Source organism: Lacerta agilis, chromosome 16, assembly GCF_009819535.1.
Source record: "Lacerta agilis isolate rLacAgi1 chromosome 16, rLacAgi1.pri, whole genome shotgun sequence".
Taxonomy (NCBI): Eukaryota; Metazoa; Chordata; class Lepidosauria; order Squamata; family Lacertidae; genus Lacerta; species Lacerta agilis.
Genome location: NC_046327.1, coordinates 22,445,880 through 22,708,918, shown reverse-complemented (window position 1 = coordinate 22,708,918; position 263,039 = coordinate 22,445,880). Strand labels below are relative to the sequence as shown.

Here is a 263,039-nt window from a genome sequence, read left to right as displayed (position 1 = left end):
CAGCTCTTGCATCAATAAAAAGGGGGCCTCAGGCTATCTTCAAGAGGTAAGGCAGGGAGGAGGAACCAACAGAACTTCAGGTGTCTTTGGAATCCCATCAGCCCCCAACAAGCATGGGCAATGGTCAGGGATCATGGGAGTTGTAGTCCAGCAACAGTTCCACAGTATGCATTCTTCTTTCAGATGAGTTTTCGCTTGTACATGCAAAGTTAATGCAGAACCAGTCAATCTACTGCCTGAAACTCTGTAAGAGTCACTCAAGTAAGAGTTCTTCGAGTGACCTTCCTGCTGCACACCAAAGTGCTGCTGCTAAAGGCACAAGAGTGAAGGCCATTAAAATGGAAAAGAAGTTGGCAACTTCACAGAGAAACCCAAGGGGTTAGAATTCAACTATATACATATAGAGAAAGAAAATTCTCGGTGCATATGCTATAGGCAAGCCAGAGGGCGCCACCGCTGGGTAAGGGATAATATAAGCAAAAAAATTCAATTCCTACTTTTTTGCCATTTCTGAATGCACACACAAAAAATTCTTCATCTAATATGCTTAATGTGGCTTTTCGGTTCTTGTACAGTTTCCTTCATCAAGTCTGGAGCATCTGAATTGTGCCCTAATGTTGGGCACCCCCCCCCCCCCCCCGTTTTGGTGCTTTTAACACTTGCACTAAAACAACAATCCTGCTTGCAGATCCGGACATGCAAAAAGTAATAGGGATGGTTTCACCTGTTGCATTTCTGCCTGCTGTGTACCTGTTGAAAGACTGAGGAGTCTTACAAGATAAAAGGGGGGTAATCCTAGTCCCTCTTTGACCAGAGGAACGGCTACTGTGCCCCAGAAGTGTCATAAAAAGAGGACAGAAAAATATTTCTCCCCATTTATTCACCACTATCTAGCTTCTGCTTTGTGTGTGTCTAATAAGAAGCAACTCAACTCATTATTTAGGCCAAGGAGTTCCATGAATACCTTTCCCCCATAATTGTACAGGGTCCATTTTCTCTTGCGGATAATTTTCAAAGGTACAATGTGCGGCTTTGCCATACTCTGTTTGGCCCTCTTGCATAAAATCATTTCACGTTCTGAGCTGCCCTGGTATGAAAATGGTTGCCAGCTGCCTGGGAGTAAATTTTGTCGGTCGTTTTCGTACATTATTTTAAAAGCCAACACCCTTATTTTGACATTGCTAGTCAAGAGTAAGTTACAGGTTTTTCTTCTTGCAATGTACAAGAGATGCTGTGTTCATCTGCTGAAACTTCACGCAGCAAAACTGCCAAGAAACAGTGATCTGTTTGCCTTCTTGAAGAGTCAACATATTCCAATTCTGTCTGCTTTAAAGGCCTATTTTGCCATGGTCCAAGCACTTCCCAGCACACAAGAAAACAAAACTAACATTCAATGGAGGAAAGGGAGATTCATTCTGAGCAAGGCTTCAAAAAGACCAGCTCTGTGGCTGAATAGTCAACAGTACTGTGGCAACTTGACCACCTGGCTTTTTGGCAATCACTAAAAGGGTGTGTGTAAGATAGGAAGGAAGGAAGGAAGGAGAGAAAGAAAATGTTAAATAATTATCTGGTGGTATTTATCAGAAGAGACAACATCTTCCATGATGATGTCACTCCCATCTCTATTTATTATCTATTCACCACCACTTTGCTTTTACGGGCAGGAGAAGTACCGACTGAAAACTATGGGGAAGTAACAGACTATTTGGGAAACTCTCAATCTTCCACCTAGAAGGGAGCTCTTCACAGCACCCTGTAACTTCTCCCCACCCCTTAAAAACTGTTATGTAGGGGAAAGTGCTGGTTTCTCCAGCTTTGTGACATCAGCAGCCTTTGTGACGTCATCCACTAGACGAATCCCAGAGCAGATTTTGAGCAGCCAGTGTCACTAAGGGAAAAGGCAATGAGGACTCAAACAGGAGTGAGAGTTGGCATGGCGGCTGCTGATGTCACAAAGGCTCTGCTTTCCACTTCACAAACAAGACTACAGCTGAAGAAGACGGCAAGGAGGAGGCAGCGGCGGCGGCAGCTGAGGCCTGAGGTAAGGGTACAGGTGAGGGAGCAACCATGCCAGGGAGCAAAATCATTTCCGTTCCCACTGTACTGTAGCCGCTGCACTGAAAAGCAACTGAACATGAGCTCAACGTGAACATGAACTCCTGCAACGAGCACGCACCGGGGGGGGGGGACTTTCCAGGGCGGCCCCTGAGGAAGGCCAGGATCACACAATTGTACAAAAGATGCTCCCGTTGTTATGGCAGCCCCCATCCACTCTAGCCGCTATCCTGGCTGTCATGTTCGAGACTTTTTGACTATTCCCAGCTGTTGATACACCTCGGGAGGCTCCTTCGATGTGAGGCCGCGCTGGGGGGTTCTCCAGGGTCCAGGCAACGTCCGACCTAGAAGGACAGGAAGACATTACAATGCATTCGTCAGAGCCGCTGGAAACCTAGTCTGAACTAACACCGCCTTACACATGGAAAAATACGGTATGCTTAAAATGTAGAGGGCATCATCAGCTGTATGGAATAAGGGTCCTCATATTCTCAAGTCCCCAAAGGGCTGCCTGGCTTACCTTTTCTTGAATGCCAGGAGCTTGTTGCTTTGAACGACACAGGCTTCCGTGTTGGATGCCTGATGCAAAATGCTCTTTTTGGACTTCCCTTGGAAAATCACATTGTCTTGCACCAAAGCCTTGGTCTGGTCAAGCATCTCAATCGCGTAACCTCGAAAGGAGTGGATTCTGTTCTTGGTTACCTTGAAGGAAAAGAGGAGGACACAATGATCGTAACATAGCACTCCAATAGCAAAATTAGGTGATTTATCATTCTGGAAGAGAAAGAGTGAGTCGGTTTTCCAGAAGCAGGTGATTTAAACAAGAAGTGCCCAAGACAGCTTGGCAGGGACCTGTGAGCTTCTGAACACCATGGAAACTTGGTGCCAGTTGAACCTCAAGAGAGAAAAGGTCTAAAGCAGGCACAGGCAAACTCGGCCCTCCAGATGTTTTGAGACTACAATTCCCATCATCCCTGACCACTGTTCCTGTTAACTAGGGATGATGGGAGTTGTAGTCCCAAAACATCTGGAGGGCCGAGTTTGCCTATGTCTGGTCTAAAGGAACTAGAAGTCAGGAAGGCTGTTCCCTGCAAAGAGGAACTGACAGTTATGCCGCTCTGAGGAACAGGGATTATCAACTACTGGCACACTTAACAAAAGTTCCCAGGATTCTGCGGCAGAAGCCATGTCTGCTTCAAGTGGTATTATGGTGCTTGGGAGAAGTCATGGAATTGGGGTTTAAAATTCATGGCATGTTATACGTTGAAAGAAAATTATATGAAAATGATGTGCCGATGGTATTTAACTCCTAGTAAATTAGCAAAAATGCATAAAACAGGCTCAAATGTATGCTGGAAATGTAATGAAAAAGAAGGCACCTTTTATCATATGTGGTGGAATTGTAAGGTAGTAAAAGGATTTTGGGAAATGATAAATAATGAGTTGAAAAAAATGTTTAAAACAACCTTTGTTAAAAAACCTGAAGCCTTTCTTTTAGGAATTCTAGGTGCCAAAATCCCAAAGGAGCAGAAAAGACTATTTATGTATGCGACCACGGCTGCACGGATGTTATTGGCCCAGAGATGGAAAGAAGATAAAGTCCCTACCAGAGGAGAATGGCAGATGAAGTTGATGGACTATGCTGAAAAGGCTAAAATGACCGGAAGAATTAGAAATCAGGAAGACCAAAATTTAAATAAGGAATGGAGAAATTTTATAACTTATCTTAAAGACCATTGCAAACAGTTGAAATTGTTAGGATTGGAATATCACTTGTAGTTTAAGGTTGAATTCTGGACATAATGGAAGAGGCAAAGGGTTTGGATTAACATAAAAGATGCGGGAGGAAAGGATTAATAACAGGACCCATAAAGGGGAGGATGGAAGTCCAGGAGATTCCTAGGAATCTTGTTACTATGATTTGATTTATGTTTGATATATCTCTGTAAAAATTTAATTGAAGAAACCAAATAAATAAATTTGTAGGAGAAGGAGAAGAAGCGGTATTATGGTACTTTGCATGTATTGTGCAAATGTAGCTCTAGAACACTGTAGCACAACGTTACACCTGAAATGATATGACTCCATCACAAAACCAAGGCCTTGTAAGTAGTCCACTGGGGGAGGCGGTTGATAAGGTTGTCTAAGAGTAAATAAATACATCAAGTAAATAAATAAATAAAAATACTTAACTAATAGTAGAAATAATCAGAATATTTACAGGTGAAACTCGAAAAATTAGAATATTGTGGAAAAGTCCATTTATGTAAGCAATTGTTTTCATTAGCTACTGGAGTTTAATATATGAGATAGACTCATGACATGCAAAGCGAGGTATGTCAAGCCTTTGCTTGTTATAATTGTGATGATTATGGCGTGCAGCTGATGAAAACCCCAAAGTTGAAATTGTTAATTTGGGGTTCTCATCAGCTGTACGCCATAATCACCACAATTACAACAAATAAAGGCTTGACATATCTCGCTTTGCATGTCATGAGTCTATCTCATATATTAGTTTCACCTTTTAAGTTGAATTACTGAAAGAAATTAACCTTTCCACGATATTCTTAATTTTTCGAGTTTCGCCTGTATGTGTTTTGGGGTTACTTGGATTATGTTGTGACGCAACCAGCAACCCAAAATTGCAAGACTTCAAAGCGGAACTACGGGTAGACCATGTTGGAAGGAGAAGAAGCTCGGCAAAGAGCAGTTGAAAGAGCTAAACATCGCAGACCTAGCAAAAGAGGCAGAAATCTTTTACCCTACCACAAAAAAGGCTTGGCTCATCTCTCTTGCTCAGCCATGTACCTCTTGTACCGTACAGCAGTCATTCAGAGGGTAAAGACTGTGACAGGGGAGGGTCTCAATGGGCTCTGCTTACTGAGTGTGCACAGAAAAACTGCCTTGGAAAAAAGGCAGAATTTGAGAAGGAAGTGCTGAAAGGTTTTCAGCAAATCCAAGAAAAACTTTTAATTTAGTTTTTTTTTTTTAATAAGATGGAAAAAGTGTGTTCTTTGTAATTTGGCAAAATATACTCATTAACTGCAGGGAAGATACTCCCTGATGGTGTTTTTTGACGGATTTTTCGGAGCACTTGGGGTCAAAAGAAAGTAATTTAAAACAACTGTTGTTGAGACATTTCATTCCAAAATCTGAGCCAGACAGAGGAGGAGGTAAGGTGGGTGTCCTGCCCCCCCCCGCTGCCGCCCCAACAAAAAATCTGGTTATGCCCATGTCCAAGAGGGAATTGGAAAGGCCAACAGCAGTTCTGTGGGAAACTGTGTAAAATTACCAGCCACTGGTGGTGCAACATACACTCAAATTCCACTACACAGCGATACTGAAATCGACAAGAAATGGGAGCATTTCCTGGAGGTTGGTACACAAATTAAGACACAATTTACTTTTAAAAATATTTACTGCAGAACTTGCACGTTTCTGTGTGTGTTTTGCTGGGGTTTGAAGGGCTCTCAGTGTCAGTGAATGGATCCGTAGATCCTCATCTCCCATTTCTTTATTTCTTTCACCTCCTTCATGCCGGTCATTTTCTGGGACCACATTCAACATGATCTTTCTCTCCACAGCAGCGCTTTCCCCCTTGCTTCTCTGAGGACTGTTCCAACCTGTTTACTTGCTCTGCTACTTCTCTTGGGGTAGGCAATGGATTCTTGCCAGAATGCAAATGAGAAAAAAGGAGCGGAGGCAAGAAACCACCCTTAAAATGTGCTCACTTTTCAATATAGAGGTGTGTGGGCCCTTTGCACAAGAGGCTCAGTGGTTTAGAACACAGTGCCACTTGCGTCCCTTTATATATAAAGTGGCTACTTTACTTGGAATACTAAAACATATTTGTTTGTGTGTGTGTGTGTGTGTGTGTGTGTGTGTGCGCACACACACACACACACATTTTAGTATTCCAAGTAAAATAGCGTGTTATGTTTGAACTCTAAATCTTGCACAGTCTTTTCTAGGAGAAAAAAAGAGAACTATATTTTTTAAATGGTCCAACAACCTGGGGCAGCTTTCACACATATACATATCACTGCTGGGAGGAAAAAATGAGTTAACTTGTGCATGCAACCCTTCTTGGAGGACTGGTGAAATATAAATAATCATAATGAGTCATCTAAATAGTCACAAATCATCATAATGATTATTTATGACTATTTAGATGACTCTTGGGTGCCTTCCAACTCTGTAATTCTATGGAAGGCCACCTGTCAGGGATTTTTTAGCTGTAATTCCTGCATTGCAGGGGGTTGGACTGGATGACCCCTTGGGTTCCCTTCCAACTCAAACAATTCTCTGGTAACAAGCAAGCTGGTTCTCTATTTCTCTACCCACCTTCATATCGGCTGCCTGCAACAGCTTGAGGCCACAGCCCTGGTTGCCCAAAATGTCATTCTCGGTGACGATCCCGTCGCCCTTGGAGGCCACCCCGTAGCTGCTGTTGTCGTAAATGCCATTCCCACGGAGCTCCACCCGGCACTCTGCTTCCACCACGACTCCCCCGAGGCTATTGCAAGAGATGCTGTTGTTTGCGATTCTCGTGAGCTGCGAGCTTTGGAAAATGGAGACCCCGCAGTCGTGGTTGGCATGAATGGCATTTCCGATGATGTTCAGGGCTTCGCTGCTCTTGATGTACAAACCAGCAGCTACGAGAGGAGGAAAAGCACCCCTGAATCAATAACCTATCTTAACCAAAACAGCAACCACCACAACAAAAACCTGGGGCAAGAAGGGACGGAAACCCGGAAATGCACCTACATGGAAGTCAAACGATTAAGATGCTGCAATGTTAATATTTGCATTAAAAACAAAAAAATTGCCCCCAGTTAAACAGACCCCAGCTATACAGCTAGGACAATGATTTAAGGAAGGTGTGATATTATATTATACCAAATGTTCTGGCACCTCTTTGCTAAGTTTCAGCACCACTTTATGGCGGCTCGGCGTCATGTTGCTCGGGGTTGTGGGCGGCACGGCGATCAGTGCTGCGTGGCGGATCGCAATGTGGCGGAATAACGCCTGCTGATGATTCAGGTTCATCATGGGTTAACCTATCACTCCCATGTTAGGTAGGTGTTCCCTGGGAGGCGGAGCTAGTTGGCATTCTACAAGGAGGGGGAACAACCATTGAAAGGCAGTTGGGGGTTTGGCAGTTGTGGGTGGAGGGTTAGAGAGAGAAAATGCGAGGTTAGGCTTTGGGGAATGGGAGGAAAGGTCATTACCATTGCTAAAGGGATGCAGGGAATATTATAACTAAGCTGAATTACATGAGAAGAAGATTTGTACCAGTAATAACCTGAGACATCCATGTTTTCAAGTTATCTAATAAAGTTAAATGTGCTTAAACGTTCGCTGACTGTGGCAGTGTATCAGTACCTTAAGAGGTGTGACTAAGAGGAGAGAACAAAGTTTTCCTGTGGAAGAGGAAACGGTTTGCTTATTCTCCTGTCATACAGAGGGCTGGACAGTGAAGCCAAGTGTGCCACTTATTTGCCTAAAGGGAAGGCAAACTGCAGTAGTTGGGAACCCTGGGAGGGAGATCCCATAGGTGGCAAGAGGTTTTCAAACGTAGAGCCCTGAGGTACCCCAGAGACAACTCCCATATGAACACTGAAGGAGAGTCACTGTTGGGGAAGTATTGAAGGGGAGGGAATAGGATCCCTCACACGCAGCACCATTAAGTCACCGAAACCGGTGGTGGGGCAAGCAAGCGAAGGTCAGTATGTTCCTGCACCTTTTTTTCTAGCAAAAAAAGCCCTGCAAACAGGTAAAAGATGCAAAAGGCAGTGGGGTGGAGGGTCCCATGCAGGGAAAGGAATGCAGAGCACCCTGATTGTCCAGTGTCACTGAGCATTGGCAAAGTGGACTTGGCTGTTTTCCAGGAGCCACAAGCGGCACTCAGCACCTGCCTTCTCTGCCCTCTGCAACAGCCTTTGGGCAGCCACACAGGTTGTTGCTGGCTGGTGCCCTCCGCTGCCTCAGCATTACCTGCTATTGCTTGGCTGCTGTCTATAACAAGGCAGACTGCACCTCAGATGCTTACACAGTGAGGACAATGAAAACAAGTTCATTGCTACAGGAAAGTGGCATTCTCAAACACTCAGTATCCAGCTTACCACTTGAAACTGGATCACAAAGACCCAGACTCACAGCAAGGCTCTGTGCGCATGTTTCCGTCCACTCAGCAAAGGGATTTGGCGCTTTCCTGCACTGTAGCGTTTCTGCAGGAGCTTCCCAGTATATCTGAGGAACGTCTCCACTACCATTGTTCAGCCCAGACACTGAGGTCCAGCTCCAAGGGCCTTCTGGTGGTTCCCTCACTGCAAGAAGTGAAGCTACAGGGAACCAGGCAGAGGGCCTTCTCGGTCGTGGCACCCACCCTGTGGAACACCCTCCTGTCAGATGTCAAGGAAATAAGCAACTATCTGACTTTTAGAAGACATCTGAAGTTTTTAATGTTTGATGTTTTATTGTGTTTTTAATATTCTGTTGTAAGCCACTCAGAGTGGCTAGGGAGACCTAGCTAGATGGGTGGGGTATAAGTAATAAATTTATTATTATTATTATTATTCCCAGAAGGAATTCTCAGAAGCTTCTTTGGAGCCCCTTTGGCCTTTCCCATGGACAATGCTGGCTACACAATGTACCTGGCCAGCACTCACCTCCATTGTGGTTGATGTTGTTCGACTCCACGAGAGCCACACTGATCGGCCTGCGGGTAGCCAAGCGTTCATCCTCACTCTCCAGGTCATTCTCCCAGTTGGCAGCTTCTCCTTCGTCATTGAAGTTCTCATTGCCCCCTTGGTTGGCGAGGTAGTCATTAGCATCATCTTTGCGGCAAAACACCGCAATCCCATAGATGCTGTTGTGACCGATTTGGTTGTTTGTGATGTGCGGGAGGCTAGAGGACATTATCCAGACACCACAGCCCTTGTTCCCTATGCCAAGAGAAGAGGGGGGAAGCACATTGGCCTGTCTTTCTGATGTAACATTGTGCAAGAGACTGAAGAAGCCTGGGCCGGGAGCTAACTGGGTCCTAGGTGTCCTGAATTGCTTAGAGGCTGAGGAATGTTGAGAGGCAGAATCTCCACAGACTGGACAGCTCATTTCTGGTGGTCTTCCTCCATGAAAATCAGTTGCTGAGACAGAAAGTCCCTGCCTCCCCACAGACATCCAAGTCCCCTCCTCTCCTAGGCTTTCCCCAAGCAATCGGAGACTGAGTCTGTATGCAGCCAACCTCTCCTCCGCCCTTTTCATGCCTCTTCTAGTTCTGGGAGACAAGGAGGGAGGACATCTAGTTGCAGCAGGAGGGGGAGACACCTGTGACTCTTCACCAGCCAGACTCATCTCTGCTTCTTGGCCTCCCCCCTCTCCAGCTTCTGCCTCCGATTCTGGACTTCCCTCTACCATAGCCTCTCCCAAGCTCACTAAGCCTTGTTTCCTCTTTAGCTTCCAATACCTCCTCTTCCCCATCTTCTCCCTCTGACTCATTGTTGTCCAGCACCCAAACCCCTTTCCCTTGGATGTTCCCTAGCTGGTGCCTCTCACCATTCCTCTGCGTCCAGCCAGTCCCTGACAGGCCATCATCCATTTTGAAACTGGATTCTAGAATGGTCTGTGGAGAGCTGCTCTGCTACATAAAGCACACAAGACCCAGGGAAACAAGGATACGGAGGGAGTAAGAACCCCACTGTCAGCAGAGGTTTAGTAATATATGTAATAAATCTTTAATACGGTCAAAGACCAGCAAAGGCAGAGGTTTACCATAAATGGTGTTTCCTTCTATGAGTCCTTTCCCACGCTCCCCGACCACCACGCCATCTGAATAGCCACAGCAGATCAGGTTACTTCTGAGAACAGGGTCACCTCCACGACGGATGTCTGTACCTCCCCACTGGTTCTCCCGGATGACATTTTCTAAAGCAGTTTAAGGAAGGAAGGGCAAACAAATGACTGCCAATTATCCAAAGGAGCACTGAAGGACTGAAGTGAAAATACTATTTCACGTCAAGCCAGTTTCTACCTCTACTTCTGTATCAACCTGAGGCAGCCCAAGGCTGTGTCATCATTCAGCATGTAGCTAGCAAAATGCTTGTTATGAAAAGTTATTATTGTTGTTGTTATGAGGGATGCAGGTGGCACTGTGGTCTAAACCACTGAGACTCTTGGGATTGCCCATCAGAAGGTTTGCGGTTTGAATCCCCATTATGGAGTGAGCTCCCGTTGCTCTGTCCCGGCTCCTGCCAACCTAGCACTTCGAAAGCATGCCAGTGCAAGTAGATAAATAGGTACCACTGCAGCGGAAAGGTAAATGGTGTTTCCGTGCACTCTGGTTTCCATCACAGTGTTATGTTGCGCCAGAAGCGGTTTAGTCATGCTGGCCACACGATCCAGAAAGCTGTCTGTGAACAAACATCAGCTCACTCGGCCTGAAAGCGAGATGAGCGCTGCAACCCCATAGTCGCCTTTGACTGGACTTAACCGTCCAGGAGTCCTTTGCCTTTCTTTTTGTTATGAGAAGAAGGGGGAACAGGAGAAGGGAGGAGAGCTTTCTCTCTCCAGCGAAGATCCTTGGCTACTACAACAGACTGGGAGCTGCAGTGACAGAACACTAAGGGAAAGCTTTCCAAATTGTGTGCCGCAATACGTTAAGTGTATCGGCTGCAGTGCGTAGGTGTGTCGCACAAATGCTCCCCGCACTCCTTCAGGGGCTGGAAAGGGTTCGTTTAACCTCCGGCTTGCTAGTAAAACTGAAGTGCTGTGTCGTGAAATGATGCAAAACTGAATTGCTATGTCATGGAATGATGCACGTCCGAAAAGTGTGTCACCAACGCGAAAAGTTTGGATCAGAAAGCACTTCAGCCATGAAGTCAAAAGGTAGCTTTAGGCAAGGAAGCAAAGTCTCTCTTCGGTAAGATGGGTATGTGCACACTGGCCTACCTTACAGAGTTATGGAAAAGGACCACTAAGACCTTGTCACATGAAACTTGAAGCACTTGAAGCACAAAAGTGGAGGAAGCTGCCCAAAACAGAATCAGCCTTATCACACCCAGTATTGTCTACACTGACTGCCAGCAGCTCCTCTGAGGGGGAGGGAGTGGCTCAGGCAATTGACATTCATTCCCAGTCTTACTTGCTCAGCCACTGAGCTAGGGACCTTCCTGCCCAGGAGTGTAATTGGGGGGTGCCGTGGCCCCGGGCACATGATTTTTGAGGGGGAATGAACCAGGCGTCCCTAGCACAGCCCACACCAGTGCTCTTCTTGGCCCATCAAGGTCAGCATTAGCTGGCTGGGCTCCCCCCTGCGCAGGCAGGCAGGCAGCTCAGTGCGGCTGGTGGGGTTGCTCTGGCAATGAGGGCCGGGCTGTAGCCCCCCGGCCTGGAATGCACGTGCCCCGAGCACCAGCAACCGATGCTATGCCACCATTCCTTCCAACGTGAAGTCTTGCTAGCTCAGAGAGCACGGGATCAGACATGATAAAACCCTGCCAAAATTGAAATGAGGATTCATGGCTAGGAGGTTAATTTTCGCCTGAACTCAAACCCATGCCCCATAAACGCTTTCCTTACAACACCTGTTATTTGGCCTCTTCCGTTCTCATTCACAGCGATGCCAGCAGCAAGGCCTTGGAAGATGTGGTTCCCACTGGAACGAAAAGGGGTGGAGAGCACTGTCAGTGTTTTATACAGTTTGCTTGTATGTATAACAGCACAAGGTGAGAACATAGTAATAGCGGGAATATATGCACCGAATAAGAAAAAGTCAAAATTTAAAAAAATGCTAGAAGACAGATTGTTGGAGTATACAGGCCAGAAGATAATATTAATGGGAGACTTAAATGGGGTAGTCTCTCTAGAGATAGATAGGACAATAAGAAAAACAGACTCAAAAGAAGGAAGACTACCTGTAACTTTTGGAAAACCCGTACAAAACTTGTGACTGTGGAGTTTAGCATTAACTCATAAATTACCGGTACGTGTGGCCAAAGGACCCTGAAAAATTCTATGCTGTTTGGTGGGATTTTATCTTCTACACAACAAGTGCAAACACAAAGAAAACTCCCTCTGTGAAATTTGGCTTTCCTAATGGTCCTAAGTACTCAGCTTACCGGTACATCTTTTTTTTGATAATAAATTAATTAAATTTATATATTGCCCATCATAGCATCTCAGGGCAGTTCCCAGAATATAACTTTTCATTTTTTTTGCCTTTTGTACTGCTGTTATTTTTATAGTATTGACTATATTTTTAAAGGAGATTTTACTATACTGTAGAGAAGTTTGCCCATCTCAACAAATGCCTGCCAACACTTCCATAGGAGAAAATATTGCAGCAGTTTTATTTTAGTGGTACCCAAAAATGATCTTGATTTGTCACCAGATGCCGATAAGTGACTATATCTGAATTCAAAAAGTCATTATCTTAAACTCTGCTGTTGTCAGACTGAAGACAGAAGTTTCAAAAGGTATCAGCAAAGAGTATGGTAGCAGAGTGTCCTAAACATGAAGCAGTTGTTTTTCATTATGACAGCTTGAGCCCTTGAATATTCTGGGTTTTTGATTTGCTTACTTCAATTAAAAAAATTTTTTTTAATTAAAAAAAAGTATTGAAAGCTGCTGACAGATCAAGGAGAATGAGCAGTGTTTATCTCCACCCTGTCTTCATCCCTTCCCTGAAAATGACCTTTGCGGGGGAACAATAGTATGGTGAGATCTCAGTCAACCTAAAGAGAATCTCCTGGAGCCATTCTCTGGATGCCTCTGGGATTGAGGCTCTTAAGAAAAAATGCCGGAGAAACAAGCTTTCCGATTGGTCCAAAGACCCAAGTGAGACTTCTGTTTGAAATACATTCAGGGCTGCTTGGGAATAATTAGCGTAGCAATAATTTCTTCTTAAGAATAACAAGCCTCATCTCCCACAACAAAAACACTAGGCAAGATCATCAAGTCAAATGCCTCTTGTTTTAGCAGGGACAAACTGATCTCAATTATAATACACTTGCAGGGTTTTGTTTTGTTTTTGGTTTTGATGAGCATGCTGCTGACAGCGTTGTCTAGGAAGAGAAATTATGTCTTAGCTCTGAGCTCCCTTCTTCTTTTATGTTCATTTCCTCTAGACTTCATTCGCTGCATCATAATCACCAGACAAGACAGCTGCCTATTTAGAAATTGCTACTTATTTGACAGGTCTGTTTCAGCCCAGTTGTGACCCTTATGGTTTGCAGATTAATAAAATCTGTTTCACACTTGTCAGTCGAGCTATTATGCCGGAACAAGCCATTCCCAAATGGATGCTTAAGCCTGTCTAGGTTGCTTTGTGTTTCGGAAGAGCGTCGTGGGGCTGTCGTTTTCCTGAAAGAAGTGTCTGCTGTTGCATTCGCAGCACAGCTCCGACATTCATCTCAAAACAATAACAGCCAATAAATCAGTAGCAGGTTTGCATGCCCTTTATAGACTCCCAAATTTGAAAACACCACAACCCAGAGGGCGATGAACTGAACTTCATGGCCAAGTTGGGATTCAAACTCTGGTTTATGCGAACTCTAGCCATTTCGCCACACTGGCTCTATGGACTGCCTACCCAAAGTAGCCCTGTGCCAGGGATGGAGAACACTGGGGCCATCCAGCTATTGTCAGAGTATGGCTCCCATCCCCCTTTGTGCGTTGGCAAGGTGGTCTGAAACCGCCACGACTTGGAAGCTAGCAATGTCTGAAGAGCTGCAGATTCCCCATCCCTTCACTACATACCCTCAGGCCATGTCCCATTGGGATGGACCACTGCCCTTGCATGGACCACGATCCGCTGGTGCAGGACTGGGTGAGGGAAAGCTACCATTCTGGGAAGAACAACCATTTTTTATATGCTGCCCATCTGACTGGGTTACCCCGGCCACTCTGGGTGGCTTCCAACAAATTAAAATATAGCAAGACATCAGACATTAAAAACTTCCCTAAACAGGGCTGCCTTCAGATGTCTCCTAAAAGCCAGATAGTTGCTTATTTCCTTGACATCTGATGGCAGAGTGTTCCACAGGGAGGGCGCCACTACCGAGAAGGCCCTCTGCCTGGTTCCCTGTAACTTTGCTTCTCGCAGTGAGGGAACTGCCAGAAGGTCCTTGGAGCTGGACCTCAGTGTCTGGGCAGAACAATGGGGGTGGAGACGCTCCTTCAGGTATACTGGGCTGAGGCCGTTTAGGGGTTTAAAGGTCAGCATCAACACTTTGAATTGTGCTTGGAAACGTACTGGGAGCCAATGTAGGCCTTTCAGGACTGGTGTTATATGGTCTTGGTGGCCACTCCCAGTTACCAGTCTAGCCACCGCATTCTGGATTAGTTGTAGTTTCCGAGTCACCTTTAAAGGCAGCCCCACATGGAATGGGAAACATTGCTCACCATTCTAGATCAGTTACAGGTGGGTAGCCGTGTTGGTCTGCCATAGTCGAAACAAAATAGGAAACAAAATAGGAAATTCTTTCCAGTAGCACCTTAGAGACCAACTGAGTTTGTTCTTGGTATGAGCTTTCGTGTGCATGCACACTTCTTCAGATACCTGAAGAAGTGTGCATGCACACAAAAGCTCATACCAAGAACAAACTCATTCTAGATCAGCAACCTTAGAGTTGTCCAAAACACACAGTATGAAAGCTACTTCCCCACAAAGCGACTGCAAAGACGCAGGTACATTGGCCTAAAGACTTCATCTCCCTGTCAGTGCTAATAATAATAATAATAATAATAATAATAATAATAATAATAATAAACTTTCCTGCCCTTTAGCTTCATGGAGGACGTGTGGGTGTATTGTTTCAAACCGACATCCAAAAAACGGCAAGAAATGCTGCCGTTGAATAACATACCTCACCAGAGGGTTGCCGTTATACAGGATGTAAATGCCAGCCTCTTTATTTCCATATATTTGATTGCTACGGATGATGCCTTTCCCGTTGCCAAGGACAACGATGCCGGAGCGAAGGCCGCCGTGGATCCTATTACACTGCCGTTTGATTTATGCACAAGCACAGAAAGCAAGAGAGGGAGATCAGCCACAGAAAAGTCAAGGACTCGGTACAATAGCAGAAAGGTCAGCAAGCCTCTGGACAAAAGCACCCAGCTCTTTCAAAGCTGGAAGTGGTTTGTTTTCGAGATGAAGAGCCCAATTTTGTGTCTCCTTGGAGAAGGCCTGGCATTTCGGCTGCAAATAAGCCTTCTGCCTCTATAGCGGCCACTCGATATGGAAATCAAAAGGGCTCCCATCATGCCTTGGCCCCGTTACTCAGATAAATACATAATCTCGTCCAGCAATTCCCAAATCTGGGGCAGGAATAAAGGAGAAGGTAAAGGCTTATTGGATCAACCAGCTCTTAACAGCTTCTCAGTTGTGTCTCAGCTGTGGCTTTTAATATGCGGTCATTAGAAAGTGATGGTGTTTTAGTTTCTTGCTGTGTAAAAAAGCCTCACCTACTGATTTCTGCAGATTAAACTGCTGTTAAAAAGGCACAGGAGTTGGCCAGGCAGGATTTCTTCTTTTCCTGGTCAGTTAGCAACCCTAGCTCCTGCGGGCAGAGAGATTAATGGTGTCCAAGGGGCAATGTTACATTTGTAGATCTGATTTTGGGGGCGAGTGATCCAGCTAAAATTCCAAACGCAAGTCAAACACTTCGGAGACAATCTTGCCGGGTCTCCTCAATTTCCTGCACGTGCCCCATTTATTCAGAGGTGTTTCCTCTGGGGGCACCCCAACTTCAGAACACCCTCCCCTCTGAGGCCTGCCTAGCACCGATATCAGCTCAATTTGGACACCAGGTTAAAACATGGCAATTTTCTCAGGCATTTTTGAATTACCACTCCACTATGTAATAACAGAAATCAGCTACTCAAGTGTTCTAAGATTATTTGTTCTTTTGCCAGCTTTTTTGTTTTCCTGGTGGAATTACAGTATTGCTTTAAATAGGTTCTTTGACACTGCCCTGAGAACAGTTTGACTGAGGATGGGATAAATGCTTTTTATAAATGCAGGCACATATCTGAATGAGCCATTGAACGTCACCAACCTATCATCCCATGCCACTGTATTGTGAGGAATCAAGACCACAATGGACAGGAAAAGGTTTGGTCCGCTCTTGTTTTCTACCCAAAGAAGGCTGGGGAAAGAATGCATGGGAATGAACCACATCAGACAAGGAAACCTCCTTGCACCGCCAGGTAATGGGACGTGTCTCCAGTCCCTCCAGCCCTTGTCTTGGGCAGGTGATTCAATTTTGAATTGTTTGCTTCTCCTTAAAGGAAGGCTGCTGTCCATCAGCAAGCCTAGGTCCACACCTGCTTGTATTGTGCAAGGATGGAGCCTCTCACTAATGGTGCCTCCTTCTTGCACAGCACTAGGAAAAGCCTACAGTAGCGGGGACATAACACAACCCTAATAATAATAATAATAATAATAATAATAATAATAATAATAATAATAATAATTTATTCTTTATACCCCGCCCATCTGGCTGGGTTTCCCTAGCCACTCTGGGTGGCTCTCAACAGAATATTAAAAACACGATGAAACCTCAAACATTAAAAACTTCCATAATAATAACTAATTAATAACTTGTTTGGGCTCTTGGACGGCAATGAAAGCTGCTTGATCATGACGGAGTTCCAACATCTTTAGCCTGAGGATAACCTAAAACTTACGGGAAGGGAGTAGCTGAGAGCTATAGGTTTTTCATGCAAACATAGGAAGAAGAATTTTGAGGATAAAATGAGTAGCCTCCTTAGATCAAAAGCAGCTGTCATGTTATGCAGCAAACATGGGATCCCCAAGACTCTGGCTGCAGCATAATGTGAATTCAGGGGAGGCCATACACTGGGGAGAAGGGTTTACGGGTCGGACTGCTTGGCGTTACACCCCTCCATGCAACCTCTGTCCCCAAGCTCCTTTCCTTCCCAGCCTGGCTCTTTCTCCAACTTAAGACTCCAGCTAGGAGGAAGAGTGCCCCGGGGAGGGAGACTTGCAGGGGGCGTGGTAAGCGCCTGCCTCCCGCCTGTTGCTTCTCTCTTACTAATACCCACATTCACCAGACATTTGCGTTAGGCGAATCCCAAGTTTGTTGCGTCAAACTCTTTGGGTAAAAACCCGAGCATGCAAGGGTCAATACCAGGATCAGAGGGTTGGCTCCCTTCCGAATGTCCACGCCAGCTTCACAGTTGGAATGGATGTTGTTTTCTGCAATTAAGCCTCCCGCCCCGAGGCGCAGGAATATCCCCGAGGTCTTGCAGTGGTGAATGTCATTCTTCAGCATGACGATCTAAAGGAAAGAAAAGGGAAATGCATTTCTAGGGGGGGAAACGGCAAACGAGGAGCTTCAACAAGCACACGTTCCGTTAACAGACGTCAGCGTTTGTCAGGCCAAGATGGTCAAACAAAACGGGGTTGAGCTGTGATTCAAGAAGTCCCTAATTTGAATCTTGTCTCTGCCTCAAATTGCTTTGGTGGCCTTAGGGAAGTCCCTATTCACCTTTGGTGCTATCCAGGCATCCTTACCCCTTGTGCATCGAGGGAAAATGAGGGACAGCACCTCAGCTCATCTGCTCCCTATTTTACTGTGCCTGCATAATTATTTCCCAGACTTCTCGCAGCTGAGGTGCATAATTTTCTGAATTAAAATGGAAGCGCGCTTGACTCTCGCATCCGGAAACAAGTTGACTTTTAAAGTACGAAGGAGAGTTACCTTCTCCCAGGAGGCCCACCTCGTTGTGTCTCTGCATGAGTCATCACTGCTCTGGCACGCTTCTGGCACGCTTCTTGACTAGGAGGCAATTCCAAAGCAGTAACCCATACAGAGACAAATGGGGTGGGCTCCTCTAGTGGGAAGTAATTGTTCATTGGAAGTGACAGGATTGCTCCATGCTTGCCCTCAAGAAAACATACCCCAATTTCTCTGCCCCACGAGTCAGTGCCCAGTCAAGAGGCATGATCAGAAAGGAGCAAACTCAGAGCAATGACTCATGCAGAGACACAGAGGGGGCAGGTTGCTGTATGTTGAAAAATCCAGTTACTCTCAATACAAAGACTACAGAACTGCCTGCCTTTGGAGGAACCCATTCCATGCTCTTAATAATTATTAATAATAATAATTTATTATTTATACTCCACCCATCTGGCTGGGTTTCCCCAGCCACTCTGGGCAGCTCCCAGCAGATGATGATGATGATGATGATGATGATGATAAAACACCAAACATTAAAAAGTTCCCTAAACCGGGCTGCCTTCAGATGTCTTCTAAAAGTGAGATAGTTGTTTATTTCCTTGACATCTGATGGGAGGGCGTTCCACAGGGCGGGCGCCACTACCAAGAAGGCCCTCTGTCAGGTTCCCTGTAGTTTCACTTCTCGCAGTGAGGGAACCGCCAGAAGGCCCTTGGAGCTGGACCTCAGTGTCTGGGCTGAACGATGGTAGTGGTAGTGGGCTTTCCAGAAAACGTTGAGTTGGAAAAATTTCCCAGATAGTTATGGAGAGTAGTTCTCGGGGAAAGGACTCTGGGAGAAATCATGCGTTATGGACAAAACTTGATGGTCTTACTCCAAAGACTCTGAAAAGGGTGGGGGAGCATAAGCTGGGTGGTTTTTTGTTGTTCAACCTTGCTGATAATGCACTGTTTAAAAAGTCTTATGCAGGTTAGAGTTATTTGCATGGAGTAATTTGACTCATAAATTGTTCTGATGCCCTAGAGCAGGGATAGCCAACGTGGTGCCATTCAGATGTTGTTGAACCACAGATCCCATCATCACTGATCAATTACCATTCTTGGTTAGGGATGATCGGAGATGGAGTCCAATGACAGCCACAGGGCACACAATGTTGGCTACCACTGCCCTAGAGAGGGATCTAAGTTAAGCGCATTTGTTTTACTTGCATTTAGTAAAGAAAGCTTAGAAAAACGCTGAAACAGCCAAGCTCGCCCAATATTTATTAAAAGCTGACACCCATTCATTCTTGCGTATGAACTTAGGAAGCGGAACGTTCTCTGTGGAAGGACAAAGCACTGGAAAATATTCCAGAAAATTTTCTGCTCCGCATCACTGTTTTCAGAACAGTGACCGAGCAGAAAACATGCAGGTGGTGCGCTCCTCCCAGGTGAATACCTTATGTGCATTAAGAACGAAAGAACGAAAGCTGTGCAGAAGGAAGCAAGACGAGAGCAGTAAATCATGCAGAGAAGCAGCAGGCCGCCTCTTCGGTGCGGGGACACTTTGAACTCAAAGTATGCTAGCAGTCCCACCGCACACAGCTTTGAAGTTCCTGGTTTACAGAGCAAAGGAGACCGAGAGCAAGCAAACACAAACACACACACACACACACACACGAAGCATAATCTACGCAGGCTGGCGAAAGTGAAAAGTGAGGAGACGCTTTCAATCCCGGCATTGTTTTATTTGCGCATGTAAGTGGTTTAGATATTCATGCGTACCACGCTGCCTAATTCCATTCCAGTCGAATAAACCTTTAAACCCATGTCTGACAAGCGTAAAGGAATAAATCTACAAATTGCAATATCCTCGCCTTGGTAAGCGCCGCGTATCAAAGATTATAATTAAATTACGCCGCCTTTATTTGCTCATTTGAAAAGGTGGCTCGCCCCCCAATCCATTAATTAAAATGCTGGAGCGGAGGGGGTGGGTGGGGAGATGCCTGTGCTCCTCTCCTCATTAGTCACTCACCATTGACCTGGCATGGAGGTCAAGCTCCGATTAGAATACTAAGCTTGGCTCTCCAGCGCATTAACAGAAAATACTGTGGTTATCCCCATAACAGTTAATAGGATGACAGTTGTTTACAGCTCTCTTAATTTCTGACCGGGACGGATCCACCTCAGGGACTTACGGAATCATTCAGCCAGGCCAGGGGTGGAGGAGACGGACGCCAAGGTCAGTCTTGTAAGCAACGCCACAAAAGTTACTGGCCTGAAACATGCAACAACTGTTTGGTGAGAGCCAGGCAGCCGGTAATCTAGCTACCAATTCGTGAGCCATTCTCCATGTAATTGTACATCCTAAATATGTAAACCCAGCCAGATGGGCAGGGTACAATTATCATTATTATTATTATTATTATTATTATTATTATTATTATTATTATTATTAAATACAAACATTTTATTAGATATATCATGACATATTTCCTGTATGGTTGAACGCAGACTTTGGGTGGAATTCCACGTCACACTGATGCGATTGGTCCATCAACGCAAGCATTCCTGCTTGCCCGACAGAACGATCTCCCCCTCTCCTCCATCTGTGCAATTCTGGGGGTTCGTGGCAGATTTGGGAGGTGCACAGGGAAAGAGAGGGGGGGAAGGAAATCCCTAATGAGAGTCCTTACACCACCTTCTACTAGAGCAGGGCGATCCAGCATGCATCTCTCCTCAACATTTGACACACCCCCTTCAACTCTCAAGCTGCCATCCCAAAGCTGACTAAGGGAGGCACTGGGCTTTGGGAAGGAGGCATGGGGCTCTGGCAGGGTCCTAGAGCTCTCCTTCTTCCTTCCCAAAGCCTATTTAGCACTTTCCCAGATTTGGGAAGGAGGACACTGCCAGAGCCTCACACCTCCTTCCCCAAACCCGGTGTCTCCAGCTTTGAGAAGGCAGCAAGAGGGGTAGGGGCAGGGGGCTCATATTTTCTCCTTGCTCCCCCGCCCAACAAGGCAGTGTGTGGCCCACAGGTTCCATGCCTAAGTACTCTTGCAACCCATTTGGTATGAAAAGTTGGGCTGCCCTGCACTAGCGGAACGGGTTAGTTGAATCTGGCCCTTTATGCAGATAAAGAAAGCAATATGTACTATACGTTGACATTAATATTATATGTTCAAAGAATCATAGAGTTGGAAGAGACCTTGAGGATCATCTAGTGCAACCCCATGCAATGCAGGAATCTCAACTAAAACATCCACAACAGATGACCCTCCTCGGGTGTTTTAGCCAGGCTGGAATGTGTCCTTGGACTTAATGCTATTTTGCTTGCCTAGGTGGAGGGCAGACTGGAACTCAGCTCTGGCACCTCTCAGGTGGGCACCATTGCCATTGTAAGAGAACAAGGGAGGTCTCCATGGTGAGTTCCGGCACCTCTTTTTCTAGAAAATTAGCACTGAGGGCAGAAATGGGTGTGCGAGTGTGGGCACAGGAGCTAGCCTACTGTACAAAGGTAAAATCTGCATTCCTTGCTCTGCCCACTTTTGCCTCTGACACCACCCAACGTGGGCATGTGCCCCCACCGAAGGTTGTCCAGAAGGCAATGGGCAGCCCTCAGTCCGAAAAAGTTTTCCCATTCCTGTGTTAGAGGTACAGCAGTCCTGTCCTCCTTCCATTGTCCTTTCAGCCTCAGTTCCCCTTCTGTAACAATAATAATCATTTTATTATTTATACCCCACCCATCTGGTGAGGTTGCCCCAGCCCAGTGTTCAAAATTCACCAGGCACCAGGCGCATTTTGCACCTGGCTATCGGCCACTTGCGACCAAGTGAAGATGCCCAGGTGCCAGGATAGTGCCTGCTGTCTCCACCATCCAGAGGTGCATGCCTGGGGATCCTTGGATCTTGCCTGTTTTCACACACTAACAGCACACCCTGCAGAATTCCATCAGTTATATTTTATCTGTAACAATCAGAATGCATTTCAGGAACCAAAAGTCACATTGAAAAATGTGACTTTTGAGTCAAATTGGCAACTAGACATTCCGTTTGGGCAACTGCTACCCTAGCTTATATATCCGAGTTTCTAACACTGCCCAAGCCACTCTGGGTAGCTTCCGACGCATATAAACACATAATAAAACGTCAAACAAAACTTCCCGAAACAGGGCTGTAAATTGCTGGCTTGGAACAGCAGGCTGAACGCTGCTCAGAAAAATGCAGGTGTAATTGCAGAGCATTTCACCAGGGAACAATAGCTGGGTAACGAATGGCACACAAACCCCCACTTAATGTTTCACTCATCAGCTAAGCTGAACGCTCAGAGCGCCGGAGTCCTTCACTGAAATTATGACATCTCCCGGTTTGGCTTCTGCACTTCCCAATGCTGTTATTGCTGGCCCTCAGATGCTTGGCAAAGGTCAAATGCGGCCCTCAGTCCCAAAACAAAGGTCAGCCAGCCCTGCAGCAAAGCATTCATGGATGAAGGGTGCAACATAAACAATTAACATGGCCCAGTTTCTTTTTTCTGTACCCAGGAGCTGCCAATATCCTGGCCACTGACTCTGAATAATTAGGATCCTAAAATCTCAACAGCTCCCTACACAAAAGGCTTCCTTTTTAAAGGTTGCTAAGCAAGGAGCAGCAGCATGCTCGCCAGATTGTTGAAGAGATACGCGCAGAATTTAAGACTTAGCCATAAATGGTTGCAGGCACCATAAATTATAATTCACATCTCCCAAGCCCTTTCAAAACTACCTTGGCTACACCTCTGAATTCTTCAGCGTGGAAACGGCAACCAAGGAGGACTCCCGCAGCTCTGCCTTTCTCCCCAGAGCCCCCTTCTCTGAGGAATGACCCATCTTCAGCAAACTGGCGCCCTCCAGATGTTTTGGACTACAAACATCTGGGGGTGGGTCCAGGTTGGCGAAAGCTCGTTCAGACACACGCTGCTGAGTTCCAACATGGTGAAGGCCGTACTGACAGACCAACCAATTTCAAATCAGGGCAGTGGGGACATGCATTTATACATTTACCTCACCACAAGAACACTGAAAACAGATAATCTCTCCGTATTTTGACCTCTGACTTCAAGGAGCGTGGCTGGGTGAAATCAGCTCCTTGGACAGGCCTCCACAACTAAATGCAAATGAGCTTTCTAGTTTGGGAGCTGGCAAAAAGGGCGGGCAAGCTTTAGGTATGCTCTGAAAACTAAGTGTGGGGAAATCACAAATTAATTTTCCTACAAACTCCCATTTTCTGTTTTCCCATTGCTACGAAGCAAGAAACCTTATAGTTACGACGATATGCCTGCAGGTATACAGGCAACGGACACCTGGTGACTTGAAACCACGGGAAAGGCTGGAGAAGTTTTTCAATGGTCGTAGGGTTGGGGTTTCAATACCCTTCATAGATCCTGGTCCTTCCCATTCTCCATAATTAGTAGAAGTATGTAAAAAAAATGAGCAAAAAGCAGTGTTGAAGAATTCAGCTGAGAAAAGTGATAAATACTCATGTGAATTATCTTAATCTGTATAATTTATACAGATGGCAGAATTACTGGCCTCTAGAATTATCTGCCTACTTGTTTTAAAGTAGGCTGATGAGGGATAGCTCAGTCCGTAGAGAATGAGACTCTTCATCTCAGGATTGTGGGTTCGAGTCCCACCTTATAATAATAATAATTTTATTATCTGTACCCTGCCCAACTGACTGGGTTGGTCCAGTTGGACGAAAGATTCCTGCATTGCAGGGGGTTGGACTAGATGATTCTTGTGGTCCCTTCCAACTCTACAATTCAACCTCCATGTGGCTTCTTTGCTGCCTCTGTTTGGGAGGACAGTGAACTTTCCTATTTAATCGGTCCTTTATTTAATCTTAGCTTATTTAAGGGGCTGTTGCTTTACTGCTTTCTACCATTTCTTTATATTCTGCGGTGTTCTACTGTTTCCAGCACACAACGCTCTGGTCTCCTTAGGGAGGAATGGCAGGCATAAATTATTCCAAATCGCGACATAAATTAGGAGGCCGACATCCCCAACTATTAATAGGCGTGAAGCTCAAGGTTGTTAAAATGTTTGCCTTTAAAAGGAAATCCCAAACCGACCGAACCCAGGCATGCAAGATTTTGCTCCTCGTCTTGTACGGCACCTTACTGTTTTGTATGCATCGCACGGCATAGGTCAAGTCCCGGAAGATGCTGCCTTCCACTCTTGCTTGCCCCTGGGAGCAAACAAAGACGCCGCCTTTCCCATCCCTGAAGAGGCACTTCCGAACGAGGCATCCTTGCATGGCGTTGGCAAGAGACTGCGCCTCCTTGTCTTTCTGAAGCTCCTGCTGCAGAGTTTTCAGCTCATAGTCACTCGGAAGCGCCGCCAAGCCATCGGCCTGCGGCCTGCCGTCAATCACTTTGGCCAGCATGTGGCTCAGGCTGTGGGCCTGGTAAGGCAGCCGGCACATCGACTCCTCGTCGTCCTCGTTCTCGCTGCTCATGCTCAGTTCGCTGTCGCTAGAATCCGTCTCCATTGTCGCGGCCTCCTCCTTGTTGGCCCCGTGGAGGTGCCCAGTGACGTCGCACCCTTTCTCGCACCCTTTCTTTGGCATTGCTGGAGGGTGCGAAGCAGGCAGCGCGTTGCCAGGGTCCCCACCCACCACAATTTCACAGGTCCGTATGCTTGTCAGCAGAGGCCCCCGGCTCTCCAGCTTCGATGCGCTGCACTGCGTCTGTGGCTCCGGCACCTGTAGCGAAGCAGAGCAGGATTTGGCCAGTGTGCTCAAATGCTTACAGGCCCAGTTCCTGTCCACAGATGGGCAGCCATCCACTGTCACCGAGGCGTTTTCGCTGCCCACAAACTCACAGTTTTCCAGGAGGCAGATGGCTACGCTGTGGAAATTGATGGTGGACTGGTTGAAAGTGCAGAATTTAACTTGGCAAGTGCCCGGGGCATGGATCTGAAGCTGTCCGTTCTCAAAGTTGCAGTTGTCGAACTGGACGTGGCCCGAGGTTGTCTAAAGAAAAAGAATGATACCAGATCAATCTATGTTCAGAGAAGTTTTTTTATGGTTGATGTTTTATTGTGTTTATCATATTTTGTTGGAAGCCGCCCAAGTGGCTAGGGCAGTGTTTTTCAACCACTGTTCCGCGGCACACTAGTGTGCCGCGAGATGTTGCCTGGTGTGCCGTGGGAAAAATTGAAAAATTCAAGAGAATTACTTTGTATATAGTCAATATAGGCACAGAGTTAATTTTTTTAACATTTTCTAATGGTGGTGTGCCTCGTGATTTTTTTCATGAAACAAGTGTGCCTTTGCCCAAAAAAGGTTGAAAAACACTGGGCTAGGGCAACCCAGTCAGATGGGTGGCAAAGAATTACTACTGCTACTATTTCACAGTCACAAAACAATTTCACAACAAATACCAAGAAGATTACCAAAGGAACCCAAAGGAGACGGCATGGGAAACTGCCCTACTAGAAAAGCTAGCTAACCAATGGAAACGAGCATGGGGACAAACGAAGGACGATGCCTTCACCCCGGTGTGACTCCCCTTTATTACATATGTAGGCCAACAAGACAATGACCGATCCCCCAACAGCATACAAATCAATATGGCTAATTTGATACAGTTACATTCCCGTCACACACACATAAACAAAACACACTGCAACTAACCAGCTACAACTGGCCATGCCCTGGGCTTCCTGATCTCTTGCACTGCCAGCAAAATATAAAGATACCTACTCAAGTGATGCCAACACAAAACTTCTGCTCATACACTATGTGAAAGAATGAAACGTGGGGAAATTTATAATTTACCTTAAAAACCATTGTAAACAAAATTGTTAGTAGGATTGGAAAAACACTTGTAGTTTAATGGTGAATTTTGGATATAATGGGAGGTGTAAAAGATTTGTATTATTATAAAAGATGCAGGAGGAAATGATTAATAATAGGACCCGCCAAGGGGAGGAGGGAAGTCCGGGAAATTCCTTGGAATCTTGTTTTTATGTTGTATGTTGGATATGTGATTGTAAAACTCCAATTTGAAAAACCAAATAAATAAATTTATTAATAAAAATGGATCTTTACTGTCTCCCCAACACACTTCTTTCTCCTCTCCTCCCTCCCCACTTCTCTCACCCCCAACCCCATACTGCCTACAACAGTAATTTCTCTGTAGAAAGGACTCTACGATCTGGAAACTGAGAACCTGGGTGTACATTTGTTACCCAATAAAACCTTTTTATAAAAACACATTTTTAAAAGCAATAGTCACAAAGCACAGGATCTCCCAGTTTACTCTTGGTCTTCTACCTGTCCTGGGGGAGCAGAAACCTATGACTGAGGCATGATCCCAACCTACCCATGCTGCAGGAGCGCTCTGACATTTTCATGCCCGAAATAGAAACCATCATGCTCTCGTGAAGCTCTCGTTCAATATGCTACAACTTGAGCAGGAGAACCTTCAATGGACTGCGTCACTTGGTTCAGATCCATCCATTGCCCATTCTGTTATTCTTACTGGTGCCCAGAGTTCACTGCTTGATCCACACAGTTAAGTGGTAGACAAGGTGGTGGTAGCTCCAGATGTTGGACTCCAAGTCCCATCAGCCCCAGTCATCAGGATGATGGGAGTTGTAGTCCAACGATATCTGGAGAGCCCTACAGTCCTCCAACCCATTCGCACTCACCTTATATATGATGGGCGTGAACCAGGCTGGCATGAAGACCAAATTGCATAACCTCATGGTTGGACAGTGCTGGTCGAAGCTCACCAGGAGAGCTACGTCTCCTAGTTTCCCCCTTCCCATAATTTCCACAGGGGCCTTAAGGAAGATTTCGCTCTGCTCTTCATACACTCCAGGCAACAGGACGATCCGGTCATAAACACCCGCTGAAAGCAAGGCGCTCCGGAGATTGTCAAACTCGCAGCCGGGACCCACGCAAAGGACGCGCCGGTCCTTCTTCCTTCTGAACAGGTAGAAGCAGTTGGAGGATTCGAGGTCCTGGCTGTTCTTGGTCCAGGTTTTCGAAGCGAGGTAATGCTGCTTGAAGGCTTCTCTCCATGACCAGGGCTCCACGTCGGGCTGGTTGGGCCAATTTGGGTGCCGGCACTCGATGCAGCAGAGGCAAAGCTGCCTCCACCGGGTGTTGTCCAGGCTGAGGATGAGCTCATACCACGCTCTGCACACCAAGCTGCAGCGGCCAAGGTCAGGAAGGCGCAAGTAGGACAATATCAGGCGCCACAATTCCAGTGGCAAGCCACTGATTTCCATCGTCACCTATGAACGGCAAGGCACAAAGACTTATGACTCTCTAGACTTAGCAGTGGGGAACAGCAGGGAGGGTTGACAGCTATGTTAATAGGAGATGCTACCTCTTTCCTCCCCTTCCTTCCAAGGGTTGTATGAGGGATGGGGATCAGAGAATCAAAGAACTGTAAATGGCTTTTGAAAATGATGGAGTAGGTGGAACTGGCAAGATTAACAGTAATGATTAGGGGCCAAAATAACAAAACAAAAAAATCATTGAGGACTGGAAACTTTTTATCGAGTATTTAAAGAACCATTACAGCGAGATGAAAACATGAGCACGATTTGAAATACGAGCATCAGCATTAATTACAGTGGAACCTTGGTTTTCGAAAGTAATCTGTTCCGGAAGACCTTTCAACTTCTGAAACATTTGAAAACCGAGGATCAAGTTGGCAGAATCCATTGAAAAAATGGAAAAACATGCAGCGGAAGCCATTCGACTTCTGAGGCGCGTTCAAAAACAGAAGCAATTACTTCCAGGTTTTCAGCGTTCAGCTTCTGAGACGTTCGGAAACAGAGTTTCCACTATATTAAGATAAATAGGTTTAAATGGCTTTATTGGATATTATACGTGAAATATGCAGCTTTAAAGGGTAAATATGGAAACCGTGGGGAAAGGGGGTGGCGGTGAGAAGTCTATGGCTAAAGTAATTTATGGTCTGTGTCAAAACCTGTAAAGTTTTTCTGTGAAAAATCAATAAAGATTTTTAAAAAGAGAAGCAGAGAATTTTAGAGCTGAAACGGACCGTGAGGATCAGCTAGTCCAACCCCCTGCAATGCAAGGGGCTCGAACCGACTGACCTATCACACCTGAGACCAACAAGCCCACTTTTCTCTTCTCCCTTGCAGGAGGAAAAGCGATTTCTAAAGGCAACCTTCAGCAACCTGCTATCCTCTAGATGATTTGGACTGCAACTTCCAAAACATCTAATGTGTGTCCAACCTCAGCACTTTAGGGTTTTATCACCTGTAATAAGCCACCCCCTCAAATTCTGCCTCCAAGAGAAATGCAGCTGTTCATATCATTTCACATCCCCACAAAAACAACACTTTTCAGAAATCAAGTGATCTATACGCATCTGCAAACCGGGCAGTGTTATACCCTCAACCTGTTGCCTTCCAGGTGTTTTGGATCACAACTCCTATCAGCACCAGCCAGTGCTCTCTGTTTTCCTGTGGAAACGTTGGCATTTTTCTTTTTCTTTTACAAGGATGGCCACATATCCGGAACAAAAGAAGGGATATGGGGAAAGAATCCCTTTTACAAACCAGGCACCTTTCAGAACTTGTATCTGTTACGCTGTTGCCACAGCGGCAGCTCGGCAGCCTCAAAATAGCCCTTCTGTAGTTCACATTATTTACCTTGTAAGACAAGCTGCAAATCTCAACAAGAAAGCAGAAGAAAAGTGAGCATCTGCAGGCCATGGGGCTGTGTTTGGCACAAAATGTCTCCTTAAATCAAGGTTACAGTCACCAAAACAGAATGTCTAGTAGTTGCCATTTTTGGGCAAGACGGCTCTAAAGTCTTATTTTTCAAACGATGGACTGGCTGTGACTGATTCTCAGTCAAACATCCGGCTAGTTCAGATTACAAACTTGAGCTAGTCTCAAGAGCTTTGAGAAGTTAAAAGAAGAAAAGTCACTTGATCCAGTGACAATCCACATATATATATTGGCATTTTCGAACTGCTTTTTCTTAATTGTGACTGCCTGCTGCTCAGGCTGCACAGGAAAAAGCATTTTGGTTCCAGAAATTCATTCTGATTGTGCAGATAAAAATATAACTGTTTGTTACTATATAGCACCTTGATTGGGGTTTTGTCTGTTTGCTTGTTCTGATAATATATTAATTGGTTCCTGTGGTTTTGTCTTTGTTGTTTATGCTGGTTTTGTGGACTGTCCCTGGATAAAGAGACTTTTATTCTTTTGGTTCTCAAAGTTCTTAACCCAGCTCAAGGTTGTCATTTGAACTAGCCAGATGTTGAACTGATAATCACAGTCAGCCCGTGATTTGAGCCGTCCATTTTGGTGACTGCAACCTCGGTTTAAGGAGCCATTCAGAGCCTAGCCTATCTATCCAAGTTTCTAACATAGTTGACAGTTTGTTGTGTACGTTCTCTTCCATTACTGCCAAACAAATTTTACCAAGTACTTTTTTTAGAATCACCTTCTGCTCTCATTGACCATTAGTCTTCATTTGCTTTTTTTCAGGGAGGAACTCTCACCCCCACCCTCTAAAGTGGAATCCTTCCCCCCCCCTTCTTGTTTTTGCCACTCTATGGGGGCTCAAGATGTCCCTTAACAAAAGAACATGAATCACTAGCTTCACTGGAGGGAAATTGTGTTTTGTTTTGTTTTTTAACCTGGAGGTAAATTGCTATACTTTAGTTCCATGACTCTGCTAAAAGCAGTTCCTCAAGGCCACCACTGACATGCACATTCAGAGCCAAACCGCACATGACGCAGGAGATCTATTGTTGAACATCTCAATGTCTTTAAATGAAAAATTAAAAGCTCAAAGCAGCTAAATTGGCTCGGAGCAGGTGGTGCTGGAAAACGAGGCGTTAACTCCCCCCACGTTGCTTTTTAGACTGAAGTCGCCCCCATCTCCTGAAAGCAGCTATTAGTCCCACTTTAATCAAAGTGGTGTCTTGCAGGGGTATCAGCATTTCAAACATACCCCATGGCTTAATAGCTCCCAGGATCCACATACAACACCATTAAGGCAAGGCAGATGTCCCACTTCACCCTCCAGATATTAGTGTTAGAAACTCAGATATATAAACTCGGCGCCAAATGGCTCCTTAAATCAGAATTGCAGTCACCAAAACAGAATGTCCCGTTGCCATTTTGGGGCCAGACTGGCTCAAAAGCTGCATTTTTCAATACGACCTTTTTGGTTCCTTGAAACTCATTCTGATTGTGCAGATAAAAATACTAATGGTTGGAATTCTGCAGGGTGCGTTGCTAGCGTGTGTAAACAGTCAAGATCGAAGGATCCATGTAAAATGACATTTGGCACCTGGTTTGTATAATATAGACAGGTAGTTGAAAAGCTATTTTGTTTCCTCCGGTTTTTAATCAACACATTGTGGCTGGGTTTTGGAGCTACTTTGGAAATGCTTTGCGACACTATGTATTGCTTTGTGCTGTATTCTCTGTTTTATTGAATTTGTATGTAGCCGCTTAAAAAAGAAAAAGAAAAAATCCAAGGATCTTGAAGGCATGCACCTCCAGGTGGTGGAAACGTCAGACACCATCCTGACGCCCGGCCATCTTTACTTGGTCACATGTGGCCGACAGGCAGGTGCAAAACGCGCCTGGCAAATTTCGAATGCTGGATACACACTGTGTGTAAAAATGAAACTCACCCTTTCGTTATCCTAAACTGCAAGTATAACAAGATGGTTAATTGCAAGCCTAATTAAGCCTAAGAGGAAAGCAAAAGCCACACAGTCGCATGAGCCCCTAAGGGTTGAAAGCAAGTGTTTCACCAATGCAGACTAAAACTTGTATCAACTTCCTGAACATCAGGGTCTCTCTCTAGCTCACTCCTTTACTGTGTAGGGGAACTGTTAAGTCTGAGGTGCCTACTGCCTACCTGCAGCCCCCAAACAAATGAAAGAAGCACCCAGACTTCTTCCAAGGCAGGTAAACCCCCGTAACGTTTTAAGAAAGGGGGGCAGCTCAGTGCTAGAGCAGAAGGTCCCAAGTTCAGTCCTTGGCATCTCCAGGCAGGGCTGGGGGACAGCAGCCATGGCTGTAGTTAGATAGACCACTGGTCTGGTTTAATATAAAGCATTTTTCTAGATTCCTAGGATCTGCTTGCAAATTGCATTTCCACTATCTCCTGCGCTACCAATAATATTAATATTAATAATAATAAATACTAATCAAACGCATCTTACGTGCGTCTTGCAAAGCACATCCTATGCAAAGAGCTACCACTTTAAAAGGTTGTGAATATACATTGCTAATGCCCCCCCCAAGATCATGGCCACTGGTCCCATCACCTCCTGGCAAATAGAAGGGGAAGAAATGGAGGCAGTAAGAGATTTCACTTTCTTGGGTTCCATGATCACTGCAGATGGTGACAGCAGTCACGAAATTAGAAGACGCCTGCTTCTTGGGAGAAAAGCAATGACAAACCTAGACAGCATCTTAAAAAGCAAAGACATCACCTTGCCAACAAAGGTCCGTATAGTTAAAGCTATGGTTTTCCCAGTAGTAATGTACGGAAGTGAGAGCTGGACCATCAAGAAGGCTGATCGCCGAAGAATTGATGCTTTTGAATTATGGTGCTGGAGGAGACTCTTGAGAGTCCCATGGACTGCAAGAAGATCAAACCTATCCATTCTCAAGGAAATCGGCCCTGAGTGCTCACTAGAAGGACAGATCCTGAAGTTGAGGCTCCAGTACTTTGGCCACCTCATGAGAAGAGAAGACTCCCTGGAAAAGACCCTGATGTTGGGAAAGATGGAGGGCACAAGGAGAAGGGGACGACAAAGGATGAGATGGTTGGACAGTATTCTCGAAGCTACTAACATGAGTTTGGCCAAACTGCGGGAGGCAGTGAAGGATAGGCGTGCCTGGCGTGCTCTGGTCCATGGGGTCACGAAGAGTCGGACACGACTGAACGACTGAACAACAACAACAAATGCCCCCCCCACAAAAAAGTGGGGAGCCCACCGGGTTTTCAAACATAGGGATTGATGCTCTGAGCACAAAGAGCGAAGCCAACAAGTCTAAAGCCATTGTGTGGAGGGGGGGGGAATCCCGCCTTTCCCCCCTCCAAAAAAAACCCCACCAAAACCACCCAGAAATCAGAAGCACATCCGGACAACATCCACAGATCGCATTTTGTGAGCGCGTTGTGCAACCCGCTCCATGTTTGCTCTCCCGAGGGGACTTGCTCCAAGAAAAAAAGTGTGTGCACAGGCAGGAAAAACACATCCCGAGGAAAAAAACAACTATGCATGCAGAAAAACACACCCCGAGAAGAACTATGCATGCAGAAAAACACATCCCGAGAAAAACTATGCATGCAGAAAAACACATCCCGAGAAAAACTATGCATGCAGCCGACCCTGAACATCTGCAAAAGCGAAGCTGGTTGCACTGTGCAAGGCGCGCGCCCCCCCGGCCCCGCTTGCTAGCAGAGCTAAGAAAGTGCAAAAAAACAAACAAAAAACAAACAAACATGAGTGTCCCGATCTGGTTTTGCTCTTTTGTTTCGTTACCTTACGACGGCATCCCGGTCTCTTGCAAGAAAGCGCCTCTCCGCCTGCAAGCCGAGCCCGGAGGCTGCTGGAAACACCCCGGGATCGGAGCCACTCCCCCGGCTCCGGCGCGCACGGCCGCGCCGATCATAGAGATCTTCCCAGGGAAGGGAGGCGCACGAAGAGAGCATTTCCTCGGGATCTCTATCATGGCGATCACATGGTTGCCGGGGTCCTGGAGGAGAAAAATCGGCTGCAGCAAAGGCGGGAGGGGGGGGGAGCCTGGTTTGGAGGAAGCGGGGTTGCCAATGTCTTTGCAGCCCAGCCACGCTCACTTAGTTGCAAAACGCCCACGCATGAATCTTTGGCGATGTTGTTTCTAAGTAGCTCGTCACGTGTGCACAGGGAAGCCCCCGGAAAACTCACTTCCATTACTGGGCAGGCACACGGGCGTAGCCGGGGAGGGGGCAGCCGCCCCCACAATCAAGTAAATAAATAAATAAAATTACCTAACTCAGTGCAGAAATTGTAGAAAGGTTTTGAGAGATATTTTTTTTTGCCCTGAGCACTTGGGGGTCAAAAGAAAGTAATTTCAAACAACTGATGTTGAGACATTTCATTCCGAATCCGCAGTGTTTCCCAAACTTGGGTCGTCAGCTGTTTTCGGACTACAACCCCCATCACCCCTAGTTAGCAGGACCAGGGGTCAGGGATGATGGGAATTGTAGTCCGAAAACAGCTGGAGAGACCCAAGTTTGGGAAACACTCTGCTAGACAGAGCCAGACAGAGGATGATGATGATACACTCAGTGATGCACTGGGCAATACTGTAGATATGTCATAATATAGGTATGGAAGCATGGGAACGATTGTGGGATATAAAATTTACAGCATGTTATGGTCTAACACGGAAGTGAGAGCTGGACCATAAAGAAGGCTGATCGCCGAAGAATTGATGTTTTTGAATTATGGTGCTGTAGGAGACTCTTGAGAGAGAGTCCCATGGACTGCAAGAAGATCAAACCTATCCATTCTCAAAGAAATCAGCCCTGAGTGCTCACTAGAAGGACAGATCCTGAAGTTGAGGCTCCAGTACTTTGGCCACCTCATGAGAAGAGAAGGCTCCCTAGAAAACACCCTGATGTTGGGAAAGATGGAGGGCACAAGGAGAAGGGGACGACAAAGGATGAGATGGTTGGACAGTGTTCTCGAAGCTACTAACATGAGTTTGGCCAAACTGCGAGAGGCAGTGAAGGATAGGCGTGCCTGGCGTGCTCTGGTCCATGGGGTCACGAAGAGTCGGACACGACTGAACAACTGAACAACAACATGGTCTAAGAGAAAATTATATGAAAATGATACATCGTTGGTATCTAACACTGATTAAACTGGCAAAAATGTATTCAGTGGTATCTCCAGTTGCTCCGTTCTGAAGTTCCGGTCAGATCCTGAGGTGCATGTATCCAGAGGTGCTGCTTCTGCGCATGCGCACAGCACATTTTAGCGGTTCTGTGCATGTGTACGGTGCATAAAGCACTTCTGCGTATGCGCACAGGGCGAAACCCGGGAAAATACTTCCGGATTTGCTGCACACGTATCCCGAAGGATACGTAACCGGAGGTGAATGTAAGTAGAGGTACCACTGTAGATTTAAATCAAACAAGTGTTGGAAATGTAAAGAGAAATAAGGTTCTTTTTATCATATGTGGCGGCCTTGTAGTAAGGTTACTGGGAAATGATATACAATAAATTGAAAAGGATGTTCAAAATAACGTTTATTAAAAAAAAAAAAAAAGATCCAGAAGCTTTTCTTTTGGGAATTATAGGGACAGAACTACCTAAACTGTATAGAAATTTATTTATGTATGCTGCTGCAGCAACAAGAATGCTACTTGCCCAAAAGTGGAAAGAAGCAGAAGTCCCAGCAAAGGAAGAATGGATACAAAAACTTATGGAATATGCAGAAATTGCGAAACTTACCAGAATAATAAGATATCAAGATAACTAACTTTTTATAAAAGATTGGAAATGGTTTATTTAATATTTACAGATAAATTACAAACAGATAAAAACATTAGCAGGATTATTGTACCGGTAGTAACCTGCAGTTTCCCCTTCTACTTGCATGTAAGTTGGAATGGGATGGGGCAGGCTGCAGGCCGGGTCTTCCTGTTATATACCTGTCGGGATTGACAAGGCATCTGACCCTCACCTGAATCTCATAGCTCTCCTGATGAGTGCTATGGTCTGTCCACTAGATACCAGTCACTCTACTATTCAAATTAGGCCCCAGTGTTTTTGTTACAATCCCCTTCTCAATTAAGTAATCAATTTTAATATATAATTTAGATTCTCAAAACTTTTTTATTTGTTAATTTGAGCAAGTAAACTACTGCTCTCACTTCATTACAAACAGTATTTCCACCTGCAACACAATTGAGCAAACCTGCTCCTCTTCCTTTCACATATATTTTGTTGCCATTTGCAACTGTAGCTGCCTCTGATTAGTTATAATTTAACTCTTGGGGGAAATAATTAGCATCACACGTCATGTGCATGGAGGTTGCCGAACCAATTAATCACCTACAAAGATTACTGCTAATAGCACTAATTTTCTTATAACTTGATATTGCTGGATAGTTTTGATGAACTGCAAAAAGCATTTGTAGTTTGCTTTCTGTTGCCACCCTGGAACCTTTCTTTATTAGTGCCACTTTGTTTTGTTCGATTCCTTGCAAATTAAGGAAAACAACTTTTCTGCTTGTATATGTTGATAATATAATTTTGGTTACTGAGGACAAACAAGAATTGTACAAAAACAAGATTGGGTGCAGGCCTGGCCAGGACATAGGTGTCCTGACTGTGACAAAGGTGACCTGTGTGCTTGCTTGCTTTATTAACAGTTGTTGGGAACTTCAAGGTCCCTGCTCTCCCTTCTTGTGGTCTTTGTACTGGACCTGGAGACTCCAATAGAGAGCATTCCATGTCAAGAAGGAGGGCAAGTAGTGGGCACCCTATCAAATGACAGGGAAGGAGTTACACGGAGCAGGGCCTTTTCACTGGTGGTGCCCATTGTATGCCTTGCTTTTCCCAGACCTGTACTCTTTTGGCCTGTATTTGGGAGCTTTATAATTTAGGAAGACTTTGGAAGAACTGGTTGACAAGTCTTATCAGTCACTGACGTGTGAGCAGATTTTATTTGCTGCTATTCTGGGCTTCTGGTGCACTAGGGTTTACAGGATGCCAGAAGGGATACAATTTACAAGCTTTCTCCATTATCTGCACAGCAGGAGGTGTTCAGTCAACAGTGCAAAGGCTGAGCTGAAGCATTCCCTGCTGGTTACCTGCTTTCAGCAATAGGGGTCGCTGTTTGGTAGTACCCAGTTGGTTAGCTGTCAGATTCTAGAGCTCCCTATTGGTGGCTCTTAGGTAATTCACAAAATACAGAGTTCATTCATAAAAGACAGTGTTCATTCATAAAGCAGTAACATGAATCTCCATTGCTACATATTGGGTGTATATTTAAGTAGTTGAGCATACAGGTTTATGGCCACGCTGTAGTGTAGTGCTTATGCGACTGTGAATAAAAGGTGGCTGGGCTCATTGTCTCAGGGTTTGGGGGGGGGGGAAGAGGTGACAAAACTGATTTTCAATAAGTGCCCCCCCTTATTTCCATAACAAGTCCTTGAGTCTGTACTCTGAATAGTGACACCAGGGACCTAGAAGGTGCAGGGCTTGTCAGTGCAACCCCTGCACAGTCTCATCAGGGCTGACCTTAAGGCAATTGGAACAATTGGGCCAAATTGGGCCCCACGTGCCGCTCCGAAGGGGGCCCCCCACACCAGGGCAATCTAGATGGATTTTATTTATATCTATAAGATTTTGCAGACATTGGCTGTGCACTGGGGCCCTAATCAAGTTGCGCCCCACTGCTTCAAATTGGGCCCCACTGGCTAGTCCTTATAGTTGCTGGGCTGAGTTGCCCTGCCCTTGCATGAAGTCTTGGGTTTACAATTTTGGGAGAGGGAAGGGACTGCGGCACTGGGGAGCGGGCAGGCTGGCAAGGCCCCCTAGATTTAGAGGCCTGAGTTGTAATTTCTACTCCGCCTGGTTGAGAATCAAGCAGATAGTTTTCCTTAATTCATTTAAGGAAGCCCTTTATTTAAAACATTTCTGTCTTGCCTTTTAGCTCCTCACAGGCCCATAAACGTGGTTCACAATCATAAATAAAAATACAGCATGCCCAAGAACAAAAACAAAAGAGGATAAATCTGAGACAATTAAAAATATACAGTGGCAAGGGTAAAAAAAAAACCCCAAACCAAATTAAAGCAAAAAAAGTGTCATGTTGAATTGAAAAACCATAAAAGCAGCATCCCCCAGATGTTTTCCCCATCCTCCAGATGTTTTTGGACTACAATTCCCATCAGCCTCAGCTATCATAGGCAATGTTCCCTGCACCCCAGTATCTGTTGCCTGGGGCAGCTGCCTCATTATCCCTAATCATAGAGCCAGAATTCCTAGTGGTGTCGAGCGACTGACCTTGGACCTTCCTTGCAGAGGACAATTGCTCTGTCTCTCTTATACAGCTGAAGTTTGATTGACTGCATGGTGGGCAACTTTTAAAGACTAATATTTATTGCTTTAATGGCTCGTGCCACATTTAATCAGTTATATCTATTCCCTATCCCTACTGCATCCTGAGAACACTAAACACTGTGGCTCCAAACATGGGGAGGCGTCATAGCTTGGTGGGAATGTATCTGTTTTGCATGAAAATGGTCCCAGATTCAGTCACCAGCATCTCTAGGTAGGGTTGGGAAAGACTCTGTTTTAAACTCTGGAGAGCCACTGGCAGCAGTGAGCAAGATGAACCAACAATCTGGGTCAGTTCAGGGCAGCTTCTGATGTTCCTGTGAAATGTGGGCACCTGCTCAAATTGTGAAATGTAGAGGCTTAGCCACCAGATGGCAGCAGAACCTCATTGCCTTGATTTATCAGCATTGATTAAGTGAGATGTAAAGGTAAAGGTTGTTGTTGTTCAGTCGTTCAGTCGTGCCCGACTCTTCGTGACCCCATGGACCAGAGCATGCCAGGCACGCCTATCCTTCACTGCCTCTCGCAGTTTGGCCAAACTCATGTTAGTAGCTTCGAGAACACCATTAGGTCCAGTTGCGGACGACTCTGGGGTTGCGCGCTCATCTCACTCTATAGGCCGAGGGAGCCAGCGTTTGTCCACAGACAGCTTCCAGGTCATGTGGCCAGCATGACTAAGCTGCTTCTGGCGAACAAGAGCAGCGCACGGAAACGCCGTTTACTTTCCCGCCGGAGCGGTACCTATTTATCTACTTGCACTTTGATGTGCTTTCAAACTGCTAGGTGGGCAGGAGCTGGAACCGAACAACGGGAGCTCACCCCATCATGGGGATTTGAACCATTGACCTTCTGATCAGCAAGCCCTAGTCTCTGTGGTTTAGACCACAGCGCCACCCACGTCCCTACAAGTGAGATGTAGGAAGGGATTAATACCTGCAAAACTGGAAATCAAGGTAGCTCTGTCCAATATGTTATAATCCCTATGTAAGTGCTGATAGAATTGTGGTAGTAAAGTTTGCCAAGAGAAGAATAGCAAAATAAGCTGTTAGACTATGCCGACACAATGGAGGGGAATGTGGGAAGTCTGGAGATTAAGAGAAATATCCAAATATGGATATGTATTTTGTACTGTTGTAGCTCTGTACTTGTAATATCAGATAAAAAATATTAAAATAAAGACAAAAAATAAAGTTTGCCATGATGATGCAATTCTAAAGCAGTAGTTTTCAAACGGTGTTCTGCATGATTATAGGAGTCCACAGAGGTTTACCAGGGGTTACTTAAGTATAGTGGCAGTGGAGTATAACTGAACTGAAATAAAGCTTTTCAAAACATCCAATCTTCTCATGCAATGCAGAGCTGCAAGAAAATGTGGGCATCCATTCATTGCAAGGATATTCCTCTGCCAATGTAAATGGCAACAAGTACAAAGAGCACAGCCTTTTCCATTTTGGCACCAATATGTTGGAGTGCCCTCCCTCTCATGGTACGTATGTCCACCTGGCTTCATTTCTTACTTTCCTTTAGGTGATCAGAAGAAGAAGGAGGAGGAGGAGGAGTTTGGATTTGATATCCCGCTTTTCACTACCCGAAGGAGTCTCAAAGCGGCTAACATTCTCCTTTCCCTTCCTCCCCCACAACAAACACTCTGTGAGGTGAGTGAGGCTGAGAGACTTCAAAGAAGTGTGACTAGCCCAAGGTCACCCAGCAGCTGCATGTGGAGGAGTGGAGACGCAAACCCGGTTCCCCAGATTACGAGTCTGCCGCTCTTAACCACTACACCACACTGGCTCTCGGAAATATGGTTTTGTTTCAAGAGGCATTTGGCCCTACTGCTTCGCTGGAATATCTGGTCGTTTGTTTGTTGCTTTTATAGTCAGTCTACATTTATTGTTCATTTAAAATTGTCTCAATGAACAATAAATGGGTTTTTTGAGCAGACGGTTGGGGTGGAAATGCTGAGAGATACACAGTGCTTTTTTCCTATTAAAAAAAATGTTTAGCTGCACTCATTAGAAGAAAATCCCTAAGGGGGGAAACAGCCCAATGAGGACTGAGTTTGCTCAGCTGACTGCTGCTGTACAGAGGAAGAATGGAAGATGGAATTGAGTGGCTTCAACCTCCAACATTAGCATTCTACAGTGTCATTTTTTTTGTAGATCCCACTTTTGCCTGCTAAAACTAAATTAACTGTCTTTGGGGCAGGACTTTGTACCGTACTTGCAGTTTGTACTTACTGCCTTTTGCGCGTTGAAGTACATCATTCTAGTTCTTCCAGTTTAACAAGTTAAAGCATGGGGGGTGGGGAATAACACTTGCGGTCACTGCACCATCAACAAATAGCAGCAGAGATTTAAAAAAAACCAACAACCCCAAACTAGTTAACATTCCTTTTTATGTTCGTTACAATCATTTCCAGTGTGTCCGTTGCCGTTGCTTTGAACAACTTTCAATTTGTTAGCTGATCTGCATATAATTATGGCGAGGCAGGGTGTAAACAACATAAATAAAATCAGTGCTTTAAAAAATGTTTAGGGGTACTCTCGTTTTGATTCAAGAAAATCACCATTTTATAGTTCAAATTGGGGAAAATAAATACAGTATATGGTCAAAAGTACAGAGATTCACAAAATGTTTAGTACCCCTGCGTACCCCCAGGAAAAAAAGCACTGAATATAATAAATAAATACATATGAAGACCTTGGGAAAGAATATTTTAGAAGTCACAGACAAAAAAACAAAGAAACAGGCAGAACAAGGTCATTTGAGTAGCCTGTGAGGCTTTTGGAATTATTCTTTGCATTACAATTTTTCATCTAAAGTTTGACTGCTCCAGAAATGCTTTATAAGGAAGGAAAGACTGTTTCTGGGAGAATATCTGGTGCTTAAACTTATTTGCTGGTAGTTTCAGACAGCGGACTAATTTAGATTTGGAACTGTGCCTTGTTTAAACAGTCCCTGGTTGTAAAGACAAGCAGGAAAGAAAACAACAATGGAGACTCTGCTCTTGGAAATACTGTCCATAAAAAGTATCTATCCTCCTTCTTCTTAGTATTAGTCAGAACTTGCAGGATTGGATCCTGTGCCCCTTGATCTATTGAAGAGAATTAAAGAAAAACATAATAATGCTTGCATTAGCAATGCTGAAGATTAATTTTAGATAACACACAAGGTTCAGTGGAAGCTAAAGTTCATGCTTTATCCTCTAGAACATCAAGTAATAAAATATTTCACTTCTTAACTCTTCACTCTCCTCAGTAGGGAGTAAACTGAGTTGCCAACACAGACTTTATAGAAGTGAAATACTTTACCAATGCAGTAATTCAACTGGTTGTTTTTTTTAATTGGGCCTTTTTTGTCAGAAAATGTGACCGATGGATAAATATTTGTGCCTCACCATAATTTTGCTTCATGCATTTCACATTATCATCACTATCTGTGTAAACAGGGGCTGTCCACTGCCAAGAGGGGAATCCCTGTAGACAATAAGGTCTTGTGTGTGTGTGTGTGTGTGTGTGTGTGTGTTTGCGAAAGAGAGACAGACAGACAGAGAGAAACCTCACAAAATTGCTGCATAATGCTGCAGCATGATTGCTGACAGCAGTGAGACCTTGTTAGCATATAACAGCTGCACTCAGAGATCTGCACCGGTTGTTAGTTTGCTACTGGGGCAAGTTCAAGGTGTTACCATTAGCATATGAAGCCCTTAACAACTTGGGACCAGTTTACCTACGAGGTCTCCTTACCTCACATGTACCAGCTCAGAATTGGCACCACTACAGGTGACATACAGTAAATGCCCATTCCACATTTGTAAGAACTAGATGTTGAGATCAAGCAGGCACACTTGCTGCACTCTTTTTGGCACCTGCCCAAAACATTCCTGTTTAAGACAAGCCTATGCAGCCAGATGCTTAGTAAAGTCAAAGTAACTTTTAATCTGTTACAGTATTTTAACTTCTGTATGTTTTAAAAGGGGTGTACGGGGTGTTACGGAAGGGGTAGTGGGGGACACCTCATGCTCCTCCTGGGGTAGTTGGTCCACCTGGACCCCACGCTACATTCACTTCTCACCTGCGGCTCCTAGAAGCTGCCAGCATGCAACAGCAGCCACACCTCGGGAGAAGGCATGGACTGGCCGGCTAAACCAGGTGAGGGTAGCCGATGGGTCTCAAACCCCTGGGAGTTAGGAACTTCCACTACATGCAAAGACATGCTCCAGCAGATTGAGCAGACGAGACCAATAGTGAGTCCAATGGTCAATAAGCTTTCTGCACCTGCTGTAGAGGGAGGGGAGTGAGGGGCAGATGGGGCTTGTCAACCTAGGAAGGTAGCTCACCTAGAAGATGGAAAATCCTGGTCCTAAACCTCTGTTGCCTTGTGGGGTATTTTAAGGAGAAGAAAAGGCTCAGGAGTAAACCCTACACAAATCTGGAGTGGAGTCCCTAAGACAGTTGGATGGCACCTTGTACAACAAGCTGGTGCCAAACATATTGCTCTGCTTTCCTTTGGACCACATCAACAAGCCCAAGAGGGCGGTCTTGTTGTCTGAGCAGCCCAAGACCCCCCCATACACACTACCCAGGGACACAGGTGGCACTGTGGTCTACTCTAAACCACTGAGTCTCTTGGGCTTGCTGATCAGAAGATCAGCGGTTGGAATCGCCGCAACAGAATGAGCTCCCGTTGCTCCGTCCCAGCTCCTGCCAACCTAGCAGTTCAAAAGCATGCCAATGCAAGTAGATAAATAGGTAGGCCTATCGCTGTGGTGTAAAGGTAAATGGTGTTTCCATATGCTCTGGTTTCCATCACAGTGTCCCGTTGTGCCAGAAGAGGTCTAGTTATGCTGGCCACATGACCTGGAAAGCTGTCTGTGGATAAATGCCGGCTCCCTCAGCCTGAAAGCAAGATGAGCACCGCAACCCCATAGTCGCCTTTGACTGGACTTAACCGTCCAGAGGTCCTTTACCTTTACTCACTGCCCAGGCTTGCACCTCGGTGCTGCTATCACGGCAGTTTGAATTCACCCCTGGAGACCCACCCCATTGTCTCTTGAGGACAGATGCCAACATGTTTTAAAAGAAGAGTTATGGGGAAAGAAGTGGGAAGAGAGAAAAGGGGTTTAGGACAGGAAGTAGAATTTCATTCTTTTGCATAGTATATGAACAAAACTTTTGCGTCAGCGTCACATTAACAGGTTCTTTATTTTCCATATTGTCTGCAGCAGTGACGTCTTGTTCTGAATATGACCGATTTGTTTGAGTGATTCTGTGAGTTGAAAGCTTCGAAGAGGAATTTTTTACAGAAACGTATATTTAAAAAACTGGGTTGTGGATTTTTCTTTTCCTTTTTTGTGTAAAACGTTTTGGGGCTTCTTCTTGTAGATCTTACGAAGTAAATGAACAGTAAAGTTGCCCTGTTTGAATAGCCGGAAGGGGGCGCTCGTTTGAATCCCTCTCCGCGCAGAGAGAGCCGCCCATCGAAAAAGCGCATGCGCTCTCCGAGGGGGCGAGACAGAGGAGGCGCCTGTCACGTGAACGCCGTATTCTTCCTCCTACTCCTCCCGACGTCACGCGTCTTTTGCGTCAGGGCGTGGCGAAGGTCCTGTTCCCCGGCCGGTTCCCGCGGGGCTGCCGCTGTCAGAGCAGTTGCCGAGAGCGAGAGCGTTCCGCGCGGCGCTCCTTTGCACGCGGGGCCGGGCTGGGCGACAGGACGCGCACGCGCGTGCACGGGAGCGCGCGCGATTGGGGGCATCCTTTCGCCGCCATGAAGCCCCGGCGGGTGAGTGTAGAGTCAGCTGGGATCGGGGGTAGGAGTCGCTAGTGGTTGGAGGAGGAGGAGGAGGAGGAGGGCGAGATGGAGAGGCGAGCGGGACCCGGGCCGGGCCTTCCTCCTCCTGCAGGTGGCTGCCTGCTGACCTCGGGCAAGGGTAAGGCCAAGGCCCTTCCGGACCGCTGCCAGGCGGGGCTCCTGTTTTGCTTTCCTGCCCGCCTTCCTTTCGCGGTCTTTCTTTCCTCCCTGGCCTCGTCTCCTTGTTGCTGGAGGTGCTTTTCTTTGCCATTGTTGGGGAGGACGGGTCGGGCTCCTGTTTTGCTTGGAAAGGCGCAGGGGCAGGGCTGGTATAATAATAATAATAATAATAATTAATAATAATGTTTCGTTTTGAAAGGCACAGGGGCAGAGCTGAATAGTAATAATGATGATGATGATGATGTTTTGCTTTGAAAGGCGCAGAGGCAGGGCTGGTGAAATACTACTACTACTACTACTAATAATAATAATAGGAGGCAGCGCTGCCTTAAAAGTGTGGGAACACCCCCCCAACCCCAACACCCACATATTTTCGTGCACAAAGGATGCTAGTTCCATAAGGGACATTTCCTGTGTTTGTTATGGTAGGTGTGTGTTAGCAATACATATAATGCATGGGGGACGGACGGACCTCAAAGAGAAATATTTTGATTCCCAAATGAATTTGAAGAGGATTTCCTTCCGGCCAACTTGCAGGGCTAAGGCTGCTTGGTAGGCATAAAGAAGCTGGCAAAAGAACTTCGGTTGAGGGTGTGGGGTGCAGGGTGGGGAGGAGAAACAGAATACTGTATATATGCACGTCAATGGAGGATTTTCAATACAATGACTAACCAGTACTCACAATCGCTTTTCAGCAGCTGAGTCATAAGGACCAGACATGCAAAACCTTATATACGCCTGCAAAAAAACAAACAAAAAAACCAAAACCCACACCAGCACAGAAGGCATTGGCTTTGCACACCAGGGCGAAAAATGATCACAAGTAGTTGGTCAGATTTTTCTGCCTTCCTCACAGCAGCTCAGTTTTTCACAAACCAGCCAGACTGTGTGCACAGTTTAAAGCACATTCCCCCTCCCAAATTAATTCTGGGCACTGTAGTTTGCAGAGGGTTGCTGAGAATTGTAACTCTGTGAAGAGTAAACTACAGGTCCCAGAATTCTTTGAGGGAAAGGATGTGCTTTAAAGGTCTAGTGCAGGCATGTCCAACAGGTAGATCACGATCTACTGGTAGATCACTGGGCATCTGTGGTAGATCACTGGTTCCTCCAAAGAAGCTCAGCAACTTTGGCTCCCCTAAAAAAAGCTCTACATCTTTGCCCTGAAGCCCCCCAAACAGGGCTTTCCTTCCTAAAAAAAAAAAAAAGCTCAACTTTGACCCGAACCCCCCAAAACATGGATAGCTTTCCTTCCTAAAAAAAACTCAATGACCTCGATCTGAACCCCCCAAAAGGGGGTAGATCACTGCCAGTTTTTAACTCTGTGAGTAGATCGCAGTCTCTTGGAAGTTGGCCACCCCTGGTCTAGTGTATATGCAGCCTCATAACCAAAGGATGAAAAAAGGGGTTTTGAGCAAAACCGCTGGGTTGCCTCTCCACTTCAGAAGTGGAAAGAGAAAGAGAACAGCTGTAGGACCACTTGTCAGGAGGATGGCAGAGGCTGCGGCAGGGGTTGGCAAGGTTTACCTCACCTGGGCCGGTTCACTCTAGCGGAGATCCCTCCTTGGGCCGGATTGCGCACGCACCCGCGATTTCCAGCGTCTGCATCTGTGCAGACTTGATTTCCGCTGCCACGGAAGCAAGTCCCCGCGCCACGCTGCACCAGTTTAGCACAGTGTGCGGGGACTTGTGGAGCAGGCGGCTTGGTTCGGGGGCAGCTCGTGGGCCGGTTAAACGACCCCTGTGGGCCGCTTGTGGCCTATGGGCCTTAGGTTGCCGACTCCTGGGCTGGGGAATGGAGAAGGAATCTGTGGCAGATGAAGGCTGCTACAAGGAAAAAGGAACTTAACAGACTGAGGAAAATAAGGTGGAAGTTTTAAAACGTTGACTGCTGTTTCTGTTCAGTCAACCAGGAACGTGCTTGGATGGCAAGATTTAAGATGCACCAGCAGCAGTTTCCTGCAACTTGTGTCCTGATGCACAGAAAATTAAATATATTTATCACATGATTGGTGGCAATTGTGATCTACTTAGTCTGAGAATATATGAGGAATGACTCATTTGGTAGAGCATGAGTCTCTTCATCTCAGGGCCATGGATTTGAGCCCCGCATTGGGTGAAAGATTTCTGCATTGCAAGGGGGTTGGACTACATGACCGTCATGGTCCCTACAAGCCTGTGATTCTGCAATGCAGATTTGTTACTGACTGTTACAGTTTAAACACCGAAAAAGAATGAGTAATGGATTTGGAGGAGCTGCTTAAAAGGAAAATGCTGTCGGTTTAAATAAAAACGGCGAAACATTGGACCTTTTCCTGGCTACGCCCCAACTCTTTTAACCAGATGCAAATGCTTGGTTGCCATGACAGCTATGTGGGTAGATTCTTGCAGATGAGAAAAATTACTCAGATAGTAAACGAACTTTGTGCCTGTTGCTGGAAATATATTAATGTAGCTGCCAGCTGAACCACCTTGGGGGTACAGTTCTGTAAGTGGGGTGAAGGTGGGGGGGAAGGCCCTCTCTCTGGTATCTAACCACTTCATCTCAGTTGACAGAAGGGCCTCTTCAGATGATTATAATGTAAGGACAGATTGATGTGGAAGCAGAGATTCTTCCACCTACCTCAAGCCTCAAGTTATGCCTGTGCAATAGAGCAGCTTGGACCAGCCATCTCTCCCATTCCCAACTGCCACTCCAGTTATTGCCCAAAAAGTACACGAACATTCCCAGTGCTTCTTTTTTAAACATGGCCTTTAAGTCCCTGCCTTCTTTGTGAAAGTGATTATTTGGAGAAAGTTGTTTACCCAGAACTCTGCAAGAAGAAAGTAAGAAAATGAAGCTGTTTGGGAACTATGGTGAAACTTGGAACCAATTTATCTGTTTGCTGAGCTGAGTGAAGTGCGAGTAGATAAAAGAAGATAGCAAGCAGTAAGAAAGGGAACTAGGCTTGCAGGGTTCTGTTTTTCTTTTTGAAGAGAATGGTTTGCATTATACATGTTTTCTGTCCATGGAAGACTTAACTTTTCTTCCCAGTTACCTTCTGTAATTAAATGCACTATGAATTTTATGGTAGTGGTCCCTGCCAGAGAAACCTGAAATTAACTTTGCATGGACGTAAGATAGTGGTGTGTGAAATGCAGGCATTGAATTCCATCCTAAAAAATCCAGACATCGGGTGTTAAGTTGAGATGGGATGAGGTGAAGATTGCATAAGCTGATCAGACTACTAAAAATTACTTTAAACTTTTCTTTGGTGACTTCAGTATAAATATTTCAGGGTGGTTCATATTATTACAGGAAAAATAGTTGGCCCAGACATGTCCATATGTGTGTGTGTGTGTGTGTGTGTGTGTTTTCAAATTTTAACAAATCCATCCAAATTATTTAAATTTAATACATTTCCCCAAAAAGTAATTAGGTTTCCCACTCCTGTCGCAAGCATATGTCCATTAAATTCCTGATGTTACCGCTTCATTCTTCTTCTTTGATCACCTTCTCAACCTTCTACTAGTTTTAATCCATTTTCATAGCCAGCCGATTTTGGCTCAGACATGTCCTCAATGCTTTTAAAGCCAGATGTTCCCCTTGTACTCAGTGTTTAGGGTAGAAAAGAATTTTTCAGGGGGGAGGGGAAGCGTAGCAAAGTACATAAAACTAAGCCGAGTTATGTACAGCTTTGTTCACTCTTCCTTTTTGTAGGAGAAGAGAAGTCAACTGTGAAGACAGAACAAGCAGCATGATGGATTCAAAAGACCTTGTCCTTAACAAATCAAAGGCAGACCAAGTCGGTCACCGCATTGTAAAAGTTAGCTCAGGCAAACATTACTTCTGTGGTTATTGTGCCGCCATCACAAATGTCGCAGTCACCTTCCCTGTCCAGAAAGTCCTCTTTCGGCAGCAGTTATATGGCGTACGAACCAGAGATGCAGTACGTCAGCTGCAGAAAGATGGGCTCAGGAATCTGTACCGTGGTATCCTTCCACCGCTAATGCAGAAGAGCACAACCCTGGCAATAATGTTCGGCCTGTATGAGGACCTGTCTTCCGTACTCCTGAGGCACATGAGTGCGCCTGAAATTTTGACCCGGAGCTTGGCAGCTGTGCTCGCCGGGACCACGGAAGCGGTCCTGACCCCCTTTGAGCGCGTTCAGACACTTCTGCAGGACTACAAACATCACGACAAATTTACAAACACTTACCAGGCATTCAGAGTTCTCCGAGACCATGGGCCCAGGGAATATTACCGGGGGTTAGTGCCAATCCTGCTCCGGAATGGCCCTAGCAATGCTCTCTTCTTCGGTCTCAGGGGACCTATCAAGCAGTGTTTGCCTGAAGCCACAACTTACAGTACTCACTTGATCAATGATTTTATTTGTGGAGGTCTGTTGGGTGCTATGCTGGGGTTCCTCTTTTTCCCACTGAATGTTGTAAAAGCTCGCATGCAGTCACAAATTGGCGGGGAATTCCAGTCTTTTTCCAAGGTTTTCATGAAGATTTGGCTGGAGCGTGACAGGAAACTGACGCACCTCTTCCGAGGTGCCCATCTGAATTATCACCGGTCTCTGCTTTCTTGGGGAATAATCAATGCAACGTATGAATTCTTGCTCAGATTATTGTGAAAAGTGCTTGTGAAGTTCATTTTCTCAGTTGGGCGCCAGACAAAAACACAACTGTCAATTTCCAGGGAGAAATCAAACACACTGATAACACTGAGCTCCAACATAATAGTTAATTGGTAGGTAAAGATGCCAGTTTTATGCAGTGCCTACTTAGCTCAAAATATAATTGTATTCAGTCATATTAATGGCCTTTCAATCTGTGGGTGTGAGTGAACTGTATGGCTAGAACAATTGTTTGAAAAGTTTCCTCAGATATGTCTGAAGATGGATTCACCCATGGTATTTGCTCCAGATCACCGTCAACTATTTTCAACACTCCTGGTGATCCCAAAAATGCACTTTGAAGAAATGTGTAAATGGGCGGAAGACTGATATTTAATTTGTTGCTTGGCCCTTTCGGAACAAACAGTGGCATGCTGTAATAAACTCCCAAGATGCTTCAAGTCTCCCCTTCCCCATTTTTTTTTAACTCTTTGAGACTGCCAAATTTTGAAGAGAAATCCTTTCCCCCAAACCTTAAGGTTCTGTAAAAGTTGTCAAATAGCTTTTGCTAGACTGTTGATACAAATGACACCTTGTCGAGATTTCGTTTTAAATTTCAGAAACTGAATTTACTGTAAGCTCAGTGGTGGGAGTATCTGTTTAAAAAAAAATAGGTGTGAGTTGTTGGAAATGTGAGGAAAGCTTCTAAGTGGCCTTCATGTTACACTGCCACCTGACTTCTCAATGTGGTCTTTTGTGGCTGTTTATACTACTAAGTTTTATTGTAAGTGAATATACTTCAACGAAGGGTTGCTTTAGGAAGGATGGTGCGAATGACAATTGGTGCAATCCAACCAAAATTATGCATTTTCCACATTGAATCCCCCCCCCGTGATATTTAAACTGCTTTAGCTTTTTCGGTGGTCTATTTGTTAATATTTTCTACAATTCTGGCATAGCTAATTGGTATTCAAACCTGAAATGTTACCTGCTGTCACCTAAACTTTGAATGCTCTAGTTAAGCAAGGCTTTATGTGCTGGAATGAAAATGACTTACCCACGTATTGCAATTTTTCAGGCAATTTCACTGTGGTTGAAAAAGGAACTTAAATAGCTCCTTTCACATGCTGCTCAGGCTTGTTTTATGTTGGGAATGTGCCTCATGCATGGCCCCCTCACCTGTATCACCTGTATCTCATTCAGTATAGAATCAATACAGGTAGGCCCAGTTCATGAGATCTGTCCACTCATTTTACAACAGAGAAGTTGTTGACTCAGGCCTTGCTTCATATATATATATATATATATATATATATATATATATATATATATATATATATATCGCATCAAGCGTGCGAACTGGCCCATAGTTCAGTACGAAGGACCATGCATGTATGTAAAAAGGATATACTGGTAAGCTTCTGCAAGCTGATTTTCTGTGTTTATTCAATCATGCTAATAAACATTTCTCCGCACATTGGAATTCAGGTAAAAAGCAAAAGATGAGCAGAAGCAACATAATAGGTTTCGAGTCAGAGAGGAAAGCATGTCTGAATACCAAAATAATGCTCTTAACAGGGTGGGGGAGGGCGAAATTATTTTGTATAGGTTCTTTTTTTTTTAAAATGCAAATAGGAGTTAATATTTTCCTTATTTGTGGTATACAGGAAAGCTTTCCCTAGCTGAATTGATAATCCTCCAAGCATTTATCCTCAGAGTGAGTTTTTTTTTAAAGTGGAACTAATATCTCACTATTGAGAGGTGTTTTTTGTTTTGTTTTTTACTTTGTTGCCTGTTGTCAACCTGAAAATTGCCCTTTAGCAGCAATTTGTGAACCCATTTATCCTATTTCTTGATTCTTGTACTGTACCAATGTATGCTGTTTAGCCTCACAGATTGCCAAGCACAAAATGAAAGAATGTTTGATATTTTGAACGTTGTGATTATATGCATTTAAATAAAATGTCTGTTTGAATGTTTAGCTGGTGAAATCTGGTTTTACCAGTGTGTTTTTTATTTTTTGATATCTTTCCCTTGATGGAATAAACAAACATAAATTTGTTTGCTGCAATGAAGTAGACTAGCATTTTTCAAACAAATCTTACAAGTTTAGTCCATGTGAATTAGAATTATCTTGAACACCTGAAAAAGGAAGGCAGTGAAGAATATAAGTGAAAAAGGAAGGCAGTGAAGAATATACACTTGTTCTCAGACTTCCCCTTTTTCCCTTCTCAATTTATATTGCATTGTTAGAAAATAACTTACTCTTTTGCATATAGATAGTTCTCTGTACACCATTTAAAACATATTTCCAGAGCTCTATACAGTACAGAAGGCTATCCCTGATTGCTCATACTTTGACTTTAGAATGCCAGAAACAAGCATGCTTTTGTCCTGTGCTTTTGCTAGATGGCAAATTGGGGGAGGTGTAGAAATAGGGTGATAATTGCATGAATAGCATAATGTCCATGAGTGAGTTTTGGGGTGCGGAATTCTGTATAACAACATGGTGGAGTAGAGACTATACAACCATATTTAGGATTACAGACACAGGAAACATTCTCAGTAATAATAGCTATAGCCATCAGCTGGGCAATAACACAAGAGTTACGTACCACCATGGTAATTCTGCCTCTTGCCCAGTTCACAGGGTTCAAAGGAGGGCACTGCACAAGCATCTCACTACAGCCTCTCTGAAGTTAGAACAAAGCCCTCGCTCAACAAGGCCTTGGCTACATTCAGCAGGAAGGTTGGTAGTACAATAGCTTTGTAAACATGCATTTTGGTTTCCCTGCGAATGTCCTGGTCCTCAAACACTCTGCACTTCAATTGGGAGAAAGCTGCACTCGCAGAGCTCAAGTGATGCTGGATTTCGTCTTCCAAAGCAACTACTCTATTCCAAACTTTAAAATGGTAAGCGTAATGCCGGTGGTCAACAAAATTGGTTCAAAGACTCTCTCAAGGCAAATCTTAAAAAATGTAGTATGAACACCAACAACAGAGAACCACTGGCCTGCGAGTGCTCCAATTAGAGAACAGCCTTTACCGTAGGTGTCATGGGCTTTGAAGATGCCCAAACAAGACGAAAGGGAGAAACGTGCTAAGAGGAAGGCACGCTTGGCAAACCCTTGTCGTGATCAGCTCCTGCCCAGAAACCTATGTCCCCACTGTGGAAGGATGTGTGGATCCAGAATTGGCCTCCAAAGTCACTTATGGACTCACTTTTAAAACCGTATTTATGTAAGACAATCTTACTTGGCTATAAGTGATCACCAAAGAAGAAAGATTAAGACATTCAGCAAAACAGATGCATCCATTTTCTTCTGGTTTCCTAAAGCTAGCTATGATTATGGACATTGATAACAGTCCCATGCTGTGGCTGCTGCAGGTTCCAAAACTATATGATGAGACTCTGGATCTTCTGCTGTTGAGTCTGATGGCATCAAGGCCTGGCTAGGCATTTGTGATTTTATCCAAAAAGAAGGCCACAAACCCATCACAGCAGGTCATTGACATTCTAAGCCTTCTAATTATGGAAACTGGTTGTTTCAGTACTTGGAAAAGGTCCACTCTGGAGAATGCAGAGATCTATTTGCTGCCATCAGAAGCATGGAATGGGCATTTAGGTGAAGCTTTGAGCTTACTTGGCCAAATCCACCATCATTGCATTTGCTTTCTTGTTGCTCAGAATTCCCCACTAAAACTTGAGAGACACCTGGAATTCGCCCCCAGGTAGAGGATGTCCAAGAGCTATTGTTTTGTCAACTCGCACAAATCAAATCTCAGTACAGTCTTCAGCTTGGGGTTCCACTGAATAATGCAAGCCATTGCAACTTAATGCAGAGCACAGTTGTAACACGTTTATTATGCAAGCAAGATAAACTGATGAAACATTAACATCACTCTTATAGGAATAAATGCAAGTTTTTCTAGCCAGCTCTTGGAAGTCTGCTGTATTTAAAGCTCCCAACTATTACTATGAAATTTTAAGAATTTTAAAAATACATGCACAAATGTGTACTTCTGCATTATGTATTTTTTATGCCAAATGAGAAAATATTGTATACTTATAAGTTGTTGCCACAGATCCGTTACAAGATGCAAATCAAACAAGGTACAGTGGGTGGATTCCGTTGCTTATCCTACTTTCCAGGACCACCTTCAGCCTCATGGGATTTTGTTATAGTCACTTGAAAATTTCACCCAACACTTTGCTGAAATGATTGCTTACGTAGGGAGGAAAGCCCTTTCTCTAGTAGCATTAATCTTTCAACCCAATCCAATGCATGGAAACCCCACTACATTCAGCAGTGCTTATACCACAGTAAGTGTGCACACAACTTAAGTATTTGCTTTTCCTTCTACAAATGCATTCACAAAATCCTCAAAATGTGCAAAAGTATTTCAGTATTGATTCTTCAAGTGTTCAGAGAGACTGTCTGCCTATAACATCCAGTAATAGTGGTATTTGATAGTTGACATGCAAGAAATAATAGCTGAGGTTATTGGCCCCTAGTCTGCTGTGTTAATACTACAGTGGCTTTCGTGCTTTAATTAATTAATTAATATTATTAATACCCCACCCATCTGGCTGGGTTTCCACTGGGCGGCCTCTAGGAAACAGAAATGGATTGCCACAGGGGATAAACTATTTACCGGTAAATGTATGGCGCGTAGAAAGGGTTTTCCTCAGTGTGAACTCTTTCCTTCACATCAGCAAACTCAGTTATGGGGAAATCAATGTTAAATTCATGAAGTATATATGTGATGTTCTGGTGTTTGTATGTAAATTTTATGCACAAGTATTTAATGAAGGTAACATCTCGCAAACTAAGGTGTCATGTAGGGCTGGGGAGAGTATGACTCTTGAGTGATGGTGGTGAGTGATGTTGGGCAGAGACTCAAATGAATTCTGGTCTTCATCAAATATTTCCGAGTAACATTTTCTACATTGCTTCCTTTGCAAAGTAACTTTGGTGGGTTTGCCACCGGGGGTCTGTGCAATAGTATGCAGGATTATGTGGTATGGTCTATGGCGCACACCCATTTCACAGAGAGTTTTATTGGGTGTCACAATTTTGAATGGAGATTGTCCTCTGGGAAATCCAACATTCGCACACTGCTGATCTTTTTTCTGTAATGTACAATTGTGGTCATCAAGTTGTCATTCAGGAAAGCTTGTCCATGCATACTGATAGTTTTACCAAGGTTAAAGCGGCGGGGGGGGGGAACCCCTTGCTTTTAAAATGTGAATGGTGAAGTTGGTGCAATCGACAAACTTTGAATATTTGCGTTTTTCATTTCTGGTCATTTTGAGCCCATTCAATATCAGTGCAACAAGTTAGTTAGGGGCCATCTCATTGAGCATGACTAACTTGCTTGCAAATTGGAGTTGCAATGTGCTTTCTTAGTAAGGTTGGACTAGATTTCCTTTGGAATCCCTTCTGTCTGCTCCACAATTCTAAGCGGGTTGAGAATTAAGTATGACCTCTAGTGGTTTATTTTGAAAAGTGCACCATCTGCTCAATACTGTGCTCCCTGGACCAGCACAACAGCTACCAGCTTCAGATACATTAGCAGCTGTTTTTGGTAAACGTTCTGTAAGTTTTGCTGTTCTTCCAAAATATAGCTAGTTAATTTGCTTCTGGCTGGGCAGGCGTGCTTCTTTAGGCTTATGGTATTCTACAGGAATTAAAAGGTGACGAAACAATGCTTTCAAAGCATATATGTGTGTACATTTCACACTTCAAAATCACAAACAGAATTGCTGAAGCTTTAGTTGTGTGATCTAATATATAAATGTATAGGAATAATGCAAGGTCAATCCAAGAATAAAACACTTGGCGTTAACCCATAGCTTAGTTTACATCCAGATTTTACCCATGTTTTCTTAGAAAGAGCCACTGATTTCTAAGGAACCTTGAATAAATAAGCATAAGATAGGCATTGCTCTCAATGCTGTGTTTTATAACCTGAGAACAAATTAGCTATTTCGGTATGAATTTTCTCCTAACTGAGGGATGGATTTTTTCCCCCTTTCCTGAGGATAATGTTAGTTTCTACTAAGCCAGAGTAAAATTAACCTTAAAATGTTCTCACCATGAAATTTTGCATCTCAATTAAAAAAAGAAAAAACCCAAGATGGGGTGATATTGCATGTTCCATTTTGAGAGCACTAGTTTCCTAACAGAGTATAACTAGAAAGCATATAAATCACTTACATGCCACTGATTTTTTTTTTGCAGTGAAGATTACAAACTACTTAATACATTTCCTGGAAAATTTTCAAAACAAGATTAAAATCAGTATCTAAGGTTTTCTAATAGCACCAGAAAAGTTAAGGAATAATCATATAGCATAGAAAAAGTGTTTCTATTAGAAAATGTGATTATATTTATCTACTGTATATTTTTATATCTATATATCACCACATGTGAAGACCACTAAATTTAGTACGTGTGCCGACCTTTGCTTCAAGGGGCCTGCTCTTTTGCCCAAGGTAATAGTAACAACAACTGTTCCATCATTGCTGGCACTGTGCACTTTCAGAAGGAGCTATGTACATTGCAATTAGATAATAGATGAGATGAGATTAGATAATTAGTTAAGAGAACTTGGTCATCAACAGCACCAAAGCAATATATTTTTAAAGAAAATACCATGTTATATATGAGGTAGATTGGTTTTTCTTCCTGATTTTTGTCAAACGCCAATGCATCTAAATAGGCAGTATTCCATTTAAGATGAGTACTGAAATGCAATAAATTCCAAGGGTGTCTTGCTAGGAAAGACAAGCCGCTTGCTTATCTTCTCCATTTCTACTGAAGGCATTTAAAGCTTCTCAGGTGGGCATCTACATAATCCAAACCTGCAAGCTACAAGGGCTAGGGAAAGTGCAGAATGAGCAAATAATTCAGTTTCCTGACCATCTAAGCTTTATTTTTACTTTTCTAGGTCTGATGGTTGCACAGATATGCTTGAAAAGTGAGCAAGCATTAGAAGTGCTTGAGAATAAGGGTTTCGGCCAGCACAGGGGTCAGCAACCTTTTTCAGCCGTGGGCCGGTCCACCTTCCCTCAGACCATGTGGTGGGCTGGACTATATTTTTTTTGGGGGGGGCGGGGGGAATGAACGAATTCCTATGCCCCACAAACAACCCAGAGATGCATTTTAAATAAAAGCACACATTCTACTCATGTAAAAACACGCCGATTCCCGGACCGTCCGTGGGCTGGATTGAGAAGATTGGGCCGCACCTGGCCCACGGGCCTTAGGTTGCCTACCCCTGGGCTAGCAGATGGAGAGATATTTCCATAGGAGAAGCTTTTCTCATATCAAGATTAAGTTCACCAAAACAGTTTTTAGGAACATAGGACCAATTTGGACCCAGTGCCCCATTCTAGCTCAGCACTGTCTGAAATGCAAACCATGTGCTCTTCCACGAATCTATGCACCTTGAAAAACCAGCATCTTGGTTTATTCTTTGTGGTTGAAGGAGTTCCATATAACCAGAACTAGAAGTTTGGCATCTCATTTCTTAAACCATAATTAGCATTAGGACTTTGCATTTAAGCTCCACTTTCATCAGAGTGTCACACTTCTAAGTTGCATTTAGATTCCTCGGCACAGCCTCTTCCTTAATGTCAGATACAAACAGCTTGTTCCTTGTTCTATAACAGATCTTTTTGAAATCTTGAAATCTCTTAAACTAAAACCTTTCTTTTTATCTATTTTAAAGATATCATTTAATTGGTGGAACTGTAACCAGTCCATTAATAAATTCCTTATCTCTTCAAAATCTTTCAGTTTCACCTGATGATCTACTTCGGTTAACAGCTCTATTATGTTGGCCAATTAATTCTCATATTTAACTTTTTCAGAGATTTCGCTTCTAATGGGGAAAGCCACCAGATTGTTTTTTGTTCTAATAGGTTTTTATATTTTTCCCATACCGTAAAAAATGATTTTCTTACCAAATGATTCTGAAATCCTTTATGTACCTTTGCTTTTTTATACCATAAATATGCATGCCATCCATATCTGCTACCATATCCTTCTAGATCTGCATTTTTCAATATTATCCATTCCCTTAGCCAACAGATGCAGGACACTTCATAATACTGTATAGGCTTTCCAACTCCTGGGTGTGTGTGGGCAGAAACCATTTCTTATTCCTTTAAGATTAGCTATCGGAGAAAGTTGGTAATGGGTAAATAGAGGTATTATTGTGGAAACTTTTCCTCCCAGTGCCCCTGGTTCATTTCAGGTGCCCTTTCCTCAACCTTTTCCAGCTTGGCAATATCTTTTTTTTTAATGGGTGTGGCAACCAGCACTGAGCACAGCATTCCTAGTGGTCATAACATAGATTGGCACAAAGGCATTGCAATACCGGCAACACAAAAATATTAAAGTTTTGCTACTAAAATCTAAAATTAGGTCAAGTTTATCTTGCAGTGGCCTCTGTGGAAGAGCCAACAGCTCAGAATTCGAGAGATAAAAGAACAAGATGTGGAGTGTTTTGCAAAACATTTCCTCCCTCCACCCCTTTTCCTCCTCTTTTCACCTGGGAGCACATCAGGTCCAGGGTTTTTTATTTATTTGGGAGGGGGGTGGAGAGCTGCTCCCTATCTCCATGCTCAGCAGCCTTTGAGACTGTGAGCATAGCAGATAACCTCAAATATGTCGGTAGATGGGTGTTTATGGATTATGACCCCCCCCCCCATTTTCTTTTAAATGCCTTTGGGGCAAATGTATCATCCTAGACCAGGCACGTCCAACTCCCAAGAGACTGCAATCTATTCCCACTATAAAAAGACTGGCAGTGATCTACCCATTGTTGAGCTGCTTTTTTAGGGAGCATGAGCCAAAGTTGTTGAGCTTTTTTGTGGAGTGTGGGTGTCTATTTTTATTTAAATCCCATCAATACTCAGTCTTGGATGTCTAAAACAAAGTTCCTAGACAACAGAATAACTAGCTTTTGCAACACAGATGTAGGTATATTGGATTCAAACGACATTTCAGGAAATAAGAAACCAAGGATTGCTGGTATTTCGGGCAGCTTCCCTGCAAGCATCTCCAGAGGAATCAAGCTCCACAATCTCATGAGAAACAGATTCAGAGAACCAGAAATTCCCCATGTAGGCAACACACTAGCCACTGCTCTGAGGGCTCAGTCAAAATGTTTGGTCAAAACTGTATTTGCAAACGTATTTTTATTAGCCAAATTTTATACAAGTTTAACACTTCAATATAGCCTCCTTACGAAGTTACATATTTCCCCCCCCCCCATGATGTATTTATTTTACAAATTTATATCCTGTCATTCTTGTCAAAACAACTGACAATGACTAATCACAGCCGAAACCATTGTCTCAATTTCAAAAAACCTTTTCTTCATAAAAACTACTTTTTGGTCTTCCAACCATGGTATCACTTTTCAGGGTTTCATCATTAGATAAGAAAGAGCACATGCCACATAGACTCTTGATTTTTCAAACAGAAAGTAATCAGATGATTTTAATTATTGTGATGGTCGTTTGAGCTGCCAGAGCACTTCTGTGCACCATACCCGTTTCTTTATAATCTCATGTAATTTAAAATCTATTGCAATGGTCTCGTTGCAGCTCTCCTGCCAACCCCCAAATCATTAAGAAATACACCCTATCATCCCTCAAGATCACCTTTCTAGCTGATTTCAGGATGCCGAACCTCTTCTGTGGGAGTGAGGCAACACACACACTGCATGCCAGCTGCCTGTTGCTTACATCCTAGTGATGGACCTAGCATTCATTCGGAGCATTGATTTTGATGACAACATTTCTCTAGATCTTTTTGCAATCTGCTCCAGCAGTTCAGGACAAATTACTTAAGAGACACTGCTGTATTCTCATGAACATTGATGGTCGTGTATAACTGGAGTGAGTGATCCAAACATTCAGTCTGTGCACAACATGTTCAATGGAGACTCGGGGATCCTCCATGATCACAGATTCTACTTTGGCCACCTCTTTGTTGTTATGGGGAGTTGCAAGCCTTCTGTTTCCTGGATCATCTTCAAAGCTTTTGCTGCCATGTTTAAATTCTGCTGTCCAGTGTCTGATCCTGTGGAATGATGAGGCAGAGTCGCCATAATCATATGCAGCAGGTGCTATTGACTGCCTGCAGTATTTACCCTTCCTTTTGTCAAAATGAAGCTACACAAATATGATGGTTCGATTTATTTCACACAAGCGTCTGTAACGGTGAAACAATTTAAAGCCATTTTAATGAAGATCTGCAGAATGCTTCTAAAGGATCTAACAATTATGTGCTAAGAATTATGTGTTGTTATTGCCATGGGAGAGAAAGTATCATCCTGACAAAACTTTTTGACCAATCCTCATATATGGTGGGCCTTTTCCCAGATGGAGTAGCATACTTTTGTGGCTCGCAAGGCACATAAATAACAGGCCAGCGGGCCTTTATAATGTTGCAAAATGGAAACAGTATGGGGCAACAATTTAGTTTGATATTGGAAAAAATGGTTTTATTAATTCCAAAAGCCTTCCACAGTGATGGAAGCCATCATAGTGTTTGGACACAGTTCAACAGAAAATTCTGCTGTTCAAGTCTCATCTCAATTAGATTTGTGCAGGACTTCCTGCTGGATTGTATATCTAAGTTTTTGGGCACATACTCAGGTGAACAACGAACACTCCTTCCCATGCCCATACATTATTATAGAAGGTGCTCCTGTACAAGACTCGTGAGGGCAAGATGTTAAGCTATCCAGTTCTCAACAAATTTTATATCTAGTAAAACAAGGAAGAATAACTGTGCTTCCAGTCATTTTTTGGATGGGGTGGGGGGGAAGAACTGTCAATAAACAGCATACAATTTTAGGAACTCCAGCCAACAGATTGAACTATAGCAGAACAATACCAAAATGTAGCAACAGCATTTCCCGTAGTTCACAAAAAACAAACGAACAAAAAACAATGCATTTGCTGGCTGTATCTAATCTAGTGTGCGAGAGAACTGCTTCATTCCTAGAAGAAGAAGAAGAAAAATACAGCAAACTCCAGGCAAAGGAAGCATGTGGGCTGTGTCTGGGTGTCCCCCCCCCTTCTCACGCCCAGCTAGCATCTTGCACTAAGAGTCACACGGAAAGACAAGACTTAGAAGTGCTGCCATGCTACATCCAAACGACACAAGTGGAATCATCAGGAGGAAAGAGAAAGAATGAGCAGGAAGTCTGGTGTGTGAATTCAGAATCACAGCACGCACACACATACGCACGCACACATAAAGGGCTGGACTGAACCTGTCTTTTTTTTTTCTTCAGTCCAAGGGTCAGAGTAACTCTGTACTTGTCCAAATTTACAAGTTTTTCTTTTTTTTAAAGAAAGAAGACTCCAACTAAACTGAATTAAAAAAAAAAAGTCAAATGTTCTTTTCAAGGCAAGAGGTGCCTAGAACTTTGGCTGATATAAAGAAACACGACCGCTAAGGCACCCGGAGGCAATCTGACAGTGCGTCGGGGAGAACTTGGTGGTTAGGACCACGTCGTTGTGCGAGTAGAGCGAGCGAATCTCTTGCAAGGGGGCGGCTTCTTTGGGCAAACAGTCCACCAGTTCACTGCACTGGGTGTCAAATCCCAACAAGCGAATCCCATAGCCGTGCGGGGAGGAGATCATCCGGCCGTCAGGGCTGAAACAGAGTTCTTTGATATAGCCCCGGCCAACATTGGCTTCCTCAATGCAATGAGTCAATCGGAGGGAACAGCGAGGAGAAACGGGCCGGACCGGAGTTCCTTCTTGGAATTCGTAGACACAAGTCCACTACAGCAAGGGGTGAGGGGGAGAAAAGTACAATTAATCCACTTTGCTAACTGCCAGTTCATCCTACTGATGTGGGCCCAAGAATATAACTTGGACTACTGCAATGCGCTCTACGTGGGGTTACCTTTGAAGGTGACCCAGAAACTACAACTAATCCAAAATGCGGCAGCTAGACTAGTGACTGGGAGTGGCTGCCGAGACCGTATTGGCTCCCGGTACATTTCTGAGCACAATTCAAAGTGTTGGTGCTGACCTTTAAAGCCCTAAACGACCTCGGCCCAGTAATACCTGAAAGAGCGTATCCACGCCCATCATTCAGCCCGGACACTGAGGTCCAGCTCTGAGGGCCTTCTAGCGATTCCCTCCCTGCGAGAAGTGAGGTTACAGGGAATCAGGCAAAGGTCATTCTCAGTAGTGGTGCCTGCCCTGTGGAATGCCCTCCCACCAGATGTCAAAGAAATAACTGACTTTTAGAAGACATCTGAAGGCAGCCCTGTTTAGGGAAGTTTTAATTTTTGACGTTTTATCATGATTTTAATATTCTATTGGGAGCTGCCCAGAGTGGCTGGGGAAACCCAGCCAGATGGGCAGGGTATAAATAATAAATTATTAGATTATTATTATTATAATCATCTATGAGGAGACAAGAAATGCCTTGCTGCGTTACAGTAAGAAGTCACCTAGACCAGCACTCCAGAAGTGGCTATTCAGCTGCCTATGGAAAATTTACAAACAGGATATGAGGGCAATTGTCCCTTTGCTATTTATCACCTGTTTCTGGTATTCAGAATTGGATGACCCTATGAATATAGAACATGGAGACCTCCAGATATTGCTGGACTACAACTCCCATTATCTCTGAACACTGGCCACACTGGCAGGGGCTGATGAGAGCTGAGTCAAGCTATGTCTCTCCTGGATATAAAGGTTTCATTCAGCAGTTATGCCCCAAAACCTATACTCCATGAATTGGATCTAATGCACTGCTTTGCAAATTGCAAGTCCAACCAACAGGTGAGTCCCTGTGTGTTCCTGGATGGGTCTGAGTCCCACACTGCAAGACCTGTTTTCATTTCCAGGGGCTCTCTTTTGGCCTGAGCTGAAAGCACTCTAATACTGTCGTACATCGCCTTTGCGAGACAGGCCTCTGTGTCACACTTACACTTTTATTAATCTTTCCGTTTGAAGATGTATATCCAAATTTTCAATCAAAGGATCTTCAAAGCAGCTTACAATGGTTTGTAATAATATAGCACACAATTATACTTAACTCCCAAACCCACACACTGCAGCACACCTTAGTCCATTTTCTTCCGCTCTGCAAACTTGTTCAGTGTTAGCGACCAATATGATACTGTATTCTTACATTTTCTGGGGAAAATAGGGCTCAAAATATGGAGTTGAGGTGCACCTCAAAAGGCTAAACAGCATTTTAAAAGCCAGCCACCTAAGTTAGTGGCTGCTGCTCTACCTTGTGGTAGTGAATTTTGTTCATTACTCACTTCTGTTTGCCTGAGGCACCTTAAAATTAAATCAGTGCCAGAAGCAAGGGAATACCGGTACCTCCATTTCTCAGTTGCTTCACAGAGCAGGACATAAAGACAGCTTCAAAGAGGGTGTAGCAAACCAAATGCTCATCTGTCATAAACATCTAAACTGAGCGTATGCAACATGTGCCCATGTATGGCTTCTACTGACATGGCAAATGTTCCAGTTTGAAAAGAGAGCAGGATACACAGAACTGCCAAGCTGCATTAGAGAAAGGGGGGGGGGAGGAACCAATTCCCAAATTTATCAGTGGGATGACACTTCATTCCTATTCTGGGTGTAGATTTTTAATGTGAAAGAATTCTAGTTTCTCTTCAAGAAAAGAAAATTATTTGCATATAAGGTAAAGTAAAAGGTAAAGGACCCCTGGACGGTTAAGTCCAGTCAAAGGCGACTATGGGGTTGCGACACTCATCTCGCTATCAGGCCGAGGGAGCCGGCGTTTGTCCACAGACAGCTTTCTGAGTCATGTGGCCAACATGACTAAACCGCTTCTGGCGCAACGGAACACCGCAACGGAAACCAGAACGCACAGAAATTCCGTTTATCTTCCTGCCATAGCAGTACTTATTTATCTACTTGCACTGGCATGCTTTCGAACTGCTAGGTTGGCAGGAGCTGGGACAGAGCTACAGGAGCTCACCCCGTCACAGGGATTCAAACACACTCTACCTACCTCTTGGTCATCAGTGTTACTTGAGCATCGAAGAAGTGTAGCCCATCCTTTGGGATGGAGCTGCAGCGATGTGATGCAGTTCCCGCGATCTCTCTCTCCAGGAACTTCTGGGGTTAAAACCTCAAGACTATTGCGCGGAGATCCACCTGCAGGGAGAGAAAGCATCACTGTCACTATCCCCCTTTCATTTCCCAAACTGCTTGTCAGCCAAAGAAAACAATGGACCATAAGAACTATGGTGTGAATGGAAGTCTACTGCACTGGGCCCAAAGCTCATCGGCACACGCAAGTGTGTGGCCTGTAGTTATCAAAGGACAAGCATGAATAATGAAATGAAAAAGGTGTTAAAAGACACCAGAAACCAGAAGCCTTTCTATTGGGAATTATAGGGGAAGAAATCCCCAAAAAGGACATTACTTTCTTTTTGTATGCCACGACAGCAGCAAGAATACTAATCGCCAAGAATTGGAAGAATCAAGAGATACCAACAGTTGAAGAATGGCAAATGAAGATGATAGACTTTATGGAACTTGCTGAGCTGACAAGACTACGCAACCAAGGAGAGGAAATGGTGCAGGAAGATTGGAAGAAATGTATTTATTTTAAAAAAAATATTGTAATGTTTAAATTTTATATTCCTTAGGGAAGTGGTTAGAGGTTTGTGGTAATGAAGTTGGAGATGGGTTTTATAAGATATATAGGTTATAGACAAATGGTTCTGGGTGATTGCTAGCAGTACCGTGGTACCTCGGGTTACAGACGCTTCAGGTTACAGACTCCACTAACCCAGAAATAGTACCTCGGGTTAAGAACTTTGCTTCAGGATGAAAACAGAAATTGCATGGCAGCGGTGGAAGGTCCCATTAGCTAAAGTGGTACCTCAGGTTAAGAACAGTTTCAGGTTAAGAACAGACCTCCAGAACGAATTAAGTTCATAACCCAAGGTACCACTGTATGTAATTGCCAATGAAGACTGAAAATGGATTTCAGAGGGAGGAGATCGGGGGAAGTCACCCTAAAATGACAGTGGAATAATGTTTAAAATATATAAGAAGTTTGTGTGTTGTTTGTTTGTTTTGTATTTGTTTTGTTTTGCATGTGCTTATAAAATGAATAAAAATTGTTTTTTTTTTAAATCAAAGGACAAGCATGAAGTTGTGAACCAGTCCTCAAGCAGCCTACATGGAGATGCAAGGCTGCATTAACTTTATTGAACCTGAATGTAGGAGACCGTTTTTAGTTTCTGGGACACCCTTGTTGGTGGAAACCTCCCCCCCCCCCCCGGTTTAACCCTGTTTTAACACACCTTCTCGCTGGGTAGCTCGTACCATAAGCTTCTCAGACACTAGGTTTGTGTCACTCTGATGACATGGTGACCCAGCGCTCCGAGGAATGGACGACGTGGCAGATGTCAAATCTGAGAAGAAAGCAGTAACGTATAAAATGAAATGTACAGAAGGGATCCTGTTCAACCATTCAATCTCATGTGTTCCATTACTTTAAACCAGTGGTTCCGTACCTTTCTTTGGTCATGCCCCACCTAAGCACCTCCAAAATCCTGATCCCCACCCCACCCCCGGTGACATATAATTCTTATTATTCAAAAAGTGAACTATTCACGTGGAGGAAGCCTAAAAGGCCATTCACTATTAATAACTCATTTCAAATTGCCCCCCTGTGGGGCATGTGCCCCATTTTGGGAACCACGGGTTTAAACTCTTCCCTGTGGATGTTTGCTAATGTCAGAGCCCATGGAGCTTCTGGGTAAGCTTCTACTTTGGGGAGGCATTATTTAGGTTTCTCTTATTTTCCTCCTATAGTTTTGGACAACAGGGCCATTCCATTGTCACGGGTGGGACACTTGGACCATGTTTTTTGGTATTCACACATGTGTAACAATGTAAATATACATAAAAATTAACACCCAAAATTTAAACTATGTTAATAAAATACTGAACATTTTACTATTTTTTAATTATTTTTATAGATATTTTTGACAATTTTATTAAATGTTAAAAGTATTGTCACGGGTGGGACAAAAAAAGGACATGGAGCTTGAGAGAAGTTTGATTTATGGAAAAACTCTGAGTTGGGAGGTGAATCAATGATAAACTCAGCATATCTGTTTAGATCAATGTTTATTGGTTACAACTATGCAATCAGAAATTAAGTTTAAGAAATTTAACGATGCAAAATTAAGGAAAAAATGCTGTCACGGGTGGGACAATCATCAGAAAACTTTTAACTTGAACACTTCTGTGAAGACTACGTGGGTGGACTTTTGAAAAGAAGGTCCATAAACTAAACTTCTTTTGTCTTTAGCTTTAAAAAAATGGTTAAGACTGCACGTTTGGAATCTTCCTCACCAAAGTCCAGCACTCATCTAGCATTCTTATCAGGCTCATTTTTCATGGAATGGCCCAACAGTTTGTATTAAATGGTTACTTGTCGTAGTCACAGATAAGGAAAAAGGCAGCAGGTTTTTTTTGTTTTTTTTTTAAAAGCACAACAACTCACCACCACTACAAAGCAAAGATTTACAAACTGTCTTCCATGAAATCCTGAGTTTCTGGAAGCTGATCAGAGTTCTTCAGTGAGCAGATCAGTAATGGTGAATCTGAAAGGCACCTTGCACACACCACTACCAATGTTCCTTCCACAGATGCTGCAGCCACAGGGAAGCCTTGGGGCGGGGGAAGTGTAACACATTCAGTTCACATGAGCTGATGGTGGAATCACAGCAGGGACTATATATGAACTTTGAGTGCATGCCCTAAAACTCTACCCAGAATCCAATGCATCATGTAAAGGCTCTTCAGTGGACAAGTCGATCTCCTTGATGAAATGCAATAAATAACGGAGGGGTTGGCTAATTCACTGCTCACAGCACAGCTCCCCAAGCGCTAGCTATCTCTTGTTAGGCAAATGAATAGCAGACATGACAGGAGTATATACTAATCAAAACACAAGGACTTACCCGAATTGGATGTTGTTCTCCTAGCTCTTAAAATCGGATAGCTGACAACCTCTAAGGATTTGGTTAAGTCAAGATCGTGTAAGATCAGGAGATACCCAGACGAGGTTGAGATCAACATTTTGGAACAGTCTGGTGTCAACCTCATGCGCATGAGAAAGCGGGTGTGAAAGAACTTCTTGTGAGGGCAACCATCTTCTGTGCACCTGGGGAAAGAAAAGCATCAAACCACATCCACTGTCGGCTTCTAGTTTCAAGAATTCCATTTATTTATTTTTTATTATTATTTATTAAATTTCTATTATCACCCTTCATCTTAAGATAACAGGGAGGTTTACAATATAAAAGCACAAAAATATGTAACATAGTAACAAACATAAACAACACTCCCTCAGTTTAAAAGGTCATAGATTACTTAATTACCCAAAGGCCTGGGAGGAGAGGAATGCTTTTGACTGGTGCCTAAAGATATGTAACAAAGGCGCCAGGCGAGCCTCCCTGGGGAGAGCATTCCACAAACGGAGAGCCACCACAGAAAAGGCCCATTCTGTTGCTTTTCGTAGGCACATGTGGAAGAACCATGGCCTTATATTTAAGGTGGTATTTATCTTAACAGTAATACAGTGCTCATTGTAACTCCTCCCTTTCTACTTCATACAATGAAAGTGGGAGATAAGGCTGGTCTCACTGGGTTACTTTTCTGGTCTGGGGTTTGTCTATACGCAAGCTCTGCTTACAAGACAAGGCTACCTGAGCCAGATCTCATGGAGGAAATTTTGCATTAGCATATCCAGCTACACTGGGTGTTTTGCTGTGAATCTATTGAGACCAAACCAGACAAGTGCCAATGTTCTTTCATTCCTACTCTCTTTCTCAACTGTTCCATGTTTTCAGGCTTAATACAATACAACCTTGTTTAGTAATGACAAGGGATTACTACCTCAAGCCATAGGATTGGTTAAGTATAAAGCATTGTAATTGTAATTCAGTGATTAGTATTTAAACTCCCTCTCACACTTTGGCTCCCAGTATGTTTCTGGGCACAAGTCAGTGTTGGTGCTGACCTTTAAAGCTCTAAACAGCCTCGGCCCAGTATACCTGAAGGGGAGTCTCCACCCCCATTGTTCAACCCAGACACTGAGGTCCAGCTCCGAGAGCCTTCTGGCAGTTCCCTCGCTGACAGAAGTGTGGTTACAGGGAACCAGGCACAGGGCCTTCTTGGTAGTGGCGCCCGCCCTGCGGAACATCCTCCCATCAGATGTCAAGGAAATTAACAACTATATGACTTTTAGAAGACATCTGAAGGCAACCCTGTTTAGGTAAGTTTTTAATGTTTGATGTTTTATCATGCTTTTAATATTCTGTTGGGAGCCGCCCAGAGTGGCTGGGGAAACCCAGTCAGATGGGCAGGGTATAAATAAATTATTATTATTATGAACTATCAAGGTTTGCTTCAAGTGGGCATGCTCAGAAGTTCATTCTTATCAATTGAAAACAGAGTTATATCTGTTATTTTAATTTTGAGAGGGATGCCTTGGCTTATTGCAGACTGTGGGGGGACGGGGATGACAGCGGACAGACTTTAACCCAGCCCCTTTTTCTATACACATCTACTTGGCACTTGTTCGATTTAACCCACACACTGAGTCTATGCAACCCCAGGTGCCATAACACCATGTTTGCAACAAGCAAGTTTGCAAATGAGGTACAGAATAAAGGAATTTCAGAGCAGCAGACATCTATCTCCCTCAATATTTCCATATCAAGAGGGATGCCAGTTTAAAATCTGCTTACCTGTTGGTATCCCAAATGATAACATTTCCATCAAATCCTGATGTTACCAACAGTCTTGTGTTAGTGTCATATTCAATGTTCTTTACCCAGCTAGTGTGACCATGCAGAGTACACACTTTTGTGTCCAGCTTCCTCAGATCCCAAAGTGCTATGGTAGTGTCATCAGAGCAAGTTGCAAACAGTCTGTTATCAAGAAACCTACAAATAAAATGGACAGGGAGGGAGGCTGTTTAGTATCTTGAAATTCATGCAAAACCTCTCTAAATCGGGCCCCCCAAAAGCAACTTTGAGATGACAGCCACATGAAGAGAGATGCCAGGATATTGATTTTCATACCATCTTGATGTGGAAACAAAGACACGCATTGTCAGATTGGAGGTGAACATTTGGGAGCTAGCTAGAGTTGAAGAAACAGATTTAGAAGGCAGGCAAAACACATTCCAATGTTTGGATTGGTTTCAGATTTAGAAGGCAGGCAAAACACATTCCCATGTTTGGATTGGTTTCATCATCCCTTCAATGCACATTTGTTCCAGAGATTTCAATAACATCAAAACATGCAAATTTTCAATAGAGCATTCCACTGTTATCTGATGCAATGAGCTGTCCAAGATGCGCGCACACCTGTGCTTCTTTAGGGAAGGCACCAGCCGAAAAACAAAAACACTTAGCAATTTTTTAGGGTGAAGGGAGAGAATGGCAAGTGAAAACTACAACCATTTGGGGATGGGCGGTGAAGCAGTGTACAGAGGGAAAGTCCAACTTGTACACCAAGAAGGCAGTTTCCTTGGTTCCATTGCAGACTAGCTTCACACCAAGAAACAGATTCAGGGATGGGCAACGCAGACAGGGGCTGCCTCAGTTTTCTGCGGCTGTTTATGGGCAACAGCATTCAAGTTCTGGCTTGGGTTGCAGCAAAAAATTAAAAATTAGTACCATGACTCTCATTACTAATTGATGGGAGGGAAAAACATAAAAGAGAAAATAGAATATATGTTTGTCACTACAGCATCAATGCTTCCAGAGCTTAAATAAAACAAGTACTGGAATTTTAGATATCTGTAACTGGTTTTCATTTCCCAGCCAACCAACCTGATATTATTTACACAGTCCTCGTGAGCTTCAGAGAGAGTTTTGATGTGCTTTGAAGATATGGGATCAAAAAGAAGGACTTCTGTCTGTTCACAAGCAACAGTTAGCACTGACCTGGATAGGAAAGAAACAATAAACAGACTATTATGCCCAAAGAAACTCAACACCCTCTCAATGACATCTGGTAAAGAACAGAAAGGTTTCCTTATTTAAAGAGCACACAAACACAGAGCTGAAACGTGAATAATAGTACCAAAGGCAGAGGCGTTCCATGGAGTGGCTTGCAGAATTTCTACGCACTGGATGTAGTGGGTTGTGAATCAATTAATTAAATGCCACCAACTGATCACATGTTATATGACCACAATCAAATGATCCATGAAACCAGAAGTGTTATTGTGTAGGTGGTAGGGCTGGGTGATACCTGCTTTCCAACATTGTAATATATCACCAGCTAAACTTCGTGATATCCTGATGCATTATGATGTCGGAAAGGAAATGGGAGGAAGAGGGAAGTTGCTGTCCACGCATTCCTATTTGTCTGCAATTTCAGATTTCTTTTCCAGGGGAACCTGCTCCCTATCGTTTAATTTTCAGGCCAATTGTTGTCAAAACACCACAGAAGATTAAGTGACGCCACTTCAAAACTACAAAGGCAGCCCTTGCAGGAAATCCACAGCAAGCATCCTACTGCCATTTGGCAGGATTCACGTACTTGGAAGGGGCAGTCTTGTACGGGGGCACCACAAAAATGGTTTGGGGCCCAATCTGGTGCTTCAAAGCAGCCCTGGCTCAGGTCCAGACCCTAAACCAATTTGGAGGCCTTGCACAGTCATGCAGTCAGGCAAAGGGACATGCTCCTCTCCCCACCCAACCATATGTTTAATGAGAATGTATTATACCACTTTAACTGTCATAGCAAGAATTCTAGGAAGTTTGGCTTGTTAAGAGTGTTTGGAATTGAAGCCCTGTGACCAACTACAGTTCCCAGGATTCTTTGGGGAAAAGAATGACTGTATGCCGTGCATGTTAATTTGTTCTTGCCTACCCCAAAAGGCTACTCCTATTTGATCAAACTTCAGTGTCCAATTCTCCTCCCCCAATTAGGTATGTGCAACAAAACTCTTAGGTGTGATGTCATCATGTTCATTAAGTAATACACAGATGAATACCACTCAGTTGCTTCTTCCATAAAACTCAGAAAGCATACTTCCAATGCCAATCGACTCACTAATTGCTATGTCAATCGACTAAGAATTAGGACCACCATTTACCAAGCATCACTGGGGTTGAGGGGTGCAAAATGAAAGAAAATAGGGGACAGAGAGAGAAGAGATGACTCTTGTCACCATTATCTCAAGCACCCAATTTACTTTTCCTGTGAGTAAATGACTGGGATAGAAGGGGAAAGACTTCTCCACTCCTGGTGTAGACAATGCCAGGCTAGACAGACAATGGTCTGAATTATTATCCGGCAGCTTCCTATATTCCTGCTACTAGAAAATGCACAATAAGTACTGACGTTTAGACTGGGAAGAAATGCACTTATGGACATCAGTTACTGATAAACTGTAGGCATCAGAGATATGTCATGTGTTTCCAGGGATGCCCAACAGATGGGGTGAAAGAGCAGAAAACCTTGTTGAAAGTAAGGACAAGTTCATAGAATCAAAGAATTGTGGAGTTGGGACCCTGAGGGTCATCTAGACCAACCTGCTGCAATGCAGGAATCTCAACATGCAGTGCTCCCATCCAATTTGAAACCATACCATACCTGCTTAGTTGGCAAATGTGCGAGCAGTTTTATTGCTGCACCACTTTCTCTAGTTGACATAAGACTGAAATGAAGGTGGATTTACAAATCAGATTTAGGTTATTTTAAAAACATCTGTATGTGCCATACAAATGCACACCAGCAGCTTTAAAAGTGGCATCAACCCTCATGTAGTTTATAAATACTGTGTTCTTACGTTCATGTTGGAATACATTTCATAAGTCTTGTGGGGCCAATTACTCGGCTGTAGAATTCCTCAACACTTTCACAAATAGTCACAGGGGGCAGAAGGATCCGAAATCACATTGCAATGCAATATAGTATCTCCAAAGAAGATTAAGATATGGGGGCGAAAGTCAGCAGGGCACAATTCTATGCTTCAAATTTCAATACCAGCTGCTAGACCCATACTTCGGGTTTTTGGGTGTGTGTGTGTATGCGGGTGGGTGTGACAGAATATAAAGAAGCAAAACACACTGTAGCTCAGTATCTAAATAGATCCCTTTTGAACAATGCAATACTCTGTCCAGTTCTGGACACCACAATTTAAGGATATTGACAAGCCGGTCCATATGCAGAGTAGGGTGACCAAGATGATCAAGGGTCTGGAAACCAAGCCTTAAGAGGAGCAGTTGATGGGAGTTGGGTATTTTTAGCCTGGAAAAGAGAGATGATAGCCATCTTCAAATATCTCAAGGGCTGCCACACGGAGGCTGGAGCGAGCTTGTTTTCTCCTGCTCCGGAGGGTAGGACCTGAAGTGAGTAACTTCAAGTTATAAGAAAGGAGATTCCGACTAAACATATGGGAAAACTTTCTGACATTTACAGATTCCTCTGTAAATGTGGATATGAATGGTTGTATTGTTATAATTATATACTTGTAAAATCAAATTAAAAGGAAGAAAAAAAGAAAACTTTCTAACAGGAAGAGCTGTTCGACAGTGGAACGGGCTCTCTCGGAAGGTGAAGGACTCTCCTTCTTTGGAGTTTTTTAAGCAGAGGTTGGGTAGCCACCTGCTTTGTATGACCCAGCCGAGATTTCTGCCTCGCAGGGGGTGGGTCTAGATGACCCTCGGGGTCCCTTCCAAGATTCTACGATTCTAGGAAGGCGAACTTCCGAACGACGGTCCCTCCGCCTTACCCGCCAGGGGAGTACTCCAGGTTGAAGACGGCGCCGTGCGTGCGGGTGATGGGCGAAACCGAATCGGCGGGCTGGATGGCGCCATAGAGCCCCGTCATAGCCCGGAACGTGTCCCTCGCCGGCTCCACGCAGCGGCCGCCATGGCCCAGGCGCCGCCCGCGCACCCACGCGAACAGGCCCCCGCCGGGCACCGAAACGGCGGCCGCCGCCACTGCTGAGGCTGCTGCTGCGGCTTCCGGGGGCGGCGGTTCCCGGGGAGGCGACGGAGGCGGCGGCGACGACTGGTCCCCCTCGCCGCGAGGCGGCCGCTCTGGGGTAGGGCCCCAGCGCGCCTTCCAGCTCATCCCGAGCCCGGCCCCGCCGCCACCGGCAGCGGCATTCCTCTCTCCCCCTCACACAACACACACCCTTCGGCCTCCTCCGCCTCCTTCCCCCTACTTCCGGTGCGGTGAGCACCCTTCGAAAAGGCGCCGGCCAGAAACACCAACTCGGCTTCAAAGGTCCGTCGGGATTCCTTTCCCCATAGGTTCCCTTGCGCGAGCGAACAGGCCCCCCTTTTAAAGCCCCGCCCCTTCTGAAGGCCACGCCTCCTCCGGTGTAGGTCGCCCCGCCCCCTGCCATTCCAAGTAAGCTGGCTGGGGGGAGGGAGAGAGAGAATAAAAAATAAATGTTTGTTGAGGAACATTTGTAATTTACCTAGGAGACCGCTGTAAGCAGATGAAAACATTAGCAGGATTGCAATACCACTTATAATGTAGTAAATATTATAGACAAAATGGAGAGGCATAAAATGGATTACTAAATAATGCAGATATGCAGTTGAAAAGGTTGACAATAGGTCCCATGGAGGGGAAGGTGGGAAGTCCAGGGATTCAGAGAAATCTCCAAAACTGGATATGTATTTTGCATTGTTATAATTGTAAAATCAAATAAAAATTATTTCAAAAAAGGAGGAATGATCTTGCACTTTATTTCAGCTTTAAGCTCATATAAAACAATACTAAGACTAATACACACATTAATTTAAAATTAATGACAATAAAAAGCCTTAATAAGGAAACAAAATTAAATGGAATTATAAGGAAATTTCACTTTCCAAACAGCAGTCCATTACGCTGCGTGTACCTTCATGTCATCAGATTTATCTGAATTTTTGAAAATAAACCATGTGTTTTTGTGTGTATTCTCACTGAGTAGCAGATCCATCTGAAGTGTAATTTCAGCACTTGTTAGAATGATTTCAAATTGCCAGCTGGCTGCTAACATCGTACACACAGCAATTGCTGCCAGAGTAAATAAAGGAGTAAACTGTTTTCAGGCATTAAGAAAGCACACTACTAGGTACCAGTAGTATTTGACTACTAGTAAGTTAGCAAAAATGTATAAGACAAGTACAAATATCTGCTGGAAATGTAAAGAAAAAGAAGGCACCTTCTACCATATGTGGTGGATGTGTAAGGTAATAAAAACATTCTGGGAAATGATATATAATGAATTGGGGGGGAAATGTTTAAAATAACTTTTGTTTTAAAAAAACCCAGAAGCTTTTTTATTAGGAATTGTAGGTACCGATATTGCAAAGGAGCAGAAAAGTCTTTTTATGTATGCGCCAACAGCCGCGTGGATGTTACTAGCCCAGAGATAGAAAGAAGATAAAGTCCCTACCAGAGAGTAATGGCAAACTAAGCTGATGGACTATGCCGAAATGGCCAGAAAACTGAGGAACCAAGACCAAAACTTCAATAAAGAATGGGGAAATTTCATAATTTATCTAGGAGACCACTGTAAGCAGATGAAAACATTAACAGGATTGCAATACCACTTGTAATGTAGCAAATATTATGGGCAAAATGGAGAGACATAAAATATGGATTAGCCTACTAAATAATATGCAGCTGAAAAGGTTCACAATAGGACCCATGGAGGGCAAGGTGGGAAGTCCAGAGATTCGAATAAATCTCTATATATGGATACGTATTTTGCATTGTTATAATTCTATACTTGTAAAATCAAATAAAGATTATTTCCAAAAAAATAATTAAAATGTTTGTAACCTGGGGAGGAATGATCTTGCGCTGTTAAGATTGCAGTGTTTCTTCATGTTGTCAGCTTTATCTGAACTTTTTTTAAATAAACCATGTGTCTGTGTGTGTATTTTCACTGAGAATACACAGCAATTGCTGCCAGAGTAAATAAAGGAGAAAACTGTTTTCAGGGATTTAGAAAGCACACTAGTACCATTATACCATACTTGACCATTTTAATCTTATTTATTTACAAGTCTGTGAAATGGAATGCAACTACCAAAGTACATCATTAAACCTGCAGAGATGGAAGATTTACTTTCTTGCAAAATGGGGTTGGTTATTTATTTAGCTGTATATTTTCACTCGCTTCCTTGCATACTGCGGTTAAATATTGACTTCCTAGAAGACGCATCATGATGAAATGAGAAGCTCCATAATTACTCTTCATTGGCTCGCCCTATTAATTTTAACAGATAGCTTGGGAAACCTTTCACATCTTTATGATTTGAGTTTTAGATGGTGCAGATGGAAATGTTCCTAAGAAGACATATAGGTATATATAGGGATATAGTTTATATATAGTACTTGTAAAGGGCTTTTTTCAGGAGGGACTCACCTGAACTCAGTTCCGGCACCTCTCAAGTGGGTGCCATTATAAGAGAACAAGGGAGGCATTCATGGTGAGTTCCAGCACCTCTTTTTCTAGAAAAATAGCACTGCTCTTCAGGACTATTGTGCAATAGAAAGTGCATTTCCCTTCTCACTGCATTCTTTGCCTGCCATTTTTAACTTGTATCCGCCACTTACTAATTAGTGAACTTTGGCCCTAGCATCCAGAGTCCAATTTCCTTCCAAAGATTTGGGTGCTATTTGGTCTTCTCTTTCTCTCTCGGTGTCCTTCCCATGGTGTAGTATTCTGGGTTTGGATGCATATCTGTGAACTGAGCTATGCGATTTGCCATGGCAAAAAAGGCTGAAATGGCGCCTATGTCCCAAGCATCTTCTCGGTCAAACCCGTGTGCCTCCAGCTTCTGAAAGTGCTCATTGGTGATGGTATCTGCTCGACAGACAGCGAGTGCAAACTCAAGCATGGCTAGCTCACGATCACTTAGGTCAGCCATTTTCCAGTTCACCATGATCTGCACAGAAACAAAGCAGCAGGAAAAATAAATAATAATAATAATAATAATAATAATAATAATAATAATAATAATACTTTATTTGTACCCCGCCCATCTGGCTGGGTCTCCCCAACTACTCTGGGCAGCTTCCAACAAATATTAAAATACCTTAAAATATCACAGATTAAAAACTTCCTTAAACAGGGCTGCCTTCAGGTATTTTCTGAATGTCAGGTAGTTGTTTATCTCCTTGACCTCTGATGGGAGGGCGTTGCACAGGGCGGGCGCCACTGCAATAATAATACGTAATAAACACAGCTGCTGGGGTACGTAATGGCCAAGTGTGGGACATGACCATATATACAGGCAGCATCAGACCAGTGACAAAGAGACTGAGGGCTGAAAAGAAGGATTAGGGAATGACCTTGAATATAAACTGCATTGCATCACTGCCAGATAGTGAACAGAGTGATGCAAAGAAGTAAAGTGCTCCCCCCAATCTTTGCTCTTGTTTTGGGTTGTTGGCATTCGGCTGTCTCAAGAAACAATGGAGTGCAACTCCGGGGGTGAAGTCAAACCACTAAGTTAGCAGCTTTGATGTGACCTCCCTAGGACACAAGCCTGGGCAGTGTGTATGGAGGTCCAGAGATGCCCAGACAACCAGACCCACCATCTTGGCCTCGCTGATGTAGTCCAAAAGAAAGCAGAGCAATATGCTTGCAACCATCTTGACTGTACAGAAAAGGGAATATTACCAAGTGTGACCTCTCAGCTTTGTGGCATGAGAATTAGCATCTAGCAAATTGCCCCTTTCCATATAATTCTTAGCCTTGGGCAAGGGCCTTTTTAAACACTGCTGCATAAGGCTTTTAAATGCACTTATCTAGTTATATAGATGCCCAGCACCTTGTAATATTATAGTCTTTCTTCCCCAACCTGCTGCTCTTTAGATGGACTCCAATTTCTATCAGCTGCAGCCAGCTCGATCAGTGACCAAGAATGAGAGAAGTTCCATTACAAAACACCAGGAGGGCACCAGGTTAGAGAAAGCAAATATAAACTAATCATAGGTTTGTATATATACAAATATAATAAATTATAATCTCATAATTTTTGTTCAGTAACATTTCAAGGTTTCTTTTAAATTGCTATACAGTGGTACCTTGGTTTACGAACTGTCCTGTTTACGAACTATTCGGTTTACGAACTCCGCAAAACCGGAAGTAGTGCTCCGGCTTGCAAACTTTACCTCGGTCTACGAACGGAAGCCAAACGGTGGAAGGGCACCGGCAGTGGGAGGCCTCATTAGGGAAACCGCGCCTCGGTTTAAGAACGGATTTGGTTTAAGAACGGACTAAGTTCGTAAACCGAGGTACCACTGTATATGCTAAATTACAATCATATTTCCAGTGCACTGCACAAAAGGGGGAAAAAACCTGCTATAAAGATTTCACCAGAATAATTTGCACAAACTAGCATTCAAATTCAGACTCAGGTTCCCTTCATGCATTTCATTCATCTCTCTTTCTCTTTTGCAAGCTGTTACACATAGGCAGAGTCCGGATTTCTGCCTGAACCTGGAACAAGTGCAGAAGCAAGGTCGTAAGTGGATGCTCGCTAGTTAAAACAGCACAGAAGTGAAACGCACACATACACACTAAGACTAGCAAATATGGGTTCTCGCCTGATCTGCCAGGACTGGTTTCTTAGAGTACATCCGATGTAAGGCACCGTGTGCAACTGCACAGTAGGGAACCTGGTTTGCAACACTCGTAGCCACGATAATGAGCTCTTTGTCAGCCATGCTAAGGTTTCCTGTGGAAGGAAAGACATGCAAAGGGCAGATCATATATTTAGTCATGGGAATGAGTCACTTAATCCTGGGCTTATGTGCTTATATCCTGTATCTGAGTTTGAAGAAGAGTTTGGATTTGATATCCCGCTTTATCACTACCTGAAGGAGAAGTGTGACTAGCCCAAGGTCACCCAGCAGCTGCATGTGGAGGAGTGGAGACGCAAACCCGGTTCACCAGATTACGAGTCTACCACTCTTAACCACTACACCACACTGGCTCTCGAGCGTACTATGCATCTGTTCGATAATTGCTTTAGTGCCTAGGTTTTCAACCAGCATGCTGTAGCACCCTGGGGTGATTTGAATGATGCTCAGGGGTGCTGTGAACAGCCCTGGCCCTATCCTGCCCTCATTCCTTCCCTCCTCTCAAGTTCTGGGCGTTTCCTAAGCCAGCTTCATTTCATTTCTCATGAGGAGGTGGGAGAAAACTGAAGCCCCAGGGCGCCTTGGAAGCTTAGGGAGTCCCAGGTCCACCTTGAGGCATCTCGTTCATGGTATGATGCAACTCAGAAACCTGAGGGCCTTCCCCAGATTGGCCCAATTTGCCCTATAATTTGGAGTGCACACAGAGCCGATGCTCAACCCAGCACAGTATGTTTGATTGCATATTTTGATGTGAACTACTCTGGGATTTCTTTCTTTTTTATAAGGACTGGTATAAAAATAGAAAAGTAGATGATAATAACATTGCCACTGGGGGTTTATGACTGTTGGGGCAGGACAGAAGTCCATAGTCTGATCACCATGCTTACCTGTCTCGTTGTTCACGACGGCATTGAAATAAGCAAGGAATGCTCTGAGTTCTGCTGGGCGGTGAGACATCACCTTGAACACATTGGGTAAAAACCCACGCTGTTCGGGAATCGAGGGGGAGGAAAGCTAGTCAAGACACCTTAAAATTGCCGTTAAGGGAAGGGTCTATACCAGGCATAGGCAACCTTCGGCTCTCCAGATGTTTTGGACTACAATTCCCATCATCCCTGACCACTGGTCCTGTTAGCTAGGGATCATGGGAGTTGTAGGCCAAAACATCTGGAGAGCCGAAGGTTGCCTATGCCTGGTCTATACAATGCCATCCATTCTCAGATATGGCACAATTACTGGTAGCTAAGGGCCATTCACTAGAAAACTGCAGGCTGATGCCAAGTCTCTCGTTCCGAATCATCCAAGGAGTGGAGAAGAGCCACAGCTGACGTGATTTGCAGAGAAGATCCTAATTTCTCAGCCTAATCTCTCTACTCAGAAGGAACAGGCAGTGGTAGAGATCCGCTGTCTGGGGCTCTGCAGAGCTGCTACCAGCCAGAATAGACCAGAAGTGGGGAACATGCTTGATGCTTTACTGTGCTTAATGTGTTTAATTAACCTTTGACCCTTCAGATGTTGCTGAACTACAACTTCCATAGCCTTAGGAAGCATGGCCAGGGGTGCTGTGAGTTGTGGTTCAGTTCAGCAAAACCATGCAGGGCAAGGCGGATAAACAGGCTGACCTGGGATAAGGCAGCTTATTACTGTAATAAAGTCTAGCGAGTATTCTTTGCCTCAATTTTGCAAGCCTCTGACACGCTAAACCTAATGGAGTGAACCGGTTGGCCTGCTAGGTGCTCAGCTGTCTTATACGGTGATTCCAATATGTCAGTCTTACCTTTGCTTCTTCTCTCTTCATAAGCTCTGCTATATCGTTTGGCAAATCCTCCTTACGTGTTGGAAAGCGCTCAGTGGACTTAGTGGCATTCCTCTCGTCTGTGCTATATGCATGGTTCGAGGCTACAGTTCTGGGTCTCACCCCAAAGCTCCCCAACGCACCAGGAGGCAGGAGCTAAAACACAGAAAGGAAGAAATGCCCCATTTGCTGTAGTATAGTGCAAAGTTGGCTCCATCAGCTTCAATGAGTAAAATGAGTAACTACACAGTTTAGGGCCTGACAAAACTCTTCGGCACAGAGATGGGGAAGAAGAAGAAGAAGAAGAGTTTGGATTTGATATCCCGCTTTTCACTACCTGAAGGAGTCTCAAAGCGGCTAACATTCTCCTTTCCCTTCCTCCCCCACAACAAACACTCTGTGGGGTGAGTGGGGCTGAGAGACTTCAGAGAAGTGTGACTAGCCCAAGGTCACCCAGCAGCTGCATGTGGAGGAGCGTAGACACGAACCCAGTTCCCCAGATTACGAGCCTACCGCTCTTAACCACTACACCACACTGGCTCTCCACCACACTGGGAACCTATGGCTGTACAGATGTTGCTGGCCTTCTGCTCCCATGATCCCCGACCATTGGCCATGCTCACCGGGACTTATGGAAGCTGGAGTTTGGCTTGCTGGGACTGATGGAAGCAACATCTGGAGGGCCACAGGTTCCTCATCTCTGCACTAAAGCAATCTGATGAAAAGAGCTTGGAATCACGGAATTGTTGAGCTGGAAGGGACCCTGCAACCTTGGCATTATCAGCACCCTACCCTTATTTATGTAGAAATATCCTCTATTTTTTTTTGCAATGAAACAGACGTTTGTGCAATCAGAGATATTGGGAAATTGTGCTCTTAACGCTTACAGGAGTCAGGTATTTGTGTAACGGCCGGATAGCAACATAGGGAAACACTCTTTCTGCTGTTAAGATTAAAAGTTTATCCCATTGACATCTTGTTCCAAGGCATATTTATGGAGTAGTAAAGGCCCATTCAAATCAGCCTGACGTTCTTTGGATAAACACGGCCAAAGAATCGTGCTGCACCAGGGTTGTCATAAATCAAACAAGTGCCAATTTCTTGGAGAGAATATGGTTTGACTTCTCTCACAGAATGGAAAAGGCCAGTCTGTTGTCAGTTTTGATCCTTGGTATTTTGCCACATCTTGCTTGCATCATTCTACAGCAAGGGCTGGTTGTTCTAGATGCATGAGCTTGTGGGGCGGAGGGAACCCCATGTCCCCCTTGCCAGCCTTACAGTCTAGAACACTGGTTCTCAAAGGGTGTGGCAGGAAGATTCAAGGACAATCAAATAAACATTTAAACAGTTCAGTGTAGTATAGAATGGTATAATTAATATATTTTGCAAAATATTGATAGATACCTTTTCAAACTGAGAGCAAACCTAATTGTGATCTGGAATCCAGCTGTTCACCCTTCCTCCCCTCCATGGTTTCTTTAAGTAACTTTAAAACTGCATATTTTAAGTCCATCTAATTTACAGTCCTCCAAAATCTATGTATCATTGCAAGAGTTATTTAAAACCTGCCAAAGAGTTCAAGTGTTTACAGTGATCTTCCAAATATAATATAAATTTGTCCCATTCTTTGTTGAAGTTTTGATCCTCCTGGTTTCTGATTTTCCCGGTTAATCTAGCTATTTTTGCATAGTCCAATAGTTTCATCCAGTGCTTTTTTTCTGGGGGTATGCTGGTGCACACATACCCCTAAACATTTCATGAATCTTTGTACTTTTGTCCATTTACTATATTTCCCCCGATTTGAACTATAAAATGGTGGTTTTCTTGAGTCAAAATGAGAGTACCCCTAAACATTTTTAAAGGGAAAAAAGCACTGCTTTCATCTGCCAATCCACCCTGGTAGGTATCTTTTGTTTTCCAATGTATTTCTTATCAATAATAATAATAATAATAATAATAATAATAAAAAATAACCAGTGTGGTGTGAGCAATTTTTTCTTCTGAAAGTGTGACCCAGAGAAATTTTTTTAGAACCACTAACCTAAAAAGACCAGTTACAGGTGGCTCAGTTGGTCTCTAAGGTGCTACTAGAAAGAATTTTCGATTTTGTTTTGACTAAAAAGACCAGTTACTGGTAGGTAGCTGTGTTGGTCTGCCATAGTCAAAAATAAAAATAAAAAAATCATTCCAGTAGCACCTTAGAGACCAACTAAATTTGTTCTTGGTCTTGGTAAAAAGACCAGTTGTGCTGATGCAAGCAATAAATAATGAGAAGGGCTCCCCACTTTCTCCCTCTTGGATTTACTTTAATGGTTGCGCGTGGCATATAGGTGACCAGAGAGAGGTGCGGGGGAAACACTGCAAGGCAAAACTGAAGAAGTCAAGTGCCTACCCCATCCGGAAGTCCCTAGGCATTTGGCACTCACTCTCCTTAACAGGTTTGGCCAAACTGCGTGAGGCAGTGGAGGATAGGGGTGCCTGGCTGGCGTGCTTTGGTCCATGGGGTCACGAAGAGTCGGACAAGACTGAACGACTGAACAACAACATCAACTCCTTAACAGGAATTTTGCACCTCTCGCCCTCGGAGGAGCGCACCACCTTTTCAGAACCAGCGCTGCAGGCATTTGATCTCCGTGCCCGGCAAGCTGCCAGTCAGTGCAAAGCAGACAATAGAAAGTACTGTACTAAGCTAGGCGGATGACTGGTCTGAATCGATGGAATGGTCTGACTCTATGTCACCTGTCTGGCCAGGGGCTGAACTAGATTGACCTGATCCAGGTGCCCTCGGTCGCGCAAAGACGCAGGGAGCCAATGGCATCGCTGCGCCAAGGAGACGCGCCCCTTTCTGGACCGTTGCCATCCTCCGAAGCGCGCATCGACAGCCAGGGTTGAATGCCTGTGGCGATGGAGATACTCACGGAGGGAGAACCCCGACGGCCGAGCTGCAGGAGAAGCCGCCACATTGCCAAACCGCGGCTGTTTTCCTTGCGCTCCTGGGCGGCGCCGATGGAGGCGCAGGCGAGGCGGAGAGCCGTCTTCTAGTAACCCAGCCAAGAGCGCTTTGCAGGACGACGTCTCCCCTAGCCCGCCCACATTTCGACACTTCCCCAGTGCAAGGGGGGAAAAACACAAGGAACAGCAGCCCGTGGAAGAGGAAAGAGTAGCAAGTCCCGCCCTGTTGAAATCCCTACTCAGTCAACAATTGTTCCACAGCAGGAGAGTGGGCATATTTCAAGTTGTAGGCTCTACTTCCGTTTTCTTCTGGAATCCTAAGATTCCCCTAAACTGGGCCTGGTGCAAAATCCATGTACTTACTTCCTAACCATATCTATGTAGAGGCAATTGAATTCAGTGGAAATCATTCTCAGGTAATTGGTTAGGATTAGGAATGCAGTCCTAGAATGAAAGAATTCTGAATCCAGGAAGTTGACAGAAGTCACAGGAGCTCACAGTCTTTCCACACACAAAAAGCAATTATTGGTTACCAAAGCTTTTTTGATTTTAAAAAATATAATTTGGGGTGGGAAGGCAATTGTGCTGTTGCTGCTATTGTTAAAGAAAAGGGAGTCATAAAAGTTTTCCAATCTACTGCAAATCACCCAGAGATCAGGCGATCCAGAGATTTCCTGCCTGCCCCTAATCTAGTGATGGCCGCAGTTCTCTGCAATTTTAAGATAGGCTTTCCCTGCCCTTCCTGCATAGCTGTCAACTTTTGCCTTTTCTTGCGAGGAATCCTATTTGGAAGAAGGGAATTTCCCTTTTTTTTAAAAGGGAAAAGTTGACAGCTATGCCTTCCTGGGAACGTCAGGGATTGGACCCTTTTCTATCTGAAACAAATACTCTACCACAAAACTACAGCCCTTCCATCGATCAGAAAAAGACACTACCCAAGTGTTGTCATTTGAATGCAGATACATTTTATTCATGGCCTGACTGGTTGTACAAGTGTTGTCAAATTATAAGGGAAGGTCTGATCCTTAGGGCGTTTATGAGGAAAGGCCGATGGCATTAGATGCCATTGCAGTAATTTCATAGTGTGGTACACCTCATTCTTAGACACTGAATCTCTTCTTGTGCCCATCTCTCAAGATCAGTATTTATTAGACTTTCTACCTCCAGGGCATCCTTTTCACAGAGAAGAAGCCCGATTTGATCTGGGGTGTGAACTGCTACAGATCCCATACAAGGGCATCTAATCATTTCTTACAGGGCCTCTCATCTTTGCAGGGGGACAGAATTAGGTGAGGTTCAACTCCATTTTAGTTAGGATGTTTGATGAAAAGTGCAACAAGATGTGAGGCTGTGAATCAAACAAAATGCATTTTGGACCCAGTGCCTGCCTGCAGGTAGTTCTGAGATCTCCTGTACAATGGGCAAAGGCCTTAGACAATTTTGTGTTAAAGCAGATATGGAATCCAAACTTTAAAGTAGGCTACATTCTTTCCAGGTAAGACGTTTATACATATTTTACAACCAAGGTCAAAACTGCAACCAGTGTGTGAGACAAGGAGCATGTTCCTTCATGGAAAATAGTTTCTTATTCCCCTTGTAAGAATTAAGAAAACAGTAAGACCATCAAGTTTGCTTAACAGAGCTGTGGGATGCAGACTTTAGAAAACTTTCCCCATTTGTATAGGCTGGGAAAATGCAGATGGAATTGTTCCCGAGAAGACCTTCCAAGGAGACCAACAGAGCAGAGATTTTATACTTGCAGAGGAAAGATCTTCCTCCTGATCTTCTCCAGTGTATACATAAAAAAGCTCTTTCCAATTTCTGACCATTAAAAGATTTGCTACAGCAGATACAAACTTGCTGAAATACGTTTAATAGAAACAACGGATATGACAAAAGTGTTAACTCTGCAGTTATGAAGAAATCACAGTACACAGCTTATGACAATCCAAAGAAACTGAGCAGCAAATCTCCAATCTCGCCGTGTCTTCAGAGCACCTCATTACAATTGAGACCCTACCAGAAAACATTTTTTCAAAAGTATAGCACAATAGAAAGTGAAGCACATTTCATTTCTCAGCGGATCCAACATTTGCCCATCTTGACCTCCTGCCTGTCACTGAGCCCAATGTCCTTGCAATGATCTGGGTGCCAGCAAGCCTTGTTAGGAGACATTGCTCTTCTCTTTCTCTCTCGGTATCCTTCCCATGACGTAGAATTCTGGGTTTGGGTGCATATCTGTGAAGTGAGCTATGCGGTTCGACATGGCGAAAAAGGCTGTAATTGTGCCTATGTCCCAGGCATCTTCTCGGTCAAACCCGTTCGCCTCCAGCTTCTGAAAGTGCTCTTCGGTGATATTATCCGCTCGGCAGACGGCGAGTGCAAATTCAACCATGGCCCTCTCCCGATCACTCAGCTCGGCCATTTGCCAGTTCACAGTGACCTGCACAAAATCAAGAGCCACGGGAGGTTATTGGCAGTTATGGTCAACCGCTAGACCAGTTAAGGGGACCAAATTTACTGGCAGCATTTAGGACAAAGAGAACGAGGGCTTAAAAGGATTGGGGAGCAACCGTGAACATGAACCACAATGCATTGCTGCCAGATCCTGAACAGGGTGATGCAAAGGCCTAAAGGGTTCCTCTATCTTTGCTCCTTGTACAAGAGAGGGAATTTTGCCAAGTGCAACTTCTTATTTATTTATTAATTATTATTATTAATTGGATTTATATACCACTCTTCATCGTAAGATATCAGGCGGTTCACATTATAAAAATGCAAGGTAAAAGCACAAACAAATAGTTAGAACAAAGACAACAAAACAATACCCCCATCGCACAAACACATTTAAAAGACTGTGGAATATTAAGGCCTGGTTGAAGAGGAACGTCTTTGCCTGGCACCTAACGGTATGTAATGAAGGCACCAGGCGAGCCTCCCTGGGGACAGCATCCCACAAACAGGGAGCCACTGCAGAAAAGGCCCTGTTCTCGTGTTGCCAAATTCCGGACCTCTCCTGGAGGAGGCAAACAAAGAAGGGCCTCAGAGGATGAACACAGAATTCGGGTTTGTAGCATAACGCCATTTTATTTATTTTATTTTACTTGGCAAAATTTTATATACCGCTTGATTGTAAGAGAACCTCTAAGCGGTTTACAAAAATAGAAAGCAAAACATTAGAATTATCAATAAGAACCAGGTATTTAAAAACATTCAAAAATGATTAAAAGTGCATGAATGGCAGCAAGGTTAGCATCTGCCGAAAAGCCCTCTTCTATGGAATTCTAAGCCTTCGGAAAGCAGCTTTTTTCCAACTGCTTCATAGGACCTTTAAATGACCTGATCCAGTGGCAAAGTACTCAGTATCTAGTACCACAATACAAACTGATCAAGTCCACGGTTTCCTATCATGCAGAATGCAAGGAATCTTAACGGCATAATTTTTGTTATGCCTTCTTCAGTAACCTCTCAAGGTCACCTATCATAAACATCAACCTGAAGGCACTTTTAGACTGCTTTGCCATCGTATTGCCCGTTTGACGCACAGGAAAGAATAAAACTGCTTTGCAGATTTAACAAGGGCAATTCACATATTTAGAAAACTAGCATTTGAATCCAGAAAAAACACAAACCATTCCCCTTCATACAATTCCCTTCCCTGTTTGGCAATTCTTTCGCCAAGTATCTGTGTGAAACTAGCCAACGAGTGGCAAGGAAACAAGTACTGGAGAGAAATCCTAAGCAAGGAAGTGAAACGTAAGAAGATGAGACAGACGAGTAAGACAGACATGTGTACCAACCTGATCTGCTAACGTTGGTTTTTTGGAGTATATCCGATGTAGAGCACCGTGTGCAATTACGCAGTATGGACATTTGTTAACAATACTCGTGGCCACAACAATGAGCTCTTTGTCAGCCTTGCTTAGGCTTCCTATAGAAGAATAGACATGCAGAAGGTGGGTCATATTTCTATAGTGGCAGTGGGATTGAGTCACTTAACCAACATGCACAAATACCACCATTAAGAGATAGATAGATTGGATGTCCAAATGCTATCAGCGAGAAGCAGCAGCGGGTATATTGAAAAAAGCTCTGGATAGCTCAGTTGGAACAGCATGAGACTCTTAATATCAAGGTCATGGGTTACAAAATACGTAATAGTAACAAAAACAAGAACAATCCAATAATCCCTCCTGCCCCCAACACATTTAAAAGGGCATTGGATGTCAACTGGTTAAAGAAGAACATTTTCGCCTGGTGCCTAAAGGTGTACAATGGAGTCGCCAGCTGAAACTTCCTGGGAATTAATAATAATAAATAAATAAATAAATAATAATAATAATAATAATAATAATAATAATTTATTTCTACGCCGCCCATCTGGCTGGGTTTCCCCAGCCACTCTGGCCGACTTCCAACAGAAGGTTAAAAATACATTAAAACATCAATCATTAAAAACTTCCCTAAACAGGGCTGCCTTCAGATGTCTTCTAAATGTCATATAGTCATTTATTTCTTTGACATCTGATGGGAGGGCGTTCCACAGGGCGGGCGCCGCTACTGAGAAGGGAGGAGCATTCCACAAACAGGGAGCCACTGCAGAAAAGGCCCTATCTCATTTTTGTAACCCTCCAGATCTCTCATGGAGGAGGCACATGAAGAAAAGCCTCAGAAGATGATCTCAGGGTCTGGGTAGATTCATTACGAGAGAGGTGTTCCTTGAGGTAATCCAGTGCTGAGCTAGGGGTTCTGGAATGCCATTATTTGTTTGTTGGTTGATTAGAGGCCTTAAAGAACTTTGGAGCCGGTGGAAATTATTATTGCCTGGTACTTATTTCTGTTGACAGAACCAAGGAAGGCCTGTAGCATGAGTGCTCATCTTACCCATGGGTCACCCTAGTGCGGGGGTCGGGAACCTGCGGCCCGCGAGCCGCATGCGGCTCTTTCGCGGCCCTGCCGCGGCTCCGTGGCGGCTGCCTGGGGCGCGGAGGTGGCGCGGAGTGGTGGGGGCACTGCGCCTGAGAACTGCTCGGCCGGAGGGAAGACGCGCCGGCCCTGCACGCGATGGAGGGGCAGTTTGCAGGGGGGAGAGAGAGGGGGAGGGGGCAGCCGAGGGGGAGGCGCGGGGGGCGGGGCCTGGTGCGGTGACGGCAGCGCAGTTGGCGGAGCGGAGCGGGGCCGTCCCCGCCGCGGCCCGCCACTGTGAGCGCGCAACAGGCGCTCCTCCTTCGGCTCCGGGGCGGCTGCCTGGGGCGCGGAGTGGTGAGGGCACTGCGCTGCGCTCCTGGCGCGCCTGGGCTGCGCCCACTGCGCCATCCTCCTGGCCCGCCGCGCCTGCCCGCTTCTCCGGCTGGCCGGCGGCAGCCCGCCCTCCAGCTGGCCGGAAGCTGCTGCTGTGCCTCGTTTCTGCCGGCGCAGGCGCAGCAGCAGGCAGCAGCAGCTTCCCTCCTTGGCGCATGTCCAGGAGGTGCTTGGCTGCTGCTGCCGCCGTGGAGCTGCTGCGGGCTGGTGGATTCAACGAGGCAACGACTCCACGAGGTAAGATCTTTGCGAGACGCCTCGCCTGCCGGGGGGGGGGGGGGAGCCGCGGGAGGAGGAGGAAGCAAGAGCGTGAAGTTGATCAGCTGGAGTTGTGACTTCTTGCGGATGGTTTGAGTCCTGGGTGGTTTCCTTCCTCCTCTCTTCCCGTCCCCCTCCTCAAGCCCCATCGCTGCCCCCTCTGTGGATCTTTCCCTCACTGGGTCGTTTCCCCTCCAGTCTCTCTCCGATTTGTGCCTCAAACGATTCCACCTCTCCACACTTTTCGCTCACTCGCTCGTTCCCCCTCCCTCCTTCCCCGAGAAGCCTTCCCTGCGACACTCACTTTGCATGAGAAAAGGTGAAACTGACACGGTGATTACTTTTCAATCATTCGGAACGCCTTTCAAAAGAAAAGCGAGGGTGTGCAGGGGGGGGGGGAGAAGGGCTGGAAAGACCCTGGAGGTCCTCCCTCGATCAGTGCCGATTCTTTAAAAAAGTTTCTTTTTTCCGTCTCTCCTCTCTTAAACATCTCCCCCACCATCGATCTCTCTCTTGCTCTGCTCTCTCAAAACTTTTCATACTCCCTGCCCAGTCTTAATCCTGCTCCTCCTCATTTGTTGTAACAAACAAGCTTCTGGTCTGGGTTTTTTAAGTTGCTTTTGAAACCTCAGAGCCATATTTTGTTGTTGTTCAGGAGTTGAAAAGCATGGTTCTCATGCGCCCCCTTTTATCCATACAACACTATTTTGAGGTACGGTATGCTGAGAGATAGTGACTGGCCAACAGCCTTCCGGGGATTTTTGTGGCTGAGTGGGCAATTGAATTCCTCTCCCATGTCACCTCTAAGAGATGCTGCTCTCTTAACTTCTCTTAATTTCTAAAACGGATTGGAGAGGAAATTAAACTTCTTTTGGTAATTGCAGGAGGCAAGCTTTGGGATGGCACACAATTGTTCATTGAGGTTATTATTGTTTCGTTTTTATTCTTTTACAAATGGGACCTGCTTGCAGTGTCCTCTCCTCCTGCATGAATTGGCATAATCCTTTTCTAAAGCCATCCAAGTTGGTGCCCATCGTTGCTCCCTGTGGCAGGGAGTTCCAGAGGTTAACCGTGTGCTGCGTGAATAAGTGCTTTCTTTTCTCTGCCCTGATTTCTCTTTCCTGAGAGCTCTTTCCTGGCGCAAATTAATTTGTAGCCTGGGGGGGGGGATTACCGCGGCGTGGACTGTCCCTGAGAAGTTGTCCCCGGGACAGGTGAGGGTGCTGATCCCTTATTTTCAAATCCGAAACTTGACAGCTATGGTGCGTGCATGTGTATCTCGGTATGTGGCGGCCTGCCTTTTAATGCCTTTGGTATTGATAATGCAGGGGGGGAGTAGAGAGGGGCCCCATTTTTACCTGTGCCTGTGAAAACTGGGTGAGTTGCTGAATTTGGGGAAGGGGGTGGCGAAGCCAGCGAAGAGGCCTGTCGCTGCGTGCATGGATCATCAGCAGGAAGGGGGGGCTTGTGGAAAAGCCCCGAATCCAAGAGAAAGTTTTCTTTTCGATGCCAGGCTTGTCAGTTTCTCCAGCAGGCAGAGGAGGAGGGCATAGCAACATGTCTCTTGTTCCAAAGTTGTTTTGTAGGATTTTTTGGGTGGTGATGGGAAGCTCCCAAGGTTTACAGAAGTACAGAAAGGGGGGGGGGTGTAAATAGTGTTTTAAATGTCGCAATGGTTTTGCCGCGGCTCCCAGTTGTTGTTTTTTCCTTTGGAAACGGGTCCAAGTGGCTCTTTTTGTCTTAAAGGTTGCAGACCCCTGCCCTAGTGGAATTAAACAAGTCACATTAAGATAGACCAAGTATGGTTTCTGTTCTTACCTGTCTCCTTGTTCATGATGGCATTGTAATAAGCAAAGAATGCTCTGAATTCTGCCGGTCGGTGAGACATAACCTTAAACACGTTGGGTAAAAACCCACTCTGTTGGAGAATTAAGAATAAACACCAGTCAATCACCTTAAAATAGTTGAGAAGATGCTGATAGTTTTCTCTATTATTATTATTATTATTATTATTATTATTATTATTATTATTATTATTATTATTTGTTGTTGTTGTTGTTGTTGTTGTTGTTGTTGTTGTTGTTGTTGTTGTTGTTGTTGTTATTTCAATTTAGATACTACCCTTTATCAGAAAATCCCAGGGCAGTGTACAACATTAAAAACACATTACAGAACATCAATAATAGCGGATTCTTGTATGAGAGCAGAGTCTTGGTTCAAGTGATGGATCTGTCATTTCTGGGGATTCCGTTTTGCCATTTTATAATTAAAATAAAGCCTTTGCCAGAAATGAGAAAAAACAACAACAGAACATCAATAATAAAAGCATAATAAAAACATGACAGACAGCCGAATAGTAAAATAATCTAATAACATTCCACTCCCCCACACTTTCACGGGTCAATTACTAGAAAACAGCAAGTCTCCCCTTCTCAATCCCCCTAGCAGTGCGGGAGGAAGTGGCAGAGCACATATTTTGCACTCAGGTCTCAGCTTATCAATCCTTGGCTTCTCCACATAAAAGGTTTAAGCAAGCAGGGACTAGGAAAGTCTCTCTCCTTTGCCTAAAACCCTGGGTAACTGCTACCTGCTACAGTAGACCATATTGGACAAGATAGACAAATCAGCTGAGCTGGGATAAAGGTAAAGGACCCCTGGACGGTTAAGACCAGTCAAAGGCAACTATGGGGTTGCAGCGCTCATCTTGCTTTCAGGCTGAGGGAGTCAGCGTTTGTCCACAGACAGCTTTCGGTCATGTGGCCAGCATGACTGAACTGCTTCTGGTGCAACGAAACACCATGACAAAAACCAGAGCGCACGGAAATGCCGTTGACCTTCCCTCTGCAGTGGTACCTATTTATCTACTTGCAGTGGCGTGCTTTCGAGCTGCTAGGTTGGCAGAAGTTGGGACAGAGCAACGGGAGTTCACCCCGTCGCGGGGATTTGAACCGCGGACCTTCTGATTGGCAAGTCCAAGAGGCTCAGTGGTTTAGACCACAGCGCCACTACTGAACACATCATTAGGCCACTTGTAAGAGAACAAGGGTGTATTTAGCGGCATCACTTGGCGATGTCTTGATGTACCACCAAGAAGTGCTGGTGGGGCAGAGGACTGAACCTTTGAATTCTTCGTCCCGTTAAAATACAGCACTTTCAAAGCTAGGATGTCAGGTAGGAGTCTTCTCCCTAACGCACTAGTTGTTTGTGTACAAGAGGAAGATAGTTGTGCTTTTGAACTGCTAGGTTGGCAGAAACTGGGACGGAGCAATGAGAGCTCACCCTGTTGCGGGGATTCGAACCTCTGACCTTCAAGCCCAAGAGGCTCAGTGGTTTGGACCACAGCGCCATGAAAGAAAAAGTCTAACAAGCATTCCTCGTTCCAAAATGTCAGGCCTGAGACTCCCTAAGCCAAATGTAGCCCACCAGCTCAGCTGCCGGGTGCTCAATCCCCTCATACAGGTAGGTAGCCGTGTTGGTCTGCCATAGTCGAAACAAAATAAAAAAATTCTTTCCAGTAGCACCTTAGAGACCAACTGAGTTTGTTCTTGGTATGAGCTTTCGTGTGCATGCACACTTCTTCAGATACCCTCATAGTTCTTGCAACTCCCAGACAAAAGCAGGTGGTTTGTAAATGGGTCCCAGAAGGGCCACCATACATGCCACACCTGATTTTGCGGGTCTACAATACAGGTTTGCCTTTCGCTGCATCAGGTAGTAGCACAAGCCACAAGCTGCATCAGACTGAAGCTTTGATACAGTCATTTGATTCCGCCTCCACCCACAACAGGTAGCAACTGCCCCTGGATGGGCAATGAAGCAGACACAGGTGCCGGCCCAATCCTGCCACTCTCTTGTAGCCATTATGTTCACAGAAAGCTTTTTGCTTATCCTACCGCTGCTACTATTTCTAGTGTGGGTCCAACTGTGACCACGTGGAGATCTCTGAATTCCAGGTTGGCGACCGACATCTCCATCTGGCCGGCCCCTCCAACTTTCTTAAGAAGCTAAGCAGAAGAGCATATTTATCGCATTTCTCTCCCAACTTTTCCTCCAAGGAGTACATGGTTCACCCTCCTCCCCTGTTAATCCCTACAACGACCCTGTGAGGTAGGGTTCAGAGCTGCATGACTGAGAGGGGATTTGAACCCCGACTCCCAAGTCCTAGTCCGATACTATAACCACTACACCACACTGCCTTTCTAGAGTACTTCTGCTATGGGCAAGCTACTAAAATTCAGTAGGTAAATAAATAGGAGGAAAACAAAATGCCACTTATAGACAAGGATCTGAAATATTTTCCTCGAAGCTTGAATTTGTTTTATTTTGGATTGTTTTATTTGATGTTTTAATGTGTTGTAAACTGCTTTGAGATTTTTTTCTTTAAAAGGTAAAGCGGTATATAAATGAAATAGTAGTAGTAGTAGTAGTAGTAGTAATATTTTATTATTTATACCCCGTCCATCTGGGTGGGTTTCCCCAGCCACTCTAATAATAAAGTGCATTGCAAAAAAAAAGGAAAAAAGGAACCTAAACATTCCATTGTGGTTACCATAACCTAGGTTTAAGGTGCCATTTGGCGATTAGCTGATATATTTGAGTTTCTAACACTGTTTCTAGTCAAAGATAAACCACACAGCTCAGTAACTTCTGATATGAAGGTCATATCACCTAGTGTGCCAAATCAAGACAATCTGGTTTTTGGTTCTCCCTCCCTTCAAAATCCAACCATTCATTAACACCTGGCTTTAAGGTAGTCCAAGTTTCTTTGAAAGGACGAGATTCCATCTCCCCCAGCAGATTTTCCTCTTACCTTTACTTCCACTTCCTCCATGAGCTCTACTATATCATATGGCAAATCCTTCTTGTTGGGTACTGGATAGCGCCTGGACGGTTTGCTGGCACTCCCCCCCTCTGTGCTGTACACATGGTTCTGAGGTGCAGAGTGTTGAGGAGTTTTCGGGGAAGACGCCAAACTGCGAGGCAGAAGCTAGAAACACAGGGGGCGGGGAAGGAAAATATCTTCTGTTTGACATAGTGCAGCATCATGATGTTGTCTTCGTCAGTGTAAAAAGCAAACCCAACTTGTAAACCCACTAGCATGGGGATGGGGGAACCTGCAACTCTCCAGATGTTTCTGGATCCCTGACCATCATCAACCACCCCTGGAATTGATAGGAGCTGGAATCTAACAACATCTGGAGAGCTGCTGGTTCCCCATCTACCAGCTCCATGAGGTTCTAGAATAGCTGGATTTCTCTTCTCTTTGGCACCACTGCAGGGCTAGGATCCAAAAAAGGCTAGGATCCAATGCAGTGGGTTTTATTTAAAGAAATCCAACAAGGTAAAGGTAAAGGACCCCTGGACAGTTAAGTCCAGTCAAAGGTGAATATGGGGTTGCAGCGCTCATCTCGCTTTCAGGCCAAGGGAGCCAGCATTTGTCCACAGACAGCTTTCCGGGTCATGTGGCCAGCATGACTAAACCGCTTCTGGCGTAACAGGACACCATGACAGAAGCCAGAGCGCATGGTAATGGCATTTACCTTCCCACCGTGGCGGTACCTATTTATCTACTTGCATTGGTGGGCTTTCGAACTGCTAGGTTGGCAGGAACTGAGACAGAGCAATGGGAGCTCACTCCGTCGCGGGGATTCGAACCACCAACCTTCCGATTGGCAAGCCCAAGAGGCTTGGTGGTTTAGATCACAGCGCCACCCGCATCCCTACAATGCTTGAAGAGGAGAGCTTCAAGTAGTATTGAAACTGAGTGACTTTTTAAAAGCAAATACTGTAACTGTTTGCCAGATGGCAGAGGACAAAGCCGTCGGCTGCATGCAGAACCACTTGCATGGTTCTATGGCTTCTGGCACAGATACTGTATATAAATCTGAGTGTCTTCTCATTATTGTGGAGGGCAGGGATAGCCAATAGCTCATTTGGTTAGAGCATGTTGCTGATAACATCAAGGTTGCAAGCTCGATCCCTGTATGGGACAGCTGCATATTTCTGCATTGCAGGGTGATGGATTAGCATACCCTCCAACATTTTTCCGATGAAAATAGGGACATCCCATTCCATAATGATCATTTTACTATTTATATCCCACACATCTGACTGAGTTGCCCCAGCCACTCTGGGCCGCTTCTAGCATATATAAAAACACAATTAAACATTTTTAAAACTTCCCTATACAGGATTGCCTTCAGACAGTTTGCGGGTTGGATAACTCCATACCCACCAACATTTTTCTCCAATGAAAATAAGGACATCCTAAGGAAAAGTGGGACATTCTGGGATCACATCAGAAACCAGGACGGCTTCTCTTAATCAGGGACGTCCCTGGAAAATAGGGACACTTGGAGGGTCTGCAGCATCAATTAGAGGCAAGACATTGAGCTTAGTCTTTCTGCTGGTGAAGGTTTAGGGGCTGACCTCTCAGAATACTGGATTAGATGGGAGCTTTAGTCTGATTCTGCAGGGCTGCTTTTAAAATTCCTACATTCTAACACATTCCAGTTCCAGGCTTCTGTGAACGGAAAGTGAGGTTGGCAAGCTATCTCAAGATGTTAAGTAATATGATATGGATAGCTCAGTTGACTAGCGCATGGTGCTGATAATGCCAAGGTTGCAGGTTCGATCCCTGTATGGGATAGCTGCATATTCCTGCATTGCAGGGGGTTGGACTAGATGATCCTCGGGGTCCCTTCCAACACTACAATTCTATGATTCAATGTGGTGCCGTCCATATTTTATGGACTACAATTCTCATCACCCTTGAACATTGGCCAAGCTGGCTGAGGCTGAGGAGCGTTGGAAAACCCCCATGCTGACCAACCCCCGTCTCTTTAACAGCAGAAGTAAGAAGGCTGCCAAACATTTCCCTACTTTAGAGCTCTTAAAATTGAAAGGTCTGGCGTGCATTCACAAGAGAGGGAATTCAGCTAAGCTTTAAAGTCAATTTGCATAGGCAGTAAAATTTGCTTGTGCTTTTCCAAATCGTATTTCTAGTCTTGTGGGCTTTTTGCTTTCCTCTGGGCAAATGATGTTTTCGAGACACTGTGTTCTTATTTTTAAAAGCAAACAGACCTATTGTTCTAATCAAACATGGTTGCTGCCTTTCCGAAATGCAACAAGTGCTCAAGAGGCAGCATACAGTGTTGCGATAGAACAATGGATTGACTGTTATGACTAATAGTTTTTAAAAAGAAGAATGGTATCAAATTCAAAATAAGAACTCAAGTGTGAACGTGCAGAATTGAGGGAAGGATTTACTTGTTGGGTCGCAGATGGGGTTGGGCAAATCTGACCCCCCAGATATTGTTCAACTCCAACTGGTCCAACAATATTTGCATGGCCCCAGGTTCCCAATCCTTGGCATAAAGCAATGAAATGAGCTGTTCACAGTGTGAAAAAATACCAGCCATTCTTTTGCAATGAAACAAATGCTTGTGCAATTAAAGAGACGCAGAGCAATAAGCCATTTCCACTTAGACTAGCAAAGGCAGAACTCGTCTTTCTGTTGAAATCTCCTTGCATTGTTAGTCACACAACACCCAGTCAGCGAAATTTCTTCAGTAATCTCTTTCTTCCTGACCATAATAGAAAGTCCATTTCTGAATGTCAGTGTTATCAGGATGCACCCGGGATAGAGTTTCACCAATGGGTCTGCATAAATAAGCCTTTAACAAGCAGGTTGTTTGGGGAATATCTGAGGCCGTTTGTGGAAATGTGCATATAAAATACAACCCCAACATAAAGCAATGCAAAACATTAATATATTTCAAAAAGCAGGATTTTTTTTAACTTTGCGGGGATTGCATTTATGTATTTCTAACCAAAAAGGAGACTCTTGAGAATTGATGCTTTTGAATTATGGTGCTGGAGGAGACTCTTGAGAGTCCCATGGACTGCAAGAAGATCAAACCTATCCATTCTTAAAGAAATCAGCCCTGAGCGCTCACTAGAAGGACAGATCCTGAAGTTGAGGCTCCAGTACTTTGGCCACCTCATGAGAAGAGAAGACTCCCTGGAAAAGACCCTGATGTTGGGAAAGATGGAGGGCACAAGGAGAAGGGGACGACAGAGGATGAGATGGTTGGACAGTGTTCTCGAAGCTACTAACATGAGTTTGGCCAAACTGTGAGAGGCAGTGAAGGATAGGCGTGCCTGGCGTGCCCTGGTCCATGGGGTCACGAAGAGTCGGACACGACTGAACGACTGAACAACAACAAACCAAAAACTGCTACAGCTATCAGGAACTTCTAACAACAGCACCACCACCCTATCTCTCACACACCCCTGCCTTACATGTAAACTTTTCCAAGCGTGAAAAGAGAAATGGGTTAAGTAACAGAGGGGTCACTGGGGCAGCTTCTCTTTGCTGGACTGCATTCCAAAAAAGTGACCCCGTGAGTTCATTTAAAAAGCTACCCTGCCAGTGTCAGTGCAAAGAAAGTCTTATCATTAACACACTCATATTGGAGGTGTGGGGCTGTGGTTACGCCAGTCCTGCAAAGTATAGAATCATAGAATTGCAGAGTTGGAAGGGACCCTGAGCATCATCTAGTCCAACCCCCTGCAATGCAAGACTACACAGCCGTCCCATACAGGGCTTGAACCTGCAACCTTGGCCTTATCAGCACCATGCTCTAACCAACTGAGCTATGCAGGCTCCGTAGTTCAAATACCCATTTTGCTGGGTGGAATTATGAGCAGTATGTGTAAACATTGAAGTGCTATCCTTGCTTTAAAAAAAAAATGAAAATGTGTCTGGAGGAGGGGAGGGGCTTCTGAGCACCTGGTTGTAGCAACAATGAAATTAATTAAGAGTTAGAGGGGACCAAGGCATTCAAGGAAAGAACAGAGGTTTTCAGCACTTAAAGCACATTCAAAGCACACGGTTCCCCCCCAAAAGGGGAATCCTGGGAGCTGAGGTTTGTCAAGGATGCTGGGAACTGTAGCATCATTTTCCTTGAAGTAGTTTTGGAGAGTTTTTGCAAGACTCTAATTGGTTTATTTGTGGTTAGGACGGAAGGGCCATGATGGGGTGGTTTGTGTTTCTTCTCCTGTTTTAAGGGTAACTTCTACTGGGGCGTGACCTGTGATTTTAATTACAGGTAGGTAGCTGTGTTGGTCTGCCATAGTCAAAATAAAATAAAATAAAATAAAAAATTCCTTCCAGTAGCACCTTAGAGACCAACTAAGTTTGTTTTTGGTATGAGCTTTCGTGTGCATGCACACTTCTTTAGATACACTGAAACGGAAGTCACCAATGTCTTTGTGATTAGTTGCAATTAATCACCAAACTTAAAACCATGGAGAAACCTGGTCTGAACAAAGACATTGGATTCTTATCTCATTATACATGACAAAGCTATCTTTAGCCATCCCACCCCTTGCCTTTTCCTGTAAGACCAATTGCAATCGTTAAGAGTCCTCAACAGGTTTTCCACACCTATCAGCTGATCACCCATTCCCCCCACCCTTCTGAGTAATACCCGCCCCACTCCCTCACTATATTTAAGGGTCTGGTGACTTCTGTTTCAGTGTATCTGAAGAAGTGTGCATGCACACAAAAGCTCATACCAAGAACAAACTTAGTTGGTCTCTAAGGTGCTACTGGAAGGAATTTTTTATTTTATTTTGTTGTGGTTTTAATGTTACCTATGTTCGTTGATTCAACCAAGGGGATCAGACCTTGCAGGAGCAGAATGCTATTTAGTCTGGACACTGTGCAGTGGCGCCAGGACTGGAATGTGTGGCTGGTGTCTCCCGGTTAAACGTTATAGAGACCCGTTTTTTGAAAGCATTTTTAGCAATTTGTATGGGGGTTGGGCTAGATGAACTCTCGGGGTTCCTTCCAACTCTACCATTCTATGATCGGTTGCCTCCCCTTGCCTCCTGGGTGGGGTGGGCCGGCCCTGCCTAGCCAGGGCGCAAACGCAACCTGGGCAGCGCGTAAAGACGCAGGAAGCTGCGCCAAAGGGAAGCGCCCCCTTCTGGAGCGCTGCCCACTTCCCGGACGCACATGTCCGCGAGGACATCCCAGCCGAGCCGGGCTGCCTTTTGCGCTGGGCTCGGGGATACTCACGCCCAGGGAGCCCCGACTGCGGAGCTGCAAGAGTCTGGTGCCCAGGAGGAGACGCCTCGCCATCATGATGCCGCGATCCAGCCGCTGCGCGATTTGGGAAGGGCCGAAGGACGAACAGGCGCGGCTCGGCGCCTCCTCCTTTATACCCAGCGCTCCTCCGGAGGCGAGAGCATGCGCGCATGCCCGGAAAGGCCTCCCTTATACCGCCCCACCCCCCCAAGCCACCGCCCCCCATTTCGACACGGGGACCCTACTTCCTAACGATGGAGACCCTACTTGGGTTTCCTCCGCGCGCTCCCATGCGTGTGTGCATTGCAGTGGGGTGGACTAGATGCCCCCTGGGGAACCCTTCCAATTTTATGATTGTGGTTGTGTGTCACATTGCACCTTCCGAGAGCGAACAGCAGATGTGGCCAGGTGATATTGCAGAAAAACCCATCTTTTGTAGATGGGTTCGCAGCCTCCCTGCAGCCAAAAAGGCGTGCAAGGAGAATCACACGCCCCCGGCTTCTTTAATTGCACAAAACAGACACTTCACATTGTTCTTTTTGCAATCAAGCATTGTATAAATTTTATGAAATAAATAAAATAGCCAGGTTTCCCACAGTAGGCTTTTATTTACAGCCTGACCCGGAGACGTCGAGGAATTCCTCCGTGCAAAAGGATGGGAGCTACCACTGAATTGCAGCCCTTAATGGATCAGAAATTAACACATCAACTTCCACCCTGCCGCAAATAACTACCGCTTGCTCTGGGTGTGCATTGCCGAAGGGGAACTTTTTCTGGCCAGCCGCCGGAGGATTGAGGATTGTCGGGTTTCTGTGGGCTCTTGAGTTTATGCGTGTGGTTTTTTAAAATTACATGTACAATCTGCTTTTGAAAGGCGAGGTAAAAATCTTCCAAGAAACTGTTTTAAAGATGCTATAGGCCTAAGTATCATGTCTTCGGCTTCTGGGTAAGCAGTGAGGGAAACCAGCGGCTCAAGCGTTTAGCGTTAAGCACCAGAAATAAAAATATAAAATGGCTTTTCTTCCAAATCAAGTGATAACGATTTTTGAAACACTCAAAAGCTGCCTCGTCCCTAATATCACCGCAACTGGGATAGCTCATGAGACTCTTAATCTCAGAGTCGTGGGTTCAAGTCCCATATTGGGCAAAAAGGTTCCTGCATTGCACGGGGTTGGGCTAGATGACCCTAGGCTCCCTACCAACACTTACCATGCTATGAATCAGAGCCGTCCAATTAAGTAAACTACAACCCCCAGAATGCACCTGACTGGTTTGTGACGTTAGAGGGAAGTCTCCCACAGTGATACCGCATCACATGTTCAAAGCGACCTGCACGTTTTCAAGGAAACAGCTCCCACCAAGGCGCCTTTAACTGCCTTATATTTGCAATTAAATTGACTCCGAAGCAGAGAAGAGGAGCCTATTCAGCATCTTGTTATTTAGTCTCCGAGGGAGGTGAGTTGCAAATGTCCAGCAATTGCCGACCATTAAATGGCAGTAACTTCTTCCGCTGATTTGGGCGTTGGTTGCGCCCGCATGAGAGCTTCCTGAGTCTTGGAGTGAAGTCGGTTTTATTTTACATTTAAGTCTTTCGCTTGATCAAACGCTGGCCCCTTTTTTGTTGCAATTCTAATTAAGGCATCCTAGCTGATTGGATCCCGTTACTGTATGTAGAAACAGCCCCTTTTAAGACGTTATATAGTGGGAGAGGGAGGAGGAGTCGTGTACCCCTGATCTCCTTGTGTTTATTGTAACGTCTGAAAGAGCCCCTGCGGGTACAAGTGGACATGCTTCGTTTGGGAAAGCATGTGGCCTGCGAGGGATGCAGCTGGGAGGCTTGTGGGCTGGCGGAGGAGGGTGACCTTGTGCCATTCACATATTTGCGAGGGGCTTGTTGTGTGTCAAAACATGACACACAATCTCTGTTGTGTGAATGTGCACCAGAGACCAGGTGCACGTGCTTCTCCTCCCTGTCCATATTTTCATGCTGTGTATGACTATATCATTTACTCCACGCTTGTTGGTTTGCAGCTGGCATAACTAAACACCCGGCGCCCCTGAGGTGATTTATCAATGCTGTTTAATATGTCACATGAAAACCCCTCTTTCGATGTTCACACTTTTCCCTCGCACAAATGTTCAGTGAATGAGGGCATGCCACACAAAGAAGCGCTAGTGGGGAGAGCCCTGTCACACTCAGGTCCCGAGGCCCTGGATGCCTCCTCTATGAGAGGTCAGGAGGGTGGCAACATGAGAACGGGCCTTTTCTGTGGTGGCTCCCTGTTTGTGGAATGCTCTCCCCAGGGAGGCTTGCCTGGCACCTTCATTACATATCCTTAGTTGCTAGGCGGAAATGCTGCACTTCAACCAGGCCTTAAATCATCTATGGCCTTTTGAGTGGGGTTGTGGGTATTGTTTTTGTTGTTGTCATATTACCGTATGTGTTTTGTGTTTTCATTTTGTATTTTAATGTTGTACACCGCGCTGTGGTCTTTGGTATATAAATCAATTACTTAATAATTTTGGGCTTGCCTGGACCTCTGGCTACTGTGGGAATGGGATGCTGGACTATAGATGGCTCTTTGCCCTGATCCGGCACGATGAGACTTAATGTTCTTAAGCAAGGCTGTGCTTTATGGTCTGACTCTGTGAAAGGAAGCTTCACGTTCTCTTTTTTTTTGGTGTATAATTTTAAGTTTTATATATTATGTTTGGTGTATTAAGTTTTCTATTTTACAATTTAAAGTATTTATTAAACAACATTAAAATGTCAATGACTTCCCTTCTTATCTTTCCATGGTTTAATTTGCATAAATCCCTGCATATTTTGCATAAACTAAACCATTCAGTATTCCAGTAATACATCCCTCAAAACTTGTTTACACTGTTAAATTTATCTTAATGCTGCCCACATTTTCAAGTGTACACAATTATTTCCCATATATTCAATAAACATTTTCCAGTCTTCTTTGAACTTACGTTCTTCTTGTTCTATGTTAGCTCCACAAGCTGTGCATATTCCATCAGTTTAAGTTGCCATTCTTCTTTAGTTGAGACCTCGCTCGTTTTCCATTTTTGGGCTAACAAAACATGGACCGCAGTAGTGGCATACATAAATAGCCTTTTTTGACACCTGGGAATTTCCATCTGAATTATCCCCAACAAAAAGAACTCTGGTTTTATTTTGTTTTTTGAAAAGTACTTTTAAACATTTTTTTCCAATTCATTATTAATTATTTCCCAATACTGTTTTACCCTTTTAAAAGCCCACCACATATAAAGAACGTACCCTCAACCTCATTGCATCTCCAGCACTTATCTGATTCAGTCTTTATACATCTTAGCAAGCCTAAAAGGTAAAAGGACCCCTGACCATTAGGTCCAGTCGCGGCCGACTCTGGGGTTGTGGCGCTCATCTCGCTTTATTGGCCAAGGGAGCTGGCGTACAGCTTCCAGGTCATGTGGCCAGCATGACTAATCCGCTTCTGGCGAACCAGAGCAGCGCACGGAAACGCCGCTTACCTTCCTGCCGGAGCGGTACCTAATTATCTACTTGCACTTTGACGTGCTTTCGAACTGCTAGGTGGGCAGGAGCTGGGACTGAGCAATGGGAGCTCACCCCATCGCAGGGATTTGAACTGCTGACCAGATCGGCAAGCCCTAGGCTCCGGGGTTTAACCCACAGCCCCTACTCGGAGTTAAATACCATCTGTGAATCATTTATAGAGGAAGCTTCGCATTCTCAAAAGTTGTGAAGATCCAAGATTTTATCTAAGAGCACCTGTTGCCTTGTCCAGCGTGTCTTATACTTACAGTTTCTAAATGCTGCAATGGGATTATGTCTTTCTGTGCCTTATCTGTTAAATACATGAGGTGTGCATTTCATATAACCTTACTAGTGTGTTTTTTTTTCTCTCAGGGCCTGAGGAAATGCTTGGTAAAATCCCGGAAGGGATTCCTAAGGCCCAGCTTGTCTGTTGAGTCCACTTTCTCCCTGCCAGCCTGCCCTTTGAGGCAATTCTGCTCATTATGATCGCTGTAGCAGACACATAAAGCACGGACAAAAAATGCAAAGCTAGTGCTGCATTGGCAGCAGTCTAGAGGGCAGATTTCTGCCAGATCAAGTTAAAATCTGTGTTTCAGCGTATTAACATCTTCTTCATTTGTCTCTGCACAGCTCCCCAAATTGACCTGCAAGGGCATAGCAAAAATGATGACCTGCCCTGAGTATGCAAGCGAGGCGAGTGCTTGTGGAGACCAGCAGGATCAGTTTGAGAAGCATGGGGTTGTTTTCCGGGAAAGTGGCGACGGGGAAAACCTCTGGGACACCTTTGGGCTTCTGCAGATTGATGTGGGATGTGAAAGCCCCAGGGACCGGTTGGCAGAAAACAAGAATTGGTGTTCGGTATGTACAGTGCAAACGACAGACCTGCATTTTGAAATGAGTCCGTAATGCTGTGGGGCCACAATAATCCACACGAACAGCAGCTGCTGCCAACATAAATCCAGCCACATGGTTTGAGAGTCTAAGCATTGATGATTGGCAATTTCTTTTTCAAACAAGGGTGATATTTTGCTTTAAGAAAGCCTGTAAGGTCGGCAACGTTGTCTCGACACTTTTTAATCCATTTGTTAGCAGCACTTGTTAAGGCAGAGGGCAAGGGTAGTGCAGTGTAGTGGTTAGAGTGTAGCACTAGAACTGAGGAGACCAAGGTGCAAAGCTCCATTCAGCCATCAGGGTCCTTGCCTCTCGGCCAAGCCTACTTTACAGGGTTATTGGGAAGATGAAATGAAGGACAGGAGAAGGAAATTTTGGATATAAACATGGTGGGGGTGGCAGCCACGACCGTAGTAGTTAGCCCCTTTCTTCCTGGTGTGAACTGCAGTCGGCGGCCTTGCATAGTTTCCCCTTTATGCTTCTCAGCTGTTGACTCCTTTGTGTGTGAGCCAAGTTGGCGTGAAATGAGGGTAAGTGGTGAATAAGGAGGGCTGGCTCTGCCAGAATTCCTTGTGTTGCTTGCAGTGTGGAGGTGGATATTAAAGAGACCAATGGCTTGTACGTGCATTTCACTTCTCTCTACCTGTGTAAGTACAGATCTTTAAAAAGTGCTGTAACACACAGGATACCTGCATTGCAAGGGGTTGGACTAGATGACTCTTGTGGCCCCTTCCAACTCTATAGTTCTATGATTCTATGTGTCCAAATGTAAACATGATTACATCTAAGTTAAGACTAGGGCTGCAAGCCTTGACGCAAGGAGAACAAGCAAGGTATCAATCAATCAATTTATTTATTGCATTAGCCATATGGCCATAGCACATAGTAAAAGACCAGACAGTAGCCTGACACGATTATGCAAAGAATACAACAGATACAGTTAAAACAATTGGAAGTAAACAAATAAAACAAATGAAATAAAAAGCACTAGCGGGCGTGACGACAGTGTCCATGTTAGGAATATACATAAGACTAAGGCTAAGGGGAGTTGGCCAAAAAGGTGGTCCTGAGTTTCAGGGCCTGTAATATGTAGATGGCCACTCCACGTGAAACCAAGGGGTCGGCATCCGCCAGTAGATATTTCATGCGGTCATCGTCCCTGGCGATAGTCGGTGGGATTAGAGGGAGAAGCCTAGATCTTATTGAGGCATGTAGTGGGCAGTAGAGGAAGAAGTGAATAAAGTCCTCTAGCAAGGTAAATCAAGCCTCTCACCAGCAATGTAAATCAAGCCTCTCACCAGATAATGTGCAGCAATGGAGCTGTGTACGTTTAGGAAGGGAAAGTTTGGGAGCTTTTAAAAGCACACACACCATTTTGATTTCTGACAAGACAGTTGTGTTGATGAATGCTGAATGCTTCCCCCCCACCCCCTGAGTAATTTTAGACTTTTTTCCCTGTTTTCTTGACATTAAGAGAAACGTTTTAAGGAAACAGAGGCACTGGGAGAAGATAATTTCAGCAAAAAAGAGCAAAAGGAAATATGAGCGAGAGCGGCGTAAAGCTAAGCACGCAGAAGGAAAAGGTACGAGTGAAATTTCATTTTTTCTCTCTCCACGTCCCTAAGAGCGTAGTATGGGGAACCAAGGGGTTTGGTCACAGCTGATCACAGGTCCTTCATGAAGTGGGACAAGCCTCCCTAAAAGACAGGTGCAGAACATCTGCTTCACACTCAGAAGGTTCCGAGTTCAATCCCTGGCATCTCGAGTTAGGACTGTTAAAGGCTGCCTAAAACTCTTGCGAGCTACTGCCAGTCAGTGTGGGCAGCCTGAGTCATGTTCCTGCTATCATTAGCCTTCTCCTGCAATGTGCAGCTGCAAGAGAGTGCTGTGTCTGTTTTAGGGCATACTTTCAGTTCCTGCAGGGTAATGTTGAGGCTTTACAGGCCCGGCTGCTATTCTGCATGAGCTGAGTTTACACCCCAGAAGATGCTCCACAATCCTTTGCAACGTTCAGGGGTGCTGGGCTTGTTGGCAGAAAACATCAAACGTGGAAAGGCTTCTCTGAAGCTAACAGGCATGAGAACCACTGTCATGAAATGGTGTTGCTTGATTTAGAGGCATTGCTGATTTATTTTATTTAAAACACCTTCCATAGGACTTTTACTCAGAAATCCGTTTATTTTAAGACTCTCTGTGTACATAGTTTTAGATGTGGGATCCGAGCTTTTTAGATGTGGGAATCTGAGGTTGAAGCAATCAACTTGGGATCTCTTGGGATCTCCAAAACGTTCAAATAAATGAAGTGTGCTTGTGTATCTTGCTCTCACATACATTCTGGTAAGATGCATAGCTTCTGTTCTTCCATGTATGAATATGAACCGTGATAATTCCTGCCAAACTCCACTATCAAGCTGTAAAAAAGACCTTGGTACCCAGAAGGCAGGCGAATAATCTCACTGACTTCATCAGACAGCCTCTCTGGGCAGAGAGATTTTGACCCGTGAGGACTTTCACCATCTCATCAGGGAACTTACTATGCAAAAATGCCACCTCTGCACGTTTTAATTTGGCTTAGATATGAGTGACTGGATGTTCTCTCCCCCCCCCCTCATACAATTCTCATATTTGCCTGGGTTTCAGATGCTGTTCCCCAGCTCAGCAAGCGGGATTTGAAAGTGATTGCAAAAGAGCGCCTTCTGGAGGCCAAGGAATCGGGCCCTCGGCTGTGTATCGATTTGAGCATGACCGTTCACATGACCAAGAAGGTAGTGGCAGTGAATCCTCTGCACCACTTTTTTTTCATGGCTAACTTTTTTTTTTAACATATTATTTATTGAAATTTTTTAACATAACAAAAAATAAATAACAACATAAAAACTACAATAACATACATTAACCAAACACAATAAACTAACACCTTATTACTTCTATAATAAAAATTTCCATTTTCCTCACATCTTAATAGGACTTCCTCCTAACTCCTCCTTCTGCGTCCCTTGTGAATATCTTTTTTGTAACTTCCAAATCTATATAATTCTAATCTATTTTCTAACAAACAACATATTCATTTAAATCTCTTATCTCTTGTCTTATATTATGACCTTATCTAATTAATTCATTCTGTCTCTTATCTTAGCATATCATCTTACACCCAAACATAACTAATTTCTAATCTACAGCCTATCTTATCCTCAAAATATATCTAACTTTCAATCTTACAATGCTACTTCAAATACATTTAAAATTTTCCCTATTCTTTCTCCACCACGTTTTTCATGGCTAACTTAAGGGTTATTGTGGGCCTCTACTCTTTGGCTGAGTAGTCACTACAATGGTACCTCTGGTTACAAACACTTCAGGTTACGAGCTCTGCTAACCCAGAAGTAGCTGCTCCTGGTTGCGAACTTTGCCCCAGGATGCGAACAAAAATCGCGCGCAGCGGGAGGCCCCATTAGCAAAAGCGCGCCTCAGGATAAGAACGGTTTCAGCTTAAGAACGGACCTCTGGAACAAATTAAGTTTGTAACCGGAGGTACCACTGTATTGAACACATTACATGCCACTTGCAAGAGAACAAGGGTGTGTTCAACGACATCACTTGGCAATGTCTTGATTTACCACTGAGAAGTGCTGGTTGGGGAGAGGACTGGACCTTTGAATTCTTCCTCATGTTAAAATATAGCACTTTCAAAGCTAGGGTGTCAGGTAGGAGTCTTCTCCCTAACACACTAGTTGTCTGTGTGCAAGAGGAATATATATATTTTTTTATTTTTTTTCAAATTATTAGTTTTTCAAATGGTTACAAATAAAACCAAATCGCTTAAATTTAATACAATTTTTTAAATAAAAAAAATCAGGTTTCCCGCTCCTGTTGCAAACATAGGTCCATCATTTCCTCCTGTAGCCACCTCATCTCTTCTTTAATATCCATTTCATCCTTCACTTCTTGTTATCCGTTCTCACAGCAAGCCATTGTTACCTCCTCACAAACAGCGCCTCTGTTATTTCTTACAGATATAAAATCCATTTCTCGTGTGTAGTCCTCCTAAACCTTGTTGTCTCAGACCTGGTGTGCTGGGAGAGTTGATTATTACCGAGGAAGATTTTTTTTCAACGTACAGGGTCCTTGCAAACATTCCTCTGGCATCTGCAGTCTGAAAAATACAGGCTTGTAAGATAGGGGTAAAGAACCTCTGTCCCACAGGCCAAATCGCACCCACCGGATCTCCCCATTTAGCCTGCTAGGCCTTTTTTTCTGAAACCACACTCACTTGCCCCACACCATGACGTCTAGTGTAGAGCAGAGAGTAGGCTGCAGAAAGCAGGATTGAACTCCTTGCACACCAGCTGATCTGTGGCGAGTTCAGTCCTGCATGGTTTAGGCACACCAGCCAGCTGCTGCCGGCGTGCCTGATCTGTGCACCAAAAGTGTAAGAGATCACCGTCGTTTGGTTCTTGAGTTACACAGATTGGAGAACAGTGGAGTCCTGCTCAGAAGGCGCTGGCTTCTACTTGGCCACTGTCATGGATTTTCCAGTTTTGCTTCCTTATCCCACTTAACTCTGGGCGGTCAGTTTGGGTGGATGGGTCTGTTTTACCAAGCTGGTGAGTAGTAGCAGTTCACTGAGATTCAAGAGCTATGTTGAGTTTAACAGCAGCATCCCTTAATTTGTACCCCGTGTATGGTGGTTGAGTCGGCCATTTTGGAAAGTACACAGAGTGCTTGGGCAAAAAGGCCCGTTGCCAGTTTTCCTGATAGTTTTTCTTTTCTTCCTCGCAAGGAAACTAGCCGGCTTGCTGCTCAGATAAGGCGGCTCTATGGGTCAAACAAGAAAGCTCAAGCCCCCTTCTGGATCTACCTCACAGGGTTTGTGAAAAACAGCCCAATTTACGAAGCATGCCAGAGGATGAATGATGGATTTTCCAGTTATTTTGTAAGTATATCCCCCTCCTGCCTTCAAGAAATAAAGTCAGTGACATTTTGAAGAGCAAACAAAGCCATTTCTTTCTGGAGGAACCAAGAATGTTGAGGTGATTAATCCTGGAAATGTCCTTACTTTCTAGAGTTGCTCAACGTTGAAGCTGTGGATAAATTCTAATTTCATTCTCTGGATTTGTAATTGCCATTTGCTTATTATTTAGCAGACCTTGGAAAAACAAATACCCTCAGGCTTGAATTAGGCCAGAGATGGCCTTTTGTTTCCAAAAGGTGTCTGCCGGCTGCCTTTTAAAAAATTCAATCCCATACACATGTGTTATATTGTTTTACTATTTTTCAGATGGATGTTACTCCAGAAAGTTACCTTGACCTGTTTCCTTTAGAAAGAATTGTGTACCTCACTCCAGACTCCGAGAACGGTACGGCGTTGCAGCTTCAGCATAAAATATTTCTGTTAAAGCTTTTGATTCTTAAATGAATAAGTTCTTGCCTTGGGGATTTAGGTTTCAAGTCATCCTGACCAAACTGGTCTCCAGCCTTTCGCTTGTCTTAGGCTGTGATGTTCAACTCTCAAATTTGCATCTTGTTTCAGCATCCTCTCAAACCATCACCGTAAGACATTGCTTTGTGATGATAGTGCTGGACGAGCTGTCCGCATATCCCATCCTAATCAGCAAATCTTAGATTCGGTTCTTGGTGAGAACAAATTGTGGCAAATGAGAGATATCTCTGCAGCATTAAGTTGACCTCTGTATTTTCAGATTCAGATCTTTTTCTAAATTTGAAGTCGGGGATCAACTTCGCTTTGGGGTGGGTGAAACAGATCCCAGGCTCTCTACAGATGTTTTTGGCCATGCTGGCTAGTGGCTGAGGGGAGTTGGAGCCCTAACAACATCTGGAGTTTCCACCCCACTCTGGTGATAGTATGCAGTTCTGCCTATGTGAAGAAGAAGAAGAAGAAGAAGAAGAAGAAGAAGAAGAAGAAGAAGAAGAAGAAGAAGAAGAAGGAGGAGGAGGAGGAGGAGGAGGAGGAGGAGGAGAAGAGTTTGGATTTGATATCCCGCTTTTCACTACCCGAAGGAGTCTCAAAGCGGCTAACATTCTCCTTTCCCTTCCTCCCCCACAACAAACACTCTGTGAGGTGAGTGGGGCTGAGAGACTTCAAAGAAGTGTGACTAGCCCAAGGTCACCCAGCAGCTGCATGTGGAGGAGCGGAGACACGAACCCGGTTCCCCAGATTACGAGTCTACCGCTCTTAACCACTACACCACACTGGCTCTCATTGCTAACAGAAATACAAGCAAACCTCTGATGCGAAGCGTGGAGAAAGTGATTATCTTGAACAGGGGTCAGCAAACTTTTTCAGCAGGGGGCCATTCCACTGTCCCTCAGACCTTGTGGGGGGCTAGACTATACTTTTTTTGGGGGGGGGGATGAACAAATTCCTATGCCCCACAAATAACCCAGATATGCATTTTAAATAAAAGGACACATTCTACTCATGTAAAAACACGCTGATCCCCAGACCGTCCGCGGGCCGGATTTAGAAGGCAACTGGGCCGGATCCAGCCCCTGGGCCTTAGTTTGCCTACCCATGATCTTGAATAACTGAATACTGAATGGTATAGTTTTTATAAAATATGCAGGGATTCATGATATGTAAAATGAACCATGGAAAGAGAAGGGAACTCATTGATATCTTAAGGATCTAAAATGAGTATTTTAAAATTGTAAATTGGAAAATTTAATAAAAATTATATGTAAAGAGAGAGAAAGAGAGGGGAAAAGTGATTATCTTCTGTAGCAAACTTTGCATGGACACCTCAGATTTCCAGAGCACTTGTTAGCTTACTTGTGGATCAGCTTCACGTGTCTGGAATGACACGTTTTTGTCTCTCTATGTCAGTCAGTAGAGCATGAGACAACCTCAGGGTTGTGGGTTCAAGCCCCAAAAGATTCCTGCATGGCAGGGGGTTAGACTAGATGGCTCTCGTGGTCCCTTCCAACTCTTTGATTGAAAAGTAGTGATGTATCCACAGTTGCCTGGCAGAATAGAAGATTTTTCAGCAGGCATTTAGAAGCTGGCACAGAAGGCACCCCCAGAATCTCTAGTTGCAGAAACTTTTAAGGAGAATTTGGATGGCCATCTGTCACGGGTGATTTACTTGAGATTCCTGCATTGCAGGGGGTTGGACTAAATGACCATCAGGGTCCATTCCAGCTGTGTTTCTGTTGCCATTCTAATGCTGTCATATAAATGTGTCACTTTTTTTTTTGTTTACACACATTCTCACATTTCTTTTTTTTGCATTCCAGCTCTTGAGGAAGTCGACCCGCAAAAAGTGTACATCCTTGGAGGGTTGGTGGACGAAAGCATCAAAAAGGCAAGTGTGTTGCGCGCCATATAAGCTATGGTTTTGATGGAAACCTCCGCACGTTTTCAACTTTCAGCGAGTGCAGCTTTTCTCACCTTTCCACAACTCTGTATTCTGGTTCTTGCTGCTAGAAGAAAATTATTTGGGTGTCCAGATGCAACTCTGTTCCTTTTAAAACTAGTGTACGCTCTGTGGGGTTGCTGTAGTAGCTGTTGAGTCTTTGTATATAATGTTATTAAGTTTTCTGTTTTACAATTTAAAATACTCATTTTACATCCTTAAGATGTCAATGACATCCCTTCTTCCCTTTCCATGGTTCATGTTACACATCGTAAATCCCTGCATATTTTACAAAAAACTATGCCATTCAATATTCCATTATTACATCCACCAAAACTTATTTGCACGGCTTAATTTATCTTAATGCTGCCAGTGTTTTCAGCTGTACAGTGGTACCTTGCTTTTCGAGCGTCTTGGAAGCTGAACATTTTGGTTTTCAGATGCCGAAAACCCGCAAGTAAATGCTTCCATTTTCGAACACACCTTGGAAGTCAAACGGCTTCTGCTGTGTTTTTTTCCCCAATTTTCTCCATTGACTTTGCAAACCACCCTTTGCGCTTCAGTTGTTGAACGTTTTGGAAGTCGAATGGTCTTCCAGAACCTCGACAACTGAAGTACTACTGTACACAATTATTTCCCATATATTCAATAAACGTTTCCCAATCTTCTTTAAACATACAGTGGTGCCCCGCTAGACGAAAATAATTCGTTCTGTGAGTATTTTCGTCTAGCGGGTTTTTCGTCTAGCGAAGCAGCAATGCAAACCGCGGTTTTCGCTAGACGAAAAAAAAAATTGTCTTGCGAGGCAAGCCCATTCAAAAAATTGTTGGAAATGTGAGGTGCATGAAGGGGAGTTCTTTCATTTATGGTGGACGTGCGACCCAGTAAAGCAATACTGGGAAGATATATACAACGAACTTAAGAAAATATTTAAATACACCTTTAAGAAGCTACCTGAGGCATTCCTTCTAGGAATGGTAGGAATAGAGATAAAAAAATCTGACCATAAGTTTTTTTTGTACGCGACAACGGCGGCGAGACTTCTGTTGGCCCAGGTCTGGAAAACAAAGCAATGTCCAGCAATGGCAACAGAAAACCACGGAATATATGGAAATAGCTAGGATGACAATGAGAGTCAGGCAACAAGGGGAGGAAACTTTCAGAAAAGAATGGGGAAAATATATTGAATATTTAGATAAGATATGTAAATTGTGAAATACTGACGTACAACTCATGGTGTACAGAGATAATGGAAAATGTATTTGCAAATTTTTGTTAATAAGTGAAACTATTACAATGTGAGAGGAGCTACAGACTCTAAAAGCGAACTTGGAAAAGAAAAGAATAGGAAGTATTGTATCAATGTAATGAACGGAATGGAAATTTACGTGCGAAATCTAGATGTAAGATATAAGGAAGACATAATATGAAAGAAGGGAAGTCTACGGTGGAAGCAGTGAATGATTAGAACGACATAAACTTTATAAGTTATATTTTACATTTTTATTATTGTTTACAATGTCATTGTATGTCAAAGTTTTATGTTTGCTTTGCATCAAAACCAATAAAAATTATATATCAAAAATTTGTCTTGCGAGACGGGCTTCCGTTAGACGAATGCCTTCGTCTAGCAAGTTTTTCGTCTAGCGAGGCACCACTGTATGTTCTTATTGTTCTCAACTCAGCTGTTGAGTCTTTGGGTTGAATTGCAGCTCACTCACGGGCTCCTGGTGAGGCAGTCCCCAAGGGACCATTTGGGTGACTTTTCTTTTATATATATTTACAGAGACTCACCTTCCAAAGAGCCCAGGAAGAACATCTGCAAACAGCACGGCTGCCAATCCAAGAGTACATGGTAAAGAACGTCAATGCAAAGAATTATCACTCCACAACATTGGCCATCAATCAAGGTCAGGCTCTTGCAGTGTTTGCTGGGATGTATCCCGTAGGTGATGTGCTGCCACCAGTTTTCCAATGCAGCCTGCAGCTGCTGTTTGTTCCTTTAAATGGGAGGGTATCATAAAGTATTTCCTCCTCTTTTTGAGCTGGGACACCATAATGACGCTGTCTGCTGAGGTTCCAACCCAGTGGTCTTATTAATGTTGCTTTATGTAGTGCTCAGTAGAAGCTGGTGCATTGATATAATTCCATATCTTAAACCATTATTTAGCCTGATATAATTTCCCCTTGTCCCTGATAACTGTTGAAGATCTATAAGATCAGTGTTTTTCAACCACTGTTCGCGGCACTCTAGTGTGCCGCGAGATGTTGCCTGGTGTGCCGTGGGAAAATTACTTTATATATAGTCAATATAGGCACAGAGTTAATTTTTTAAACATTTTCTAATGGTGGTGTGCCTCGTGATTTTTTTCATGAAACAAGTGTGCCTTTGCCCAAAAAAGGTTCAAAAACACTGTATAAGATTATATTGGAATTTTGTGTAAAGGAGTATATGATAAAGTACACTTAGGACATAGGAGAAATAGGCCTTTATCAGTTTGGGGAGGATTTCTGGGGGCGTTCTTCAATATGATGTTCGAGAACTTAATAAAACTTCTATCAATATGATATTGCTCCATTTATTTTGAGAAAAGGAAACAATAATTATAATCCCTGTTGCTGGAAATGTAATTGGAAGGGAGGTTTTGGGTTTGATTTCATTAGGTATGTATCGGGAAATTTCTAATATCTGATGTTCTACAATTCTTTATATATGCTGTAAGCCGCTCAGAGTGGCTGGGGAAGCTCAGCCAGGTGGGCGGGGTATAAATAATAAAATGCTGCTGCTGCTGCTGCTGCTGCTGCTGCTGCTGCTGCTGCTGCTGCTGCTGCTGCTGCTGCTGAATGGGTTAGTGCCCTACCAACCGTAGGCTGCCATCAAACCTAGTTTGCCTTATTATTTCCAACCAGCTATGGCTCCCCCTGGTGTTGGTCTTCCAGCCTTTTGCCCTACCCTTCCCAATGGGCACCAGCCACTCCTGGTAGCTCAGTCTTGTGGAAAATGGGGAGTTTGAGAAGCAGGGAAGGGAGGAAAACTTAAGATGAAATAGAACCAAAGCCTCCCATTGTGGTTAGGCTGGTAGAAGCAAGAGCATTCTAGATTTCTTATGTGGTTTGTTTTTTTTGGCCCATTCTCGCAACCAAATGGCCGTCTGCACCTATCCTAAAATGAGGGGCGTGATTCAGCCAAAGTTATACATCTTCAGGCACTATTGATTTTACTAGGACACAGTTGAGCCTGTGCCTGACACTACCGTTGAAATCGACAAGTCTTGCTTACAGCAATGCTTGTACCCCTTGCACATTTTAAGCTTGTGACAATTTTGGTGTTTGGGATTAAGGGCACTGCCCCAGAGGACAAGAATATCCATTTTGCTGTCTCTCATTTGTTCCTCAGGTTGCACTGTTATAAAAGGTAATGTGTAAATCGATAGTATGAGGACTACTGAGCTAGCAATGTGTTCATGGAGCATTAGATTTCAGCTAATTCTGTACGAGTCCCCTAAATCTCTGTTATAAACTAGGGAGGTTTCCAGGCAGAGGGCCTTCTCGTTAGTGGCGCCCGCCCTGTGGAATGTCCTCCCATCAGATGTCAAAGAAATAAACAACTATCTGACTTTTAGAAGACATCTGAAGGCAATCCTGTTTAGGGAAGTTTTTAATGTTTGCTGTTTCATCGTGTTTTTAATATTCTGTTGGGAGCCACCTAGAGTGGCTGGGATAGAAATAAATTAAATTATTATTCCATAAATACGACGTGCCAGCTGCTCTGCCACCTGATAAGAAACACATTCTGCAATGTCACAATTGTATCCCGCCCTTCTTCCAGTTCCCACGAATCCCTGTAATCACATATGTTTCTTTCAGTGCTTGATGCCTTGTCAACTTTCTACGAGACCAAGAGCTGGGAGGAAGCCCTCAAAGCTGCAGTTTCTCCTGGAAAAGGATACATTCTCCGAGACACAGGACAGTGATGGGCGGAATCGGCGTGCAAAAGTGGGAGAGAAGTTGATAATGAGGCGGCTAGGTTAGGACCTGTCTTCAGTGACCCTCACCTGCTGAACTGATCCCCACTTCTCTGGAGCTAAACAGTTGTGGGGCTAAACAGTTGCTTGTTCTTGTTGAATCTGTGTTAGGAGAGGGGGTTAAAATACCCTTTAACTTCTTTAATATTACTGTTAGCGACCAATGGCGAGAACATTTTTTCCTTGGGTAAACAGGGCATTTGTTCTGAGAGCTGCTTCTTTTTTTAGCGGGAAAGCGTTTAATAAATTTATTTAATAAACAAGCAAGTGTCCCATCATTGGCTAATGGATGGATGACTCTTCCAACCCCTTAGCGGCAAGGAAGCTGATTATATGACATTCTAGTTCGGTGTGTCAAGAGAGTGATGCCTTATACAAAGTGGCAGCAGCTCTCCAGGACTGCTGATTGGGCATTATCCAGCCCTACCTTGAGATGCTTGGGATTGAGACTTTCCGCATGCCAAGCAGATTGTCACAGAGTGAGCCGGACAGTCAATTACACAGTTCAAAGTTGGAGTTACGCAACTCTTTATTAGCAAAAACACGATGGCTGAGTGCCGGGCCTAATGAACACAGCAGCTCATCCAGCTTTTGGATGGGTGTGTGTGTTTATTTGCTTTTAAAATAAACCATTTTTGGTGAGGGCTGACCGCTTGGAAACTCACGACGAAAAAAGCTCTATGACAAAACTTAACTGGTTTATTGTGGTGGTAACTTTGAGAAGACAACAGCTCAATCCATACGAGATGCATGAAGTAGACAAGAGTACATACACAGGAGGTCTGACGGATGAAAGGCCGACGGGGGGGCATCCCTCTAGAAGTGCTGCTAAGAGTTTGTGGAAAGGTAACAAGCAGTGGACAAATTCTGCTTCTCAGGCAACTACCTTTATGTCACTTTCAGAATACTGGCTGCTAATGGAACCCATTTTCCAAGGAAGTTCTGTACTTATACTGAAATCCAATGAGGAGGCACGTCCAGCATGACAGCTGCCCACTGTGGCACTGAAGCAAGTGGCTATAAGCATAGGGAAGAATCTCACAACACTTCCTGTGAGGCAGGAAGTGTGCCCCGTCAGCTTTCTGGATCACTTCCCGTCAGCCATGTCCACTGATGGGCCACTGCTGGGGAGCCCTTAAGTCAAGGGTGGCTAACCTGGACTACAACTCCCATCATCCCTGCCCACTGACCATGCTGGCTAGGGTTAATGGGCACTGGCACAGGTGCTGGGTTGCCTCAAAGACCGAGAGGGCCTGGCGTGCATGTGTGATGTCATGTGCATCTTGTAAGGCTAGTGCAGCCTGCCGCTAGGCCATGTTGGCCTAGCAGAAGGCTGCACTGACCTTCGCAGTGTCGGGAGCTCCTGCGCAGTTCAGTACGACCTCACGCCTGCACACCGGTCCCCACGGCATCTCCCAACACTACACACAATGCTGCAGCTTCCTGCTGGGCCACACAGCATTGGGAGATGCCCCAGGGACCGGTGCGCTTGGCGCAAGGTCACACTAAACTGCACAGCGTCTCCCGACACTGCCACAGCTGCGGGAAGGCCCAATGGGGCCTGCCACAGGCCATGGAACATTGAATTTTTTGGGGGGGGGGGGCTCAGCTGCCCAAGATGGCACCCCTGGGCGTTGGAGTCCAATAGGTACAATGAGGCACTCTGTCCCCTACACTGGAGCCACTTGGATTGGATAATTATCTGCTCTGCGTGTTGTTTTGTTTGAAAATCCACCCCAGTGTGCATTGCTTAAGCATGAGAAGCCCTGATTTTCACCCAAGCGCATGGAATCGTCTGATGCGCTTCCCTCAATCTTGGCTGATATCTGTACAGGTTGGCACACCCAAACCATAACTTTACAATGTTCTCAGTACTTCAGTCCAGGCGACAGACAGCAATCTCTCTCAGCTATTATGGGTTAGCGGCAAATTGACACTGGAGACTGCATGCATATAACTGCAGCTGTAAACACCCTGAGTCACGCAAAAGAGACGAATCTCTTGTGTTCTTTACCTATGGCACATGGGGGGGAAAGCAAGTTGGACATGCACCAAAATACTATTCTGCATGAAGGCTGAGCAATCCTGCCAAGTTCAACTCATTTAAGCCATGAGCATTGATATCTATTAGAGAGGGGGACTGTTCAATTGCTTGCTTCAGTCCAGCTGTTACGTATCAGCTTGTCTTTACTGGGAGGAGGGCTTTTAAGGGCAGACACTTGGCTAGGTCAGTCCCCGTTGAAAGTCGGACAGGCACCTGTGCAAAATCCTCCCATCTCATACACAAGACGAGGCCCTGAATTGTTGCACGAGGCAGAAGAGGGCTGCACTGAGGGCAGTGTACTGGCACACAAGGAGTCTTATGCTCAAATTGGGATAGCCCCTCTCCCAGGCTTGCTGTGCTGCTTGGACAAACTGGCGATAGCTGTACGCGACATCTCTCAGGTTGACTATGAGGTCTTTGTGCCTTTTGCTGCAAAGGCCACAGTTTGTGAACTGAAAGCACACTTCAGTCAGTTGGAGAAGGTTCTGGAAGGTCTCCCGAATGGCGTTTTGTGTCTCCGAGGAAGGCCCATGTGCTTTGATAACTTTCTGGCAACTGGACATCAGCCTTTGTGACTCTGTGTGCAAGGTGTCCTTGTTTTCTGAAAAATGGGCCAAACATTTATCCCGAGGGTGCTTTATTCTGCTTCCCCCAAACTGCCGCAAAATTTCCTGTAGGTCTATAATACTATCTAGCAACTGGTGGAAATCAAAAGGTGAGGCACACGTTCTATCCTTTAAACAGCTCAGCACTTGAATATGAGAGTCTGGAAGCAAGACGTGATTTCTACAGTCTTTGGGGTTGCCATTCACATAGTTATGCTCTAGAATAAATCTTGTGGAGTTAAAATCTAAAGATGGCGAACTTCTTGTTGTTGGTGGGGTTGTTAACGGCTCCTCAGTAGGACCATGTGCAACTGGATTGGTGAATTCTAATTCTGCCTCGTCTAGCCCATGGAAACAACTTGCATAAGTCAACTGGCAACTGCACCTGTCTGTTTTATGTTTTGGTGAGAGTGACTCTGTGGTGTTCACCGCAGCTCGAGAATCTGTTGTCTTAGAGCTCACTGGTGATTTAGTGTCAACTGTTGAGTTACCAGAACACAAAAAAGACGACTCTGAAATGCCAGCTCTTCTCTGCTCCACACTCTCCTCTGTAGGGACAACTAGTGGACTGGGCCATTTATTTTTACAATCCACATGGGAGGCATCATTTGTGAGCGCTCTCTCCTCTGGCTTCTGGTCACCAGCAAGTTCTGAAGACCTATCCAGAGGAGGAATCATGGTTGACGACGACCATTGACTTGGGACATCATCCTTTAAAGAGACCTGGTCTGCAACCAGGTCACTTTGGCCAACAATTCTCTGGCGCTTGTCATTTACCTGCTGCTGTGTTTCTCTTTGTCCTCCCACTGAACTAAAACCAAGCTGAGAGTGGTGTGTCTTGATCCCTGAAGTTCCATCACACTTGGAAAGGAGTTCATTTGCGAAACCCAGCCATTTGGCATCTTCAGATGTTGCTACAGAGCCTTCACCCAGCGTTTTGCTGGTGTCTTCTTGGAGCAATAAGCCTCCATGTGCCTGGCTTGAGCCACGTGAGGCCAGGTCACCTTTGATTCTTTTGCAGGGACCTAGCACAAGCTGCTCGTATTTCTCCACCTTCTCAGTAGGAAGGAGATCCTGTTCTGAGGTTGGCACACAAGGAGACACTTTCCCTTGGTAGCTGTTCAGAGACCCGGAGGGTTTGGTAGTGGTGTGTATTATCTCCTCAATCAATACGTAGCTAACTCCTCCTGCTTCACGTGAGACTTTTGCTGTCCCTGCTGCATTGCCAGATATTTTATTTCCTCCAGAGACACAATGGTCCTGAACTCTGCTAGCTGTTTCTGTAAGACCTTCTGGTTTTTCTTTGTAAGTGGTGTCAAGGTCGTGAAAAGAGATTTCTGACACAGCTAAACTACCGTCTTGCTTCACTGTGGAGAAAGAGCTACGGGCAAAATCTGAACTCTCTATCCCTTCCTGAGCACCCTGGAGACGAATGGCCAAGACAGGACACACAACTGAATCAGTTAATGACTTGGTTTCTAGTGAATCGGGCTCCATCTCCATTAAGACAGGTGTATTTTTGGCTATCTGAGCTATCTGTTCGACCTCAAAAAGAGCAGAATCTCTCTCAGGGTCCCCCAGGGAGGCCACAACGGGTGAGGAAGAAAGACCTGAAGACCCATGTTCTCCTTCACAGGACAACTGATCAATGTTTTCCAGGGACTGAGTTGGAGCTTGAGGGAAAGTAACTTGGGAGGTGTAATTTGTCTGCAGGAAAGACCTCCTCTTTCTCAGGCTGTTGTTGCCACACCTTGGCTCTTTTTCTGGCCTGTGTTTTGTCCTCCTGCTTTGCCTTGACAGAACATTTTCACCCAAGCTGCAGCTGGTCGAAACTTTCAGGGTGCCGCAGTCTTGTACATTTGGCAGGGCCGGGCCTGCAGAACCTAAAAAATAAGGAAGAGACTATCAGTGTGAAGAAAGAAATGTTATTTTAAAAAATATTATGAGCACAAATGATCTGTTCATTTAAAACCAGTGGCTGTTGATACCTCAATGTTTGCACTGCCAGTTTTTTAAGGCTTTGTAAACTGCTTAGATGTCTACTTTGGCATTAAGCAATATAAATACACACACACACATACATACTTGCCTGAAATGCTTTACAAATGTGAAAGCACAACATTTTTATGTTGAGAATTGTTATTTGCAACCCACTACTATCCTTGCTGGGCTGCAGTCCTCAGACTGAAAGTCAACACAAAAGAACATTTGAATTGTGGTGAAAGTCCGCCCCCCCCCCAATTTCCCTGTCTCTGTGGCACCTCACTTAAAGCCGTTCTTGTGTTATCTTCACAATCAGTACATTCATAGAATATTCTTTCCGGGGAGCTATGCCAGGCGCCATCGCTATCTATTTTCTGGAGCTTGCCACAGCATTTTCCCTTACCCAGGTTTTCAGTTGTTAATTTGTGGCCACTTTCTGTAGGTGAGATGCATTAGACCTGCATTTTTAAGATATGGATGTGTTTTGGGGTTTTTATTCTGTTTCATCCTCATCCTCATCATCAAACTCTTACTGAGGTTTTCCCCTCAACATAATAGCAGAAACCCAAAACTGTACACTTTACAAGGTTGTTACTGTACTTCACCTGCTCTTAATTTATTACAGTATTTGTAAGAATGGATTGCAAATATCATTGAATTTCTCCATGGCAAGTCTGCATTGGTATGCAAGTTGTTCATATGTTGTGAGTTTGTATAAGTCTTCAATCGTAAAAGGGAGCCACATTTTTATTTTTCCAATTAATCAGGATCAAGGTTTTTCCCCTTCCCCCTTTATTTTCCCATCTACACGTGTTCTGTTTCTCTTTCTCTCTCATTTACGTCTCACAATGTTCAGTGCATATATAATTATGTACTTTTTGAACTTTCACTAAAGATGTTAAAAAAATAAAATAAAATAAATAACAGAAACAAAATACCACTGTGCCAGCCTCCCTTTCTTATAGTTTCCCAGTGTCCTCTTCTCATTTAGTGTATTAAAGGCTTTATTCTCTTTTGGTTTTATCCTGCTTTTAATCTTCGTCCCATTTTGCAAGGTTACTTTTTTGTAAAATTAAAGCGACTGTTCGGCACATCTGTCAATCAATCCATCAACTGATCCCAACCCCCAACCCCCAGGGGAATTCTTTTGGTCTCACCTGCTTGCGCTTTTCCCTGTGTCACCCTTTCTTCTGCGTCGTAGAATTCCTCATCTGAACTGGCATCTCCGAAGCCGGGGGGAGGAGCCAAGATAAAGCCCCGCATGCCACCTCCGCAGAGCTGCTCGTCTTCCTCGGGGCCGTTCAAAGATCCACCCTCTGGGCTGTCGCTCTGTGTGGTCTTCTCTCCGCTGCTGGTCGGGGAAATGTTGGCACAAAGGCTGTAGTACTCCATGATGTTGCTCTCCGACAGCTTGGACTCTAGAGCAGAAGCGGGCAGGTCACTTTCCCTTCGGATTTCTCCGTCCGGCTGTGCAAGCGCTGGATTGGACGCCTGCGGTGGCAGGAGGAAGGAGAACAAAGACTCCTGCGTCGCTCGGTTTCCCTCTTCTCTGTCTGCACCCAAGAAGGCCTTGCTGTTGCCCATCAGTTCCTGAAGGGTGGGGGCATACAGGTGGAAAAACTCTGGCTTGCTCGAGGAGCACGTTTCGAAATCGTCCTCCTCGAGAGCGTCCAGAGAGTCACTTGAACCGCTGGTCTTCAACCCCCGACTCTCTGTGTTGGCCGAGTCAGAGGCCTCCGACAAGCTGTCGTTTGTGTTGTCGTACCCGTTGCAAAAGCTCGTCCCTTTGCCCTCCAGATCCTTCCTTTCTTGGTGCAGCGCCTCCTGCTCTCCTTCGTCCTCAAGTAGGGGGCTGATATGGCTGTGCCGGGGTGACTGCGTGTCTGGAAAACGGTCCAAGGAGGAGTCCGGCTCAGACGACTCTTCGGAATCACTGCAGGTCCTCGACTCATACCCTGCCGAGCAAGAGATGGAAATAGGGCTTGTTGGTAAGGGGCCAAACCATCGCAAGAGGTGTTGACATTTTGGGAAGTTGGATAGTTACAATGGCATGGTCTCGGTGGTGGGGTGCACATTTTTATTCTTAGTTATTTATGATTACAGTGGTACCTTGGTTCTCAAACGCCTTGGTTCCCAAATGCCAAAAACCTAGAAGTAAGGGTTCTGGTTTTCAAACGTTTTGCGGAAGCCGAACATCTGATGCAGCTGTTGGCTATTGTTTCTGGGGCGCCTGCACCAATCAGAAGCTGTGCCTTGGTTTTCAAACATTTCAGAAGTCAATCGGACTTCCAGAATGGATTAAGTTTGGCACTTTTGTTTTTGCTATTTATTTTGTGTTTTTGTTTTTGAGGCTTTTTCAGTTAATTTGTTTTTGTGACTGTGTGGAACCCAGTTCAGCTACTGATTGATTGACTGATTGATTGTGTGACTGTGGAAATGGATAAAAGCCCCCCATTCAAACAGTGACTATCATCAGTGCAGGTAAGAATTTTTTTAAAAAATCATCTACAGTACTGTCTTATTTATTTTATAGCACAGTACATTGATTATTGCTTTCATTTTATGGATCAATGGTCTTGTTGGATAGTAAAATTCATGTTAAATTGCTGTTTTAGGGGTTGTTTTTGCCAAGCTCCTGGCTGCATACCGTAAGGTCGTGAATATAAGCCGCACTTTAACTTTTCATGGAAAAGTGAGGCTTATATTCAGGCCAATACAGTACTTCATAATATGTTCATGGGACTGTAAGAGTCTTCCTAACAGTTTGGTCACTGCTCTCGGGTTTTTTTTACCTTCCTCGGCGGAGATACGATGCACCGGAGGCTTTTTCTCCCCCCAGACAAATATGGAACTGCTCGAATCGACAAACAGCCTGTAGTAGCCATGGATGAGACAAGCCAGGTCTTTGGCGTTGTTCGTTTCCAGCAGAAGAGTTAGCAGCTTGAAGGAGGGGAAGAAAAAGCGGGCTAAAGACATCTGCACAAACCCTCATCCACACTGAGAAACCTTCTTTGCCTGTGCCGTCTTTTCTGCGCATGAAATGCTCGTGTACATGTTACGACTCCATGCATGGTGAGTGTGTCCACGCACGTTGTCTTATGTACACTCGCACGTGTGGTCCAAGGAGGAAGAAATGCAACAGGCATTTATTATGGTTTGCAAAACAAAAGGAGAGGGTGCCCTCAAACTGGTTCCAGCTTCTGGTTTGTTCATACTGTGAACAAAAATATACAGTGAAAGCACATTTGAAGCACATTTGCGCCCCCACTGGAGTTTGTTGAGGGTTGCTGGGAATTGTTAACTCTGCGAAGGCGAAACTACAGCGCCCAGAATTCTTTGAGGGAAAGAATGTGCTTCAAACATGGTGTTACAAAAGTTGGGTGCCTTCCCCTCTCTCTCCCGAGTGGTGGCAAGAGTCCAAGGGCTTCCAGGCACTCACCCAGGACTGCGTTCCTTTGGAAGATTGAGACACGACAGAGACCACTGTAAAATTTAAGAAATATGGTCTATTCACCTATTTACACCTTCAGTCTGCATGGGGTGGGGGGTCCATTTCCTCTTTATTAGTAAAGCACAGAATGGTGGATTTTGAAACATGACATAAAATAGATCTCCCTTCCACCCGTAGTCCAAAGTTATGGCTCAGGATCCCAATACCACAGGGACTGCCTCTTTCCATGTGAACCTACCCGGACCCTGATATCATCTTCTGAGGCCCTCCTTTGTGTGCCTCCTCCTTGAGATGTCTGGAGGGTGGCAACACAAGAATGGGCCTTCTCTGCAGTGGCTCCCTGTCTGTGGAATGCTCTCCCCAGGGCTGGCGCCTTCATTATACACCTATAAGCACCAGGTAAAAATGTTCCTCTTCAACCAGACTTTTGTCAGACATCCTCCGATGCCCTTTTAAAATGTGTTTGTTTTTATTATGTAATTTCTGTTTTTTAATATTGTGATTCTGTGTTGTGAACTGCCCTGAGATCTATGGGTCTAGGGTGGTATACAAACTTAATAAATAGAAATAAGTGAGTAAAAGTCATAGTTACCTTGATATCTTGGAGGTAGATTTTCACCATGCTCACTTTGTCGGATTCTTCGGTCAGCTCCAGTCTGCTAATGTTCGCAAATTCTGCCAGCATGGTGACAATGTTCAGTTTGTTATTAACCACTTGGCTGATTCCATATTTGGCTCCCACCAGGAGGGCCACACATGATTCTCTGTCCTGCAACTACACGGAGGGAAAGTTGCTTAAACTCCAGCAGACAACTTCTTACCCATGGTAAGATCCCATGCATGCATGTTCATGGTCAATGCATCACACTGAGGACTTGCATGTGGGAATGAGCCCCCATGCATCAAAGACCACAGACAAAACTTTCTACCACCGCCCTCAATATTTTACAAAGAATAATGTCAACACACTCAGCTGCAAATCAAGGAATGGAAATGGGTGAATCAGTCTCTACACTGATTGAGAAACAGTGGGCTCATTCCCAGGGAAGAATGGTTAATAAAGATGATGGACTATGGCGAAATGGCGAAAATGACTGGGAAGATCAGAAACCAATAAGATAATTAATTTAATAAAGAACGGGGAATTTTAAAAAAGTTATTTAGAAGAAGAGGAGTTTGGATTTGGGCTGGTCTACCGCTCTTAAGAACACTGTAAACAATTAAAAAACACTGGCAGGATTTTAACAACACTTGTAATGTAACAAGAACTATGGTAAGAAATATGGAGAACATTATACAATGCAGTTGGAAAAGAATAATTTTGGAATCCATGCAGGGTTGGAGGGAAGTCCAAGGATTCAGAGGATCCTATTTGTATATGATTGTGATCTATATATGAATGCAAATGTTAAATGCGAAATAAAAGAAAATAAAGAAAAGAGAAACAGGGGGCTATCGACCAAGTTAGTTTCAATGCCCTGTGACCTCAAACAGACATTTCTGAAAAGTTCACATACTCTTTTAAGCATCGTTTTCGAGCTATCATCTAAAAATAATATAAATAATGGGCAGGATTCGACTAAATTGCTGCATGCACAGAATAAATTTAGCTCATGCAATGAGACATTTTGCCCTCTCCCCCCGCACCACCTAAATCTGCTCCGGAGGATTGGGGGAACCCCTCACCCCCCAACAGATTTAGAAGGAGAGTTGGTGGCCAGGGGTGGGTGGAGTCCTGTTGCACAAATGCTCCACTTAGAGCCATGCTGAATTCCACCCAACATTTTCCTACTCTGAAACCTGGTTCTACCCATCACCACCTAGCAAGAGCACTTATTTTTGTGTTTCTATATTGTAAACCGCCCTGTGATCTTTGAATGGAGGGCAGTACAGTTGTACCTTGGTTCTCGAACGCCTTGGTACTTGTACGTTTTGGCTCCTGAACTCTGAAAACCCGGAAGTACGGTAAGTATTCTGATTTTCGAACTTTTTTTGGGAGCCGAACGTCTGACGCGGCTTCCGCTTGAGTGCAGGAAGCTCCTGTAGCCAATTGGAAGCCACGCCTTTGTTTTTGAATGTTTTCGGAAAACAGACTTCCAGAATGGATTACGTCTGAGAACCAAGGTACGACTGTATAGAAATTTAATAAGTAATTAATTTTGACAAACTCCTCCAACGCAGTTCTCCTGTGAAGTTGTGTGTGTGTGTGTGTGCACACATTAGTGTAAATAGCATTAAAATGCATTATATTAGGGAAAGTAGCTTGCAAAGAAACATATATTAGGTAACATTGCATACAAAAATTGCTTATTAGGTGAAATTTGCACCAAAATGCTGATGCATTTTCTTAAGGACTTTTAAAAATAAATAAATCACAGACTGAGGTGGATATGTGGAGAAGTGAAATTAAGGTTGGAAAAGTGAGAAACGACGAGTACCCAAAACTGACAAATTTGGCCATCCCTACCCTGGATGGGTGGTGCTGTGGGTTAAACCACAGAGCCTAGGTCTTGCTGATCAGAAGGTCGGCGGTTCGAATCCCCGCGATGGGGTGAGCTCCCGTTGCTTGGTCCCATCTCCTGCCCACCTAGCAGTTCAAAAGCACACCAGTGCAAGTAGATAAATAGGTACTGCTCCGGCAGGAAGGTAAACGGCATTTCCGTGTGCTACTCCAGTTCGCCAGAAGCGGCTTTGTCATGCTGGCCACATGAGCTGTACGCCGGCTCCCTCGGCCAGTAACGCGAGATGAGCACCACAACCCCAGAGTCGGACATGACTGGACCTAATGATCAGGGATCCCTTTACCTTTACCCTGGACCCAGACTGCTTCCACGCTCTTGAGTTCTCACAGTAAAGGAGCCGAAAAAATACACCAAAAGTGTCTTTCAAAGACTGCTGCCACACTATGTTAAATAGATAATGACCTTACCATTAGAGTGGCATTGAAGATCTTTCCTCCATAGAGTTTCAGATCCCCCAGGATCTGCAGATAACACAGACGCACATGTGCTGCTGAGAGAAGGTGCTGCAATGGTGGAGAGGAATGCAGGGATCACAATGCTGAAACAATAATCTAAGACGGGTGAGTAGCCTGGGAACTAATGCAGGTCTCTCCATATGATCTTTGGGAGTCTCACCAAACCACACCCTCTTCCCAGACATACCCTCTTTCCCCAAACCACACCCCTTGCCTGCCCTGCTTCCTACGCTCCTTGAGTACTTTTGCCTGGCTGGTATTTGTCCCTGTACCTACCTTCTACCCTGGTACAAGTGGTGGTGACTATAGTGGTACCTTGGTTCTCAAACTTAATCCATTCCGGGAGTCCATTTGACTCCTGAAACCATTCAAAAACCAAGGCATGGCTTCTGATTGGCTGCAGGAGCTTCCTGCTCTCAAACGGAAGCCGTGTTGGATGTTCAGCTTCCGAAAAACGTTCGCAAACCGGATCACTTACTTCTGGGTTTGCGGTATTCGGGAGCTGATTTGTTCAGCAACTAAGCCGTTTGGGAACCAAGGTTGTTCTGCTCTATCAAGCTGCATCACTGCCAGCCAGGTGTCTGGGGACTCATACAACTCTAGTGTATGAGCCACTTAGTAGGCTTAAGAGTTTAATATTCAAGGAACGTTCTTTCATATGTGGTGGACTTGTAAAAGGGTAAAAGAGTATTGGGAAATGATCCATAATAAATTGAAAAAAATGTTTAAAAGTACTCCCCCCCCCCTGCAAACACAGTCCTTTCTGTTGGGGATAATTCAGATGGAAATTCCCAGGTGTCAAAAAAGGTTATTTATGTATGGCACTACTGCGGCCCATGTTTCTTTGCCCCCCAAAATGGAAAAACGAGTGAGAAGATTGGAAAACGTTTATTGAATATATGGGAAATAATTGTGTACAGTACAGCTGAAAACGCAGACAGCATTAAGATAAATTAAGATAAATATGTTTTGATGGATGCAATAATGGAATACTGAATAGTATGGTTTTTGTAAAATATGCAGGGATTTATGATATGTAAAACGAACCACGGAAAGAGAAGAAGGGAAGTCATGGATATCTTAAGGATGCAAAAATGAATACTTTAAATTGTAAAACAGAAATTTTATATTTATATACACACACACACAAAGAGAGAGTTTAATATTCAGCTTGCATCACATGCATGCAGCCAAACCAATCTAACTCTTTTCCACATTGTGTTCTTTAGTCCATTAAATCTGGAATGGAGAACCTAGACTACTCTAGAATACTGATCAAGATCACTGAACAGATTTGTTCAAACAGCAACAAGCAAACTCAGCAAAACAAAGCAGTTGGGGATCTTTCTGAGATATGCCAAAGCCACATTACCTTTTGCCTGGGATCCAGCAAGAGTTGATTCCTCTTCATGTGAAAGCTAATGGCCTTTTTGATGTCTTTGCCTTTCATGTTTCGGAGCAGAGTTGGGGAAATAAAGTTTTCGATTCCCCAGTCCTTCCTGTTCAAAGAAATAAAAAATACCAGAGAGCAAATGTCTGAGAGGAGGATAGCCCTACAGAACTCTATTTGTGTTTAAAGAAAGTCATCCCAGAGGGGGAGGGGGGATCATTGGCTGCATATGATAGAGGAGATCAGAAACTGCTTGACTCTGCCTTTCTAATGGCATAGTAAAAGGAATCATTTGCTTTTCCCGTTTTCCCCACCAGTGCCATCATTATTGATGGAGATCATATGCAATGGGGAAGAAATTAGCACACCAGGAGTTGCCATTGTGGCACTAAGACATAGAGATGGGGAAATCTGTATCTGTTTCTCAGTTTCCCCAATCCTAAATTCAATCCTAAATTTCGCAGCATTTGGGTGCAAATTTACCCTGATACACATATATTTGCAATCAATTTCCCCTAATACAATGCATATTTGTACGTTATTCCCGCTAAATTTTATGCGTTTCAGCTAACATTTGACACTAGTTTTGCACATACTACTTGGCTAGAGGAGTGCATTGCCATATTCGGAGAAGTGACTTTTAGAGTAATTCCACTTACTCTATATATTTCAGAGAGACTTTCTGTGGCTGAGCACAGGCGATAATCCGCTCTTGGATGTGCAGTGCAGCCAGCCGTAAAGCAACGCTGCACTTCATCTCGACAGCAAATCTCTCCTGAAGCACATCACTGCAACTCTGAAAATGACAGAGCCAGGTTAGCAAGGGGAGAAAAAACACCATTTCATTTATGCAAGCTATTCCTACCCACAACCACAAGCAACCACTCCACAGCCAGAAGTTGGTGTCCCTGGTCAATAGTCCTGTCAAGGCAGAACTTAGGGCAAGAAGTCCAGGGTCCCACTCAGCAACATGAGTAGGAGGGCCGGCCCCCAAATGCAGCTGACCTGGTTTACAGTGGTGGAGTAAGGTGATTGGGTGCCAGGGGCGGGGCAAGCTGCCCATGGGGCGGGGCCCGCCGGGGAAGGACACTCCATGGGGCCTCCAAGGAGTCTGCCTGTCTCCTCCCACTTAGCTGCCCTACAACTGAGGGAGAGGCCGCGGGAGGACAGTTTGGGGCAGCACGGAGCCTGTGGGCACCCAAGCCACTGCGTCACTCCCAGGAGAGACATGTGGCTCAGGTGTGCTGCAGGCCCCGCGGTGAGTACCGCCTGGCATTTTGTCACCCCCCTCAGTGGTGACACCCAGGCAGACCACCCGCACTGCAACCCCTTCCTCAGCCCCTGTCCAGAGTGTAAGATTACCCCAATGACCACTGGTGGTGGTAGAGGACACCTAGCAACAATTCTAACAGTAATTGTTTGCTTTTGCCAATGGCTTGCCAAAGTTGCAGAGTCATAGCATGTCCTACATATGCATACATACATACATACATACATACATACATACATATAAAAGCACACTGAAATCCCTAACAATGGCTCTCAAAATGTAATGAAACACAAATGTGAATGAACATGCCTAATGAATAAACAAAATAAAAATTTCTTTCCAGTAGCACCTTAGAGACCAATTAAGTTTGTTCTTGGTATGAGCTTTCGTGTGCATGCACACTTCTTCAGATGCACACGAAAGCTCATACCAAGAACAAACTTAGTTGGTCTCTAAGGTGCTACTGGAAAGAAATTTTTATTTTGTTTTGACTATGGCAGACCAACACGGCTACCCACCTGTAACTATGCCTAATGAATATACAAATACAAAATACTGTGTACACCCTGGTTCACTTGCTTTTATAGTCCTATTACTGTGTTTATGGAGATTTACAACACACATGCTTTGGGTTTTTCTCTTCAACAAAATTCAAGTAAAAAAAAAATCATAGATCAAATTATCTGAGTCTGATTCGCATCTGAATGTGGATGCTGAAGTTCTGAAGAGCTGCAAATTTGAAAATCCTATCAAGTGCATTGTGTTTTGGATCTTGCTTTTTAAAAATGTATTTTAAAAAATAAATAAATGGAAAGCACCATTTGTGTTGGATCTACGAGCTATCTATGTGATGCACAGTTGCTAACCTATACAGGCACTTCAGTGGGATGTGACAGCAGGAGAGCTGTGGCAAAAGTATAAAACTTGAGAAATACCTTTTGGGTTCCTGTTAGGTGTTGCTAAAAAACCCCAACCAAGGCACACAGGACTATAGACTGACACATGATGCATTACCACGTCACCTGCAAATAGAGATACTCAAAGGCAACTGGATCTTGCTGCAACAGATCCAGTGGGTCCTTGGGTATAAAGCAGACTCTGAAGAGGCACCGGTAATCATGACACTCTTTCCTCTGAACTACCTGAAACGAAGAAAAAGAGAGTTACTGCCACAACGCAGTGATTTGGCTCGGTATCCATCTTCCTGAGAATGTCCCACTTTCATTTTTGTAATAAGCAAGCTCTTACGGTTTCCATAGATGGTTGCTTGAAAAAGTGTGGGCAATTCTTAATTCATGTGTGTGGGCTCTAGTGGAATAACATTGAACTAAGAAAGCTTGATTGTCATTTTCTTTCAAGATCAAATCAATATTATTTTGATCCGTTTTCATGGGGCCCCTAAAAGGGATGGGGCCTGTAGGCAGGTGCCTATACTGCCTATTTGGTAACCTGGCACTGTGGGAACTGTTGAATATGGTATCTTATGGCTAAGTGGGCGGAGTTTCACTATCCAGTTTAGCTCCTCGCACCTCCCATGTGTATAGTGGAAGTGGAATAAATTTTGCAGAACAGTATATTTATTAGGATTATCTGGAGCTTATTGGGGGGGGGGACCATTTGCCTGAAGTCCACCTGAAGTCTGATATGACTCAAAGGACATTCCACTGGTGCTTTAGACAAAGAACAAACAAACAGATGATAAATCGGGTTCTACCTTGAGTTAAGAGCACGGGTTGTGGTCGGGCATGGCAAGACACCTCCCTGTCTAGTGGGGTGGGGCCGCTAGCCGACCTTAGCTGCAATAGGGTCAGGAGGTGTTGCTGGGCAAAGGGAAATGTAGCAACTTGTGATGGACAGCCCAGCGTCCTTTATATTGCTCTGCACGCAGGGTGACCTTCCTCTTGGCTGCGAGCTTCGGATCACCCCCCTCCCCCCCTCTTTTCATAGGCCTCTGCTTTTGACCTTGCAACTGCCTGTCATGGGGTCGTCTGCTTTTGGGGCAGGGGCCCAGCAGGAATTTTTCCCATTTGGCTGATTGGCTGTTGCCATCTGGTTTTCGCCTACTGCAGTAGCAACTTGTCACAACTTGTAAGGTTGGCGGTTAGGCATTGGTTATTGTGTTGATTTCTGCATGGGTGGTGCCCACCTCCAGAATCATGGTGATGATGGTACAGGGGATTCCGTTAAAGGAATCTGGCGGCTCTTTATGCTTTGTCCGAACCCCCGGTAGGGGATAGGGCCATAGCCAGAGCCCCCGGGACCTCTGGGGAGAGGGAGGCTTTACCCCCAGCCTCCTTAACTCTCCCCAGTTGGCATTCTTCCGACGCTGACTGGATGTCAGCTCTGTCCCGGCGGACAGCTAGTCCGAACCAATGCCTACGCAACCACTCACCGAATTTGTATTTCAATAAAGTTGTGGCCTAAATTATTGCCAAAAACCCAAACAAAATTAATGTCTCCAGTGTCAATTCTTTGGGGGTGGCTTGAGGACCTCGAAACGCGAAGTCAGCACTTATGAGCTACCACCACCAGCAACACCTAGAAAGAGGGCCAGATATTGGCTTTGAGCAACAGAATGCATGGCTGTTGTAACAGTATTCTGAAATGCTAGCAGGCACAGATCCTTGTGAGAATTGGCATTTTAGAAGGCTCCAATGAAGCCACACATTCTGTGGAGTCACCCCCCCCCCTTTCAGTAGCTGCTCGTCTAGATAGACTAGCAAGATCATTCCTTTATTTATGTATTCCGATTTCACAATACAACATAGATTGCATATATTTTTAAAAATCCAGCTAAAAGAATTGCACATTTAAACATGGGCCCTGCCTCAGTATGGGGCCCAAGGCATGGATTAGTAAAGGAGATTGGTAGTAGTAAGGAGATCAGAGGGACCATTGTGCCAAAGCACTGACAGTAGCTCAAACTCCCTGCAACAGGAAGTTATCAATTCTGCAATGTACTTCCTGTTGCTCTTCCCACTTGTCTACCACCCTTCGCTGATGGCAGCACCAAAAGTACTGCAACTGACCTGTCCGATGAGTTCATCCTCATGCAGAAGATACATCTTCAACACATTGTACTGCTCTTCCAAGACCAAGGCAAAATAACCAATGCTCCGAATGGAGAGCTTCTCTTTCAAGGTGAGAACAATGTCCTGCCAATTATTGACGGCAAAGCAACAAATTAAACAGCAAATCTATGCACCGGATAAATTATCTAGGACTACACATTGATATTCCTGCAGCTGGGAGTACACGTCAGGCAACATGAAGTGTCAATCCTGGGTGGCATATCTGGAGCACCATTAATGGCAGCAGAGTGGGCAAGAGGCAGAGTTGACCCATGGGGAGAATTCCTTGGCAAACTACCCTTTCAAATGTGTCCAAGATGTTTCAGAGTACAGTAGGTTTCTTGATACAAAAGCTTACCCATTGTGATGGACTGTTTAATTCCAGGGGTTACAAAGCACCCCAAATCACATGCGTTTCACTGGGATTTTATTATGATTGGGGGGGGGAGAGAAGAAGTTTTAGCCTATTATGGGTTAAAATATATATTAGCATGGGGTACAACACATCACAGAGTTATGGATGTTTGCCTTGTTTTTGTATTTTGCATTCCCATTTTGTATTTGTATGTTGTGAACCGCTCTGTGATGTTCAGATGAAAGGCGACAAAGAAATTCAATTAAAAAAATATAAAAATAAAAAGAACCGGTAGTACTTAAGCATGCATAACCAGATGACGGATGTAGATTTTTTGTGATAAAACACATCAGGCCACAGCAGAATCTACCATGCAGAGCATCCTACGGAAGCAGTATGGAATCAAAACTAGATAAGCTTACCAAATAAGTCCTAGTTGGGCATTTCTCTCTATACACATCAATTGTAGCACTCTGTCTATGCATTGGGGTACGTCTGAATAGAGAAGCCTGCTGAATGTGTGTAGGATGCCCACATGACCCTGTGCTCAGCAGACATCCCCCCATAAATTCTTCCCCCAGTGCATGGATAGCATGAAGGCAGGGCTGACAGGAGGCAGGGCAGTGGGGTGGCACTAGAATGCACAGCCCTGCTACCCTTTTGCACAATGTTACATGGAGAGGGAGCAAAATTGCCTGAATGGGGCTATTGATACAGGTAGGAAGTGCTTTACTGGGATGGCACAAATCACCCATTCAAGACTGGCGTGTGTGTATGTGCAACCTCCACATTCTATTTCCAAGACACTTCTCAATACCCAAATGTTGATTTGTGCATCAATTTCTGCAATATAATAGAACTCAAAATATAACAGGTTAAATCTAGGGTCCAGCTCAGAGTACCTTGACAGTAGTGCTCGAGTCAAACTTGAAAGCTTTCGTCTGTCCGTTTTCCAGATACACCTTGAGAACGTTGGGCATACACAGCAGAGAACTTCCCTGGAAGACCAAAAGACACCATCTAGGCACCGTACAGTGTTTTTCTTTGGTTCAAGTGTTCTGCTTGGCGGATCTATATGGAACATGTCATCTTCGGTGATCACATATGACCCAAAGGCAAACAATGGGATCTCTTAATACAATTATTATTGCACCTACAAAATAAGCTTCACTTAACCCAGAGCCGAGAACCTCAGACCTGGAGGCCTGAATATGGCCCCAGACCTCTCAATTTGGCTTCCGGGGCTCTTCCCAGAGGGCACACCCCTCTCCCCAGGTCACACTTTGCAATGGTCTTCCTTTGCACCTGGAGTGGTTTTGCCTGGCTGGAATGTGCTCTTGAACTCTGATAACAACTCTTCATTATCTGGACGGAGGATAGAGAGGGGCGAGTGAGGATGTACAAAGGTAACAGATGCATTCTTTGTTTTACGCCCAATTTTTTTGCCTCTGGCCCTCAGGCTCCCCATCCCTGGCTTAACCAAACTGAATGTCATTGCTGCATTCCCCATCTGCTACATCCCCAATGCCCACCAAAATCAATAGAAGAAGAAGAAGAAGAGTTTGGATTTGATATCCCGCTTTTCACTACCCTAAGGAGTCTCAAAGCGGCTAACATTCTCCTTTCCCTTCCTCCCCCACAACAAACACTCTGTGAGGTGAGTGGGGCTGAGAGACTTCAGAGAAGTGTGACTAGCCCAAGGTCACCCAGCAGCTGCATGTGGAGGAGTGCAGACACGAACACGGTTCCCCAGATTACGAGTCTGCCGCTCTTAACCACTACACCAAACTGGCTCTCAATAGTGCCCAAGGATTAATTTAAATTAGGGATGGGTTAGAAATTTGATTCAGTTTCCATTTAAAAGCGAACTTGCCAGATTTGTCCTTTCCAAAACGATACAAAAACTGAAACGCAGCTGTCCTGCAAAAGGCACACTGCTACGAATTTTGCAAAGCACTTCCCAAGCCAAGTAACACGTACAAAAATGCATGTACCCGACTGATGTGCATAAAAATGCCTACATCAGTGAAAATGACATACAAATGCATACAGTATTGTATTAGGCAAAAAATGCTCCATAAAATGTGTGACAAAATGGCATACAAATGTGCATATTATGAAAATTTTGCTCCAAAATGCTAATGAATTTTCGTTAGGACCCCTCCTTTTTTTATAAGGCAAATGGACATGGAAATGTGGAGAACTGAATCTGAGCCAGATAAAATGAGAAATGGAATGGAAGTTACCTTGACAATATTCACTCATCCCTATTTTAAATTGTGCTGCTATTATTATTATTATTATTATTATTATTATTATTATTATTATGTATTAATTTATATACCACTTATAAGCCAAATTTGCTTCTAAAGGGTTTACAAAGTAACATACAGTATCATGAGGTAGGCAGCACACCACCTCATGTCATTTTTAAATTTTTATTTATTACATTTGTAAACTGCCCTTCATCCAAAGTATCACAGGAGGCTTTCAGCATAAAAACACAAAATAAAAATACAAAATGCACAATGTAACAAACAAACAAACAAACAAACAAACAAACAAACAAACAAACCAAAACACCAATGTTGGGGAGATGTCCAAGATCTTTGCCATTTCCACTGGCGGAAAATATTCTCTTGCCAGACATCTGGCGGCACATTGCCTTCTCCAGAACACACTGTTTTATAGCAACAGAATCAAATTAAAGTGTTAGTCCTATTGCGGCACTGCAGCCCCCAAGCAGACACTCATTTGCTGAGTTGCCCAATGCAGGCACGCTCTATTCTACTTGCCCCATGGGGCCAGGATCCTAGAAGATGTGATTTGGTCAAGCGCCATCAATTTCCAGGCCCTTGGTGCAATGTGGTTTACTTATGTTTCTATACCATCCTCCCAGAAAAAGGTCAGGGCAGTGCAAAAACATTAAAAAAGAGAAAAAGAATCAAAGTCAGACCATTTGTCTAGCGAGCTCAGTATTGTCTACTACAGAGATTGCCAAGAGATCTCCAATGTTTCAGACAGGGCACATTTTCACCCCACCCCGGAACCTTCTACACTAGTGGCCAACATTGTGGAAACCTTTTGGGGGGAAGTGTATTTCCGAGGTTTGATGGCTTATAACACCTGATCGGCTCTCTAAACATTCATGCTCATTGGCTACATGAGCCAGTGTGGTGTAGTGGTTAAGTGTGTTAGACTCGTAATCTGGTGAACCGGGTTCGCGTCTCCGCTCCTCCATATGCAGCTGCTGGGTGACCTTGGGCTAGTCATACTTCTTTGAAGTCTCTCAACCCCACTCACCTCACAGAGTGTTTGTTGTGGGGCAGGAAGGGAAAGGAGAATGTTAGCCGCTTTGAGACTCCTTTGGGTAGTGATAAAGCAGGATATCAAATCCAAACTCTTCTTCACTTCTACATTCAAATGAAGGAAAGCTACTGCCATATCAACCTAAGCAAGTTGTGCTTCCTTTTTCTGGTTATTTGGCTATAACTTTTGATAGAATTGAACAAACTTTGTTGCATGACATTCTTCATTAAATTATCTTTCCATTTCTTTGGCAAACTTTGAATAACTCTTGCAACGTTACAAAGACTTTGGATACATTGGAGGATTATAATTTGTAGGAACTATAACATGCAGTTGAATAAGATATTTAAAGGACCCACAGAGGGGAGGAGGGAGTCCTAAGATTTGGTAGAATCTTGTTTTATTCTAAAATTTAAATGTTCAAATTTTGTGCATAATTTTGAAAAATCAATAAAAAACGTTATTAAAAAAACTTTCCATTGATAAATTTTATGGTATTAAAGAAAGTGGTGTTATAAGCCATCTAACCTCAGAAATACACTTTCCCCAAAAGGTTTCCACAATTTTGGCCACTAGTGTACATGCAGAACAGATGCGCAACCACTGTCCATCCCTGCACTAGTTCACTTACTTAAGCAGTTTGTGCAGTCAGTCAATGACCATTCTGCTTCCAGAAGGCATTTTGTGGCTATCCGTGGTGGATTATTTCTTAGCAACCATTCTTTAATATTAATAAACTTCAATATTAAAATTCCCAACCGAATAGCATTTTTCTGTTGGGTTTCATTATTCTGTGATTTTGGTTTTAAGTCTCCTTTGAGCCCTTTTAGCAGAACAGCAACTGGCAAAACATTTGTAAGCTGAAACCGAAGTCTCGGGTTGAATCAAAAGCCCAGGTTGCGCAATGCACTTTCAATGGACAAGACAAAGTACGCCGATCCGGAGCTCATCATTTTTACCTTGCAAAAAATCCTTAGATGACCTCGTGCTCCCGTATAGCTTTGTCTTAAAGCAATAAACAAGACTTACCATGGAAAATTAAGGTTTTAAAAGCATTTGGTCTCATCAACAATTCATGCCCTCAGAACGAAGGTTCATATTTCAGCTGTGTGAAAGCACTTCTGGGCTTTTTCCAAGCAAAACTTTTGTTTCGGAACAATGTTCTCGTTTAAACTGATCATTCTGATATGCTTTTTTTTTTTATTTAAAGCAAGAAGATCAAACCTATCCATTCTTAAAGAAATCAGCCCTGAACAACTGAACAACAACAACAACTATGCCCTTTTTTGAAAACTTGCTAAAATTATTTGGAAGTGCTCTTTTAGATATTAGATAGATATTTATTATTACAGCCATTGGCCCATCGCGCAACAATTTCCCAAAACAACATATATGTACTTAAACTTTCAACAATAAGACTTCCATAAAACTTTAAGTTAACAGACTAAACAGTAAAATTTACAACAAAACATCACCCTCTGTTCATAAATTTATAAAAAGACATCAATTATGGTGTCTCATAATTACAACCTAAATCATGATTTAAAAGGGTAGTCCGAGCCGCCCAGAAGTCCGTTTTTCTTCTTTAGGGATAGGACGCTGATCAAAAATCTGGCAACCGTAAGTGATCTTGAAGGGTCTTCATCATTCAGTAGGTATCTCAGTTTCTGGAAGTGCTGTGCTCAGAGGGATCGCCATAGGGTACAACTATGTGTCATTCCCCCCCCCCCCCGCTGCTCTTTGGGTCATGCATTCTGGGAGGCCAACAGTAGGTGGAGCCAATTTCAACATTAAGCAGAGTCAACAGGAGGATAGTGGGGCAGTGACCTTTTCCCCCTAATGGGCCAACCTGCACTACTATAGCTTATAGGGGACGCGGGTGGCACTGTGATCGAAACCACTGAGCCTCCTGGGCTTGCCAATCAGAAGTTCAAATCCCCACGACGGGGTGAGCTCCCATTGCTCTGTCCCAGCTCCTGCCAACCTAGCAGTTTGAAAACATACCAGTGCGAGTAGATAAGTAGGTACCGCTAAGAAGGGAAGGTAAACAGCATTTCTGTCATGGTGTCCCGTTGCGCCAGAAGTGGTTTAGCCATGCTGGCCACATGACCCCGAAAGCTGCCTGTGGACAAACGCCGGCTCCCTCGGCCTGAAAGCAAGATGGACGCCGCAACGCCATAGTTGCCTTTGACTGGACTTAACCGTCCAGTGGTCCTTTACCTTGTATACCTTTACTCTAGCTCAGGGGTTGTCAACCTGCTGCCCACTAAGTGGGCATTTCAGGATTCTAGGTGGGCGGTAGGGGGTTCTACGGCACAAGCTGAATCCTCCTTCCATTGAGCACTGGTGGGCGGTAAGGAAATTTTACCATCAAGAAAGATGCATTAGTGGGCAGTAGGTATAAAAAGGTTGACTACTCCTGGTCTAGCTTATACTCCTTGGCCTGGATGGGGCTGTGGGCTGCATTCCCAGACCTCCCATTCCTTGTGACAATAACCTGTTGCAGTGCTTGCTTCGTGTACATTCATGCACCAAGAGGTTTTGTGATGAAAAACAAGCCTCTATATGGGGATATTTCAAGTGTGGGCTCTGAACACCCAAGGAGGAAAGTTTTCTCTTTATTCCAGACACACACACATGGACTAAATAATGTAAAACAATTTTAGTTTCCATTTTCTACCAGAGGAAATCTTTTTTAAAAGAACAGTAAAGGGTTAATCGCCTGATTTCAGTACTCTTTTACTATAGTAGGGAAACGAACTATTAAAGCAGCCAAACCCTTCTAAGAATGAGCAGTAGATTTCGTTTATTGTACTTGTACTCAATAAAGCTGCCTCCAGGATTTCCACTGGAAAAGGTGTGCATCTGCACAGGTTTGTCTCTTTGGTTTATTGGTGTGCACACCTCAAAAGTTTTCAAGTCAGATGCTACAGTTTTCAAGAACTCAGCTACGTTAGCAAAGAAACAGACATTTGAATGTGCTATAAACATGGGTTCCATGATCACTGCAGATGGTGACAGCAGTCACCAAGGCTGTTTCTTCTGGCACAATGGCAATGGCACATACCTGAGTATGTCCGTTCACGACTACTTCTTCTGCAAAGCGGACTTTGACGGGATTTGTCTTTAGCCTGGCTCTTTTCTCGGCTGTAAGAAAGGAGGATTTAGGGCCACCCTGAAAAGACAATGGCATTGGGTTTGCAAATTACAATACCCTGACAGCAACATGGTAACATGACAACAAACCCTGTCGGCTCGATATCATAGCGATTTTCGCGATCTCACCTAAGGAGCAGAGACTGAAATAGGTGTAAGAAAAACTAGGACCATCAAGCAGGGACGGAGGAAGGGGGAGGTGGGGGTGGTTTGCCCTGGGTGTCATCACTGAGGGGGGTGACATTCAGCATGCTGTCCACCCGCCCGCAACTCCTAAGCCTATCCTGAGCCGTTGGGGGAAAGAGAAGAGATGTGTCGCTTTGCCGGCGGCCTTCTCCCCTCCCCCTTTGTTTTTACAGCTCAGGGGAGGCTTGGGAGTCGCGGGCGGGCAGTGCGCCATTGCCCCCTGCTCTCAGGCTGCTTCGGGGGGGGAGCCTCCCCCGAGCTGTCAAAAGGAAGAGGGAAGGGAAGAAGTCTGCTGGCAAAGCGGTGCGGCTCCCTCCACCCACCCCAAGGAAGCAGCCCGCCATGGGTGGCCCACTCCACCCCCATGGGCAGCTTGACCCCTGGGGCGCTTGCCTTGGCACCCCCCTGGGACTCTCAAACCCCCCCTCCCGTGAGCGGCTCTGTTGGGAAATTCCATTCCACCTTAAGTTGCAGACATGGAACTGTTGCGTGTCACATGTCTGTTTACACACCAGCACAAATTGCTGGGAACTTCCGTTGTGTATAGCTTTTGCTTTTGAGACTCTGAGGAGACAAAGGAGAGACATGTTTTTCTCTGTTCTGATTTATGCTCAATAAATCTGCTTGTAAATATGCTTACACAAGGCTCTCGTGCCACTTCTGTTGCGCAGTGGTTTCTGCTAATATAGTGTGCTCAGGCTTCAGATAAGTCTGAGTCGCTGGTCCTATGTCGCACCAGAGGCCGAGGATCGCCCAGCAGATCGGCTGGAAGGGCGTGATCCAGCTAGGGGCTAGCCAGCTGGCCTCCCGACTCCCTCTGGATGCCGACAGGCTCGCCCCGCCCCTGCGAGCACAGCATGTGTGCCGCTCCGGGTGCTAGAGCAGCTAACTGCGCCTCTGCTACCAAGCCATTAAAAATAGTCCTGCTGGATCTGATCAAGCGTCCATTTTGTCTAGCATTCTTTCCTGCAACAGCTCTCCTGATGCCTCTGGGAACTTCACAAAGAGCACTTTAAGGAGAAGGACTTCCTTTTCGTTTGCCTATGGCAACCCAATGCAGAGAAATGGTAGCCTAATGATCTGTTGTTGTTGTTGGTGGTGGTGGTTTGTTTGTTTTTTTAAACTGCTTGCAGGAAGGGGGCAGTTCAGAAATGGAGAAATGTGTGGAGTAGTAGACAAGGCTTTTGCCATCTGAATTGCTCCAAATTTATTGAATGAATTGTGCATCATAGCCCAGAAATAAATAAATAAGTGGCTTACAAAACAAACCAAAAAAAAACCACGCTCACAACGTGAAACGTCGTCATTAAAGCCCACCAAAAAGCTGGGGGCAATATCCAAGTTACAATGGAGACAGAGTAAAACAGCTCAGATTGAATGGATTATTTGCAGTTTTGAAAAGAGTCTATATTGAAAGCAGATGAATAAATGAGCAAAATGAGTTAATTTGGATATGCAGAGGATATTAAAAAATAAATTTAAGGAACGGCAGAAAGAGGGGGAAGGAAGTCCAGTTTTGAAATGTTAAAATGATTGTAAAATTAGCGAAACGTATAAAGCTAGTGAAATGTATAAACTTGAAAAATATAAATAAAATTTGAAAAGCTGGGAAAAAAACCCCCAAAACAGCTCAGATTTAAAACACAATGAAAACGTCAGAGCGAATTAGAAAGTCTTCACCGGGCACAAAAAGTGGACCCCACCCATATGGCTGTTCTCATGGGAGGGTTCTAAATGCACGAAAATATATTTGGAGAGTGATTTGGAATGGGAAAACAGTAGGACGGCAAGGGTTAAGCACCACCTTGTGCCTGCTTTTCTTCACCCCTAGCTGCCCCCTGGAAGCAGCTTTTCTTCATCTTGACAGGCTGTCAACAGGATACGGTCACACATGTTGGCATGCAATGGGTGGCGATTATGGCCCAGCCTCAACCCTCTGTCCATAATGTTGCGCTAATGCCAGGCTGGCAGCAACATTACGGCGAGGGCAAAATGTCCGCCACCGATGTGTGTGGCCTCTCCAGAGCTGCACAAAGTGCATGTTCCCTAGTCTCAGGGACACCTCCCCCTACCGATCCTTTGTAACTCTCAAGATTACCTCCGGGAACATCTCATTTGCACACACCCATCAGGAGGCCAAACCCTTACCCCCCCCCCACCAAGGAGCATTTCAAACCCCAGTGGTACATGAAGGCAATTTACCGAGGTGCAACGGAGAACTGTAAACTGGAGAGAGTCTTCTGATTCTCTGTAAGTAAAAAAGAAAAGAAAAAAGAAAGAAAGAAAAAAGAAAAAAAAGAAAAGAAAATGAAGATATAAAACAGCTGTTTTCACAAGGGAGGTAATACATACCCCGTATAGTAGCAAAGCCACCTTTTATCTAAAGACGTACAATGTGTTGTTGACTTCATCCAGGCAGGGGTGTAGGAAGGGGGGCGGAGGGGGCAGTCCGCCCCAGGTGCCACTCTGGGAGGGGTGACAAGTTGGCCCCTGACTCCCCCCAGCTGTAGAGTGGCCGAGGGCGCACAGCGACCATACGGGCTGCCGCGCGTGCACAGTCCGTATGGGATGCCGCTAGCGCAGCAGCTCGTACGGTCGCCATGCAAGTGGCAGCCCATACGGAGTGCGCATGTGCGGCATTCTATATGCACTGCACATGTGCGGCATTCTGTACGGAGTGCGCATGCACGGGATACCGCACATGCGCAGTCCATACGGGCTGTGCCGCCCCGGGTGCCGGAGAGGGTTCCTCTGCCACTGCATCCAGGCCTTGTTGCTTTCAGTACCACTTATACAGAGATGGTAAAAGGTAAAAAGGTAAAAAGGTAAAGGACCCCTGGATAGTTAAATCCAGTCAAAGGCGACGATGGGGTTGTGGCGCTCATCTCACTTTCAGGTCGAGGGAACCGCCGTTTGTCCACAGACAGCTTTCTGGGTCATGTGGCCAGCATGACTAAACCGCTTCTGGTGCAACAGGACACCATGACAGAAACTAGAGCGCACAGAAACGCCGTTTACCTTCTCACCGCAGTGGTACCTACTGTATTTATTTACTGTATTTGAACTGCTAGGTTGGCAGCAGCTGGGACAGAGCAACAGGAGCTCACCCCGTCGTGGGAATTCAAACCGCCAACCTTCTGATTGGCAAGCCCAAGAGGCTCAGTGGTTTAGACCATCAGCACCACACAGATGACACCCAAGTCAGCTCCATTGCTCTACCTTTAAACTGTCTTCCTGCATCTCCAACTGTCTCCCCAATATTCCTGTCTGGATGCTGCATTGCCATCTCAAACACCATATGACTTGTATTCTGTAAAGTGCTGTGGGACTACAGAAATAAGTAACTCTTGATTGAACATAGCTAGGAGATGCCACAGAAAAATCTGGATCCTCCTTAGGATACCTAAACCCTGTCTTTGCTAGCACAAATCCCTGGTGAGAACCTAAGCTGTCCCTGTCAGATTAAGTTGATGGATTATGCCGAAATGGCAAAACTGACCGGAAGAATCAGAAATCAGGAAGACCCAAATTTTAATTTACCTTAAAAACCTTTGTAAACAGTTAAAATAATACTTGTAGTTTAATGGTGAATTTTGGACATGAGATGTAAAAGATTTGGATTATTATAAAAGATGCAGGATAAAATGATTAACAATAGGACCCACAAAAGGGAAGAGGGAAGTCCAGGAGATTCTTTGGAATCTTGCTTTTATGTTGTATGTTGGATATGTGATTGTAAAACTTTAATCTGAAAAATCAAATAAATAAATTTATATATAGAGAGAGAACCTAAGCTTTTCCTGGAGCCCAGCTGCATTATCTAATGCTCATGCATAGCACCTTAAAAGAGCGGCTGCTTGTTCCCCGGTAACGTCCCCTTCAGCTGCTTCGTTGTTTATTGCAATGATGTGATCCCCCGGCAAAAGCTTCCCGTCAGCGGTGCTGCCTGCAAAATGTCAGGGCCTCGTTAGGGACAAATTATCTCTCCGGGTTTACAAAATCAACTCGAATTAAAGAAAGTTGGAGCCTCACTTCAGACATCTTACGACATGAAAATGCAAACCAAAGTTACCCGAAGAACCATAACTGCACCACTGAGTGACTCCATCCCACCCTAGTCAGCTCAGGAAGGAATGGTAGTGCTCCTCCTCAGAAGCAGGAGAGAGTCAGGCTGGTGAAGAAGCCTGGGTATGTCCCCTTCTTGCTGAGACATGCTCCCCTCTCCTTGGTCTCCCACAGCCAGAAGAGGTATGAAGAGAGAGGAGCAGAGACAGGCACATCGGTGTAGCCTCAGATTGCTTGGGAAGGACCCGGGAAGGAGGAGATTCAGGCAGTTGCATGAAGCTGGGGACCTTCAGTCTCCATAACTGTGACATAGGGGCAAGACCTATGAAGAAGAGTTGCTGTTCCCAAAAATGGAAAGAAGTCCCAGCAAAGGAAGAATGGACACAAAAACTTATGGAATATACAAAAATGGCACAAATTACCGGAAGAATAAGAAATCAAGATAACAAACTTTTTTAAATGAATGGAAATGGTTTACTGCAGTGTTTTTCAACCTTTTTTGGGCAAAGGCACACTTGTTTCATGAAAAAAATCACGAGGCACACCACCATTAGAAAATGTTAAAAAATTTAACTTTGTGCCTATATTGACTATATATAAAGTAATTCTCTTGAATAGAAACACAAAGAAAGTATTTTATAATCTTGGACTTAAGAGCAGGGGTCCCCAAACTAAGACCCGGGGGCCGGATGTGGCCCAATCACCTTCTAAATGCTGCCCGCGGATGGTCCAGGAATCAGCGTGTTTTTACAGAATTGGAACCTGTCCTTTTATTTAAAATGCATCTCTGGGTTATTTGTGGGGCATAGGAATTTGTTCATATTTTTTTCAAAATATAGTCCAGCCCCAAGTAAGGTCTAAGGGACTCTAGTCTTGTACCTGAGTGACTTTGTGACAAAGACATGAGTGGAGAAGCTCCTGAGACATCCTGACATGATATAGGCAGAGGGCCTTCTTGGCAGTGGCTTCCACCCTGTGGAACGCTCTCCCATCAGATGTCAAGGAAATAAACAACTACCGGTATCTGACTTTTAGAAGACATCTGAAGGCAGCCCTGTTTAGGGAAGTTTTTAATGTTTGACATTTTAGCATGTTTTTAATATTTTGTTGGGAACCGCCCAGAGTGGCTGGGAAAACCCAGGCAGATGGGCGGCGTATACATAATAATAATAATAATAATAATAATAATAATAATAATAATATAGAATTTATTATTATTATTATTATTATTATTATTATTATTAGGCTCCAATACAGAAAATACTACAAAAGCACCAGACATCTTCAGTACAGTACTCTGCTCTCTCATCCAAATGAAACTCAGGCTGCAAAGGGACTTTTCAGTTTTCGTGAAACCGATGAGCGGGCACCACTATTAAACAAATCCATTTGTTTTCTAGCTTCTTGGTTTATTTATTTTTTAAAGGGGTGGGCTTAAAACGAACCTAGGTAGTTTAAAACAAAAACAAAAAACCAAGCATCACAGTGCCATCCTGTACTTGCCTACAATGGAACTCGCGCCCAGGTAAGTGCATTTAGAATTGCAGTCGGGAAACTTTTAAGTAAACTTTTAAGTAAATATCACGAGGATTGGCTTGTTTGGTTGGTTTTTTTTTTTTGCGGGGGCGGCAGTTGATTGGTAGGCAGGAAAACATAGAGACGCGACACTTTTCCTGGCATTCCCCAGCGGACAAGGGAACTTAAGGCACAGCCGCCAGCCGCGCGAACTTTAAAGCCGGATCTGCTTCCCTTGATTAAACACCACCGCATTAAGCAAGCCTTGGAAACGCAGCAAGTCTTTTCTCGCACCTGTTCCTGAAGCAGCACAATATCTCTTTCTCCCCCCCAAACTACAAATCCCAGCAGGCTATGCGGGAACAGGTGGCGGAAGGAAGGTGGAATGTTTTCAGCCCGCTTTTCCAGAATACGCCGATTCACGGGTCGCGCGCTTGGCCGCGCTGCTTGTCGGGACTTGAAGTCCCCCCCCCCCGCTCTTCCAAGCGACGGTGTTTTGTCCGCGGAGGGGGCAGAGCAGGTCTGGCCACGGTGCACCCCGGGAGCTGTAGTCGGAGGCGGGCTGACGAACCGTGGCGGCGGCTTGCGGCCCGCTCTTTCCACCCCCCCTCCCGCTTCTAAGATGCGCGCGCCTACATTGGCCTCGGAACCCCACTTGCGACAAGGCGCGCGCGGCACGCAGGACCCCTTCAGGGCCACGCCGACGGCTGAGGAGGCGGGGAACTCCGGCAGGCCGGAGGGCGCTGACGATTGGCCGGCGGGAGGGTGAAGGAGGGAGGGAGGTGCTTTTGAGGCGGCCGGCGCGGCTGCTGCGTCCAGGGCCGTGCAGTGCAGTGTAGCCTCGGCGCTGCTGGGGCAAGGCGGGTGTCTGTTTTCGGCTCTGTGTACAAACGCGGGCTGACCCTGATTGGCTGAAGGAAGGCAACAACAACGGCCGGGACGTTTTTCCCACGGCACACCAGGCAACATCTCGCGGCACACTAGTGTGCCGCGGAACAGTGGTTGAAAAACACTGGTTTACTGAATATTTACAGATAAAAACACTGGCAGGATTATTGTAATAACCTGCAGCTGTGTGTGTGTGTGTGTATAGAGAGAGAGAGAGATAGAGAGAGAGAGAGAGAGAGAAAGAGAGAGAGAGAAGATAAATAAATGAGTAAGTTAATTTAATTTGGATAATTTGGATATTAAATTTGGATATGCAGAAGATACTAAAAATAAATTTAAGGAACTGCAGAAAGAGGGGGAAGGAAGTCAAGTTTTAAAATGTCAAAATGAATGTAAAATCAGTGAAATGTATATATCTGAAAAACATAAATACAATTTTAAAAAAAGAGAGAAGAGTTGCTGTGCTCGTTAGACCTGGCGCTCCTGAGCAGACCTTGTTTCGTTGAGTAAAGAGTTAACCTTGCCTACTCTGTGTGATTCATTCCTGTCACCCACCCCCACCCCCCTGTCACCATTGCATGCCATTTGGTGTTGCCTTAGAGAGATATCACAGTCCCCAATGTGGGACGAGAAAGGAAACACATCCCTACCTGCAGCAACCGAGGTGATAAGAAGGGGAAGATGCTGGGAAACTTCAAAGCCATAATGTCCAAGCAGCACATCTTTTTGGACCTCCACTGTGAGCTTCACACGAGTTGGAGGCTGGTTAGTGCTGTCCGATGCTTTGTCACCCACTGATGCTCTCCCCCTGCAAAAAATAAATAAAATAAAATTATATTTAAAAAATGCATAAGAAGGTTGCCCATGTTGTTTAGTCATGTCCAACTCTTCATGACCCCATGGACCAGAGCACGCCAGGCACTCCTGTCGTTTCCACTGCCTCCCGCAGTTTGGTCAAACTTAAGTTGGTATCTTCGAGAACACTGTCCAACCATCTCGTCCTCTGTCATCCCCTTCTCCTTGTGCCCTCCATCTTTCCCAACATCAGGGTCTTTTCCAGGGAGTCTTCTCTTCTCATGAGTTAGCCAAAGTATTTGCCCATAGGAATTGATATATAATGAATTGAAAAAAAAAGTTTGACATAACTTTTGTTAAAAAAAACCCAGAAGCATTTTTATTAGGAATTATAGGTGCAGGATTAACCAAAAGAGAAGGTTTTTTAATAAAATGTATGCAATGACAGCAGCACAGATGCTCATAGCTCAAAGACGGAAAGAAGACAAAGTACCGACAAAGTGTCACTTTCCATATATATTGCAGGAAGTCTGATCTTTTTGAAGAACTGAGTCTATTGCACAGGGCCTCCCAATCGACTAGAAATTCACAACCTGAATTTGCCAATCGTTTATTGATTCCTTCCTGAAAATAGCAACAGCCTGGAAGTGTCTGTCATGGACTGGCTGGACACAGAGGAATGGTGAGAGGCACAAACTGGGGAACCCCCAAGGGAAGAAGACTCAGTTCTCCAGGGTTTCAAACAGGGCTCTCTCCCATCTGTACCCAGAGACACTTGGGATGGAACCTGAAATATTCTGCATGCAAGGCAGATTCTCCACCACTGAACATCTTGATGGGCAAGAAATCAAATACACTAAATAATAATAATAATAATAATAATAATAATAATAATAATAATAATAATAATGGTCTTGGCAGCCATTCCCAGTCACCAGTCTGGCTGCCGCATTCTGGATTAGTTGTACATTGAGTAAAGAATAATGGCAATGACAACAATGTGCAGGCATTGGGGCATAATATTTTTCTTTTTTTCTGCCAGAAGGACAGCAACTGTGGGAGGGGACCATGAATCTGTTCCTGCTTCGGGTGGGCAAAACCAGGATGATCTCACAAAAGCCACTGTCTGCATCAGAAAATGTCAGTATGAGGTCACAGCCTTTGTTCTCCAGGCAGGCAGCCTGGGAGCCCAAGGAGACAGCCTCTTATTGAACTGGGCAGCGGCAAGGAAGGAAGGGGGAGAGTTGGCAGGCAAGTTGTTGCAGCCATTCTAGGGCTTCTGCTTAGAGCAAGTGCCCTGGGCGGCCAGGGAGGGAGGGAGGAGAGGCTGGCATGAAAAGAAGTGGAGATAATGGAAGCAGGCACAGGAATGTTGGCAGCACACCGGGTATCGCAGGGTGACAACTTCCAGAGCTTGCCAGGACGTAGCATAGTTTAAGTGGCAAACGGGCAGAAAGAATAGCAAGCACTGGCATGGCAGCCTGGATAGATTAAGGCTCCAGCTTTCAGCATATGCCCCAGAGAGGGAAAAGGAGGTGAGAGAGAAATCAGAGAGCAGCAGCGTCGAGTGGAGCAATTGCAGGAGGCAGAGGCGGGCATTTTCTGAGACCACACAGCTTAGTGTGTGTGTGAGAGAAAGGCAGGCAGGCAGACCAGGAACAGAAGGATATGTGAGAAGAGGAGAATAAAGAGAAGACTGGCAGGGGCAACCAGGATTTGGACAGGAAGGGGGGGTGTATGCGAGAGAAAGAGAAAGAGAGGAGAGTTAGGAAACAAGGCCGGCTCAATACATTTTGCCACCTGAGGCAAACCACAAAATGGTGCCCCCTCCCTGTCAAGGAAGAAGAGGTGAGTGAATATTTGCATCAGAAACAACATGGGGGGGGGGAGTCACTAAAGATCGACATCAGGATCTGCTGCCCCTGTGGATCTTGCCACGCAAGGTGGTTGTCTCACCTTGTCTCATGGGTGGGCCGGCCTTGGTGGGGGAGGGATAGCAATGCTCACCCTGGACTTGCAGGGCATCTTAGGAAATTCCATCAGCCAATGGAAAAGAGAAGGGGCTTGGGGATGAAGGCAGGAGGCAGGAGGCAGAGGGAGACAGGGTCAGGAAGATTAAAAGGAAAAAACCCAAAACTGCAATAAAAGCAGAAGGAGCGAATGTAGGGACATTATGGAATGATGAACTACATAACGGGATGGGGTATGATTTGGGAAGGAAGGGAAGCATCAGCCAGATTAGCTCCACACAAAATTAGCAGCTGCCAGAAGTTCAAAGCAACCCCCTGGTGGGGGAGAAACTAGATAGAAAGGAATCATCATAGAAAGGAGAGCCAGTGTGGTGTAGTGGTTAAGAGCGGTAGACTCGTAATCTGGTGAACCGGGTTCGTGTCTCCACTCCTCCACATGCAGCTGCTGGGTGACCTTGGGCTAGTCGTACTTTTTTGAAGTCTCTCAGCCCCACTTACCTCACAGAGTGTTTGTTGTGGGGGAGGAAGGGAAAGGAGAATGTTAGCCGCTTTGAGACTCCTTCAGGTAGTGAAAAGTGGGATATCAAATCCAAACTCTTCTTCTTCTTCTTCATCTACAGCAACTTCCAAGACGAATGGGGAGAGAGGCCGCAGCAGCACTGGGTACCGGGATCCACCCAGGAATCAACCCATCAATGCCCCAGCTCAGCTTTCTGTAACCGGAGGCAGGCATGCCAGGGTTCATCACCACCCAGGCAAGGCGGGTGGGATGATCGGGATCCATTGAGAGAGAGAGCCATTTCACAGTCTCAACAGTGCCCTCCCGACATTACGCAGTTTCACATATACGTGCAGAGCATAGCTATCAACTTTCCCCTTTTCTTGCGAGGAATCCTATTCAGAATAAGGGAATTTCCCTTTAAAAAGGGCAAAGGTTGACAGCTATGGTGCAGAGCCCGGGTACATAACCCTCTTGTGAGGGGACGCCTGTTTCCAACAAACTATTAGAATGCGTTATACACAGGGCTGCCTCCGAAGACGGTTCAGAAACTTCAGCTGGTGCAGAATTCAGCAGCCAGGTTGCTCAACGGAGCAAGACGGTCTGAGCATATTACACTGATCCTGGTCCGACTGCATTGGCTACCAATTAGTTTCTGGGCCCAATTCAAAGTGCTGGTTTTGACCTATAAAGCCTTAAACGGCTCAGGACTGCAATACCTCAAGGACCGCCTCTTTCCATATGAACCTACGCGGACCCTATCATCTTTTGAGGCCCTTCTTTGTGTGCCTCCTCCTTGAGAGGTCCGGAGGGTGGCAACACGAGAAGGGGCCTTCTCTGCAGTGGCCCCCCGCCTGTGGAATGCTCTCCCCAGGGAAGCTCGTCTGGCACCTTCATTATACACTTTTAGACACCAGGCAAAAATGTTCCTCTTTAACCAGGCCTTTGGTTGATTCAATTTACATTACTTTTAAAATGTGTTGTTTTTTTCCTGGGTGGTGCTGGCTATTGGGTTGCTGTTATTATTTTTATTAGGTATTTTTGTGGTTTTATACCTTGATTTTATTCTGTATATAAATTCAATCAATCAATCAATCAATCAATAGAACACAATAAAATTAACTCTCAACATGTCAGCAAGTAATAATTAAACAGAAATCTACTCTTAATCACAAAAAATAATTACTAAACTATAATCAATAAAAACAACAGGTTGCAATGCATAAAATGCTACAATTGAGGATAAAAATTGAGGGTGTCTGCTACTTGCATGGTGGGCCAGAGGGTGAAGGACTGCTGTAGGAATATCATCCGAGGGACTGGTAACAGGTACTCCTTGCTACAACTACCACCTGAGGCCCAAGTGACAAGAGGAGGTACAAGAAAACACCCACATCCAAACTATACTCCTATGAAACTAGGGTATCCCACACCCCCGCCCTTAATGACATTTCCTTAAAATACCTACCTGGCTGCATGATCCCGTGACCGCCGCAGCCATTTGGCTACCATCTGCTCTATGCGACGTGCCTTGCGTGTCTCCAGATCTTCCATTTACCTGTGCAAGAAACATAACATCATCATCATCATCATCATTATTATTATTATTATTATTATACCGCCCTATACCCAGGGGTCTCAGGGCAGTTCACAGAATAAAATCAAGATATAAAACCACAAAATACCTAATAAAAATAAAATCAACAACTCAATAGCCCCCCACCCCCCCAAAAAAAACACATTTTAAAAGGACATAGGATGTCTTTATCAGCTGACAAGACTTGATTGGATTTCCCCCAAGAAGGATCACTTTTGGAGTCTTCAGACAAGGAGACCCCACATTCCTTTCTGTTACAGAAATATTCTTCATGTGCAAGGTTTTGTTAAGAGTTATTACTAAGACGCAGCTCTGTAAACCTAAAAGCAGAAGTTCATCGGTGTGTAGATAATGAGTTCCAAACTCTTTTTAAAGGTAGGCATGCATAAAGTAATTTGGAAGCATGGGAGGGAGAAAGCAATCTTTTTCTAAGAATGATCTCTAACTAGGGAGCGAGTGTGTTGAGTTTGAGCTGGAGGAGACTGGATTTAAATAATTATTTCAGCCAAAACGCTTAGGCCCCATCTGCACTATACATCTAAAGCAGTATCACATCACTTTAAACAGCCATGGCCTCCTGCAAAGAATCATGGGAACTGTAGTTTGCTAAGGGTGCTGAGAGTTGTTAGGAGACCCCTCTTCTCATCACGGAACTACACTTCCCAGAGTTCCCTGGGAGGAAGAGGTAATCTGAGGCCACAGTCCCTACAGCTTCACTTGAAGGAGGGAAGCTTTGGTTATTACTGGCTCAGCATCTGCAATTCTGATTCTCTGAGGCTCTCCCATGCCCTTGAGAAGACAGAACTTCAGCAGAAGTTACCCAGCAATGGGGGGAAAGGTTATTGGTTCTAGGAAACTGATCCCAGAGCAATAGGGTCCAGCTCTACAGCAAGGATAGGGAACCCGTGGCTCATAACAATAACAACAACAACGATTTATTATTTATACCGTATCCATCTGGATGGGCTTCCCCAGCCACTCTGGGCAGCTCCCAACAGAATATTAAAAACACAATAAAACATCAAACATTAAAAACTTCCCTGAACAGGGTTGCCTTCAGATGTCTTCTAAAAGTCAGATAGTTGTTTATTTCCTTGACATCTGATGGGAGGGCATTCCACAGGGCGGGTGCCACTACCAAGAAGGCCCTCTGCCTGGTTCCCTGTAGCTTCACTTCTCACAGTGATGGAACCGCCAGAAGGCCATCGGAGCTGGACCTCAGTGTCCGGGCTGAGTGATGGGGGTGGAGACGCTCCTTCAGGTATACTTCAGATATTGTTGGACCTAAACTCCCATCATCCCTGACCACTGGTCATATTGACTTGGTCTGGTGGGAGTTGAAGTACAGTAACACCCAGAGGGCACCAGGTTCCTACCCTTGCTGGAGAACTCGACCCTTCTCACATGGGGTCTCCTACCCAGAATCTGCGATCTACTTTCTATTGCTGGTTAACATCTGCTCAAGTTCAGCCCTTGGAAGTTCTAGCTTAGATCCTGGTGCTCCCCAAAACTGGCTGGAACAAGGCAAGCATGAGAGCGAAGGGAAGAGCAGTATAATTTGGAGAATAACTGCTGGATGTTAATTGCCTCAGGTCTTTATTATAAATGTCTAAGATGCATTGCAGGATGGTACTTCAGAAGACCAAAACCCAGAGGGGAAAGTTTTATGAAGGCAACGGTGGCGATCACGGACAAAGCATTTGTTCTCCGCAAGCATTACATGCATATATCCAGTTTCTTCCAGGAAGGTTGAAAATGTTCTTTGCTGGGATGCCTTACGAGAGAGAACAAGTTCTTTGATGAGTGTCTTTGATGAGTGTTCAGTATGGAAACATACACTGTGTCCTGGGTGCATGAAAAGACCGTAATGGAAACAAAGCCCATTGCTGCTTTGAAAACTCTGGCTAATTAGAGAAATTGGCTGACCCAAGGAGAGAACTGACGGCTCTGCTATGGGGTGGCTGTCTCAGGTGGGTCATTAAGGCTGCAGATGGGAAGACAGACAGATCTGACTCAAAGAGTCTGCCAGGAAACTACTTGCAAAACCCATACTGAATTGAATGGGCAGCTTGCAAGACTCACACTTGGCTAGTTATCATTAAGCAAGCATTACCTCCTGCCCTTGATTGACTCTGCCTAAGCCAGGGTAGGCAACATGGTGTCCATTGGATGTTGTGGGACTCCAACTCTCATCAGCCCCAGCCAGCATGGCCAATGGTCAGGGATGATGGGAAATGTAGTTCAGCAGCATCTGAAAGGTGCCGTGCTAGCCCCTCCTGGCCTAAGCAATAGCTCTATTTACACAACACCTCGAAGCAATACATGTGGGGTATTTACTGTGATGTCAAACCAACAATGCATGTTTTCTCGATAGGCACATGGTAGGAGCTGTAAGTTTGCTAGAGAGAACTCCCATTGTGCCCTGACAGGGGAAGGCCGTAGCCATATAAATATTCTCCTTACTTGTGTGCAGTGCCGGATTTACGTATAAGCTAAACAAGCTATAGCTTAGGACCCCACTCTCTTGGGGCCCCCCAAAAAAATTAAAAGAAAAAAACACACCTGGATGTACATTTCCAAAATATAAGATAAAAAACAATTAAAATAAAACCTACATATAGCAACAGTGTTTTGTGTTGTGTAGGCTCCTATTATGTAAGTAATGGGCCCCGCCTGCTAGCCTGCTCCCTAAAATATCACTGGTTTGCTCATTTCTACATATAGAGTGCCTACATTCTGCATGGACTGGTTGCATGGCTACATTGGCTTTAGATACCTATTAGGTCCATACATTACCATGTAGCATATATTCAACAAAAAAAACCCAGTGACAATTGGTTGTTGACAAAGGACAGCTGGACATATAAAGAGACTAGGGCTTGCCAACCAGAAGGTTGGCGGTTCAAATCTCCGCCACAGGGCGAGCTCCCGTTGCTCGGTCCCTGCTCCTGCCAACCTGGCAGTTTCAAAGCACGTCAAAGTGCAAGTAGATAAATAGGTACCGCTCTGGCGGGAAGGTAAACAGCGTTTCCATGCGCTGCTCTGGTTCGCCAGAAGTGGCTTAGTCATGCTGACCACATGAACTGGAAGCTGTCTGCGGACAAACGCCGGCTCCCTCGGCCTTTAAAGCGAAATGAGCGCCGCAACCTCAGAGTCGTCCACGGCTGGACTTAATGGTCAGGGGTCCCTTTACCTTTACCTTCAGTAGCTTAGAGCCTCATCAAACCTAAATCTGGCCCTGCCTGCGTGGGCACATCCTTTTTTGCCACTCTTCACTCTTACCTCTTCATCTCAACGCCAAGCCAGAAATGTCAGAACCATCTGCATATCTGAGCTTAATTGCTCAGACACCATCTTAAACCAGACTTAAGCATGTCTTTGTAACTGAATTACCATTTTAAGCCTGCCTGAACAAAGCTGCTGTATCTGATATTCTGCAACAGAAACTATGAGTGAGTAAATGTTATTTTTTTAATCCTTTACAAGGCTGTTTGGGTGATTATGGTTTTAAGGGGGGGGGGAGAAAAGGGGGAAATACCAGGAGAATCCAGTCTGTCTTAAAGCATCCTGGATTACTTAAAGGCTAAAACTAGCCTATCCAAGCTTCCTTTTAAGATGCAAAGGGATGCACTCTGCTGAACTCACAAATGTGAGGAAGCAAGGATAATATCTAATAAATATATCCTCCCCTAGCATAGGTATTTCAGAGGCAGGCAACATCTTTGTTTCACCAAGCACCTCTTGGGCAATTCCATTTACCCATATTTGTGGCTTTACGGTGGAGCCTTCTGAGCTATAGTTGATGAACGTTTTCTCTTTAAAATATTATTTTCTCGTTGAGTGAGTCAAATTTATTTGCCTACCACCCAAGTTCATTAGAAAACAAGGCTCCATTTAGAACATGATAAGAGTCGTGCTGCACAAAGATGCAAGTCAAATGAATACAAGCACTGAGATTGCTATGGTTACAAAAACCAAGGGAAACACTATCTGGAAGAGGAAGCTGATAAGGCATTTCCACAGCAGTTTATACCGAATGACACAGGGCATTAAATTAATATCCTCGTTTCTAATTTTCTCAGCAAATCAAGTTTCTTATAGGTGATAAACTTGCCTGAGTCAGATAAACAAACAAGCAAGCACATTGAACTTCTGGGAGCCTATCTAGTAAAACACTGAAGGCAAAATGTTCTCTGGCCCTGTTCATTCGTTCCCATGCTATATTGAGGCTCCATCTGCACCATACAGTTAAAGCAGTACTGTACCACTTTAAACCGTCATTACTTCTCCCAAAGAATCCTGGGAACTGTAGTTTAAGAGAGCTAACAGTTGTTAAGAGAGCACTATTCCCTTTGCAGAGTTAGATGGGCCTTTAATCTGATCCAGCAGGCGTGATCTTACATTCTTATGCATTCCACTGTTAATGTAAGTTACAGAGCATGAAAATGTACCTCATTTTACTAACTAATTGGTGAGCTTCGGTTACTTAAGATTTTTGTTTTTGTGGAAAGGACAGAAAAGTTCGTCCCATCTTCCATTATTCCCATGTAGAAGCCACATTGTTGTTAAGTATAGTGAGCAAAGGACTTCCGGCGGCTGACGCCATTACGGGTGGTCGCGGGTTGCTTCGGCTCCGAAGCACCCGGTCCATCCCGGGGGTTAGGAGCCCCGCTACCGCAAAGCGGGGCTCCGGTTGGGGTGCGGGAAGAGCGTCCCGCACCCTGGGCTCCCCGGCTGTGCCCGCTGTGGCCCCGAACCCTTCCCTCGCTCCCCCTGTAAAGGGGGAGTGGGGGTGAAGGGACTACGGAGCCGGGCTTTAGGGGACATGCCCCAACCGGGATGTAAATGCGGCGACAGATCCCGAATTGAGCGTCGAAGTTCTACCTGTGATGTTTCGATCTGAAGAACCCGGTAGTTGTGAGTACTAGAATTGGACTTTATAGTATGTTTTTTGGACGACCCGGGGGAAAGAGAAAGGCAGCCTGCCTCCCTCCCCTCGGATGAAACAAGTTAACCAGTTTGAGTGACTGCTGCTACAGAACTGGCTACAAAGTATTTGAAGTTTGATGAGTGAGACTGTTAAAATTTCCCTCTGGGGAGCGGATTGGTGAAAGATATTTCCATTTAAAGTTTTAGTCTTTGTACTCTGGCTTCAGGAAAAAATGGCGACGAAAAGTTTGAACTGAGGTGAAAAACAACTCTTACAAAGGAGGAACATAGAGATAGGAACTGCAATTCGATACTTACTCCCACCCCCCTCCTCCGTCATGCTGAACTTTGTTTTCGAACTTGTCTTCAACCCTGGATTAACGGATGAACAAAGGATCATCGAGCTGAGAGTGGAACTTATTTATCGGAAGGTGAAAGCCTTGTGTGGGGAACTGAAAGAAGGTATACTTCCCACAGATGAGGCTTTTAAAAATTTTGACACTTTGGAAGGACACCTTTGCAAGGAGCTGAGGGGGCTGTTTGAAGGATGGGGAGAAGTGGAGGGGCTACTCCGGGAAAAATGTTCGTTTTTTGGGGGTGGCAGCCCCAAGACGACGATAGGTTTTGTTATATCCAGTCCCCGAGGTGTGAGCTCGGGGGCAAGGGACAAGGAATCAAGATATTTACAAGAAGAAGAAGAAGAATGGTTTCAAGAAAAGGAGCAGCCGAAAGAAGATGAATTGGATACCCTGAAACTCGTTGCAAAGAGTGCTCTGAACTGTGCCTGGATCTGTGGTCACTTGGAAAAAGAGGACAATGGGGAACTTGGCTCTGGTGACACCAGGAAAAAGATAATGGATAGAGGGGGTGTGGGGTGAAGCACTAAGTAAAATATGGTTTGATACGATGTGCTGGAATCGGAGTGGGAAGACCCATAGTTTTTTAGCTTTGTTTTTTACAAGAAAGGAGATATCTGAAGTTATGTTATTAGCAGCAGACTAAAGGACAAAGGAATAAGCTAAGAATTAGTTTAAAATTTTTATGATGATTTCTGAGGAGATGTTGTCAGTATATTTAGTATAGGATGAAGTATAGAACAAGTTGATTAAGACAATTGTTGTGTTTTTATAAATATAATTGTGTTATATTTTTAGAAGTAATGGTTAAAGAAATAGGGTAAGGTTATAAAACCGAAGGTGAAAAGGCAGGGGAAGTCACGGTCAAGATTCGGAAAAAGAAATTTTTTGATGAGAGGTTTAAATAAGAGGAAGAAGCTTGGCAATGTTTGTATTTGTTTTATAAGTTTATTTGTTTTGTATTTGTATAACTGTTGGTGGGGATTTGGGTTTAGGTGGTATAAGAAAAAATGCCAATAAATTTTTATAAAAAAAAAAAAGTATAGTGAGCAAATCACATGTAGACAATTGCATAATATAATGGTATGAGTTTGTGGGTGCCTTGACTCCCCTAAATTCCTGGGTGCCAGATTCTCCGCTAAATTCCTAGGTCTAGTGAGTGTTGGGGTTAAATCATTGCTTGGAGTACTGAGATGGGCTGGTAGATGCTGAATTTAGCAGTGTTGAAATACAGACCAAACCAGATTTTCTGTGCTCTGGAAATCTCTCTGGAGAAGAGCCATTAGGGAGAATAGAAGAGAGGAAATAGGTGATTAACAAGGAGATACTCTGTGATGGGTGGCAATGAGCCTCCCCTTTCCCTGGGGGGTAGTTAGCAGGGGAAAAGCAGAGTTGGCTGGGATGTGGGCTAGACAGAAAAGGTGTTGGTTAAATGCAGAACGCTGAGCAGGGGGACAGAAGGCCTTTCCGATTTCTGCTGGCATCCAAGACTGTGGCCATGGGAGAAGCAAGAACCTATTGGAGTGTAATGCTGTGGGCCCCTCCATCATTGGCTCAGGTTGCATATATACGTGTAAATAAACCATATATCATAAAGAAACCACAGTTTCCACTGCCTCATTTCCAAAGGAAACACAAACCCTGGATAAACACCTAGACTCCTGAAATCTTGCACCACTGAGAGATTGGGTTGGTGTGTAACCATATAGTGTAGCCCACTGACCCATGCAACCCTCATGCAGGCCTCATTTGTACGTTGTGGCCAGCCATGGTTAATGGTGCATCATGTTTGTGCCTTTCTAGACTGTCTCTTTCCCCTGCTAATACACAGAGGAAGCAAACCACGATTTTATCCGAACCAGGGCTTTTTGGTTTGTTTCACTCTCAACAAACCACAATCTGTAGCTTGAGTTTGTTCTTGGCTTGCCAACCATGGTTTGTCAGAGTGACACAAACCACAATCCTGAGTTCAGACACAATGCTAAGCCAGGGACCATGGTTTGCTTCCTCTGTGCTAGCTGGGAGGAAATAAATAGTCCAGAAAGGCACAGTCACAGCAAACTGTTAACTTTTCTTAAATGCATAGCTGGGCCAAAATGGCTTCTCCCTTTCTAGAGCTTTCTTTAGGGCCTAAGGTTTAGGCCAAAGTTATGCAAAAAAGTGCAGTCCTAGATGAAACAAGCTGCTGAATTAAGTGCACACGCCTGCAAAGGAAGGCAGCTAAGCACTTCAGCAGCTATTGATCAACCTGTCATGATCTTTCCAAATTTGCTGTGGTTAAAAGGTAGCATGACTTCTGTTTGCTTTGGGCTTTTCTGCCCTCCCCCAGGATGAATGATCTGACTCAGAACCCAAATGAATAAACTGAATCCAACCGTGCCGCGAGACTTACGTGTGTGTACTTAATGTTGGCTTTAACCCAGCGGAGTTGTTCACGTGCTTCGCATTTTGTGAGATCGGCTCACGCCTCTGGATGCTACCTCTTGCTTAGTGTTTGGGACATTGGTTCATCTGCCTTTCTGCCTGTGCAAGAAGATGAGAATTATGTGACAATTCAGACAAGACTTTCAGTAGCACATGGGTCTAGGATATTTTCCCCTTTTTGTGCTATACAAATATTAGTATTCTAGTATGGTGGAGGGACACGGCTGGCACTGTGGTCTAAACCTCTGAGCCTCTTGGGCTTGCTGATCAGAAGGTTGGCGGTTCAAATCCCCGGGATGGGGTGAGCTCCTGTTGCTCTGTCCCAGCTCCTGCCAACCTAGCAGTTTGAAAGCATGCAAGGGCAAGTGGACAAATAGGTACCACTGTGGCGGGAAGGTAAACAGCGTTTCCATGCCCTCTGGTTTCTGTCACGGTGCTCTGTTGCGCCAGAAGTGGTTTAGTCATGCTGGCCACATGACCCAGAAAGCTGTCTGTGGACAAACTCTGGCTCCCTCAGCGTGAAAGCGAGATGAGTTCTGCAACCCCATAGTCGCCTTTGACTGGACTTAACCGTCCAGGGGTCCTTTACCTTTTTACCTTAGAATAGTAGAGTCAGTATAGGCACTGGAGTGCATAGTGATTGAGTCCTTAGGGCAGGGATGGGCAGGGGCGTCGCTAGGGGGAGCAGCGGGGACGATACGCCCCGGGTGACAGGGGAGGGTGGGGGTGACAAGCAGCGGCCCCTCCCACCACTCCTACGCGCCGCCGCTCCCTCCGTCACCCTGGGAGCAACAATACACAGCCGAGCGAGCACCCCGTCCGTGCAGCGTTGTTGCTCCCGGGGTGACCGGCGGTGCATAGGGAGTGGCGGGAGGGGACGCCACTTGTCACCCCCATGTGCCGCCGCTCGCTCCGTCGCCCCGGGAGCAGCAGCAACAAATGATGATTTGTATTCGCTGGATTGTTCTCTGTTCCAGACATGGGATGAATAAGTGAGCACTGGCAATTTCTGCTCCTGTTTTAATCGGTATTCCCTGGCATCCCCAGTTCAAAGAACCATTTTTTCTTTTTTATCCTGTAGGAGGCGGTTGCAACGCTTCTCACCCCTCCTTCCCAAGAGCACCAGTGAATCCAAACATAGGCCAAAGATCATCTCAGTTGTCCCTGTCAATTTTGGTTCTGTCAATTTCTCGTTTTTCCAATCTTAGATCCAGCTCTCTACCTTTCTGCAGCAATCTGCATTTAAAAAAAAATACTCGTGGGAATTCCTCAGCATTTTAAAGCAAATTTCTCCTAATAAACACATTTTTCGTATGTGTTTTTGACTAATGTGCACATTTTTTGCAAGCAGTTTCTCCTCATATAGTGCACTTTTTAATGACATTTTCACTAGTATATCTGCTTCTTAATATATTCATTTCTGTAATTATTGTTTGCTTGGAGAACTGCATTGCAAAATTCGGAGGAGTGAGAATCTTGAAGGTTTTTCGGTTCTCATATTGTTTTGGAAAGTCCAAGTTTGACAGTGTTGGCTTTAAATGCACACTGAATCAATTTCCTCCCCCATCCCTGCTCACTGCCCTTGCAAAAACCAACACAGGACTCCTTCCCAATGACCCTGGGTTCCTTAAACGATCTCCTTCTAGCAGAAGTGGTTAAATGTAATACATATACTTTAAGCAGGAAAGAACCACTTTCTTGCCACATCATGCACTCTCTCTCCCCGAAGAACAAATGATCATTAAAAAAAAAAACCAGGCTTGCAAAATAGACCTTAGGAAGGGGGGAGGGGAATCCTAAAGCTATAGCTGACAAGCTTAAAAGCTTTTGTGATGGGCCCAGAGATGCACTGTCTGTGATAATTGCCAACTGAAGGCACATGATGCTTTTCCATCATTTCAAGGACAGGAGCGTCGAAAACTGTGAAATCCCATCGGAGCCGATCCCTTGCATTAGCCACGCCGATTGTTAGAAATACGTCAGTTGCCATTTGGACGCAGACATCAAGCAACCCGGCCTTGTCAGCGTGGGAACTGCAGCAAGCACGTCAATTGCATCCAAGGAGACCCTTCTGTTGGGAAATGCACAAGAAGGGCAGGTAGTCACAGGCCACCCAACATTTTGCTCCTTTCTACGTGCTGGTAAATCACAGATCGGTTTCTGCTGCTGGAGGAGTGTGTGTGTTTGCAAAACCTGTTTTCCTGCAGTACATCCTATCCTGGGAACATAAGGCACAATGTGCACCATTAGGGTTTGTGGCAGGAAGCAGAGTCCCTCATTAGAAAATTGAGAACAGGCCCTCCAAGCGTCCCCCGAGCCAAGGAGATAAGTAACTATACAAACTTTAGAAGACATCTGAAGGCAGCCATGTACAGTGGCACCTTGGTTCTCAAATGCCTTGGTACTCAAACAACTTGGAACCCAAACACTGCAAACCCGGAAGTAAGTGTTCCGGTTTGTGAACTTTATTTGGAAGCCAAACATGCTCCGTTTTGAGCGTCTGTCTGTTTTTGCTATTTATTTTGCATTTTTGTTTTTTGCGTCTCTTTTTTGTTTTGTTTTTGCGACTGTGTGGAACCCAGTTCAGCTACTGACTGATTGATTGTGTGACTGCAGTACCTTGTTTATTGCTTTCATTTTATGGATCAATGGTCTCACTAGATAGTAAAATTCATGTTAAATTGCTGTTTTAGGGGTTGCTTTTAAAAGTCTGGAACAGATTAATCTGTTTTGCATTGCTTTCTATGGGAAAGCACACATTGGTTTTGGAACGGACTTCCAGAACGGATTAAGTTTGAGAACCAAGGTGCCACTGTATAGGGAAGTTTTTTAATGGCTTGGGGGTTGTGTAACTCCATACCCTCTAACATTTCTCCAGTAGAAGTAGGGACATCTTACCATACCCACCAACATTTCTCTGATGAAAATAGGGACGTCCTAAGGAAAAGCATGACATTCCATGATCAAATCAGAAACCGAAGTGGCTTCCGTAAATCTGGCACTGTCCCTGGAAAATAGGGACACTTGGAAGGTCTGCATCCAGAAACTCAACAGACCAACACCTGCTTAGGTTCACTCTGACTATCTAACAGCTATGCAGAAGATGACCTTGGCAGATGCAGTCTCTGCCACACCCCAAACTTGCATAACATATTTGCAGTTGCTGAAAACCCCTTTCTGTACAGGATGGGAAAGGTGTACAGGACACCTCTGGTCAGACTGGAGTCTTTGCATGGAAAAGTCCCCTCCCACTCGATAAACAAAAGACTAAGCCAGGGGTCCCCAAACTAAGGCCCGGGGGCCGGATGTGGCCCAATCGCCTTCTAAATGCAGCCCGTGGACGGTCAAGGAATCAGCGTGTTTTTACATGCGTAGAATGTGTGCTTTTATTTAAAATGCATCTCTGGGTTATTTGTGGGGCATAGGAATTCATTCATATATTTTTTTCAAAATATAGTCCGGCCCCCCACAAGGTCTGAGGGAGAGTGGACCGGCCCCCTGCTGAAAAAGTTTGCTGACCCCTGGGCTAAGCTGTCCATAATAGCAAGAACAAGACCGACACAGTAACTAATGTAAAAAAAAATCCATCTGTTCAGTACGAAACAATATGGCTTCTTCTGTCTGCAAAGGCTAGACAAATGTGCTTCCTTCAGGAACAATATAAAGCAGCACACATTTGATGCATAATGGGCTGTATCCGTACAGCCACTCTGGGGTTCGGTTCAAAATATTAGAAAAAGAAAACCCTATGGTTTTGAACAAGAGCTGCGCAGTTGGAAACAAGATGTCCGTTCCATTGTCTTCTTGACCCCCCCCCCCAAAAAAAACCCCTCAATGTAACATTAGATGCTTGTGGCAGATAACACAGGCAATTCACTTTTCACGTGGACCATATTTTGAACAGACAGTGACAGAAGGGCCCTTTGATTCTGCCCACTGACTCACTTCAGCGTAAGCGAGGGGAAAGACTCTGTAATATTCTGTTCTGCAGCTAATAGAGGCTTAAAGTATATTCATATAAGAGAATGAGTGACACTTTTTTTTTAAGGTCAAGCAACTTGCACAAGCGATAAAGCAAAGGCTGTTGGCTGTTGGGAAGCAACTTTTCTGCTTCGCATTAGAAGAATTTAAAATTAACTAACTTTAGAATCATAGAGATGAAAGGGACCCCAAGGGTCATCTAGGTCAACCCCCTGCAACGCAGGAATTTCAAGACACAGTCCCCCATCCAACTTGAAACCCTACCAGACGCTGCTTAGCTTTGCAGATGTGCTAGCAGTTTTATTGCTGCCCCACTAGTCATAATACAATCACTACCACCAATCATTTTCATAAGCACTATGCAATTAATTAACTGTCCTTAGTTCCCCCCCTTTTATATAAACTTTTCTTAAACAGGAAGCCACAGTTGAATGAGGCTGATTTAAACAACAACAAGAAGAAGAAGAAGAAGAAGAAGAAGAAGAAGAAGAAGAAGAAGAAGAAGAAGTAAGTGCAGTAATAACACAACCTTTATTACGGCCCACAGCAAGCTAAGCAAATTGTTTCCTTAACAGATTTCTTCACCTGTTGAGATCTAGCACCCACTGGGAACTTTTAAATATTGTTATAGTTTTTTTGGGGGGGGACCCCCTAAACCCTAGAAATTAATAAATGGTAGGATTTTGATTATTTGGAGTAGTGAAGGGATGATTGGAGGCCAGTGAGAAAACACAAGCTAAGTTTCCTTTCCAAGCTAGGGCCTTCCCTGGGTTAGAGGCATTTACATCGCATAAGGCAGGGGTAGGCAACCTAAGGCCCGGGGGCTGGATCTGGCCCAACTGCCTTCTAAATCCGGCCTGCGGACGGTCCAGGAATCAGCGTGTTTTTACATGAGTAGAATGAGTGCTTTTATTTAAAATGCATCTCTGGGTTATTTGTGGGGCATAAGAATTTGTTCATTATATTTCCCCCCAAAATATAGTCCAGCCCACCACATGGTCTGAGGGACAGTGGACCGGCCCCCTGCTGAAAAAGTTTGCTGACCATAAACTGTTGATGTCCCATCTAAGAGGAATCTTGGACCTGGGCAGACAGAGGTTGCCAAGGTGATGGGATGCGTGTGTGAAGTGATGGGAAAAGAGTATCCTTAGCAAGGTGTGCTGGGAAGAAGAGGAGAAAGAACAGAGACTGAGATCCCTCTTGGGCAATCTGGCTGCAGTTTGGCTGCAGAGATGCCTTTGACTCCAGGGCTGCACTGCTATGAGGAACAAGCCCCGCTTGAAATGACCATGCTGTAAAATCTGGACTCCCTCCAGGTGTAAATATGTGAATAAATAATATTTCTTCGACAGCAGCACGGGTGCTACTAGCTCAGAGATGGAAAGAAGCCAAAGTCCCTACCAGAGAAGAATGGCAAATTAAATTAAACTGTTGGACTACGCCAAAATGGCAAAATTAACCGGGAAGCTCAGGAACCAAGAAGACCAAAACTTTAGCAAGGAATGGGAATTTTTTTTATAATTTATCTTCGAGACCACTATAAGCAGATGAAAACATTAGCAGGACTGCAATAACAGTTGTAATGTAACGAGTGCTATGGAGATAATGGATTTATATAAAAAAAAGCTTGGATTACTGAAAAAGATGCGGTAGAAAAGGTTTAACAACAGAACCCATGGAGGGGAAGGTGGGAAGTCCAGAGATTCGGAAACTTCAAATCTCATTAACACAAGAAGTAATTTAATAAAAGCAATGAGATTATTTTTTAAAAAAAATCTTAAAGCTACGGCAGTCTCCTCTGCATCTTCAATTCTTCAAAGTAGCACAAACCCTGGGTGAACGATTGGAACCCCCTGGAATTTTGCTGCCGCTCAGCAGAGAATGCGGGGTGGCAGCCAACCTTGGCAACAATATGGCTTCGAGCCACACAAAGCATAACTCCAAGTAGTTATCCGATTTTTGCCTGCCTGGTCTAGCCCTTATCAGATGGGACAATTGCTTCACCAAAACGGTTCCGCACATTCTGCATGCCACTTTACGACTGGGGTTGCAGTCTTTTTTATTGTTCCCATAGTCAACACTGTTACCTAACAGCTGGCTGGTTTTTGTGGCGGCATGAGCGGTCCTTTGCATCTATTAGATTTAATGGGAATTGTTTGGAGATCATTTCAAACCGATGTCCTGTGATTTTGCATCTATCTCTCTATTTTAAAATGTGCATCTATTAAAAAAAAAATAGGGGGGGGCCGATTGGGCTGTTGTTTTTATTTTTATTGTGTATTCTGTGGTTTTATATCTTGATTTTATTCTGTGAACCACCCTGAGACCCCTGGGTATATGGTGGCATATAAATTCAAATAATAATAATAATAATAATAATAATAACCATAATTTGTGGCAGTAACATTGCAGAATACAACTTATGAAGCTGTGTTCACTCAGCAAGTGAAGAACCAGGGGTTTCTTCTCTTAAGAGTGCCTGGGATGATGCATAAATCGCACCTCGGAGGACTTGCTGAGTTTTAACCAATACTAACCATTCTCCTGTGATGCATTTTATGAGTGGTCCTCTTTGCATGTCTACATCCCGCCCCCTCCCATGGAAAATAAAACACAAGACACCATAGATAAGGTTAAATGGGTGAGAAATGGCCACAACTTTATTGGTAACGGATGTTGAGCGGTATTGGCATTAGGCATTGGACCTAACTAGCTATATCCGACTCCAGTACGTCACACTGGCAGTCCGGGAAGGGATAACCACAGATGGGTGATCCCTGCTGCTGCACATCAGCTAGGATCTCACCCTGTGATCACCGATATGGGGCGTGCCTTAGGCCCTCACCTTCCACGGCTCCGGACACGGACACGCCCCCCGGACTCCTTTAGCGAAGCACCCTTCAGCATTTGTTACAACTTTGCTACAACTTTGTTGACCCTTCTTCTGTTCCTCAGGTGTTTTCCATCCCATCACCCAAGAAAAACAACTCCTCAGGAACACATGGTCCGATCCTTACAAATCTCCTTAATCGGATTAGACTCTGTATTATTGCGTCAATTACTTATCTGATCGTTTCCCCCAGTGGCCTAATTTTGGTTACTTTGGTAGCAGGGAACAATTCACTTTTATGAAGAAGGGAAACAGCAGCTGTGTGATCATTGCTCCTCCTGGGGGGGGGGGCAGGGAAGCAACTCTTGCTGAACAATCCTCGGGACAAAGGCAGGCTCGTTCCGGCAGAGTTTAACAATAACAACACAGAACTACCCAAAAAAATTCATAGTCAAGACACAGGAGCTTCCAAGCTGTTAGCCTAATTATGACGGACAATTAATGGGACTTCACTTCTGAGCCAGCAGCTTTGCAACCCAGAAACAATGTGCCATAACAAAGCCATCTGTTGCAGACAATACGACTCCTGTCCTTTTGAAGCCTCTGAGGATCTAATAGCAGACTAGTTGGGGGGAAAGAACATTTTCATTTGAGAGAATCTGGTGTTCCCAAGAGGCGCAGTTCAACTGGAACTCTGCACATGCCCCTGAGACCAGGCATGCCTGTTGGTTTTGGCCTGAGCAATGAGCCTGGGGCTCTCACAGGGGATCAGAGAAAGCTAGCAGACGTTCAAGCTGGGCTCTTCACAGCAGAGGAAGTTCAAGCTAAATATCAAGGGAAGCTCTTATAAGTTCTTGTGAAATATCTTCCCTATAGTGGTTGCCGTGTAGGGGAATTTAACCCCAGTGACGCATAAGCATCATGCATCATGCAAATGTGCAGCTAATTGGTCCCCGGAACTTCTGCTACATCTTGATGCAAGTAAATACACTTGCATTTTTTCCATGACATGCTATTGATGAAATGATAGTACATTAGTGGTGGATTTATGCTGGACACATCATTCCACTTTATTTGTTGCTTTGCGGTGCTTGCTCAGTCTTCCTGCACCGTTGCTATCCGTAGGGGCACTGTTGTACTCTAGCACAACAAAAGTAGAACAAAAACAACAACAATTGCCCTCTTGGGACATTTCTGGTATGAAAAAAGTTTACTTGATTTCAACCGGAAGCTACAGGACCAGCAGCATGTCCAACTCAAAACTTCTGCGGATGGAACAATGCTGAAAGCAGAATCATGCATAGCAGCCCTGCTACCATCATGAGCACAAATAATCTTGAACATAGAATGAAGTGGAGGGGTTGCTGTTGTTGTTGTAATTTATTTACTCCCATCATCCTAAGCTCCCAGGACAAGTTACAACAATTTATAACACAACATTAAAAACATCATTATTATTTTTTTAAACTTACAATTACAAAAAACCTCACAAAAAACATTAATAAAAATGACAACAACTTCTAATAAAAAGCAACAAAAGTTCATACAATTGCTTATATTTAGATTCCCAATCTTTCTGCATTGGGAATATTCAAGGCCATATTCTTTTTTTTTTTTAAAGACTACTTTCCCCATGCCATTTCGTTTTAAATTAATTCTGGACAGTCAATAAGGGACACTGGGAAATTTTAATTTCCTGGGGGAACGCCCCTGTCCCGATGTAAGCAATAATTTACTATAAGAGCAGGCTATGATTGCCCCATAGAGCCCTTGTGACCTCCCTGCCACTCTGAGGCAGGAAGCACCATCATCTGAAGGGTCACGATAACCCACCCTCTGTCTTTTGATATCCCTCCACCTAACCCTGTCCTTATGAGATGCTGCTGTTTGCCAAATCCCCCACCTGTCAGGAAGTCCATTTCTTGCGACTGGGGACTGCTCAGACCCCAGTTTGCACAGTCTTCCCCACACCAGCTTTTCCATGCTTCTCCCCATGGTCAGCATGCTGCTCAGATGTCCTCTAAGGCTTCCACAAGAGGGGCCTGGACATTGTCAGAGGGTTCATGAGCACGTGAGCAGATGGACGAAGGTGCTGAGAGACAGCTGGAAGAGGCTTATCCACGGGTATTGACAGCAGCTGTCAGAACTGATAGCTGCTCCAGCCACACTGGCACAAGCCCAAATCGCTTAGGAGCTGGTAGGGTGACGGTGGAAATCCTCAGCAAACCGTCTTCCCCATAAAGTCCAGGGCTTCTTGGTGTGCAGAGGAGCAGTTTTGCTGACCACCTATGCCACACCAGAGTTATAAGGGGAACAGATGGCGCTGTGGTCTAAACCACTGAGCCTCTTGGGCTTGCCGATTGGGTTCGAATCCCTGCGACGGGGTGCGCTCCTGTTACTCTGTCCCGGCTCCTGCCAACCTAGCAGTTCAAAAGCATGTCAGTGCAAGTAGATAAATAGGTACCACTGTGGCCAGAAGGTAAACGCCGTTTCCGTGCACTCTGGCTTCGGTCACGGTGTCCCGTTGTGCCAGAAGCGGTGTAGTCATGCAGGCCACATGACCTGGAAAGCTGTCTGCGGACGAACACTGGCTCCCTCGGCCTGATAGCCAGATGAGCGCCGCAACCCCATAGTCACCTTTGACTGGACTTATCTGTCCAGGGATACTTTAGCTTTACCTTTACCTTGTTGGATTTCTTTCTTTCTTTTTTAACCCACTGCATTGGATCCTAGCCTTTTTTGGATCCTAGCCCTGCAGTGGTGCCAAACAGCAGAGAGATCGAGCTACTCTATAACTGCATGGAGCTGCAAGATGACAAACCAGCAGCTCTCTAGATGTTGTTAGATTCCAGCTCCTATCAACTCCAGGGATGGTTGAATGATGGTCAGGGATGAAGGGATGGGATCCAGAAACATCTCAAGAGTTGCAGGTTCCCCCATCCCCATTCTAGTGGTTTACAATTTGGGTTTGTGTTTTACACCGACGAAGCAAACATCATGCTGCTGCGCTATGTCAAATAGAAGCCATTTCCCTTTTTTCTTTGTCCTTTACCTTTTACCTTAGCTATGCCACGCCAGAGTTGCACAGGAACCCAGCCTTAGCTGAAGGCAGCTTTGAAACGGTACTCGCTACTCTTAAGAATCTCAGGCATACAGTCATTGCCCAGATATGTTTAGACATTAAATCGCTGTTCCAGTCAGTCTGGTTATTCTGCTTGTTCCTGCCACAGCACACAAGTGTCGCTTGGGCATGCAAACAAAAGAGGATACACAAGCTCACTGCGGAAGTGAGTTGGGTGTGTACAATGCATAAGCTGTACTTTTAAAGCACATTATTTCCTTCAAAGAATTCTGGGGGTTGTAGTATACCTCCCACAGAGTTACAACCCCACAGTGCCCAGAATTCTTGCTTTGCATTCATATTGTGCACACAGACCATTGTGCAAGGGAAGAAAGGGAGACTCCGATATCAACTGTCTGCAAGGCAGGCAGCCCTTCATGATTCTGATCAAATTCAGAATCAAGTACAGATTCCCATACTCCCCCCCCCCCCCGATGATATCTACCTTTCAGCCCACTTCTTTCACACAAAAGACTGCCTCTCTACTCTCAAATCAGTCTTGAGGACATTTCTTTTCTGGTTGCCAAATTGGACCATATAGCAGAACAAACAGGATTTACAGGAATGCATGCTTCTAATTAAGAGCAGAGCTGGTATGGTGAGCCAGTTTGCACATAATGCTTAAGCCAAAACCATGGTTTAGTGTGAATGAGCAAGCATGGGTTTCTGGAGAGAAGTTCATTGGGACTCACGCCTCTTCTGGTCATTCCATGCTGCTGTGAGCTGTGTCATGGTATGGCTTAGCATTACATCCACATGCGGGTGGCGCTGTGGTCTAAACCACTGAGCCTCTTGGGCTTGCTGATCAGAAAGTCAGGGGTTCGAATCTGTGCAATGGGGTGAGCTCCCATTGCTCTGTCCCAGCTCCTGCCAACCTAACAGTTTGAAAGCACGCCAGTGCAAGCAGATAAATAGGTACCGCTGTGGCGGGAAGGTAACTGGCGTTTCCGTACGTTCTGGTTTCTGTCACGGTGTCCCATTGCACCAGAAGCAGTTTAGTCATGCTGGTCACATGACCCAGAAAGCTGTCTGTGGACAAACGTTGGTTCCCTCAGCCTGAAAGCGAGATGAGCGCCACAACCCCATAGTCGCCTTTGACTGGACTTAACCGTGGAGGGGTTCTGTTCCTTTACCTTACATCTGATCCCAGACTCATGGTTTTCATCTCCCCTGACAAATCACAAGTGTTAAGCGATAGAACAAAGCTTGGCTACTGTGCATGGTTTGTCTGAAGTGAGATAAACCACAGTTTAGACACACTGCTGGGTTCAGGTCCCAGTGGGGAAAAAAACTTTTGGACTCCTCAACTATGGCAGACTCGCTTTACATGGGATATAAAATAAATGTGTGGCCTCATTTTTATGTTAATAATAAATATATTATCTGTACCTGTTGATCATGTTGAGATCCTAAAGACTAAGATCAATAATATAAGCACCCACACAATTGCTGCTGAACTAACCATACACTTTAAGCGTTGAACTTGTATGCATAACACAACACAACACAATGTGTATCATGCAACAACTTTGTTGCAGTCGCACGGTGTTCACTTAGCAAAACATGCAACTGTGACTGCACATAATCAGATGAGGCTGCACTGTCATGCTGTCAAAGCACAGAAGCGATTGTTTGCATAGAGTCAGAAATGTTCAGAAGCTGTTGTTGAGAACGGCGCATGCACCGAACATGAAATATACATTTTGCTACGAATTACATGAAACAAGCTAACAGTGGAAAAAACAAATTTAAACAATTACAATTGGAATATATATGGGTTGTCAAAGTGAAAGGAAAAAAACCCCCTGCAAAGTCTAGCATGCTATTTATTTAATGTTAATATAATAATTGGTTTAAAAAACCCAACAACCTCCACATGCCCCAGTGCTCATTGAAGATGCCAGTGCATTTGTACTTATTCGGCCAGTGCATCAGAAGATGGGAACATGTTTACTTCTTACTGAGCAATTGGTTTGAAGACTGTCTGTATAAATTTCCCTTATCTAACTAAAATGGCGAGAGATTTTTGTTGTTGTAAAAAATATAGTTAATAAAAACAGCAGCTGAGACTTTATGGAAGAGGCTTGGAATGCCTCTGAGGAGACAGCCCCCACCCCAACATTTATTATTCTTATATAGGCTGCAGAATGCAAGAGGGATCCCGTGATGTTGTCACTGACAATATTCTGAAAGGCTAAAATGGAAATGGGCACATTTGGGTTATGGCAAAAAAAACACAACCCTGTGGGGATCTGGTTTATTTCAGAACACAAGCATGGAAGATAATAGGAATATTGATGCCGAGGTCACGTTACAAGAGAACAGTGGAATATGATTCTAAAACAGAAAGGCCGAATACGTGAGGGATGGAAGGAATCGATACGTCGCCTTTTAAAGGGTTTTTGGTTCTAAAAATATACCTAGCTGAAGTGTAAGGAAGACGTCAGTTCCTCAGGCAATAGCAGGCTGGGGTTGGAAAACAAATATAATATAGATCAACCTGCAAATAATATTTTCCCTGAGTCACTTTCCTTGTCTAAGGGCTCCTTCATCACAGACCCCAGCCCAAGGAAGGTCATCAAAAACCCACTTTGGGGGGGTAACTAGAGCTGTGTGCATGCCAACATTCTCCCAGAGCACAAAATATGGTGCAAAATTCAGCTGTCTGAGCATCTCTGCTTTGAGAAGAAAGCTCCTGTATCTTTTCGGTTGCTAAAGTATGCTTGAAAATGTTCAGGTAGCAGTGCCTGCCAAAATCTCAGAAGCTAGAAGATTTGCTGAACCAGGTGGGGCTTCATGCCCTGTCGAAGATGCTGAGTTCTGCCCAATGTTGCAGGGGGCCGAGACATTGCATGCAAGTGGGGGACATCACACATCATGTGTCATGCTGCAAGGCTCCTGCAAGGCCCGCCACTGCTGCCATGAGCCCTAGTGAGGTCCGGCAAGGCTCACAGCCACCACCGCAAGGCCCCAGTGAGGTCCGCCATCGCAAGACCCTGCCCCTCAAGATTTGGGGGTGAGGCTCAGCCCCATCCCAACAGACTTTGGCTGGAGCTGAAGACACCTCAGACCTATAGAGTTGGCACCTATGTGCCCTATAAGGTCCTTGCCCCATGCCACGACTAGCATGACTAGAATTGGTACGTAAGTTGTCAAGATGGCAAAATGTGTTATGCAAAGTGAGAAGAGAGCCAGACAAGTTTGCCTAATCTGAATAACTCACATGGGCTGCGGAAGGCATGCTAAAGAATGGGCATATTTTTTCCACACCATAGGATCCTGTTTCTCCACTCCCCTCCTTTTAAGTGCATGCAGGGCTGGCACATCCATTAAGGCGAACTAGGCAATTGCCTAGGGTGCCAAAATGGAGGGGGCACTGGCCAAGCTTGGGTGGGACAGCGGGACGGGTTAGCAGCAGCTTCTCCACTGTAGTGGAGAAACTGCTGCTTGCCTCTCCACTGCCCCCCACCTCCCGCTAAAGCAGGCTTGGTTGGGGGACGGGACGGGCGAGCAGCAGCTTCTCCACTACAGCGGAGAAACTGCTGCTTGCCTCTCCACCGCCCCCCACCTCCCGCTAAAGCAGGCGTCAGAAGGTGGTCTGCCTAGGGTGCAAGAAACCCTAGCACTGGTCCTGAGGGCATGCTAACCAGGGTTTAACGTACATATGAGATTGGATCCGAGATTTAAGCTGATGAATTTAAGGATGAGGAAGTTTCCTGCAGTGGCCCCATGTCTTGGAAATCAGGTACCAGAGTGGTGCATGCTCTAGTTATCTCCCGCTTGGACTACTGCAATGCACTCTACGTAGAGCTACCTTTGAAGGTGACCCGGAAACTACAATTCATCCAGAATGCGGCAGCTAGACTAGGAATGGCCACCGAGACCATTTAACACCGGCCCTGAAAGACCTACATTGGCTCTCAGTATGTTTCCGGGCATAATTCAAAGTGTTGGTGCTTACCTTTAAAGCCCTAAACAGCCTCAGCCCAGTATACCTGAAGGAGCATCTCCACCCCCATCGTTCTGCCAGGACACAGAGGTCCAGCGCTGAGGGCCTCCTGGCAGTTTGCTCACTGTGAGAAATGAGCTTACAGGGAACCAGGCAGAGGGCCTTCTCAATAGTGGCGCCTGTCCTGTGGAACGCCCTCCCATCAGATGTCAAGGAAATAAACTATCTGACTTTTAGAAGACATCTGAAGGCAGCCATGTTTAGGGAAGTTTTTAATGTTTGATGTTTTTAATATTCTGTTGGGAGCTGCCCAGAATGGCTGGGGAAACCCAGCCAAATGGGCGGGGTATAAATAATAAATTGTTGTTGTTGCTGTTGTTGTTATTACTCCAACAGGTCCTTTCCATTCAGGTATTAGGAAAGCCCTGAGGACCCCATTGTTCCCACTCCTCCAAGTTTTGGTGGCAGTTTTTTATCGTGCTGTAGTGCTTTGGTGCTAAAATGTTTGTGGTTTTATTATAGCTGGGTGTTTTATTATCCATGGTTTATTTGATTGGTTGCATTGGCTCGATTATCAATTATCTGTAGCTGTATTCTACTGCATTCCACCCTAAGCTGCTTTGAAATGGTTTCTGATCCTTAAAAGCAGGCTAAGTACGTTTCAAATAAAAATGAATAAAGATCCCGAGAGTGGAGTTCTCTCCATGGAAAGGCCATGCGCTCCTGGCACCGACTAATGAAAGCAATTTCCACCAATTTCCCCTTTCCCCTGTGGCCCTCTGGAAATCTGCTGGAAATCTTTCCTCTCCAGAGCAGTGTGGCGAGGCTGCAGAGAAAGGAGGAATTGGCAAAACACGATGAGACGCCTTCCTCCACTTCTGTTTTAGTGGGGGCCTCAGAAGACTGAAGGCCCTTCTGTGCGAGAAAGGATTTATTCTGTTGAATAAATCCAACTGGGGAGCACCGTAAGAAGGGTGCAACAGTTTATGGCACCCTCCTTGCGAGCCCAGTGACACTCACGAAAGCAGTGCTGGGCTCACAGGGCCAGGGCGCATGGCTGCTCATGGAGCCCCGTGTCATTTTTGCAAGTCTTGCAAAAGCTGGGCTCATGGGGAGTCTTGAGCACGCCCTGCTTTGTAGCAGCGGGCAGGAAGAAGAAGAAGAGAAGAGTTTGGATTTGATATCCCACTTTATCATTACCCGAAGGAGTCTCAAAATGGCTAACATTCTCCTTTCCCTTCCTCCCCCACAACAAACACTCTGTGAGGTGAGTGGGGCTGAGAGACTTCAAAGAAGTGTGACTAGCCCAAGGTCACCCAGCAGCTGCATGTGGAGGAGCGGAGACGCGAACCCGGTTCACCAGATTACGAGTCTACGGCTCTTAACCACTATACCACACTGGACTCATTCCCGTGGCTTTGCATGCAGAAGGTCCCAGGTTCGTTCCCTGGCATCTCCACGTAGGGCTGGGAATCTCCCCTACCCAAAATCCCGGAGAACCACTGCCAGTTGCCGCAAACAATATTAGCCCTGAGGGATAGCTCGGTTGGCAGAGCATGAGAATCTTAATCTCAGGGTTGTGGGTTCGAGTCCCATGTTGGGTGAAAGATTCCTTTGGATTAGAAGATGACCCCTGTGTTCACTTACAAGTCTGTGATTCTGCAAGCTATTATTATTATTATTATTATTATTATTATTATTATTATTATTAAAATTTGTACATATCCCTTCATTTGCAGATCTCAAGGTGATTCACAACATAAAAATACTGGAGAAGAAACACAACACACATAATAAAAAGAAGAACAAACCAATAACCCCCCCCAACAACACATTTGAAAGGGTATTGGATGTTAATCGGCCAAAGGCCTGGTTGAAGAGGAACATTTTTGCCTGGAGCCCAAAGGGGTTTAATGAGCTAGGTGGACCAATGGATCACTTCTGTGTAAGGCAGCCTCCTACATTTCTTGTTGCTTTAAAAATAAATAAACATAAAATAAAATACAATGTATATTCTAATCTCCTCACCACATTCAAGGCAGCTTGCAGCAGTGGAAAATACATGTATCAGAACATGTTAAAAACACAACAAACATCCCTGGATGTCTGTCGCAGTGCTCAATATTTTGGTCCCATATTTGGATTCTTACTGTGATAGTGACAGTATGCAATTTCATTTGTATTTCATTATTGCTACTTTACTATTGTTATTTTGTAAACTGCTTAGAGACATTATTTCTTGACAAAAATAGGCAGCCTATAAAACAGATTTAAATAAATAAAAGGAAGCAAATAAGCATCATATATCAGGAGTGAGGAATCTGTGGTCCTCCAGATATCGATGGACTACAACTTCCATCATTCCTGACCATTGGCTATGCCAACTGGAGGTTGATGGGAACTGGAGTCCAAGAACATCTACAGATTTCCCACCCCTGCCATAAAGAATAAAGCTATTATAAAATAAGGTTGCCAGGTTTTCGTTTCTGCTTGTGTGCATTTAATAGTTGCTTGACATTAAAAAAAAATCCAGCAGGTGAAGGTTTTCCTGGCATGGAGATGAGTGGTGAGAAAATTTATTCAAGCGTCTTCAAAAAGGCATTGAATCAAGGCCAGTTCAGATATGTAAGGTGAAAATGCTCCTCAAAACACAAGTCCCAAGCTAGGCTGTTTGGCTCAGAAACTGGATGTTTTATTCCACTCCGAGAGCCATGCAGGGGGTTTGGGAAACTGGTGGGAAAATAAGCAAAGCACAATGAAATACTGCACGCATTGTATGCCACCTACAATCCTTTCGATTTTTGAAGAGCTATTACGCTGCCAGCTGACAAACTCCATCTTTTTGAACTTCTCTGCCCTGTTGTTACCCAAGACTTATTTGCTAAAACATTGTTCCGTTCAAATCCCTGCGGAGAGTTTGCAAACACTCCCAGCTACCCACGATGCCCAACAAATGAAAACATGGCAAAAATTGCTGCAATGGGCAGACACAGTGAAGCAGGACACAAAGGGAGCACTGTCCCAGACAAGCCGTTCCAGTCTTGGCAAGTTTTCCATCAATAGCCAACCCTGCCAGTCCTCTCTTAGCAGTCAGGTTAACAGCTGGAGTTAGGAAGGGCTTTGTCAGCCCATTGTCAGGGATATGGGGAAGTGCACCCAAACCCAACTTAGGTGAAGGTTGTTTTTCAACACAGTGTTCCTCCTTGTTCATTTCTGGAACAGGAGAAGTCAGGTTTGAGCCTCAAGTAGGGCTCACTTCATTCCGGTGTGTTTTTGGTGGGTTTATTCTACAACAGGTCACTGGTGCAAAAAGAGAACACGGGTGGTAAATTTCTGACAGGAGCACCTGCACATCATTTCCCTTTATTAGAGGTACTCTGATGGTAAAGGACCCCTGGGCGGTTAAGTCCAGTCAAAGGCGACTATGGGGTTGCGGCGCTCATCTGGCTTTCAGGCCAAGGGAGCTGGCGTTTGTCCACAGACAGATTTCCGGGTCATATCACTAAACTGCTTCTGGCACAACAGGACACCATGATGGAAGCCAGAGCGCACGGAAATGGCATTTACCTTCTGGCCACAGTGGTACCTATTTATCTACTTGCACTGGCATGCTTTTGAACTGCTAGGTTGGCAGGAGCTGGGACAGAGCAACAGGAGCTCACTCCATTGCGGCGGCAAGCCCAAGAGGCTCAGTGGTTTAGACCACAGCGCCACCTGCATAATTCCCCAATTATTGCCATCTGGAGGGGAAGTTGCCCCATGTGCAAAATTGTTAGCTGCGTGCTTCCGTCGCAGGGCTCCATTGAAAACAGCTTCTCCATGAGAACCAGGAAGAGACCTCTCCAGGCAACAAAATGACTCCTCATCTCTGTGGCTGCAATTTCCTGGGTGAAGTGGATGCCATTAGGCAGTTGAATGAGCATGCATACTCCGTCCATTTCCCTCCCTCCCAAACACCCCTCCATGTGGCCTCCGGTAGTGGCAATCCATGGCATGCAAATGCACTCTTCTGCTGCACCTCAATGAAAGCAGGACACACAAACTCCACAACAAGGGAACATTTGTGGTATGAAAAGTTACAGGATTTCAGCTGAATACTACAGGGTACGCACAAAGCAGTATGCCCACCCCGAAGCTTTTGCAGCTTCAAACAGTATTGAAATAGGACCACGTATATAACCACCCCACTACTGCTGTGAGCATTAATTATCACAAATGCACAATTGAAAAGATGTCAAGAGGAGCCCTAGATCAGGCAGAAGGTACTGCTCTATTACAGGGACGTGGGTGGCGCTGTGGTCTAAACCACGGAGCTTCTTAGGGTTGCCAAATGGAAGGTTGGCAGTTTGAATCCCTGCAACAGGATGAGCTCCCAATGCTCTGTCCCAGCTCCTGCCAACCTAGCAGTTCGAAAGCATGCCAAAGCAAGTAGATAAGTACCGCTGCGGCGGGAAGGCAAATGGTGTTTCCGTGCACTCTGGTTTCCGTCACGGTGTCCCGTTGCGCCAGAAGTGGTTTAGTCATGCTGGCCACATGACCCAGAAAGCTGTCTGTGGACAAACACCGTCTCTCTCGGCCTGAAAAGTCAGATGAGCGTCGCAACTCCATAGTCGCCTTTGACTGGACTTAACTGTCCAGGGGGTCCTTTACCTTTTACCTTTACTGCTCTATTGAGCAGGCAATACTACAAAACAATAGTATAATAGCAACATCAGTAAAAGCATCAGTAGCATAATAAAGGCTGGTCAGTAAAAAAAAAAAGAGAGAGAGAGAGATGGGGGGGGGGGGAGTTCCAAAGACCTGCCTGAACAGTAAAATAAAGTCTTGTCAATGCAAATGCTTCATACTGGATGCCAATGGCAGAATCCAGTGCTAACAGAAGCTAAATCGTATTGTGCCTGAATAGCAGTTTGAGGCAAGATTACAACCACACATGAGTGAAACTGATAAGAGTTTCTGCAGCTTGTCGGTTTCGCCATATCAGGGCAGCAGGGAAGGATGTGGTGGTGGAATGAACCAGCAGGCAAATACAGAAAGGGGAGGTTGATCACTCTGCAGGACTGTCATCAACTTCATCATGATTAGAGGACATCTCAGTCTAGTTGCAGTGTTTTTCAGGGCATCACCTGGGATAGGAAAGTGGCTGCATTTTCTTTGTAATAAAAACGGACTATTGAAAATTTATTCTTTTTTTTGTAAGCACATATAACTTAACGGGCAGTTTGGCCCTCAGTCCACCAGGTTGTTACAAAAATTAGGTGCTACTCCCATTCTGTGCAAGATTCCTGGGGGTTCCAGGCACTCACACGGGGTCTGTGTTCCTTTGGAGACTGTCAAAGCTTTAACAAATATGGTTTATTCATTCTTACCAGAGAGGAATGGCAAACTAAGCTGATGGACTACGGCGAAATGGCTATACTGACTGGGAAGCTCAGAAACCAAGAAGACAAAAACTTCAAGAAAGAATGGGATTTTTAAAAATTATTTAACTAGGAGGCTACTGTAAGCAGATGAAAAAAATTAGCAGCATTTTAATTTCACTTGTAATGTAACAAACACTATGGACAATATGGACAGATACATAATATAGATTATGAAATAATATGCAGTTGACAATGTTGACAATAGAACCCATGGAGGGGCTGGTGGGAAGCCTCGAGATTCAGCTAAATCTCTATATACGGATATGTATTAGGTATTGTTATAAATCCACATTTGTAAAATCAAATAAAAACGATTTCAAAAATAAGATAAAAAATGGTTTATTCAACTACAGTATTTACACCTTCGGTCTGCATGAAGGGAGTCCAGATCTTGCAGCATATTTTACGCCACACCTTTCCTTCACAGTGTTCAAGGTGGCCTGCATGGTTCTCCCTTTCCATTTCATCATCACAACATCCCTGGGAGGTAGGTAAGGCAGAATGGGGCTTTGAATCCTGGTCAATCAGGTCCTAGTCTAAACTCTAACTGCTGCACTGCAACAGTTCCCAATTCAAGCTCAATGGTTAATAATAATAATAATAATAATAATAATAATAATAATAATAATAATAATTTTTTTATTTATACCCCGCCCTTCCCAGCCAAAAAACCGGGCTCAGGGCGGCTAACACCAATTAAAATCACAGCAAAAAAACATAAACACAATCAATTTAAAATAACAAATTAAAATACAAATTTAAAAATTCAATATTAAAACTACAGTCTCATTTACAAATAACCCACCAATAAAGAATGAAGCATAAATATTAAACAGAAACCAACCCAAAGGCCAGGTGGAACAGCTCCGTCTTGCAGGCCCTGCGGAAAGATGCCAAATCCCGCAGGGCCCTGGTCTCTTGTGATAGACTGTTCCACCAAGTCGGGGCCAATACTGAGAAGGCCCTGGCCCTAGTTGAGGCCAACCTAGCGTCTTTGTTGCTTGGGACCTCCAAAAGGTTATTATTTGAGGACCTTAAGGTCCTACACGGGACATACCAGGAGAGGCGGTCCCTTAGGTACGAGGGCACTGGACACTCCTAGTTTCATGGCATGTGGCCAGTGTGGTGCAAATTACCGTATCTGCTATTCTACTTGAAACTTGCATCCCCTTGCATCCACAGCAGTTTTTAATTGCAGGCACACACAACCATTATAGCATGCCAACCCCACTTCCTAGCTACCCCTGGAAGATCCAGCGGTTGCGTCCCAGTGGAACCTAACCCACATGATTCTGCAGCTTAGAGTAGCTGCATTTGCCCTCCTTTGCAGGAGCAGCTGGCAAAAGCATACTTTAATCATAAGCTCTGCAAAAGGAATATGGGAGAAGAGCTGTTGCCAATCTGAAATGCGGGAAAGGAAAAACCAGAACAAATGAGAGGAAATTGCATCAGGAATAATTAGAATGCATTAAGTCTCTATCAGATCTGAGACAAGGCAGGGTACCCATTCCTTTTAATAATTAGAAAGGAAGAGGAAGATGCTGATTCCGGCATCGCCACCTCTTTTCCAGCTTTGCTTTAACAGCAGACCGAAGCTCAGAAATTTAACAGGTGAAGAGTACCACCATGCCAGGAAAGGCCTGCTGTATCAAATGCCATTAAGTAACAGGAGTGGACATGCTCAGAATGAACAAAGTTGCCTGAATATTTTGGCATTTAAGCTCAGGTGCACTTTTGTACCTTGGGGTGGCCAAATGCAAGAGAGGACAGGTTTTGCGTCAAAGAGGAGATTTCATCAAGGCACCTTTGAAATTCTCTCTTCTACGTAACTGTTAAAGCCCTTGTCCTCCTTTGTGTATGGTCACCATAATCCTATCAGTTTTTAAGATATGAAGTGGCTGTTACTTATTCAGTAACAGTTAGGGTCCTTGACTGACCACCCACCCTTTGTTTTTATTTATTTAATGAAATAATGGAATACAAAAAAAGAGAGAAAAGGTACGGTTAATGTTCTTTGCACACACTTAGCGATGCACAAACTACAAAACAAATAATAATAAATTAAAGCATTACAGATCAGAAGCCTTCTACAGGGTCAGAGCATCAATGAGAGTTCACAGGTATCTTTGTGCCTAGGTATTCAGAAGTGTTTCTGGAGGACCACCTGCCTTTTAACCAAATTAAACTTAAGTAAATGTGCACATCATCAGAACCAGAATAAAGATACTGGTACCTGAGACTGCAGTTTTAATTTTGAATTTTGAATTTGTATTTTAATCTGTATTTTAAATTGATTGTTTTTATGTTTTTGCTGTGATTTTAAGTAGTGTTAGCCGCCCTGAGCCCGGTTTTTGGCTTGGAAGGGTGGGGTATAAATTATTATTATTATTATTATTATTATTATTATTATTATTATTATTATTATTATTATTATTTTCAGTTACCAACCAAGCATGAGTTTTTGCAAAATCATCATTGTTGGCATCTGTTTGTTAGAAGGAGTAATTGTCAGTATTTTCCTTTTTGATCTCTTTTGATTTCAAAAATAGCTTTGAAAATGTAAATACATGTAAACACATAGTCCACCTATTATAACTGACCCCCACTGATTATTCCAGTAAATCTCTAGTTGATTAATCAAGCGATCAAAGACTACACACTTAGTAATGGGGTGGGGATGGTACTGAAAGCAGACTCACGGGTTTAGCCAAAAGCTGATTTGCCAAAAACACTGCGGCATCTACCGGAAATTTCATTTCTTCTGAAAATCCTTGCTAATATAGAGGTAAGCCACAAAGAACAATTTAGCACCCTACAACATCAGTGCCAGTAACCTTGGGTCTTTCTAACTTAAAGCAGCCTAAAGCAGCTCTGAAAAACCTGCATTGCTGTGCAACAACAAACTTGGATCAATACCTTTTGGGGGGGGGGACTGTATTTATTTATGGTCTATCTACGAAAGCACTCTATGTGGCAAGAGTACACAGGATAGAATGGTGGGACCTGAAAAAGCCAGGAGATTTAACCTCCCTTTAAATCCATATCGGTGAAAAGACAAGAACTCACTCTGAAACTCACTTACAGGTGGTACCTAACACCATGGAAACTAACACTAATATGCCCAGGAATCTCATCAAAATGCTGGAGACGATGCACCTCCACAGGAATATACCTCCACATGTGGTGGGAATGTCCTAAAATACAACTCTTCTGGACATCAATCATACAAGAAATATGCAAAATAACTAAGCAAGTATTAGAAGTCACCTCACAACTAAACATCTTCGAAGACAATAATACCCACTCACATCACAAAGAGCTCATAACCCACCTACTCTCAGCAGCCAGAAGCATCATAGCCAGACACTGGAGAGACCTGTCATGAGTAAGCATAGACCAATGGTATCAAATCGTATGGGAAACAGCCTTATTAGAAAAACTAACCAATAATCTGAAACTGACATGGGGACAAATAGAAGATGCCCTCACCCCGATATGGTTACCCTTTATCACATACACAGCCCAACAAGCCAACAAGAATCCACCTACAGCATACAAATCAATATGGCTAACCTGATCCAAAACACCCACACACAAACCCACACACATCCCACTCACACATGAAAACAAATTTCATTACAGCCAATCAAAGACAACCAACCACACCCTAGGCCACCCCCCAACCTCTCTCACCACCAAAGAAATACAAGCCAATAGTAAAGAGAACCCACACAAGTGACACTGACACAAAACCCCACACATACACTAAGCAGAAAAACAGAACCATTGCCACTCCACTCCACCCCACTCACCATTCCCCCCTCTACCTCTTTCCTCCTTTTCTTCTTAATGTAATACTAATGTCTCACAACAAATGAAACTGATCTGTCAAAAATGCAACTTGAAAAAAGAGACATTGCACATACCCACTTTTGTAAGCTAAGAAATCTTTAATAAAACATATATTTCAAAAAAGCCAGAAGATTCCAGCAGCAAGAAGGGAAAACTTAGCGGGGATTTGCCCTTTAGTTTATCTCAACGGAACAGAGCATCCTTCCCCCAATGAATGAGTTAACGTGATGCAATGCATTGAAGGTGGACTTGAGTGACCTCTGCTCAAGTTGCTGCTCAGACATGAACCCAACACTTAGAGACAATCACTATTTGTCTGCCTATCCTAACTCACAGGGCTGTTGAGAGGATAGCAACGCACAAAGCAGCCTTGAGTCAAACCATTGTTCCATCTATACAGTGGTACCTTGGTTCTCAAATGCCTTGGTATTCAAACAACTTGGAACCCAAACACAGCAAACCCGGAAGTATGTGTTCTGGTTTGTGAATGTTTTCGGAAGCCGAATGTGCTCCATTTGAGTGTTACACTGAGGTCTGTCTGTTTTTGCTATTTATTTTGCATTTTTGTTTTTGCGGCTCTTTTTCGTTTTGTTTTGGTGACAGTGTGGAACCCAGTTCACCTACTGATTGATTGATTGTGTGACTGCAGTACATTGTTTATTGCTTTCATTTTATGGATCAGTGGTCTCATTAGATAGTAAAATTCATGTTAAATTGCTGTTTTAGGGGTTGATTTTAAAAGTCTGGAATGGATTAATCCGTTTTGCATTACTTTCTATGGGAAAGCGCGCCTTGGTTTTGGAACGCTTTGGTTTTGGAACGGACTTCCAGAATGGATTAAGTTTGAGAATGAAGGTGCCACTGTACTGACAACACGGATTGGCAGCACCTCTCAGGGTTTCAGATCGGGGATGCTCTCAGTCTTACCTATAGAGCTAATGAGGATCGAACCTGGCATTTTCTGTATGCAAAGCAGAAACTCTACTCCACAGAGCTAAGACCCTTCCCTGTGCCCACTGCCCCGAGCTGTTTGGAGAAAGGGCAAGACACCCACATAATTAAAAACTGGCCTTCTTTAACACCAGTCAGATGAAATCAAATAAACAAGGAATATTTGATGTTACGTTGGAGAGGATGCCAGGAAACAAGGAATTACGTTCACATGTGGTGTGGGGTGTGTGTATAAATATGTACCTTTTTTGGCAAAGGGTGTTTAAGGAGATAACAGAAATCACCAAGTTAAAGCTGACTGAAAGTCCAGTGGTAGCATTATTATTAATTTACGAGCTACCAGGAGCTGCACTGGGATCCGGGGGGCTGCATGCGACCAAGCAAAAGTTTCCCCTCATTTGATGTGGGGAACGGTCATTATCAATTTACGAAGGGGTGGAAGGTTCGCAGGCTATGACGGACTTGCTCACAAATTCATTGACAGTTGCACAAATTATTATAGCCAGGAAGTGGAAGAGGCAAGTAGAATATAAAATGGAAGAATGGTATAAAGACGTGTGGGATATAGCTATTAACGATAAATTAACATGTGCCATCATTAAGGTAAGACGGGGAATACACAGGAGAACTTATTTTGTGGAGATATGGAAGGTGTTTGTAGAATTTGTACTGTTAAAACGGAAAGGGGTCAAACCATCGCAAGAGGTGTTGAAATTTTGGGAGGTTGGATAGTTACAATGGAATGGCCTCGGTGGTGGGCTGCACATTTTTATTCTTATTCATTTATGATGATTACTTTGTCAAAAAACAAAACAAAAAACCCACTGGCATTCGTTTGGAGGACGAAAGCTTTGTTCACATGTCCTAAGAAGTGGCTGTCGAGCTTTCTGTTTTTCAGAGAACCCCTTCCACACCGGCTGGCCTGCCAAGGAATTCTTGCATGTTTGTTACGCAATCCGCACACACACACTGCAAAGGGTTCTGGGAAATTGTTCAAGGGTGTACATTCAGTTCAAATTGGATGCTGGCCGAGGCTCTTACCCTCGCTCTTCTTGTCCACAGGAACTGATAACACACCCTCAGACAGAGATGGAGAATGGGCAGCTCTCCAGAGACCAAGGGATAAGAGGAGTCTCATCTGCCAACCCCTAGAGGGCTCCTGACTCCCCACCCCTTCCCTAAAGACTCCCCCATTATCCCCCGGAACCCCCTCCCTATAGCAGCATGTTGCCTTGGATGGAACTAATGAGCTGTCTTCAAAGGAAACACATCCACCACAACTGATCTTTTAAAGGAGCCATAGTTTTCCGCTGACCATGGTTTTGAAGCTACTGCCAAATAGGATGGGAGGAAGGGGAATAGTGCAGGCAGATCCACACCATGCATTTAAAGTTCAACCAGTGTGCATTTAAAATACATGGCTTTCTCGAAACCACTTAAGAGTTGCAATTTACAATCCAGCGGTATATAGAGTTTGCTAAATAAAAAACCCTGCAGTGGCCTGGTTTGCACATGATAAACCAGGGTTTATTAAGCCATTGCTTAGCATTATCTGTGAACCCTGCAGCTTAAATAGAGTTTGTTTGCTGTCAACAAACTATGATCTGAAGCCATGGTTTGTTGCTAGCTTGCAAACCCCGATATGTTTAAAGCATAGCTTGGCATTGTGTGGGAACATTGTGTGTGTTTAAAGTATAGCTTGGCACTGTACATGAACACTGTGCATGTTTAAACCATAGCTTGGCATTGTGCGTGAACACTGTGCATGTTTAAAGCATAGTTTGGCATTGTGCGTGAACATTGTGTGTGTTTAAAGCATAGCTTGGCATTGTGTATGAACATTGTGTGTGTTTAAAGCACAGCTTGGCATTGTGCGTGAACACTGTGCATGTTTAAAGCATAGCTTGGCATTGTGCGTGAACATTGTGTGTGTTTAAAGCATAGCTTGGCATTGTGCATGCTGGAAGCTGCCCAGAGTGGCTGGGGAAACCCAACCAGATGGGCAGGGTATAAACAACAACAACAACAATGTAGCACTTTTCCTTAACTATGATTTGTTTGACCACTCTACCCCAGAACTAGCTTGCCAAAGGACAAGGCAAATGAAGTTGGAAAACAAAGCAACTTTAGAGAAACGAGCCATGGTTTCATCATCTGTGGTTTGCTTGAACATCTTGAAAAGCACAGGGCCTGGAGTATTTCGGCAGAAATCGTTTGCATGATGAAATGTGTAGGATTTGATCTGTGAAGGCATGCAACTTGTCACTTACTGTTGCTGTCACCGAGTGAGGAAAGTCCATGTTGAACTAGATCTATTATTATACTGTGTGAGTGCCAGGTGGGTTCATCTCTGTAGGAAAATAAGCATGTACGCACCCCTTGCCATAATTTCTCTCAGAGATGTGGCACTCTTTCCATCATCGCGCTTTTGTGCACGTGGCAAGGATGATTGTTTTAAAGCTTCTTGTCTTTTTAAAAAGAAGGCAGATTCTTGGGGGTGGAGAGAGGGAGGCGTGTCTTTATTTTGGGGGGCAAGCCCTGGCCCTGTGTTTTTGACAGAGTTTTGCTGATATTTAGCACGTGTAATAATTTCCTCCACCACCATACCCATGTCAGGAAAAACTTTACCTGGTGAGCTTCTAAAATGTCAGGTGGTGGTGGTGGTGGTGGAATAAAGAACTTCCGATTCTTCACCTGTCTGCTATTTAAAAACAATATGCACTTTGTCCAATTCAATATAACACCCCACTTTCTGAATTTTATTGTTCTAACTTTCTCTTTTAATCTCTTTCTCCCTCTTTCCCCATAATAATTATCTTTTTAAAAAAGTTTTTTGTTTATACTTTTCAAATTTATACATTTCTTTAGTTTTACAATCATTTTAACATTTTGAAGTTTGACTTCCTTCCCCTTCTTTCTGCAGTTCCTTAAATTAATTTTTTTATATATCTTCTGCATATCCAAATTCATTTAATTTGCTCGTTTAAATATCTACTTTAAATATATACTCTTGTGAAACTTCAGGTTATTACAATAATCCTGCCAATGTTTTATAGAAAGTTTGTTATCCTGATTTCTTATTCTTCCGGTAAGTTTCAGTAAGTAATTTTTCCATGTTTCTCTTTTAACCTCTTTATTATTCTTTTAAAAAAATTAAAAATTAAAATAAATCTTCTTCCTTCTCTATTTCTCCTCCCCCCTTCATGATTTTATTGTATCTAAATAAAGCCTTGGTTTGGTTCAAAAAAGGGAAAAGATATTAAGTTTCATGTTTTTCTCTCTAAACCTTAATAAATTTTATTTTAGTTAAATAAAATATCAGGTGGCGGTGGAGAGAAATGGGAGCAAAGCAAAGAAAAAGAAAAGAAAAGAAAAGCTGGCAATGCTTTTTTTGGGCTTTAAATTCACATTGCTAGTGGCACTATAGAACTAATGCCAAACTTTCTCCCAGCACAGACAGATATATGTAGAACCAAACAATGGCTCAACAACTGCCAAGCACACGTCTACCTAACAAACAGGCAGGATGTCAAATCCTGCTTTTACTAAACATCCAAACTTTAAAAAACAAAACAAAACTAAGCAGTGCCTGATCTGTGCTTCTGTGTAGCATTTAGCCTGTGAATATTTCATGCTCTTGTTCCCAGCTGGCAGTCAGGCATTTGCAACCAAGTTGTACTGTGCTTTCAAATTTGCACCTGGATTGCTGTTTCTGCAAGCTGTTCATTCCTGAGGCCATGGCACTTTAGATGCAAGAATGGGGTGATTCTGTGCACCTTTAACCCCTGTATAAAAGGGGCTGTGCCAGGTATAGCTCCCTCGAGTTGTGCCAGGTATAGCTTTCCTCCTTTCTCCATTAAAGGTAAAAGTATCCCTGACCATTAGGTCCAGTCGCAGATGACTCAGTCTAAATCTGCAAAAATTCCCTCATCCACAGGATAGTTAAAAGGAGCTAGCGTGATCTGCTGGAAAGGAAGGGGGGGCGGAACCAGACAGGTCTTGTACCTTTAATTAGCCGTGTAAACATTTGGACACAGCTATTAAAGGTCTACTTTTTCACCAGACCCACCCTAATCGGAGTCCTGAGTAGCAGGAGTTCTATAAAGGAAGGCCTTTGCTTACAGAAGGTCTCAATTTCAATCCTGGGCATCTCCAGGAGATTTTGCAGGTGGGATTTGCAAATGAAGGTTGCAAAGTTAAAGGGGATTTTGTACTTTTCCTCAACAGCCCCCCCCAACCCCAAATCAAACTACCGTAGTTGCAGGCGATGGAGAAATGCACTTGAAAGTACAGGTTCACAGTTGCTTGATGCAATTGTCATATAACCTCCTTGCAGACAAATCAGAATGAATGCTGAATAAGCAGCTGCTGCTGTACGGCCTCCCCACAAACTGTGGGCACTTCCAGTCTAATTTTTGGGTGGGATTCAATCACAAAGCAGAAAACCCAGGCCGAGCAGTTATTGTTGATTGGCAGTGCTTGCAACACAAAGACGCTCCCCCAAAATATCAGACTTTTTTGCAGAAAGGAAAGTGTGGGACAACACTTATTTTGACCATCTAACCTCCCTGCAAACAAATAGGAATGAATGCTCATTAAATAGCCACGATAATCTCATCTCCCTGGAAACAAACTGGGAGGTCTGCTCAATTGACAGGTCATCTGGTAGCAACTGAAGACTGAGGAAAACCATGCTTGTCTATGAACACATTAGCACCTTGAAATGCAACAAGGTTGCTTCCTCCCCTGCCATGCTGCACTTTAAGTCATTTTTAAAAATTGCTGTACAGACCAGAAAGAGGGCAGGGGGTGTCTTCACCTGATATGCATTACCTGACTTGTTTTCCCTGCACCGAACTCCCATTCACCGGCACTGTCATCTGAGCGTGTGCAATGGCTGCTGGAAGTGTACACACCCCAGCCTAACTTCGGCTTCCATTTTCAAACTGGATGGAAGCTGATTTAAGGGAAAGTGCACCAGACAGAAGTATTTCTCAAAAAACTACAGAGTACCTATGGATGTTGGCTCACGCCACATGTGCTGAGCTTCAACCACTGACAGTGGTGTCGCACTGGAGCCAGAGGAGAGGGTAATATGTACCTAGCCTGGCCTAGATTATTGCTACTCAGTTAAATATGTGTTTAGCCTGATTTAATACTTTGTGGGAAATAATTTTTGGCCAAGAACAATCTGCTTTGAAGTGATGGCATTTCTGCAGAGACTATTGCCTGGTCTATTGGGGCTTGAATATCTCACACTCTTTCCCGGTCTGACATTGTATGCCCTTTCAAAATGTGGCTGTTGTTGTTTTTTGGAGGGGGGGAGTTATTGGGTTGTTGTTTTTATTTTGATTATGTATTTTGAGCTTTTATATTTTGATTTTATTCTGTGAACTGCCCTGACACCTCCGGGTCTAGGGCGGTATATGAAGTCAATAAATAATAATACTGTAACAGATGTCTCAAAATGTCTCCAATATGAAGGCAGCTATTTATCCTCAGTCCTGCCAACCTAGCAGTTCGAAAGCACGTCAAAGTGCAAGTAGATAAATAGGTACCACTCCGGCTGGAAGGTAAACGGCATTTCCGTGTGCTGCAACCCCAGAGCCGTCCACAACTGGACTTAATAGTCAGGGGTCCCTTTACCTTTACCTATTTATCCTCAGAGCGCTTTCCTAGCGTGTACCCAGAAGAGACGTTGGGAAGATCAAATGGATAGGATCCAATACCCCATACTAGTGAACCCTGAGGATTTCCCCGCCTCCTTTTTGCGAGGTATTTGATACTGCTTTACAATGAAAGAAACAAAGCACGAGGCTAGCGTTTTCAAAGCAGATCATGAAGGAGAGGCGCAAAATTGCAGGTTACACTGAACTCTGCATCATTACGCAGAACGCCAATGCCTCCCTAAGTTCCAGGCTAGGAGCAAAGCTAGGTTAGGAACACGGCAGTCCCGAAAACGTAAACCCCACTGAATGCAATTGGATCGACTTCCTAGCAATGGGATCTACTACTTTGCGCCGATGCCACTCGGTTTTGGATGGGGCCACAGTCCAAGCGCAGTAACTTCATTTGGGGCTTGCTTGATGGAAGGCAGGGGTAAAGCACAACAGAAATATTGGGCGGAGCGGGGGGTTGCGTTATTTTTGACTAAAGCGCCTTACGATCGGGCTATCTTACTTTCAACTCATTCTCCGGCGACATTAGGAGGCGGGAGGGAGGAAGCGATTTCAGATCGGCAGGGAGTGGCCGGAACGCAAAAGTTAAAACGCACCATTTCAATCCATCCTCGCAGAGGACGGACAGAGGAACGCGGAGGGTGCCGCCTGCCACTTTCCGCCAGGGGTAGGGATACGAACCCACCCCATAGAAAGCAGTGGAGCACCCCAAGAGAGGAATGGGGTGGCATGGCAGCGCTTGGCACCCGGAGGTAAGCGCGTCCTGCAGCTTGGAGCCGCGATCGTCGCCTCTCCCTGCGCCCTGCGTGCCTTCTCTGGCAATCGCAGGAGACGAAGGGTCGCCTCGGTCGAGAGGAAAAGCCCCGTCGGACGCCTCTCCATCAGGGCGACTCAATTCAAGAAGAACAAAATTGCCTTGCGCTCCCGGCGCTCGCTTCCCTGGGATTAAGTCCCCCTCCTTGCTTATTCCAAGCGCAGGATCGGGACGCTTACCTCTGCCGCCAAACCTGCCCGAGTGATGCTCAGAGCGCGCTTTCCCAGCTCCACGTCCCGCCGTCCAGGAGTCGGAGGTCTGGGGAACTTTTTCCGCCGGCGCGCGCAAAGGAGATGGAGAATTACGGTACCTGAATTACGCCGCTCCGTCCGCACCAAGCAACTGCAAGAGAGCGAGACCTGGGAGCCTCCATCCGGCCAGCAGTGGCAGGTGGGGGCTGTGCTCTGGGGCCCCGCCCCGCCCGGGAAGCCCCGCCCCTTGCCCCACCCCTGCCGGCTGGAGCCTCAGCTTCTTGGAGAGCCTGTGATTCAAGACGTTCAAAACTCTGTGATTCAAACTCCGATCTTTCAAGGGAAGCAGTTTTGCTGCGCAAGACCTTGAAATCAGCTTTAATTGTGCAAGCTGAATTTACTAGGGTGTGATTAGATCTCATCTGATAAACAGTGACAGTCCGAAAGTGCAATCCAAGTCTGCATCCAAACAAATGTTTTAATTACCTTGTACAGGGATAGAAATGGTTACCTGTCCCATTTAATTACAACGCTGTATTTCCCAAGAGCAAAAATAATGGGTAGCCCCTTGATATATGAGCTACTGCATGTAGCTCTATCCTTTTTTTAAAAAATAATCTTTTTATCTTATTTTCAAAAAGAGAGAAAGAAAAGGAAAGAGAAAATACATCAAAAAATAGCACTAAATCCAAATACTGTATCAAGATTGCTCTGAATCTCCTGACTTCCCCCCATTCCTTCCATGGGTCCTTTTGATTCTATTTTCAACTGCATATCAACACATCTCCAATTTTTCATCTTCCTAAATTATCTATACATTCTGTTACATTACAAGTGTATTTAAAATCCCGCTAATGTTTTAACCTGTTTACAATAATTCTGCATATAAACATTTCCCATTCTTTTTTTTAAATATCTTGTTTTCTTGATTCCTGAGCTTCCCAGTTAGTTTTGCCATTTCGGCATAGTCCATCAACTTGGTTTGCCATTCTACTCTGGTCAGGGCTGTCTCTTCCTTCCATCTCCATGTAGCTCTATCCTAAGCTTGTTCAGCGGAAACCCAGCCAGATGGGCAGGGTATAAATAAATTACTACTACTACTACTTGGATACAAGGTCTGCAGAGAGCAAACCAGCAAGTTAAATATGAATGCATGCAATAAAACCCCAATGGCTTCTTCTTCTGGGAAAAGCAGCTTCAGGAGGGAGGCAACTGGAAGCAGGGACGTTTCACGCTGCGCCACAAAATCTGCCCTAGGCACCCCAACCCACAGGGTCAGGTTTTTGCCAAAAATCTGACACCGTCCAATTCACTCGAAAGTGGTGTCAAAGATTGACAAAGGGCCCCCTGCAACGTTTGGTGGTGGAAACAGCACGTTTTACGGAAGGCAAAAAAAACCCAGCCCTCGGTGCCCTAACCTGCGGGGTCAGGATTTCACCAAAAATCCAACACCGTCCAATTCACTATAAAACGGCGCCAAACACCTGCAAATGGTCCCCTACAACATTTGGCAGTGCAAACGCTATGTTTCACAGTAGGCCATAAAACGAGCCCTTGGCGCCCTGATTCGTGAGGCAGGGATTTGCCAAAAATCCGACACTGTCCAATTCACTTCAAAATGGCACCAAACACCCAGAAAAAGACCCTCTGCAACGATTGGCGGTGACAGTATTGCGTTTCACGGTGCCCCACAAAATCTGCCCCTGGCGCCCTAACCAGTGGGGTCAGCTTTTCGCCGAAAACTTGATGTCGTCCGATTCACTCCAATGTAGCACCAAACACAGACAAAGATCCCCCTGCAATGTTTGGCAGTGAAAACACTACATTTCATGCCGAGCCAAAATATCAAAATATCAGGTTTTCGCCAATATTATGACGTCATCCGATTCACTCAAAAACGACGCCAAACACGACTTCCGGCGGCGACGCCATCGCGGAGCGGTCGTGGGTTGCCTCGGCTGCGAGGCGACCCAGTCCGTCCCGGGGGTTGGAGCCCCGCTACCACAAAGCGGGGCTCCGGTGGGGTGCGGGAAGAGCGTCCCGCACCCCGGGCTCCCCGGCTGTGCCCACTATGGCTCTGAACCCTTCCCTCGCTCCCCCTGTAAAGGGGGAGTGGGGGTGAAGGGGCAACGGAGCCGGGCTATAGGGGACATGCCCCAACCGGGACGCGGAGCGGCGGTCACCCCCGCGACGAGCGTCAATGTTCTACCTGTCAAGTTCGGAATTAAAGAAACCCGGTGGCCGTGAGTAGTGGATTGGACTCGCTTTTGTACTTTTTTAACGACCCGGGGGACATTTGGAAAGGAAGCCTGCCTCCCTCCCTTCGGGGGATAGAAAGTAACCAGTTTAAGAGACTGCTGTTACAGTGATGGCTACAAAGTATTTGAATTTGGACAAGTGAGACTTCTTTGATTTCCCTCTGGGGAACAAGTCTGTGGATAATATCTCTTTTTAAAATCTGTGGTTCTTGCACCCTGGATACAGGGAAAATGGCTGCGAAAGATTGTGATTGAGTGGAAAGTTACTGGCATCAAGATGGAGAAGTCTGAAAATCGAAACTGTAATTTGACACCTATGCCCGCTTCTGCCATGCTGGGTTTTGTTTTCGATCTGGTGATGAACTGTGAGATGAGTGATGAACAAAGGATTACTATATTGAGACTGGAACTGCTCAACCGTAAATTGGAGATTTTGAACCGGGACATGTCAGAAAAGATATATCCCACAGAGGAGACTTTACAAGAAATGGCTGCATTGGAAGGGAGCCTTGGCATGGAACTGAAGGGGATGATTGAAGAACAGGATGGAATGGTCTGGCGACTCTGGAAAAATGAAACGTCCTTCGGGGGTGGCAGACCCAGGACGAGGAGAATTGTTATATCTAACTCTCGAGGTGAGAGCCCGGGAGCGTCGGTGAAAAAATTGTGTCTACAAATTAAAGAGGAATGGTATGGTGAACCGGAGAAGCTGGAAGAAGAGGATTTGCGTACCCTGAAGCTCTATGCAAGGACTGTTTTGGTTTTTGTCTGGATCTGTGGACTTGTAAGGAAAAATGACACTTCGAGGAGCGGCTCTGGAGTAAGACGATTAAAGAAAATGGACAGAAGGGGGATAGGGTGAACTGTATTAACGGTAAAAAGAAAAAATGATAAACTATGGTAACCTGAAACCGGCGTGTCAAGATTTTAAGTTTTTTGGACTAAGAAAAGAGATATTTAAATTTTTGTTATTAACAGCAGTTATAGAGAAAGAGGATATTTGCTGTGATTTATATTGAGAATAATGTGTTAAGAACTAGAATTTTGTGTGGAATTAATATGAAGTCATAATATGATTAAATTTTTGTTAAGTTAGTTTTGTTAAATTTTTGCATGTTATAAAACAAGATTAGGTGTTAATTCTTTATATGATGTTATTAAAGTAATATTTGGTATTAGAAACGAAGGTGAAAGGCAGGGGAAGTCTGTGCCAAGATTCGATCAAGATCTTTTTTTGATGATATAAGAAGAAGAATTATTGGTGTATATGTATTTGTCTATTTTCAGTTAGGTGTTGGGTTAATGTGGGTGTTTTATTTGTTTGTTGTAAAAATCAATAAATTCTTTAAAAAAAAAAAAAAACACGACGCCAAACACCTGCAAATTCTGCCCTGCAATGTTTGGCAGTGCAAACAGCACGTTTTGCGGTAGGCCCAAAAATCAGCCCTCGGTGTCCTAACCCACGGGTGGGGTCAGGATTTCGCCAAAAATCTGACGTCATCTGATTCACTCGAAAGTGGTGCCAAACACTTGCAAACTGGCCCCTGTTCTATCACTGAACCACAAGCTCTTCCCCAAAGAGGCGGTTCTCTTGGTGTATTATTCTCAGAGAGTGAGTGGCATGTACTCCTCAACAAGAGCACATGATTGAAGTTTAAAGGCCGTGTTGTGTTTATGCAGGGACTTCCAGTTCATCTCGCTCAGCTTCCCATCCTGATATTAACAATGCCTCTTGTGTCTCTGGCACATATTTTTCATAAGCTACTCCCTGCCCTGTAAGTACTGTTGAGATCACATGATCCCTTCCTCTCTCTGATAATAGCACACCAGATCTCTGTGTGATGCTCGATGCTGTATTCTGTTCTGCAGGAGATGCCTCTTTCGTAAGTCAGAGAAGGGAGTTTTTAAACGGTATTCAACACCAAATTATAAACACGACTCACGTTGACAATGGGGGATCAGTCTGAGCTGGCCCTGGCTTATGGGTTTGCCAGCTGATTTGGACTCAGCAGAGGCTGCCTTTTTTTGAACTAAAAGCCAGGCTGAAAATCAGCTGGAAATGGCTCTCGAGGGATTACAAGATGGAACAGAATAGTGACATCAACTTCCCATTCCTTCTAGCAACCAGCTATTGCAATTTGATTTATATTAAATTACTCAGCATAAGAGTTTTTGTAGAAAAAGCTTATCTGGGTGACCCTCTCTCTCTCTCTCTCTCTCTCTCTCTCGGTTGGAAATTGAATTTCTAGCAACAGGTATTAACAAATTTTCACAGATTGCTCCCCAAATGGAACAAAATTAATGGGATGAAATAGATTCACAATTTGAATGTGAGCACAGTCTTATACATGTCTGCCCAGGAGTGAGTACCACTGAGTTCAATGAGACTTACTCTCAGGTAAGTATAGTATAGGACTGCCCTTTCTATCCATCGGCAGAGTAGTCATCTGGGAGTAAGTCTAATGAGCAAAGCAGATTTGACTTCTGAGTAAACATGCATGGGATCTCACCGTTAACAAGGGGGTGGCATTTGGTGTTTTTGCTCTCGGGGAAGAAAGGATTTCTGAGGATCCCAATTCCATCCTTAACTCCTAAAGCCTGCACCTCTCGCTGAAGCCCTTAACCTCAGAAAATATTGTCACATCTCTCTTTGGCATGTGTGTTGTCCGTTTATGCTCCTCCACCTGCTGCTCCCAAGGGGCTCAGGATTCTGCCTCTGCAGTGCTTCCAGCCTTTGCCAAAGGAAGGAGTGAGGATGAATTATAGATAACCGCTAATTGCCAATGTGTGAATGTGTGAACTCCCTAGACTCCGCTGCTTTCCTCAAACTTCTGATATAAAGTGCAGAGCAGTGACGAAGCACTTGCATGACTTCACTCTGATCCCTTAGGAACCTTCAAGCAGCGAGAAGATCAGGAGAAGCTTCTCTGAACCTGTGCATTGATGATCATTCTCCTTCTTTGGCAATCACTCGTAGCCGAGTAAGATTGTCTTCCATGAACATGGTCTTAACAGGGAGTCTGTAAGTGACTGCAGAGGCCAGTTCTGGATCGACATGTCCTTCCACAGTGGGGACATAGGTTTCCGGTCAGGAGTTGATCATGGTGTGGATTTGCCAAGCTTGCCTTTCTCTTTGCACGTTTCTTCCTTTCATCCTGAGTTTGATCATCTTCAAAGCCCAAGACACCTTTGGTAAAGGCTGTTCTCCAATTGGAGCATTCACAGGCCAGTGTTTCCCAGTCACCGGTGTTTATACTACATTTTTTTTTAGATTTGCCTTGAGAGAGTTCTTTAAACCTCTTTTGTTGACCACCAGCATTACGCTTTTCATTTTAAAGTTCGGAATAGAGTAGTTGCTTTGAAAAATGATAATCAGGCATCCGAACAACATGACCAGTCCAACAAAGTTAATGTTTAAGAATCATTGCTTCAACACTGGTGATCTTTGCTTCTTCTAGTACACTGGTATTAGTTTGCCTGTCTTCCCAAGTGATGTGTAAAGTTTTTCAGAGACATATTTGATGGAATCTTTCGAGGAGTTGGAGATGGTGTTTATAAGTGGTCCACGTTTCACAAGCATGCAGTAAGGTTGGCAGTACAATAGCTTTGCAAGCAAGCATTTTGGTTTCTCTGCAAATGTCCCAGTCCTCAAACACTCTGCACTTCAGCCGGGAGAAAGGTGTACTTGCAGATGATGATAAATCTAAGGGGTTGGGTCTACTCTCTCTGTATTGTCCTTCTTAAGTCTCACACTGGGAGAGGCAAGGGAAGAGCTTGCATTTCCCCTACCAAGCACTTGCCTCTCCTTTCCTGGGAAGGTTCACAGCAGAGAAACAAGAGTGGCAAATGACACTCACCTCTTGCCGGGGCAGCGCCAACTACTGGCACCTTTCAGCAGCTGCTGGGTCCTGTGTGCCCCAGCAGGGCCCACTCACTCACATCAGGGTTCTTAAGACTCACAGGAACATAGGAAGTGGCCTTATCCTGAGTCAGACCAATGGCCCAGTATTCTGCACTGACTGGCAGCAGCTCCCAGACAAGAGACTTTCCCCATCCTGCTTAGAGATGCCAAGGGCGAACCTGGGGCTTTCCGTATGCAAACCAGATTCTCTGCCCTCCCTTATTCTCTGTTAGAAGCTCATTTTGCCAATCTATGGCAGCACTTGCATAAGTGAATCTTTCAGTTTGCTCCTGTTCCCAAAAGCTACAGAGAGATGAAACACGTCACGAGCAAATTGATGGGGTAGACCAAAGGCAAGGAATAGTATTGTTGTAAAAGTTGGGTGCTTGCCCGCCTCTCTGTTGAGCGGTGGCAAAAGCCCATGGGGTCCCAGGCACCCAAAGGGGGTCCCAGGCACCCAAAGAGGGTCTGTGTCCCTTTGGGGATGGAAGTCACTGTGGAGACTGCCGTGGATTTAAGAAATATGGTTTATTCACCTATTTGCACCTTCAGTCTGCATGGATCATATGGCACGGGCATTTCAAGAGGCAGCAGCAAAGGCAGCCTTCAGGCAGCCTGCCCCAAATGGATCTCAGCTCTTCTTCCTGCCTTTTCTTTCCAGCAACCCTTACTCCCAGACCGAACTCCCTTTTTCCTGTCACCTCGTCACCTTGTCAACCTTACAAACCTCTGTTTATGTTCACACTTCAGGGCACAGGGGGGAGTTCTCTTGCACTGGCAACAGGCCCTCAATGGCCCTCTATTCTAATAATAATAATAATAATAATAATAATAATAATAATAATAATGTAAAGGACCCCTGGACAGTTAAGTCCAGTCAAAGGCAACTATGAGGTTGCGGCACTCATTTTGCTTTCAGGCTGAAGGAGCCGGTGTTTGTCCACAGACAGCTTTCCGGGTCATGTGGCCAGCATGACTAAACCGCTTCTGGCACAACAGAACACCATGGTGGAAACCAGAGCACATGGAAATGCCGCATACCTTCCCGCCGCAGTGGTACCTGTTTATCCACTTGTACTGGTGTGCTTTCGAACTGCTAGGTTGGCAGGAACTGGGACAGAGCAACGGGAGCTCACCCCGTCACAGGGATTTGAACTGCCGGCCTTCTGATCAGCAAGCCCAAGAGGCTCTGTGGTTAGACCATAGTGCCACCCACGTCCCATCTTCCTTTAATGGTCCTAGCTTAGCCAGGCTACTCAGGAATTCAAAACCTATAAGAAGCAGCATCCAGGCGCAGGCGGGAAACTGTGATACCTGGTTGTCCATCTGTTGAAAGGTCCTGTTTCGCACGAGAGCAGGTTGAGAGGCAATCCCCTAATGCGTGTGACCTTGATCACAAATCACCCACAGCAGGATAGTTGCATGTCCCACTGCGACCACCGCTAGGCATCACAACAGGGGTGTAATTCAATTGCGGCACAATGTGGATTTCGTTTCGGGTGCTTGCAGCCAGTAACCTGATTAAACGGAGCAGCCGTCGGTTCTGGCTTAAGACAACATCTGCCATTGCATGGAATTAAGCCCAGGTCCCCTCCTCAAGACGGCGTACTTGGTCGTTCCTTCATTCTGGCTCCCTGTGCAACCACATATTGGCACAATTGCAGGTAGCCGTGTCGGTCCAACAGGAATGTAAATCCCAAAGGCACACACAAGGCAGAATCATGGCAAACCCACACTGCAGCACCGGTGAATGTTTGAGCCGCACTTCTTGTTTTTAGTCAGACAGGATCATTTGGGTGGTGGCAACCGATGCCAAGCATTGTCTAGTAGAGGGTTGCAGGTAGAGGTTTCTGGGTCATAGCCTGGCACCCAAATCGCAGCTTTCAAACGGGAGCGGAAAGTACAGCTGATTTGGGCAATAGATATAGGACACAATATAGATTTTAACCTCTCGGGGGAACTCTGGAAAAGTGACTTGAAGTTTACAGCATGTTACTCCTTGAAGGAGAACTACTTGAAAATGATTTACAGATGGTATTTAACTCCAAGTAGGCCTGCTAGGTCCGTATAGTTAAAGCTATGGTTGCCGACAAAGATCCGTATAGTTAAAGCTATGGTTTTCCCAGTAGTAATGTACGGAAGTGAGAGCAGGACCATAAAGAAGGCTGGTCGCCAAAGAATTGATGCTTTTGAATTATGGTGCTGGAGGAGACTCTTGAGAGTCCCATGGACTGCAAGAAGATCAAACCTATCCATTCTTAAAGAAATCAGCCCTGAGTGTTCACTAGAAGGACAGATTCTGAAGTTGAGGCTCCAGTACTTTGGCCACCTCATGAGAAGAGAAGAATCCCTAGAAAAGACCCTGATGTTGGGAAAGATGGAGGGCACAAGGAGAAGGGGACGACAGAGGATGAGATGGTTGGACAGTGTTCTTGAAGCTACTAACATGAGTTTGGCCAAACTGCGAGAGGCAGTGAAGGATAGGCGTGCCTGGCGTACTCTGGTCCATGGGGTCACGAAGAGTCGGACACGACTGAACGACTGAACAACAACAATTTCCTTGTTCTCTTATTCTGTATGTTAACATAACATAGAGCAAGCGCTCTTTGATCTGATGTGATTTAAGTATTTGCATTCTGCTTTTCCAACTACAAATGTTCAGCTGAAAGCGGCTCACAATAATCCGTGGGTGACATCCGTTTGTCTCGGGAGACAGTGGAAGAGTACATCTTTTTGGGTGAAGTTAAACTGCCGGACATCTACAGTGCCTGCTGTGGCTGTAGAGTCGGATATGGGAGAAACATGTTTTGTTGCAGCTTGGGCAGATGAAGGTGTCCGGTTGCGCTGCTACAGACGAACCAGTGTCTCTTCTCTGTGGTTATTCCTCCTCTGGTCATTGTTATGGATGCATAACCTAACTGCCCATTTCCAATGGTTGGAGTTTGTTTCTCCTTTCTTACACACACACACACACACACACACACACACTCCCCTGGATTTCCCTCCTCCCCTTTGTGGGTCCTATTGTTAGTCATTTCCTCCTGCATCGTTTTTAATAATCTTTAATGTAATCTCCATTATATCCAAAATTCACCATTAAACAAGTGTTATTTCAACCCTACTAACGATTTCAACTGATTACAGTGGTTTTCAAGGTAAATTATAAGTTCCCCCCCATTCTTTATTAAAATTTTGGTCTCCCAAAAGACGGTAATGCAATTCAGTGGAGTCACAGCAATTCAAAATGTTGTTTCCTCGGATTTAATAGGGCTTTTTATACTTCTAAGTAGACATGGCTAAGGGCTGCCCTTAATGCAAACCTAAAAAATAATTTTAAAATCCCCTGGGCACTCAAGTGGCATCGCTCCATCTTCTTATGGATCGTGACGCTGCTACTAGTTTTCCCGCTCTCTGGTTGGTTCTGGTGGAAGGAAGGAAGGAAGATTGTCCTTAGCGGGCACCTATATAGGACAGCGGCGCAGCGGCGGCGAAGGAAGCTTGTCCCCAGCGGTGGTTCCTTTACAGAAGATTGGTGCAGCGACGGGGAACGAAGCTTGTCCCCAGCGGGCACCCGTACAAGAGAGCGGAGCAGCGAAGAAAAAGGAAGCTTGGCCCTAGCGGCGACTCGTGGGGAAGGAGGTTTTTCCCTAGCGGGCACCCGTACAGACAAGCGGCGCAGCAACGGTGGGCGGGAACAAGGAAGCACCTTTCCGGCGCGAGTTCTAGCGAGCGGCCTTTCGTTCCAGCCGAGCCGGGAGGAGAGAAGCTCGCTCAGCCGACGCCGGAGGGACGTGGTGGTGCAGGAGGCCATGTTCCGCATCGAGGGCCTGGGGCCCAAGCTGGACCCGGAGGAGCTGAAGCGGAAGATGCGCGAGGATGTTCTCTCCTCCGTGCGCACCTTCCTCATCTACGTGGTCGCGCTGCGCATCAGTGAGTGGCGGGCGAGGGGAGAGAGGCCTTGGGGTCCATCCGGCTAGGGCGTTGCGAGACGCCGGCGTGGGTACAAAGCCTTCAGCTGCCAGCAGGACAGTAAGGAGGGAAACAAAATAAAAAATAAAACATTCCAGTACACCTTAGAGACCAACTAAGTTTGTTCTTGGTATGAGCTTTCGTGTGTATGCACACTAGGTCTCTAAGGTGCTACTGGAAGGATTTTTTAAATTTTTAATTTTGTTTTGACTATGGCAGACCAACACGGCTACCTACCTGTAGTAAGGAGGGAGCCAGTCCTAATTTTTCTAGGGAGGGAGTTCCAAAGAGCAGCCCAGCCAAGGCCTTTTTATCATCTCACTTTCCACACACACAAGAAGTCACAATTGGTTGCAGTTACCTACAGTGTGTTTCTGTTGATGTCTGTGAATTGGAAAAATGTGTTTTTACTTGAAACATTTTTTGGGGGTGGGGGAGGCGGGGGTGGTAGTCAGATGTACCTAAATGGAAAGGACGTTTGATTGTGTTTTATATTATTTATTGAATTTATATATCGCCCTATACCCAGGGGTCTCAGGCGGTTCACAGAATAAAATCAAGATATAAAGCCACAAAATACATAATAAAAATAAAAACCCAATAACCTCCCCCCAAAAAACCCACATTTTAATAGGGCATCAAATCAACCAAAGGCCATGTTAAAGAGGTACGTTTTTGCCTGGCGCCTAAAGGTGTATAATAAATTATGTGTTCCCCATAAATTGTCCCCCATAAAGTGCTGGCATACAAATGACTAGCTCTATAGCAGTGCAAGTGGAACGTCTGTGCAACATTCTGGATGCAAGAGGGAATGCTGCATGGTTTGAAAAACAAACTGCTGCTGTTTTAAGAGAGCTCCCGTTATGACACTCCACTTCTTGGAGACGAGATTTTCACTCCACCTTGTAGATCCAAATGCGACTGAATTTAATTCTATTGGCAGATGCGTCTCCAAACTTCAAAACTCCCGAAGCTCAGTTCTACAAAGAATTGCCGGAAATAGTAGGAATGAAAATCCCATTAGAGCCATACACACTTAGCTTGACTCCTTTTTCTTTCTGGGTCTCTGAAGCTGTACAGTGGGCAGGACATGATGAGAGCAGCCTGAGCAGCGGCCAGAGATTCCCCACTGGAGTTGTAATTGTAGTGTTAAGATATGAAAATTCAAAACATGAGGTTATTTTTCATCAACTCATGGTAGGTAGGTACAAATAGCTTGCTTGTTTTTGCTGGGATGCGAAATGGAGATTCCATTGATACAGCAATGAGACAAGAGAGTTGTTTGAAATTAATATATGTTGCTTGAAATTAATATATAGATTGAGTTGGAAAAGGGAAGAGCAAATATATTGGGAATGTTAGATTAATAGATACATTTTCTAGGAATGAAAATGTAATTGGTTAGATTGAGTATTCAAGCAGAGGGGAGATAGATGACCTAATAGGTATATACTAGGAAAGCTTTATGAAATAACTGTATCAGAAGCAACCAGTGAATATTGGGAGATGCTCAAGTGTAGAAATGATGTACCGGTATAGTTCAGAAGCTTCATTTGTTCCAGCATGTGGTTGACCACATTCTGTGCCAATGCACAGTTAACTTATGGAATTCACTGCTATGTGGTTATGACTACAAACCTAGGTGGCTTTAAAAATGGGTGTATGCTTCTTTCTTCAGCTCCATTCATTTTAAAGAAGCTGGAAAGCATATGAAAACAGAAGAACATCAAGGACGGGCTGAATGGAAGACCCAGACGGACAGTGGTTGCTCTCCCATTGAATGGGCTGCGAAGAAGAGGCTCTGTAACCTGACAAATGCATCCAGACATTTCCTACTGAAATATTTGGGAAGATTTTAGAAGAGCCGAAGAGAGAAAGCCATTAACAGTTATTTACATGTGTCAGTATGCTGTTTCTTTATGTTTGAGATTATATCAACCGATTTGGGAAAATTGCTACCTGTAAACAGAGTTCTTTGGAACAGAGCTTATCTCTGAGATGTTCATGATAAGGTTATCACCAGAGTATCTCATTGTATCCTGTGCAGCCTTGGTTAAATCTTGAATGGCTGAAATAAAATGTGGCATATGTTATAACATGGCATTCTACAATTACAGTCATTGTAGAGAATTTTATTCCCTTTGCAAATGTCTTTTCACATATAATGCGAAGAGGATAGTAGAAGCTTAGTGTGACTAGACAGGAATGAAGAACAGTGAGGATAATGCTCTAGGCTTTTCAAAATGCAAATATTTAAAAACCAATTGATGCTAAGTAGTGCCAAAGTTGGATCTGCCTAGTCCTGTTTGCTTAATGAATCAGGATGACATTGGAAAGAAGGCAGCAGAAAATGGTGCCGAGCAGATAAGTTCACCCCCCTCATAATTAGAACTTGGGATCCTGCAGTGAAGTTGACTGGCAAGCTGGGTAGACAAAAAGAAGCCATTTATACCAATATGTGGCTTGTGAATGAGAGCTAGGGTTATGCGTGACTGGTATGTTATAACCAGAAAGAAGCAGAGAAGCCATGGTGACATAGCTACTCCCATCTGAAGTGAGGACAGCATGCATGGATGAACAGGGCTGGCAGCATTACTCCCCATACCACCATTGGGGACAGCCATATCACAGTGGCTTCTATGCTATTGCTTGCAGCATGTGGATGGGGCCTGAGATGGCTTTTTAAAAGGATTAGACAAATTCTTGGGAGATAGGTCAGTTAGCAGCCAGAATACCTAAATGGAACATCCACTGTCAGAAGAGGCATACTTTAAAAGGGCACCTGGCTCTTGGGAGACAGAGTGCTCGTCTTGGTGCGATTCCACAAGGCAATCCTTGAAACTATTAACAGGCTGGCAATCTTATTAGTGAGTCTTCCTTTCCCCATATCAAATAGTCAGCGATGCCAGATTTACTATAAGAGAGTTAAAAATCAATGATGTACCAGAGTGTCAGTTGCTCTCCTTAACAGAGAAAAGAAATTGCTGCGTGTTTCAGTGTATGAAAGTAGCCACCAGGTGTCAGCAGCCAGTAGCTTTTTATTTGCAAAAATCTAGCCTGGCTGTTTTTAAATAGCTGTTTCAGCTGTTGGTCATGCAGATTAGTGTAGATTTCATTGATCAGGAGTGAATCCTCTCTTTCGAAGGCGTTGGAAGGAGAGAAATCACAGATCTGCTAGAAAATTGCGCCTTGTAAGCAATCACTATCTTGGGAAGGAAAGCTATGCCTACATTTCTCATGCAGGCTGATGTGGAGAATGAAAAATGTCTTCACTTTAAGCATCTGAAGATGCTATTTTGGCCCACAAGTGCTACCAGAATGACTGAATTTGCCTGAAAGTTTGTGGTAGTGTCACAGCACAATCCTATGCTTATGTGGAAGTACGCGCCATGGACTTCAGTGGGACTTATTCCTAGTTAAGTATATGTAGGATTACATCTTTTTGTGTGTGTCTGCCCTGCCCTTCTGCCTTGCTTAAATTATGCTTGATAGGTTAAAGGAATAGGAGTATGGACAATGAGGGGAAAAGTCACAATCCTTTTCTTATTTAAAGATTAAACATAGACAACTGACAATGTACTGCCAGAAATCAAGACAACAACAAATAGTTTTTCTTTGGGTTTACTTTCAAAGATACAAGTATTATAGTTCAACTGTTGAGATTTGTCTTTTATATTAAATTGCAGTGAGAGGCCAGTGAGACAAGGAGAGAGACAAAATTAAAATTGTAAAAACAACAACCATGCTTTTATTGAGCATTTATTACATCATTAACTACATGCCCAGTATTAATCAGACACTCTAAGAAAAAGGTGTGCAAATTGCACCATTAATCAATAAGAATATCAAAATGGTATCTTCTAGTCTTCAGAAAGTTAAGAAAGCAAATGACTATTCCATGGGTTTCTAGTCTGCTTGGCTCTGATTCCCTCAGAGGTAGTCCGATCACTTCATCCTAGCAGGAAGGGAAGGAAGGAAGGGAAAAGACAATTATTGGGTGAGATCATCTGGAGATGCATTGAGACTACTAACCTCCACACAAAGGTTGTGCAGCAAAATCCACTTTGAAAGTTACTTTGGCCAAATTGGAGGGCCACATTGCTACTGAAATTGTAGAAAATAAAGTACTACTATTCACTTCTCTTTTTAACCCATTTTCTGATTGCTTTCTCTCTCAGATTGTCTCCAGGCTGTCGGTATTTTGTGGTAGGGATTAACTTGAGATTTTCTTTCAAGTGGATATGTTATGCTAGGGCCACATGACACTTTAATTCTGCAAACCGAAAGCATCTGCATGAACCTCCTGCGAAATACTGACATGCCTGGAGGCATACCTAGAAGATGGAAGTACTCAGTGCATGACAAGAATCTTCGCTCTCGGGCGATACTTCCAGCAACACGATCCACTCTATTGTGGGAACAGTGCAAATAAGAAAATTGCTTTCCCTATCTGGATTTTGGAGCATTTACATTCAAAGAATAATCTCAATGCTCGCTTGCTGACTTGTTCTGAGCCTTATTAACCCCCTCCCATTTGATAGCCTTAAAAGGCTTTCAAAGCAGCTTGCAGGGCTGTGAAAACGCAGTAGTTGCAATAAAATCACATTTAAATGACAGTCTGTCACCTGAAAGAACATGTAACAAAAAAAACAACCTGTCAGCAATGTAGAAAGCAGCTCAATAATGAACACTCCTCTCTAGGAAGGAAGTTCCACAGATGGGAGAAGAATGGAGTGTTTTAAAAGAGTTGCGACTGTTGTATCCACCCACTTACTTGATGGCCAAGAGGCAGAGACACTTTAAGCTGGGCTTCCTTGCTGACTTAAAGTACATAGGGGGGAAAAGCAGACCGAGAGGTCCCCTGAACCAGGTGTGATATGTCCTCAGGTGTGATGGTGCCAAACTTGTTGACACCATCTCACAACACACTTTATCCTGCATGGGGCTTTGAAAAACAGAATGACGAGCAAAATGGAATCCCTCTACGATTCCTCTTTTTTTTTTTTTTTAAAAAAAATATTATTTATTTGGCTTTTCCAGATTAAAGTTTTTCAATCACGTTTCCAACATACACCATAAAAACAAGGTTCCAAAGAATCTCTTGGACTTCCCCCTCCCTTTTGTGGGTCCTATTGTAAATCATTTCCTCCTGCATCTTTTATAATAATCCAAATCTTTTTCATCTCCATTACTGTATGTCCAAAATTCCCATTAAACTACAAGTGTTATTCCAGGAACGTCCAACTCCCAAGAGACTGTGATCTACTCCCAGAAAAAATAAATGGCAGTGATCTACCAATATTACTTTTTTGGGGGCGGGGGGAGTTCAGAATTGTCAAGCTTTTTTTAGGGGGGCAGCGCAAAGTTGTTCAGCTTTTTTTAGGGGGGCAGGCCAACGTTGTTAAGCTTTTTTTGGGCATAATCCATCAATTGCAGCTGCCATTCTCTGGTTGGGAGTTTATCTTCTTTCCATCTCTGGGCCAAGAATCCCTCTACAATTCCTTTTACCTGTCCTCAGTAACTACGCTAAGCTGCTTAAAAGCGAAACCTTTGGCTTAACCCCCCAGTCCTGGGGGGAAAAACCTTAAATACACTGGAATGAAGCATGATAGTAGACCAGGAATTGCATGGAGGTGAGCATAGAATTCCAAGCAGGTGAGAGAGAGGGAGGAGGGACTGATATCCCCAGTCCACTTTGTGTGCTGGCTGCCGAGGAAAGGAAACTCATCCATCTGCTCTACTCTATTCCACTAGCTTGTTTGGGGAAAGGCTTTTCCCAAACTAGCCTACTAACTAGTAATTTACATGCTTGTTGCTGAGGAGGGATTTCCCACGTTTGGACAGAAACACTGGCTGCCAGCCTTTTAGTGCACTATTATGAAGGCTTATTTTTAAAGCTGTTTTAGAAGTTCCTTGGTATTCATGCCTCTGCCTTTCTCTCCCTAAGTTGAAATTAACACTGTGAGCTCCTCCGGGCAGGAACCTTTTCGTTAAGAACATGTAAACCATGTACAAATGAGTGCTGACTATGACTCAAGCTGGACATACACAATGTCTTAAAATGGCACTCCTAGACTCAAAGAGGACTAGCAGCATCAACATTACCTTGCTAGTTCATGTCATCTGATGCTGGGAAATTACCCCTCTTATTTTTGCTTTGCTCTAGGACTTTAATATTCCCCTCTGCCTGTGTTTCTCCCACCATGTTTGTAGCATGGCACTGGTAAATGCCCTCGTCTTCTTTTGTCAGTGGGTTAATCTGGAAGGGAAACAAGACACACAAAGAAGAAAAGGTGAACCGTAGCAACCAAAAGGGTTAGTTCATGTCTGTACAATTCATCGATTCAGAATTCACGGCAGCTGCCACAAGGGAAGACTGGTGGTTTTTCCCCAGGGATATTCTGCAACACTGATGCAATAACATTGCGTTAGCAATGGATTTATACTGGATAGTCCACACATCATCCTGCTCTATTTGTTGTTCAGCAATGCTTCTCCATTACTGCTGTACGGTATATAGTGCAATTGGAACTTACCAAAACCCAGCCTGTGCTCTCATGTTTTGAAGGTCCGCCTCGGACCTGAACTGCCATGTTGACTCTGTCTCCAGGAAGTTCTTCTAAGAGCTTCACTCCCTTTGGGGATTCCGTGACCTGCAGAGTTTTAGCAAGGTGAAAACACAGTAGACACAGGCTTTAAGTCCAGATTCGATTGTGAACCTCACCCTCCATGAAATTAAGCTTTCCTGGACTCTTCCTGGCCCATAAAATTGGGTGCTGTTTTTGCATTTGAATCCCTTGGTTCCTATTGCTAGTATTGTAAGCAACATTGATTGGCGCAGTTAGACTACTTCAAGCTTGGTCAATAGAGCAGGAGACTTAATCTCAGGGTCATGGGTTTGAGCCCCACGTAGGCTAAAAGATTCCTGCATTTCAGGGGGTTGGACCAGATGATCCTTGTGGTTTCAACTCTACAATTCTATGATTCTAAATTTGATACAAACATCTAGCCCAGGGTCAGCAACGTGCGGCTCATGGGCTGGATGCGGCCCACGAAGACCATTTTACCAGCCCATGAGCCACTCCCAAACTGAGCCGCTTGCTTGGTGAGTCCCCCACGTGCTGCGCTAAAACAGCGTGGCGCAGGGACTCACCAAGCGGCACTGAAAATTGCGTCTGCACACATGCAGATACCCGAAATAGCGTCTCTGCATTGAAAATTGCGCAGGTGCAATTTTGGGTGTCTGGGCATGTGCAGATGCGACTTCCAGCATTGCGTTAGTGCCCTCCAGATGTTTTGCTAGAGGCTGATGGGAGATGTAGTCCAAAATACCTGGAGGACCCCAGGTTGGGGGTAGGCAGCTGTAGGAAAACCAAGATCTGGAGAAGACAATAGCCTATATATCAGTTTCCAGATCACTGGCTCTACCTATAAGTGAAGCTTCATCTTTTTCTTTCTATAATATTTTTTATTTGATTTTACAAATATAAAATTATAACAATACAACCATACACATACACATTTAAAGATTCCTCCAAATTGCTGGACTTCTCCCCTCTCCCTCCATGGGTCCTAAAATTAACCTTTTCTGCTACATCTTTTTCAACAGTCCATATTTTATACAACTCCATTAAATGATCTCCACAGTACTTGATACATTACAAGTACTATTGCAATCCTGCTAATGTTTTCATCTGCTTACAGTGGTCTCCAATATAAATTATAAACTTTCCCCATTCTTTGTTAAAGTTTTGGTCTTCTTGGTTCCTGAGCTTTCCCGTCAGTTTTGCCATTTCAGCATAGTCCAACAATTTAATTTGCCATTCCTCTCTGGTAGGGACTTTATCTTCTTTCCATCTCTGGGCTAGTAACATCTGTGTGACTGTCGTTGCATACATGAAAAGTATTTTCTACTCCCTTGGAATATCGGCACCTACAATTCCTAATAAAAAAGCCTCTTTTTTAAAAATAAAAGTTAATTTGAACATTTTTTCCAACTCATTATATATCATTTGCCAAAACGACAGAAGCTTCAGCATCTACAGGTGAAACTCGAAAAATTAGAATATCGTGGAAAGGTTCATTTCTTTCAGTAATTCAACTTAAAAGGTAAAACTAATATATGAGACAGACTCATGACATGCAAAGCGAGATATGTCAAGTCTTTATTTGTTATAATTGTGATGATTATGGCGTACAGCTTATGAGAACCCCAAGTTAACAATTTCAACTTTGGGGTTTTCATCAGCTGTATGCCATAATCATCACAATTTTAACAAACAAAGGCTTGACATATCTCACTTTGCATGTCACGAGTATCTCATATATTAAACTCCAGTAGCTAATGAAAACAATCGTTTACATAAATTGACTTTTCCACGATATTCTAATTTTTTGAGTTTCACCTGTAACTCACATCAGAAAGAAGGCTGGCTCAGCTCTAGATCTCTACCCCTATAAAACACTTGGCATTTTTCACATACCTTCTTCCAGGTGATGATGGGTGTTGGGACTGCTTTCACTTCACAAGACAGGTAGACTTGGGCTCCAGTTACGTTGTGAATCCTCTTTGGGGGTACAACAATAGTGGGAGCTGGAAGAGCAAGGGGGGAAATGCATGCATTTCAGAATGGCAGTTTAGTGGGCTTGTCATATACATTGTCATTTGGCGTGATGAGTTTTCTATAGAACGGGAAGCTAGCTAAAAAATTGATTGGCTACACTTTTTGTTGTGCTTGGTAAAGGTAAAGGGACCCCTGACCATTAGGTCCAGTCGCGGACGACTCTGGGGTTGCGGCACTCATCTCGCTTTATTGGCTGAGGGAGCCAGCATACAGCTTCCGGGTCATGTGGCCAGCATGACTAAGCCGCTTCTGGTGAACCAGAGCAGCGCACGGAAATATTGTTTACCTTCCCGCCGGAGCGGTACCTATTTATCTACTTGCACTTTGACGTGCTTTCAAACTGCTAGGTGGGCAGGAGCTGGGACCAAGCAATGGGAGCTCACCCCGTCGCGGGGAATAGAACCGCCGACCTTCTGATCGGCAAACCCTAGGCTCTGTGGTTTAATACACAGCGCCACCCGAGCTTAAAGTATGCTCATTCTTTGTGTTAAAACAGGGCAAATAAAATGCATCCATTGGCTTTAGGACTGTGTTTAGTTTGCTGCCCTGGAAAAAAAAATCTGTCCAGCAATTTATAGCATGCCACATTTACAAAACCTGAACGCCATAAACTGCTACTTTTATTTCATTTTGCCCATAATCCAAGCCCTTGCGGTTGTGGAGCTGCCTTTGATGACAGAAAGGAAGCATCAAGAAAATACTCTGATTATCCACCATGTGGAGCTGTCTCCCTTTCTCATAGATTCAAACTGTGTTTCCTCATACTGGACCCAGACCGCTTCTGCATAGCTTTCTTCATGCCACTATTGAACTGTTTGTAAGTTGATTTCAGACCCTGAAAAAACCTATTTTTTATTTTTTTTAAACAAATGTAAATCGGGCATGAAGAGAGGGTGCATCAATTTATATTCGGGACAACCAGAACAATGATAGGAAAAGTAAAACTTTAGCTGGATTTTTCTTCATGGCTGCAAGAATATTAATTTCTAGGTATTGGAAATATTTGGAAGGTCTCTCTATAAAGGCACAGTATGAAAAGTTGTCATTTCTAGCAGTTTCTGAGAAGCTAACTACTAAAGTGCGACAATTTAGGTGACAAATTTAAAAAGGCAAATTTTACGCCATTAGTGTAAGGAGGTTCCTTGAGATTCAGGAAAACACCCTCGCCCAATTCCTTCTCCTCTTTTTGTAAGGCTTTGAGGAGACCATAAGCACCTGTTCCCTCAGCTAGACTAACCACAGTTTGTCTTTATGTCGCGACTGAACCAATTTAGGTGGCAAATTGGCACCAGCCTCTTGGTTTTTCACCTACCTCGTAGCAAATCATCACAACTTTGTAAGGTTTGGCGGTTAGGCATTGGAATATTGCACATTGAAGGGTATTCCGTTAAAGGATTCCGGGGGCGTGGCCCTGTCCGAAGCCTGGGGAGGCTAGGGTCTAAGGCACGACCCCTATTGGTGACCCCGGGGGAGCTCCTAGTTGATGTGCATCAGTAGGACTCCCCCTACTGGTGGTTAACCCTTCCCGGACTCCCTGCAGACGGGCAGGACTCAGATATAGTCGGTTAGGTAGATCCAATGCCTAAGCCAATACCACTCACAATCTGTAACCAATAAAGTTGTGACCTTTTTTAGCCCATTAACCTAAAATACTGGTGTCAAATGTCTTTATTCAACCTTCGGGGGGGGGGGGTCGGGACCTTGCCATGCAATGCAAAACTTACAGTTTAGCGTTGCATTTGAATTGGGTTAGTGGGTTGCAAGTATTCTCCAGTTGCAATGTTCTTGGGTGTTTATCGTCTGCTCACTGAGCAGAAGAGTTTTCATCGCTGGAAGAAAAAATGTCGCGATGTCTGTGGACCAACAAAGAGCTTTTCACTGAGTTGAAACTGGTTTGAGAGTGTGGGATCATTGTCTGTGAAGGACGCACAAATGCATTTTGTGTCGTGGTTGCTTTTGATCAAGGAGGTTTTGTGATACAATGGCAAAACCTTACTAAGCAGAAGTAAGAAGGGGCCGAGTGTGCATTGCATACCATCAGAAGCAAGTCCTCTTTCAACCTAGTTTCACTTCTATGAATATCTCTCTCGGTGTGTGTGTGTGTGTGTGGCAGAGTTGCATTTGTCTGCCAAGCCTGTGGCACAACAAAGGGAACGCAACGGTTCAGGTGTCTTCATTTCCCTACATGCCCCCTCGTTTTATTTCACGCAGAGTGCTTTGTTGGCGGTATCTATGGCAACATTTCAGAACGACGGCAAGCCTCTTTTGCGGGGACAACCTGGCGAAATTAAGCCAATTTTCTTTCGGCTTTTACGACGCCGAGGAAGACGCGGGCTCCCTGGATTCCCTCGGCATTAGCCCTCGTTCCTTTCAGATGGCAATTATCGCAGGGGGAGACGTCTGAATCAGTCTCTGGAAGCACAATGCCAACCCTGCTAGAGTTCCCATCTATACGGAGCTTAGCTCTCCGGAATCGACATGACGGCACGTCTTCCATGGTGCTGCTGCCATCGCACCTGCCCCCCGCCACAGATGCTGGGGGAATAGAGGACACGGCAGAGGATGCCTTCAGCTCAGGAAATAGGAAGGACATGGAGCCTCCTCCTCCGTTGGCACCTTCCCTGGCTACGCTGCTCTTGGGTGGGTGGGGGGAGAAAGGCATGAGGCCATCTGTTAGGAGCTCTCCCATCTGTAAAATTACCATTGACAAATGAATATTTGTATTAATGCTACTTAACTGAGTCTGTAAGGAGATGAAGCTTCCCATACAGAATGCAGAGTAATTCCCTTTGGATCTCAGGATTAATACCTGCTGAGTTCCTTCTGTTCCAAGATTTTTTTGTGGGGTTTTTTTTTTTGCAGTGTGTATGTGTCTAATGCCATAATTGTTCACACCTGCTTTGAGATGCGGTTGCCCCTCAGATGTAAATGTAACACTTTGTGTACGTGTGTGAAAAACCTGCATCTGACGTACAGATGGCATAATGAGATCTTGTTTTACGGTTCTTCCAAGGTTTAACTGTCGGTGGTTCGTCGTGTAACCCCTACCACAGCTCTTGGTTTGCTGAAAAGATCTGAAATAGGCACTAAGGAACACAATCCAAACCACCTGTAAAAATGCAAATGTTTGGGCTCTGTCTAAGAATACAGGGGAACTGGGTTTTCGAACGTAATCCGTTCCAGAAGACTGTTTGACTTCCGAAACGTTAAAAAACTGAGGTGCAAGGGGTGGTCTGCCAATTCAATTGAGAAAATTGTGAAAAACAACAGATACACACAATGGAAGCATTGGAATACACACAAATGGAAGCATTTACTTCCGGGTTTTTGGCATCCGAAAACCGAAACATTCAGCAATGGAGATGTCCAAAAACCGAGGTACCACTGTAACAACAACAACAACAACAACAACAACAACAACAACAACAACAATTTATTTGCACCCCGTCCATCTGACTGGGTTACCCCAGCCATTCTGGTCGGCTTTCAGCACATATAAAAACATAATAAAAGCTTAAACATTAAAAAGTTTCCCCATACCGGGCTGCCTTCAGATGTTTCCTAAACGCTTTATAATTACTCATTCCACAGGGTGGGCACCACTACCGAGAAGGCCCTTATAAACAGGTCTTCATCTGATTTGCTTATTTGCTTACTCTTGCATTGCCTAGTGCTTTCTGACTTTTGGAGAGAAGATTCTGGACCAGGTGGATTCAGAAAGGCATGTTTATTTGTAGCTGTTGAGAGGACAGCTTTATTCCCAGCTCTGCACGCTTAACACTTAATCCTTATGCACACAGGATGGCAAAAATCTATGACTGAGGTGCAAAAAAATGGGTGGACTCCTACAAGAACATTACAGTGCGTTTCTCTGCTTCTGAGTGAAACTGTGGGCAAAACTTTTGCCATATCTTAATACAAATGAATTGCCCATAAATTGCCCTGGGAGTTGAATCTTGACCACCACAAGCCACCAGTTTGGGACCTTTATACACGAGGAGAAAACATTCTTCTTTACCCAGGCTGTTGGCCATTAAATTATCTATAGGCTGCTAAAGCTGGTGGTTTTGGGGCTGTTATTATGATTATTTTATGATTATGCTTCTCATTATGTTCTTATTATTAGGCTTCGTAAAATGTGTTCTTAATGTTGTACACCGTCCTGGGGTCCTTTGATAAAGGGCAGTATATAAATCGAATTAACAACAACAACCATGACAATGTCCCTTGATTTCTTGGATGGAGGGAAGTTTGTATGTGTGCATGGGTGTGGCCAGGATTCGGGCGGCGGGGGAGGGGGGAGGATCTGTCTAGCAGATTTGGAATGAAATGTCTCAACAACAGGGTTTTTATGTTTGTTTTTTACAAATTTATTTCTTTGGTTTTTTTAGTTAAAAATTTACAGAGATGTATCAAACATAAATAATAAAAAACAAGATTCCAAGGGATCTCCTGGACTTCTATCCTCCCCTTTGTGGGTCCTGTTATTAATCATTCCTTCCCGCATCTTTTTATGATAATCCAAATCCTTTACCTCTTCCAGAATCAACCTTAAACTACAAGTGATATTCCAATCCTACAAACAATTTTAACGGTTTACAATGGTCTTTAAGATAAGTTATAAATTTTCCCCATTCCTTGTTAATTTTTTGCTCTTTTTGGACTCTTCTAGTTATTTTAGCCATTTCAGCATAGTCCATTAACTCCATCTTCTCTGTAGGGACTTTATCTTCTTTCCATCTCTGGGACAGTAACATCCGTGCATCCGTGGTTGCATACATAAATAGTCTTTTATGCTCCTTTGGGATTTTGGCACCAACAACAGTTGTTTTGAATTACTTTCTTTTGACCCCAAGTGCTCAGAAAAATCTGTCAAAATCTTCACTAGAATGCACCACAACATCATCCAAGTGACCTCAGTGAGCATTTCAATTTCACATTCTTCGATTAATTATACTTTTAGTTAAGTATTTTTATTTATTGACTTGATGTGGGGGGGGGGCAGCTGCCTCCCCGCCAGCTATGCCCATGTATATGTGTCCAGAAATGTCAGACTCCAGCATGGCTGGAATGCGCCTACTGTGGGCTCCACACACCTTTTGTCTCTGGCCATATTCACAAGTATGTGACCCTCAGAAATTTGTTGAAAAGGTTCCTTACTCCTGGTGGAGAAGTATACCTAGCAGGACTAGGTCTCCACTAGAAATGTAAAATTTCCGGAAATTCTGAAGCTCGGGAAAAAACCTGGAAATGGAAATTTTCAGAAAAATGGGGAAAAAATGCTAAATTAGGACTTCTTTTTTCTTTTCCAGATTGAAAGTCATTCTGTTACTTTAGAAACATAAAATATAACTACGGATAATTTTAATGGGCATAAAATTATCACAACTAGCATATTAAAAATATAGTGTATCCAAACTATTATTACAAACAGAATTTACTTTTAAAATAATATTTATTTGAATTTGTAACAAATGGAGCAACAATCTCCTGAACTGTTTACTAGTTTATGTGGAACAAAAAAAAACTCCACAAAACAATTTTTAAAAATCCAGAACTAACCATTATTCATATTTCTTCTCCACAGTATTTTAAAAAAAACAAACATTCCCATAAAAAGAACTGAAGAAGGAAGTGGGACTAAATTTCAATGAATGGGCATGAAATTTAATCAGAATCATTTTCTGAGCTGTAATGATCAGTATCAGTTTGTCTCTGCTTCTGCATCTACTCTATTGTATCTGTCATTATCACAGTTATTATGGACTTCTAAAAACTGAATGTTTGCTCAGATTGAAACAATTTTTCAGAAAAACAAAAACAAAAAAGGCTTCAGGAAAAAAACGGGGGAAAACTGGTTCCCCCCCCCAAAAGAATTTCCAGTTTTTTTCTGGGCCTTCACATCTCTAGTCTCCACTATATATTTGGGTTTTTTATTATTATTTAAACTAAAGGTTGGGGATGAGGTACAAGTGTTGGATTTGGGGAAGCCTTTCCATATAAAAGTGATGTGCTCTCTTTCTTCAGGTGTTCTGATCCAGCCCTTTGTCTAACCAACTTAGCTCGGCTTTTCTTTCTCAAACTGTATTGGCAACAACAATAGAATTGGCAACCAGATTCTAACATGGTATTTCTAACAAAGTGTTAATAAGCAAGAGAGAGAGAGAGAGAGAGAGAGAGAGAGAGAGAGAGAGAGAGAGAGAGAGAGAGAGAGAGCTGCTTATTTGTTTAGTAAGCATGTGGTGTGTGGGTGTGTGTTACTGTGTTGTCAGGGGCTAGACTGAGGAGGAATGGTGGGAGCACACACACACCCCTTTTCCTGAACCTTCCAATGTGCAGAAGGGCAGTATTGACTTAGAACAGTGGTTTGCAGAGGGGCATAGTCCAGAGGGGAAAAGCTGGGAAATACTGGGTGAGGAACAGCTAGAAGAGAGCTGGTGTGGCATTCTAGAGTGTTATGTGTGACTGGAGAGACCTAGTTTGCCATGAAACTGATCAGGGGACCTTAGGCCAGCCAGAGTCTCTGAAGTTCAGCCTGCCTCACATGGTTTTGGTGCAGAGAAGCAAAACGGGACAACTTGTGTCCCACACTCTAAGCTCTTTAATGAGAAGGCAGGATCTAAATATCATCAATAACAGGGCCGATTTCAGTCCTCTATATTTTAATAAGATGTTCGTGTGTGCATTTGTGCTGTATTTCAAAACCAGCTGGGGACAGAACCTTTGATCCATTCTCAAACTTGACCATTACAAAGGCTTTCCCTTGTGGCTATTTTGTCCCTTTGCTCTGGCTCTGATCAGCAACTCTCTATCTATCTCACACTCTCTCTCTCTCTCTCTCTCTCTCTCTCCTTCCCTTCTCCCTCCCCCCTCCCCACACTACAGAGCGCACTTCTATAATGCCGTTTCTTATCACCACATGCCAACACAATTCTTTCCAGGCGCAATCCACCCCGGCCCCACTACAAAGACCGACTGTACAAGCTTTGTGCAGGGAGCTAAGCCAAGTTGTGAGGCAGATGGAGACACCCTGGCTGTTGCTTGTCTCCTGCAGCTTATCCAAGGCTCTAAGCAAGGAGGGAGGGAGTGCAAATTAGCGCACAGTGCATCCTTTCCTGGAACTCCTTGATAATTACCATTTGCTGAATATGAGGAGCTGTCATATCTATTGAAACTAGTTAAGGCTCCTGCAGACAATCTGTTTATTCAGTATCCATCCATCTTTGCATGCACAAAGTGCATGTGGTGGTCACACTATGTCTGGTCTTTATCAAGCATTTGTTCTGTAATGAGCATTCATCCCAATTTGCTTGTGGGGTGTTTACGTGTCTTCCTAGCGCACCACATACAAGGCTCCATCCAACTGTCTTGGGATGCTACTCCAGATTTGTGTAGGGTTTACTCCTTTGCCTTTCATTCTCCTGAAGACATCCTGCAAGGAGGAGTTTAGGACCAGAGTTTTCCTTCTCCTAGATTGGCTGCCTGTGAGAATGTTGAGGATAGTAGGAGAGGATATATTGATTAAATATTATCCTTCCTCACTCATGCTAGTGAGCTAGTAGCAGAGCACATTCCCTTGTACATTGCAGGAAGCTAGTGATGGATTCGTTAGAACCATATAAATTGAGCAATCCAGTCTGGCTTGTCTAGATTGGATTGTTCCTAGTAAATTCCCCTTTAGTTCCCTCTTAAAAACAATAATGATACCACAGCCTTCTTTTAAAAGTAATGGTGACGTTTACTTACGTTCAGTTCACAGTATGGTCCTGAAGGCAGGCTTTAGCTTTTAGTTACAGAGAAAAGTGTGGGTTCATCCTCTGTGAGGGATGAGCCCATGTGCTGCTGGCTGAGAGCCAACAGAGAGGAAGATGGGAAAAGAGCAGGAGCAAAAGAGGAAGATAGCTGTGTGACTAGCTGCTTTATAGGGTCTGCTAGAGTCATGCCCAGCTACCTGGTCACACACAGGGGGAGGATGCTCCAGGGCAGGTATGACAGGAAGTCCTCCCTGTCTGGAGCAACATTCCCCTGTGAGTCCACTCTAGGAAACAGGAAATGTTGTATTTGACTGCTACAGTGAAGATACATTGCACACTGCCTTCCCAGGTTGACGAGACCCATCTGCCTCTCACTTCCCTCTACAGCGTGTGCAGGAACCGCCTTCTTGACCATTGGATCCATTATTGGTCTCACCTGCTCAATCCCTGTCTTTGCATGCAAAGGAAGTCCCTAACTCACTGAGGGTTTGAGACCCATCAGCTACCTTCATGTGGTTTAGCCATCTAGTGAAAGCTGTTTCAAGGGGTCTATGGGGATCGTCGTCATGCTCCTTCTGGGGTAGCTTGTCCACCTTTGGTCCCCAACCGGCACTCAGCTCTCACCTGTGGCTCCTGGAAGCTGTCAGCATGAGATTACCTAAGGAGGTGCTAAGAGGCAAGGGGAAGGCATGGCAGCAATGAAGTTCATCAATTTTGTTCTATTGAACTAAATAGTTTTAATTGGATTTTGAATTCTTTGTTAGTACAGTGGTACCTCAGTTTTCAAACGACTCAGAAGTCAAATGTTTTGGCTTTCGAACGCTGAAAACCCGGAAGTAGCTGCTCCGGCTTTTGAATGCTTTTCGGAAGCCGAACGTGCCATGCGGCTTCCATATTGAGTTTTCTGGACATAAATGCTTCCAGAAATGCATGCTTCAGTTTTTGAATGTTTTGTAAGTTGAACAGTCTTCCGGAACGGATTGCGTTCGAAAACCGAGGTACTGCTGTATTTTGAATTTGATTGTTATTATCTTCATTAGTGAGTCAGGGCAAATGTCTATTCTGAGTAATGCTATTTATAGAGAAAGAGCGCTGGGCCTGAGTTTATGGAACCAAGGGAGCGGTGCTCTGAAAAACTTTAGGAATCACTGTCCCGGATATGGGCACTCTAAGTTCTATGAAAATGACCTACATGTGTTTTGGGGAGGTGAATACAGTACAGCTGCAAAATTACATCCCCACAAACAACCAAAATAAATAAAGGGTAACTCTTCTATTCATTACCAGCAGAATCTCTTTTCATTTGGGAGTGGGGAGAGAAAGAAGAGAGGCAGGACATTTCTGAACATCGTATTTCTACTTGCATTGTTGCAAAGCCATAGCGGGCATCAGTTAAAGCTCAAGGTTTAGCCAGGCACCTGTCAATCAAGCTCCTTGTGCAACTATCACATAGAAGAAATCTCTTCTGCTCCCCCCCCTCTCCCCACTTGCATCTTTTCCCTCCAACAGGAGGAGAGAGGGAAGCAAGATGCAGATGGGAACTTCTTCAAATCCTCCGACTGGCTGATCAGGTATGATGTGCGTAGGAGAGATAAGCTGGCCCAGATGGCAAAATGCACCTGGTATTTTTTTTGTTTTTTGTTTAAAGCTCCTCTATGTTATGGTACCAGCAGGTTTCACTCTGTCTTTAATCTTTAGTGCATCCAAGGTCACAAGGTTTTAAAAAAAGAGCCAAGTGAGAGTTGGTGGTTAACACTTGATGGCATAGGCAGATCAAGGCTAGCTGGAATTACCGTAGATGAAGAATAAAGACTATTTGGTCCTTATAGATGACTGCAGCGTTTTCATCAAAAATTTCCTGGTGAAAATAAGAAAACAAATCCAAATGTAGCATTTTAAAAAATTACCTTTTCCCAATTCTAGTTTGTATTTGTTTTCAAATTGAGGTCTGCCCCCACCCACTGTCCCACCTTTGCTCTTTTAAATATCTTCTGGTGCAGACTAGCACTGGAAATTCGTGCATAAAGGCTGTAGAGAGAAATGCTGAAATTGACAAGTGTCTTTGCCTTCTCTATTATAGAAGTGCGGAGGAATCTGGTCGTTTGCACTGCTAGATTTTGCACGCAGTTCCAAGGACTTGAGCACAAAGATTGCTTATCCTTAGAGCCGAAGTGAAACCGACAAGCTCCAGGCCAAACAATCGCCTTCAGGGTAGAAACGGAAGGGGCAAAAGGTTTCAAACTTGCTGTCGATTTTAACTCTTGTGATGAAGGAAATTCTCTGGGCTGGCTGAGGTGAGAAGGGAGAACTCACATTTCTTCCTGTGAGTCTTGGCCATATTGATTTTACAACAACAACAAAAATACCCATTTTCTTTCACTTGCAAAATGAGGAGGATGAAGCGAGAGCAGAAAATAAGCAAATAATGCTTCCCTTTCCTCCTTCGCAAGGAGCCAGAGAAAATAACACTTTCTCCTTCCTTTGTGCTTCAAATGCAGTATGCAGTGTTTAGGGAAGTTTTTTATGTTTCATGTTTTATCGTGTTTTCAATATTCTGTTGGGAGCTGCCCAGAGTGGCTGGCGAAACCCAGACGGATGGGCAGGGTATAAATAACAAACAACAACAACAACAATAATAATATCTTACCACCCAACATTTCTCCAATGAAAATAGGGGTGTCCTAATTAATAATAATAATAATAATAATAATAATAATAATAATAATAATAATAATAATAATGCCCCACCCATCTGACTGGGTTGTCCCAGTCATTCTGGGCATCTTCCAACATATATAAAAATATTAAAAACCTTCCCTATACAGGGCTGTCTACAGATGTCTTCTAAAGCTTGTATTACAGTGCTCCCCACCCCCCAAAATAGGTGCCAGTACTCACTATGAAGTTGTTACAGTAAGTGCCACACTTTTTAATGACAACAAAAAGAGTTGCCGGTACTGTGTACCCTTGAGTACCGCATAAAAAAGTGCTAGTTGTATAGTTACTTATCTCCTTGGCTCAGGGGTTGCAAAACTAAATCCTCCAACATTTCTTAGGGACACCCTAAGGAAAAGTGGGTCATTCTGGGACCAAATCAGAAACTGGGACCCTTTCTGTAAATCTAAGGCTGTCCCTGGAAAACAGGGACACTTGGAGGGTCTGGCATATGTGTGTGTGTGTGTGTGTGTGTGCGCACACACACGTACACACTTACACCCAAACCTCAGGTATACTTGAGATTTGTATATCTATAAATAAAACACACCTCAGCTATATGTGCATGCACCCACCCATCCAACCAAACCCTTTCCTGAAGGCTTTCTCTCTCAATAAAACTACCTGTCTGAAACTACTTTCCCTACCTGCTCTGTTCACATGCAGAATTGCAGCCTAATGAATTTATCGTGGCTTACGCTTGTGTGTATTTGGTGCTGAAATATTCTTTATTTATAACAAAGGAAAGAACATTTGGTGGTTGGCAGATGGTATGCAACAGAGCTTCAGATTTCTAAAAGACCTCCAAATAGGTTTCACGATAATCGCATGGGTTTCCCCCCCCTTAAACTAATAATACCCTCCTCCCTAATAATGCAAACTCCTGAAGCAGCATCTGCAATTTGACGCTTTTAGGCTGCAAATCTAAGCAAAGGATCAGCTCTCATTCCCCCCACTCAGGTGGCAATGCAGCATTTCTGTCACCCCAGTTCCTGTCATCTTAAGCCATTTCTGAGATCATTAAAGTGTCAATCTCCATGCATCTAGAATATTCCGGTCCCCCAAGCCTCTTGAACCTTAACTCTTCACTTCCCTGGAATCTGATGGTTTAGCACCACCATGGATGCAAATTCAACGATACTCAGCTGGTGTTCCACCCGCTAATTAGCTGTCCTATACATCACATGCAGATCGGGCTCTTTGCCTCTAAGTGACAAAGAGGTTGATGTTAAAACTATGACAAATCTAAGATTATAACCATAAAGAAGTACAACCGTAAAACCAGGGCTCTGAGCAGGTGATGTTGCACGGGGAATTGGAATAAGCAAAGCTGATCTGATGTGAGAAGCAGCAGCCCCAGTTATCACGAGAAAACTATTGCGATATAGTTATAGATTTAAGGGGAAGAACCCCCCCTAAACCCTAGAAAATAATAAATGCTAGGATTTTGATTATTTGGGACATCAAGGGAGAATGCAAGCTGCAGAGGAATTCCTGTGGCTAAGCTAAGGAACAATAAAGGTAAAGGTAAAGGACCGCTGGACGGTTAAGTGCCGTCAAAGGTGACTATGGGGTGCAGCGTTTATCTCGCTTTCAGGCCAAGGGAGCCGGCGTTTGTCCAACAGACAGCTTTCTGGGTCATGTGGCCCGCATGACTAAACCACTTCTGGCGCAGCAGAGCACCTTGATGGAAACCGGAGCGCATGGAAACGCTGTTTGCCTTCCTGCCACAGAGGTACCTATTTATCTACTTGCACTGGCATGCTTTAGAACTGCTGGGTTGGCAGGAGCTAGGACAGAGCAATGGGAGCTCACCCAGTCACAGGGATTTGAATCGCCGGCCTTCTGATCGGCAAGCCCAAGAGGCTCAGTGGTTTAGACCACAGTGCCACCCGTGTCCCTTTTAAGGAACAATAGAGAGCAATTGAGGGACATTAACAGTACAAGAGAACTCCTTTCCCCTTGCCCTGAGTTGTGAAACAGAGACTGGGGATTTGGAAGGTTGCCTGGGTAAATGTACTGGGAGCAAGGGTGGCTGGGAGGGAGAAGGAAGAAGAAGAGCTGAGATCCATCTTGGGGGAGGCTGGCTGCAGGGCTGGCTGTAGAGAAGGACTGCACTTCTGTGGGGTACAAGCCTCTCTTGAAAGGTCTGTGCTGTCAGATCTGGACTCCTTCCATGCAGACTGAAGGTGCAAATCGCTGAATAAACCACATTTCTTAAAGCCACGACAGTCTCCACTTTGTCTTCCATTCTCTAAAGACCCCGTGTGTGTGCTTAGGACCCCATGGGCTTTTGCCACCGTTTGGCAGAGAGAGGGGCAGGCAGACGACTTTTGTAACCATGTGTTTTCTGGAAAGGGAAAAGAGCCTGCTGGATCAGGCCCATCCAGACCAGCCTCCGGTGGCCCATGTTGATGGGTAGCTTGGAAGTAGGACCTGGTTGGAACAGCGCTCTCCTCATTTGTGATTCCCAGCAGCTGGTTTTCAAGCAGCCAATGACAGTCTTGCCCTCTTTTAAACCATACATTGCACCCCCCCCCCCCCGTGTTCAGTCAGATTTGCCCTGAGTTGAACTGCATCTGTGTGCTGTGCAATCTGTCTTGCAGAATGGAGAGACGCTCATTTCTTCAGGCTTGGTGCTAAGATTCAGGGGACGGGTGTAACATCCCCTGCAAGCTTTTCCCACTCTCGGTGCTGAAATTCTGGGGCTCTGCTAGCTCCTCTGGCTTCAGCCTTGTGTCACTGCGGTAATTGTCCTTCCGTCCTTCCGTGAACATGGAAAGTGAGAGGTGATCATTAGCAAGGCTGGGATCAAAGCTGCCACTCAAAGTAGAAGAAGGGGCCAGGGATCCCCTGCAATCTCAATTGATGCCCCCCCCCCCGATTTTCTGAGCAGCCTTCCCTCTTGGCTCTCTTCCTGAGTGGTAGTCCTACACCTTTAATGATGATAAATATTATTTGTGTCACTATTCCTTGCTGTGTGCTGTGCAAATGATAAGATAAAGGAGATGGTAGTACCCTTGCCTCAGGCTTAGAGTGGAAAAAGATTTGCATTTTTCCACATTTCATAGAATCACAGAGTTGTAGAGTTGGAAGGGAACCTGAGGGTCGAGTCCAACCACACCTTAGGGATGGGCAATATATCAATATATCGCCCCAAACTGGTTTGAAGTCCATATTGTGATATCGGTTTGATGATTTTTGACCTGGCAATATACAGGTGAAACTCGAAAAATTAGAATATCGTTGAAAAGTCCATTTATGTAAGCGATTGTTTTCATTAGCTACTGGAGCTTAATATATGAGATAGACTCATGACATGCAAAGCGAGAGATGTCAAGCCTTCGTTTGTTATAATTGTGATGATTATGGCGTACAGCTGATGAAAAAACCAAAGTTGAAATAGTTAATTTGGGGTTCTCATCAGCTGTACGCCATAATCATCATAATTATAACAAATAAATGCTTGACATGTCATGAGACTCTCTCATATATAAGTTTCACCTTTTAAGCTGAATTACTGAAAGAAATGAACCTTTCCACAATATTCTAATTTTTTGAGTTTCACCTGTATATGGTATGTGTTATGCAAAAATCACAATGCGGAGAAAAACGTGAAGCCAGCCAGCACCTCTACATGGCTCCATTCTTATTTCAGACATCGTGATGTATTGTGATGTTTAGCAGTTGATATATCATGATGTTGAAAACCAGGTATTGCACAGCCTTACCGCACCTTGAATGTTGATGGGACCAAAAGGAGGAGTTCACCTCAGGGTCTTAGCACCTGGGCAATTTCGTAAAGGGAGATAATGATCTTTCAGGTAGTCAGTTGCTGTGATAGGCCATGCTGAGTGAATAAGAACTGCTTGCAAAGCCCACCTACCGGTAATTGTTTTGAAAAAATACAGCCCTTTCAGATATTTTCTTCCCTTTGTTTTGTGGGAATTGACTCAAGCCCCTGCAATAAGTGTCTACACCCTGCCTTATAAGTCTTATACCTGATTTCAGCAAGCTGAATGGGCAAGAGAATGCTAATGGGCTATGCTAATTGGTGGTGAGGTCGTACTTCAAACAAGAAATTGCTGAATGCACCTCGCTGCAAGACTCTGAAACTGAAATGTTCAGCGGTTCTCAGGCACGAAGGCTTCTCCCTCCTTTTGTCTCTTGCAGAATGGTTATCCCAGCCACTTCATAGTTGCTTGGTAACATGCCACCAAACAAGATTCAGTTGTTTAATCACTCCCCATCTCTTAATTCATGCTAAACTTTTGCTGTGACAAACATGAGCTGGAAAGTCTTCATTATTTATAGAGACTACTGTTGCAGCATCAAGCCTTTATTGGGTTGCATTCAAAAAGATTTGCTTTATTTCACTTAGCCTGCTGAACCCCTGAGATTGCCAAACTGAAGAGCATTAAATGTAAATTCAATCTGATACAATACATTGCAATTATCTTCTTCTGTATCTAATGCCTACCTTCCAGGGGACTTTTAGAATTGTGACATTTGCTTTCTGGGCAATTTTTTTTTTTAAAAAAAGGATACAGGTGTTTTTTTTCCGGGGGGGGGGGGAGCAGAATTGGAGCCAGAGATAAAATGTCCTTTACTATTTTATTCAACTTACTGAAAGTTTTCAAAGAAAATCCAGGTTTTAAAACATTTCGGGCCATTTTTTGCTGTTTGATGCTACTTATTCAGCACCCACAGTTGTAGATTAAGAATAGCAACGTTAATGGCTCATGATGAAACAACCTAAAAATTCATTGATTTGAATGGGGAAAAGGTAAAGAACCTCTGGACAGTTAAGTCCAGTCAAAGGCGACTATGGGGTTGCGGCGCTCATCTCGCTTTCAGGCTGAGGGAGCCGGCTTTTGTCCAAGGACAGCTTTCCGGTTCATGTGGCCAGCATGACTAAACTGCTTCTGGCACAACGAAACACAGTGATGGAAACCAGAGCACATAGAACACCATTTACCTTCCCGCCACAGCGGTGCCTATTTATCTACTTGTACTGATGTGCTTTTGAACTGCTAGGTTGGCAGGAGTTGGGACAGAGCAACGGGAGCTCATTCCGTCGCGGGGTTTCGAACCGCCAACCTTCTGATCGGCAAGCCCAAGAGGCTCAGTGGTTTAGACCACAGTGCCACCCGCTTTAGCTTAGAGACCAAGATATTTGATGGTTAGTTTCACAAGAATTTCATTTGCATTAATGGTGATGTCCTTTGCTCTCCACCCCACTTTTAGAAACAAGAATCAATAGTGTACCTGGACGGAAGATTTGCACATTTATAGATCTGTTGTAAGATGTCTTGAAAGTCAGTTGGGCTAAGAAATGGGATAAAATATACATTAAGCTAACTAAATGTCACTGTCCCAAGTGGCAGTTTCATAACGAAGCAACTATAAAGGAGAATTTCCAGTGTGGAAATCTTGAGGGAAGGTGAGGGGAAGAGACCAAGAGATGCTTGCAGAAAGCCTGTTTATTGAGCATCTGTCCTGATTTGTTTTTAGGGAGATTAAACAAGCATTGTCTATTTCAGTCATAGGCAAGCTCCGGCCCTCCAGATGTTCGGGACTACAATTACCATCATCCGTAGCTAACAGGACCAGTGGTTAGGGATGATGGCAATTGTAGTCCCAAACATCTGGAGGGCTGGAGTTTGCCTATGCCTGGTCTAGCTTAATGATCATTCTTTCTGTTTTCTGCATGAGGAGGCTAAATGAGCATCTGTTTTGCATGCAGAAGGCCCTAGGTTCTAGCATCTCCAGTTAGGGCTAGGAGAGACTGAGAACCTTTCTGAAACCCCAGAGAGACACTGCTAGGAGACTGAGCTAGATTCATCCTCCGTTCATTCATTCATTCATTCATTCATTCATTCAGCTTATTGTGCTAGCCAAAGGCCATGACAATTATGATGTACTTAAATACAAACACAGTAATAACACAATGGGTGTTAGGGGAGGGGTAGTACTTCTGGCGTGGGACAAGCCATGCTCCTTCTGGGGTAGCTTGTCCACCTTTGGTCTCCACATTGCACTCAATTCCTGGAAGATGTCAGCAGCCACACCCTGGGAACGGATTCTGCCTGCTGGCTAAACCAGGGGAGGGATGCAAATGGGTGTAATACCCTTGGGGAGTTAGTGACTTCCCCTGCATGCGAAGACAGGCTCCAGCAGATTGAGTGGATGAGACCAATAGTCATGGTCAAGTCAGTTTATTGTGTTTCAGCAGATGGCCAATAGTGGGTCCAACAGACAAGAAGGTGATTTCTGCACTTGCTGTTGAGCGAAATAGGGGGCAGATGGGGCTTGTCAACCTGGGACAGTAGCCTATCTAGGAGAAGGAAAACTGATCCTAAACTTCCATTGCCTTATGGGATTTCTTTGGGAGAAGGAAAGGCTAAGGAGTCTTCTTTTTCTTCTTTGGCGATCACTCGTAGCTAAGTAAGGTGCTACTGGAAGGAATTTTTATTTTTTATACGTGAGTCTGTGACTGTGGAGGCCATTTCTGGATCCACACGTCCTTCCACAGTTGGAGACATAGGTTTCCGGGCAGGAGTTGATCATGGTGAGAGTTTCCCAAGCATGCCTTCCTCTTAGTGCGATTAACCCTTTCGTCCTGAGTTTGAGCGTCTTCAAAACCCATGACACCTTTGGTCAAAGGCTAAGGAGTAAACCTTTCACAAATCCAGAGTGGAGTCCCTTAGCCAGGCAAAACTACTAAAGGAGGGTATGATGCGAGGCTGGGGAAGAGTGTGATTCAGGAGAGGCTGGGATTCAGAAGAGTCTCTAGGGCCAGATAGAGAGTCTTGGAGGATCACACTTGGTCCTCCAGGGCCTGAGGTTCCTCAAAACAAGTGGATCTTGCAACAAAGTCCTGCATTGTGGAATGTCAGTTCATTGGCACTCCAGCCAGTCACTCCCCTTACCAGAATACTCATTCTGTTTCTCCTCTGCTTCAGTTTAGTATTCAGTTGTTGCCTCTCAACAGCATTTTGCAACAAGGGAGCATGTCCAGTCCTCGCTGGGCTGTTTTAGGGGTCGGCCTCTCTTTATTTTCTTTTAATACACTGCTGCAAACCTTGAAGCTCCCTTATGTCTGTTGGTATTTCCCTCTTGAAGTGCGGATGGCTACATACGCTTTTCCCACTTTGAGACTGGGCTGGCTATTGGTAATCTCTGTATAAAGATTCACACATTTAGCATCACTTATATTTTTGGCCTCACCAGATGGATTTTACTAAACGGAAAAGATTATCTTACATTGGAATGTGCTGTCACTTGCCAAGGACCTCCTCCTTCTCTCTCCCCCCCCTTCTCTGTCACCTCCTCTCCCTCATTTTTCTTTCTTTTGGGGTGCTTCAAGACTGTAGCTCTTTTCAGCTTAGATTCAGTCACATGGCTCATGGAACTAGTTGGGGACTCGCTGCCAAAGACAGTATCTCCATATTGATGTTTTTATTATGCTTTCATGGCTAATCACTTTGAGGTGTATCATGGGAAGTCAATTCATAAATGAAACGAAAGGAATGAATAAATTAAGAATATTTGCTTCTCTTGGGAGCACATGGTGTGATGTTATCACATTCCAAGTTTTGCCTTACATTAACCAATCCACTTGGTCTGTAGAGGAGGAAGAAATCATCTATTTTGTTTAGTTCAGTGTTTTCAGTAGTAAACCGTAACTCCTGCTTGGTGGCGTCAGTCATATAATGTCAGTCATATAACTCGTATGACAAGGACAAGTTATGTTTAGCACACTTCCTCCTGGGGTGACCCGATACTGCTTCAAATAACTGTCTTTGGCTCTCAGTCAAGATGGGCACAGTTATCTGAACGGGCAACACCAAAGTGAGTGGTTATTTCATCTTTCGGATTTAGCTGTGCTCAGACGCTTGGCATTTCCCTTCCACTTTACTATTTCAGTATATCTGCAACCGTCTCTTGCATTACTGCCAACGGATATAAACATAACAAGAGCTCCAATATGAGAGATAAATATAGAACCGTGCTGCTCCTCTTTGGAAGATTGCATTTCAGATTTCTAATGGAGGGAGAGAGGTAGAAGCAGCATGTTTTGATGTCATTGCCGTATCTGGAAAAGCAGCACATTTCATAGGAATGCTAGAAGCTCAAAATGAGCTGGGCATGATCCTGCTGCTTCCTTGCAGTATCCTGTCAGGACCTGTGGCAGCTGAGATCACACATTCATTTCAGTTCATGTCAGGGTGGATAAAAATCAGTGATAAAAAAACACAGATTTTTTTTTATTTAAACCAGATTTTTTAATATTTAAATTGGATTTTTTTAAAATTTAAATTGGATTTCTAAAAAATAAAATGCTTTTGGGGGAAAAAAATCTTTCTAAAGATAGTTTTCTATTTGAGTTACATTATAGTCCAAAGGCTATTCATCAGGAAATAAGGATTTGTTTTTAATTATGTAGCATGCTTTATATGCAATGTTTAATTTTTTTGGTAAATGAACTCCATTAATCCATTCACAATGTCATGCTCTTCCAGAGTTTTCTGTAAGATTATTTGGGGCAGTTTTTCTAATGAGAAGATATTATCACAGATGTTTGTTTTTCAGTTCTCAAAAGTGAATTTGTGTCTGCAGAGATAACGTGCCTTTTCTTCACAAGAAAAATGTTATACTGTAAAATAAACATAGAGGGTTGAGGAAAAAACTTTAACCCCATTGTTCCTTTGAAAATTTATATTCACTGAATCAACCCTATACCTCTTAAAGGCTAAGTTCCAAGAGGTTCATTGAATAGGTTGTTTGGAGTGGAGTAGATCTGCAGAAGTAGCTAAGTAAGCAGTAAAAATGAAAGTGCTATCTTGTGAGTAGAATACTCCACGAGTTTTGGGATCTTTGTGTAATATTGTGCAAGTCAGTAATTTTTGATAAAACTAAAAAAAACTACTCTGAAAATTTATTATTTCAAAAATGAAACCTTCATCTGGTTGTAAATATTAAGATTATACCAGCAAGAATGAGTTTTTGTGTAAAAAAATTATTAAATCAAGTCTTACTGACTAGCAATTTAAATCTGGATTTACACTGATTTGATTTAAATCAAATCCACTCTGGTTCATGCCAACATCTAAGGACCTGAACATTGACAAATGCTTGGACTGCCAAGAGACACTTATGAGGATGGCTTGCAACAGAGGAAGGTAATTTGTGGGGCCTCCAGATGTTGTTAGACTTCAACTTCCATCAGCCTCAGCCATCATGGCCAGGGCCGGTGCTAGGTTTTTTTGCGCCCTAGGCGAGATCACCTTCTGGCGCCCCCCCGGCCAATCCCTAGCACCGGCTGCTCCCCCACCCCGCCACTCTGCCGCAGGCGGAGGGGGCGGAGAAGCCCGATTTCAGGCTGCTCCCCCTCCCCCACCACTCTGCTGCTGGCGGAGCAGCGGCGGGTAGTGGGGGCAGGCTGGCCAGCGCCCCCTCCATTTGGCACCCTAGGCAACTGCCTAGTTTGCCTAAATGGATGTGCCAGCCCTGATCATGGCCAATGGTGAGAGGTGATGGGCTTTGTAGTCCTGCAACATCCAGAGAGCCCCAAACCTGCCCCCACAACCCTGTCATAGAATGAGAGCAAATTTGGACCTCAACCTTGGCTTAGTTTATCTGGCGAGTTTGCCGTCTGGAATCATAAGAGTTCGAAGGGGTCTAGTTCAACCCCTTGCGATGCAGGAATCTCAACTGAACTAAACTCTTGGGGAAAGCATATTTGTTTAGCAGGCAGAGAGCACCCCCAGGAGATGGCATCACCATCCCTGCTGTGAAAGAAGAAGTATTTCATCCCTGCTTATCCATGTTCCACTCCACCACTAACTTTTTCAGTTGTGGAAAGAAGAAAAGCAATCAGGGAGAGAGATATTGAGTGAATAACGGGGACAGAGCAATGGAGAACTTCTGAAACCACAATGGGATATTAGGTCCGCCCAAGGCATGATGGAGAACAGCAACAACTGGGAGAAGATAGACATGATATTTTACAAGGACAGGAAGAAACACCACGGACAGAATAATTGCCACACACAGGAAGAACAAGGATATAGTTTAAACAAAATAAAAAATAAAAAAATCCTTCCACTAGCACCTTAGAGACCAACAAAGTTTGTTCTTGGTATGAGCTTTCGTGTGCATGCACACTTCTTCAGATACAGAATACAGTTTGAATGCTTCACCTGTAGCTTTATCAATCATTTAATGTGTCAATATCAATGGAAGTCGTTAATACTGCAGTTGTTGTATAAGGGATTGTTATTTTGACTGGAGCGCAACTGAAATTAATAAGAGTTTGGAACGCAGAAATAAAGTAAGTCAAAAAACCATCAATTCTAGCATGTGGGGTAGGGGGTGGGGCACCTAAATTATATCATTTGGCACCTGAATGATTGGTATTAGTAATTGTTTTATAATTTGGCATTGTTATAATGAGGCTATTATTGGATTATAAAACTAATAAAAATTATTATAAAAAAGAGAGAAGAGATATTGAATCAATAAAGGGTGAGGGAAATAAACAGTTAACCCCCCCCTAAACACACACACACACACACACAAAAAAAACGTTGGCAGTCTCCTATGGATGCTTCTTGTAGGTTGGCAGGAAGAGAGAGTGGAAGACATTTCCAACTATTCTTCCACATTAACCCTTACTCTCCTATTTGAATTACATGCTATAAAAATGCTAGACTTTGGACTGGATCGGGCCTATATCGTTTTGGAGGGCTGGGTTGCTGTTTTTTAGAAGTTTCAAGCAAGCCTCAAAGCCTTTTGGTGCAACGGGATACCAGTTTGCTTGAAAGTGAGGTCCCCCAAGTCTCGCCCTTTCATTTTCCTGAAGATTAAAAGTGGATTTTCTGCTTGTAGCTGGCAATGTTATGGTTGTCAGACAGCATCACCATTCATAAAAGCCCTTTGGGGTGGGGTGGGGGGTGGGTTGCCATTTCTCGGCTGATTTGCATGCAGTTTTCCTCTTTTAAGTCAGATCGTTTCTGAAGATTTTTTCCTTCCAAGAGTTTTTTGTATTCCGAGAGTGCTGTGGCTGTGAGGCCTGTGAAAATCTGCACACCATTAATGCATGTAGCAGGGACAATAGAGAAGCTTCTCCCATTTGTCGTGAGAGATAAATATATAAAATTCTGCGAAACAGAAATAGAGGGGAGGGTTGCTAGTTTCACGATTGGGGGGGGGTATAGTATGCAAAATGCAGAATATATGAATGCAATCACATCCTGAGAACAAACAAATTCAGAAAGGGTACTGCCATCTGAAGTAGCTTCTATTGTCATGTTTTGCAGAACACAGGGCAAATTCTTTTTTGTTCCTAGCAACAACCCATTGAAAATGTTTCACAGCCAACGGTTGTACTGAAGTAACTTTTACTCAAGAGTTTAAATGAAAGGCCCTGATTAACTTAGGTTTCAGTTAATTTCCTTGATTGTGTTATAAGAAAAACTGCTCCCTTTCCCTTATGCGGTATTCCGGAGCCTGTAAAGTAAAGGTAAAGGGACCCCTGACCATTAGGTCCAGTCGCGGATGACTCTGGGGTTGCGGCGCTCATCTTGCTTTATTGGCCGAGGGAGCCGGCGTACAGCTTCCGGGTCATGTGGCCAGCATGACTAAGCCGCTTCTGGCGAACCAGAGCAGCGCACGGAAATACCGTTTACCTTCCCCGCCGGAGTGGTACCTATTTATCTACTTGCACTTTTGACGTGCTTTCGAACTGCTAGGTTGGCAGGAGCAGGGACCAAGCAACGGGAGCTCACCCTGTCACGTGGATTTGAACCACTGACCTTCTGATTGGCAAACCCTAGGCTCTATGGTTTAACCCACAGTGCCACCTGTGTCCCTTGTATCGCGTCTGGAGCCTGTATAGAGTCCTTAAATGGGTTTCTGTATCGGCAGGAGAAAATAACAGAAGCCAACCAGAATATACTGAGAAACAAAGCGGCTAGTAAGCCTGATCTTTATTCAAGGAACTGTTGCAATGGGGTCCCCACTCACCACAAGCAGGAGGGAGGAGAGAACCCGGAACAATGGTGCACAAGCCCTTATAAAGACTTTTGAAATTGCCCACCCTGTAGCCCAAGACCCCTCCCCCCCAAAAAAATCATACATCACAGAAGGAGGCGGCATGCAGCAGAAATCCTGCCTGCCAGGATACCTGATAATGGTCACTGATTCTTTTGTGATGTTTAATAATTTAGTGCCTAAGCCCAGGTCATAGGCTCACCCTATTCATACACAAATACGCCCTTAAGACAGGATTTGCAAGCAAAAAGACAATGGGGGTGCTTTCCCCATTTGCCTCCCTTACTGCAGAGGAATATTTGAGGTCATTGGGAGAGTCAAAATGGCTTCAGGATTGTTCTCCCACACTGTTTCAGAAACATGGTTCATATATTTAGATATGTGTGCATATATGAATATTGGTTCTATATTTGAGACCTTAAAATTCTTATAACAATGTTACTCTGAGTAAAATTTACTTTAGGGCAACCCAGTGGAACTTACCAGATAGTGCCAAAAATATGCCTGACATTCAAAGGGGAGAAACAACCAGCTCCCAAGGCCATATACCTCACGCAAGAAGGACTATATGCAGACATTCCCATTAACGGGGCAGAGCTGCCAGATGGTGGCAATTGCCTTGTCCTCTCTCCCCACCTCCCACTTTCAAATTCTTGTTATAGATACCGGTACCCTGTTCATATGAATACGTACAAGGTTCCTGCTGAAAGGCAGTTAATGAACTGCTTCCTTTTTATCCTGCTCTTTCTTCAATGAGCTCATGATGGCCAATGGTCATTTCCAGGCAACATATTTAACTTATCAATTTATTCCAGAAACATCTAGGTACATATACATATTGGTATCAATGAGTGGCAGGAAGGGGACAATAAAACAGAGAGGGACGTGTGGAAGAACAATCAGGAAGCCGCTTGTGCGCCTGGGGCAGTGCACCTAGGGGTGGGGCACACTGCGGGGCCTCTGGAGTCTGCCTGCCTCCTCCCACTCAGCCGCCCTACAGCTTGGGGGGAGGCAGCATGCGAACCGTTTGGGCACCGCAAAGCCTGTGCGCGCCCAAGCCCCTGCGTCTCTCCCAGGAGAGATGCGTGGCTTGGGCACGCTGCAGGCTCCGCGGTGAGTGCCGCCCGGCATTTTGTCACCCTCTCAGTGGCGACACCCGGGGTGGCCTGCACCCACCGCCCTCCGCCAGAGAAACAGTGTGCTGATTCACTTTTGTTCTTTTGTTGATTTTCCTCACCACTTGTCAGTGTTGGTTGGCAAGCACCAGGCATTCTGGAGGTATATATTAAATAATATATGCAATGTATATGAAAAGGGAGTGGCTGGTACTGTGGTCTAAACCACTGAGCCTCTTGGACTAGCTGATCGGAAGGTCGGCGGTTCAAATCGTTCGAATCCCCGCAACGGAGTGAGCTCCCGTTGCTCTGTCCCAGCTCCTGCCAACCTAGCAGTTCGAAAGCACACCAGTGCGAGTAGATTAATAGGTACCACTGCAGCGGGAAGGTAAACAGCATTTCCATGTGCTCTGGTTTCCGTCACGGTGTCCCGTTGTGCCAGAAGCAGTTTAGTCATGCTGGCCACATGACCTGGAAAGCTGTCTGTGGACAAATGCCAGCTCCCTCGGCCTGAAAGCGAGATGAGCGCCACAACCCCATAGTTGCCTTTGACTGGACTTAACCGTCCAAGGGTCCTTTACCTTTTACCTATTTACCTTTAGGGGCGTGGCCGTGGGGTTTGTCATGAAGAGTGCCTGTACTTCGGAATTTATCCCTACGCTAGTGGGAAAGATATATGATTGCAGTAGCGCACAGGGTAGTAAGGTGTTGTCACTGACCTGACCTCTGGCTGGTTGCATTGCTGCTGCTAAACAGAAGGTAGAGGGGAAGAGGCAAGGAGATTGGCTCAGTGTTAAAACACCGATAGGAGAGCTGGATGGGCTCCACTGCTGCATTTGCACCGTGTCAATCTCCCTGCCACCGCCTCCCCCCCCCTCCAATAAGCCGCAACAACATGGCCAACCAGAGGAATGCCTTCTCTTTCCCTTCATGGATGGGAAATTCTGGCAGGATGAATGGATTTTTGAACAAATAGGAGGTAGGGAAGGGTTGTAAAGCACACCTCCCCCTTCATTTTTCTGATTCCACTGTCAGCCTCCACTACTGGTGCTCACCCAGATCTGTCTCCATCCTCCAGCGAAACACACAGATTTCTTGGTAGGCGGGCAGACAGAAACTGAGAGAAACCCTACTATAGGTATTTGTCAGGGACTGGGCAGAGGAAGAATGGTGGAGACAACCTCCCCAGCCTGACCCTTCCAGAGAAGAAGACAGTTCAGAATTACAACAGGGGTTTGAGGGAGGTCACAGCTGAGAGTCAGATGATGGGAAAAGCTGGGAAATAATGGGATAGGAGGAGGAGGAGGAGGAGGAGGAGGAGGAGGAAGAAGAAGTACCGCCACTGGGGGTGGGGTGGGGGTGGACAGCTGATGGACACAGTATATTTAGAAAGCATTACACACACACACCTTCCAGAACCCGGCGAGCATTGAAAGTAGGAGAGCAGAGAGCTCAAAGGCAGAGGGCACTTTTCAGCACCTGTAGTGATGACTCATGAGGAAATGGGAGAGACGGTGGGGGTGGAGACCCACTTGGGACAACGCCATTATTCCAACAGGCTGCATTCCCAAGCCTCTCTCTGTGAATCTCCAAACTTACCTGGCCTCGGGCCGGTTCCTCTGGCGCCAATTGCACGGCAGGCCGGAGAGTGCGTGCCCATATGCTTGCACACTCACTTTTTCTGGTGCACTTCTGGGTCAGTGTGATGCCGGAAATAGCTTGTGCACGTGCGCATGGGCCTCCACAGACCCGAAAGTGAGCCAGAAATGACACTTGCGCATGCGCACAAGCTATTTCCGGCGCCACACCGACCCAGAGATGGGCAACCGCACCGCACTGCGCTGGTAAGAGCAGGCGGCGGGGACCACACAATTGGCTCGTGCGGGCCGCATCTGGCCCGCAGACCTTAGTTTGGAGATGTCTGCCTTATCCATTCCTGGCAACCTGCCGTGGGGGATTTGTTCCTCAGCCGCCTGACAGTATTGTCCCAATTTGGAGTTTTCTTATGGGTGAACACGACTACTTATATACAATATCAATGACTACTTTGGCTTCTCAAACTTCACCTTCTTTGTTTCCTTGCGGAAGATGGCTAGAGCAGCCATAACAATGTTGGTGCCTTTAGCTCAACATAGGACTCCTAATCTCAGGGTTGTGCTTTGAGGCTACGTTGGGAAAAAGATTCCCGCATTGCAGGGGGTTGGGGGCTAGAGGACCCCCACGGTCCCTTCCAACTCTACAATTCTATGACACGTGGACACTTGCCAGTCTACATTTTCCTCCACAACAGTATACAAAACACTTTCTTGTCGAAACACACATGTGGGAGGGGAGGGGGAAATCAGTCATGAGCTAGCTGGAATGTCAGCCTTCTTAAAAGGGAATTATTCGGATAAGAGGGGTGGGGAGGAACCAGGGACATGCAATGAAGGAGGCGCCCTGCCACCTTTGTTAACAGACCTGGAAGAGATCGTGGGTAGGGTTGTCACCATCCCTGTAAAAAAAGGGAGAGTGCAGAGCTAAAAGCCAAGCTGCACAATTTTGCTACACCCATGCAAATATATTGTAGGGGAGGAAAAAAAATCTAATTTATGAAAATGTAACTGCACAGGCAGTGAAACGAGCTAAGCTCTGAACTAATCTTCTGTTGGCGGAGTCAGCAAGAGGATTAAAGAGTGCGAAAAGCACTGGCGGGGGAGAAAAGGAGATCTGTCATTTGTGGCTTGATCTGTTCAGAGTACTGAAAAGCGAGCATCGGGTTGGGACGGCTCAAAGGAACCACAGGTCCTTTGAAAGATTCCCATCTCTGGTGAGATCCCCATTTCTCCCAAGTTCTGCCTGGGGCACCAGAAAAGGAAGAGGGGTGGGCTTTGTTTCGAGAAAGTGCCACAAAGCCATGAATGAATAGATCTGTAGACACACAGGCACAAACACACACAGACCTCTCTTCAATCTGAACCACCGGTGTAGGAAAGGCGGGGTGTAGGGGGTGGGGCGCCCCGGGCAGCGGGATCACAATAGGGTTCCATCTCGGCACGCCCCACCCCAGGATGTGTGCCCCCACCCCCAGAACGTGCGCCAGCCCCGCCCCGCCTGCTTCCCGCCCCCGGTGCCGGAGCATGAAGCTCCTCCACTGATCTGAATGACATTCCATTAAATAAATTAGGGCATCCTGCGAAGCAGGCAAAGGCGCAGACTTTGAAATGTACTTTTGAAGTTGGGCTGTGCTAGCATCAAAATGAGAACAATAAAAAAAATTATGGAATCCCCCAGATCCCCACAATGCTCATTAGGAAAAAAACAAAACAAAAAAAACACACAGAGCATATAACAAACTAGAAGGAATGGGCTTGATTACAAATGGGCAGAGAAGCAGCTGTTACACACAACCCTGCGTCCCAAAGGGGACTGTTAAATATTACCCCACTGATTATACATGAATAAATTAGTGCCCTTGGGTTAAGGTATAATGAGGTACTTAACTGACACATAAAAGCCCCCTCTTTGGCGGAGCTCTCATTATCATCAGAATGGACAGCTACAGAGGCAGTCGGTGATACAATAACAAGCACCACCTAAAGCTCCATTCAGACAGTTCTTTCTTTGTTACATTTTTATCCTGCTCCAAATAATCCCAAGGAGTCTCCATGGCATCTCTCACCTGCTCCTCCTGGTTTTATCCTGACAACAACCCTGCGGGGTAGGTTAAGCTGAGAGAGGAGGGCGAGCCCAGGACCTCCGTACACATGGCCCAGGCTTGTGCACACGGGAGGTCACTCCAGTGCTGCTAACGCAGTGGTTTGACTTCACCCCCCGGAGGTGCCCTCCATTGTCTCTCAAGACAGACAGGTGCCGGAAAAGAAAGATATCCGGTATAACTGTTACATTATATATTGGGGGAAATGGGTGGCTTTTCAAGATTGCAAACAGGGTGCCGTCAGAGAGGTTAAAGATGCAGGATTTTTAGGTTGCCAGCCATTATCTCAGACCCTCCCAGTGTCCCTTTTTCCAGGGACAGTCCCACATTCCCAGGGACAGTCCTAGTTTCTGATTTGATCCCAGAATGTCACACTTTTCCTTGGGACGCCCCTATTTTCATTGGAGAAATGTTGGAGGGTGTGGTAAAACTCATCGGAAGTCATCCGTGTTTAGGGAAGTCTTTAATTCTGTTGTTTTATCGTGTTTTAATATTCTATTGGGAGCTGCCCAAAGGGGCTGGGGAAACCCAGCCAGATGTCCGGGGTATAAATAAATGATGATGATGATGATGATGATGATGATGTTGATGTTGGAGGGTATGCAGTTATGTGACCCACAAGCCAAGGAGATAAGTACCGGTAACTATACAATCTTTGGAAGGCATCTGAAAGCAGCCCTGTTTTAAATGTTCAATGTTCTGTTATGTTTTTATATCTTTTCTCTTCTTTCTTCTTCTCTTGGATCACTTGTAGCTGAGTAAGATTGTTTTCCATAAACATGGTATTAACAATGAGTCTGTAAGTGACTGTAGAGACCAATTCTGGATCCACACATCCTTCCACAGTGGGGACTTAGGTTTCCGGGCCAGAGTTGATCATGGTTTGGATTTGCCAAACGTGCCTTCCTCTTAGCATGTTTCTCCCTCGCATCCTGAGTTCGAGTGTCTTCAAAGCCCATGACACCTTTGGTAAAGGCTGTTCTCCAACTGGAGCACTCGCAAGCATTTTAAAAAATTTGCCTTCAGACACGTCTTTAAACCTCTTTTGTAGTCGGAATCCACCCATAGTGGCTGGGGAAACCCAGTCAGATAGGCAGGGTACAAATAATAAAATAATAATAAATTATTGTTATTATTATTATTATTATTGAATAGGGCATCCCTATTTTCAGCAGAGAAATGTTGAAGTGTATGTTCTCTTAAAAAACCCTGCAAGTCCAATTTGACCAGAGCCAGTTTCAAGGCCAGCAAAATGAGAATTCAGCCCCAGTGGGGAGATCTGGTGGGGATTGAGCCCATGAGGCCAGTTCCAGAAGCCATGCACATGTGACCCACACCTGAAATCATATACAACACCAGGTGTGGAGCAGGCGGAGGTTGGATAGGCTGAATGGCTGAGTTTGCCATAGAGAACTTGATTATGTAGACGATCCCTGCGGAAAGCTGCTTTCTCAGCCAGCTGGTTGTTGGGTGTTTGGGAAGCACTGCACAAAGGACTCTGACAAGCTGGTGGGTCAAGCTGCAGCCTGAAGCCTGAGCAGGTAAAAAAGGTAAAGGACCCCTGGATGGTTAAGTCCAGTCAAAGGCAACTATGGGGTGTGGTTCTCATCTTGCTTCCAAGCCGAGGGAGCCGGCGTTTGTCCACAGACAGATTTCTGGGTCATGTGGCCAGCATGACTAAACCGCTTCTGGTGCAATGGGATACCGTGATGGAAACCAGAGCGCACGAAAATGCCATTTACCTTCCCGCCACAGTCCTACCTATTTATCTACTTGCACTGGCATGCTTTTGAACTGCTAGGGTGGCAGGAGCTGGGACAGAGCAATGGGAGCTCACCCCGCCGTGGGGATTCGAACCGCCAACCTTGTCCAAGTGACCCACACCTGAAATCATATAGAACACCAGGTATGGAGCAGGTGGAGGCTGGATAGTCTGAATGGCCGATTGTGCAGATGATCCTTGCAGAAAGCCCCTTTCTCAGCCAGCTGGTTGTTGGGTGTTTGGGAAGCACTGCACAAAGGAGTCTGACAAAGTGGCAGGACAACACACAGACTGAGGCCTGAACATATTGCAGGCAAAGGCCCTAGTGCTCTGGTTCCCACCTGCCTAACAACTAGCTGGCTGTTAGGTACTGTACTTGGGAAACCTGGACGTCAGGTGATTGGCAGGTGGGTTGTCACACATACCTGCCAATGTTGGCCTGCAGGAATGGGGACAGAGAATTATCTGGGCTGCTGGGTTAAGAAGTTCCAGCTGGGTGCTGCAGCTCACAATGGGTGGGGAGTGTCTGACTCCATCAGAAGGCAGAATCTTCTCCCCAGGACATTCCTGTGCTTACCACAGAAACCTGGACACACTGGACCTTTCGCTAGGGCCTGTCAGCTATCTATGATCAGCAGGGGACCCATATGGGCTGCAGCACAACATGTGCCTTGGATTTGCAGGGGGTAGAGAAATTCTGAAACATTGCCAGGTCTCAAAATTAGAATACAGGAAAAAGTGGGGTGGGGGATATTCAAGGTTTAGATTCCCAGCTGTAGACAGGAGGGGTGCCAACTTGAATAAAATATTGGGGGGGGGGAGAGATAAGCCCCACCCATATAATTGATATCGTGATGAGGTGCGTGCACAGCTCCATAATTCGCAATCAAATCTTCCCTGTCAGTCCCCAACTTTTCTATGGGCTTCTTCTTTACAGTCCTCAATTCTTAAGAAAAAAAAGTATCCACTATTCTGTACCTTTCTGTAAGCTATGCTAAATCCATCAAAAGTGCCATGCATCAAAGTACCCACAACCCCTTGCATGTAGAATCATAGAATTGTAGGTATTTAATTAATTTCCTTTCCAAAAAAGAGACAGGGGGCTGCAGCTTAATGGTAGAAAAAGGTAAAGGTAAAGGACCCCTGGATGGTTAAGTCCAATCAAAGGCAACTATGGGGTTGCGGCGCTCATCTCACTTTCAGGCCGAGGGAGCTGGCATTCGTCTGTAGACAGCTTTTCAGGTCATGTGGCCAGCATGACTAAATCACTTCTGGCACAACAGAACACCGTGACGGAAGCCAGAACGCACAGAAATGCAGTTTACCTTCCCATCGCAACGGTACCTATTTATCTACTCACACTAGTATGCTTTTGAACAGCTAGGTTGGCAGGAACAGGGAAAGAACAACGGGAGCTCACCCCGTCGCGGGGATTCGAACCGCCGACCTTCCAATTGGCAAGCCCAAGAGGCTCCATGGTTTAGACCACAGCACCACCCGCTCCCTCAGGCGTATTCACTCTCATCTGAAGTAAGTTCCACCGAATGCAGTGGGATCGACTTCTCAGTAAACATGGACTGGATTGCACAAGTCAACCGGACAACAAGTCCTGACCATAACATTTTCACTTGAACACCTGTCACTCCTTTACTTTCCCTCCTTTCCAGCTGGGTCTGTAAGTCTTCAGCAGCCAATGGAGATAAAGAGAGTCACCTGGATTCAAGGGGTTTTCAGACAGCCAATGAGCTGCCTCTGTGCTCTTCCTCTGAAAGTGCAGGCGGTTATTTATGTATGCCACTACTGCGGCCCGTGTTTTGTTAGCCCCAAAACGGAAAATGAGCGAGATCCAAACTAAAAAAGAATGGCAACTTAAAACTGATGGAATATGGAAAAAAAACCTTCCAGTAGCACCTTAGAGACCAACTAAGTTTGTTCTTGGTATGAGCTTTTGTGTGCATGCACACTTCTTCAGATACACTGAAACAGAAGTCACCAGACCCTTAAATATAGTGAGAGAGTAGGGAGGGGTATTACTCAGAGGGGTGGTGGGAATGGGTGATTGGCTGATGGGTGTGGAAAACCTGTTGACTGTTAACGACTGCAATTAGTCTTAAAGGAAAAAGCAAGGGGTGAGATGGCTAAAGATAGCTTTGTCATGTATGATATGGAATATGCGTAGCTTGCGGATCTAACTTGTAGAATAAGAGAGCAAGAAGAACACACGCTTAAAGAAGATTGGAAAACGTTTATTGAATATATGGGGGGGAAATTGTGTACACTTGAAAAGGTTGGCAGCATTAAGATAAATTCAACAGTGTAAATAAGTTTTGATGGAAGTAATAATGGAATACTGAATGGTTTAGTTTATATAAAATATGCAGGGATTTATGCTATGCAAAATGAACCATGGAAAGAAAAGAAGGGAAGTCTTTGATATTTTAAGGTTGTTCAAACGAATATTCTAAATTGTAAAACAGAAAAATTAATAAAAATCATATGCAGGTGGTGGTGCTCTCTCTTTGGTACTGGCGCTGTTGGACCGGGGGCACCCCAGAGACCGGGCTGCTTTGCCTGCGCTCCAGCCCAAAGCAGTGCATCACTTGCAATGCACATTCAATTGCAATGTCCCAGCATCAACACCCACCCTTCCATGTATGCCATGATAGGAAAGTAGACAGCACCCATTAAGGCTGCAAACGCACTTCCGAGGAAGGAATCTCCATTTAACTTGGTGGTACTTATTTCTGAATAAAGATGCTTAAAATTCTAAGACAGTGGTTCCCAACCTTTGGGGGGCCATGCCTCACCTAAGCATCTCTAAAATCCTGATGCACCCACCCCCCCATATAATTCTTACTATTCAAAAAGTGAACTCCTATTCACGTGGAGAAAGCCTAAAAAGTCCATTAACTTGGTCTAAACAAGCTTCCAAATTGCCCCCCTTAAAAATCAAGTTGCCCCCTGTGGGGTGTGTGCCCCACATTGGGAACCACAGTTCTAAGAGGTGCGGGTGTCTCGATTTTAACTGTTCAAACAGACAAGAAGGATAGCCTACTTATCTGGACCAAGGAACAACCATGCAAACATTCAGAAATACAAACATTTCCCGATTGGCTGACTAACACTAAGGCGTAGAAATTTGGCAAGGGCCAGTCTATAGATTGCGACCTTCGGAGGGTGAGCGACACCCCAACTACTGCCCCCCACATCCCACAGAGTCTTACCGAGCTTGCACTCGCCGTCGTGCGCCTTCCGGACGCGCTCCCGGCCGCTGTGCAGGGCGCGCCAGCTGTGCAGGTGCAGGGCGCACACGCTGCTGTAGGAGCGGCCGTCGGAGCCGCAGACGGCGCCGTCCTCCTTGCAGACGCAGCGCCCGGTGCCTTCTTCCTGCGCCTCCTCGGCGGCAGGAGGCTCGGCTTGGCGCTGACTGACGCACACCAGCCCCGGGCCGCAACGAGCGCCCCGCGCCCCTCCGCACCGCTCGTCCTCGGCGCTCAGGCACCGCTCGCAGCACCCGCACTCGTCCCGCGCCGTCAGCTCTGGCGCCGCGCACCGTGCCGTCTCGCACAGCTCGGGCCGGCAGGGAGCGCACGCCGCCGTCTCCGCCGCGCTCCTCGACGCCAGGCACAGCCAAAGCGCCAAGAGCGGCAGCAGCCGCGGCGGCGGTAGCGTCGAGCCCCAGACGGCGGGCATCATGGCGAGCTGGGCAGGCAGACCAGGCAGGCGACGGCAGTTCAGGAAGGAGCCGTCTAAAGGAGCGCAGCGCCGACAGCAGAGTCAGGGGAGGTGGGTGGGGGATGGCGAGAAAGACGCCCCCTAGACGACCACGCCTCCGCAGTAGGGCGCCTTAGCGCGCAAGCTGACTGCGACCTTCCTGCGTGCGGTTCCTTAACTCCAGTTTTGAACTCAGTGGAGCCCGACTGCCAGCACCTCGAGGCTCACGATCAGGCGCAACGGTCCAGCTAGCACTTGGCTAGCGGAGCGCTGGTTCTGGAGAGAGAAGAAAAGCCAAGCAGTACGAGAATTGACGGGGAGTGTCGAGAGCAGAAACGGATGGTGCGTCCTTGTGCGTAATTATCCTTTCTCCGCCTGCCTTTTCTCCGGGCCAAATCACCTCCGCGCCAGTAGCTAGACCCCCACTCGCCAGGGGCGCTAAGGGGTTTGTGCGTGTTTTGTTCTAGCCACGAAACAGTGTGCTGCTTCAGCTCCTATCTGCTTCGCTTTGCGGGTTTTGCACGGTGTTTTAAAAGCATTATCAGGGATTGACCACATGGAAAGACCTACGGAGGCTGCCTTGTGCCATTAGCGAAGAGGTATAGCGCCCCCCTTGCACCCTTGGCAAGGATCAACTGGCGTAGCGTGCGGGGTGCCGGGGAGTCGTTGCCCCGGGCGCACAGAGATGTCCGTCATGCGGCTGGGTTAGTGCGGAAGGTGAAGAACAGCACCCTCTGCGCCCTGCCTGGGAGACGAGGGCTGGGAGAGCGGAGGGTGAAGAGTTCCCTCTGCGCCTCTCCACGTGGTACATGAGCGCCAGCCCATCGGCAGGAGAGCTGGGCAAGGCGCAGCGCTGCAAGGAGCAGCATACCCTCCAACATTTCGCCAATGAAAATAGGGATGATAATACTAATACTAATAATAATAATAATAATTCCCCACCCATCTGACTGGGCATTCCCAACCACTCTGGGCAGCTTCCAAAATATATATAATGCACAATAAAACATCACACTTAAAAAAAACAAAACACTTCCCTATACAGGGCTGCTTTCAGATGTCTTCTAAAGGTTGCATAGTTACTTATCTCCTTGGCTTGGGGGTGCATAACTCCAAACCCTCCAACATTTCTCTGATGAAAATAGGGATGTCCTAAAGGAAAGCGGGACATTCTGGAATCATATCAGAAACCAGGAGGGCTTCTGTAAGTCCGGGACTGTCCCTGGAAAATAGGGGCACTTGGAAAGTCTGGAACTGTATTGTCACCCCCCTCTCTTGCACCCTTGGAGGCCTGCTGGGTGCTCCGCTCATTCCGGTACTTCTAATATTACCTGGCATTATTGGCCCGGCCCATGCCAGGGATGGGATTCTTCCACCAAGATGCCCAGAGGAGCATGCACACCTTGTCCGGCAGCCTAGATCAGCAAAGGAGCAGCCTGGGAGGGCACAGAAAATAGCAAATGCGAAAGCACCTGAAGTTACAGTTTCAAATTAGGTCATTCGCTTTATTATATGAGATTAAGATAAAAGTGATCCAGCTTTATTCAGGCCATTTTGGAGTCCTGTTCTAGCTAGGTTTACAATATGTGCTATTTTTTGCTCATGTGCCAAACCTGGCCATCGTTTTGCAAGGTGAGGCTGCCCAATCCAGCTACGCTCCTCATTGCATTCATTCTCAGAGTGTCTTTGCTTAATCCTTGCTCAGTAGCAAGGGATTGTTTATTCAGGCGGCTTTCAGAACTGCATTGTACAGAGCATAATAGCAAGCTGATTCCCACAGCATTACTGCTCGACTGGGATTAGCATTTTTCAGCCTGGCGCTTTTAATGGGATGGGGATATTGTGCTCTGTCTCAACACTTGGCTAAACAGGCCGGCCTCCACTCCAGTCAAAGCAACACACAAGCTTTGATGAGTGTGAAAACGGCAAAGCTTAAAACCAATCTAGAAATCTCCCTAAGTTGTCTGTCTAGAAACTGAACAGTGGAAAGTGGAGTTGCCAGACTCTTGAATGCAACAACATTGGCTCTGGGGGCATCATAAGCAGAAACAGGTTTTTGTGGGGTGGCAGTGTCCCCCAAGGTCATTTGAAGAGGCATGAGTCAGGAGCCAGCACCAGCAGCAGTGCTTCAGTTATTTCTTTCTGTCTTAGATTTACATACCGTCCTTCATCATAAGATATCAGGGTGGTTCACAAAATAAAATACAGTGGTACCTCAGTTTTCGAACGTAATATATTCCGGAAGTCTGTTGAAGTTCCGAAACATCCGAAAACTGAAAGTGGAAGGCTCAAGCCCTGCACCTTGTAGGTGCCACTATTCAGAGTATTGACTCAAGGACTTGTTGTGGAAATAAAGGGGGAGGGCACTTATTGGAAATCAGTTTTGTCTCCCCCCCCCAACCCAGAGACAATGAGCCCAGCCACCTTTTATTCACAGTCGCATAAGCACTACACTACAGCATGGCCATAAACCTGTATGTTCAACCGCTGAAATATACACCCAATATATAGCAATGGAGATTTATGTTACTTCTTTATGAATAAGCACTGTGTTTTATGAATGGACTCTGTATTTTACCTAAGAGCCACCAATAGGGAGCTCTAGAATCTGACACCTAACCAATTGGGTACTACCAAACAGCGACCCCTATTGCTGAAAGCAGGTAACCAGCAGGGAACGCTTCAGCTCAGCCTTTGCACTGTTGACTGAACCCCCCCCTGCTGTGCAGCACCAGAAGCGGAAGTATCCCAGCAGGTATATAAGAAGCCTTGGCCTTGGCCAGGCCTGATGGTTTTTTTTAAAGAATAACATTACAACTTCATTTTCCTAAAAAAATAATGCTTATTCCACAAAAGGTTTACAAAGTTCAGTTATTGCAAAAGTTTTTCAGTATTTATTTTATGCATTTTTTAAAATCACCATGGTATTTAACAATCATATCTTATGTCCTTTAGAGGAGAAATTGTGAATTGCAGAATTTTAAATACCCATCATCATCCTTAGCTTCACTCAGTTTTGTTTATAACACTTCCATTTTCTTCTAGTTGTGAGGGTGGGGAATGGGGAGGGGCCTCAAAAGTGGAGTAGCCTAGGGCCTCTCTTCATCTAAATCTGGCCCTGAAGAGGGCTGTCCCTAAAGGTAAGACATCGGAAGATCACCAGGCACAACAACAGTCTATACTAAATCACCTCCAAAAATGGGTCTCCATGGAGACCCTGCCCTGCTCTGTGGTGGCTGGTGCCCATTTGGACTGGAAGGGCAGATTGTAAGGAGACCAGAGGACAAAGACAATGGCAGGCAGAGCTTGCCTGACTGCTACCTGTTTCCTGAAAACCTTTGGGCTTTTGGTTTCTACATTTGGCTTCTGCCAACACCTGCCCCTCAAAAAGCAGGTTCTGGGTCCAGCAGCATCCCCCAGGTTCCTCACCCGATCACAAAAGGGCACCGCCGTTCCTTTATTTATACTCTGACTGCATTTCTAGAGTTTACAAATCTTGTAACATCTGAAGCAGCAGCATTCATCTGAGCTTCCAGCTGTCTCAGGAAGGTTCTCCTACACAAGAGAGCAGAGTGAGCCTGGCTGCCACTCTCAATAAGAGTGGCCTCATGCATGCACACGAAAGCTCATACCAAGAACAAACTCAGTTGGTCTCTAAGGTGCTACTGGAAAGAATTTTCTATTTTGTTTCGACAGTGGCCTCAGAGATCACTCCAAATCTTTTGTTGGCTAGGGGTGTGTGTATTGGTGTATATTAATAAATTGTATTGCCATCCATCCAGCTTGGGAGACAATAATGGAGGAGTGTGCCTTTGGGGGTGAAGTCAAATTGTTGCAGGGGTGCTATTTTGCCCTCAGGGTTGTGGGTGGCCATTGCCACAACATGGAAGTTGCAGCGACCAGTGGATCCTCTTCTTCTCCCTCTCCGCAGCCAGCTAGTGAGGTACCCTTTTCTGTGAGGAGGGGCTCAGACTTGGAGGCAGAGAGACTCCGCCTCCATGTCTGAGCCCCCACCCCCAGAAAAGGGTGCCTCACTAGCTGGCTGTGGAGGGCAAAGTTGAACTGCTTCCCTCTCGGAGGCAGCACTGCTGCCACCTGCCAGCTTTTCCCATTGACTTTGTGGGAGCGCGGGTCCCACAATTATATCATTCTGGGTGCCCAAGCACCCATGGTCCCCTGGAGTTGGCTCCTATGAATTGTTGGAAGGTTGCAGTTCCTGCTGCGGCTGTAGAGACTGATACTGGAGAGACATGTTTTGTTGCAGTTGGGCAAATGAAGGCGTCTGGTTGTGCTGCTGCAGATACACCATTGTGTTTTTTCTATCTCTCACTATATTTTAAGGGTCTGGTGACTTCCGTTTCAGTGTATCTGAAGAAGTGTGCATGCACACAAAAGCTCATACCAAGAACAAACTTAGTTGGTCTCTAAGGTGCTACTGGAAGGAATTTTTTATTTTATTTTGTTTTGACTATGGCAGACCAACACGACTACCTACCTGTAACAGGAATGAACAGCTATTTCCCCAGGGAGTTACTCAGTGTAAGGGGGCTGGAAGGAGCCGCTTCCCAGGAAAGAGGTTGCAAGCCCCCCAAGGAGGTTATTAATTTTCCTTATCTTTCTGTTTGAGACACTACTCCTGCCTGTTGCCACCAAAGCAGTTCAGGAGAAAGTCGACAGGCTTGAGAGGTATAGAAAATCGTGATAGAATAATAACATTAATAATAACATTGTTTTTGACTGGTGCCTTGCATAGAAAATTTGGCACCTTGTGAAAACTGAAGTGGTCTTCACTTCCACATTACTGAAAACCTAATTGGTTGTTGCCTTCCTCCACTCAGTAGTTTGTGATTTGAATTGATGCAGTTTTTGTAGAGTACGGAGCTCAGTTTATGCAACACTCACTGTGTGAGTGGGAGAAGATGTGGGGGTATTGTTCTGTTCTGAAAAGTGCTTTGCCCTCACTTGACCCCAGGGCAAATAAGGACACACAAGAGGTCACTGTGCAGAATAGAATGAGGAAAGTTACAGTCACTTGCCTGTGGAATGAGCACCATCTACCGGGCAATATTAATCTAGCCTTCCTAGATTCATGCATGCCTGTTTATATGGATTGGTTTTTGTAATGGTCTGATAAAATTGTTTTATTGTCTGGTGCTTATATTTCATCTATTTATATTTATTTGTTGTCAGCTTCCTTAGGCAAGGGGGCTGTTGGATGAAAGGCATTATATGAATGTAAGCTGGATACTTTTCAGATGAAGAAGAAGAAGAAGAGTTTGGATTTGATATCCCGCTTTTCACTACCCGAAGGAGTCTCAAAGCGGCTAACATTCTCCTTTCCCTTCCTCCCCCACAACAAACACTCTGTGAGGTGAGTGGGGCTGAGAGACTTCAGAGAAGTGTGACTAGCCCAAGGTCACCCAGCAGCTGCATGTGGAGGAGTGCAGACACGAACCCGGTTCCCCAGATTACGAGTCTGCCGCTCCTAACCACTACACCAAACTGGCTCTCAATATACATATCACTGATTTTACAATCATTTTGACATTTCAAAACCTGACTTCCTTCCCCCTCTTTGTGCAGTTCCTTAAATTTATTTTTAATATCTTCTGCATATACAAATTAACTTAACTTGCTCATTTATTTATTTTCTTTAAATATATACTCCTATGTAGCTGCAGGTTATTACAATAATCCTGGCAATGTTTTTAATCTGTTTACAATTCATCTGTAAATATTCAACAAACCATTTCCATTCTTTTGTAAAAAGTTTGTTATCTAGATTTCTTATTCTTCCAGTAAGTTTTGCCATTTCTGCATATTCCATGTTTTTGTTTTTTCCCCCAAATAATATTTATTGCATTTTCCAAAAACAACAACAAATTAAACAAGAAAACAACAACAACAAACTAAAAAAGAAAAACCAAATACAAAACAGTTAAAAGAAAAAAAAACATCCAAAAATGACAACAAAAAACAATGTATCATTATGCTAAAAAGTTTCCATTTTCTTATCATCTTTTAGTGACTTCCTCCTGTTTCCCCTAATTTACGTCCCTCAAAAATATTTCACGTAACTTCCAAGTTTAACCCTTATCACATATTTTATAAATACCATTCAATCTTTAAAATTAAAACATTTTATATCTAAAATCATTTATATCTAAAAAAAATTCTCAATCAATTTCTAAAATCTATAATCTCCTAAAATTTTCATTATTTACTTCAAATTGTACATATGACAGCCTATCCTTCTTCTAAAATCAAAATTTCAAATATTACAATACTTTTTAAAATACAATTTAAATTTTCCCCATTCTTTTTCCACCGCGTCGTCTCTCAGATTACAGATTCTCCCGGTCATTTCCGCAGGCTCCATGCATATTCCATAAGTTTTTGTATCCATTCTTACTTTGCTGGGACGACTTCTTTCCATTTTGAAGCAGGTAACATTCTTGCTGCTATAGTTGCATACATGAATAAATTTCTATACAATTTAGGTTGTTCTATCACCTCACTGGGTGGCGCTGCGGGTTAAACCACAGAGCCTAGGGCTTGCCGATCAGAAGGTTGGCGGTCCGAATCCCCGCGACGGGGTGAGCTCCCGTTGTTTGGTCCCTGCTCCTGCCAACCTAGCAGTTCAAAAGCACGTCAAACTGCAAGTAGATAAATAGGTAGCGCTTCGGTGAGAAGGTAAGCGGTGTTTCCATGTGCTGCCCTGGTTCGCCAGAAGCGGCTTAGTCATGCTGACCACATGACCCGGAAGCTGTACGCCGGCTCCCTCGGCCAGTAAAGCGAGATGAGTGCCACAACCCCAGAGTCATCCGCGACTGGACCTAATGGTCAGAGGTCCCTTTACCTTTATCCCTATAATTCCCAAGAGAAAGGCTTCTGGTCTCCCCCCCCCAAAAACCTTATTTTAAACATCCTTTTCATTTCATTGTATATCATTTCCGAGTAAGCCTTAACCTTATTTCAAAACCACCACATATGATAAAAACAACCTTCTTTCTCTTTACATTTCCAGGTATTGTGGTTCTGAGCCACGAAGGACTTTATAGGTAAAAACTAGCCCTTTGAATTGGGCACAGAAAGTGTGGGAGAAGCTGTGTGACATCAGACTCATGCGGTGGACTTGTATGAAGCTGGCCAAATTTTGTGATGAAGTGCTTAATGAATTTACTGGAAGAAGGGCAGGCTTTGTTCAATGTATTTTGTGTGTGTATGGCTGGGGGGGGGAATGCAGATGTGTGCTGTATTATTTGTGGCAAGACTTATGCTAACTAGGTATTGGAAATATATGGAATGAGCCTCCACGATGAATTGGTGTAATAAGGTCTGGAAATTGGCATTGCTGAGAAATGCACAATAAACTTAGAATGGCACAAGGTATAAAACAAAAGGACTCCTTTACGGTAGAGCGGTATGGTTTTTATTATGCACACAGTGAAGAATGATTATAAAGGACTTCATAAAAGCAGTTTGGGTTGGTTTGACTACTTTCTGTCTTTGGTTTGTGGACCTCGTGAATTTGTATATATGATGGAGACATGAATGGACTTCAGATTTGAATGCAGACTTTATTTTTCAGGGAGATTATATATATATATATATATATATATATATATATATATATATATATATATATATATATACACACACACACATATATTATCTCCCATAAATGTATGGTGTGTGTATACAGCCCCTTCTCTCATTCACATTTGTGCTCTCGCACTATGCACACATGTCAGGCTTTGGGGAATCGGATCCCTCCCCTTGTTGTTGTTCAGTCGTTCAGTCGTGTCCGACTCTTCGTGACCCCATGGACCAGAGCACGCCAGGCACGCCTATCCTTCACTGCCTCCCGCAGTTTGGCCAAACTCATGTTAGTAGCTTCGAGAACACTGTCCAACCATCTCATCCTCTGTCGTCCCCTTCTCCTTGTGCCCTCCATCTTTCCCAACATCAGGGTCTTTTCCAGGGAGTCTTCTCTTCTCATGAGGTGGCCAAAGTACTGGAGCCTCAACTTCAGGATCTGTCCTTCTAGTGAGCACTCAGGGCTGATTTCCTTGAGAATGGATAGGTTTGATCTTCTTGCAGTCCATGGGACTCTCAAGAGTCTCCTCCAGCACTCCTCCCTCCCCTGGTGGCAGTAAATAAGCAGATCAAAGTAAAGGAGCGTTCTTGCCAGATAAGTTATTTAATAATCACAGCGAGAGACAAAGGAATGCATATCTCTCTAGAAATGGTGTTGCTCCCACTAAAGGCTCACCCCCTCCGTCCCCATTAATGTATGTCACTTCTGTGTTGGGTAATGTAAGCATGTTGCCGCCGCACTTTCTGTTCTGTCACTCTCAAAGCCCGTCTAGTCTTAGGAGAAGGGGGGGTCAGGAACGCTGTACAAGTACACTGAATCTGCTAGCTGTCTCTCTCCTGGTGTTTCCTCTTCTAGCTGTTCCTCACCCAGTATTTCCCAGCTTTTCCCCTCTGGACTATGCCCCTCTGCAAACCACTGTTCTAAGTCAATACTGCCCTTCTGCGCATTGGAAGGTTCAGGAAAAGGGGTGTGTGTGTGCTCCCACCATTCCTCCTCAGTCTAGCCCCTGACAACACAGTAACACACACCACACATGCTTACTAAACAAATAAGCAGCTCTCTCTCTCTCTCTGTCCATGCTTCTGCTTGTTCCATGCTTTGTAGGCATGGGTCTGAGCGGTTTTGCCTTTACGCCACTGCTTTCCACTACTAAATCAGAACAAACAGCAATCTGCAGAAAACCCAGTTGCAGTTTGTTTCAGTTCAGCGCTAAAGATAGGGTTTCCCTGGGGGGACAGTGGTAGGGCAAAGGGAAGTGTGGATAAGCCCCTCCCCTCAAGTATTGGCATAAAAAACCCACACAGCACTCTCTTCTCTTCCTCCTCACTGTGCTGGGAAGGAGACAGTGGCGTAGCACAGGGGAAGTTTCTCCGGGTGCAAAATTCTTATGGGTGCAAAATTTCAACATGCGGTGGTGCCTCAATACACCTGTGCACTTCTGTTGCTGGGCTCTGTTGAAAATGGCTTCTCCATGCAAACCAGGAAGTGTCCTCTCCAGACAACAGAACGACTCTTCTTTTCTTATCTCTGCAGCTGCAATCTCCTAGATGACGCGGATGCTGTTCAGCAGTTGAATGCGCATGTGCACTCCGTCCGTTTCACTTGGAATGAAAAACCCAAACAAACCAGTACTTGAAGGCAGGGCCTAGAATATGTCTGGACGTCCAGGCGGGTAGAGCCCAGCAGGAGCCAGGCATATTCTGCCTGATCTGGATGTTCGTGGAACAGTTCATTCATCTAGGTTTTCACCCAAGATAATGGCAAACAGGGTTTGGAATGCTTCAAGGACTGCCTCTTTCCGTATAAACCTACCTGGACGCTGAGATCATCTTCTGAGGCCCTTCTTTGTGTGCCTCCTCCACGAGCGGAGAATGGGCCTTTTCTGCAGTGGCTCCTCATTTGTGGAATGCTCTCCCCAGGGAGCTGGCGCCTTCATTATACACCTTTAGGTGCCAGGCAAAAACATTCCTTTTTAACCAAGCCTTTGGCTGATTGACATCCAATGTCCTTTTAAAATGTGCTGGGGAGGGGGTTTATTGGGTTCTTTTTCTTTTTGTTATGTATTTTGTGTTTTTATACTGTGATCTTATGTTGTAACTGCCCTGAGACCTGTGGCTATAGGGTGGTTTACAAGTTGTTAATAATAATAATAATAATAATAATAATAATAATAATAATAATAATAATAATAATAATAATAATAGAAATTAATAATAGTGTTGCAGCTCTTTTAGAAATGCAACCAGATTCATTGCAAGACTAAACATTCTATTAAACATTATTCAGTTCAACAACAGCAGGAGGCTATTGTGCATTAAATAAATACTGCATAAATCTGTTAAGAGAAGAGCCTTCAACAACATATGATGGATCACTCGGATAGTGATCCTCTGTCCGTTGAGTATGAGTGTCCCTCTCTCAATTCATCTGAGAAAAGCTATAACCAAGTAGCCACCAGAGGACAGTATATGCCAAGTTATCACCAGCAGTGGCTGCCCCCCCCTCCCCAAATCTAATTTGGAATCTCTTCAGGATGCTTCCTGGCAGAAATGTTTAATGGACACAAGACACACTACCTTATCTCCGTGACTTAGGTGGAATGGAAACTGTACTGATGAGAGAACCTTCATTGAGGGTCAAATTAGATGTCAAGTGGAGAGATGGAACTGGAAATGTAAATGTAAAATGTACAGGGTATGTGTGTTGTATAGTTAAAGCTATGGTTTTCCCAGTAGTAATGTACGGAAGTGAGAGCTGGACCATCAAGAAGGCTGATCGCCGTAGAATTGATGCTTTTGAATTATGGTGCTGGAGGAGACTCTTGAGAGTCCCATGTTCTGCAAGAAGATCAAACCTATCTATTCTCAAAGAAATCAGCCCTGAGTGCTCACTAGAAGGACAGATCCTGAAGTTGAGGCTCCAGTACTTTGGCCACCTCATGAGAAGAGAAGACTCCCTAGAAAAGACCCTGATGTTGGGAAAGATGGAGGGCACAAGGAGAAGGGGACGACAGAGGATGAGATGGTTGGACAGTGTTCTCGAAGCTACTAACATGAGTTTGGTCAAACTACGAGAGGCAGTGAAGGATAGGCATGCCTGGCGTGCTCTGGTCCATGGGGTCACGAAGAGTCGGACACGACTGAACGACTGAACAACAACATGTGTGTTGTGGTTTTGGAAGGAAGAAACACAGAGTGGGTCTCTCCTGCCTCCCAAGTAAAGTCCCTGGCTTTGTGTTGGCAGAAAAGCAGCTGGAAGAGGGGAGAGAAGGGGCATGTGGGTTAAGCACCCACATTTCTTTTCACCAAACTGCACCATCACCCACAACATTTTGATATTTGGGCTCTGCCAAATCGGAGAGAAAATGGGGTGCACCTCCAAGGGTGAAGTTAGCAGCACCAAAGTGACCTCTCCGGCCGGGCACCAGACTGGGGTGTGTGCATAGAGGACCTGAACTGCCCCAATGACAAGACTCTTCTCTCGGTCTCGCTGATGTGTTCCAAAGACAACAGAGCAATATGTTTGACCCCAGCTTGGTCGCAGAAGTTGCTGGAAGGAGATGTACAAGGACGTGGGTGGTGCTGTGGTCTAAACCACTGAGCCTCTTGGGCTTGCCGACCAGAAGGCCGGCAGTTCGAATCTGTGCAACAAGGTGAGCTCCCATTGCTCTGTCCCAGCTCCTGCCAACCTTGCAGTTCGAAAGCATGCCAGTGCAAGTAGATAAATAGGGACCGCTGTGGAGGGAAGGTAAATGGCATTTTCATGCTCTCTGGTTCCCGTCCCGGTGTCCCGTTGCACCAGAAGCGGTTTAGTCCTGCTGGCCACATGACCCGGAAAAAATGTCTGCGGACAAATGCTGGCTCCCTCGGCCTGAAAGCGAGATGAGCACTGCAACCCCATAGTCGCATTTGACTGAACTTAACCATCCAGGGGTCCTTTACATTCCCCCCCCCCCCACAAGGTGCCATCCAACCCTTAGAAACTCCCCTCTGGATTGGTGTAGGGCAGTGTTTTTCAACCTTTTTTGGGCAAAGGCACACTTGTTTCACGAAAAAAATCACGAGGCACACCACCATTAGAAAATGTTAAAAAATTTAACTCTGTGCCTATATTGACAATATATAAAGTAATTTTTCAATTTTTCCCACGGCACACCAGGCAACATCTCGCGGCACACTAGTGTGCCGCGGAACAGTGGTTGAAAAACACTGGTGTAGGGTTTACACCTTGGCATTTTCTTCTCTTGAAGTTATCCTGCAAGGCAGCAGAGGCCTAGGAACAGAGTTTTCCTTCTTCTAGATGGGCTACCTTCCCAGGTGGACGAGCCCCAAATGACCCTCACTACTCTCTAGAGCAGTGTTTTTCAACCACTGTTCCGCGGCACACTAGTGTGCCGCGAGATGTTGCTTGGTGTGCCGTGGGAAAAATTGAAAAGGTTGCATGTGCGGATGCCGAAGCGGCGCTCGCAGCCGCCCAAAGGCTGGCTGCGGCCAAAGGGCTCCCACCACATGAGGACGGTCACCGGCTCGTCGCCCTCGTCGTTGCCGCGGCCCCACGCGGGTGGCAGCTCCCGCAGGCTGCTGGCGGCGTAGAAGGCCAGCACGGTGCAGCAGGACAGCCCGACCGCCAGCAGACGCCGCTTCAGCCCCGGCACCCCTGGGTAGGAGAAGCCGTGGCATGGCCAGGGCGCACAGCGTGCAAGCCGGCCTCTCAGCCGACACAACAAGCCCGGCTCCGGGGGCTCCATCGCGGGCCGCCATCCCCGCCGCCGGCCGAGGGGATAAAGAAGGTGCCGAGGGCGCATCGTGGTCCTTTGGCGGCGTTTGCCACCGCCTCCTGCCCAGCCCCGCCTGCGAGGGCGCCGAGTGGTGCATCCCGATGGGTCCGGGGTTGCAGCTCCGCCTTCCCCAGAGGGGGCCGCGGGCTCTCCGGCCTCCTCCAAGCCCTGCTTCTAGCGGGAGGGTGGCCACTCCAAGGATCCGAACTCCTTGGAGAGCCGCCGGACACGACCTGGTTGCTCCTTGTCCCTTTGTTTGTTTGTTTGTTTGTTTGTCTGTCTGTTTGTATATGCCGATTTCCTTGGGACGGGCAGAGATTCAGCTGGGACAGCTTCCCCCTCCACCAGCACAGCGGGAGAAGGGATGGCATGCAACTGTTGGATTTCTGCCTGCTGTAAGAGGTGGAAGGTGTGAGCCCGCGAAATCAGATGGCTTCTGCTGTGCTGTTGCCCTCTGCCTGCTCGGAGATGCAGTGATTTAGTTGGGAGCTGGAACGGCTTTAGTTGGAGTTGGAACGGCTTCTGTCTTGCCTACCCGGGAGGGAAATGAGCAAAGCTCTCGCTTTAACAGCGCGCTCCCAAGCATGGCGTACTTAGAAGTCAGCCTCTGGTTGAGTTAACCTGCTGCGGTATTGCAACCCGAAGCACGGAGAGGTGCGACGCAAGTTGTGATCACGATGCAAGAATGAATTTTTTTAAATTAAATTTCTGTTTTACATTTTAGAATATGGTGGTGTGCCTCGTGATTTTTTTCATGAAACAAGTGTGCCTTTGCCCAAAAAAGGTTGAAAAACACTGCTCTAGAGCACATTCAGAAACCACCTTCTTGACTGTTGGACCCACTGTTGGTCTCATCCACATTATCTGCCCTAACTCACAGAAAGTTTGAGACCCATTGTTTACCCTCACCTGCTTTAGCTGGCCACATTAGCATATAATGAACAATTTTGGATGTACATTTTGTGCATATACAAAAAACTCACTTATGCGCACACCGTTCCATGTGCTCTTAAAGCACTACTGGGGTCTTCAGTCAGGTTCTGGTAAAAGGTTATTTTATCAATTTCAATGAGGAGTCATAATTTGCCATTTACTTTTTGGTTACAGTGGACGCTCGGGTTGCGAACGTGATCCGTGTGGGAGGCGTGTTCGCAACCCGCAGCATCTGTAACCCACAGTGCCACCTCTGCGCATGCATGGGTTGCGATTCGCCGCTTCTGCGCATGCGCGAAGCGCGATTTAGTGCTTCTGCGCATGCGCGAGCACTGAAACCCAGAAGTAACCCGTTCTGGTACTTCCGGGTTCGGCGCGTTCGTATCCTGCAGCGAACGCAACCCGCAGCGAGCGCCACCCGACGTACGTCTGTACTTTATTGGCCACATTGCACGATAGACAGGCGGTCAGCTCTTGAAGCAGACTGGAGGCTGTGACTACCTCTCTAATTTGATTCTATCTCAGTGGTTTAGCCAGCTCTGTAATAATCATGGATCTATTTCGAGTTTCCCTTTGCAGAAACCCATTTGGGATTCAGCTCCACATATTTTTTAATCGATCTCAACTCTCGTGCAAGCAAGTGCCTTATTCTAATCTCCTCATTTTGAGCAGCATTACCTGCTAGATTTGCTACTTTATAAACTCGGTCTCATCTCAAAATTTCGGAGGCCCAATTTGAGAGCTTCCCAAGTTTGCAATGACAGAAAGGAGCCACTGTACTCTCAAACCTCTTACACACATCATCATAAAGCCTGAATTTATGTGTCATCTAATGAAATATTTTCCATACTGCTCGACTTTACTGCTTCATTACAGGCAGGACTTCCCAATCCATCACCCACCTAAGACCGCAGCAGTGATATTCGGCTATTGATTTTCCTCCTCCAGGGATCATGGGGAGAACTTTGTGTGGGTTTTTAAAAGAAGGCACAGTGTAATAATCCTGAGAGAATGATTCATGTCTACTCAAAAGTAATTTCCACTGAGTTCAATAATAATTACTCCAAGGTATGTTCTGGCAACTGCACATCAAGACAGAACTGGGATTTGGTGAAAAGGAACTACAGTGGTACCTTGGTTCTCAAACACCTTGGTTCCAAAACACCAAAACCTGGAAGTAAGTGTTCCGGTTTTCAAACGTTTTTTAGAAGCCGAATGTCCAATGCGGCTGTCAGCTATTGTTTCCGGGGTGCCTGCACCAATCGGAAGCTGCGCCTTGGTTTTTGAACATTTCGGAAGTCAACGGACTTCCAGAATGGATTAAGTTTGACGCTTTTGTTTTTGAGGCTTTTTCGGTTAATTTGTTTTTGTGACACTGTGGAACCCATTTCAGCTACTGATTGATTGACTGTGTGACTGCAGAAATGGATAAAGCCCCCCGCCTCCAAACAATGACTATCATCAGTACAGGTAAGAAAAAATAATTTTAATTTTTATCATCTAGAATACTGTCTTAATTATTTTATAGTACAGTACATTGATTATTGCTTTCATTTTATGGAACAATGGTCTCGTTAGATAGTAAAATTCATGTTAAATGGCTGTTTCAGGGGTTGTTTTTAAAAGACATGTTGCATTACTTTCTGTGGGAAAGCGCGCCTTGGTTTAAGAACGCTTTGGTTTTGGAACAGACTTCCAGAACGGATTAAGTTTGAGGACCAAGGTAGCACTGTACATGGGCACCTTACATCTTTCAAATAATGCATGTGCTTCGAGTTTGTTGTTGTTCAGTCGTTCAGTCGTGTCCGACTCTTCGTGACCCCATGGACCAGAGCACGCCAGGCACGCCTATCCTTTACTGCCTCCTGCAGTTTGGCCAAACTCATGTTAGTAGCTTCGAGAACACTGTCCAACCATCTCATCCTCTGTCGTCCCCTTCTCCTTGTGCCCTCCATCTTTCCCAACACCAGGGTCTTTTCCAGTGAGTCTTCTCTTCTCATGAGGTGTCCAAAGTACTGGAGCCTCAACTTCAGGATCTGTCCTTCTAGTGGGCACTCAGGGCCGATTTCCTTGAGAATGGATAGGTTTGATCTTCTTGCAGTCCATGGGACTCTCAAGAGTCTCCTCCAGCACCATAATTCAAAAGCATCAATTCTTCGGCGATCAGCCTTCTTGATGGTCCAGCTCTCACTTCCATACATTACTACTGAGAAAACCATGGCTTTAACTATACGGACCATTGTCGGCAAGGTGATGTCTTTGCTTTTGAAGATGCTGTCTAGGTTTGTCATTGCTTTTCTCCCAAGAAGCAGGCATCTTCTAATTTCGTGACTGCTTTGAGTTTAGGTGAATACATTTAGAATCTTCCCTGCCACTGGGAGCGATGTGCGATCATGAACCCCAGTCTTGGTTCAGGGACAATGTCCCCCTAGGAGAGTCCTGATACCTTGTCACCATCTCTCATAATTGGGCTGATCTCAGAGCCCTCTGACAAGGTGCGTTGTGGTTGGAAAATGGAAAATGGCAGTGCATCAGGTATTGGCTGTCAATGCCTGAAAGACTCACCATCAATCATAATTTAAATATCTATGCCTTTGGCAGTCAATTAAAGGCACTCAAAAGTCTTAAACGACCCATCGGCTAATTGCAAGCTTAATTCTGAAAAATGAACCAATTGGTGATCATTAGGGTAGGATAATGTGACATGATGACATTCCTCCAGATTGTAGAGCCATGGAGAGAACATGCTAATAACCCCATGTGACTGTACGAAATATATGCATGATAATTACTAATTGGAGGCATTGGTTGTCTATCAAGATCCTTGCCAAGCCGTTGCTTTTTCCTGGCATGAGGTCTTCCAGTATATCAGATGTCACTAGATATAAATAAAAATTCCCTTTTGTAAATGCAGGGTCTACTTACATGTTTACCACTCGTTTATGCCTTCACAGAGGTCAGCACCATTTGGATTCTAAGAGCTCTACTGCTTGCAAGGAAATTAATTTATGCTTGTGCAAATCAGTTTCCCTGGAATACAGCAATAGCCAGAGGAATTAGTCCACATGACAGAAAAAGAACACATCAGACAAGGGACTAGCATGTTCTGCAGAATGCTTTAGGGGAAGCAGCTAGGACAGCCTGCCCTAACATGTGCTTTCCAGATGTTATAGACAGTAACTCCCATCAGTCAGCATGGCCACTGATCAGTGAGTTGTGGTCCCAAAACATCTGGAGGGTTCCAGGTTTGAGGAGACTGATCTAAGGAGTGGGTTGTAACTGTCAAGAGGGTGTGTTGTTGTCCTGTTGATAACTCTGAGAAGTGCAGGAGGACACAAGCAGCAGGAAATGGAGAATTGTCCAACAGGATCTTACCAGTGGGCCTTGAGTTAGTAGGGGCTAAGCAAGAGAGCTGTTGCACTATCAACTGTCAGACAGAGGCGGGAGAAGGAACTTGACTCACATTCTTGTCTCAAATGTGGTTTCTTATACAGTGGTACCTTGGTTCTCAAACTTAATTTGTTCCGGGAGTCCGTTCGACTCCCGAAACCATTCGAAAACAAAGGTGCGGCTTCCGATTGGCTGCTGGAGTTTCCTGCACTTAATCAGAAGCCACATAAGCCATGATGGATGTTCGGCTTCCAAAGATCGTTCAAAAAATGGAACATTTACTTCCGGGTTTGTGGCATTCGGGAGCTGATTTGTTCGGGAGCCAAGCTGTACAACTATCAAGGTACCACTGAACACACAACCTCTTAGAAGCCATTTTAGCAAGTAAGCAGCCCAGAAAAAAGAGCCTTTTGGGGACAAGATCTCAGTGCGAAATTGCACGAGATCACAACACCCAAAATGGCCACCATGATCTTGCACAAGAAAATGGGGTGTCCTGTTTTTTTCTGGGATACTTGCAGGATATGCAATATCTTTTCAAAAACTAGTGTGATACACCCCCCCCTTACATGTAAAAAATGCTCTTTCTGAGGTAAAATGAAGGGATGTGACCCATTTTCCATGGACTTCTGTGGAATAAAATCCCACCTCTTTTAACAAAGCTGGAAAGCACCCTAGGAATTTAGATGAGACTGCACATTTGGCAAAGGTGTGTAACTTTCAAATATAAACTATGCTGTCTTGGTAAAGATTCTTAAGGCTGCCTTAATTCCCTGATTGGTTAGATGAGGCCTCGGCAATTTGAAACAAGCCTAATCTGAAATAATTTGAAGCCTGGAATTTCCTAAATGAGAGGGGATTAGCTATGTGTATGTGTATGTGTGTAAGGGCAAACCCTATCTTCTGAAGCTGGAACAAAGTGAGATATGCTTATGGTGGGTTTTGAAGACAACCAATCCTCTTGGTTTGTTTTCATTGACCATATGCATGAAAAACAAGTGCTTGGCTTATGGAGCAACCCTCTTCTCATCAGTAGCCAGAATCCAAGCCTAGCTTTAATGTGATTATTTTTCTTTTGGCTCAAGGGAACACTGGAAGACGTTCAGAAAGCAACTCTGCTTCTACAAACTGTCCAAGGTTATCTTATCTTTGGTTTTATTGTCTTCAGAGACAGATCAAAATAGTTTGCTGCCTGAGTTGGAAAACTGGAATTTCCACTCCTGGGATAAGGCAACGGTGAACCTCTGGATGAACAGTAGTTCAGCCTATGTGCTGGTTTTAGATTCATGTTATCATGGCATTTATTACAGACTCTTCGCCGTATAAATTGAGGGAGGCCCTACAAATGTTGTGGAACTTCCATCAGCTTCAACCAGCATAGTGAATAGCAAGAGATGATGGGAGTTGGGAGCCCAGCCACATCTGGAGGGGCAATACGTTCCCCACCCCTGATTTAAATCTTGGTTATCAAAAGCATCTTTTCAGAAACTCTGTTTAGCCAAAGTTCTCCTTACCCTAATCTTATAACTGTTTCCAGACTCTTCCTCTTCCTCTGTCCTGGATCTGTGTTATAGCGTCAGATCAGGACCACGGGATCTTCTGACATAAATCTGGAGCTAGCACAAGTCGAGGGACATCTTTGGTGACTGCACAGCTAAGCTCAAATTACATCATTGCGGCCAGAACTCATGAAAACCACAGCTATATATAAATCTCTTAGATGAATGCATAATCAGCGGAAAAAAAGAAACAAAGGATAGGGTGTGGGAAAACCCCAGCTATATTTACAATTGAATTTAGCAAGCCCAAAAATCAAATAAATTTGTTTCTGTACAGCACATGCAACCAGCAGCATGCCTGTAAATTAAAGACACCTACCCCCAAATATCTATGGGGCATAGATCTGAGATGATTCTTTTTGTGTGGGGGGGGGCCAGGGGGAGCCTGCATGTATCTTACAAGACGTTTTTGCTTCCACATCAATACCGTGGGATAGTGTGCAGGAGGGAGGGGAGAGGGAAAGGATTAATAACTCCAAACCCTGCAGTTATTGTGAGTGATGGTTGTTTGCGCACAACCACATCCCCCCCCCATTTTTTAAACATATATGCATGAATATTTATAAAGTACTTTGAAAGTCTCAGATGACAGCAACTACATAAGAATCTTATTATTTTGACCTTAACGAGCAGAAACTCCTGCCTAAGCAGTTTAACCATTGCTGGGCTGAAGTTGCACACTTGCAGGCAAGGAAAAACAAGAAATTTTAATGGGAATGGGAATTTTGTTCATGGCACAAATGCTAGGAATCCCTCCCCCTCTGCTGAAATCAGAATAGGATCAAGTGCTATATCATACCCTCCAACATTTATCTGATGAAAATTGTTCGTTGTTGTTGTTCAGTCGTTCAGTCGTGTCCGACTCTTCGTGACCCCATGGACCAGAGCACGCCAGGCACGCCTATCCTTCACTGCCTCTCACAGTTTGGCCAAACTCATGTTAGTAGCTTCGAGAACACTGTCCAACCATCTCATCCTCTGTCGTCCCCTTCTCCTTGTGCCCTCCATCTTTCCCAACATCAGGGTCTTTTCTAGGGAGTCTTCTCTTCTCATGAGGTGTCCAAAGTACTGGAGCCTCAACTTCAGGATCTGTCCTTCTAGTGAGCACTCAGGGCTGATTTCTTTGAGAATGGATAGGTTTGATCTTCTTGCAGTCCATGGGACTCTCAAGAGTCTCCTCCAGCACCATAATTCAAAAGCATCAATTCTTCATCATCATAATCATCATCATCAACAACAACAACTTATTATTTATACACCACCCATCTGACTGGGTTGCCCCAGCCACTCTGGGTAGCTACCAACATATAGAAAAGCATAATAAAACACTAAACATTTAAAAAAACTTCCCTATATAGGAGTTCCTTCAGATGTCTTCTAAAAGCTGTATAGTTACTTGTCTCCTTGGCTTGGGGTTTGCATAACTCCATACCCTCCAACCCTTCTCCAATGAGAAGAGGGACATCCTAAGGAAGAGCAGGATATTCCGGGATCAAATCAGAAACTGGGACAACGTCGTATATCTAGGACTGGAAAACAGGGATACTTGGAGGGTCTGCTATATATTCCGACTGACTGGTGCAATCTGTATTAAATACTGGGTTAGTGGCAGGATCTACCAGGCATGGAGAGCCTTGGGAGATGTAGGCTGCTGATCCTGGGGCAACCAAATCAGATGGGAAGGGAATAATAATAATAATAATAATAATAATAATAATAATAATGGAATAGGATGTCCCTATTTTCATTGGAAGGTATGAGGTAGTTTCTAGCACAACCATGAGCTTTCTTCTGCCCTTGCTCTAACTGCTACCCCACTCATTTCATCACTCCAGATCTGTGGGCAGCTGTAGCTCTGCTACATCAAAGAGGGTGCTTGGTCCTGATTATGCCACTGAAGGATGAATTCCCATATAACTACAAGACAAAAAAGAAGACCCACTAAACTGACTTTGTTATAATAGCTCATGGTCTCACAGTTCTCAGAATGCATGGGGGTTTCACACTTAGATCCAGCAAATGGAATTAAGGTCACATAGTGTCAGGTACTGTGCAGAGGAGGGCTGCACTGAGGAGGAATGGTGGGAGCCTCCCTCTCCCCCTGCTCCTGCTCCGGATCCTGAATCTTCCCAGGAGAAGGAGGACAGTATAGATTTGGAACAGCAGTTTGCAGAAGGGCATAGTTCAGAAGGCAGAAGCTGGGAAATACAGGATGGGGGTCAGCTAGGAGAAGAAACACTGGAAGAGAGAGGGTTAACAGATCCACTGTCTCTGGAAAGCATTCCTCCACTCAGCCCAAGGTCAAGAAGAGGTGAGAAAGCGGCAGAACAGAAAGCACACAAAGCAGAGAGGGAACAAGCTCAGATTACAAGACGAAGGAGTGACATGGATTAATAGGGACATAAGGGGGATTCTGAATTGGGAGCACTGCCATTCTTAGGAGATGGGTTCTTTGTTCTCTCGCTGTGATTAGTAAAGTTTCTAACTGGTAAGAAGACTCATTTTCCTTTGTTCTGCTTATCTACTGCCAGGGGGGGGGGAGAGGAACCCTATTCCCTGAAGCCTGACACATAGCTTCCTGCAAGGAGCTGAGAGGGGGAGCAGGGGAACTGACCAGTAAAGGGAGGTTGTGGCAACAGCTGCTCTGGGACTTGCCAAAATTCCTGCTCCGTGGTTTTTGCTGCTGATCTCTGGAAGGAGCTTTCAGAATTCCCCATGGCTAGAGTCCGGCTTTCACATGGCTGTTACTGACAATGATGGATGCAGTATATAGCTGGCTTCTCGGATTTCTCTCTCTATTTCTGACATGGCAAGGAAATTCTCTTGAAATTCTCTGCCGCTGACATGCCCTCCCACCTTCCACCTGACTCTTCTCTATTACTGCATCCAAACGCCTCTCTAAGATGCATGGTTTTTCTCTGGCTTTTCCCAGTATATGATCCTTTCCTTTCCTTTCTTTTTAAAAAAAATGTTTTTATTTGATTTTGCAAATGAAAAGTTATGACAATACCAAATACATATTCATATAGAGATTTCTCTGAATCTCGAGACTTCCCACCAATCCCCTCCATGGGTCCTATTGTCAACATTTTCAACTGCATATTATTTCATAATCTATATTTTGTATCTGTCCGTATTGTCCATAGTGCTTGTTACACTACAAGTATTATTAGAATCTTGCCAATGTTTTCATCTGCTTATAGTGGTCTCCTAAATAAATTATAATTTGTTTCCATTTTTTCTTGAAGTTTTTGTCTTCTTGCTTCTTCCTGATTTCTGACTCTTCTGGTCATTTTAGGTGTTTCAGCATAGCCCATTAACTTCATCTGCCATTCCTCTCTGGTAGGGACTCTTTCTTCCATCTCTGGGCTAGTAGCATCCATGTGGCTGTTGTCGCATACATAAAAAGTCTTTTCTGCTGCTTTGGGATATCGGTACCTCCAGTTCCTAATAAAAAAGCTTCTTCTTTGTTTTTGTTTTTTTTAAAAAAGGTTAATTTAAACATCCCCCCAATTCATCGTATATAATTTCCCAGAAAGCTTTTATTACCTTACACGACCACCACATATGATAAAAGGTACCTTCTTTTTCTTTACATTTCCAGCAGGTATTTGTACTTGTTTTATAAATTTTTGCTAACTTACTAGGAATCAAATAGCACCGGTTCATCATTCTCATGTAGTTTTCTTTCAGTGCAGAATTGCTGAGAATTTCAAGTCTGTTTTCCGTAACATTTCCCGATTTGAAAGCTGAATATTATGCCCCAAATCCCTTGCCCGTGATCTTTTCCTTTCTAATGGATCATCAAATATGAGAATACCTATCAAAAATAAAGTGTAAGATTGTGGCTGAGACTTTTTTATTTTTGTTTTTTTCGTCCAGTGTCCAGTGCATTTAAGTTAAAAGTAGCAATCACCACCACCACCACCAACAATTTGATATTTCACCAAAGGAAAGCTAAGACTGCTCACTTACTGATTTCAGTGCCATGTATCACATTGTGTGAGCTTGAATAGAATCACACAAAACAGGAAACCCTATACATACAACACAATTTAATTTCAATCTTGCATTCTTTGCTGCTCTTCATCACCTTCCACAGGCTGAAAAGTGCATATGGCAATTATTCTGGCAGCCCTTGATTTGTCTGCTCTGAGAACAGGCAGGAGTTGCAGAAGTGGCTGCGAAATTTCAGGAGTATAAAACTACAGGTGAAACTCGAAAAATTAGAATATCGTTGAAAAGTCCATTTATGTAAGCAATTGTTTTCATTAGCTACTGGAGTTTAATGTCAGGGTTGAGCCGGATGAGGAGGAGTGGTGGCAAGCCCCCCCTGGTGAGGCTGCACCCACGGAAGAACCTGGGGAAATGGAGGAGTTCGTACCTGGAGAGGACTGGTGGCGGCACTCCTCGGAAGAGGAAGAGTCAGATGGAGAGGGGGAAAGCCCAGAACAGGAGGAGGAGGAAGTCGAGCCAGAATCAGGCCCTTGTGAAGAGAGAAACAGCCCTTCCCCTCCTCCCTTCTCAGCTGTAGAGCGTAGAGCTGAGAGACGCAGGGAACAATTAGAGGCAGCTGTAGCTTGTAAGAGACGTGGTTGCAGGCCAGCTACTTAACAAAGGCTGAATGCTCCCTTCGCTAGCACCCGCAACTGACATGCTGAGTGCGTGGTTGCTCTTGCTCGTTCTGTTCCTGACTCCTGGCTTGTTCCTGACCCTCGGCTTGTTCCTGACTCCTGGCTTGTTCCTGACCCTTGGCTTGTTCCTGGTTCCTGGCTTTTCCCTGACTGACTTGGCTGGTTCCTGACTTGGACTATTCTGACTTCGGCTTCTCCTGACCCCATACTAATTCCTGACTTCGGCTGGCTTCTGACCCGGACTGTTCGACCTTGGCTTATCTGACTGACTGCTGCGCTACAGCACGCCAACTTGTTGGCGCCCTAACATTTAATATATGAGATGGACTCATGACATGCAAAGCGAGATATGCCAAGCCTTTGTTATCATTGTGATGATTATGGTGTACAGCTGATGAAAACCCCAAAGTTGAGATTGTTAATTTGGGGTTCTCACCAGCTGTACGCCATAATCATCACAATTATAACAAATAAAGGCTTGACAGACTCATGACATGCAAAGCAAGATATATCTCATATATTAGTTTCACCTTTTAAGTTGAATTACTGAAAGAAATGGACCTTTCCACGATATTCTAATTTTTCGAGTTTCACCTGTATAAGCTTTCTACTAATTTGTATTTTTTTCTAGGACTGCTGGTGAAAAAGCCAGGGATTTCTGTTCAGAAAACAACAACACGCAAACCAGCCCTTAGCATATTCAGAAATCCATTCTGGACCATATTTCTGTTCAATGGAGATGGATGAATTAATGCAGATATCTCTGCAATTAGTGCAAATTGCTCAGCTAATTTCTCATGCAATGTAAATTTAATGACCAGCTCTGTAGAACGGAACCCAAACATGTCCCATTTTTATTTTTATTTTCCAGAGCACTGCATATAATTTATCAATAGGAAATGTGTAGGATTATCATAAGACTACAACCCACTCATTCCATCTTTGTCGTTATGTCAGGGGCGTTTGCGATAAAAAAAAGAGAGAGTCTGTCTGAAGGGGGAATTCTAAGATTCAGGAGGAAGCTTGAGTCCAATTACTACCCGTGTTACATTGTATTGATTGAAAATGATACATCTTGTTTTCTGTCTACCCCCTAATTACAGGCTGCATTAGTTAAATTAGAGAAAGTGTCAGAGTGAGCTGGACTGGCCATTAGGGAGAAGACAAATCCCCGTTCACATCTCATTTGTACTAAAATCAACTAAGTTGAAGATTCTTGGACAATTTTTTTTTTTTGAGGGGGAGCAAACAATGGCCTTGGCAAATGAGTAAAGATCTCACCCTAAGACAGGGCACAAATCAATCACAGAACATCAAGTGGGGGCATGAAGGAGCAGTCAGGGTTTGCTTTAACTTGGACTGGAATGTTAAAATCTTAACGGCTAATGGCAGTGCTCTTTTTCTTAAAAAAAAATGTTTAGGGGTACTCTCATTTTGACTCAGGAAAATCACCATTTCAAATCAGGAAAAATAAATGCAGTAAATGGACAAAAGTACAAAGATTCACAAAATGTTTGGGGGGGTTATGCGTACCCCTGCGTCCCCCCAGAAAAAGCACCGACTAATGGGGAAATAAAGAATTTCCCCCATAAAAGAGTGTGCAGGTTTTCCCCAGTACAAAAAGGCTCTTTTAGAATCCCAGTATGGTTTTGTTTTGGAACCAGTTGGCTAAGAATGAGAGCATGATAACAACAACAACAACAACAACAACAACAACAACAACAACAACAACTTCTACTACTAAACATTAGTGGATATGCTAACACTTTAAATCCAAATGGTGACCTGATGTTGCTTTTGGTGCATAGGCCTCATGCAAGGATACAGACTGAGAAGTCTTCCTTGTCTCAATAATTTTACTTGAAGGCAGCATCACAACAGCCAGTCCCTTTCCCTTCAGCCAGGGAGTGTCAACACGGGGGGAGAATACTTCATTCTTGTACAGACTTATCAGAGCCAGTCCAGGATGGGTTTTTTAATTTATATGTTGTTGTTCAGTCGTTCAGTCGTGTCCGACTCTTTGTGACCCCATGGACCAGAGCACGCCAGGCGCCCCATCCTTCACTGCTTCCCGCAGTTTGGCCAAACTCATGTTAGTCGCTTCGAGAACACTGTCCAACCATCTCATCCTCTGTCGTCCCCTTCTCCTTGTGCCCTCCATCTTTCCCAACATCAGGGTCTTTTCTAGGGAGTCTTCTCTTCTCATGAGGTGGCCAAAGTACTGGAGCCTCAACTACATATATATAATTTTTATTAAATTTTCTGTTTTATAATTTAAAATGCTCATTTTGCATCCTTAAGATATCAGTGACTTCTCTTCTTCTCTTTCCATGGTTAATTTTACATATCATAAATCCCTGCATATTTTACAAAAAAAACCCCACCATTCAGTATTCTATTATTGCGTCCATCAAAACTTGTTTACACTGTTGAATTTATCTTAATGCTGCCAGCGCTTTCAGCTGTGCACAGTAATTTTCCATATACAGGGGTACCTCTAGTTATGAACTTAATTCGTTCCGGAGGTCTGTTCTTAATCTGAAACTGTTCTTAGCTAGAGGCGTGCTTTCGCTAATGGGACCTCTTGCTGCCACTGCGCCGCAGGCACACAATTTCCATTCTCATCCTGGGGCAAAAGTTCTCAACTCGAGGTAACTCTTCCAGGTTAGCGGAGTTTGTAACCTGAAGCGTTTGTAACCTGAGGTGTTTGTAACTCAAGGTACCACTGTATTCAATAAAAGAACATTTTCCAATCTTCTTTAAACGTATGTTCTTCTTGTTCTCTTATTCTGTATGTTAAGTCTGCAGGTTGTGCATATTCTGTCAACTTAAGTTGCCACTCTTCTTAGTTTTAATCTATTTCCCTCCTCTTCCAATAACACAATAACACTTTGTAATTTGCCCAGTTTCCTCTCATGTTTTTTTTTTCTTTACTGAGAACGCTTCTATCGGAGGTAGCCACCATGGCGTTTTAAGCTCTAACAAATCCTTATATTTTGCCCACACCATGTATAGCGACGTGATTCAAGAAACCTTTGTGGACTTTAACCTTTTCATAGCCTAGATAAGTGAGCCATCCGTACCGATTATCAAATCCTTCCAGATCTAGCAGATCAGTATTTTGTAACATCAACCATTCCCGGATCCAGGAGAGACAAGCCGCTTCATGGTACAATTTCAAATTCTTTAGTTGGGACCTTGCTCGTTTTCCATTTTGAGGCTAACAAAACCCAGGTCGCAGTAGTGGCATACATAAATAACATATTTCGACACCTGGGAATCAGCCCAGGATGTTTTGCCGCCAGAGGCAACTGCCGCTGCCTCATTATCCTACCTTTCTTGGTATAAGGGTTTTCTTTCAACTCATTACCAACCTGCATTTCTGCATCACTGCCACAGGGCAGGGGCAGACCTTGGGGTTTAAAATTTCAGTGGCGCCCTTTGTGATGCCAAAATTCAGTGCCCCCTGTCTCTTGTCTTCCATTGCTCATCACTGTGGCATCTTCCCCTACAGCACCCTCTTGGCTTGGTGCCCAGTACGAATGAACCAGTTGCGCTCCCCAAAATCCACTTCTGCACACAGACACCTCCTCCT

The 263,039-nt window shown here is 44.7% G+C and overlaps 9 protein-coding genes and 1 long non-coding RNA gene across 11 annotated transcripts; 4 read left to right on the top strand and 6 right to left on the bottom strand.

Moving 5' to 3' along the window:
- Nucleotides 1-2,185: 2,185 nt before the first annotated feature.
- On the bottom strand, nt 2,186-27,039 carry FBXO10 (F-box protein 10). The gene is made up of 10 exons (XM_033173317.1): nt 26,431-27,039; nt 23,891-24,748; nt 17,211-17,360; nt 14,922-15,058; nt 11,640-11,710; nt 9,829-9,981; nt 8,727-9,002; nt 6,400-6,710; nt 2,576-2,757; nt 2,186-2,399 (listed from the first exon to the last, which is right to left on the bottom strand). Exons 1-10 carry the CDS (start codon nt 27,013-27,015, stop codon nt 2,222-2,224), a joined length of 2,901 nt encoding a protein of 966 aa, XP_033029208.1. The 5' UTR covers nt 27,016-27,039; the 3' UTR covers nt 2,186-2,221.
- LOC117060781 lies at nt 11,690-13,313 on the top strand. The gene is made up of 2 exons (XR_004428031.1): nt 11,690-11,780; nt 13,182-13,313. It is a non-coding gene; the product is annotated as an uncharacterized LOC117060781 (long non-coding RNA).
- Nucleotides 27,040-42,467: 15,428 nt separating the features above from the next.
- Nucleotides 42,468-48,063, top strand: SLC25A51 (solute carrier family 25 member 51). 2 transcript variants are annotated; one of them, XM_033173451.1, is made up of 2 exons: nt 42,468-42,650; nt 46,537-48,063. In XM_033173451.1, the coding sequence occupies exon 2, from the start codon at nt 46,574-46,576 to the stop codon at nt 47,453-47,455; it is 882 nt and encodes a 293-aa protein (XP_033029342.1). In that variant the 5' UTR covers nt 42,468-42,650; nt 46,537-46,573; the 3' UTR covers nt 47,456-48,063. The 2 variants fall into 2 exon arrangements, with proteins under 2 accessions (XP_033029342.1, XP_033029343.1); XM_033173452.1 differs by lacking the exon at nt 42,468-42,650 and adding an exon at nt 42,710-42,798.
- Nucleotides 48,064-57,638: 9,575 nt separating this feature from the next.
- DCAF10 (DDB1 and CUL4 associated factor 10) lies at nt 57,639-70,668 on the bottom strand. The gene is made up of 7 exons (XM_033173057.1): nt 70,255-70,668; nt 67,340-67,453; nt 66,248-66,445; nt 64,457-64,659; nt 62,786-62,896; nt 61,480-61,625; nt 57,639-59,255 (listed from the first exon to the last, which is right to left on the bottom strand). Exons 1-7 carry the CDS (start codon nt 70,596-70,598, stop codon nt 58,887-58,889), a joined length of 1,485 nt encoding a protein of 494 aa, XP_033028948.1. The 5' UTR covers nt 70,599-70,668; the 3' UTR covers nt 57,639-58,886.
- Nucleotides 70,669-72,502: 1,834 nt separating this feature from the next.
- LOC117061078 lies at nt 72,503-80,016 on the bottom strand. Its single transcript, XM_033173757.1, has 5 exons — nt 79,836-80,016; nt 76,900-77,073; nt 76,010-76,109; nt 75,087-75,217; nt 72,503-73,420 (listed from the first exon to the last, which is right to left on the bottom strand). Exons 1-5 carry the CDS (start codon nt 79,878-79,880, stop codon nt 73,148-73,150), a joined length of 723 nt encoding a protein of 240 aa, XP_033029648.1. The 5' UTR covers nt 79,881-80,016; the 3' UTR covers nt 72,503-73,147.
- Nucleotides 80,017-81,725: 1,709 nt separating this feature from the next.
- Nucleotides 81,726-95,697, bottom strand: LOC117060996. Its single transcript, XM_033173640.1, has 5 exons — nt 95,516-95,697; nt 90,239-90,415; nt 87,247-87,346; nt 83,670-83,800; nt 81,726-82,312 (listed from the first exon to the last, which is right to left on the bottom strand). Exons 1-5 carry the CDS (start codon nt 95,579-95,581, stop codon nt 82,034-82,036), a joined length of 753 nt encoding a protein of 250 aa, XP_033029531.1. The 5' UTR covers nt 95,582-95,697; the 3' UTR covers nt 81,726-82,033.
- A 1,144-nt stretch (nt 95,698-96,841) lies between these two features.
- On the top strand, nt 96,842-111,623 carry TRMT10B (tRNA methyltransferase 10B). The gene is made up of 9 exons (XM_033173706.1): nt 96,842-96,979; nt 99,702-99,929; nt 101,437-101,545; nt 102,603-102,727; nt 104,743-104,895; nt 105,241-105,319; nt 107,217-107,284; nt 109,122-109,245; nt 111,203-111,623. Exons 2-9 carry the CDS (start codon nt 99,735-99,737, stop codon nt 111,307-111,309), a joined length of 960 nt encoding a protein of 319 aa, XP_033029597.1. The 5' UTR covers nt 96,842-96,979; nt 99,702-99,734; the 3' UTR covers nt 111,310-111,623.
- A 1,338-nt stretch (nt 111,624-112,961) lies between these two features.
- Nucleotides 112,962-185,156, bottom strand: FRMPD1 (FERM and PDZ domain containing 1). Its single transcript, XM_033173514.1, has 17 exons — nt 184,974-185,156; nt 154,164-154,294; nt 146,358-146,447; nt 142,276-142,433; nt 138,998-139,103; nt 137,360-137,405; nt 134,883-134,990; nt 129,409-129,504; nt 128,110-128,235; nt 126,103-126,222; nt 124,470-124,606; nt 123,793-123,919; nt 122,373-122,468; nt 120,036-120,218; nt 118,785-118,932; nt 117,150-117,947; nt 112,962-115,892 (listed from the first exon to the last, which is right to left on the bottom strand). The coding sequence occupies exons 3-17, from the start codon at nt 146,441-146,443 to the stop codon at nt 113,638-113,640; spliced, it is 4,590 nt and encodes a 1,529-aa protein (XP_033029405.1). The 5' UTR covers nt 146,444-146,447; nt 154,164-154,294; nt 184,974-185,156; the 3' UTR covers nt 112,962-113,637.
- Nucleotides 185,157-194,839: 9,683 nt separating this feature from the next.
- Nucleotides 194,840-197,205, top strand: TOMM5 (translocase of outer mitochondrial membrane 5). The gene is made up of 2 exons (XM_033173390.1): nt 194,840-195,074; nt 196,792-197,205. The coding sequence occupies exons 1-2, from the start codon at nt 194,954-194,956 to the stop codon at nt 196,824-196,826; spliced, it is 156 nt and encodes a 51-aa protein (XP_033029281.1). The 5' UTR covers nt 194,840-194,953; the 3' UTR covers nt 196,827-197,205.
- Nucleotides 197,206-198,838: 1,633 nt separating this feature from the next.
- On the bottom strand, nt 198,839-236,563 carry IGFBPL1 (insulin like growth factor binding protein like 1). Its single transcript, XM_033173389.1, has 5 exons — nt 236,062-236,563; nt 203,597-203,706; nt 201,650-201,766; nt 201,219-201,372; nt 198,839-199,068 (listed from the first exon to the last, which is right to left on the bottom strand). The coding sequence occupies exons 1-4, from the start codon at nt 236,531-236,533 to the stop codon at nt 201,223-201,225; spliced, it is 849 nt and encodes a 282-aa protein (XP_033029280.1). The 5' UTR covers nt 236,534-236,563; the 3' UTR covers nt 198,839-199,068; nt 201,219-201,222.
- Between the last annotated feature and the right edge of the window lie 26,476 nt (nt 236,564-263,039).

What these genes read in the sequence shown, in the direction of transcription:
- IGFBPL1 (XM_033173389.1), bottom strand. Translation starts at nt 236,533, where the DNA reads ATGATGCCCGCCGTCTGGGGCTCGACGCTACCGCCGCCGCGGCTGCTG. An exon ending in CGACGGCGAGTGCAAGCTCG is followed by an intron (nt 203,707 to 236,061) that starts GTAAGACTCTGT and finishes TTGCTCTTCCAG; the next exon opens with CTCCCACTATTGTTGTACCC. An exon ending in AGAGCACAGGCTGGGTTTTG is followed by an intron (nt 201,373 to 201,649) that starts GTAAGTTCCAAT and finishes TTTCCCTTCCAG; the next exon opens with ATTAACCCACTGACAAAAGA.
- TRMT10B (XM_033173706.1), top strand. Translation starts at nt 99,735, where the DNA reads ATGATGACCTGCCCTGAGTATGCAAGCGAGGCGAGTGCTTGTGGAGAC. An exon ending in AAAACAAGAATTGGTGTTCG is followed by an intron (nt 99,930 to 101,436) that starts GTATGTACAGTG and finishes CTTGACATTAAG; the next exon opens with AGAAACGTTTTAAGGAAACA. An exon ending in ATGGATTTTCCAGTTATTTT is followed by an intron (nt 104,896 to 105,240) that starts GTAAGTATATCC and finishes ACTATTTTTCAG; the next exon opens with ATGGATGTTACTCCAGAAAG.
- SLC25A51 (XM_033173451.1), top strand. Translation starts at nt 46,574, where the DNA reads ATGATGGATTCAAAAGACCTTGTCCTTAACAAATCAAAGGCAGACCAA.
- FBXO10 (XM_033173317.1), bottom strand. Translation starts at nt 27,015, where the DNA reads ATGGAAATCAGTGGCTTGCCACTGGAATTGTGGCGCCTGATATTGTCC. An exon ending in GATGCATACAAAACAGTAAG is followed by an intron (nt 17,361 to 23,890) that starts GTGCCGTACAAG and finishes TCTTTCCTTTAG; the next exon opens with ATCGTCATGCTGAAGAATGA. An exon ending in AGAAGGAAACACCATTTATG is followed by an intron (nt 9,003 to 9,828) that starts GTAAACCTCTGC and finishes CTCTTGGCATAG; the next exon opens with GGAACAAGGGCTGTGGTGTC.
- TOMM5 (XM_033173390.1), top strand. Translation starts at nt 194,954, where the DNA reads ATGTTCCGCATCGAGGGCCTGGGGCCCAAGCTGGACCCGGAGGAGCTG. An exon ending in CGTGGTCGCGCTGCGCATCA is followed by an intron (nt 195,075 to 196,791) that starts GTGAGTGGCGGG and finishes TTCTTTCTTCAG; the next exon opens with CTCCATTCATTTTAAAGAAG.
- DCAF10 (XM_033173057.1), bottom strand. Translation starts at nt 70,598, where the DNA reads ATGAGCTGGAAGGCGCGCTGGGGCCCTACCCCAGAGCGGCCGCCTCGC. An exon ending in CTGGAGTACTCCCCTGGCGG is followed by an intron (nt 67,454 to 70,254) that starts GTAAGGCGGAGG and finishes TTTCCTATCCAG; the next exon opens with GTCAGTGCTAACTGTTGCTT. An exon ending in GAGAACAACATCCAATTCGG is followed by an intron (nt 62,897 to 64,456) that starts GTAAGTCCTTGT and finishes CTTTCTTCTCAG; the next exon opens with ATTTGACATCTGCCACGTCG.
- LOC117060996 (XM_033173640.1), bottom strand. Translation starts at nt 95,581, where the DNA reads ATGATGGCGAGGCGTCTCCTCCTGGGCACCAGACTCTTGCAGCTCCGC. An exon ending in TGGAGGAAGTGGAAGTAAAG is followed by an intron (nt 87,347 to 90,238) that starts GTAAGAGGAAAA and finishes ATTCTCCAACAG; the next exon opens with AGTGGGTTTTTACCCAACGT. An exon ending in CATCATGAACAAGGAGACAG is followed by an intron (nt 83,801 to 87,246) that starts GTAAGAACAGAA and finishes ATTCTTCTATAG; the next exon opens with GAAGCCTAAGCAAGGCTGAC.
- FRMPD1 (XM_033173514.1), bottom strand. Translation starts at nt 146,443, where the DNA reads ATGGAAGATCTGGAGACACGCAAGGCACGTCGCATAGAGCAGATGGTA. An exon ending in CAAGCAGCCGCTCTTTTAAG is followed by an intron (nt 137,406 to 138,997) that starts GTGCTATGCATG and finishes TTTTACTTACAG; the next exon opens with AGAATCAGAAGACTCTCTCC. An exon ending in ACAGGGAAAAGCGCAAGCAG is followed by an intron (nt 115,893 to 117,149) that starts GTGAGACCAAAA and finishes CTTATTTTTTAG; the next exon opens with GTTCTGCAGGCCCGGCCCTG.
- LOC117061078 (XM_033173757.1), bottom strand. Translation starts at nt 79,880, where the DNA reads ATGTGGCGGCTTCTCCTGCAGCTCGGCCGTCGGGGTTCTCCCTCC. An exon ending in TGAAGAGAGAAGAAGCAAAG is followed by an intron (nt 76,110 to 76,899) that starts GTAAGACTGACA and finishes ATTCCCGAACAG; the next exon opens with CGTGGGTTTTTACCCAATGT. An exon ending in CGTCGTGAACAACGAGACAG is followed by an intron (nt 75,218 to 76,009) that starts GTAAGCATGGTG and finishes TTCCTTCCACAG; the next exon opens with GAAACCTTAGCATGGCTGAC.